Source organism: Strix aluco, chromosome Z, assembly GCF_031877795.1.
Source record: "Strix aluco isolate bStrAlu1 chromosome Z, bStrAlu1.hap1, whole genome shotgun sequence".
NCBI lineage: Eukaryota > Metazoa > Chordata > Aves > Strigiformes > Strigidae > Strix > Strix aluco.
Window position 1 is genome coordinate 87173589 of NC_133971.1, and position 234657 is coordinate 87408245.

General features: G+C 40.5%; 3 protein-coding genes across 10 annotated transcripts; 2 read left to right on the plus strand and 1 right to left on the minus strand.

Moving 5' to 3' along the window:
• The first annotated feature begins 791 nt into the window (after positions 1 to 791).
• On the plus strand, positions 792 to 15892 carry LOC141917942 (aquaporin-7-like). Of its 4 annotated transcripts, none has more exons than XM_074811718.1 (7): positions 792 to 905; positions 4703 to 4829; positions 7970 to 8096; positions 10379 to 10516; positions 11258 to 11376; positions 12765 to 12982; positions 13845 to 15892. In XM_074811718.1, the coding sequence occupies exons 2-7, from the start codon at positions 4740 to 4742 to the stop codon at positions 14002 to 14004; spliced, it is 852 nt and encodes a 283-aa protein (XP_074667819.1). In that variant the 5' UTR covers positions 792 to 905; positions 4703 to 4739; the 3' UTR covers positions 14005 to 15892. The 4 variants fall into 4 exon arrangements, 3 of the variants coding, with proteins under 3 accessions (XP_074667819.1, XP_074667818.1, XP_074667821.1); XR_012621524.1 differs by lacking the exon at positions 4703 to 4829 and having other exon boundaries at positions 795 to 905; positions 13845 to 14073; positions 14611 to 15892; XM_074811717.1 differs by lacking the exon at positions 4703 to 4829 and having other exon boundaries at positions 795 to 905.
• TPGS2 (tubulin polyglutamylase complex subunit 2) lies at positions 15718 to 36792 on the minus strand. Of its 4 annotated transcripts, none has more exons than XM_074811714.1 (7): positions 36595 to 36791; positions 32046 to 32125; positions 24618 to 24705; positions 23237 to 23368; positions 21488 to 21601; positions 19858 to 20018; positions 15718 to 17493 (listed from the first exon to the last, which is right to left on the minus strand). In XM_074811714.1, the coding sequence occupies exons 1-7, from the start codon at positions 36665 to 36667 to the stop codon at positions 17266 to 17268; spliced, it is 876 nt and encodes a 291-aa protein (XP_074667815.1). In that variant the 5' UTR covers positions 36668 to 36791; the 3' UTR covers positions 15718 to 17265. The 4 variants fall into 4 exon arrangements, 3 of the variants coding, with proteins under 3 accessions (XP_074667815.1, XP_074667816.1, XP_074667817.1); XM_074811716.1 differs by lacking the exon at positions 15718 to 17493 and adding an exon at positions 17517 to 19578 and having other exon boundaries at positions 36595 to 36792; XM_074811715.1 differs by lacking the exon at positions 23237 to 23368 and having other exon boundaries at positions 36595 to 36792.
• A 142-nt stretch (positions 36793 to 36934) lies between these two features.
• KIAA1328 (KIAA1328 ortholog) lies at positions 36935 to 212074 on the plus strand. 2 transcript variants are annotated; one of them, XM_074811712.1, is made up of 12 exons: positions 36935 to 37110; positions 43696 to 43731; positions 45310 to 45449; positions 49384 to 49478; positions 57954 to 58069; positions 106437 to 106564; positions 149314 to 149412; positions 153286 to 153971; positions 156747 to 156842; positions 175009 to 175193; positions 182182 to 182290; positions 208699 to 212074. In XM_074811712.1, exons 1-12 carry the CDS (start codon positions 36999 to 37001, stop codon positions 208910 to 208912), a joined length of 2016 nt encoding a protein of 671 aa, XP_074667813.1. In that variant the 5' UTR covers positions 36935 to 36998; the 3' UTR covers positions 208913 to 212074. The 2 variants fall into 2 exon arrangements, with proteins under 2 accessions (XP_074667813.1, XP_074667814.1); XM_074811713.1 differs by lacking the exon at positions 149314 to 149412.
• Positions 212075 to 234657: the final 22583 nt, after the last annotated feature.

Sequence of the window (234657 nt, forward strand, 5' to 3'; positions counted from 1 at the left end):
GTGTTCACACTCCTCCAGGAGAAAGCCTGGTTCCTCTTATCTCTAGGGTGACAATGTCCTGTGAGCCCTGTGGTTTCCCTGGCTTTCACCTTATCTGTGGATTGAAAGCAGACCCAATCAGGCAGCTCAAAGCTTGGCAGAAGCATTTGCACCCACAGAGCCCGCTACTCTTTAGCTGGGTCTTGGGGAGTCCTGCAGCGGTGTCTCCAGGGCAGGCAGGGGGATGCTCCCACACACAGGGGTAGGGTGGGAGCCTGGCCCTGAGCAGGTCAGGAGAAAAGATGCTCACAGGTCAGGGACAGTACAAGGAATGGGGGATGACAGCAGGTGAGGAGCTGGCAGGACCTCGGTTGAAATCCCACAAGTACCCCAAGTCTCTTGCTGGACTTGAGGTGCCCCAGTGCCTCTGTTTCTCTCTCTGTTGAACGCCCTATACCAGCACATGGGGGACACTTTCCAGGGCTTTGTCCAGATTAAAGCTAGTTGAGTGCCTCAAAAACCATCACACTTTGCTGCGTGTAAAAATGACCGGATTCTGTCTGGTAAGCCAGACGAGGGCAGGAGGGGAGGGTGGTCCAAGGTGAGGTGGGTAGGTCCTTGGCCAGGGGAGCCCAGGTGTTGTCTGCTTTGTTGCTCAACGATGGGGACAGTGCCAACCCAGGCGACCTCTTCCTGGACAACCCTGCTCTCACCCTAATGACCAACAAAAGCCATGTAATTCTCCTCCTGCTGACATCGCCGCCTCGCGGATTACCTGCGGCTGAGCAAGCTTTAGCAGTCTGGGGCGGGGAGGCACCATGCCCCTGGGGAGCGAAGTGGAGGACTGCAGACCAGAGCAGGATTCCACCCGTTGTGCCACCACATTCCTCCGTTGGTCTCTCCAGCTCCCACTCCTGCCAGGCACGGTAAGAGCTAGCCCGCTTTCACTGGAAAGGAGCATGTGCAGGTGATGTGCCTTTGTCCAGCTTCAGGGCAAGGGGTGGTGGTGTGCAGGGTGACCTGAAAGGCCACAGAGGCTGGTATCCTGGGGATGGGGAGTTGGGTAACAGTACGGAGAGCAAAGCCCTCCACTGAGAGACAAATATCTGGGGTGTCTGCGACTTGCTCAGTGCCTGCCATCCATAAGGAAAAGGAGGAGATAGACCATGAGCATTAAATGTGAGACTACTGGGTGCAGGTGCTCTAGGATACATGAAGTGGGGTCTATTCTGGACAGCTAAGGTCATACCAGTGTCTCTGACCAGGCCTTGCTTCCTAAAGGGGCCTGGAGATGTCTCAGTGCCATGTTCATTTGGTCTGATGGAGGAGCAAACTGTCTTCATCCACGGTGAGGAGCTCCTCTGCTGTGCTGTCTGCTTAGACATGTCTCAGCCTCTGGGGAGAAGTTATTGTTTCACCAGAAGGGCTGAAGCTAATGGAGTGGCGATGTTCCAGCTGTTGATTAGCGCAATTAAGAGTTAAATGAGCTCCTGGGTGTAGAGGAAACATGTGCACTGTCAAACTGAGTTAGAGAAGTTATTCCTTGCAGAAGCATGACTGCCCTAGAGTCCCTGGGACCTCATCCTTCCCAGGGCTGCTCTATCAGGGCACAGGGGGGTTGTTCCTCCACCTCCTCAGTACCATGGGTATCATCACCAGCAGTTAGTGGGCCTTGACTGTGCCAAAATTTTCCTCTCCAAACTGAGGCCTTTATTACTAGTGCTGAAAGCACACCTGCCTTAGGGAAGAAAATGGGTTTGGTTTAGCAGGTGGTTGCTTAATGTGCAGTGGAAAACATGGTAAAATCATTGTAGGGTCAACGTTGAGTGAAGTTTCAACCTGTGAGCAAGTCAAGGTAAACATCAGGAGGCGGTGCAGAGCTAAGTGCAAGCAGCTAACACTCTTCTAACAAATGTTATAGGAAAACTTCAGGGATAGAACCTGTAAGAAATAAGTTAACTCATGACTGTGATGGGCTAACACTGGCACATGAACAAATGGCTTTGAGAATTTGGCTGAAAAGTAAAAGAAAGTCTCTTATCTCCAGAGCAGCAAGTGCTGGTAACAGGCTTCCAGAGGAGTTGGGGCAAAAAGCACTTACCCTTAAAATGGTGACTGGCCAGGTCACAAAAGGGAAGATGTGGTGTGGCTGCCTATGTTAATAGGGGACTATATCTAGTGACACCAGAGATCCTCGTCAGCCCTGCAGGTAGGTGAAACCATGCAAGTACAAACAGGTCATGTTGGGCAACTGGGAGATCTTTGCACTCCAGCCCTTGGCTGACTCATGTGGTTGTTTGCGCTCGCTCAAGATCAGCACATCTGGATTCAGGGAGGGAGGGCAGTCCAGCTCACCTGGCGGTAGATACCTCCACATGGGTGTGCACGCTGGAGCTGATCACTCCACAGGCCCAGAGCAGACACTGGAGGGAAACTGCCAGCATCCCGCATGACTCATAGGTCTGGCCTCAGATGCTTATTTAGGTGGGGATGAACAGCTCTTCTGCTGATTATGAAGTGGAGGGTAACAGGCACATGTTCACACACTTCAGTTTTGAGTGCTGTCAGAACAGAGATGCTCTGCCCTGCAGGACCTATAGGAAGGTGTTTGTTTTTGTTGTTGTTACCCTCCTTGAACACTGGCAGATCACTTTGCCTAAAAATGCCCAGAGGAACCCTAAAACTAAAGGGTTCTCACATTTTCAGCAGCCAACAGAGGAACCCTTCAGAACACTTTTAAGGGAGAAATTAATGTCTCAGTGCCATCTTGTGGAATGACCTGTGTAAAAGGACAAGCAGTGACAAGAAACACATCTAGTGATTCTTGATGCTATCCTAGAAGCGTGCTAGAGTTTAGGGAATTTGGTGGCAATATCAAGGTTTATGCTGCAAATATCACCAAACCAAAGATTTCTATTGCAAACTGGGATGCCTTTTTCTCCTGAGAAGACTGCAAGTCTATAGGAGCCTGGTGTTCCCAGGAAGTACCTGTCCATTTTTCAGCCCAAATTAGAATATGGAGATGCCTGTAGTTAATGTTTGAATGCAGGAGATAAAGCCTTTCAGAGACAGGCAGCTGTCTTGTTTGCCCACAGGGGAGGAATCCACTTGGAAGACTCCCTGAGATCTAGGAATGAAAAATGAAGTTGTAGGTCCAGCTGGGGGGGATACTGACCCACTCACAGCTCATCCATCTGAGAAAGGCTGGGAGATCTCCAAGACATGCTGATGCCAGGACCTCAGCTTCACATGACAGCTGGAAATTCCCATGTGCAGAAGAAACTTGAGGCTCTTGTCACCACACTGACCTTGTGCTCCAGGGCCTGTGTTTGTGCGCTCCACCAATAAATATTTGTATGGCAGAGAATGAAGTGACCTGGAAAGATTTATTGGCCACAGCATGGCTCACAGACTCATAAAACAAAAAACCTTCCCACCTGGAAATATCCTGTAGGAACGCCCTTGCCAGCAGGCTGGTTATCATCCGTCATGATTAGATGGTCCTTAGTATCAGAGACAGACTAGTAAATTACTGCATATTTAGCCAGGCGTTCACTGAGGTCAAGAGCTAATCTGTTGCTGGAGGAGGATTTACTCCAGTCCACAAACCCCTTCCCTGCCACAAGATAGACAATCACCTATGGACCAGAGAGGAGAATCAGCTTCCCAGTTCTTCCAAACAGCTGCTCAGTGTCCTGTGGGTGAAGGCAAAGCACAAGAACTTTTGCAATGCAGTGGTGCAGAGGGAGATGACAGCAGGGCAGCATGAGCAGAGCACTACGTGCCCATTGGGGCAGCTGCTGGTAACCCCCCAAAGAGCTGTGCACCGTGTACCCTCCAGAGTCACACCAAGAAGCTGCAGCAGGTTGAGAGGAAGTTGAAGAAAACCAGCAAAGAACCAGACAAGGTTCGCAGAAAAAGGTCCTGAGTGTTCAGTGGGTTCAAGTTTTTCAGCAAAGGCATTAAAACCTTTTCACAGTGGAGAGGTAAGAGCATCTGGTGAGTAGGGAGATAAGCAGAGGGAATCAGGAGATGGAGGAGGAATCAGGGCAGTGAGGGCTCTGCTCTGGCAGCCAGATGAGACTGAAGGTCTCTGGGGACCACTGCCAAGACTGGTGTTTCCTTGCCCCCCATGAGAGAACAGACCAGGGGTTTAGTGGGGAGGCTCTCCACTGGTGTGATGGGAGCGGTGAACACAGATGCATTCAGCAAGAGCAAATATTCAACCTGAAGCAATGCTCAAGGCATTGAGCTCTTCCCAGCTGCAGAAGCGGTGCACACCAGCTCCAGTCAGAGCATCCTCACTGCAGGCTGGGCATCCAAATAGTCCTGCAAAGCACAGTCAAATGGTCCTAATCCCACCTGTTAAAAAAAAATGGCACCAAACAACCAGCCAGTGGGTTGCAATGCAGAGCAGAGCCAAAATTCCTGTTCAGTTTCTGCGGAAAAGCTTATGGAGAAAGACAGAGGCACCGCTCTGGAGATAGGCTGCTCCTGGGCAGAGGCAGAGCATTTGCAATGCCCCAGTAGCAGAAATATTGCATCCTTACCATAGCGTTTTAAAAGCATGGCAAGTGTGTGTGTGAAGGCTTTGAAGCTGGTTGCTAGTTTATTGACTTGTTCATCGTTAACCAAATGAATGAAGGTGTCTGGGGGTGAAGGGAGGGTGCCAGGTTTCAAAGGGTAACTTAGCTCAGCGCAATGAAGTGTGCTGTCACAACAGGAGCTCCCACGGCTACAGGCTGGAGCCAGAGAGCAAAATGCTGGAGAAGATTCAGAAGGCGCTCAGGATTCGTAGCGGCACCGTCAGGGAGCTGCTGGCAGAAGCACTGGGGATGTTCATCCTCATGGTAAGGAAGAGATGGGCCCAGACGTGCGTGTCCGTGCATGTGAGTGTGCGTGTGTGCAGGGCGGGTGAGAGGGTAAGCGTTTGCAGCACTAATTTGTAAGGTGAGTGGTTTCCTGCCACGACCTCAGGGTTGCTCAGCAGCTGGTTGCTATTGCTCGCTCCTCTGCTCTGGTGGGGCTGCAGCTTCCTATCAGGTAGACCATCTGTCAAAAAACCTTCTGGAGGAAAAAAACAATGTGGAGGGTGGGAGGTGGGCACTGGGAGAGGGTGAAGCAGTTTGGGATGAGCCGCTGTTTCAGTTCTCTTCTAGGAGGGAAGCAAGAGAGAGTCTGGGAATGAAACCAAAGAGCGGTGTCTGGTCAGATGGGGCAATGCAATGCTTGTGCCAAAGCCCCTGAAAGATCCCATGCACTGAATTGAGGAGTTTCTTCCTGCTGTGCCAGAGGCAATGGTGTGGTTGGGGGGTCCTCTTACCCTGGGTTGCCAGGGTAATAAATGCCCATGAAACTCTCTGGAGCCACAACTCACTGTTAGGAAACTGGGTGTAAAGCATGCCAGGATTTTGCTTTTGGTTTGCTGGCAAATGAATAGTGCTTATCCAAATCATACAGAAACTCCTCCCTTGCATGAGAAATCTGTTCCATGCAGAAAAAGCAAAGTGGTTTTTTGCTGTTCGCCTGCTTCAGAGGTGTTTGGAGACAGGGTGAGGAAGGCTTTGCAGTCAGAACTGATTCCTGGTGGGGGTGAGGTGCCCACCCGGACCACAGCCTTCCTGTGTTGGACCAACTTAGCAAAACGAGATCCTCCCTTTGAAAAAGTCCAGTAGCTGTCTGTGCCAACTTACCACCCTGGTCTTAGCCTGGGCTGAGACACTTTGGACTGGACAGAGACTAGCATGGAAGGGCTGGGGATAACCCAGATAACTTGTACTTGGAGATTTGCACAGGAGGAAGATAAGATCTGTGTAAGCATGGGGACCTTTTCACACAGCTGTCTGTACAGATAAAGGTGCTTATTTTCAAGGGCAACGATTACATGTACAAAGGATGCTTACTTTTATCACATCTTATTGCACATCCAGCTCCTTGAAGTTCACTCTACTACACAAGTAGTTTTGCATGCATTGGAATTCAGAGTACAGGCATATGTGACTTCTCAGCAGGTGCTGAGCAAACCCTTTTCCTTTTCCATTCCCTTTGTTTTTTGGTGGTGGAAGCTCCCAGGTGATAAAGGACAAGTTCAGAGGTGTCCTGCCAGGGCTGTCTCTGGGAAGCAGCATGGGGAGCAGAATTTTCCCTGCACTCTGACAGTCCAAGGCAGATTTTGGAGCCTGCAGCTCCCGTTGACTCTTCCTTCACTGATCCCCATGAGGGAATAGAGTAGGAGGAGGGACACTGCCGATGGACCCCCATCAAGGGCTGGCAACAAACAGCATCCAGCATCAGAATGCAGCATCCAGCATCCAACTCTTCAGCACCCCCTGGCCCTCAGCTCAACAAGGAATGTGCTGGATGCATCTGCAGGATGCCTGCATGGCTGTTATTTGGACAACAGCACTCAGCCCAGTGCCTGTCGCTGTAATGGACTGGCAATGTTCATAAAGGAGGAAGCCAGGCAGCTGGAGTAAACAGCACAAGGAGTACGCAGGTAGGAAAAAAAAAAAGGGTATTTTGGAACTGTAAGAATAGAGGAAGAGGCCAGAGGTTTGAATCTGTGCTGAAAAATAGATTCTGTGGCCTGTCCTGTGTTTTTTTCAGGATACTGGTGTTCAGCTGCAACAGCCATGTCTCCTGCCCTGCACCCCTCTCTGCACCTGCGTGCTGTCCTGCAAAACCTGTGCCTTATGCATTTGGCTTCTCCTGGATGTGGCTTTGGAAAAGTCAGAGATGAGTAGGCAGAGTTTTTGTAAGGGCTTTGCAGATGCTGGGGGACATCCCAAACACTGCTTTTTGGGGCTTTTGCTGAGGCAGATTGAGATGGGCTCACACTGTGAAGGCTGTAGCTCTGTGCAGAGCACAGAGTGTGGTCTGTGTATATGAGAGAGATAAGAACAATATTTCTGGGGAACAGGGGATTTTGGTGATTTCTGAAAGCAAAGAGGGAGAGCAGACACATGAGATAAATAAAATTTGGAGCCAGCCAGAGTAGCCAGAAAAAATCACAGTCAAAATAGAACAGTCAAAACAGAAGTTTAGATGCTGGAGAACATACTGACTTTTTTGTACTGGAGGGACATGTCACCCTGGATAAACACCAATGCAGTACAGAGAACAGGATACACTGTCCAAGCCCTAAGTGGTTTTCGAGGCAGAGACCTCAAGAGAAGCTTTGTCCTCCTCCAGATTTCAGTACAAAGAAAGACCTCTCCAAGACCTGTGCAAAGAACTGATTTTTCCACCCTCTGACCACATTAAAAAAGTGAAATTGAATTTCATTTCAGGCCAGAGCAATTTCTTGAATATGTCTTTTCCTGCTGAAGAGTATTTACTTTTTTTTTTTTTTTCTCCTGGTTCCGCTTTAGTCACTAAAAAAGTATTGAAACTTTGGTGGTTTTCAAATTGAAAGTATATATGTTGAAAGGAAAAGTAAACCCAGAATTTCCTTCCTTGTTTTTCACCAGAATAAGTTACCAAAATTAGAGTTTGGTTTGGAAAATAGCTGTGTGCTGCCCAAACTACATTTTTAGTCAATAAATTGCACACCAGGAAAAGAAAGAAAACAAGAATTTGAGCAGCCTCCTTCCTTCCGGCTTGGGCGCCGGCTCTGGGTGGTCTGTGGTGATGCTCCCCTAGCTCATATCCCTGATTTCAGGTACAGACACCCTTACTGTGGCTGTGTGAGTGATCCCTCTTGAGCCCTGGATCTTGGTGTGGGTGTCTGGGGTTTGTCTCCCAAAACCCAACCATGACTAGAGTGCCTGGTTTGGTGTGATGGGCACCAATGAGGAATGATGCAGGTACTGTTTCAGTTTTTGCAGGGGAGGGTTATTCTTTCTTCATCTTCTGACTGTGGGCACCTTAGAGTCTTGCTGTCTTTGGGAATTTATTAGTATTGCAGGAAAAGTAGCAAAGAAGCTCAGTCCACCACAGCAATAACACTACTTTTAACACTCCTTTCTCTCTTTCTTTTTCCATGCACTAGGTCTTTGGCTTGTCTTCTGTGGCACAAGTGGTATTAGGAAGAGGAGACTTTGGGCAGCATCTGAGCATCAATTTGGGATTTGGCATTGGTGTTACCTTGGGCATCCATGCAGCCGGAGGAATCTCTGGTGAGCGGGACACTTGAGCATGGGACATCTCTATGTCCTATAAAGACAACATGCATTGGGGGCAGCACGGCTGGTCTGCAGAGAGGTGGGTGATGGCATTGCAAGGCAGAGCAGTGCCCTCAACAGAAAAAAAGGCCGTCCTAGGGACCCCAAGCAAGAAGAGCAGAGCAGGTCTGGTGACCATAACCAGGGTCAGCCTTGTGACTCAGTGATCACAGCCAAGTCTGCAGGGAGGAGGCAGGTCTGAGGTCAAGCTGAGACGCCGTGATGGCATGACAAGGTCAGGAGAAGCAGAGGACAAGACAGGCACAGGATACCTACAGTGTGCTGACCTCAAATACGTGACTTTAGCTGGGACAGGGGCAAGTGGGACGGGGAGAGTGGTGGAGGTTCAGCCACCCACTCCTGTTGTGGTCAGTGGAGCCAGATTTCAGCAGTGCCCCCTGATAGGCACTTGGGGTATGCCATCACGGCCCAAGGAGACAAGGAGCTCTGAAAACACTCTGCCAATATGACCCATGGGGAAGTAAATAATTTATTGCAAAGGAGAGCTTATTGCTGATGTTGCAACAAGGAATGGTATGCAAATTTTCTCCTTATCATCCACACCCATGCACACACGCCCACATGAACTCAGGAAGTGGTGTTTCAGGACCATGGGGTGGTATCTATCACATGACAGAGCATTACCTTTGCCTTGTGCAATTTCTGCATTCATTTGCACCAGGAGAAGAGATTAAGGGCTCTAGTGAGCAGAAAATTAAAGCAAGTCCTTGCTCTTGAACTGTTGGAGGAAAGAGATGTCCAAGCTGGGGATGGCTTGGAGAGGAAAATTTTTCCATGTTAGCAGTCAGTTCTTGGTCTCTCTGTCCTTTTGGATCTGGTGGGTACATTCTGGGGAAAGTAGACTGAGGAAAGTAGGTCCCTGCAGTTCCAGGTGACATTTGAGGTGAAGCTGATCAGCTGAGGGCTGGTAGGTGGGACAAGGGGTCTCAGATCAGTCAGCAACGGTCTGGTTCCAGAGCCAGCTTCAGGGCTTCCTGGCATTGTAATTTGGCTTCATTTGTGTCACAAGATGCTTCTTGTGATCTCTGAAATGACTGGTCATACCTGCAAAGGATCAGAGACTCAAAGAAAAAGGACTCTCACCCCATTTCAGTTGTGGTTGTGGGACCGTAGCAGGCAGTGCATGCGCTTTCATTCACTCTGTCCTGCACTTTGATGAGATGATGTGTGTCTGCATCCTACCCCTTTCTGAGTCTGGAGTAGGAGATGGCCCCTAAGGTTGGAACTTTTATTGACCCCCAAAATTTACACCTACTAGTCAGGAAAAGCAAGCATTTCCTCTGGACTCGTGGGGGAGATGAGAGCTGGAGAACAAACATTGTTTGCACTGAGGGCACTAAACCTGGATCCACTTAGTCCTTCTCCAAAAACACCATTGTGAAACCAACCTCGTCCACAGAAAGTTCACCTCAAAACAGGGAAAACTGGTCTTGAAATGTATGAAAGCCATCTACTAAGAGACATAAGGAAATGCAGACCAAGATTACAAACTCTGCAAGGGAAGGACAGGATCTGCTCCACACTCGTGGGAAGAACCATGGTCTGGGCAGGATTGACCATCCTGGTAACCCCTTCTAAAGGCAGTGACATCTAAGAGCTAATCTGAGTCCCTGCTGACAGCCGTGTGTAGGATTTGCTTTGCAGACATGAAGACATGGGGCATCAGTGGTTGATTTTGCAGTTTGTTTCCCCAGCATCTTATGCCTTGCCTGACACATGTGCTAAGGGCCTGCAGCTCCCATCAGCCGGGGTGCTCATCTCTGCCAGGATGAGGCCCTGCTTGTCTATCAGATGTTTTCAGAAAGCCTTGCAATTGTTTGGGATAAGATTTGCCTCATCTACCCGTAGCCATAGAAAAGGTGGGTGATGAGTCTAAGTTCTGGGCTTTCTTTAAGCTGAATAGAGAGAAGCCCATACAAAGGGAAACTCAGGCTGTGCCAAGAGAGGTATTTCTGCAGGTGAGATGACCCACTCTTTGGAGGCAGCCTGCGGTCTACAGAATTTTTAGAAGACTGAAGTTAGCATCTCTCTGTCCTGTATCATTCAGCTTCTCAGGGAAAACATGTCAGTTTTGAGTCTGTGCAGGAGGGAGACCCTGCCCTGAGACAGTCCTGGTGTTCTGGAGCAAGGTCTAGGTGGTTACTGTGGAGCGTAGGACATGCTCCAAAACAGCTGCATCAGGGCTGAGGCCACTCTCTTTTGCTGTGTTTTTGCAGGAGCGCATCTGAACGCTGCCATCACCCTCACACACTGCATTTTAGGAAACCTCCCTTGGAGAAAGCTCCCAGCTTATCTCATTGGCCAGTTCCTGGGCTCCTTTACAGCAGCAGCCACCGTCTTTGCCCTCTACTATGGTATGGTTGTGTCTTTTATCACAGGGGTTGCTGTGGGCACCATTTCAGTCTTAACTGAGTTTGACAAAAACATTTCCTTATACAGTAGCCAGTGTGATGTCTGGGTGAGGAGGGCAAGCTCCTGGCTTGTGTGACAGACCTTCACAGCTCAAGGCCAGAGAAGGGCCCAGGTATCTCTGAGAGGGATGTGCAGATCCTGGAGAACACAGTTGTTGCTGCTCACGGCACTCCCACTGCCAAAACCTGTCCCCAGCTCAAGGCCAGTAGCTGCATTTTGTCAGCATTTTGTTTCCAGGGTCTGCAAGGTCTTGAGTTAGATGGACTACCATGTATTGGTACAGCTAGAGCTCTGGGGGACTCTCCTGGTCTGTGGAAATCAGGATAGCAGTCGTCTGTGGTTTTGAGTTGTGAGCAGAGGATCCATCACCCATTAGCTCCAGTATGTCTCAGTCTCCGAGGGCCAGAAGGATGGAGGCCTCCACTGCATCCAGAGCATCCAGCCTGCCCCAGACTCCTGGAGCAAGGAGAGGGAACTGGTAGGCATAAGGAAGCAATTGCAGACCAAAGTCTGCAGGTAACAGATATCGGTGAGATCATGTCCTGCGAGGGCTGCGTCACCTCCATGATATCTCCCATTGCCTCTCTTCCCCTTGGTGTCTGTGCTGGCTGCAATGGTGGACTTGCGTACGTGCCATGTGGGATGAACTCTGTGCTAACTCCCGTAATTCCCATTTCTCCTAGATGCTCTGTATGACTACACCAAGGGGAACTTTACAGTAACGGGACCAACTGCCACAGCGTCGATCTTCTCCACTTACCCTGCTCCCTATGTATCTTTGGTGGGGGGCTTCTTCACAGAGGTCAGTGGGGACCACCGTGGTGTGCTAGGAGAAGGTGGGTGGTAGCAGGTGATACTGTAGGTCTGCTACAGGGGACTGACAGTGCTATGTGTGCAGACAGAATCACAACCTCTACTCCAAGGAGCCCACCATCCAGGCAGGTGCCTGACAGGTAGGATCCAAGGCACCTTGGTGGCTGAGCAAGCCTAAAAGGTAATGACTGCTGCTCTGCAGCGTGGTCTGAGTGCCTTCAAGCACCTTTCCTGCATGCAGCCCAAGCAACAAGAAGCTGAGCTATATCAGGAACCATCTCCTCTGGGCTCTGGGCAGCTCCCTGAATTGTTCTTCCCCTTTTTGGATCCTACACCTGCTCCACGCTCCCAGGCAGCTCTGCTGTCTGCCCCTCACAGGCACAGAGGACCCGGGATCGTCTTCACATGAACACAGCCTGTCTGGATTGAACCTCTGGGGTTTGAACAGTCCAATTTAGACTGTGTACAGTTGATTCCCAGCATAAAACACAATGTCCAGATGTCCAGAAAGAGGAAGGGGATGCTTCAGGGGATGTGGAGCACTGGGACACTGGAGAAGGAAGATTCACTTCCAATTCAAATCTGAGAAAGCCTGTGCTTTAGTCTCTGAGCTGACAAAACTCTTGCCTTGGCATGATGAGGAGGATGGTGAGAGCTGGAGAGCCTACAGGTGGGGACCTGATCAGTCAGCCTCCTGTGGAGCATGCAGTATCCTTGCTGCACAAGAAAGCAAATGAGAGTGACAGTGCGCTGCCAAGAGCTGCAGCTTTCTGCTTTTGCTGGCATCTCTGCAAGCAGTCCAAGGCTCTCCAGCTGCATTTTCTGAAGCAGAGACAGGAGTCATCACCTCTATTCAAACCACAGCTCCTGATGTCTTGGGCACTGCAGATCTACAAATGCCAGCTACATACTGTCACAGACAGCAGATTCAGTTTTCCAGATGAGAATCCAGTAGCTGCTTTTAGTCCTGAAACGGCTAACACAACAGTCTATATAGAACATCACTCCCTCTAGGGAGGATCAGATTTGCCTTGCTAGCAGTTTGTTATGGCTCTGCCTCTATTAGATGAAATGTACTTAAAATAACCCATGTCACTGACTTGAAAAGAGGAGGGGGAGGACAGTGCTGAGAAGTTTGTATCAGACCTAGAGCATTTTTGGTCATGAGGTGGAGACATTTTTGCTGGGAAATGAGTCAAGAATTTTATTCAGTCCACCTATGAGGAGGGAATAACATTGGGGTCCTCTGTGATTTGATCAGATCATGAATCCCACCTGCTCTTCCATTCTGGGAAGTCTCTTCCTCTCTGCTGAGCAGGATCTTTCTGCCTTCACCATTCTCTCCCCTGACCTGTTCTCCCTCTCCTGCTCCTGCAGTTTACAGCAACAGTGATGCTGCTCCTGGGCATTCTGATCATCCACGACGAGAAAAACAATGCAGCCCTGAAAGGCACGCAGGCCCTTCTCACGGGTATCCTGGTCCTGGGCATTGGCCTGGGGATGGGGTTGAACACAGGCTACGCCATAAACCCGTCCCGGGACCTGCCCCCCAGGGTCTTCACGGCAGTTGCTGGCTGGGGAATGGACGTCTTCACGTGAGTGACCCATTTCGCTTTTACACACTGCTCAGCTCTCGAGGAGAGGAGATAAGCCCAACATAAAACAGTCATGAAGCCTTTTTCTTTGGACTAAGTGATGGTATCACTGCAGAGAGCGTTCTCTGTTCTTGGAGAGCAAGCGTTGTTCATAGCTGAGGCCTGTGCATTATGTACTCAAAATTTGGGGTACAGTAATTCTCTAGCATGGAATTCATCTCAGTTTGGGGACCAAATTGGCTACCTGTTAGCTGGAGATCTAGCTGGTTATTGCAGTGACTGGAGAGCCAGAGAGCAATTCACTCACCTGAGAGTAGGTACTTAGCAGCTGGATTGCTGAGAAGTTCTCCTAAATTTAGATGTCTGATTCTGCAGATGAAACCTTGCCGTCCCCTATCTAGTAAGATGGTACAATGATATGGCTTTTCCCATGGTGAGGGCATTAGCACAGTCTCCTGTCCTGGCTGGCCATTTTCATTACATTTCCAGAAAATATCTTTGAGAGCTTGGTAGAGGAGGTGCAGGTATTATTGTAAATGGGGAGGGAAAAGGGGTGCGTGTCTGTCTGTCTGACAGTCACACTCATCAGGATCACCCAGACTATTTCAGTAGGAGAACAAGAAACCTGCAGACAGTGCAGGGCCACTTTCCCAGGCCAATGGGGAAAATGACCCTCCCTCCAGCAATTGTACTGGTGGATAGAGAATTTGTCTAAGCCCAGTATGTGAATTTGGACTAGACACCTCTGCTCACACAGCTCACTCTTGCCCCAGCAGACTCAGCTCACTTCACCCTGCGCCGTGCAGCGGCAGGGCAGCGGTTCATCTGGCTCACCGGCTGCCTCTTCTGTGTTTCATTTTAGGGCTGGACACAACTGGTGGTGGGTTCCACTCACAGCTCCAACTCTGGGAAGCCTTGCTGGTGTTTTTATCCACAAACTCTTCATTGATTTTCACAACCAGCCTGTCCTAGAATGTGAAAATGAGAAAGGACAGCCAGTGGTGGAGAGTTCTACTTTGTGACGGTCACATGCTCCAAGGAAAGGGCCTGACAGCAAAGCCTAGATGGATGTTCGGACTGATAGCCAAAGGGTAACCAAGTGGAGAAGGGCACATGCAGTGGTGCTGCCAGAGCACACCCTTTCTCTACCCTGCAGGTGGAGAAATGAGGGACTAGTCTTCAGTAAACCTACTCTGCTTAACCAGACAAACTGGGTCTCTGACACACTGGGTGTACCCGGGTAGGGCTAGACCTGTCTGTGACCCAAAGAAATTATTCAATCTCTTTGTGTAAAAATCCACCAAAAAAAAAAAAAAATCATCACATTCTGGAGAAAAGTAAAGCAGAGCTGAAAGACTCCAGATACCTGTATGTTCATAAAAATCAAAATACAGGATCCAACAGTGGCAGAAACAATTAACTGAATTAAAGAAATTTTGATCTGGAATATTCTTTGGTAAGAGGTAGATACTAAACTGATGGACGAGCAGCCTAGGCTTGTTTCTATTTGCTGATCTGCCACCCTAACAAACACCTCATTTGGCAGAGCACAGAGAAGAGAAGAGCAAGGACAGTCTGAAATAGAAATCTGAACATGATTTTTTTTTTTTTTTCTGTGATTTGTTTAGTTTTGATCCAAACATTGAGGAAGCACCAAAAAATCAGTAAACCAAACCACAGGGTTTCATGAATCCTGGCACAGCTCTGCTGGAACACGTTGGCATTATGGAACCATGTGTGTAACTGACAGGCTAGACTTCAACTACCACCATATGAAATGATTCAGACAACTTCTGTGGCAGCATCCCCAAATGCTCAAACAACAAAAATACCCCCCTTTTTCTCCATGATAAATGCACAAGAAATGTGGAAAGAGGCTGCCCTGCTCCTGCAGGAATTCTGCCATCTCCATCTGAATAAGGAAGTGGGCCTGCAACAGCTTTACAAGTTTGAGGTATCACTGGATTAAAACAGTATCAGAAACTGCCTGTTCCCAAGGGGGTGACAACCGTCTTAATTTTTCTATAAAGTGCTTAAGGAAGTTCAGTATGTATGCCAAGCATGTGACTGCAGTCCCAGGGCTGAGTACCATGAACACACAACGCAGGGATCTCCAAGAGTAGGAAGTGACAGAACATCACTACTGTACAGAATTCTGGAATATGGCATTTACTGTCTTTAATGGTCATTCACATCTCACTACTAGAAGAATGACTAATGTATTACTGTGGCATGGGGTGGGGCGGCACGTACTGACACCTCTGCTTCCTCATTAAAGCTGACCTATATAAGCAGAGCAGCTGCAGCAGATCTTCACCCAGCACAAGATGCACATCGGCTTACGAGGGCTGAAGAGCATTAGAGGATTTTCTCTCATTTTGGGGTGGCAGAGGGCAGCTGCCAGGCAATGCAGCAGCTGCACTGGAGGGTGGGCCCTGGGCAGTGCTGGAAGCCAGCAAAGCGTGCCAGAGCTGCGGGCATTCTGAACAGTGAGCGCAGGACAGAAGTGGAACAGCTGTCACACAGCCGAGTCTTTTGGTCTACGTGAACTACACTGGGAACTTCAGAGTAGCTCAAGATGGGATTAGCTAAAAGACACCGTAACCCATCCCTTCTCAGTGAGAGATTCTCCACTGCATTTAAAAAACCCCCCAAACAATCCAGCCTGCACCCTGCTCTTACCATACATCCTTGTGCATGTGCTCCCAAAAGCATCTTCAAATACCCAATCACTCTGGAGGAAAATATTACAATCTTTATTAAAATGCTATTAAGCACTTACAGGGTGGCTTCATTTTTCTGAAGGCCATACAAATACTGGTGAAAGCCTCACAACATCCCTGTGAGGTAGGTTTGTCTTATGTAATTATGTGAGTGTTTCATAAATAAAAGATGATGCTGTTTAAATAATCAATGCTTATTTGAAGATGGTGACTTTGATTTCCCAGCTTAGGCACAAAATGTGTAGGTTGCTACCATGTGTTTCCAGCACATATAAGAAGACAGAATGGCATAGAAAAGTAATGGAAACAATCAGTTGTAACTGAAAACCAGCAGAGAATAGGTTAAAGTGCAGTTCTAACCTGAAAACTTACGGTATAGGAAACAGCATCAGGGGCTTCTAAGTCTGTAGGATCTCAGTGGCCCCTGGTCAGATCCTGTCCAATTAAAAAGTGACAAAGGCTGTTTGAATGGTCAACTTTACAAAAGACTGTGTGACAAACCAAGGGGTCCTCCTGGCTTATGGGACTCTTAACACCACTGACCCGCCCTCGCTCAGCAGCTCCCACAGGAGAAAGCAGAGGCAAGGAGGAATCTTGCAGCTTCTGGCTGCCTTCAGGCTTATTGGGAAGGACATCACACAGACATCACTATTGAAAAAGATATGGCACAAAGGCCGTCTGGGCTGTAGAACAAGCCACTAGGCCAATGCAGAGACATGGAAGTCCCAGGTCCCTTTGTACCACGAATCTCAGAGTGGAAGCTGGAAGGAGCACAGGGAGGTGCGGAGTTTGATTCTGATTGAAGCAGAAAATGTTTCTTTGTTCAGTGTGTTCCAGTCTGCTCCCTTAGCAAGCAAGGTCAGGACAGGTTTCTTTCAAAGGAGATGGCAGAAATATCATTATATGCTGTTATTTCAGCATGGGTCTATTAAAGTAATGGTGACTTATATTTTCTTTCACAGAATCACAGAATCATCTAGGTTGGAAAAGTCCTTTTCTGTGATCTACTCCAACCATTAACCTAACACTGACAGTTCTCAACTCCACCATATCCCTCAGTGCCACATCAACCCGACTCTTAAACACCTCCAGGGATGGGCACTCCACCACCTCCCTGGGCAGCCCATTCCAACACCTAACAGCCCGTTCTGCAAAGAAATGCTTCCTAATATCTAGTCTAAACCTTCCCTGGTGCAACTTGAGGCCATTACCTCTTGTCCTATCGCTTATTACTTTCATTTCAGTGCTGTAGCTACACAGGAACAAAAGCTTCCCTACAGAGCAGTGACATCAAGGGCTTCTTCACGTCCTCTGAAAAGTTCATGCTGCAAGTAGCAGAAGGGAATAAAATCAATGTCTCAAGTTTTTTCTCAGAGTGTCCAGGAACTACAGCCCTCCACATCAAAGTACATTGTGGTTATGTTTCATGCAAATGCTGCAATGTGTTTTCCACAGGCACATCTATACATGCACAAGGAACTTGGTCTGAACCACTGAGACTCTGCATCAGAGAACATCAAAGCTTATTGCAAGTGCTGTCCAGGGTAAGATCTGGGAGTCTCACTTTCTTGAAGAATTCCCAGTTAGTGAAGATGTCTTGGAGGAGGTCATGCTTGTGTGACTCTTTTGACAGCCTGCTGGCTGGGAGGGCAGTTTCTTTTTGATCACTGGAGTTTTGTTCTTGCTTTTAAATACCTTATTGGGGTCCAGCTTGTTCACAAAGTAATCAGCTTCTTCAGAGAGGAGATCTGTATTGATGGTTATGGGTTTATACATGTTAAACCATTGCTGAAAGGCAGGATGGTGGGGAAGGAAGAAGTTAAAAATCGAAGTGCAATTAGACATTTCCACCCTCTTCCCCCTCACCCCTGAGACCTGATTTTAATCATACACCACTTATCAGTTTGCAGTTTACAGGACCATGCAGAGTGTCTTGTGATAAGGATACACAAAGCACAGCTACAGCTACAGCCCTGGAACTGCCCCACATTCCAGACAGGGAAGAGGAGAACCAGACACAAACCTAACACTACCTTTCCTGCAGTGTAACTCCTGTCAGAAGCAACTCCCGATTTAAACCACAGGAGGAAAAGCAAAGGGAGGGGATGAAACTAAACCACATTTATTTAGATTCAGAGAAGCAGAAAAGATTAAAAAACCTTGGAATTTAAAAGTGCTTATAAATTGGAACCAAACAAGTTGAACTTCTCAAAATATAGCCTCCCTCCCTCTCTTGACACATACAATAATGCAGGTTTTTTAACTCTTTACACAAAGGATTTTGTGTTTGCTTCTCTTTGGCCTGATTTTACATCTAGAAGTGACCAAAAAAATTTTTTTTTTGTTCCCAGATACCACTACAACATTATGCCCAGCAGTTCTCCTATCTTAAGTGTTTTTCCTATCAGTTTTCCAATGATGAAGTCAGGAGATAAAACTGTGGGGGTTATGGTATCACAAATCCTACTGAAACCATCAGCAAACTGTTGAACAAGGTAAACAAAAGATCAATACCAAAATGTAGATGGCAATCTATTCATGTACTGCTTAATGGAAAACAGCTTTAATATACCACCCTTGAAGACCTTTAAAAATGATAATGGTTAACATACTAGGAGGACTTTAACTAACAGAGGCTGCAAATGATTAGGGAATACATGAATGATTTCACTAAGGTTTGTGAATATAATGAACATAATAAAATATTCTAGTAGGAAAGTTACAGAAAGGCAGAGCACAGGCATATGCTACACTACCATGTACTCAACCTTTACTGATAGAGTAGAGCACAGTATAACAGGGAAGACACCAGAAATACAAAGAACCAAATTCTGCAGCCATTGATAGATGGAAATCAGCAGTGATTTTAGTGAGTAGTTCTGATGTACGCACAGGGCTGCAGCAGGACCAAGGAACGCGACGCTGACACTCACTGAATCCCACCAGGCCTTGCCAACATGCATACACATTGCATAGGCTTATCACAGAACTACAGAAAGGTTTGGGTTAGGAGGGACCTTAAGGATCATCCAGTTCCAACCCCCCTGCCATGGGCAGGGACACCTTCCACTAGACCAGGTTGCTCAAAGCCCCGTCCAACCTGGCCTTGAACACTGCCAGGGAGGGGGCAGCCACAGCTTCTCTGGGCAACCTGTGCCAGTGTCTCACCACCCTCACAGGGCAGAATTTCTTCCTTACATCTAATCTAAATCTACCCTCTTTCAGTTTAAAACTGTTAACCCTTGTCCTATCCCTACACTCCCTGATAAAGAGTCCCTTCCCATCTTTCCTGTAGCCCACTTTAAGTACTGGAAGGACACTATAAGGTCTCCCCAGAGCCTTCTCTTCTCCAGGCTGAACACCCCCAAGTGCTGTGTTTGGTAGTATTGTCAGATCTGTTCCCCAACCTCTCACAAGGTGGAAGCAGGGTTAGGGCTGAAGGCCTAGTCAAACACAGAGGAATGGCAGGAGCCTCTAATAGCAGGGTTCTGCAGAGCAGAATAGCAATTTTAATAATAATAAGGGGTTGGAATGGTCACAAGGCTGTACCTGGAGCTCTCCTATAATTACTTCTAGGACTGCTGGTATTTAAATTGCCCCTTTTTGGGCATCACTTTTATCAAGGTATCCCTTCATGACTGAGGAGGATGTAAAGGAATTAATATTCTTGGCAAGGCTCAGGCTCATAGTCTTCCTCTGGGTGTCTGACTAATGTGTACTTGGACATTCCTCTCCACCCAGAGAGCAGGAGGCTTTTGTTCAGTGCTATGCCCAGAAAACTGATCTAGACAAATCTTACATAGCTGTGGGGATGAACTGCTTTACATCTGCTCACTTGCCAGCAGTTGTGGAAGCAGAGGTTTGCTTCAGAATCTAGAAAGCAAATAAATAATTAGGGTTCCATCACCTGCTATTAGAGGTCAAAGGTAAAGACTAATTCAGGTGAGAAAAGCAGAGTTAACACAATGTTAGTGAATTCACTAACATAAACAAATGACTGTTAACATGCTATAGGGGAAAGACTGATGGCCCCTTCCAGGGCTCACCAGGGAGGCACACTTGAGCCTACAGACTGCTTGCCAAAAGGTAGGAAGATGTTTTCCCAGTCTATACTTATGCAAAATACTGATGAGCTGGATCCTGCTGTCCTACCTTAGCCTGGGGGCTGACCCCATAGCTGGTGAAGGCGTACTGCCACTGTGGGAGACCCAGGTGGGTGATGAGCAGGCGGTAGTAGGCTGTGAAAGTTTTGGTGAGGAAATGCCAATAGAGAGCTCTGTCCAGGAACCATATCTCTGTCTCTGGGGAGACAACTAGAACAAAACAAACACAAATTACACTATTGCTTTGCAGTGACAAGATCAACCCCTGGCCATTGGCAGGTGGGAGATACAACATGCTTATCAGAAAGGGTGCAGCTTCTACAACGAAGCATCCCTGACTAACAGAGATGATTATCCAGAGGCAATGTGATGGTTAGAGCATGGAGACTGAATGGACTTGGTTCTGCTCCCAGCCGTACTAAAAATACTTCTGCAATAGCATTACACTCACTTTACCCACCGTAAAATGGGTGCAAAGCTGTTCCTTCACAACCTGGGACTGATGTGCTACATGGAACATGCTTGGACATCAGCAACTTTGTAGCATAAGTTCAAAGTACAATTATGGCAAACATTATCTGCGCCACAAAGTAAAAAGCAACTAACTCAACTGTCAGCCATCTGGGTTACCGAATAGAGTCCAGAGTCTGGAAGTCATGGGAGTGTGCGCTGCCAACAAAAACACATTTTGCAAAATCTTTCCACAGTGATCAAATATTTCTCTGGTGGCGACATCCTTTGTCACATAAAAAGAAGTGATTTTACTTGGGAAATTGAGATGCTGAACATTGTCAACTTAACACATGGCACCCCACAACACTCCCTCCCCTTGCCCAAGTTATGCACTGCATGTGCTGAAATCATTAACACCAGAAGGCAAGAGGACAAGTAAGAAGTTCCTGCCTTAGGAACTGTAGTCACACCCAATGAAAGACATAAGATAACAAAGAGTTTTCTTAAGAGCAGGTATATCACAATTGCATATCCTCACACCGTGAACATACACGTATACACATAAACCTAGTGACCTGTGCACAGTGTCAGATGCCAACTACTTTACAAGCAACTTGGGTGTTTCACTAATCACACACTGATAACAGTTTTCTGTGTATCTGTCAGAAGAAACAGCTCAGCTCACATCTTTCACTCTCCTGTTCAACCCTTCCTGACAAATTTTGGCCTAGGTAGTATTTGGAGGCTTTGCATCCATGCACAAGGTGGAAGAACCAGTCTAAGTCTCTGTCTCAATCAGCTAAGGACCTTATTTTACCATTTACGCTTTGCTTCTTAGAAGAGTTACAGCCTTTCTCACCAAAACATAAGGGAGTTGTTCTGAGACATGCAAGTAACCAGAGATACATTAGTGGCTGAGCTCTAGCTCTCCGTATTATTTCAACATGATAGTCTGTAGGACACATGTGAATGCTTTCTTGTTTCTATGCATGCAGAAATCATAAGTTATAACTCACACTTCAACATTAAAAGGAGGGAAAATGTTAGCTCTAGTTAAGTCTCTGACATGTTTAGCCCCTGACTTCAGTGGAGACAGGACATCCCTGCATTTGTAGTCCCATCTACAAACTGGAAAGACGATCAGAAGTGTAAGACAATTCTACACATGTGGCCTCCAGATACAATCTGCAAGAAGAGATGGCTAACTTTGCTCTTTTCAGTCTTACCTGGTTTAGCGTGCTTATAAACAAGACAAACTTTCCCATTCCCATTGCATGGGTCTAATTCAAAGATAAGACTACGAGAATCAAAGTGTGGCTTCTCTGGTTTGTCTGCATTACCTGAAAACAGAAAAAAATCTTTATGAAACATGTTTGAAAAACTGACTGTGACTCAGCTGCTAAGAGTCAATCTATTCGATGCTTATTATATAAATCAGTTGAGGAAGAACTAAATAAAACTATTATATTTATACTTATTAGAAAGGATTAAGTTCCCTCTTAAAAAAAAAAAAAGTGAGAAAAACTTATCTCCAGTAGGAAAACAAACCAGAGTCAAAATCAGATGGCTGAAAAAAGACGTCAGGCTGCCCTGTAGTCTTTCCCTGGCATAAAGCATGATCAGCTTTACAGATGTCACTCCTCAGAGGTGTTTGTCTAATCTTTTCTAGAAATTCTTCAGTGTTGGAGATGCCATAATCTCCAGGCAGTCAATCCAGATCCATCATTATCACTTAGTTTTCCTCATGTGGATCCTGCATCTTCCTTGCTGCAATTGAAGCCCATTACTTCTGTTCTATCCACCATCCCTTTTTTGCCCTACTTTCTTTTTTTCTAAGGAGGACAGGGAGAACAATTTATTCTTTTTCTCTTGACAGAAGACTTTGATAAACTTGGGAGACATATACATTTCTTCATACGTTCCAGTGTGACATCTGTGTCCTTCTCAACAGCCACACAGTCTGACTCATATTCAACTCGTGACCCACAACCACTACAGAGCCTTTCTACAGGATCATTTTGGGATCATGTAGCTGCAAGTTCCTACAGAATATAATTTTCAATTCTAATGCTGCTGAGGAAGAAGAGGGACACAAGACTTGTACCCTTCAGAAGAATTTTCCATGAAAGTCAGGATGTGAACTCTTGTGGGGATGTAACTTTTCTCAGTGTACCTTATAAGTGCATCAGTGGAGGTTTGAGTGGCTAAATGGAAGCAGAATTTGGCCCATTTTATTACAATGGCTAGAAGATCAGGACTGCAGCCAAGCTGGAATGTGCGAAGAGAAACTTTCAGCCACATTTAGAAGCTACAAGAGCTATAGAGATTCAGAGATAAGACTGAAATCAAATAATTTTTTAAGGAGTCAGCATGACACCTGGCTCTGTTCTTATTTTCTTAATTCTTCCAGTCTTAAGAGTTCTGAGGAAAGGAGTGGGCTTTTTTTGTCTTTTTATCTCCAAACTGCAGGATGCTCAGCACTCTTAGGCAGTCTGGAAACACACATTTTCCAGTGCTACCTCACACTTACATGTATTTACCAGAGTTACCTTTCCAATTTCAAAGGGCATACCCAGCTGTCTTTTCACTACTAAGACAAAAACTGATTGTTCACGTAACATCATAACCACACAAAGACTTCAGAAGCTGAATCTCTGGAGGAAGCCTCAGTTAGAAGTTTAAACAGGGAAAAGGCAGAACAGGAAGGCTGCCAGGATGTTAAAAGAGGATGCAAATAATACTAGCAACTGGCAGCATTAACAATCCCCATGAGTTTCAAAGCACACAGATCTACCTGTCAAGGCTCTAGGGGACTAACAGGACATATAGTATCCAGCACAGGCGACAAAGAAAACCCCATCTACTTGGAGTGACCTTTTCTGTTGCTATATCCATGTGCTATATCCTAACATTACCCTAACAGAGCAAGAGGGATGAGACAGAGCACATTTTCTAGCCTGTTAACAGGACCTTACCTTCCTCATCTGTGTCATCTTCCAGGTCAGCGAGAGTTGGTGCATTAGGCAGAGTGTACATAGGGGAACCCCCAAGCCGACATAGCTTCGAGACACTATTAATCACCATGGAGCCCAGGGGCATTGGGGTATCTGCAATAAGACTGATCATTTATCACATTCAGTGTCAGGAAAGCATAGGAGGTATTTCTTCTCCTCCACACATCAACTCAATCTCTTCTAAAACACAGATGCAGAGAAGAGATGGGTATGCCCAGCAGGCCTCGACACTTAACCAAGTCAGGCTCCACGGGAGCAAAAATTAGGCTTTTTCAAACACTGAATCACACTTACAGGTGATGTGACATCATCTCAGAGCTGTGTAGGCATGAGGATGACACCTCTGGCTAAGCCTGTGCTGCAGCTGTTAGCCCAGCCCCATGAAACTGGCTATTAAAAATCCTGGCTAGCTACAGCCACTTCATTGAAATGAAATTCCACTTCCTGAGGAAAACCCTGTATTTGACACCCATCCCCAGAAGCGAGCAGTATCCACAGCCCAATTTGACAAACTCCCTGGCAGGCAATGAAAGTCAGAATAATAGCTGCAAGCCCCCGGCGCAGAGTGAACGAACCGCCTGAATTTTGCGAAACAAGGAGGGACAATAAAGCTCAGTCCAGTTCTCACTTCTACCACTGACTCCAGAAACAACTCCAGTGAAAGGACTTTAGCTGGTGGAAAGCAGAATCAGGCTCTGGCACATAAATATACTTTCTAATGAGAAAGAGGCATTATCAGAGGGTGACCCTACTGCTTTATGATAGGATAATGTGCTAGAGCTGCTTCTCTCTCCAGGAACTACAGAGGGAGTCTAGGTATGAGATTTAAACCACATACCTAAATCTGAGTGTCAACAGATGGCCAGTGTATTACAGAATGGTATTTATATCACAAAGACTTGTTTGGTTTCTAGCCAGTGTTCACTGTACACGTCTCTTCTGTGGAAGTCCATCACGTGCAAGCAATAGGCTTTGCCCTGCTGCATCAGGAAGGGACCTCTGATGTGCAGTCATAATTTTTCCTCACCAAGACATCTCTAAAATGGACTACAACCCCATGAAGATCTGCATTTACTTATTAATTCAGAGGTCAGTTTTCTGTAGTCACTGATCAAGCTGCCTAGCAGAAACAATCTACTTAATTTTTTTGTGAGTTAAAGAATGGTGCTAATTTTTCATTCAAAATGACTTGGTGCATGTGCTTTTGCTCAGACTAGTGCAGGATGCCGACAGATCTGTATTGACTGAGCAGAAAGTAAGTTTGAAATTAAAGAGGTTCCGCAAAGGAAACACTGGCTGCAATGAAATGAGGGTGTAGGTGGAGAGGAATACACGGACTCACCATCAGTCTTCACACTCCAGGTCATCTGGAAGCCATCTGTCATCAGATAGAAGTTCTTTAAATCCTCTGGCAATATGCAGGAGTTTTTCTGCAAATCACAATCAAATTGCTATTGGAAAATGCAGAACGTGCCTCAAACCCAAAGAACAACGAGTATTGGTATAGAAATATTTGCCACCAAATGTTTTGCTCAACTCCAATATGACTCAAATCAGCTCAAAGATCTCATCTTAAAACCTTGAAAGAAAATTGCGTATTTCTTGGGTCTGTGCTACTGTATTAACAAAGATGACTTGGGAAAATTTCACAATCAGCAGTCAGTCATCAAAAGATTATCACAGGATTGTTCCCCAAATGAGATGACGTATTATCCTTTGAACTAACAGCCACTTGAAGATCACATATATAAGAACAATAGACTTTTTCATATATACAGCTTACGAGAGCAGAGTTTTGCTTTAAGTGCAATCAGACAAAGCATGTACAATATTAGCACAAGGACTCTTTTCTTCTGAGGGATTTCAGTTCCAAGTAGGTGAGAGAATCATAGTCTCAGTAATTGCACATAATTGAACAGGTTTGATGTTTCACTATGTGTGCAAATACACACAGAGTCAGTCTCACAAACCTGCTGGTCTGGCTTCATCTCACCAAACTTCAGTGCTTGGCTGGGACTCCTGCCTCCTTCTGAGCCAACAGTGAAAGCAGCATCTCCAGTGATCTGATGAGAGTGTTTCTAAGAACCAGAACCCTTTTCCTATACCTATCTTGGTTGTGGAAGGAGCCTTTCTTAACTCAGACTCTTCAGATAAACAACAAATACGAGGAAGGAAGGCTAAAGACTTAGTCCTCAGAACAAGAAGTCCAAAGATTTATAGGCAACTGCAGGCACTGCTCCTGGTGACAGGACTGGCTGCAGACCAGTGACCCTCTGTTCCTACCTACATTTTACAGGGAAAATGGACAAATAATGTGAGATTTGCAACATAGCATGTCTGATAAATCAAGTACTTTTGTGACATCATTTTCAGCCTTTTCTAAAAGAGGTGTATTCCTTGCATTTAGCTAGTTTTAAAAACATGTTGTTGGACATGTCCTGATCTTTGTGCAGTGAGTTTGACACTCAAAGCAAGAAAAGATAGAATTATAAACTTTAAGAACATTTATAGGTCAGTATTGTTGTCTCTCATACAGACTTGCCCTGCCACAGATCAAGATGTTATTCAGGTAGGTATTCACAGCCTGGCTCAGAGGCCTGGGTGGGTTTTGGAGCAGTTACAGAATTGCTTTGGAGAAAGCAGGGGAGTCAGATGTTAAACAGCTTTCCAATATTGTGCCTCTGCTGGGACTACTTACCTACAGCTACTAGAAAATGTAACATTCAAGGTCTTATAAAATAAAGAATATTCTGGTAACGAGTAGCTAAGGAAAAGAAACACGCACATGCAGTTCAGGTAGCTCTGTTTCACCTGGGGCATGAATTTGTAACATCTCAAGAGAAGATGATCAGATTCCTCCTTGTGTCTGCAACTTGTGCATATCCAGTTATCTGCCCTGATGTTGCCTCAATGCATCTATCCAGCAGGAGCTACCTGCCAGCTGCGCATTGAGCTGCAATGCTGGCCTCTAGTCATCAGTGACTGGCATGAGCAAGTGAAGGCGCTGGCCTCCTCCTGTCCACATCCCCTCCCTTCCTGAGGACCAGGGCAGCCCTTCTGCCTGTTAAAGTCTTACTCACAGACACTTTCTTTGAGTTGTTACAGTCCCTGTCCCCTAAATTGTGGTGTATATGCTGTGCAGGACCCTCTAATCCACCCACAATCTTCAATCCTATGTGTTAACTTACTTTCTAAGCATATCCATTTATGCCGACAGACTGCTACTGACAAGTCCCAGATATTAATGGCTTTGCAGCTTGCGATAGGGAAGGTCACTTTACTTGCACTGTCAGCAGCCTGGTCACTAGCACAGTGCTTTCCTAACCCAGGTAGGGAAAATCTTCAGAGGCAACAGGTATTAAAGCAGAGAATCTGATATTGCAGAAACTAAGAATTTATTGTCCTTTGATAAGAGCCTGCTGATGGCTGAGGCCCTGGTGGTAAGTTTCACAAGATTACTAAACCACATGGACATATCTGAAGTTCTTCAAATGCCTTTAACAAACACACCTTCTTCTGTGGGTTCTTCTCAGTCCTAAATATTTATAATTTCATGCTATGCTTTCACCACTTCCAGTTGCAAGCTGTAGCTGTAAGCACAGTGATTAGGGTTAAAACTATGAAGAAAGAAAATACGGCAGACCTGCTACAAAGCCTCAGAAGAGTACAAATGTTTACACAGCACTTTCAGTCCATTTCAACCCCCCCAATTTTGACTAATCTACCCCAGCAGTAAAAATATATATGCGAACAGCTCTCTTGACTTCAGTGGGTGTTCTACTCTAAGCAGGAGAACCAGATCCATTGGGATGACAAAATATAAGATTTTAAAAATTCCACCTCAGTATCCAGTCAAATACTACCACAAACTGGGCACACCCCAATTTAATAAACACAGCTGATTAAGACAAAGAAAAAACCACATCTGGATAAGCCTTCTGCTCCGAATCCTCCTTTTCTGGATGAAAAGATTAACATGTGCATGTTTCTCCAAATGGCTGCCCTCCCAAATTATTTTAGGGTTCTCCTAACCATGTCCCTTTGCATGACTTTTCAAATAATGGTGTAAAATACGCGGGTGGAAAATGCTATACCAGAGCAGATCTGGGGTCTATAGGAAAAGACCTGTATATAGAAAGCTTCACTAATACCCATCTCTCCCATCTGACAGAAAGGATTGATTGATCTGTCACATTATGCTCAGCCACATGACCCCATGACATCAAAATGGTGGTCTTCTGACAGCACAGTCAGAGAAACAAACCACTACTATATATTAAAAATGGCTTCTCAAGCTCTGTACTCCTCCTGCTCAACTGGTAGTTTCCAGGGTTGCGATCTTCAGCCCCATAAAATACAATATTCCTAATAATGTGCCAGAAGTGACTTAACCATAGTCCTGGCAAGCAGCTGTTTTCGCTCCAGTCATCTGGTTACACTCATCAGCTCATAAAACAAAATATCCCAAGTGCCCAATATGGTGTGTGAGGTCTATTTCTTTTGTTTATCATCCATAATATCCCCACATAGTCTCCCAAGAAAGCACAGTCCATTGAGGACAGAACCAGGGTAGTTTTCCTGCCAAGACCTGATCAGCACTGGATCCAGAGCTAAAACACTGACATATGGCAATTCACTTAAAGCACTGTTGAAACAATGCCTCCCAAGCAAATAGCCTAAAGAAATGGACAGCAGTCGAAACATATAGCTCTAGAGACTTCTTTAAAAAACTGAATGAGTTTTATCCAATTTCTGGGGAGAGAAGGAAGGGATTTATGTAATTTCTCAGGGCTTCCAAGTAACAGGACAAATCAGCAACCACCTTTCCCTGTTCCTAACATCATGCTGTTTCATAACTGGTCTGCCCTAGCTGCCAGTGAATGCAGATGTTAATTTATGTAACATACTGAGATGTTCTTGTTGCACCTTTTATAAATCTGATCTGGGGGGGCTTCCAGGAGATCACCTTGCTTGGATTTCCTGCCCTGAAAGCCACAGGGCTGGGGCAGACCTGATCCCCTGCTGCAGAGAACAGGATTTGGTAATCCTCTTGAGGAATGGTGTTGTGTACCTAGTTTTTCAATCAGGCCTCACAGGAGGTGAACGCTGTGTCAGAAATGCTATCTACCTCCCTAAAGTCCTCCAGCTTCTTCTCTGTTATGCAGCTTGAAGTAATATACCTTTCCTCCCACACTGGTTCTGCTGGATTCACCTCCCCGCCTCTCCCACGGTCAGGTTCAAGATGGGCAGATCCTGTGCTCCTGGGGATCGGAGATGGCAGGCTCGCCTAACACTGAGGGAGGACATTACGAGGAGAATGGCAAGAAGGACCCTTGTGGATGCGCACGCCTGCACGTATACTTTTGCGTCAAAAAAAGATACGGTAGAAGCGATGAGAAAGACTTACAGAATAGCCAGGAACCACCACCACAGTTCCCCTGAGATTTACATGCAGAGTTCCTAAATTGTCTGGCAGCCTAAGACAGTCCACAACAGGAAAGCACCAGATTGCTTGAGAGGTTTTTTATGATTTTATCACAGAAAAATAAATCTTTGCAGACAAAGTGCATTAAGGAGAAACAACAAATTTCCCACACAGAGTTGTAGAATATCAAAGCTCCAGCAATGTGATGGGCAGGGATCACCTACAGCCAGCCCGGGGCAGTTCAGGCCCTGCTAACAAGCCAATTAGAGGAACAGGTAAAATGACCCCCTTCACTTGGTTTGGCCTGTTGAGGTGCTGAGCTCTGGGACCTCCAGCTCCCCCTAACAGAACACAATTTTCTGTTTTTTGAAAACCAAAACAATGATGTGAGTGACTTACTTCTTTTCTGGTTGAGGCAAAATGTGGTTCAGACGTTGTCACTGCAGATATCAGAGTGCCTCCTAGCAATATTTTAGTATAACACTTACTTTTAAAAACTACTTGTGGAGGGGAGCAGGGCAGTTGACAGCCTAATTTTAGGAGTGGGAACAGGTTCATAGGACAATATACAGTTATTAGCACTGGTGTTCCAATGACCTGGTAACTCTGTCTCTACTCCCTGTTCTATTGCTTGCCTTACTTTCTTGGGGAAAAGATAACATCTTGGTAGGTCTAAATATCAGGAAAGGTGAAAAAATTAACCGGTATTTTAAAAAATATTTTGATCTGCTTGAAAGTTTTGGGGAAGCAATGCTACCCATGTAAACACTTGACCACCATATACCTTCAATATTTTTGTGAATGTGCTGATTTCCAATAAAATATTCAGGATTAATTTCAGGTTTTGTTTCCTGAGTGTAGGATTTAACAGCTCTTTCCACCTCTACAGAAAGACTTGGAAAAAAACTCTTCTGCTCTCCTACTGTCTTACTGCACTGTCTCCTGTCATGAAGCCCACCTTCCCCTGCAAAGCCTCATGGCAGCTAATGGACACTCAGCAAGCTGATGTAAGATTTTAAAACTTCCATCACAGTATCCAGTGAAATACTAGCACAAGCCAGGCACAGCCCAATTGAACAAACACAGCTGATGGAGACAAAAAAAAGCATATTGCCAGCATTATTAGTATATCATTCTAATCATTCATAATTTTAAAAAGGTTGATTTTAAGAGTTTCTGAACACCACAGATTTTCTCTCAGCAGAAATACCTTTTCATTGCAAAACTGAAATAGAACTGGAATAATTGCCTCTAGAAAAAACGTAAAAAAAAATAATCTTAAGAATAGAGCTTTTATGTGGTGATTCTCAATGGGAAGAGGGGGATTTTTTTTTTGGAAAAAGAATGTAATTTTGGGAATAGTTTGACTAGTTTTCCCTACATCACACAAAACGCCCTGCCAATACTTTCATTACCAAAGAGTAGAGGAAAGTTAAAAATACAGACTGTGACAAGATCTTGTTAAAATCTCAACTACGGAGGAATGATTACGTGCATAAGTATTGCCACCTAGTGGCTATGAAAAAAAAACCAGTGATAAGAGTAAACATTAGGTACACATAAACTTGCATTTAAATTCAAGCAGGATGAGTTTGAGGAAAAGTGAGGTACAAGTTCATCCTGGAAGGGCCTTGTGACGTGCTGAGTGCTTTACACTTAATCAGCACTGCAGGACATACTGCAATTGTGTGGACTGTATTAGATATCAGACTTTATCCCCAAAGCTCAAGAGAAAAAAGGAAAAAGGAAATAGTTATCTTTTAATTAGAGAAGGGAGATTTCAGGATTTGTCAATGCAGCTGGAACCAAAAGCAAAGAAACAGATAGCTAAGTCCTTCACCATGAGGAGCCCAGCTCAACTGTATCTCCTTAATTTTCACCATTTACTTCCACAATTAGTCCATCACTGGGGTGGTGGGGAGTGACATCTTTGGAGCAAAGTGCTTTGGCTACAGCATTTCAAAGTTTGGCTTTACAAGAACAGCTCAATTTTGAAACAAACCCAATTTGGTTTGGAGGAGTAGCAGCACCTGAAAATGAGAGCAATGCTGTGTTCAGGAGAAGCAGTCCTCTCCACTCAACCGAAGAATGAATGTCACTCTGCTGCTCCCAGACCTGAGCTGGCTCACAGCCAGGGTGCGTCAGACTTTCCAGCCCAGTTAACTTGATACCTAAATAACAGCTACAGGAATTCAGGTATCAGTTCACATGAAGCTGAAAAAACGGACATTTCTGCCTCAGCACAGTTGCTGGCTACCATACAAGTTTCAGTAAACAACACAGGTTTACATCGCATACATTCTGATCTGATTTACAAATTCTTGATAAATATCACTAATTGGGATAGGATGTTACCAAAATCAGTGCAAGATTTTTCCCTACTGTTTACAGAAAACTGTAAATGGCAAGGCATCATCAAAGGAGAAGTTATTTTATGTAGTGGTAACAAGCGCAGTCTCTGGGAGGATGCACACTAGGGCATGCCAGGGTTGGAGCAGAGGGAGGATGATTCACTCAGCTCCATCCTCTGACATGCCCCTTTCCAAAGGCCAGTCAGCTTCTGCTGTCCCTTCCCTACATATGAGTGATTCCTAGAAATCAGTTTATTCCCCCATGGTCATAGGACTGATAAAAACATGTATATTTAAAAAGGGAACCAGAAATGGCATCTCTGCCCACCAGCGTCACACGACAGTATTCAGGAACCCTCTGGTCATGCAGTCCAATGCAGTGGGGCCAGCTAATGTGGAGTGAAGGAAGCATGAGTCTTTCGTAGTCTTCTAGAACAAGCAGTGGGACATGCCACCGCCAAAAGATTGGGCCAGTTAGCCAAAGAGGAGGTAGAAGGAGGGGCAATGAGAAAAGGAAGCGAATAGCTGAGACTGAAAAGAGGAATAGATAACTGGAACAAACTGGGTGGCTCAGGGGTATTCTTCAGCTTGAGGCCTTTACCTTTAATGGTCATGAGTAATAAAGAGCTTCTCTATTTTGTTTGAAAGGGAGAGGGAAAATGGTTTCAGACCTGTGTCAGAACAATGTTTGTTCTCCTGAGTCACCAGTGTTGCTGCCTACTACAGTCATGTGGTTTCTTCTTAGAGTTGTCATTCTGAATACATGCACACTGATTAAGTTACTCTAAAAGATCAGGTGCATGTGATAGCCTAGAAGACAGAGTAATACCTGATTAAAAAAACCCAAAAGATCTGTTTAGGCTCCACTGTGCATCAAACTTGGTAGCAGTCTGTCTCACAAACAAACACAAGGTAGGCATTGGATTTGACATTCTCCATGGGCTGCTGTACATTCAGACTGACCTCACTGCAGTATCATCAGGAAAATACTCACTTGCTCCCATGAAATGATTGCATGGCGTTCAGCTGGCTCCTTTTCCACAAACGTCACCTCAGCAACTCCTGGAGAAGTCTCTAAAAGGAAAAGAGGAGCATGTTTGCAGCTGGCATGAGTAACAGCAACACTGTGAGCCAGACAATTTTGCAAGTTAACTTCACTGACAGCTGGGGAGAAGGCATTAATGACTGCAAGCATTGTGCTGGTGACTGAGCAGTCACTTTCTTTTGTTTGTAACTGTACTCAGCATGTCTTGACATGAGGATGCCTAGTGCTGCACATGATGCCATCCTTTGATGGTTTTTATAGATGCATATACACACACATTTTGTATTCAAGGTGTGAACTTTTGCAGAGGATTCATGGAAAAATCAACCATGGGTTCCTGGTCAAACTCTAAAAGAGAGATGAATCTTTCTTTGTAAGCATGCCCTGTGGTTTCCGTTGGGTAGGATATACTCAGCGTGACACAAGGTTGTGTACAGTGTTGCTGTGAATTGCTCACAACCATACTCCACAAAGACAGGCACACTTCAGTGCTGGATTCAGTGGGTATGATCAGATGCAGAATCTGAACCTGCTGAAGGGATCTGCATGAACAAACATCAGTTCTCTGGAATCACAGCTGGACACATGCAAATTTGTTACAAGCACTAGGCTCCTAATTTATAAAAATAATCTGAATATTTTATGGGAAAGAATGCTATATAAATGCAAGATACTAATCTACATGGTGCTATCCTTGCAGGTGTGCCACGGCAGAACAGTCTCCCTTTGCACTTATTATTTTATAATGTTTTACTTCATCTACAGCCAACTGAAACAGTTCCCACTGACTTCACTCACTTTGGATCAGGTCCAGAAAGACTACTAACTTGTTGTTGTGGGAATTGCAAGCCCAGCACACAGGGGCGTGGAATAGAAGTGATCACTATGCAGGGCTTTCAAGACCGGCTCTGCTGTGAAAGTATTGGCTCCCAAAGCAGTCACACATATTATAATTGCTTTCTGGTAAAACATACACAGTGCACTAGACAGGAAAGGCAGGCACTAGAGAGATTTTGTTTTTTTATCTCCAGCGCTGGGCTTTTAATTCTAGCAGTAGCGTTGTCCTTGTCTGTTCTGTGGGTAGAAGAGCAGTACTCAGTTTCAGGAAGTCTAAACTTCATTTTAATTGGAAGTATTGATTGGTACATTGTCAGATACTTTAAAACACAAAACATAGCACCAGGAAACCAAGCTCCAAGTTAAAGACAGAAAAAAGTAAAAAAATAAGATCATGGTAGGTCACCTAGCTAATCTGTATGGCCAAGGGGGGACCCCAACATACAGAAAACTCTGACGTTTCACCAAGTTTCACTTCCAATAGGTGGGTGCAAGGCAGGGGGATGTGTCTCTTGCTCAATTATAAGCTGTCCACATGTATTCTGCTTCTAAAGAAGTGTGCGGAATCAATGATCTAACCGGACTTTTCCATCTAAGCTATGCAAGCCTTATGACAAGAGATTATAATAACAGAGTAATTGTTATTTCTGTGATCAAAGAAAATGGCAGGGATGTTTAATTCATCATGCACAACGGCTTGGCTGGGATGATAGAAGATTAAATATCATATCAGTCAAAGATGATGTCTAGGAATAAGAGAACTGAAACTTCTAAAGAGGTCTGAACCAAATCCAAGATCAAAAGAAAGAGAAATTCTGTCTCAAAAGCCTGAATGTTATACTAAAAATATCCTGTGGGTAAACTGAAGGCCATGTTTAACAGATTTGCGTAGGTATGGACAGGAGCTCCATTAAACATTAATGAGCAACAGAAGTTGCCATGGGTTGCTTCTTCTTCCACATGGAAGAAATAAAGAAGCCACCTACTTTAAGACAAAAGATACAGGATAAAGCTTAACTAGGTCAGGTGACTCCTTTCTATTAACTATTCTGAATCAAGATCACAGTAAACTGTCCTATTTCTAGGACATTTCATCTGGAAGCTTCCAAAAATGCTTTGCACTATTAATCAGAAAGAGTCAATGTAATGATGTGACACAGTACTGCTAATACTGCCTATAAGTTGGATAAACACTCAGCATCTTTTTTAAATGTCTGAAAAGTTACTAGTGAAGCATAGTCCTGCTCTGGGTAGACCAGAACAGCTAACACCTCCCATTCAGATTTAGTTGTGGGCAATCAACCTTCCTGGAATTTGCTATTAGTCACGGAACTTCAGCAAAATTAATCATACTGGCAATGGGAAAGATGTTTGTCTTTTTTTCTCAAATTATAACTTCCATAATGCTTGTGAGAAATCTCCCACCTTGTAGGGACTTCCACAGAGACTACAAGTTAAAAAAAACAAAACAACCCCTTCACCCCCCCCAGCCTCATATATAGAATTTGCTTAAAGAAGGGTTTTTGAAATGGTGCCATGAACATTTGTTCATAAAGGTACTAGAAAATTGGGCCTCAATCTCCCATTATAATGTATGTGCAAAATTTTCCTGCTTAAAAGGAGTATGTTGAGTTTCATTAAAAGATCATTTCTATCTCCTGAAAAAAATGTTTCACAAACTCAACAAAGTTAAAAGCCTATTACTGCTTTTGTGTTATGGTACGCAGAAAAGTATCTACTGGTTTCATGAAACTTCCCAAAAGATTTAAAATAAGATAGCTTCTAGTGCTGCAAACTACTGAGTGAGGCATCTTTCTGAATGAGAAATCCTTCTTTATTTGAAAGAAACAAACACTGAACAGATTGATAACGTTTCCCAATTAGTTCAGCAATTCCAATTAATATGGTGGCACAATTTACATGATTTGGTCTACTCCACTGGGAAAAAATGTGCAAAATACCCAGGAGTGGAGAGACAGAGAAAAGAACCAAAGTAAATCATCACTGCAATGGACTGGGGTGCATATTAATATATTGCACAATACAGGTTGTCAGAGATACAGACAGAAAAACAAAAAAACCCAAACACAAATGAGGCAACACCTTCTGTGAAAGGGATGCTACAGGACTTTCAGAGTCAAACCTGCATTGTCATGCCCTGCTGGTGTAAATAACACACCTACCCAAAACAGTTTATATGTCAACGTTACTTCTGGATGTAGTAACACCATGCAGATCTCATATATCTGAGCCCGGGTGGTGAAAATGTGGGAAGGGCTAGTAATTTTTTTAAAAAGGGCTACTTCAAATAAGCATTTGCCATCATGGTCGATCAGCAGTAGTTTGGCCTCTTTAATGCTCTCACAGAGTAGAGTGAAGTTATCCTGACCTCTCAACTGGAAAATGAAAAATACAAACCAAAAAAAGCCCAAGAAGTCCAATAATAAGTCAGTAGAGAAGGCTGAACAGAGAGCGCAGATGAAGTCCTGTCCTCACTGAAGCCCACAGCATGAATTTTGCCCTGATCTTTTAATCTCGTCTGTCTGAGCAGCTATCTAAAAACATGTGCAATTAACGATACACTTGGGTTACCAATGAAATTCACAGTCCTGCAATACAGCAGTTGGGTGAGGTAACCACAGCAGTCACTTCTGGCTTTAAAATTCATAGGAAGAAGTTCTGGAACTGCAGTTTGTAATGTTGTCATATGCAAAGCTTGGGATAGAAGTATTGGTACATGGATTCTGTGCCCCAGGTTGCTGCCAGGTGAAAGGTCTGATGCTAAAATGCTTTATACGTGCAAATACTTTCACCAGTTCTTGTGATTCTAGTGCCATTAGTAAAGGTTAGTCTGAGAAGCCTTACTTTCAGATCTTGGCTGTCTTGCACTCCTGCTGAACTTCAAAGGGAACTCCTGGGATGCAAGAAAGGTCAAGATCTGAGCAAAAACCAGAGATGGCAAGCTGGGCATGTTGTGGAAAAAGTCCCATGGTACGGGAATAAGCTGCAGGGTGACTACTTATGGGGAGCTGATCCTGAGCAGATTCACAGATTAGTCTTCTGCCAGAACACTGCACCTCACTGTACTGCTTCCATTGGGCACGCTACCTGCTGACCCTACATTACAACAGAGGCCAAGAATTATGCATGATTTGGAATAAAACACCACCTTCTGTCTTTGATTTTTTTGAAACCGCAGCGCTCTCTTAAGTCGAGAGATTCAGGACATCTGCCACTGATTCAAACACTAGAAACAGGGGTGTTGTGTGTGTGTAGAAGCAGCACAGCTATGTGATTCCGGAGGACGAATCCTCGGCAACCGTGTGACTAGGGTCCCACCAGCAGCACCGTGGCTCCCAGCGCTGCAGGCACCCAGACCTCACACCCCGGGGCTGCCCGGCGGCTCTCGGCCACAGGGCCGACACGGGCAGCCACAGCCGGGCCCTGCCCTGCCAGGCCCAGCCCCACTGCTGCTGCAAGGGCCTCGGGGCGGGGACCTCGGGGCTGGGGCCTACAGGGCCGCTCCGGGGACCCCCACCCTGAGCGCTGAGGGAGGCGCCTCTTCCCGCCGCGGGGCGGTTTCCATGACAACCGAGTGACACCCCCACGCCCCCGCCTTACTCCCCTCAGGCCCAACGGGTTGTCGCACAGCGCTACTCACCCAGTATCCGTGTGACCCCCAGGGTGAGCTTGTCCAGGTAGGGCTTGATGCTGGCGGAAGGCTTCTCCTCCATCCTTCACAGGCTCCCCTCACAGTCAACGCGGGCGAGGCCGATGGGGGCGTGTGCGTGTGTGTCGGGTGGGGGGGGGGGGGCACGGACGGGCACACACACACACCCCCCACACACCCCTTTTGTCCTTCCTCCCACCCCGTAGCGGCGGCTACGCCGCGAGGCGCGCTGGGAGCCGTAGTTCCCCTGGCCGGTGCCTCGGTCAGGCTGTGGCGGGCGGGAAGCGTGAGGCGGCCCGAGGGGAGCGGCCGTTCGGCGGGAGCCCGGCGGACTGCGGCTCCCAGCCTGCCCCGCTCCCCCGGCAGCGGCGGGGCCAGGCCGGCGCGGGCAGCCAATGGGCGGCGAGCGGCGGGGGGGCGGCGGGGGGCACGCTGGGAGTGGCGGTTGTTTCAAGATGGCGGAGGTGGCTGCCGGGCCGGGCGGAGGCGCTTACTGGAGTCCGGACAGTATCCTTCCGTAGTGGCGGCGGCGGCTCGGGGTGGGCGGGCCGCGGCGGGGCCTCCGCCCCGGGGTTGTGCCGTGGCGGGGGTGGGGGCCCGGGGGGAGCGGACGGGCGGGAGGGAGGGTGCTGAGTTGAGGCAGAGCGGGGAGGTGGAGGGGGGCGGCTTGTCAGGACAGGCGACGGGGGCGTGCGCGTTGGGGTCTGGGTGTAGAGAAGGCCGTGGGACGGGTGGGGTTTTGTGGCCGTGGGGCGGGAGGTCTGGGGGCTCCGCTTGCGAGTGTGGGGGAGCTCGGCCTGGGGAGAGAGGTTGGGCAGGGGCCTGTGTGCGGGGAGCGGAGAGTTAAGTGGGGTTTGAAAGTAAAGGTGGCCTGCAAGAAGAGAGGGGCTTGGGTGGCCACTCTCTGTGTGATCTGGCTGCGAAGTCCCGGGGGAGGTAAATATGTAGAAAATGTGGGAATTGGGTTCAGGTTATGGAAACTTTCAAGGGGATCAACAGTGAGAAACCGAGGTTAGTGGCTGAACAGTCAGCAAGAAAAAGAAGCGTCTTTGGTGAATGGTGCCTGTGCTTGAGTACAAGCATGACATTTAGGGTAAGCCTAATGGAGGCTGGAGTGCTCGATCTGTGAGGGACGAGAGGGAGGCTGTGGTGGCTTTGTCTGCAGAAGACATGCAGGCTCCAGTTGTGGGAGACTACATGGGGCTGGACATGTAGATGGAGTAGGTGGTGGTTGTGGTGTTGGGGATTCAGCCTGTGAAAGCCTGGCTAAAGAGAGGTGTGCTTGCATGGTTCTGAGAACCACAAGGAGTTGGCATTGATGTTGGGGCTCATGTGGCTGAGTTGGAAGCCCAGCTACATGAAGACAGGAACTGTCAGTCTGGCCTGGCAGAAATTTAGGAGCTGACAGTTTAGGGCAGGTATGAGGGACTTGAGCTATTGCTGTTGCTCACACTGAGAGTGGGATTCCAGCATCAGCTAGAAGTGAAAAGAATAGTATGTGTCAGTGCTCCTGTATTTATGTGTGATTGCACACCCACTGGAAAACAATGCACAAATGAAATGGGCCAACTGTCCAATGGACTGTTTAGGGAACACATTGTTACGATTTCCTATTTTTGTAAAAAAAAAAGAAAAAATTTCCTACAGCTTGCTCTGTGATGTGAGAGGGTGAAGGTTGGTAGTTACCCGCTTTATTGCCACACCGTCACTACTCTGTTCAGTTGTGGAAGTGTTGATGCAGTTGCAATGACAGTGTATTTATATCAATTAACTCCTGGGGTGATGGGTTGTTTCCGATCACTACATGTCCTGGTTTCAGCTGGGATAGAGGTAACTTCTCTTCTTAGTAGCTAGAATAGTGCTGTGTTTCAGATTCAGTATGGGATTTGCTATGAGAAGAATGTTGATAATATACTGATGTTTTTAGTTACTGCTAAGAAATCAAGGAATTCTTGGAGTTCAAGATTCTAAGGGCAATGAGGAGGGTGCACAGCAAGCTCTCTACCCTGGACTGCAGGAGAGCAGACTTTGGCCTCTTCATGGATCTGTGTGGGAGGGTAACATGGGATAAAGCCTCAGAGGGATGAGAGGCCTAAGAAAGCTGGCTGATATTCAAGGATCACCTCCTCCAAGCTCATGAGTGTTGCATCCTGACAAAGAGGAAGTCAGGCAAAATTGCTAGGAGGCCTGCATGGATGAACAAGGAGCTCCTGGACAAACTCAAAAGGAAGCCTAGAGAGAGTGGAAGCAAGGACAGGTAGCCTGGGAGGAATACAGAGAAGTTGTCAGAGCAGCCAGGTTAGGGAGGCCAAAATCCTGATAGAATTAAATCTGACCAGGGCTGTCAAGGGCAACAAGAAAAGATTCTGTAGGTATGTGGTGATAAAAAGAAGACTAGGGAAAATGTGTGCTCTCTCCAGAAGCAAATGGGAGAGCTGGTTACCCAGGATATGGAGAAGACTGGGGTATTCAGTGAAATTTTTGCCTCAGTCTTCACCAAGAAGGGCTCCAGCCACACCACCCAAGTCACAGAAAGCAAAGGTGGGAACTGGGAGAATGAAGAACCGCCCACTGTAGGAGAAGATCAGGTTCGAGAGCATCTATGGAACCTGAAGGTGCACAAGTCTATGGGACCCGATGAGATGCATCCGAGGGTCCTGAGTGAACTGGCGGGTGAAGTGGCTAAGCCAATACCCGTCGTATTTGAGAAGTCGTGGCAGACTATGAAAGTTCCTGCTGAATGGAAAAGGGGAAACGTAACCCCCATTTTTAAAAAGAGAAAAAAAGGAAGACCCAGGGAAGTACAGGCCATTCAGTCTCACCTCTGTGCCCGGCAAGATCATGGAGTGGATCCTCCTGGAAACTCTGCTAGGGCACAGGGTAAATAATGAGATGATTGGTGACAGCCAGTGTGGCTTCACTAAGGGCAAATCTGCCTGACAAATTTGGTGGCTTTCTACAACAGGGTTACAGCACTGGTGGATAAGGGAAGAGCAACTGATGTCATCTCCCTGCACTTGTGCAAAGCATCTGACACTGTCCCACATGACATCCTTGACTCTGAATTGGAGAGACATGGATCTGACGTATGGACCACTCGGTGGATAAGGAATTGGCTGGATGGTCGCACTCAAAGAGCTGCGGTCAACAGGTCGATGCCCAAGTGGAGAGCAGTGACGAGTGGTGTTCCTCAGGGGTTGGTGTTGGGGCTGGCGCTGTTTAACATCTTTGCTGGGGACATGGGACAGTGGGATTGAGTGCACCCTCAGCAAGTTTGCCAATGACACCAAGCTGTGTGGTGCGGTCAACACACTGGAGGGAAGGGATGTGCCATCCAGAGGGACCTGGACAGGCTGGAGAGGTGGGTCTGTGCAAACCTCATGAGGTTCAACAAGGCCAAGTGCAAGGTCCTGCACATGGGTCGGGGCAACCCCAAGCACAAATACAGGCTGGGTGATGAGTGGGTTGAGAGCAGCCCTGCGGAGAAGGACCTGGGGGTATTAGTGGATGGAAAACTGACTGTGAACCAGCAATGTGCACTCACAGCCCAGAAAGCCAACCATATCCTGGGCTGCTCCAAGAGAAGAGTGGCCAGCAGGTCAAGGGAGGGGATTCTCCCCCTCTCTTCCGCTCTCGTGGGACCCCCACTGCAGTGCTGTGTCCAGCTCTGGGGCTCTCAGTGTAAGAAGGACACGGACCTGCTTGAGCGGGTCCAGAGGAGGCCACGGAGATGATCAGGAGTCTGGAGCACCTCCCCTGTGAGGACAGGTTGAGAGAGTTGGGGGTGTTCAGCCTGGAGAAGGCTCCAGGGAGACCTTATAGTGGCCTTCCAGTACTTAAAGGGGGCTACAGGAAAGCTGGGGAGGGACTCTTTAACAGGGGGTGTAGGGATAGGAGAAGGAGTAATGGTTTTAAAGTGAAAGAGGGTAGATTTAGATTAGATGTAAGGAAGAAATTCTTCCCTGTGAGGGTGGTGAGACACTGTGACAGGTTTCCCAGAGAAGCTGTGGCTGCCCTCTCCCTGGCAGTGTTCAAGGCCAGGTTGGACGGGGCTTTGAGCAACCTGTCTCATGGAAGGTGTCCCTGCCCATGGTAGGGGGGTTGGAACTGGATGATCTTTAGGGTCCCTCCCAACCCAAACCTTTCTATGATTCTGTGACTTTAAAACTTCCCATGTCCTGCCCGTGTGCAGGTGCAGAAGAAGCTGGGAAAGAGCACAGTCAGAACAACGCACCCAAACTGGCCATCGAAATATCCCATATCATATAACATCATGCTCAGTGTATAGATGAGGTTTGTCTGGGAAGCTGACTCTCTCACTTCCAGGATTGTGGTTTCAGGATCTTCTCTTCTCTGGGATTGCTAGCTGGGAATGGGCTGGGCATTGATCCGTGAGTGGTGAGCAATCGCACTGTGCATTGCTCGTTTTTATTTTCTTTTATTTTTATTTTATTTCAATTATGAAATTGTTTTTATCTCATCCTATGAGTCGCCTACTTGTACTGCTACAATTGTCTCCCTCTCTAGGCCAGGGGAAGGTGAGTGAGCGGCGATGTGGTGTTTGGCTGCTGGCTGGGTTTAAACCATGACATTAAATGTGGTTTCTTGAGCCCAGCAGTGTCCTCATGCGTCATGATATTCCAAGGAATGAGGCTCTTCCTGACAACCATTTCCATTTTGCATGTTTTTGCAAGTAGGTAGTGTTGCCTCTGATCTTGGAAAAGTTTAAATACCCAGAAAAGCCTATGGCACAAGAACAAATAATTATGAATGCTTTCAAAAAGGGTGGGGGTGGGAAATGCGGGAGATTTGGTAATGTTGGTTTAATAGCTTTGGAAAACTGAATGTGTCTCTATAATTGCTGAATAGATAAAACATAGCAAGGCAAATGCACTGTTGCTTGCTGTAGGGGAGCCATACAGCTTCACAAGACGTTCAGATTCTCTGATGCCTGTGTGACTGTCTCTGCTCTTGCCTTGAACACTAATTGTGGTGGGACAAGGTTTATAATGCGTATAGTCACCTTAGTGGGAGTCCTGAGAGGCACGTGGCAGTGGATTAATGTTAAATGGTTGATGCTGGTAGTGTCCTCAGTCTTTCACTCTGAGACAAGGATGTTGGACCTGTTTATGAATCAGCTCCTGAGTCACTGCAATTTTCAGTCCAGCTGATTAAGGTAAGCTGGTCTGAATTTGGTTTATTCTAATTACGCTAGGCCGCAAGCCTTCATGGGAGAGTGGTCCTGATAGCTCCAGGAGTAACAGCAACAGCTTTGACTAATTTTTTCACCTTGCTCCTAGGTATCTATCCACAACAGTGCCAATACTGGAGGCGAACTTCAAAAGCCAAATGTTTAGGCAAATCAGTTTTATTTTCTATAGCTGTGTATTTACACACAGATTAACCATACATCAGTTGAGAAAGCAGTTGCCTGTGCTGAAGTTTGTTGTTTCCTGTAGTAGTACGAGTTGAAGATGTCCTAAAGCTCTCAGTGTCCTGAAGATTGCTGTTGTAGTTGTGCTGACACAGCTGTTTGGGCTGGGCTGTGATCCAGGCTTGGACTTTTGATCTACCTTGGTGCTTTTTGAAAGGAGAGGTCAGAGTGCTTTACTTTCAGAGCTTGTCCAGCTTCCTCACCCTTTACTTTCAGAGCTTGTCCAGCTTCCTCACCTGGTTCATGGCAGGACCCCGTCATGTGTTGTGACACCTAGAGATAGCAGGCTGCAGCTTACTAGTGAGAACAAAAGTGCTTTCAGCATTTGTAGAGAGAGATGACTTGACAGTAGTACTAAGTGAACATACTCTCAAACTGCTGTGAGACTGATGAGTGATAATTGTTTACAAGTGATAAATTGGATCAACAAGATCACAAGTGAGCCAGTGATCAAACCCTTCCAGTGTGCCAAGTACCAGTTGTGTGATGGATAGTGGGTATCGATTGAATCTGAAATTGCTGTCCACAGGAGGAAGCTTCTAGACTGTTGCTAGTTTTCTCCACTGTGTGGTAATTTATTAAATTAAGTTTTTGAGATGGTACTATCAAAATCAAATTTCAGTGAAGGCAAGAGTTTGGATAGGTTAATTGAGATATTTTCACAATTTGACTTTATTGTATGAAGACAGCTGCAAAACCTTAAATGTGTTTATCTGTAAATAGTACAAAAATTAGGTAATTGAGTTAAGTTGCCAACCTTAGAAGGTTGAGGAAAATAAAGGGGTATAAACAAAAGATAGCGGAGCAGAATTGTGTGCCCTGTGTTTTTCACTTTAGTATCATGTTAGTTACTTACGTGGGAATAAAAATCTTTACGTTCAGCCAAATGAAACTGTTGCTTTAAGGAAGACACTATAGTTTACACCCTTCCCTGAATTGTGTTGAGTCCTATTTTTAATGACTTCTAGGAGGCGAGTTCAGTGACTGCTAACATAGCACAAATAATATGGTGCCTGTTCCTTTGTAATTTTTAAGTGTTTTCTGCAGTCAAGTAATTTAATAATTAAAGTTCTAGGTTATTTGAAAGTTCTTGAAACTTATTAAAGAAAATCAGTCCTCAGGCTTTCATCTGCTACTCATCATGTGATGATCAGATGAGAATGACCAATTTCCTTTGAAACCTTTTGCATTTATCCTTACTTATGTTTCTTAGAATATATTGTACAAAATGTATTTCATCGCAGTATGGATATATGGTATTTTGGAATTTCATCCCTACATATCAAGAGGTTCCTTATATAATCATAACCTGCTCTAATTTAAATAAATATTATTACTTCATTATCTTAGTAATTGCACTTGTAACTGGGGCTGGTCCCTGGGATCTTTTGTGAAGGTGACCTCTAAGATAATCTTCACAGGCTGAAAGTTAATGCACAGTGAAAGAGGAGTAATGCTTTTTGTTTTAGTAATCTGTGTGTTGTTTGTTTTTTCTAGTCAAGTTTTACTGCTTTTGGTGTTCCCGAAGGGTTGCCAGTTTGTTTTCTTATCAACAGTCTTTTAAAATCAAGAGCTAAAATATTTATTTTTATAGTTCTCTTTAAAGGGCCAAGCTTGCTCTGTTTTTTGTTTATCACCTTTAACAAAGCCACATGCAGTTTCTGACGAAGAACGGCTGATGGTATCTGTTTCAGGTATGACCTTCCAATAGCTGTAAACAAAGTGTTTTTTTGTGAATGCTAAACTTTGCAATGTCTTTTCAGGTACGTGGCTTGTGTATGTAAGTGTGTAAGGTACAGAGTCATCACAAGTTGTAATGGGACATACAGGATTATAGCAGAGGATTTATGCTCTGCTGCTTAGATAAGCATACGGTATAAAAATGAACAGTTTCAGGGGAGCTGTTCCTATTGCAGGTACAGGATAGTTTTATCCAATCTATGAGGTGAGTTACATTTTTTACGTGGTCTCCAAAGAATGTTGAAGCATGAGAGATGGTCAGGTCTTTTGTAAATTTTGAAGAGAACAATTAAAATGAAGACTCACTGTGTAAAGAAAAATAAAATTTTTTCTTATAGTTCTCTTGAGCTTGATTGACTGAGTGCATGCTTGTGTACATCCCTGGAGATAAGATGGGTGTTCTTAGTCCCCCTTCAGAATTTTCTAATTGTTTTCAAACACAGCTTTTACAGTGTTACCAGGTCCTGAAAACATACCTGGGGATGATTAACTCTGGTAAAATTGTGTATATGTCGAGCAGTTATAAATTTTTGAGGAATCCTCCTCCCTAGGTTTGGACTAGCATGGTTGCCTTACAAAACTACTGGCCAAACAGCTCTATTAAAAATCTCAGCGTGTGTTTTGTAGCTAGCATCGTTCAAGGCAGGTGATGTCGGATCGTTATAGGCTGTGCCCTGGAAAGAAAGCAGTGATCCTAAATGATGGAAATGGATTCACTCTGGGAAATATTTTTCCACTTCTGTGGAACAGAATTTCAGAAACATTGTTTTCCCTCGTGTACAGGCATGGAGATGTTAAAGCTTATAATTCAGTTCTTCCATTTGAATTGCTGGTACACTTCTGAAATTCATTACCCAAATAAATGTAATTTATCTGCTAGTATAAAATCAGTATTTTTTGTTCAACACTTTTTGCACCAGGATTTTCAGTGCTTTCATGTTACCATTGGCAGCGGTGAGCTAATTTTAATATGTCAGGAAGTTTTTTACACATGATCTGTGGAGTGTGTTCTGCAGTGTTACCTTATTCAACTGCATGGTCCTGAAAGGAACATTAGCCTGAGCAATCAGTAGGTTGGCTGTATAACAGAAAAAAGTTTTATTATATGAGTGGTACTCTTAACAGCATTACTGCTGCTTGGTTCCCCATTGTCTTGGAGTGGCAAAGCAGAGGCTCAATTTTCTGCTTTTGCATCTTAAACAAACATGGGTTTTTGCACTGAACCACATTCAGAAGACAATATGTATGTTTCAGAATTTGCTTTGATGTTCGTTGTGGCTGGGTGCACTTCAGTGCTGTGCACTTCTTTTTCTGCAGATATGTTCTTCTTAAGAAAAGTTTGTATGGCGTGAGAGGCTGGGGGGAACTGCAGACATATACCTACCTGAAATGCTCATTCTTTTCAAAAAGAGCTGCTAAGGCATGGATGCTTCTGTGAAAGTCCTGTTGTAGGAGGCAAGAGAAGGGTCCCTGTTGGCTTTATAATCTGTTGACTTTATAATCTGTGTGTTCTGCTTGTCTTTCATTTACAGGAGTGTCTACAAAAGGAAATTTAAGAACAAGCTATTTGCCAAAATGTCAGAAAAGTAAAACAGAGCTAAAGGTGCCTGTAGCTGTGACTTCTGTTTCTGTGGATCCCGTTAGAAGCACAAGAGATCTGACAGGGCAGCAGGTCAGTAAAGGCAATTTTTTCTTGCTCTTAAGACTGCACATAGTAGAAAAATGGCAGAAAATTGTAAGATCGAAAAGTTTTAAATAGTTTTAAAATCCTATTATTTTTTCAATCTCTGACACTTTTTGCCCACTTACATGGTGGCTTGCTGGCAAAAATTACCTTTCTACTGAGATCACTTGCCCACCTACAGAGAACAAAGACTGAATGTACTAATTTATGTAAGTGATGTGTAACTGGGGCTACGTAAAACAGATTATTTCTATGTGTGTACGTGTACAGAGAGAGTGAGTGTAGGTTTGAGTAGCCCCTAATCCATATATAACTAGTGAAACATGCAAAAAGTTGTGTTTCAGTCTATTCAGTTTTATTGCTGTAGACATACCACTTAGAAACAAGACTTGTAAAATTATTTTGAGAGACCTTTTTTGCTGTGGCTGTTCATGTTAGCAGGGTAAAATCACTTTCTCTTTTTGATAGTAAAAATGCATCTGAGTAGTAAGAGTAACTGTCAGTTGACATTATCTTTGGCTCTGCTTTGAATTGTCTGGCCTACTCCTGTGACAATAGGTGATGCTTTTCCTACAGTTTATTGCATTAGAAATTTCAAAGCAGGGGGTTTTCCTTTGGAAGGTTATTCTGTATTGTGATAGGTATTGTGATATTCAGAAATCTGTTGAGAGATGCCATTTTTCTAACGTAATTTGTATAGTACAGTGACTATGTCAGTCATTTGAGTACTGTTAAGTCTCTTGCCTAGTAGTCATCCTGAGCAAGCCTATAAGTCACTACAGTTTTGTATCCTCCCACTTACAGGCAAGATCTAAAACTTGTGACTGAATCACTGTTGTATTATCGTGCAGTTAAATCTTGTTCATCTGGGCTAAGATGTCCTTCTCTGTGTCTTCTGTGTGCTGAGTAAATGTTGTGTGCCTCACATGTCCATTCAAAACTCTGATGTGAACACAGATCACTCATGTCTCACTGCTTTGACAGTGTCATTGTCCTTCAAATCCTTCAGCATGACACTCTAATAACCGGTATTCATTTTTAGGGCCCCTCCTGGACTTGTTCCTTTCCATTTCTCTGTTTATCAGTACTTGCTTTTAGGAGGCTGGTATGTACCTACACTTTGCAAATGATGCAGTTAAGTGACATACAGAGAAATTTCACAAATAGCCCCCATTATGCAGAATCTTTATGTAGAAGCATCTCTTCTTAAGTATCTACAAGCCCACTGCCTCATAGATGCCTTCATATGTCACATTAAAAACTTAAAAATGAAATCTAATTTAAAAAATAAGTGTTGTTTGCATTACTTGTTGTCTAGAGATTTTTTTACTTCTATTTCCCTGTGAGAGCTGATGGGGTAGAAATGGTCTTTGTTTTTTTCATATAATGCCTAATATGCAAAATCTTAATTGGAGACTCAAACGTGCTTTTATAAAATTGACAATAAAATGTGTTCAAAGCTTTTTCTCTTTCTTTTTTAACCTTCTGTTTTTCTCTTACCTTGCCAAATCCTCATGGAAACTCTGTACTCTAACTTTGAAGATAAGCTCTGAATTACTTGAAACAAACAGAACAAATACATTTTACTTGTTACAGAAGAAGAAGGTTTCACAAAGTTCTCTTGCAAGGAGTTTTCATCGCCAACACAACTAATTTTCTTCAAGGTGTTGTGTGCATGTCTAGGGGGAGCTGATCACTTTAATATACTTGTACTGTTGTATAAGTTACACTATTGTACTGGTAGGTAGCTCACCATTATGATTTATGATAATCTTTTGAGGAGAATGGATTGAGTTTTGCTCTAATGTGAATCTTGGCAGAACTGATCTACCTTTTATTCGTTCGGATAGACTAGCGTAACTCAAAGGGGGATGAGAGTTTTGGGGAAGACTGCAAAAAGGTTTTGTTAGCTCTGGAGCTTTTCTGGCACTTTTAATAAATCAGTGGTTTGCTATACTGGTCTTGACGAAATTTCCCATCTTCCTACTTTCCGTTTGACAGAAGTTCTCCGCTTCTCTCATGCAAATTCTTATCTGCCAAGATGTGGTTTATAAATTGAGAGAATCTTCCATTTATGTAGTACATTTCATCCAGAAAATACTGAATTATGAAACTGTGTTCTACTCTGAGCTATGTAGAAAGGACAGAAATCTGGAGAAAGGAGATGATACAGTCTTGGCCTCTATCTCATTTGTCATCTTGTTTTGATGGTGGAGCTGTTGCTGTGCATAATTCTACAGCTTCATTTTGACATGCGTATTGGTACAAGCATGCCTTGGAGATTTTTTGTGTGCTGTCTATCCATACCTGTGGGTGATACAAAAAAGCAGAGTAACACTTCAGATTTTCCTCTTCATCCCACAAATGTTTGTCTGACAGTATGTACATAGGTTTGGGTAATAGCTTGTGGTGCCTTCTGTTAAAATCTCCTTCACTAATGTGATCAAGCTTCTGCCTCTTTTTTGAGTGAAAAATGTAACTTTTTACTTTTCTTAAAAAAGTTTTCATCATCTAACTGCTAAAAAAAACCCCGATTTTCAGACATTTTTAGCGTGGAATATGGAAATCCTTCAACCATATGTTTAGTTGAAGTTAAATTCAGTTAAGTTAAAGACATTTTCTCTTCATTTGTGTGACTGTAAATAGCATATTTGGGAAGGAAACTGCGAAATCAAATGTCCCCTTGCAAAGCCCTGAAGTCTAATTTGCCTCGTGAAACTTTTTTTTTTTCCCCCTGAAGTTAAAATAAGAGTGTATTGAAGGTTCAGGTGGGTATAACATAAGTCTGTATAAAATTATCACCTCTTTCAAAAGCGATATAGTCCTTTAATTGTTTCAAACCACTGTTCAGGAAGCAATTAGCTAAGGATGAAAGGGGGCACTTCCTCTCTGGTGTGTAGATCAGCTGCTGTTACTGCTAATGAGGGGAGAGGAGCCCAGTGTTTGCTTTGTATGGGCAGAGGTTATTCTGTGCTGTGTTAACTTGGCCAAACTGCAAGGCATTTGGTAACGTCTTGTATCTCATGTTAAGCGCCACTTGCCAACATCTTGGACAGAATAGCATAGTTCTTATTGCTGCTTTCGTTTGAGATTCTTATTTTGTGTTTATCACTACCACTGGAGAACCGAGTCACCGATGACTGAAATTTTTTGATAAATAAAAACAATTTAGAACTGTTTTCTGCTTGGAAACACCCGAAAAATGTAATGCCAGTTATCTCAATAATACAAGGGACCGTGGGCAACACGGAGAGCAATATGCCCTCTGGTGGACATTGGCAACAAATGCTGCAGTTCTCAGTGTGACGAAGGAATGCATTAAAGGAACCGAAGTACTGGAGTATGTTAAAGGTTTCTTTTGAGAAGGAGTAGTACGTATGAAGGCAGCAAATAAGTGGTTAAAAAAGCCCGATAGTGACGTGTGAAAGGGTGTGTACTTTTCTGTGTATTAAAATAACTGAAATAAGGACTTACCATCTACTAACATACCTTTTTTGCTGGTTTGTATGCTTTGGTTGTAAACACAAAGGCGGAATGTTTTTTTCTTACTCTTTATTTTAGGATCCTAATATAGTAAAGTTTGAACTTGGATTTGGATATTGCTAGATTTCTAAGTCTTGAGAAACCACTACCCTTTATCTAACATGAATTGATGAATAGTGTATGTCTTAAAACTACCCAACATGTTTAGTATTGAAGCTTGCAGCTTGCGTTTGAATTACAAATCTCTTACCAAATTGTGGAGAATTATTTTATTTCACTGAACTGTACTTACATTTTAAAAAATATGTATTCTATTTCCAGTTGGAATTTGTCTACTTTTCAACTTCTAATAATTAGGTCTTGAAATGCTTTTAATATCTTATGAAATATTTGTTCTTCTTTAAAGAGTACTTTCTAAAATGTTACTTTAAATTTTCAGGTCACTAATGAAGGAGGAATGAAGAGTGCTTCTTTAAAGGATTTGTGTCCTGAGGACAAGAGACGCATTGCAAATTTAATTAAAGAACTTGCCAGGTAAGAATAAGCATCACCTGAAAATGCATTATGTTTAAGGAGAGTCATTCCTCTAATTAACGTCAAGCAATGTAGAACTCCATTATGGAAATGAATATTTGCATAAGGTAATTTTTCTTTTTGGAGTAAGTATGAACAGTGGAGCATCCTGATCGGCTTTTCCTTGCTTCCTGACACAAAATCTCCTAAACAGATCAGAACAAGAGCCAAAGTTTTGTGACCTGCCGTAGTTCATCCATATAAACCTAGTCACAGGGCTGGGGTTTTGTTTGCTGCTTGTATCATGTGCTTTAAATAAACACATGTCTTTTGGAAATGACAAACTTTGTAGTGCTTATTTGTCAGGAGTAAGCTTTTATATGGAATGCCTTGTTAAAGGTGGATAGGTGATCTTGTGGCTGAAACATGCTAATCAGTATTTGTCTGTGTTTGCACATGTAGATCAATAAAGAGACGAGTGTAATTTTAACTTATCTAGCCAAAATTTCTTTTGCTTTGAGTAATTTCTTCAAGTTCTCCCTGTTCTTTGAAAGGAGAGGCAAGTATCTCAGCTTTAGCAAAAGGTTTTTTCTAAGTTTCATTCCAGTGCTAGTTGCATTCACGAAGATAAATGATGTGAAAAATAGGTTGAATTTGAGTGAAGAGGTTTTTCTCCTGTTCTGTGTCCCTAACACTTCAGAATCTCTGAAAATCTGCTTCTTGCACAGTGGCTATAAAACTGAGAAGGAGCACATGGGACTTCGGCAGACTTTCGCACAGCATCAGAGGGGAAAGTCTTGTGAGGTGATCTCAGGTGCTTTGGGCTAAAAGTTAGTGTCCATACTAAGAATTTATAAAGGCAAAGTTTTTCTAGAACAAAGTGCAGGTTCTCAGGTATTAATGAAGTGCTTTTTGCCATAGATTTCATATGTCTGTGCAATAATTGGCAAGCATTACTGTCCTTTTTATATAGGAAAATTTGGGCAGTGATATTAAGCTACTTGCTCAAGGTCATGCAATAAGTCTCTGGTGCAGCTAGGAGTATTTTCTTTCTGATTATCCTCATCCAGTGGACCATTTTGCCTGCTAATAATTTGTACCAATATAGGATTTCTTGCTATACAGTATTTTAGTAATTTCTGAAGTTCTTCATGCTTGCAACTCTATTTTATCCTACCTCATGTTAGAAAATGTCTAGTTAAGGCTGTCATAAAGAGTAGATTGCTGGGAAGCCTGGTTACAAATTGTCAGATGTTGGAGCTATTCGGACACTGTTGCCACTGTTGATTATATAGAGGTATATTCTAATATTAAAAAAAGCCTTTTATTACATTGTTCCTCATAATACACTGCTCCCTAGTGAATAGTAGTACACTAACTCATTCGAGCATGGGATTCTTCTTAAATCTCAGATGCTGTGATTTTTCCCTGAGGACAGTTTGATATTTCTGCCTGACATTTCTTCGAAGAAAAATAGAAGGTGCAGCAACATTAATTTTGAAAAGTAAAATTAGTGGAACACTATTATTTTATACTTAGTTCTCTTTTATTTTTAAACCTAATCATATTTTTATTGGATGTAATTAAAAGTCCTTTGCAGAGTAATAGGGAAGTTGAACTTTAATTCCGCTCACCTCGTCACTTTTTTAAAACTCTCCATAATTTTCATCCCTAGTTGTGCAATGATGAAGGGTTTTTACATGCAGTAGAACATTCTTTGCTATTTCAGAGAAGAAAAAGAACCATCAGAGTCCTGAAAGTTTTCCAGGAAGACTGTCCTGCAGTAAATACTTGGAATAATAAAGATCTCACTTGACCAGAGCTATACTTCACTGTTCCTTATTTCCCTACTATTTATGAATTAAAATGATGGTAGTTGGGGCTAATTCCTGCACGTTTATTGCAGGATGGTGGACAGAAATAGTTTGGTTAATAACTGTCTGCATGAAGGCAGTTGTAAAGTGGTAAAATTCTGTCTGTGTGGAAACTGGTAGCAAAGTATGTTTAACTCCTGGGGCTTGAATTTCAACGACGTCTTGCTTGAGCAGTTCAGGATATTGGTCTTTTCCGTGACTTCTGCGACTGCTGAAGGAGAGCTAACCTACTTTTCTTTCTCTTCCTATTTTTTCTTCTCTTCCTCCAACTCTCATTCCCAATGCGCTTTTGAACATTGGAAAGGTGTGTGCCTATGTATTAGCTAAGATGTTGCAGTGTCAGACTTTGTCTTGGTGTGAGTAAATTCTAATGCTGTCTATATTATTTTCCTCTCCTTTGAAAAAAAAATCAATTTCTGGGCTGTAATGCTCTGCTGCTGGGGATTCCAGTGGCTGACATCATGATAGCTGATAGGGACTTTATGAAATGGAATTTTGAGGCAGGGTTGAAAGAAGGGACTCAGCTGTATCCTTTCTAATCCTCCTTTCTAGGCTAAATAATCTTAGTTTTTGCTTTATGCTGCCACTTGTAAATAACCATTATTTTGCCTTTCTTTGAATGCATCCAGTCTGTCTTCCCCCTTAAGGTGACAAGAGAGGCAAACTGGATCCAAAGTTTAAAAGACTCAAATGTTGTAAATTTGAACTTTTTTAAATTGTGTCAGCAGGTTCTTTCCAAATTTGGTTTTGTAGAGGAATTTCTGAGTAGAATGAGTCATGCCCATGAATGTCAAAGTGCTTTGTGAGTAAATGGGAAATTCTCAAGTGTGATCAACCAGTATTTCAAAAACAACCTGCAATGGCACCTTTGTGTTTTCAGCAAGGTGCTGCTGGCGTGGTGGTGAAAGTGGCAGGCGCAGTAAGCGCAAATTTTAGCTCTCCTTAGAAGCAGAGTCCTTTTAAGAGGCAAAAAAGACTTTCTCTGAGCTTTTATTACTGCAGGCTACTCCTGAAGCAGTCATCAGCTTATGTAATGAAATGAGCAGTGACATGGTGAAGGCACTGAAAGATTCCTACCCTTCTACTCTGCGCCAATGTCAGGACACATTAGCCTCTTCCAGGAGCGAGCACTGCAAGGTCCTCTGGGACCCAGCCAGTTGGCTGTTGAGCATGAAGGACTTGCTAGACACCCTTTGGAGAATGGTTAAATAGTATTCTGGAGTGAAATATTTTCAGTGATATGCAGATTTTGAGAGCTCTCTGTCTTGGCATTTGGCTGAATGGAGAGGGTCATAACTTTCTTTGCAGAGAGAGTGAGTCTGTGTGTGCTTGCAAGCATTCAATTCACCTCACTCCTTACTGATATACAGCCATAGTACTGTGACTTTCTGGCCTCTACTATGACATGTACATCATAAATACTTCTTCCCTGACTGCACAGTTCACATACGCCTGTACAGCTCACATATGCGGTTTGCTTTGGAACGAACAAGAGGCGTTGACTAAGTGATGTGGAATGGTTCATGAAAGTTTAATTTTTGCTTTTATTGATGAGAATTGGTATCTAACTACTTTGTATTCTTTTTTCAGATAAGTTAAACATAGGGAAAGCTGGCTCCCTGTTGTCTTTGCAAACAAATCTTCAAAATTTAGGTAGAAGGGTATCATAATGCCCTTATCCACCCAAAGGAGGGAGTGGTAGCCTTTTTCAAATGAGATGCAAGATACTTCTTGCTATCAAATTAGTGTCTTTCTGGCAAAGACCACTGTCATGCCCAGAATGACTTGTACCCAGCAGCTAGTAAAACAGCCTTCAGACGGCCCTTTGTCCCTATTGAGAAAATGCTTCCTGCTTCCCAAGACCTTGGATTCCTAAACCTTTTGTAGGGTGCTGGCAGTCTAGGATGCTAGTCTTTTCTACTGGCATTGCTTTTTGGAGGCTTTCTTTTCTCATATGAAGATGAACTTGACCAACTAAAATTGAGAATTTTCCAACAAAAGATGAATATGGGAATCAAAACAGAAGGTTAATTTGATTACAGAGCTGGAAAGCTTTACAAAGGAGGAGAGTGAAACTGTTGTAGAGTGTTATGTGCTGTTTAGGATCTTTGAAGGACAACTTGCCTGTGAAAGCCGGTATTACAAATCTGCAGTGTTTGGCCTTTTGGATTGCCTTCTCTCCTGGGTTACACTACCTCATATTTAACCAAATTGTTAACCTGGCTTTAACTTCAGTGTCAAGCTCTTTTCTTTTTTTTTTTTTTTTTCCTGTGTGCTACTTTCGGAGCAATATTGTGCTGCAGTTCTCTTAATTGGTCAGGCAGTGAGACTGCAAATGAGATCTCTAAGCTTGTCTGGAAATTACTTCTTGTTGATAGGTAAAGCATGCCTAGGATTATTGTATCACCAATCACACCTTCTGTGCTTAAAAAGTCATTTGTAGCTATAAATTCATGCTGTGAGATGTAGTTTTGTATTTTGCAAGTTGCATATCATAAAATTTATCCATTGTGCAGCAATTTCAATTATGTTTTGAAATTGTTGGGGGTTTTTTGGTTTTTTTGTTTTTTTGTTTTTTTAATTTATACATACTGCCCATAATACTTGAGTAAAATGTATCAGATTTGTGAAGTGTCCTCAGTCAAAAGATGCTGCCATTCTCTCTTCTGCCATGTTGGTGTTAAAAGTCACTTTGTTGCTCAGTTCTTCTTGTTTCATCTTCTTGGAGTGCATCTTTCACTTGGAATACTTGATTTCATTCCATGATTTCTGTGTGTGCTGGGCTCTTCATGATGCCCTTATCTTGGTTCTTGCTCCATTTTTCCTCCCCCTGTGGCCTTGCCTGTCCCAGATGCCATTCTTTGCTTGGAATTTAAAACCTGTGGTTTTCAGGAACTGTCACTGAGATATTTTCATCTTTGCTAGCTAGTTGGCAGACTAATATCAGGTGAGTGTTCCCTAAAAGATAAAGGTTCTCAATGAGTAAGGACTGATCAGTGAAGTTTCCAGTGTCTGTCTCTTCTTTTTGCTTATTTTGTCTTCTGTCTTGCTCAGCCACAATTCTTAATGTATTCAGATTTCTCTTGGTAAAAACTCAATTTTTTCTAACATTTTTTTAAAAATAGAAAACACTATTTTTAATTTGCCTTTTCAGCTCTTCTTTTCTTTTGTAAAGATCTGTAAGTGCCTTCAGTCAGGAAGAGTTCTTTTGAGTTTTGTCCCTAGTGTCGTGTTGATGTGAGTATTATCCTGGCTCTTTCTTGTGCATGCCAGTTTTTCATTAGACAAATAAAACTTTAAGTGGTGTTGACCTGTGCAGTGCTTCAAAAATTCCACCTGGAGAGCATCAATCCTGCTTACGCAGTGGAATCAATCAGTGTCATCAGCAAACTTGTTGATCAATTCCTTCTTCAGACAGTCAGAACTACTAGTATCAGCAATGGACTTGGGAGTGCAGCGTAATAATTGGAACTGGTGAATTAGGAATTAATTTGAACACTAAGGCTGATGTCCTAGGAGGGTTTTTTGTCAATATATCTGCATTATGAATTTTTCTTTTCCTACAGAGACTCCTGTAAAATAAAATTAAATTCTTTATTTAGATGCAGCTAGGATTACATAAGCTTTGATGTTTTGAATTTAAAACAAATCTTGAACAAAGATGATGTATATCCTGACACAAGGTGGGTGAATGTAAATTGCATGCAAGAAAATGTTTCAGACACTTAACAGCAGGAATAGTTCTACTGATTTATCATCTTTGCTTTCAGCTGTCAGACCCCTATTTCGTCCTGGAAACAATGGTAACGGAGCTGGACACCAGCGTGTTGCCCAACAGAAGCAGTTGTGCCCTTTGTAGTTGCAGTGCCTTCATTCTTTCACCGTTCTTTTCTGGCCACGAGCAGATGAAAAGTGGGTGAAAATCCTTTTGAGGAGCATTATGAGCCTTCTAATATTTCTGTTTGGCATCAATGAAGTCCTTCCTAGTTCTGTTAAAAATCATCTGTTCTTTACTGCCAGAAGGCAAAGAAATAAATATGTTAAAAAAAATCTCACTGAGCTATATATAGGATGTGACATAAATCCAGCATAATCTGATGACGTTCTTGTATTCCTTTTCTCTAACTTCCTTTTGCCACCTCCTGTGAGTAACAGTTTTCTATCTGTCGCCTGCCCTTTATGGACTGTCTCCTGCTTTGTGATACGTAAACACATACCACCACGTTCCTTCTGAGATCACTTACTGTTCTCAGTCATACACTGCATAAGATATGTGGCACAATATATTCATATGTCTGGGAGTATGACAGATTGCTGTGATCTGTGTTAAATACAAACAGCACGTGAATGTGATGCAGACTGATAAAAGCAGCAAATCACAGAATATAGAGATGGGTAAAACCTGCTAGATTTAGTCTAATTTCTCTAGTCCTCTGTTCTTTCTTACCTTACCTTACCTTACCTTACCTTATTTTCTTATACTGTTGTGTCATTTAAAAATTCTTAGGTGCCAGCATGGCCCAGTGTTTCAGTTGTCCTGAAACTTTTTCTAATGCATCACTCCAGCAGCTAGTAAGCAAGCTTCCTTCCTTATTATAGTGCCCTGGAGATGATACTTGGCCTCTCTTTTCCTTCTGATCTTTTTTTTTTTACTCCCCTGTTCTCGTTTCCTGCCTGTCTTTCATCTACATGGTCATTGCTGTCTTCATTGTCTTTTTCTAACTGACTGTTTTTATTCTCTGTTCTCTATCTTTTCTTTTTACTCTAAGAAACAGGAAGAATTCTTGCATCATTCCCTGTTTATGTGAAAGGAGGGTCATATAATCTGTAGTCAGTTATCTGATTGCACTAGATTCAGAGAAAACAAACTGGTGGGGTTAGATGCGAAAGCCTGGGTCTGCAGCCCGTGGCATATGCACCATAGTAATAACTGCTTCGGTAGCAAGGATGTATGGTTGATAAGTTTCAAAAATTTGTTGCCTGCTTAACTAAGGAGTATGTAGGTGTTGAGATGGATCCAGAGTTAATACGGCTGTCCCTTTTCATAGTTTATTTTCTGATGTGTGCACACCCCTTTTTGACAGCCTTTGAGTGGAGGCAAAGGGGCCTAGGAGTGAGTTGATGAACACTGCAGGGGACAGGACTGTAAATGAGACCATGGGCATATGAATAGCGGAATGTTTTTATGCTAAATCCATGTCTTTTTTGTGTAATTTAGAAGCTTTCCAATTAATAGTTTGTTCCAACCACTCTGATTTACAGAATTTGATTATATGCTATATGTTATTTTTCTCCCTCCAGGTTTGTAGAGAAAAGGTGTGAGTTTCAGTATTATTAATTTCCAACTTGATGCAGTCTGCTCAAACTGCTGTGGGAAGGGCTGTAGGTTGATCTTAAAGTTGGGGAATATTGCCTGTCTGTAGTTCATCCTAGGGGGGAGACCCAATTGTGGTATTTATGGTTTTTCCACTGGAATATCAAAACAAAATTTGCCCTCTTAAGGCAAACAACATGATGTCAAATGGATGGCTCAGTCCCTGAATGGAGTTCTCTGTTAATAATGTCAGTGAGTCTGATGGGACGAGTGGAAGGCTTAGTCTAATGCCTATATATAAATTCTATATTTTTTCCCCACTTTCCTCTTCCTATAGGATTGTTCCACTTAAACGAAGATAAAATTGAAGTTTTCTGAAAGTTGTACTGCTTTGGTCTCCTGTCACCTGTGTTGTGGTAGCTGTTTCATCATCATAAAAGGCTGAACTTTAAGAGCCTTCAGCAACAGAAATTGCCTAAGTGCAGAGCAATAATATTTATTAGTCTAAGCTCATTACTTAATATTTTTGTAGAGCTTTTATAGAACCATGATTTCTAAGCCATGTTTTTTAGTATAGTTACAGGATCATCTGTGCATAATGGTCTTCTTGCCTACGTGATACCAGAATAATTATTTTTACAGCCTGCTCTTGAGGTGCAGAATAAATGAACATTGTAAACCTTTCTCACATTGTCATCTTTTAATCTTGATCCAATTATTTACACTGAGCAGCAAGATACAGGGTGCCATGGTCCAGACAGAAAGGAAAATTTACTCCTGTGGCTTGATATTTTAAAATCCCCAGCAGAGGACGAAGTATTTTGTTTGGAGAAAACTAACAAGAAAAATGATTCCTTTCCTGGACTTATATTTGACCAGTAAATGTGAAAGAAGGATTAGTTTATAGATCAAGAAACAGAAAAGTTTTTCAATTTCCTTCCTGTCTCAGCAGCTAAGCTCTCCCATTTGAGTTGTCGGTCTACATGCCCTAGGCTTATAAGGATCCTGGTGCATCTTCATTATGGCTGCAGGGAATCAGACTGCACAAATCTAATTGTGGGTTGAGGTCCTTACTTAGTTGTTCCATGCTGCCCATTAATGTGCATGTACTCTAGTGAGGCCAGTGTCTTTGAAAAAATAATGTATTGCATAGTCACATGCATCTTCCAGTGTAATATAATAAACATTATGAGGAACTAACCTGTTTAAGGGTGTAGAGGGTGATACCCATTTACCTGTAAAGCAGAGAAGTTGCAAGTTAGGCATTGTGGTTATGGGCATATATTTTATTTCTCTCATTCTTTTCAGGGTCAGCGAAGAAAAGGAGGTGACAGAAGAACGGCTGAAAGCTGAACAAGAGTCATTTGAAAAGAAGATCAGACAGCTAGAGGAACAGAATGAACTTATCATCAAGGAAAGGGAAGATATCCTTTAAAAATATGTGCAGGGGCTCACTGTCTGAAATAAAAAGTGAACTACAGAGAAATAATTGTTCTAATTTATGGCAGAGAATAAATCTGCATGTGCTGCCATTCAAAAACAATCAGAGAGATGACTTGTCAGCATGTGACACTGGTTCATTTGAGCTTAAAACTGCCATCCAGCTGTTCCTGTGATGTTGTTTTGCTATGAAATAGTTATTTGTCAACTAAAAATGACAATAAGGAATTTGTGCGTTAAAATATGGTTATAGATTTATTTTTTTTTTACTTAATCCTCTTAGGTTGTTGTAATTGAGGTCTAAAACTTGCATGGTATTTCAGTGCTCCATGTTCGTTCAGAATAAGACAACTTACACTGAAGGCATTTAAACTGTATGTATGTACTAGGAGGTTTAGCTAGTTCAGACTTTTTTTGGTGTAGCTTTTGTTTGTTTGCTTGTTTTTTTTATATAAAGTTAGCTGATTCTCTTTTCTTGCGGGCTGTAACTTCCATTTTTGTTAAGCTGCATATGCTTAGTTCCAATCCTGGAATATCACATGCAAAGTCAATGTTGCAGGAATTAAATTTTTCCTTCAGTGTGGTGTGGCAGACCTTTACAAAATTCTCTTGTTCATTTCTCTTCCAAATCTTTGATATTGATGCTTTCTTGTTTAATTCTTCAGAAGGCTAACGGTTGACTATAGTGGGATATGGAAGCAACAGTGCTGCAACTACATCAAAAGCAAATAGTATGTGATTCATCAGGAGCTGTATTTCAAGTAGGGAGAATATTAATGCTGTTTCAAAAAGCACTGATAAAACCTAGCGTGCAATACTGTTTGCAGTCCTGAGTTATCCCTTGTTGAAGTAAAAAGCGAAATTAATGACAGAAGTTGTGGAGAAGGGCTACTTAAGATGATAGGGGGCCTGGAGAACCTATTTTCTGAGAAGGGACTAAAGTGTGTGTGTGTGTATAGTGACTGGCCATATAGAAGTAGGTCGAGATAGTGGTAAGGTGAATAGGGGGAGAGACGATGCAATGCTGAGACAAAAAGGGACTCTTCAAGCTATAGGCCAGCGTTGGAACAGAAATAAAGGGAGATAAACAGTCTACAAACTTTAACATGAAGTTAGAGGACGGTTCTTGAAAATTAGAGCAGTCATATTTTACAGTTTAGTGCACTGGAAGGCTTAACAAAAAAGAAGCTTTTTTATGATGGAGCTTGGTTGGCTTATGAAAGGAATTCAGTGATATGTTGTCTCTGTCAGCAGGGGATTGCCCTTGATGACCCAGGTCTCTTGTAGCACAGGGGCACTTGCATTGTTAGAAGGAATTTGGTCTGTGTGTACTAAATAATATACACATCAACAAGGTTAGCTGAGCATGGAACAGTTCCTGGAAAATACTAAATTTGATGTATTTAGGAGCCATCAGATGTGACTACAACTCTTTTACATTAATTTCACTGAAGCCAGTATTTTGTTGTATATTATGTCTTGGGTATTCAATCAGCTCATGAATGTGGGTGGGATGTATGGTCCTGATTAATATTTTTTAATTTATGCACATAAAGCTTTCACTAATACATCTGAGGTTTATTTGGCTACTGGGAAGTAGGCATGCTTGCTTGGTTTTTGTTTAGTTTTGTTTTTTTCCTTTACTAGAAATAGATTGCACAAGCATGAATACTTTTTCAGAAGTCTGGTAGACATGGCAGAAGGTTAATGCATGCAATTTTACACTTCATAAAACTCTGTAAAATCTAGAAGTATAAAACAAGGTTATAATTTAAAACAATATAACTTTAACCACTGCAATACTTGCCTATCATACATGAATGATTCAGGATCCTCAACATATCTCTGACCAGTTAATTTTTAATGTTAAAACTTGTTGCAGAGACAAGAAATGGTAGAAATGACTTGCCAAAGTTCAATACAGATCCTGGATATTTTAAAGTGCAGCAGCTTGAAATTCTTCAAGTTTTTCTGAAATGTAGAGAGTTCACTTGCAAATAAGATATCAGGGGTATAATGCCATCACAAAAAAACCTTAAAGTGTGATAAAATCAATTTTACTTACCTTTTTTTTTTCTTCTCTCCCAAAGCTAATTTATTCTTTACAAAATTATTTTATCTAGCCCAGTATTTAAAATTACCCTACACTAATAAATCAGTGCTTCTGATATAAGTGCAGTTATTCAGTGAAGTGTAATTTCAACTTCGTAAGGGTTTAATTTGAATAGCATGGGGAGTGTATTTTTTTCAGTGTTTTGTTGTTTGTTTTTTTTCTTACCAAGGCTCTTGCAACAAAGATATACTTTGTGTGCTTGAAACCCCTACTTTAGAGCAGATTTTTGTCATTTTGTTGTGGTTGATTTTTTTTTTTTTTAAGAAGCTATGTGGACCCATGCATTTAAATTCATTACTGATGATCGTGGGGTGAGGGTCGTATGATCTCACTGCAAAACTCTTGAGTAATTTACCAGTATTGAAAAAATAGTATCTGTCTGCAGCCTGAGGTTACATTTGCTTTGGAATTGCTCAGTGATCTCTGGGTAGCGAACAGCTACTAAAATTTTGTGCAAATTTAAAAGTCAATCCTGTCCTTCCATTGCAGTTGAAACTTTGAAATTTGAGTAGTTCTTACTAGGGTATACACTTAATGGAGGACAACCCTGATGAGCATGCTATGAACCATAAATAATCCAGCCTGTTGTCAGGATTGCCAAATACTTATTATCACAAAATTAAGGAAAATTGGGGATTCCAAGTTGTTGTCTGGTCTACTCCTTTTCCCTAAAGCAGTATCACTAGACCTGTCATAATTTGGTCAAAAGTAGATATTTTGGCTTAGTTTTTCACAGGGTGTTCCCACTTGAAACTGACTTCTTTCAAAAAACCCTTGGTCTTAAGTGTTTCAACTACTTCCAAAACCAGAAGTGGATCAAACCTTATAAACTCTTGTAGCCTTTTTTCTAAAAAGTTCTAGTGCTGCTATTCTTTGGAGATATGATGCTTATTGGTGTAAGGTGTGTGTGCTGTGATGACGTCTTTTGCTGTTCTTACTAAAATCTGCCTAACTGGGCAAACCGGAAAATCCAGTAACAGGTGCTTCCATTCTTGTGATCCTTCCACAGTGAAAGCATCTTACAGCTATGAGGATGAGAATCTTCTGAACAGGACAATAAAGCAGGAGGTAGAGGGGAAAACATAAGTAGAGGCTGTACTGGGGAAGTGAGAACTAGAAATTGGCTGGAAGGAAAGAGTTGGAAAAGGAGGTTGGGCTGGGCGTGGCTGATGTGAAAGAAACAAAGCCTGTGACTGAGTTGAAAAGTATTTGGGATAAGCAGTTAGGGTTAAGGAAGAGCCAGGATGGAGGCAGGTGGCCTAGGATCAGTCAGATGGTTATGAGACCACCTGATGAAAGCAGGGATGTGTCTGTTCAGTGTATTCTGGCACACTCCAAACTTTGAAACAGAATATGGGACTAAGCTCATGTGAGAAGGCTCACCATGTGTAACCTATCTCCATGTCTTCCTCAGCATCCGTTCTTAGTATTTGTCTTGTTATTGCTTCTGTATTCCCAGATCATGATGGATACATACCAGGTGACTGAACTGTGCTTCTGGTGGCAGTCTGAATTCTGGCATTGCCTTTGGGGTGTTTGACTTGCAACTTCAGTGTTCTTATTTTTTTGTTTCATTTGCATTTTTGGAATAAGGGATGAACAGTGTGTACCACATTACACTCTTAGGCTACTTGTGTTGCCCCTTCTTCCACATCTGCCAGGAGCTGTTAAGAGAAAAGCTTCTGACTTTTGTGGTTTGTTTTGTTTTGCTGGGATCTTTTCAGGCACCTATTATTAATTTAGGTTCCAAATATGATTTAATTTAAGAAACAGGAAAATACCTTTGTCAGATGCCCCAGTACTGTCATGATAGATGTCTTAGGAAAAAAAATTATAATAATGAGATTATTAAGAAACAAATACTACTGTTATTTCAAAGCCCAAAGAAATCATGTTATGGTCTTTAGATTTGTTTTTTTATCACTATTAAGGATTTTTTAATCTAAATTTGATGGTGTTGCATAAATGAAGAAACAAAAACAGCCTTAACATTTCTGTGAAGATTTGTTGATTGGGGAAGAGGAAACTTCTCAAAAAAAAAAAGGTTATTGCATTCTAAGCTATGCTGAAATGATCGTTTTGCAGACAAAGAATAGGGGAGTAAAGGGAAGAAGAGATTCTGCTTATTTCAGACTTACTGTTTTCTTTTTGTAAATTGAAACTCAACAGCCCTACTAAACTGCTGTTTTGGTTTATATTTAGAATGTACCTGGATTACTTACGCTTTTTGTTGGAATTATTTTCTGACTGAACATGATCTGTTGATTTGAAGACCCAGCCAAGTTCCTACAACAAATCCCATATGACTTACTTGACTAGTCTTAAAAATGATCACAAACTCTGTTTACATATGTTCTTAATATTGTAACTTAGGACTACTTAATTAGTTGATTTTGCATGCAGTTAACATGAATATTAATTTAACCAAAACAGTTCATTTGCTGATACTGTTAGTGAGACATAGATTATTAATTTGCTGGAAGAATAATGGGCTTCTTATAAGCATTATCTAGAGTGTTTAATAAAATGCTTTTAGTTTTGCCTTAGTGCTGTTCATTACATGAGTCTTGCATATACTCATAAATTAGTGCTATTTACATATTTTCTCCTTCTTCTTTCTGTGTTAACGTAGAATTAATACTATTTTTCAGAAGAAAAATAGTTGCTGACTTAATGCCAAAGAACAAAATGATAGAAAAGCAGGTATCAGAGTACAGAATTTACTTGTTTGTTCTGTCATAGTTTTCTCTGTAATGTTGACTATGCTTTTCTGAAAATGGGGAGAGAAATAGGCACTTCTATTTCCTTTACTTTTTTAATCTAACCCACCAAGTTGTCATCACAGGTGAAGAAACAAACCCAAAGATATTGTATAGAAAGCCTTTGTCAATCTACTTTGTTGAATGTGTGGTCCTCGTGTCCTGCTTAACAGATATATGTGTGTGTACCTCTCCAGGGCTGCCGTTTGCTAAAGGACAGTTAGTCTGAACTCACAATGACACACAGTGTTGTAGAGAAATGGGGTATGGAAATTAACAGTATAGTTAAGCATGTACATGTGAAAGTTGGGTCCCTGACTTGTTGTCCCACCCCAATAATAAAAGGCAAGGAGGAAACTTATATAGATAGAAAAATTTGCTGTTTGCAGGCAATTCGTGCCTAGTGCTTTTGAAAGTCAGGCTGTTTATTTAAAACTCAGTAACAGTTTCAGAGTTTAACTTTGGCTAAGACTAAGGGTGATTTTTGCTGTTGTTATAGATTCTGTAGTACAGTTCCTGATAGTAGAGTTTCTGACAAGTTACGAATTGAGGGTTGGGAATAACCATCATTGCTTTTCTTTTATTTCTCAACTTGGCTTCCTCAGCTTATTGTTTTAAATTTTTCTCTTCCTATTTTTCATACGTGAATGCATACTATATATATTTTTGTGCATCATAATTTGTTTGAAGGCATGTGAGGAGAATGAAAAATAAGTATTTTGCTCCTTTCTTCCATTTTATGCAACTGCTTCACTCTTTGAAGGTGTTTCCCTTGCTGTTATTATAGGTCTCCTACTAGTAAATGTTCCTAAGCAACCATTATGGTCTGTTGAATAAAAGCTGAACTTATTAAAAAGTCCCTGAATATTTATATGCTATTCTGTAACGGCGGTATTGGCTAAATAATGTATGTATTTAAGAACTTCTTAAATGTAGACGAATCAGTCAAGGACTATTGGGTAAATAAGATATTTTGAATTTTTCATGAACTTTTAAACTAAAACAAGATGAAACATATTGTAATGTTGAGTGTTCAAATGGATCAATGACTGGAGATTTATTTAAAGCTCAGCTTTCTATGTTTAATCCTAGCTAGTGCCTTAGAGCACAAGCTAGCCACGTTGTCCATGTTATGAAATTATCCAGAATCAACAGGCAGCATCTAAACAGTCAACAGCAGCCTCTTCAGAATATGAGCTAGATAGGCTTTTTGCCCTAAGACTTCCCTCTCATTGGTGCAGAACTGTGTGAGATGGTGCAGTCAATACAGAAGTATATCTGCTAGATAAGAGAAGGAGAGTTGCTTTTGTAATTTACTGTAAAGTGTGGAATGACATTGTTGTGTGTGTGCCTGACTGAAGAGGAGAAGACTTTCCCACCCAGCAGCTCTGGCATAGAATTTTGGAGGCCCACTGAGGTGAGGATTGAGGGCTAGTAGCATTCTTGCATCTCTTCTGTTTCATGACATTTTCATACTATGGGGATCTGTTCCTGGTACTAGAGACTTGATGTTTCTGAGCTGCAGTCCTACTGGCTAAAGACTTCTGCTCTGCCAGGTTGTTGATAGCCACTGGTAGGTATATGCTTCACAGACAACCTGTCTTTTAGCTCTGGAAGATGAATGGTATCTTAAGTACAGACATGATATTATCTGTACTAACTATCTGGTGTGGATCTCAGCCCGTCTGAATTTAATGGGAGAGACCTGTCATTAGAAATGCAGCTTCAGCCATAGCAATCTCGTACATCAACATCAGTTACCATAATGAAAAACCCTGAAGTAGGTCAGGTAAAAGGTATTTCTCTGTAGAATTCAGACTGGTGAGAAGAGCTGTGTCTCAGGTGCAAGGCAGATCTTTCTTTTCCCATGCACTTAAACTGACCAGGCTACTTACCTGCTTGAATTTGGCCCCTGCTTTTGTGGCTATTGCTGAAACATTTGGCGTTAGGCATGTGAGCTTTCAAAGTGTTTTTTTTTTTTTTTGAGTTAAATTTTCCTTTATGATATTTGGCTCATTTGGAAACAAAGACAGAGATCTCTTAAAAGGAGGCACAAATGGGAAAATGAGATCATTAATTGTTGAAGCTGGTACTGTAACAAATTGACTAGAAATGTGGATTCAGAGAAATTGATGTACTTTATCCTTCCAAACTAAATGAATTCTCCATCTGCTTCAACTTCTCAACTATAATGAGGACGTTGGGCTGACTCTGCTATTGGTTTCTGTGTCTTCCTGAACTGTTTTGGAAAGTTTAAACATTTCTTGCATGATTAAATACACTTTCAATAAATCAATCTCATAATAATTGTTGTTCAGGAGAGTTCATTATTCAGTTTAGTCTTTAAATTACTGTTCTTCTTTAAAGGATTCTTCTGACGTAATGGCTTCTGCTAAATCCATTTGCCATGCTCTGGCTTGTAATTACTTTAGATTTGAAGAATAAAATGAATGGCTTTATTATTAATCAGTAGCAAATTTGTCTTACTGTTTTTAACCTTAGAGTGGCCTTCGCTCATGAAATAGTTCTAATGGTCTAGATAGCAAAATACTTCATACCTCTCTTTCAACAGAGATTTAGAGAAAGCAATCAGATATTGTGTTTTTTCTTCCACCGCCTCCCCATCAAACATTTGTCACAGTGTCTGCCATCACGTTTGTGTTTGCTGCTGTATGCTGTCAGCTGCAGGCCCTCTGAAAGGCTAGTTTTGTTACCTGCTTTTAGATTGTAAATTTTTCAGGCTGGAGTAGCCTTTAATTTTTCCCTTATGCTGTGGAGAGTACATTGCACTTAAACATAGAGTAATTTAACATTGGTTATTATACTGGACATTGGCTTATATGGTCTTTGTCACTGTTCATTCGTGATGAAAACTTAAACTATTTCTTTCCTCCTTTCTATTGTTACGGGGTTTCATAGTCCTTATTGATGATGCTTTTGTAGTCAGACAAGTTGCAAGTCTGTGCTGTGACTTTTAGTAGCAGAATGCCATCTTGGACTTGAGTTTTACAGCAGCTGAGGCTGGACAGATAACTGTCCTATGTGAATCTTCTCCATCTGGCATCAGTTCTTTGTCCATAGTCTCTTGAAAGGCAGTTTAAACCCATCCTCAATTTTAAACTGCCAGTCGATGCAAACAAATGTAAAAGTATTTTCAGCCTTGATAAACTTCTTAGGATCTAGTGGATGTTACGTTAATATCTCATTTTCAGAGACTGCTTAGAAAATGAAAGTAAGTTAGTTGTGGAGTTACAGACATTCAATAAATCTCAGCTTTTAACTTCTGTAGGGATTTACTGCTATAACAGCACTGTATTGGTTTTGTTTCCTCTATCAGTTGTGATGTTTAACCACGGCTAAGAATTTTTTGAGTAATCCTGACGAATTGGAGAAAACATCCAAAGAAGAATGAATAGCATCCTTGAAGTCTTAATTCCATTGCTCTCTAGGAGGTCATTAAAAGTGTGTTAAACTGGATAGAATTTATCCAGATACAAGAACTTCATAGAAGACTTCCATTTGTACCTTTTATCGTTAATTCTATTTGCATTATACCTCCTTGCTCTAGTTTAAAGAATTGAGTTTTTCATTTCACATCTACATTTTCCAGTTCACATACTAGTGTGTATATGTTTATTTAATGCATTTTTAATTGTGAAAATGGCAAGTTTTTACTGATGGCAGTGCGGTCACTTTCATTGCATATATGTCAAGACTTTTACGTAAAGTTTAGCCCCTTCTTGGGACAAAAAATACCCCAGGGTTATAGCACAGGGAATACAGTTGTAGTAATAAAGATTATGTTGCTGATAAGTTCCCCTCAAGGCCCCATGATGGTAATACCCCTATATTTTGTCTTTAAAGAAAACTGCTGAGAGGCAATAATTTTTTTTGTATGTGTCCCATTTTCATTAATGCATGGTAATTGATGGAGTTGCAGTGACTTGTAACAGTAATGAGTTCTAAACATAAGAATGCACTCCTTTCTAATAAGTGAGCACTGCTGGGGTTTAAAAGCGTACTAAATCAGTTGCTTTAGTATGAATTTATTAGTTTTTTTCAGCATTAGCTTTAATAGTAGTTATTTACATAAGCGTACATCCCATTAACCGCCATCAGGGCTGGAAAACATGCTGAACTGTTCATATTTTCATATAATTATTGAACATAATGGTTTCATTTGCATTTCTAAACAGTGATGTTTCTGTCAGGCTTGGAAATAGTGTCTTTACGCAGTCCCTATTTCACATCCACTTATTTGACATCGTTAAATTTTATGCTAATGTGCTTCCCTAGAATATCATCAGTAGGACAGATGCTTGTGCTTTAATATACAAATCAGAGATGCTTTTCCCTCCTCCCTCCCCTGAATTGCAAAAGAAATAAAAAAGCATATCTGCACTTTTTAGATACAGTTTGTTTCATTCTAAAGAATCTGTAAGAAATGAAACTTAAGCTTTCACCCCTACTAGTCAATTCCAACTGTTGTAACAGATACCTTCTTTATGAAGGGTGGGAGACTATACATGAAGAAGGGTCTTCTGAAATTCAAGGTAATGATGTGTTAAAATAAAGACTGTAACCTTGAGGCATGGAGCCTTACATAGCAAGTTGCCTGTCTAAGCAGTGGTCCATGGACTGGCGTTCCTGGTAGCAGACCATCGCTGTGGAGAAGGTTCAGGGAGGGAGCAGCTTCAGCTACTAGACTTGGTGCTTGTCAGCAGAAGTGCATTTGGAATTGTACATTGTCAGGTTTTTAGTTTTACATTTAAAATAGATTTGTTTAGTTTTGTAATCTTGCAGACAGGCAGAAGTATATGAGGCCTCACTAAGTGGGAATGGTGTTGGTTGTATGATCAGTGTTGCTTTTGATACTTGTACTGAAGTTAACAGTGGAAGCAGAGCATCAAAACTGAAGAGATAATGGCCAGTAATTGCAGTTCTGAGTGTGGAAATAATTGAATAAAAATAAATAAAATCACCACCACCACCAAAACCACACTGCTTTTCTTCCATTTTAAAATGAAATTAATATGTCACTTCTTGTTCTGTATGAACTTTATCTTAGGGTGACTTGCTTACAGTTGTAAGTAAAGTGCCAAAGGTAGAGCAGATGAGTGCAACCTCCAGTATGCAGTTGCAATCACAGGAAAAATGATATATCAAGATGTATAGTATGTAACTTATGAGCCAGACATGACCCATGTGAATGAACATGGAAACCCAGTGAATCTCCGGGTCAGTTCTATGCTTTTACTGACTTACCTTATATGGCATTGGGCAACTCTGCTGTCTTCTCTCCTGCTTGCCTATTTAAAATTTGGGGTACTGCTTGCTGGTCTTTATGTGACATGAAAGGCTAAATGCATGCATATTGCTTAGCTATGGCATTTCACAGACACCCTCAGCCTTGAGCAATGCAAACATTGTATATCTGTGAAAATCTTAAATAAAACCAAAAATGTTAGGGTCAAGCAAACAACTGAGAGAAGTGTCACACAGATTTGTCATTTTCATTGTGTTTTCTATATAAAAATAAATGTTAAAAAATGCCTGCCTTCTTAGGCTTGTCATAGAAGAAGGTTTGAAGGAGGAACCCAAATGGAAAAGAGTACTTGGGCTGAAATGAAGAGGCATATTTTATGCATAAAGGGCCACATGAGCAAACTGGAGATATACTCTGATGGGTTCTGGGCTTATGGCGTCTTTAATTATAGATGATTAACAATTTGCTAGTTGCTTTGCAGGCAAGTAGAGAGACAAAAATCCCTGCTGGGAAATGCTTGCAGTCTAAGACCTCATTCTGGTGGTGTGTGTAGAACTATATTTTAAGTCACAAGAAGTAGCAATATTAAAACAACAAAATTTTGCTTTCATTATCTCAGAGAGAACCATTGGCTTTTTGAAGTATTTCTATTACAGTTTGGAGCTTGCAATAGTGCATGCAACCACTTTATAGGAAACAATTTGGAGCAAGGTGCTTCTTGGTAAACCTTTTACTTAGGATTAAAAATAGGATGCACCAAAGTGGGGTAGCAATTTCAGCTGCAAAGTACTGGGAAATTTAAAGGGAGCACCTCTGGCATGCAGAGCAGACTGTTGTACTGCAGATATTCAGAGCTGACCTCTTGTCAACTTCTCGTTTGAATCCTGAAAAGAAGGCTCTATGTAATTGGCAAGTATCCTTATTTTAATATGCAGCCATAAAAAGGTAAAGTATGATGATTTTTAACATCAGAAGATTAACATTTTACCTTTAAATAAAATATGATTAACTGGTACAGAATTGAAAGTAATAGAACTGAAATATTCAAACTTGTGACTCTGTGGTGTCAGATTATGCATCAAGTGTGACAGTTTAAGTACTGAAGTGATTTAAAAATGATCCAGCTGAAGGATGTATATCCCAAGTATTGAGAATAAAATGGAATAAAACAATCATGGCTATCAAAACTTTCTCAAACCCTTCTCGCTGAAGGAACCAGGAAACCAAAGAGTAGCGTTGTTTACAGTCATCGCTCCTGCCTGGTGCCAGTGCAGGTGCAGCAAGGGAATAGTCAGCATGGTGTGATGGCATCCTAAACTATGATTTTAAGCCTACCAGATGATGATTATGTTTAAATTTAATTGCCAGGCCAAGACTGTTGCTTCTGGATTCATCTACCTCCAGCAAGGTTCAAATATGATTGATCTAGCTATGTGTTTTTTCTTTCAGCAGTTTGCAGTCAGCCAGGCTTCTTAGTATCCCAGTACAGTTTCATTTCTGGCCAGTCTAGCACATGTTTTGATAAATAAAACCACGTATTTGCCATCTGAAGTACTTGGTGTCACTGTTTGGAAATCTGAAAATGCCATTTTGAAGGTCTGTCATTTGACTTCTGCATATTTTAAGTCCTTGTTAGTAAAAATGAATTTTTTTCCCCACCTAGTAGTTCTGTAAACTCAGCTTGGAATTTGACAGTGAAGTGGCACCTTGCTGTCTGCTGAAGTCCTGTAAATGAAGTTTTTGAGTGCAATTTTGGCATTAAGTGATCCTCTTGTAGATGTTGTTTTCAGCAGGTTTGTGCACATTAAGCTATGGCACCTTGAAATTTTTTATGAAGCATCAAGAGGAGGAGTAGAATATGGCTCAGGTTTCAAAATGCAAAAATAAAAGAAGTGGTAAATAAAATGTATTGTGGTCACAGTAATTGTCAGATCTAATTTTGTTTACATCCAGTGAATAGGATACTGAAATAAGAGGGTGCGGCTTTCATGTAGTTTCTTTGGAGAGTAGAACTTCAGTAATTATATAAAAATGTGAGCAAAGCACTTAAAACAGCCTTCATAGTACGTGAACTCTTCCAGTTACACTGCTCAGATGCTTGTGTGGATTTCTTTATCTTTCATTATCTTCAGGGAGAACTTTCTGGTTGCTATAAATATCGTTATTGACATTGATGAAAGATCCTTAGATGCTTTTAAAGATGTTACTCATCATCTCTTAACAGTGCAGAATAAGACTCAAGTGAGCACTGCTCTTGATGTTCAGCTGTCATTTCAGGTAACGGGACAAGTCCTGTGAGGCCTTACTGTGTGTTTCAATGCAGATAACCATATTTAACCTGCCAATGCTCTTTGCTTTAACCTGCCAATAAATCTACTGAATATGTCCTGTGAATAGAATGAAATTAAAAATTAGAAATGCATTTCTAATTATCTGCAGAGAGAAGTTATGGGAGCAAGTAATATAAGCTTACCTTCAGGACAGTTTGACTGTGGAAAACTGCATAGTACGGTCTCTTGTAGTGTGAGACTAGATTTGGTTACCCTGAAAAGCCTCTTAGTTTCCTCAGAAAACCATCTTGGTACACTGCCTTAGGTACATCTGCTGCGATGTCTGGGGATCTCTGCATCACCCGTGAATCCTAGTTGATTTCAAAAACTGTTTATATTGAACTTGTCTCATGTTGGCAAGGTTCATGTTGTATATTACACTCCTCCTTCTGGAAACAGCCACAGGACAGTCCAAAGACTTTAACAACAATGTAATTGTATTTTTCTGACTGAACAGTGAATACATTGGAGATTCTCCTTGCTCATCTGCAGGGGACAGATGACCATCAGAAACCTTCTGGCGCTCTTGAACAATTCTCATAACGTATTTCTGTTCATAAAGCTGTAAATATCTGCTTTGCTTCACTTGTTACATCTCTCCACTGTGCCATTTTTGTGAAGGATCAGTGTTTTAAAAGATCCTCTAATGTTTTTTCAACACCTTTTGCTTTCCATGCTAGCTACAATAACAGCTAGGTTAAACGTGCTTGTTCTTGTGCCAGTGTTTTGCTTAAATAGCTCTTCCTTCTATTTAATGTTTAGGGAGAAGGGATTAGAGCAATAGACATTCCTCATCTCAAAGGGAGAAGAGAGGACAAGGTGAGAGAAGTTTCTCTTTCACTTGGATGCATGTTGCATGAATATTGGGAACTGCTTGACTTCAGGATTAGAACATGCTAGAAATCTTGGTGAAATGGCACAAAGTGGAGAAGAATTGTATGACTGAAAGGTCAGGGAGCTTAGCAAAGTCAGAACAGTAATGTATACTAATTGGGATTTGTTTTTTCTTGCATATGGCAGTTGTCTCAAAGTTCATCTTTGCAAAGCTGCATAGCAAAACTTCTGGTTGGTGTTATGGAAAGTCCCCAAAGGTCAAACTTAAATGCATGTATATGCTATGATTAAAGGCTGGTTAAAAATAGATAAAGTATGGGTAGCTCTTGCATTGCAGGAGCTTTGCTTTGTAGTTCACAGTTTTGACATAAAATTATTGTGGGCATGCTGAATCAGTGGTATTTTGTCTCCAGTAAATCTTTTGGCCTCAAGAGCAACCCAGAATGTGTTTGTGAGCTGTAATAAAGGGTGGTTCATTGTCTTCTCTTTTTATAATACTGCATTGCTTAAGGTGTTGTACTTTTTTTTTTCTTTCTTTCAATGTCAAGAATTTTAATAGGACTTGTGAAATATGGAGACTTATGGAAGATTAGTAAATCTGCCAGAAGTTTATAAGACACACAAAGAATATATGAGATTATACATAAAGTTAAACTCTTCTTCAGTATTTGGATGTGCTTTCTAGATGATGTGAAAGTTCATTCCCTAGGAAAGACAGTATGGCAGGCACATTCTCTGAACTTTCCTGGAAAACAATTAGTCTAACTGTCTTTGAAGTGTGTTGCCTAATGTGGGTCTGTAGTTCAATGCTAGATGTTTGCTTGAAAGGGTTGTGTTGTGTATTCGCTATAGGTTGGTTCAGTAAGGCAAATGTGTAAATCACCATATTTGTGTCATTTGTATTTTGCATATCTTGGGATTTAACATCTAGTTTATTAAAGTCGGCTATTGGCATTGGAGTGAATAAGGTTTTTAGTCAGGAGAAGTATGGGTGTAGGAGGGGGCAGGAAGTTTCAAGAGACTTTTTTGAAGCCACAGTTTCTTTGGGCAACTGCATGGATGAGGATAAGCAGTCCTCTCCTTTGGGGACTGCAGATATGCTGTAATATCACATGAAGATAACTAGAGGTGACCTCTTGGAGTTTCTACTCCAGACATCCTGTCAACATCATGCCTCTGGATGTGTATCTTTGGGACTTCCTCATATCTCTGCTAAGTAATAAAGATAAGCCATGACCCATCTACCGTCTCTGCAGTCTAAGCCGTGCTGAACTCATTGTAGAGATGCATTGGATCCTGATTTGCTCATTCCTCCCCTTTGCCTCGGTACTCTTTGCCTTGCCCACCTTCATCCCAGCCATGTCTGTGATGCAGCGCTATGGATGGACCCGCGGTTGATATGTTCAGAGAATGCCTTTTGTGTCTGTAGAGATATCCAGAAAGTAGTGCAGTAAGCTGTCACAACGCAAATCATGAGTGCAGCACATGGATTTATTCTTCCCTAGTGAGAAGGCTCACCTATAAATCAAGGTGAATACACACAGTATTTCTTTTTTCCTGTTCATCTTCCACTTTTTGTCAGTCATGTAGTGTTGAATATGCAAAGAGTTGAGAAACTATAAGTTAATAGTAGTCTATTAGTATTAGATACATTTCCCCTAGAATTTGTTAAATTTTATTATTCCCCTTTGGGATCTCAATTTAATTTCAAGGAGAGTGAGACTTCTAGAGTTTGTCTGTCTGGATTTGTGGGTAATGGACAGTAGTTCTTCCTTGCTTGTAAGGTTTCACATCAGAACTATCAGAACTGACTACTTTTTAAAGGGCTAGGAACCTAAGAGTTTCAGAACCCCAGAGGTGAGTCTGACTTGGAGCTGGGGGAGCTTCGAGAAGCTTCTCACAGGAGCCACTGCTGTAGCCCGCTCCTGCGCTACCAAAAACCCAGCCACGCAAACCCAGCACACAAAACCAATTTGAGAATCAATTGTAATATCAAGCCTAGTGCCAAGAAAAGTGTAGGATAACAGGAGAGTAATTCACTCTTAACATTTTCATACCTTAAGCTGCACTTGATGTCCATTAATAAAACAGATACATAGTGGGATGGTGTTACACTGCAAGATACTTGGTTGTTTTCATTGGCCTGACAGAACTTAATACTTTCACATTCAATTTTGTTCCACTAAAATGTATTTCAAACAAATTTGAAGACTTTTTGTGATGCCATGTTTTGGTTTTATGTTCTTTCGTGACATAGGGAGAGATGCATGTTGTGATCCTGCTATCCTGATGATCGTGCTCTGACATAATGGAAGTGATCTATTTATTTTTTTAAAAGTGTGTCAGTCTTTCATTGCAACATAATGGTATGTCAATACTGAATGTCAGTCATCCTTTCAGACTTTCAGCTACTGCCATATCATTAGGACTTTTTTTATAATGAGCAAAATATGACAATTTCTGTATGTGATGATACAAAATCTCAGAGAGCAACTGAACATCTGATGCAAAATGAAAATACTCTCTGAAATAGGGTTTTCTTGTGTTTCAGCAGGTTATTTTTTTTTCTTTTTCTGATGGAAAAGAGTTTTTGACAAAAGGTCGGTGTTACTTTAGAAGCATATGTTAGAAAAACAGACGTGAAAGAGATCTTTAGGCATCTTGTTCTTTCCCAATAGAGGATGGATCACAGCCTGCCTTCCTCTCTTGTCTTCTAGTTCTTTGCCCAGATAACCTGAATTTGAAGCTTAGATGTTCATTCTAATTTGGAGGCTTTGTCATAGCTGTAAGCCTTCCTCTAGGCTAGAAATTTGACTTGTTTCTTACTCAACAAATTAAGCTCTGCAGCGTCCACTGCCGATAAACCTTCCAAGCTGTCACAGGTTTGCTCTGTTCTCACTTGTGCTTTGTGAAAGGTACTGCAGTTTGGGTACCCGTCCCACAGATTTCTGGCAGTTGGGCAGATTTCAAAGGGCCATGAGTTATATTGTGGGGAAAGTGGTGGGTAGGCTGTTTGATCAGCATGAACTACAATGCCAGTAAACCTTTAACTTAGCTGGCATTAATGCAGCCTGACTGAAATAGCATTTAGAGTTAATGAAACTAGTTTTAACAGTATCTGCAATGCTTTCTGTGTGTGAACGTGTGACATTTTACAAGTGCACTGCAAAGACTAAATTGATTCTTAGAAGAATACATTTCTCTAGTCCAGACAAGACCTAATAGATCTTTTTCCTAGATAGCAGACTTAACTTTTTCTTAATTTTCTCTCTTGATTAAAATCCTGAATGGGGTGAAGTTTCTACTAAATGTCTACTCAAAACAAGCTTAGAGAAAATGGAATGTCAGCCTTAAAAATGTCACTTTAATATGGTTTGACATGATAAGGTCCTAAAAGTCTCCTAACGATATATGTGCAAGTATGGAGTATGTATGCTTGCTGTATTTGGAATCAGTGTGTGCAGGAATATATAGTCACAAAATATTGATGACACTATGCTGGAAAGAGTGCTTGGAATAAGGAGCACTGGCAAGCCCAAGATACAGAGGTGAATGAAAGGCAATGGCATATTCAATATGGAATATTAAAAAAAAAAGTATCAGACTGCTGGGACAAAGAAGTATATCCCCTATTAAAGGGGGGAAAAAATAGATTTCTCATAAACAATTTGCTTATTAATATTTAGATTTTATAAGGGAAATAGTATAATTCTAAAAGTTGCTTATGCTTTTAGGTGTGAAATGGAAACAATTTCCTTTGTGTGTCTGTATGTGCACAAGCACTTGTATTATTGTAACCTTTTTTCATAGTGCTGACTGGTTTTAGTACAGAAGATATTTTAGTTTTGGTAAGTTGATTTTTGTCTATCCATAAAATTCTGCTGACTTCTCTTTTGTGTCTAAATACTTGACTGATTATTGAATTCCATGCATTTATGAGTACATCAGAAGTCTTATTTAACAATTAGCGTCTGGAAAATCAAGGAAAGGCACATGTCACGCATGTGCCACATATTTAGATGACACTTTAAAAAAGCCATCTGTTCAACACTTCATCTTTAGGGCATTCTTTATTCTACAGAGAAGTGTACCCATTAATAAGGAGGGTTCAAAACCAACTTGTGTACCTATTAGGTATGGTGTTAATTTTATATTTTAAAATATATATGTGTGTGTGTCTGAGTATATATATTACCAGCTGCCTGAATTTTCAAAACACTAACAATTTAATGTAAGCTCCTGAGGGTGACATTTTGCAGCTAGTAAGCAAACTAGAGTCTGGACAAAGACTATAGAGCTTCACGTTGAGCTGTGGACACTCACCACTCATAAAACTTAAAATTTTTATTTGTGTTGCTCTTATATAATTTGAAACCGGGTAACGGTTCTTTGGAATAACCTGTAACCTCTTACGTTTCAGTAATACAAGTTTTTGCAATATTGTCTTACGGTTTCTGAATATTTTTTTTTTTTTTTGTCAGAGCAGGCACATTACAGTTATACTTTGCTTATCTGAAACAGTTATCTAACACAAGATCATGGCAACCACTTATTCTGTGTTTAACATTGGTAAGCAAATTCCCCAGACCATCTAAACTTGTTTAATATCTCCTTGTAGTGTTTGGACAATGGACTGATGTTATTAGAAACTATGAATCAAAGTTAAATTGAGGGTATAAATCATGTTTAAACCACAGAACAAAATCATGTTGATGTGAAAGTGCAAGTAAGTAAAGGAAAAAGGATAAAATAATTGCTGATTCTTGGTTAAAGTAGGTGCAGACTAGTTATATCTTTTATGATGAATGTGAGGCTTCCACAGATGATGCCTACCATATATTTCCTCACAGTTAAGCGTACCTCTTTTGTATTTGTACTGCATTGACATGGTGAAGCTCGAGCTTGGTGACTGCATGTTCTGAATGCATCTGGTTGGCAGCTTGGTAGTTAGCTGAACCAGCGTGTAGGGTCTTCTGCTCTTGCTTCAGACCTGAAAGGCAGGCAGAGATAATGGTCACAGTATTCCTACCACAGGTGAACTCTCTAGATGCAGTCTAGTGCTGTGGCCCCTTATGCTAGTGTATGATCTCCTCTGGTGCTGTCTTTCCTACCAGAAGATACTTGAGAGGATGGTACGGATAGGTTGTAGTGGTTTGCAGGAGAAGCAGTAACTTCTGTTTGTAGATCAAGAGGAAAAAGGGTTTAATGAAATTAAATTTATGCTACTAAGAATTCTGTGAATTTCATCAGTGGAGCTTAGGTTAGAAGAATGAAATAATTCTTCTTCAAGGCTTAGAAATTTTCATGTTTGCTTTCCTTCTAAGGTAGAATAGATGATGTGGAAGCATTTCTGAATGAGCCCAAAGTTTGATTTTTCCTGAAACATACTTTTTGTGTTTTCTGCAGCTGTGGAATATTTTTGTTTTCTGTTGGCTACTAATAAATGATATCAGAGTTCCTGCTTATATGATACTCTTGAGTTTTATTTTTGGTGTTCCACTGTCTTGTTTGAGACAGTGTTTTGGTCAGAGTTGGTTTGAGCCTAGCTAGACTTGAAAATGTGCGCATATTTGAATATGCACAGGTATGTGTTCAAACACTTAGCTAGCAGTCCCACAGCGGCAGCACATACGTATCTCTGAATCCTCTTGGATATACCTCTCTCTGCATCCAGTTATGGATGCCCGAAGTAGATGCATGTTGGTGTAATGAGGATTTTTGTGAACAGCACAGGCCAGGTCTAACCTTACCAATTTGTTGTAACTGACTGCCACTAAACAGTGTGGAAAATGTTTAATGCAAAAGCATGAGTCTGCCTGGTAAAATATTAAATCTGAGAAGTGCAAGGAAGAGCAATGAGAAATTTAAGATAAGAATGCTAAGTGTAATTCAAAGCCACACATCTCTTAAAACAATAAAACTTCCCTCACACAATCTATGTGTTATCGGATTTTGTGATTTCCAGTTGAACTCTCCATGCATGTGTGCTGACCTCTATGCAGAATCTTTTCAGTAATCCGTATTGTTATCACTGTGTTGATTTAAAAATCTTAACTCTCTGCACACTCTGAGCAACTGGATAAGCCTTGTTACTTATCTTTACCTTAGACTTTATGTGCAAACTTTAATATCTTATGCGTATAAGGTCTGACCTTTTCTACAGTTGCAAACAAGTCTCCAAATAAACTTTGAATTATTAAACTACAGTTTATGTGAATGTAATGCAGTTCTCATACTATTTTATATTTCTCTAGCTCTCTCTTGTCTTACAGAAATGCATCCAAATGGCAAATCTATCCTTCATAAGTGAAGTAGCTTTATCTTTTCCTAATTAGGCAAAAAATTCAGACTCTAAAGCTTTTGTTTGAACAGAACTGAGATCCTGTAATAAACATTATGGGCACAGAAGAAACTTCCATTTGCTTGTTAATGGACATCTATGGATCTGTTTCAAGTCATATTACAGGACTACTGCTATAATAAAAATTGGGGATTGTCTTTTAAAATAATAACATCAATCTTGTGACAGAAGCTTATGTTCTAGTAACTGTGCTGTTTCTGTTTAACTGTGTGCATGTGTGAACCAAATATTGTCAGGTTGCACTGGTGTGTATATTTTTATTTGCATTGTATTAGCAATTCATGATAGTAAGGTGAAACCAACAGTCATAGGCTGGGGCTGTGTTATGCCAAGCATAACTTTATCTTTCTTTAAAGACATCTGTTCTCTGGACTTGTCGTCAGCGTCATGAATTCCCAAGCTTGAATTGCTACAGATCACAAATGAGAGTCTGGGTTTTGCAGGGGGAAGGAGAGGAACTGAAGAGATCGGTAAAAAGGGAGCGAATATATGAGGATGGACACACATATTCTGTCTTAAAAGCTAAACTTGCTGGGGTTTTTGAAAAACACCTTTGGTTGGAGAAGAAGAAAAGCCCCATTTCAACTTGTCATTTTAATTTTGCCCTTCAGTGCCAGTCTGAAGCATATTTGCAACTGTTTCTGTTGAATAGTGCAAAGGTTTGACTTGTATCCTTTCCAATGGCTTTCAAAAGATTTCTGTGCTCTCTGAAAGGGCGATGCATTCATTTATGACTGTGGCATATGTACAGGAATGGAGATGGCCTTGATTTATACTGCTTCACTGCATGCATCTCCTTGCTTAAGTCAAGGTTCCCAATTGAAGAATTCAGCCAACCTCCTGATTATAAAGGCATCTAGGGTGGCAGAAAAATTGTGGTTAATGTTTCCCAGGTTGCTGTGACTTTTGTTAGAGGACATAGAAGTTGAGAAGCTCAATTCCTTTTAAGAGAACATTTGAAAGTTTGGGACAGAATACAGAAAGTATGGAGATGTTAACTACAGCTGATTGACAGAGCATGAGTAGTTGGTTGTTTAATGTGAAGTAACATGAACAAAAATGCCCCAAATGGGGGTTTTGTTAGTGAAATCACTCTTGGAATTTTAGACCTGTTTACAGTGGAGTCTTTTTGTCTGCAGTGTTAATGTGTTTATTGTATATTCTTTATGTGTTTCCTTTTTCAGTTATACGTGAATTTATTTTATTGTTTTTAGTGAACTATATGTTGTAAAACATACAGAATATGCAGCATGATTGGAGTAATGTTTGTTCTGAGATCTGAATTGTTACTTTCTTACTGTGAACCTTAATGGTGGATTAAATTTTTTGCCTTTATTTTGCCTTAGGTTTTGATTTATTTCAGTGAAGTTGACAACCCTTACATTATTGCTGTAAGAGCCACAGAAAAAGTATTCAATGTCTTGAAAGAGACCACTTTAGTGTATCTCACTAAAATGCTTGAGAATATACAAGAATTTATATTCTAAAACTATAATTCTAGGCTTGTCATTATTGCTTGTCTAGGCAATAATTCTAGACTTGTCATCATGGAAAGGCACCTTCACACATCTTTAATTTCTATAACTAGTTTTAATAATTTCCCTGGGACCATCCTGAAAATAGACCTTTTCTCAGTTATATCCTGGTTATGCAGGTCAAATTGATTTATTTTTTGCTATCACTTTTTTGTGATCTGGATAAGCATACATAAACATGAAATTGTGGATATTAAACTGTACCTAGCATTTTATGTTCTTTCCCATGCAACTTCTTCCTTTTTCAGAGGATGAACCATAAAAACAACCTGATGCATAACTACTTTCTGGACATAGTCAGCACTATGCAATTTAGCTTGTGAGTGTAGAAACTTTGGTAATTCTAAGAATTGTTCAGCTTGTAATAACTCTACATGAACTGGAAAGTTACTGTGTGTGGTGTTAAATGCAAAATTACACCTAGTTTTTTGAGGAAGAGTAGTAGTGTTGTTGAGGAGATGGGGAATCTCGGGGGTTTTTTTTGTGGTTTGCAGTCAATGAAAAACTTTTGAAACTTTGATGTGTATACATTGTGATTTTTCCCTTCAGTGATTATAAAACTAGAATGGTGATGTGTATGTGTGTGTCTGTGTAAAATGTTTCATGCTTTATGAGAATATACAGAGTTACTGAATTAAAATAATGTAGTGAAACTTCATTGAACGGTCAGCTTGTTTTGAAATATAATTAGGAGATGCGCTAACTTCCATTTAGTGTGTGCAAACAGAAAATGTATATATGGAGCCAATGGGTATATATCTGTACTAAACTCTTTATTCTGTTTTTACTCAACCTTTCGACTGTATTTGAATCATCTCCTAATTTCTACTTTCTTATAACTAATTTACATAATGCTGCTGCTCACTTAAAATCAGCTCATTCCAAGGACTGATATAATGTGTTGTGCTAATCTAGGTCCTTTCGTTCAAGGAGATCAGAGTGGTTTGCAAATGCTCATAATTCTGTCCTCATCCTGTGAGTTAAAATGTATTGCTGCCATCTCATCTTCATAAAAATGAAGAAAATGAAGTATAAATTTAAGAATTTGTTCAACATATTAAAGGAAAGCTGTAGCAGAACTCACATATCTTTAATCTGGCACTTGTGTTTTCCTTTGGTTTTGTCTACTTTCCGAGCTTGCACAATAAGGACTGTGGGTGAAAACTGCCTTTACTGAAGGCAGAAGGACTAGGACTTCATTTAAAACACTGGAAGATGAGTTTTATTGCCAATTAGGGTAAATAGCAGTAGTCTGTAAATAATCCCCTTTTGCTCACAGAAAGAGTGAACTTTAGATGCCCCATTCTGTATTCTTTCAAGTTCCCAGTTTCTAAAGATGCTTTGGTTGTATTAAACCTGCTTGTGTCAAACCGTATCTTTCTGCAAGTTGCAAGAAACTATCTGACAGTGGTTCTTGCAAGTTACTGCTGCTTTTGTCTTCTATATTTTCATTTCAGACTTGGCCTTAATCTTCTTGTGGAACATTTAGGCATTTTCTGCACGTGGACATTAAGTCCTTAGACATCTTTAGGGTTTCTACAAAATCAAACGGTGAAAATTGAAGCAGTATCTTTTGCCATTTCCATGTTAAGTATCTGTTTGTATGTGTGGATGCTGATATTTTATCTTGTCTTGAACAACTTTATATTGTAAACTTGATTTGTTATCTAGCTGAGATACAGTAAGTGCAGTATGGTATCTGTCACCTTTGGCAACATGGCCTTTCTGAATAGGTGTAGGAATTTACATCAGAGAAAATGTCTTTATGCCTGTATGTTGAAATTTTCTTTTCCCAGGAGGAAAGTGATTTTAAAGCACAGAGGAAGCTGAGGGACATCTTTTCTTGTTTCTGACTAGCTATCCTTTGTAACTTTCCTTAAATGAAGTTACTTCAGAGTGTCCAAGAACATGTCTGCAAGAGTCAGCCTTCTTTTTGCTTTAATCATTACATTTTCGTTCCCTCTGTTAAGAGTGGTTTTTTTTTTTTTTTTGCTGATTGGTTGCAGTCTGTATTATGAAGCTGCATACAGGCTGTGTCCAAAGACTTTTGTGGAATGGTATAGCTGTCCTTGAAAATTTGATCAGTTAAGAAAAAACATAGTTTTCTCTTGCTTTTTTTTAGAAAGATGGTATTCTTAACTCTGTAGGAAAATTATCTATGTAAAATGATTGGCTTGTTGCTACTGATTACAACTGATTTATTGAGTTGCCTCTCCACCTTCCATCTTCCAAATATTTGTAGTATGATTTTGTAATTTTTCTTTGTATACACACAATTTTGTACTCTTGCAATGATTAAGAAACACTGCTTCCTTCCCTTCTGCCAGGGGAAGGAAAGAAAAGACTTCTGTACCAGTGGAGGGGTTTATGACTCAGCCTGCTTGGTTGGTGGGAGGTGCGCAGATTTCTGTTTGAGCTGTAATTATGTAGTGGGAGAATTGACCAAGTGGATAATTCTAGGGCACTTTTCCTTACTTACCTCTCAGAGGGGAGCTACCGTTGGCAGGCAGATTTGGGTGAGATCCAGGCCTAACAGAAGACCTAAATTGTAGGAATCTAATGGAGCACTTCTAAAATGCAAAAGTCCCAGTTTGGCATATGGAGAGATGTAGTGCTTTTGGGGTACGTAGAGAGTTAAAGGTACGGAAAATGAATTCTCTTTTAAAACTGGAAACAAATTCTCAGCAGGATTTCTTCACAATATCAAAATTTAAGAATGATTAAGTTGGTCTGGCCCTCATGTGAGCAGGCAGCCAGTTGTGGATAAAAAGTAATCTGAACAATAGTCCTCTTTTCTTGACATCAGGGAAGTGCCTTCTTTTTTTCCGGTTGTTAAAGCTTGTTTGTATGGAGAATGCAAATGAATTTCTTCTTTGTGTTTGCTTAAGCCCAGGAAGATGAAATTTCTGTCACAGAATTGGAGCTTTTGGGGATGTTTTAGAATTTAAATGAAAATATGTCTGAATTCTTCTGTTAGCAGTTCATCTGTGCAAATGCTGGGGACAATGGCATCCAACAGACTCCTTTCAAGTAGCGGCATCCCTCTGTTTTTAATGCCAAAGCTGTATCTAGCTGCTGAAGACTTGGAAGTTGCTAGTTGCAACCAATCTTGTTTTGGAAGTGGGAGTGACACCTGAATATGCATAGACTGAAAACGGTGAGGGTGAAAGGTTCTCAGACTGAACAGTGAGAGGTGCAGGAGAGTAGACAGTCCCTGTGCCCTCAGCCTTTCTGTGTAGATTATTCTTACAGAAACTGTAAAGCACCAGAAGTAACAGATTACTTAAGGGGGAAAAATGCTCCTGTTGCCCTGGTTAAAAGTATAATTATTTTCCCAAAAGTATCATCACTGGTTGAACAAGAATGCTGTCTGATATGCTAGAGGCAGGATGTTCTGTTCAAAGGAGCTGCTTTTTTTGTTTTGTTTAAAGTAGTCAGTTATGCTGAAATATTAGTTTTGAGGTTAATATGGGAAGATGTAAGCTATCTTGTGGCAGATATTGAGAATAAGCACCATCTGAGAGGTCTCTTATACCTCTTAAAAAAGACATTCCATACTTTCCAACCTTGCCTTCCCTTTGCAGATGACTGTTAAGAAAATAGGTGAAGGTAGGATATTTAATACTTGTTCCTCCTATAATTTTCAAGACAGTTATTTTCCAGGGAGTGATCTTTATCACTCTTTGTGTAATCATTAAGGTTAAAGATGACAGTCATAGTTCAGGGCCTTCTAGTAAACTCCAGCCTGTTGTACTTTCATTTGCACCCACCCTTACTTTCATCCATATCTGTTAGTTACTGAAGCCTAATCTCCCATATTGTGTGTCCTGATCTCTGAATGTGGCAGATTCTTTTCAGAATGAACAGCTTCAACATTATTGCTTTGGATGCTTTAGAACAGAAAAAAACCAACTTCTTCATTCTTCCTGCCCCGAAGTTGGGTCCTGTGTGTACTTAAAGGTACAAAGATACAGAGTTTAGTTTTCTATTGCAGTAATCCCAACAAGAATGTGTACTGCTTTCTTTTGTGGGTGTCCTGTGAGCCAATTTAGTTGAGATTATCCATGTCTTTCTACATCAAATGGTACAAACATTACCTCTGTGAAACATTACCTTCATGAAACTGAGTTCCTCTTTTAAGAACCAAGAAAGCAGTAGACAATAATATGGTAGTATTCAATTTTGAAAAAACACAGACTAACAGAGTTGGGAAAAATAATCCAAGTTGCATAGTAGGTATGTATTAATGGTATCAAAAGTGTTAGACACTTCAGACTGGTGTAACTCTGAAGGGCTTGGAATTTAAATAGATACTGGAGGTGAAATCTGGGGGCTGAAATGTGACAAAATACCCCAAACTGGGGAATGATGTTTGTGATTGATCCTGTTAACTTCTGAGTTTGAACTGAATACCTCTGGGGATGGTTATCTTCCTGGCTAAGTGTTGCAGGACTCTTGGGTGAAATCAGTATTTTAGGAGTAACTTGCAATGGGATGACTGTGCTTTTAAAATAAAAGAGAGGGATGTGCTTAACAGAATGCATGAAGATACTTAATTGAAAAGAGTGCAACTTATAAAGAAGTAATACTGGAATCTGTGGGATACAGTAGTCATTAATCTTGGTTATTGACTAAACTGAGAATGTGCAGTGTGTTACTGGACAGAGCGGAGTTTTGGGGCATCCAATGAAGTACCCTGTTTGTGGAGTGAGAAGGTGGTCCTCTCTGTTGCTCTGTGGCAACATCTGGAAAAGGCCCTTCATTTTTATAGCCCTGAAGTTCACATTTGTGGTGAACAAACAGATAAAATAAACAAGCAGAGGAAAAGGGTAGAGAGGAGATGGACTGACAGAAACAATAGGACAAGTAGGCGTTTTTATCCTGTCAGGATAGCAATTACGGCTCTATGGGCTGCTGTTGGTTTGCAATTTACTGTATGCATTGAGGGAGAAGAGAATTTCTGATCTTTATAATTTAGAATCATGATGGTGATTAGCCACAGAAGAAATCAATACGTTTCATGTTCAAATTGAGTTTACCAACTTGATTATTACACCCCCTACTTGAGATTTATTTTGAAAGCCAATTGGAATATTCTGCTAGAGCACTGCTTGCTGCTTATTGTAGCAATGTGAGCTATATTGAGTATGGCACACTGGAGATCTCTGATCTACTGCCTTGTTTCATCCAAAATTTAATTCAAAGTACTGGTATTTTACTTCAGCAGCCTTATATTTTCTGGTTCAAATGTGACTTGCTTGGAACTGTATTTCTGCTTTTGTGTTAATCATGCGATTTACAGTGTTTTACAAGTACATTTGCCATTCAAAGATCTTGCAAATCAAGGTAATTAAAAATGGCAACTTAATAGATGAGATTGTAGAGTAACCATTAATGGAGAGGGCAAGCTGATGTTAATTCCTATGCAGAACATCACTGAAAGCAGATGTAAGTTCTCTTTGAATTCCAAGAGCAATGGGAGTAAAGGCTGAAAACAACGTGGGTAGCAAGGTAGAGAAGCAGAGCACTGAAGTGATAGGAAGATGTGGAGAAGCCAAGAAGTGACAGCTGAGACACAGACACAATCAAGATTGAGCATTAGATCGAACTAAGATAATGGATTCCTTTAGATGACTTAATTCAGGATAGGGTTGGGGAATCTTGCTCAGAGAAGATACAAACTTCAGTTGTATTTATGATCATGATGAGGAGAGAAACAAGATGGAGAGTTTACTGCAAAGCTTACATTCAAGTGTAAATTATTTGAAGCAAGTACAACCTTTCCATTTTGTGTCTGAATTTCTAAGACAGTAGGTACTTAGGCAGAGTGATACAGGCAGTGAACAGTGATAAAAATTTACTTGAGTCTGACTCTAGTAAAAGAGTGGATAGGATAGTAGAAATCTGAGTTTAGTGATTGTGACAAAAAAAGAGTGGTGAAAAAGTTGCACTGGCAGACCCTGTGGAGTAAAACACTCAGTAACAAGACCATAGTGGTATGGGTTATAGAAATGGGAGAACAATTCCTTGTCTTGTGGTTCCAATTAAAAACTTACAAATTGAAGAGGACATCACAGATTTAAACAATAGAAAACACAGCAAGTTGAATGTGCTGTGGAGACCTGTGCTTGTGGAGACCTGTGCAGGGAAAAGTGATTTGATTTTGATTGGTCCTCCTGATGTGACATTTTTGGAAACCAAGGGACACCAGAATGAGAATGCAGTGACTGTGTGCTGTATTGAAGGATGCAGCGAGTTCATAAGCAGAAAGTGTTCTGTTTCACTTAACCAAAAGAAGGATTTTAGTGACCAAGGTCAGCCTATTTTTTGAGAATTAGAAGAAGAAATTACTAAATCTGCTCAATGATACTTGCTAGTCATAAGAAACGGAAATCTGAATTAGAAAGGCCTGTATTGCACCAGTATGGCCTTTCATATCTGCAGTATTTAAATTACTTAGAAAAGTCTGCATGTGCTTTACAAAGTCCTTCCCTCCATACAGTTAAAGAAATAAGCCTGGCATAAGTCATCTTATTTGTACTTTTTGAAGCTGGAGCTAAATCACAGGGTCTCCATTTTACTATTTTTTTATTTATTTCTTTATTCAAAGTGCTTCAGGCTTGCTAGGCCTTTTCACTTAAAATTGCAGTACAGAATAGTTGAAACTTAAAAGTGATAGTTGCTTGGAGCCAAACTTCGAAGAGGATTTTGTGGCTTCAAAGCTTTGTCATTCCTGACAATCTTTGTGGCACCACCGCTGTAAAACTGTGCATCAGTAATTTTTTAAATTTGATACTTCAGCTGTGGTATAGTTCTTACTACTTTCTTCTTTTGACTTTTCTAAAGTGTTACTCTCCATTGGCCAAAAGGATTTTTAAGCAACTATCTTATAACTATGTTGTATTTGACATGAAAAGGTGCTGTGCAGAAAGTGGGAAGTTAGATTTAAGCATCATCTAGAGAATAGGCCTGGGATGCTGATGAGCTGTCTTTTAACAAAGTCCTTATTTCATATCATGCCTGTAGTACATTTTCCTAAAGCTTTAACAAGCTGTGGGTTTTGTAGGCTTTTGTTTTTCACTTCTGTGAGCAGGAAGGGTATGAATGCTGTGAATCTGGGTGGCTTGCATGCCTGAGTTGTGGAATCGAGGACTGCTCCAGCTTTTCAGAAACGCCTCTGCGTGGGGAAGGGGATCCTACTGGTGCTTGAGGAGATGTGGTGAGGAGCAAGTGCATTATTCAGGTTAGGAACACAAGAGCATGTGGTCAGAAAGGACATTGATGTGGCTAGTTAAATTTCTTCGGAGGCTGATAAAATGCAGAATAGTGTAATGTTCAGTTAAGCATGATGTGGCTAAATAATACCTCTGAACCTGCCCTTAAGCTAAGACTCTTCCAAGTAGGAGCTGGGCTGTAGGGGTTACCAGTAGATATAATGGCAAAATATAACCTTTCTTATAGGTGGGTTGAGACTTGCTGGACTTACATTTACAGATTAAAGGCTGGAACCTGCCTCCCGACTTCTCTTTAGCCTGGTTTGGAGTGACATTCCGATGTACACAGCTCTCTGTTCTTAATATACAATTCTTCCTGTGTTCCCTCTGTCCTGTCCACAAAGAAGTGTCTATTTCCCCTGCTTATTTTACTCAGAAGAATTTGATAAGATATGAAGCCCTTTCTGTTGATTCAAACGGTTGTTACATCTTGCTAAATTTCATGTGGCTCTATAGATAAGGCTTGTGTGTTCATGTATGTTCTCTTTAAATAGCTAGAAATGATACCTAAATTCCTTAGTATGTATTTGGATAAACTTCTCTTTGTTCAGCGATATTACCTGTGACTTTGGGGCATTTTTGTTAATTGATCTTGAAGCAGACTCAGTGGCTTCAGTTTGAATTAATTTTTAAATTGCTCTTTCTCTGCTCTCTAAAAATCACATGCGCAGCATTTTATTCTGTTGAATGTGGCTTGATTTAGTTGTTTGTTTGGGGTTTTTTTTGCTTAGTGGAAACAGTTTATTTAAAACACTCGTGTACATCTATTTGTAAGGATTGTGGAACGCTGTGAATATTGAAAAGGAACTGGAGAGGTTTTGTTTTTTCAAAATGGTGATCCAGGAGATACTAGTTGTGGAAGAGAACAGTCTGGATAATACTCCTGAAAATTGTTTTTTACAGCCAGAGCTGCATTGCCATTACACGTAGACAGCAGATGGCAGCATTAGACAGCGTGTGCTTTGTCCAGGTAGCCAGAAATCAAATGATTGCTTTTTGGGTTTCTTTTGTTCTCCCCCTTTTCCTTTTTTCTTTTATTTCTTCATTACACAAAGTAAGCGGGAGCTCCAAATTTGAACAAACTACAGGTCTCATCTTTCTCTTAAAAAATTAATTTGTGAAAGGATCTGTGTGTGCATGGTGCAACGTGTTACGATCATTCTCCAGAGTGAAAAAGAAATTTCTTTGCAGGAGGGTGCAGAGTGAGGGGAGACACTGCTATTTCACTTGGCTTGTAAGGTTCTGTCTTATCCCAAATCACATATATCTGTCCTTCCTCTACCTACTTAAAGTACAAAATGTCATCTGGAAAAAAAAAAATAAAAAATTAGTCATAATGTAGCGGCAAAACTGTTGCCTGGAGAGTGTGCCTGCTGAGAGCCAGACGCAATTTGGAAACAGTAATAAGTTTCCCTTGATAGGATTATTTTCACTCTGCTTTAAGGGGGAGAGAGGATGGAGAAGTGTTTGTTCCTAATGGGAATGCCCTTGAAAGAACAAGTAGGCGCAATCAAGGGAAAAATATACATATTGTGCAGTTAAGATTGCAGTTCTTCTACATACTAGAATAGATTCTAGTTAAATTAAAAAAGAGGTGGATTATGTGCCTAAGTTCAGTGCAGCAGTACTAGCCCTGCAGCAAATGTCAGCATCTCAGCTGTGATGAGCAGTGTGTGGTGTTTGTGGCATGAGATTATTTTAGGGTGGTTAGTCAATGTCTTCATTAATGTAGCAAGAAATGCAAGACACTTGTACCAAATGTATACCATTCTTAATGCAAATATTGCATTAAGCACCTTTTTTCAATACTGCTGCTTACAAGTAAGACCCCATCTTTTTTTGGTAGATAAATGAAAAATGCACCTATGTAGTGTTACCTACATCGGATGTTAAAAGTCGTCTTTTGGTTTTGCTGTCTCCCCTGGCAGTATCCTATCCCTCCTGCCTTAAGGAAACTGAATAAAATACTATTGTCCATTTGTGGCAGTCTGTAAATAAGGTTGCTGCAAAGTATGAGAAGATTCTAAATTGTCTAAATGTCCTAAATTGCATCGTTTTTTTTTTTTTTAGCATGTAAAGGGTAGCTGGGGTAGTTCCTTTTGTACGCTGAAAACATGTCAGGACTAAAGTCGTAGCCTTTGAAAATGGTTTAGAAGCTGTGAAATATCAACTTCTTCCTTCAAAAAAAGTCCAGGTGGATTTGAAGCAGGGTAAAACTGTGTGAATGATCCGTCCCCAAGCCAGTGAAAGAAAACAAAAAAGTGGAGATAAAAAGAGTGATTTTTAAATGTTTATTACTTGTTCACAGTGTAAATTCCTAACGCTGTAGCTATGACACTGTCAGTATTGTACTGGGCCTGGTGGTAATGAATGTTGTAACATTTATCTTTGCTTTTTTGTCACGTATTTTATACGTTTTGTACTTTAAATTCCTAATGAGAGAACCCTTGGTAAATCAGGGATGCTTATTCCAACTTGCTTATGACATTAGTGCAAGTCTGATATATTATTCAAACAAATCGGTAATAAAAGCCTTTGTCAGTTAGCTGTAATGACTTCTAGCCAAATTTCTAACTGTAGTTCACCCAATGATGTGCTGATCTGTCTTATCCCTTCCTCTGATGTATGGAAGGGTTTTCCTATGACAAAGAAAAGAGGAATATCTTCCCTGGGCTGTTAGAAAGGTGGCAGGAGTACAAGTGGAATCTGAAGAGGTTTGTACTGGTTATACAGTCCAAAAGAAAAGCGAGTTGTGGTTTTCAGACTTCTTTCAATTTGTGGCATGAGGCACTAGCTGTTTATATACGATCACATTGCCTGTATGTGTTTCTGCAGGATTTTTAGCATTTGTACACTAAAACCAGTGTGAGAGCATATTATACAAAATCAGGGTAAGACTGACCAAATTAGCACAGGTTAAACTGTACATTACCTGTATATACTGGACTTCAAGAATATGTTTTTTTTGGCGGCATTTTCTTTCAATTTCAATACAGGTCACAAGAAACAAAGAATAATTTTTAAAAACTTTTTCAACTAAGGTCAATCTTTGGTTAGTCAAGATGTTCTTTTATGGTTTTGTTCTGTGTTCATGGCTTTATTGTTTGTGAATCTGTTATCTTGACTCTTGCTAGGAAAGAAAAGATTATTGCTAGTTCTGTGTTTCGGCTCAAACTCTTCAAAAATGTAATCATCTTTTTGCAAGGGTGGGGGATTTCTGAAGAACTGTGAGGAGAATTACATACTTCAGATAGCAAAAAAAAAATTTGTCATTTAAATGAGAACATATAAATCTGATGGGTTTGAGCATGATTTGATGAATTTGGCTGCTGGGTTGCATGTTACATGAGAAAAGCTGCAAGGACTAACATACCACTGATATCAGGAAAGCTGGGCAAACATATTTAAAAAAGCCTAAAACCCCAAATACTAATACTTTCCCAGTGCAGCAGTATACAGACTTACCAGTGTCAATGAATATTGTTCTGCTAGTATATTTCTTATTTCATGCTTCATTTTCTCTTCTCCCAGAGCTAGAAGTGTCATAAAGTGTTTTGCATTATAAGTACTAGGGATATTGTGTAGAGACAGTATTTGCCATGTTCTAAGAAATAGAAGGTGCACAGTGAAATCTAAGAAATTGAATAGACAGTTCCACCTCTACCATTTTCCAAAATAAATTGGCAAGAAGTAAATGTGGGCATTCGGAAGAAACTGTCTGTATGTTGATGCCTTTTTCTTTCCTTTTTTTCCCTATACAACAAAACTGATGCACTTGCTATAGATAGGCCTATACATAGGCTTTGCATATTAGTGTTCACAGCAGTTAATGATACTTAGGTTCAGCCTAGCTATCAAGAGGCAGTGAAAGGAAAAAATACAGTAAAGTAGTGGCTCATCTTCTCTCAAATGGGTTTTAATTGAGCTTTTTGTGATGAAAAGCTAATGCTATCTGTTTCCTAGAGATGACTAATTCTGTGTTCCAGTTGTAAACCGAGGAGATAGGACCGTAGTCAGAGAAGCCTTGTAACAAAATACAGTAACGGGCATTTGGTTGTTGACTAAGTATTTTAAATATATTAAGTTATGCTGGCGGGGGGAGAAAAAAAGCTACCTATTTTTGTTACAAGTTGTACACTTAAGGGTAGCAAATAGGAACACTATGGCTGGTGCTAGACAAATATTTCTAACAGGGCTGTTTCCTGCTGTAGTTCTTGGAACAGGAAGTAAACATCTGTATCAGAGAGGATTTGCTATTACCACTGATAATTACAATGATTCTCTTCTGTGAAAGCTATTTAACTCCAACAGCATATTTAACTACATATTTTAACATATTTGTATGGTGTGCATACAAATAAGGTCTATTTTCAGTAGTATTCTATATTTCTTTTCGGCATTGATCAGCTGTAATACATTCTGAGTACTTCTGTATATCCTTGAAATGAAAGATTTACTGCATCTTAAGAGTGAACATTTATGCTTCCAGCCTCTTACATTTTTTTTCCAAGGTTTCTTTGATCTAGATATAGTGGGGTGGAGAAAAAGGATAGTCCCAGAGACCAATGGTGTTCAAAATACCAGTGTCTGAAAATGTTGCCTCAGTTGGTAAGCTTATTCAAGCAGGACAAATGATAACCAAAAATGCAGATTCCATCAATAAGTCTGCACTTCATGTGTCGCTGAAGCAGGGAACATTAATAGACCTCCTCGTGTTACTCTGTCTGATTAGCTATATCTGGAAAAAATGAGCCTTTCCTACCGATGAGTTAGAGGTATGCTTTAACAGTCACAAAGGAAATGTGAAGTAGTTAAGCAGTGTTTTCTAACCATTCCTATTTTTATATTCTTATTTGAGTATGTTTTAAAAGGGTTGTAATGTTTATTTGTGAATACCTTGTGCTTAGAGCTGGGGATTTTCTCTTCTCACAAGGATTTCAGGGTAGGAAGTGGTAATATTGTCAATAGTGCTCAATTTGTTCTTGTCCTCCAAACTGGAAAATACTTCCCTCTTAGAACACTACTTAAGTGTGTTTTTCCACCCTCCCCTCCATTTTTACAACCTTGGAAACTCTGGCAGACCGATAGGCTCAAAACAGTCACACAAGAGTGGATCTTACTCAGTGTAGTGTAAATGGAAGTGACTCTGTTAGTGAAAAACCAAACCACAAGAATATCTTTGTTTCAGTTCCTACATGGCTGGGTCTGTAGTGAGCTTCAAAGGTCTTGCATCTGAGGAAAGTGATGACATGAAGAAAGTATTCAGTGTGGAAGATCATGTAGAGATCAAGAGAATTGGAAATGAAGTCAGTAAAGTAATATTTCTAAAGAAAGCCTTGTATAAGAGAGAAAATAGATGATAAGTTGGAAACTATGTCTAATATTAAAGGTTTTAGGAACAGAAGGCATGAAGGTGAGAGCTCAAGGAGGAACCAAAAGGAACAGTTAAGACAATAAATATGTGATGATGACTGTAGCAGGGTATGAAATGAAAGAAGCTGGATTTGTAGGAGTGAGCGAGGACTATATCATGAATTTCTACGTAAGGTGCTGGACAGAGAAGTATTACATCAGTGACAAGATGAGGCTGCATCTAGCACTTCATGAAATCTGAGGGCATGTGTTTATACTGGGGGCAATTCTGCTGTTACATTTAACATTTCTCTTAGGGGTATGCACACAGCCTTTCTGATTTGGTGCTAATCTCAGTAGAGGCTGCTTTTCCAAGTGAAACTCAGCATCATCAGTCTTGTTATAAGTACCAAGCCTCACTAATAGATCTATTCTAGCACTTCTAGTTGTGGAGAAGGTGGCCCTTCCTCTCTCAGTCAGTATGCTGCTGAGTTGCATGGCCTATGGCTATGTAGACTGAAAAATAGTGAAGAAGTCTGAACTTCAGCATTCATCTTTGAGAGGTGACCAGACTTTCTTGCCTCTGTCCATCCATTTCAACACCAGAACTTCAACTGAAAATAAAAACTTGTCTTAAACATAATTCAGAGCCTCATAATAAAACATGTCATGTGGTTAACCTTTAATACAATGTAACATTTAAAGAATAGTTTGCATCTTTTGCTGGTAAATTACTACATAAATATTTAGATTAGGTGTGAATAGGAGTGTGGCATTATTTATGGATCCATATTTCTCTGGCATTTCAGATGCATGGTTGTTTTCCTCCTTAATAAATGCAGATATTAAAAGAACAAGCACACACAGAGTGCTAATTTCAAAACTTTGCAGCTCAGGAGAAAACTCTCCACAGGTTTTGTTAGAACTGCTTGTTGTCTTCCGTTGCATGATGGAGATAAATCATTTAAAACACTTGCAGTTGCATTAAGCTCCCTTATTTCTGATACTTGTCATGGAGTGATGTGTCTCACCTGCTAGTGCAGATTGGTAGCAAAGCAGCCTGTGAGATCTGAAGATGTTTTGGTGCTGTCTGTTCCTTCCCGCTTCAGAGGCAGATGTGTTATGGTACACTTGCTGCTTTAATTTTTGCTCCTACTTTGCTTCAGTTCTCTCTCACCTTAATCCTTGGAAGGGGAAGGCAAGAATATATGAAATGTCTTACTGGTGAAAACTGTCAAAAAATGAAAGAGCACTGACCACAAAGCTACATTGCCAGTACCGGGCACAGCAGTTCAGAAAATGGTCCTGAAATAATAGCATTGCAAGCTGTTGTGGAAGTAATCTGACATCTAAGACGCATGAATTCTCCTACTTGCACTGAACAGACTTCTGTGAAGTTATGTAAATCATGTACCTTCTCTGTAGCTCGCCTTCCCCTTTATGAAATGTGGCCCTCCTTGTAGAGTGAACATACAAGGATGATGAGAGTAAGTCCATTGATACCTGTAAGCTATTCAGATACTGCAATGATGGTGTTTCCTAGCTATTGGCACAGAAGTAGGTTTTCATTTGAGATGGAAAAGTTATATGTGTTTCCTTGGTTTGTTGAAATTAGAGATACTGAGAAGCCCTGGTGCAGTCTTGCCTTCTAAATTAATCCTGTACTTCAAAAGTTAATTCTTTGGGGGCTATCACACCTCCATGATCTCCACGATGTTTATGAATGAGAACACCTCATTCAATGTTCATGCTTTTGTGCCTTGGGCTTGGCAGAAGTATTACTTGAGACCTGTAGAATCTGGTATTCAAGTTCACCAAACAATTTCCTGTCTTGTGTTTTGAACTTCTTCAAGGAAAGTAGCTCTCTAGATTTATTTATTTATTTTTATTTATGGTTCACTTTTTGAAAGCCAGTCGCTTCTACTCTAGTGCCCTTGCAAGGTGTTCACATACACTCATTTTCCTTTCCTACTTATTGGCAAGAAACAAGCATTCCCATATAGCTTGGTATGCAGGTTACCTTCATGAACTTTTGGTCTGGAAATTGCCCCTAATTTATCTGATTTCTATTAGGCCCCTTTTGTATAGAATCTTTTAGTGTTGAATGTTTTTCCTCACTTCCTTTTAGTGTCTTTGGTTTGATGGCTCAGAAATTTATTATAATCACAGGAATGTGTTTAACAAGGGCTTTTCAGTACCTGACTTGACTAAGCTCTTCTAAGCGTCCATGGTGAGCCCTGCATTACCTGCAGACCCACTGGATCCCAGATTTTTCTGGTTTTGTTTTTATGCAGAGTGGCTGTATGCATGGAGGCATCTATCTGTGATTCTGACTGTATTGCAATAAGTAAAGAATTTGCCAAAGAACTATTTGCTTATTCAAATATTAATCCTGTGAGAGGAGAATATCTGTAAGTATCATTTTCTTGCTGCCAGTAACTGTCTTTATGCAAAGTCTTTTCAGCTATTTTTCCTTCTGATGAGCACTTCTGAGTTTAGATTTCGGAATTCCTGTCTTCCAGAGTAATGGCCCTCCAGCATTGATATCCTCAAGGCTAACACTTACCAATGGTTCTCTGAGAGGAATGGAGAACTATAGTGAGGAAAAAAAAAGTCATAGCTTTGGAGACAGGTTCTCTCTCTTCCCCACCAATACACTAGAATTGGTTTATACACATCTAGCTGGATATCTTGGTATGATCTGTGTAAGAAGCCAGGAAGACTTCCAGAATGGCAGCTATTCTTCTGTGGTAATAAATGTGAGGTTATAGGGATGAGTGTTTTTCTTGCAGCAGATAGCAATTCCAGAGCCTCCTGAAACTTGTTTTTACCTAAAGGCATGCAAACTTCCAAAAAGACAAAAGTAAATGTGAATGGGTCAGTGTCACTCTGGGAATAGGCCTGTCCTGGTAATACCCTTTTTCTAATACAAAACTAATCAGCCAGAGTAAGCATCTTTATCTCCAAGAACAATAGAAAAATCCCAGGAGCTGTACATTTGGCTCCCAGAAGTTGTCTTTGCTATCACTATCTTCCCCGTAGAATCATTCCAGGTTACTAGTTTTCCTCCACTTCAATAAATATTAACCATTTGATTTGGAAACCTTTTTGTTGGCATAGGGTAGCTTCAGAAGGTTGTGTGAGGGAAAGGGAATTTTGCTAACCTGCTTTCTAACAATTTATGAGTGTTAGCAATTCTCTTCAGGTGGTTGGAGAAGAGATATCTTCACTATACTTATCAAGTTTTAATACATTTAACTTGTTAATTGAAGTAAGATGAGAACATAAAATGTCTGTACTGTGTCAGATGACAAAATTCAGTGTTTTAACACTGACAGTGGCCAAAAGCATGTGGCAAAGTGTAAGGACAGGGTAAGCAAATAGTATTACTTGCACCCAAAAGTCTCCACATGTCCAGAAACCTGTTCATTAAAAAATGCAGTCATAATGTTTCTCTGTGATAGCACTGGATGGATTTTTTTTGTTGTTATGAATTCATTTAGCTGAGTCCATGTAAACTTTAAATGTTTACAGCAACCTGTGGAGAGCAGTTCGGCAGCTTAGGGGAGCTCTGTGAAAAATCTTCTCCATTTCTTTATCTGGAACCTTGTGGGTAGAAGTACAGAAGAGCTTGTAAACACCTGAATCTATCTGTTCAGTTGGTGGACAAATGCATACTCTCTGTCCTGAAACGCTTCCAGTAGAAATTTTCTGTCTTGCTGAGGCTTGTATTTATCAGACTCATAACAGTTCTCCTGTTTGTGCAAGAGTAAGGACCAACCTGGTCCCTTTGGTCTAGGTTGGTTTGGTCTAGGTTTACATACCATTCTTTGGAATGTAAAAATGTCTATTTTTCCTTATCTGATTGCCTCCCCTTCATATAATATTGAGGTACATTGTTCTGGTCTGTCCTGGTGTATCTACAGACACAAATGTATTTAATCTGGTAAAGTGTTGTACTGTTTGTACCACGCTGCTTCCTTTTCTGCTCCGATGATCCAGATCTGAAGAATTTTTAAATGTCTGTTAATTTGAGGAGCTGTGGTTCATTTTATCTACTTCTCAATCTCAAATTGTCATGAGAAAATATTATCATTATCCATTAGCTTGGAAAGGTAGTTTCCTGTCTATGTGGATGTGCGTGAGGCAACTGAAGTCAGGAAATGAAATACAGAGTGTTGGCAAAACAAATTATTTTTATTTTTAATTTCTCTCAGTTTTAAGAAGCCCTGTTTACTTTACCTAGCCATGTCTTCCATTTTGAGCTGTGAGGCTTATTTTTGAAGGACTGTTACTACAAAAAGAGCCTACCACCAGGAAAAACAGCAGAACACACCCCATTTCAGACAATGCTATTTGAGACCTTAGTGCTGTAAATGATGTAGAAATGTGCATGTATTAATGAGGGGTATAATAGGTTTCAGTGAAAGTGGGAGATAAGATGTGTTAATCTTGTATATTAAATAGTCCTACAACAATGAACCTTATAATGAGGCTGTTATTAAATCTTTTCTTCACTGGCTTCAGTTCAGTGAAACCAGTGCTTTTCAGTTTGGCATGTTTAAGGCCAGTTTTTACAAGAAAGGACCAACTTTCTGAGGCCTTTGAAGTCATTCTGAAATACTTATCTAATTAGAGATATGTACAGCACATAATGTAAAAGATCTCTGCAGCACAGTGACATGCAATACTTTCCTTTTTTGGGTTTGGGGACACCTCCTTTAAAATTAGTATTCGTACGCTTGTATAGAGCTTGATTTGACCTCAGCTGCCTTATAGGAAAAGGAGCATTGCATTTCTCTCATCAACAGCATGGAAACAGATTGTGTTCTAACAAGGTTAGAAAGACTGTCAAAATAGCAATAGTTTTAAAAGAAAAACTTAAATTATCTAGAATTATCTACAATTTTTACATTCCATGCTGTTCTAGCTGTAACACTGAAGGCAGTTTCCTAAGAAGGGTAAGATTTAATGGCTCACGGGTATTTTATTTTTTTTTTTCTATTTTGGTCCAGCAACATTTACAGATTTTCATCTTGCCACTTGCACCATTTGTCAATAGATTAAAATCTATGTGCTCCTGTCTGAGTATGTTCTAATTTAAAAGGGTGGAAAAAGAAAGTTGAAATACCCAAGCCTGATGCTGACTGTGCAAGATACAGAGAGGCAACCACGTGAGGAAGCAGCAAACAAAAGAATTCCCCGTAGTGCCCAGGTTTTCTTTCCAGTACAGACCCGAATGAGGAATCTCTCATTCTGAGAGTGGTGGGAACTTGGCTGAAGGAGAGTCTGCTTCTCTCCATGAGCATTATTCCCATCTGAGGGCTGTAAGAAAGAAGTTCAGTGAGAGACATTAAGTATATAAAATTAAGAGTGATGATTGATTGTTTCCTGCGAGGAAGCAACAAGACAGACACCATTGTGTATTCTCAGGTGATCCCCATTCTGACAGTAACCGAGACAAACCTGATTAGCTTCGTTATAAAACGAGTTGATGTTTTGTGATCTTACATTCTCATTCCCTGCAAAGCAGACACCTTTTTGATTTACTATGCATGTTCTTTAATTGAGATGGAGGTGCTGTAGCTCTGCTCCAGTAAGTTCAGGTTTTACATTCCATTTCTCTTTTGCCTCTTCATCCCCTTTCCTCCACGTATCTGACTCCGAGCTCACATTTATCCTGTTAAATAACTCCTCTTACTGTGTCTAAACATAACATGCTGAACATCCTTTCTCAGATACCTCAATTCCCATATAGGCTAAAAGCACCTTATCTCTCCTCGGGCTTCTGCCAGGAGCTCCGTTGTCAAATTAGAGTAAAGAACATGTCTGTTTTAATATCAAGTAGTACTGATATGACAAATGGCTTTGTGTAAACAGTAATGGTGGCAACTGTGAAAGATTTTTTTAATTCTCACAAAGGCCTGCAACTAAAACAGCCTGTATTTGCAGTGATGGGTATTTTATGTAAAGCTGTGACTGCCTGTATGGATAGAGGAAAGTGTAATTTGAGGAAGAACGGTAGCAGGAGGATTGCATGGCAGATTTTCATGTTTCAAAGTGATGTGTTAGATCCCCCTCTGTAACAAAATTAACCTCAAAATTTGACAAGCACTCTGTGCAAGTTGTTAGGAGAGCGGTAATATCCAGCAAGGTCACTAGGTGGAGCGACAGGTCTATTTTTCTTGTAGCCGGGGCTGACCAGTGCTTTTGTCGGCTTTGCAGATGCACATATGGTAGAATATTATCATTTTATGGTTACAATTATGAGCAATTTGATAGAAATTGAAAGCTAAATTATGCAGTGTTCCTTTTATTTGTTTAATTTTGCACTCTAAATATGTAAAAGGAAAAAATAGCACTCTTTTTGTGTGGATGGTGATAGGTGCAATACCTTATTTTGGCTTCATGTTCTTACATAGCACACGTTGAGATAATTTTCTGTCGTACATGATGAAATGTGTGGTGGTGTTCTCGGATGCTGGGACTGTTTTGCACAGAAATTGTATATGGCTGAATCTCCAGGCTCCTTTTTTCTATAGAAAAGGATCATACATTTACTAGCTGATCAACAAATACATGAGTAACAAGTTCCTTAACAGTTTCTAGTGGAAAAGGCTGGGTAGCTCTGCCGTCTAAGCAAATGCCAAAGGAAGTCTTTAAATCCTGAAAGTTGCTGTAGATGTTGGCAGAGCTCCCCTGAAAGCAGCAAGTATGTTCTGACCAAACTTTCTTGCCAGTGAGGAAAATCTCCTGCCATTGCAGTTCTTAAGCAAACAGTAAAAATTTTCATGGCCGATGCCAGGACCAGTAGCTTGTTACCATGATCTGTGAGGTCTTTATTTTATGTATTCAGGTTCTTAGTTTTTCTGTCATCAGATTCGTTATGTTCATTATGAAAATACATGTTTTTGCCAGTGTGTGTAGTGGCCTAACTTGCCTTTGTGTGTTGCATTCTTCCTTCCTTTTCACTAGAATAAAGTAGTTAGCACAGCCAGGCTGCAGAATAAACCTTTATTTTCTTTTTTATTTGCTTGTAAGTATCCTTTTGTTTGTACGAATGAAGATAAGGCTGGAGATGTGTTTTCCACTTGGAATGGAAAGTGCAAGCTCTGAGATGGTATTTGCATTTATTGATCCAGGCACATCTGCTGGCATATGATGGTGTGTGATATTTTTGTCCTTACCCACCTTTGAACCAGAGAACATGGCAGATAAGCTGTCCAGTTTGCTTGGCATATCCTGTGAAAAGGATTTTCAGTACATGGGACCAAATCCTGTGCCCTAAACTGCTTTTGCATTTTGAAAGTGTGATAGAGATTTCTCTGAGTTCGTGTGCTATGTTGGGAATTAGTTTTAGGTTTAAATGCTTTCCTTGCTCTCTTCAAGTCATACTGGCTATGTTTTTGTTTGGCCAATTTTAGAATTGTGCATCTCAATATTTTTCACTATGTTTAAAGCGAACTTGGGAATTTCATCGCCTGGGTGGAACAGAGCATGTTGGTAGATGATATAAAACTTACGCTGTCTATAAAAAAAGTTTAAAAAATTACAGGTACTAGGAATAAATCATATCAGTGAATTTAACCAGGGCAGAAAATCTTGTATTTTTTATTGCCTTTTTTTTGGATCAATTTTAACAGTTGCCCTACAGGTGGTATGGGTGGAGATGGAAATATGTTTGCAAACAACTCATTCAGCTATTTAGGAAACTGAATTTTTTATTTCTGTTCCTATCTGACATCAGTAAGTCCAGAGGCTAGATTTGAATTTGATGTTTTACATATGCTTCCTAAAAGCTCCAAAGGACTGTCCTGACTTTGTCCCTAACTTTCTTCTTAACTCTCTAGCTTTTCTTTAGGTAGGTAACCTAACTAATTTGTATGCGCCATATGCAGTCTTGGTTCACTTCAAAGTGTAATCAAGTCATGAACTAATTACAATACCATATTCCCAAAGAATGTAAATTTAATTTCCCTTCAAACAGAATGGGAATGTATTAAGCAATTCCTTTATACAAGAGCTGTGGCGTTCAACAACATAATGCTGATGCTTCAAACAGAAGTGAAGTTCTTAACTTTTGTGGACCTTGTGACCTTTTTCCCTATGCATCCTCCCTCTTTATTCTTGCATCTTGGGTTAATTTACTGGCTGGATAGCAACATTAAAATATTCAAGTCTAAATTAAAATGTAACTGTTGGGCTTCAGATTGGAGATCACTCTATCTTATTGTATGTGACTTGCTTCTTTATAGTGTTTTCAGAAATGTGCTTCCTGAGGATTCTGGATCAGGAGATTGTGTTTTGAATTGAAGTCTCATAAGGTTCAGACCCGCACCAGATGATTACTTTAATACATTGAAAAGTGGATGTGCAGAAAGTTCCCTACAGGTTCTTAGCATCACTCTGCCAAGGAGTCCACATAAACTCAGTTATATAAGAATGGGCGAAGTGAAGTTGTTCATAAAACATTTTATTACCTTCAGTCTTTGCAGCATTTTCAGAGTTTAGATAATAAACCTTCATAGAAGTTACTAGTCTTTACCCTTTCACAGAACAATGATTCATATAGGTTCAAGCCACTTATTTTATTTCTCTTAATTTTAAAGGCAGAGGAAACATGTTAGGGTTGACTTTGATCTGTGACTGGGTAGTTTCATTTCTGAAATGCAGTCCTGTTGTTGCTCTTCGGAGATGAGATTGTCAAAGTGCAGAACTGTATATGTATTAAACACAGGTTGTATTTTAAAGTTAAATGTGGGTCAGCTTCCAGTGAAATATGTAATTGTTTAATGCTAAAGGAAAGAGCTTAGAATATGTTAGTTTGTATTTTAAAGTGTTCCTTTTAGATGTTAATTCATTAATACCAGCAGTTTATTTTTATTCATATGACTTTTCATATGTAAGTAGTTGAAGCTGCATTATTTTAATCCTTTCTTTGGTTAAGAAGAAGAGAGCCTGCAGGTGGAAATCAGAATGACACACATATTGCTTCTTTTCCAAAAGGCATGGTATTTTTCTCCTATTGATATGCAAAATATTAAGGTAGAAAATAAACCTCATTGCCTCATGTGTCAAAATACTGAAAAATATATGCTTGGGTGATGCATGGAAAAATGTGGGCCCACTTCAAACTGAGCACACTTGTAGTGGAATTTGCCATGAGGCTGTTGTGGGCCTCTGGGGCTCTGCAGACTCTGCAAATTCTGTTCCCGTGTATTATGAGTGTTTAAATGTAGCTTGAGCCTTAGTTGTAGATACAGGGAGAGTATTGTTTGGAGACCCAGCTATGTTGGGCCTTAGCCTTTGCTTGAGTTTGGTGAAATGCTTTCTTACTCTTGCAGCAGCATTTTAAGGATGGACTATGGAGTAACAGTGCAGTGGAATGCCATAGTAGTACAAGGTGCCAAAGTTATAGATGCAAAGGTGTATCTATTAAACTGATGTGAGCTTGCTTTGACATTGTTCAAGTTGTCAGCCACATTGGTGTAGTGTTGGTGTTGCAGCCAAACTGAAAAACAAAACCCCAAAACATAAAAGCAAGGTAAATTAGATCAGGCATGAAGTGCTTGATGCTGTGCTACTGTGGCTGTGTGTGGCTCCTTGAATAGGTCTGGTTTATACACACCTGGTTGGAGGGCAGGCAGACAAGCTCAGGTCTACCTGCAACGTATCTGAGTAGATTTTTCATTGGAGAACAAAGACTTCTCTTTCAGTGCTCAGTTTAGCCTCATCAGCATAGTGTCAGTGATACTTCCTCAGTGTCTCCTTCTCAGTTGAGTTTTTTCACAGCCTTTGTCTTGAAGGGACTACCTGAGGTGGTGAAGAGAGTTCAGTTTTTGCTGAAACTGCCAATATGATAACTAGTCAGCTTTCTAGATGCATGTACTTTAGCAGGGATTTTAAAAAAGTGTTTTGTGTCTACTAGATCACAATTGCAGATGTCAAAAAGCTTTCTTCATCAAGTGCTGAAATCACATCCCTGAGAGTTTCTTGCATATCTACCAAAAGTGTAAATTATTGCTATCTTATCTAAATTTAAATCTAACTTCTGCCTGTTTGACTTTTTCCTTCATTTGCTTGCTTTATTCATCTTTGTGTATCTCTGTAATAGCTCTGAGTCTCTAGAGAATGTTCCATTGGATATAGGGGCTGATGGGACTGGAGCATTGCGTTGCTGAAGATGGAGATTTAGCTCTTGTGTTCTCTTCTGGACATGGATCTGAGTATGCAGCCTTGAATGAAAGGACAGTCCAAGTCAGAGATACAGTCAGGGACTGTAGGAATCTGTTATCTCTGGGCATCTTATTTGATACTTGGGAAGTCTGTTAGGGCTTGTCTGCATGGGTGAATGCAGGCAAACTGCACTCTGAGCTAATCAGGTGCAAGATCAATCTGGTCTCTTAGTGCTGTGCTTGAGCAGTGCTTACCCTGCCCAGCTTACCCTGCCGCTGCAAGACTGGTGTCCTGGAGCTGGCTTGTGGAGTGTGGGACTGATGGGCTGTACCTGTGTGCACAGACATGCCCAAAGACTCCCTGTGACACAGTTTTTCTGCATGTAAAAAGGGGACACTAGAGCTTATGCCTGTCCCAAAAATGCTTGTGACAATCCATTGAGGAGTCACTAGGTGAGGAGTTCTCACAAACACTGTGAAAATACAGAAGGGCCTTTGTTATTAGATTGATTCCCAAAAAATCTCATTAGTAGTGTTCTCTCCCCCTGCTAGTAGCTTCTAGACAACTTTTTTCCAGCCCCAGATTCCCAGGATTGGAGGCTGCTTTATTTTTATTTTTTCTTTAAAACAAAGTGAAGTAAAACTAAACATTCTTCTTGAATGATACAGGCTAAAAAAACCTTCTTTCTAAAGAGAAGGTCCTGTACCTTTTTTCTTCCTTTGTTCCTCTTACAAGAAGTGATTTAATGAAGTCAGAACTTCAGCAAATAGCCCTTGTGGAGTAGCCTGGTGTTGGCTTCATTTGAAAACCTTGACTGTAGATGAAGAGACCAGTGGGTGTTTGAACTGCTGTAGCGTGAACATTGCTCACAGAAGGATGTGGAGGCTGATGTCTAGAATTCAAAAGCTTTTTAGGAAGTTGCTGAATGCTCTAAGCCAAAACACTTCAGATTTAAAAGCCTGAGGCTTACGAGTGGAACTGGAGAAAGAGTAGGGTTAAGACTTTGCAAGGTTGCTGCTGCTGGAAGGGGTGTCCCCCTCTCCCAGCTGCCTGTTCTCTCTGCTCACTTTGTGCCAGCTCTTGTGCTTGACTGACTCTTGGAGTGAGGTGAGTGGTTTGGGAGAGCTGCAGAGCTGGTGCAGATGGAGGGAGTGAAACTGGAGGGGTGAGCGGGAGTGTGTCTTTGGCAGCAGTTGAGTATGAGGTTGGCTGCATGTTCTCATGAAGCTTCACCCCTAAGAAAAAGCTCTTTGTTCCCTGCCTAATGTCCCTCTCCCTGGAAATCTGTTCCTGGCCTCTGTAAGCATGCCACTGCTGCATTCTAGCAGTCCCTCTTCTCAAAGCCAATTCTATCTCCACTGAGGTTATTATCTGGTCAGAGCCATAAATGAACTCTTAATTCTGTGACTTACATTCAGTGACAAAATTAACTAATTTATAAAATATATAGTACTTGCAGTATGACATGTAAATGTGGTTGTTGAAATCTTAACCTTTGCATTTCTGATTTTTTTTTTTTTGTTCCCCCCTCCCCACCATGTACAACCATAATACTTTACTAACAAACTGCATAAAATGTATGACTCGGATAAATTCAAATGCATATTTCTTGGACATAAAACTACCGTTCAGTAAAATGCCAAGTACTACTTCTGTCAGGTAACTAACATCTTGTAAATCCAATATTTGTGCTCCTGAACACATGAAGAAATAACTGATGTGAGCATTTAAGCACATTACTTTTTCTGTGGAATGCAAATCTGTAGGACTAGTTGTCCTATAGATTTTTTTCACCCTTATAACATTTCTTTTCTTAAAGCAGATTATGAAAATATTTATCATTACCAATGTATTTGTCTAGAGACTGCATTGCCATAGTACATGTGTGCCCTTGCTATATGTGAATGACATAAATATTTCTGTGGCAGTGTTGTATATTGCCTGGCTAATTTGTAGGAGGAAAAAAGAGATCATCTTGCTGCTTTTAGCAGAAATTCAATAGAATGGAAGAGTAAGATCTAATATTAAGGCCTTTTTTTCCTTAAGAACATATTCTGCAGTAAATGTACCAGGACATTATGGAGAATTACTGTACTTAGAGCTATTCTGCATGTGTCTTAAACAAATGAACTTTTTTTTTTCTCCTATTTGAAACTTCATGTTTACTTACTTAGTAAGCAAAGCAGGGCTTTGGACTCTTAGGCTATGGTGGCTGTAACAATACGTTGCTTAACGTAGAGTGATTGTGTGAATGAACAAGGTTTTAATCTTCCAATACAGGAAATTTTAACAGTTACAGTGCTGACTGAATCTTACAAGAATTTCAGGGAGATCTTGGCTGCCATTCAAGCTCAGGTTAGCTATTGCCCTTCCCACTTATGATCCCGTAACTGACCTTTGGACAGTCAGGATTTGCTTGCATGCTTTCCTAATGTTAAATTTGCATGTAATGTTTTAAGCTGTGTTTCAAATAAAGAGGTGGTAGCATCATGTGCACAGCAAGGGTTCTGCAGCCTGTAAAACGCAATTTGGGCGTCTCTTCTGGTACACTTGCACCATGTATATGCTAAGCTTGGGAGTGGAGGCAATCTCGCCTAGCTTTCCAGCAGGACTGACATTAACACTGTGGTAAGAGTGAGTGTAGGTGCATGGCCATCAGTCGTATGCCCCAAGGCTGTTTAGGGTACTCATTCCTTGTGCCAGCAGTGTGCTAGTTGGAGGGAGAAGAGGGTAAAATCTGTTTTGTGGGGAAGGGGTTGCTGGAAGCAAAGTGAATTAAGAGGGCTGTAAAAAATTGATAAAGATAGGACTGTCTGTTTTTATATTCTGCCACATAACATGGGTTTAAATGAATTTCCCTATAATTTGTCTTCAAATACCGACATTTAACTCTTAGACTGTATAAATGAACTGGCTTTTTCTAGAGTAAAATTCATGCCCTGCGTCCAGGCTAATATGTTCACCTACCATAAACATTACTGCCTATGGTTACAACCGGAATAAAAAATTCCTTTTATATACATCATAGCTGGCAGAGACTCCTGAGACCACCACAAATCACTTCAGCCTTTTGGTGCTCTCTGACGAAATGAACTGAAATGTAAAACAGCTCAGGCTTCAGGCAGGCTGGCTCTGGAAAGCAATTAGTTTGTTTAGACCATTGTTTGTACCTTCCCGTATTTCTAGGTGCTGAGCAAAGGTGTTCTAGGAGCTCTCCTGATTGATTTAAACATTGGTGTGTAATAACCTCCCATTCCTTCCTAAAATGTTTTGCTTATTCTCCGTGTGGCCTTTTATTTAAAGGAAAGAAAAACAAACAAACAAAAAACCCTGGCAAGGCTCCCCCTCCCTCAAAAGGACAAGAAGAAGAAGAAGAAAAAGAAAAAAAAAAAACCTCAGGGTCATAACAGGGAATAACAAAGCAGTGAGTTATTTATGCAGCCATGATTGGCAAAAATGATTGCAACATGAATTTGCCCAGAAGCAATGATTAGATCATAAAAATGTTAAGGAAATCTGTAACTCAACACCATTTTATAGATTGAAGAAGTTTTTGTTCCCTACCTTAATTGCAGTGACTTGTTATTAAAGTATTTATTCAGAGTAATCTCTTTGGACAGCGAGCCCTTATCCCATCTGCATGCATAATTAAAAGTGAGGGGGGAGAGAGGGGAGCATAAATGGTTTACCATGCTACATGAGCAAGGGAGGGAATTACACAATGACAGGTGAAGAGCAGATTTATCTCCTATTGGAATTTCAATGCTGCAAGCAAGCAGGACACTGTTGCTTGCTAATATCCTTGCAAAACCACAGTTGCTGCTTCTCCAGATTACTGTCCAAAAATCATTGCTGGTCTCTAAAAGGCCTGTAGTGCTGCATCTGTGGCTCTGGGTTTTGGAGCCATTGGTGCTCAAGCAAAGAGATTGAATTTGGGTATGTGGGCTTGTGAATCCATGTCTGTGCTTAAAAATGGACTATTTACTTACTTGGCTGGCTATTTATTTATGAATAAACATTGGTAGTGTTTGGCTTTGAATACAAATCAGAGGGTTGTAATTGTCCCAACTGAAACAATGTCATCACCTGCCTCCTGCTGCTGTCCCTTTTCCAATAATAAAAGAATTTGGTGCAATTCTTCTTTTTCCACACTCTGACTAGAAAGAAGGTTGCACTTGAACATTCATCTCTAGGCAGATTTATCATCATTAGGCAGTACTCAAACACACAGTATCTGTTTTTAAATTGAACTGTTATGGATCTAAATCAGATTTACACAGAGTAAGTTGGTATATATTTGACTCTAACTATTCGCTAAAGAGTGTTTTTCCCTTAACTTCTGATGTCTCACCTCTGCAGCAGCAGTACAGAGAATGCCAGGAACTTTTGAGCCTTTATCAGAAGTACCTAGCTGAGCAGCAGGAAAAACTATCACTCTCCCTTTCTGAACTCAGTGCTGCCAAAGAAAAGGAACAGAAGGTAAGCTCTTTTTTCTTCATCTCCTTTTTAATGACATCTTTGAAACATCTTTTCTCTTTTACTAGAACTTTCAGTGCATTGTCTTGCATTATACAGTGTCAAATACTGTTTTGTGATTGGACTCCCTAGAGTCCTTCCCTTAATACATGGATTGCAGGAAAACAAAAAAACCCCCAAGTTTTGGGTCAATAAAATGGGTGAAGTTAATTGACCATGTTGTAATGGAGTAGGAATCTTAGGAACCCATGCCTTTGCTAAGGAAAAACTTAAGATGCACTTCGGTTTTCTGTCCTCTTTCTTAAACAGTAAAATAATTGCAGTCACTATAGATAAAGTCTTTCAAATTTTCACTGTGGCTTTTAACAATTGAAAAGGACATTACAGATGATGTATTTGGTCAATAAAAGCTTTGTCAAGTCTGTAAGGCAGCCCATCTGATTTGAGCTGTTTATAGAAGACCTATAATTACATATGCAGTTTAAAACCAGAAAATGTTGACTAGAGATACATGTTAAATTAAGTGGTAAAATGTTTCTCAAATGTATATGCCCAAAGCCTTGAAAAAGATGGTTGCTTGAGATTTTTTTTCTGATAGCTAGGTACTTGATTTGCATCCCTGCTGATAGCAGATTACACCCTGGAAATGAAGGCTACTTATGCAAGTGTTCTACCTGATGTTCTTACCTGCTATTCTCTTTCAGTAGCTTCCACCTGCAGATCTCCAGAGTCTATCCTACCTAAGGCTATTCCTTTTTTTATAGTTTGGGCCCTTGATCCTTTCTTTTGCTGAGTGAGTCTTAAAGGCATAGAACAGGGCTAGAAGTAAAGTCATCAGCACAGAGTATCCAGAAGGTGGCCTGATTCTGGCTTCTCAGTGGTTCCTTACTTAACAGAATTACACAGACAGATCATACTTCTCAGGAGCCTTGTGAAGGAAGAAGTCATTTTTAATTCTGTTCAGGAAGCAGCTAGCAATACTTCTCTGACTTCATCGGCATCAGGAATCATTTTTTATCCTGCTGATGGGTTTTTCTGTAAAATATGTTGTTGGACATTGAGCTGTTTTGTCAGGCTTTTAGCCTTTATAAACATTTCATTTCCATTCTTTTGTATTTTTATCTGCCATCCATTTTGTGGTGCCGTTGAGTTCAAAACAAGAACCTTTTTCTCTGAGAATGGATGATGCTTGCATTCTTGCCTGTGATATGCAACTTGCTGGGGATCTCCATGGAAAACAGTTCAGAGGAGCCCATGTAGTCCAACAGTATCATGGCAGCTGTGTTTGGGATGATGGTAATACTTCTCTTGGGTTTTGCTATGCTTAATCTTCCACCTTTAGCCTTTCAACTTTAAATATATATATCTTGTACTAGGTTAGCACCTAGTATAAAGGTATCCATTCTCATCACATCTATAGCGCAAAAGTATAGAAGCAGATAATAGGGAGCCTTCAGCCCATTAACTGTCAAATCAGCATCTGATGGTACAGCTATCCACGTTCACTTCCACTTGTTCTTCTGTCTCCCTAATCATTCTATCAGTGTATACACAGAGACTTCTCTGAACTTGTTTTCTGATTTCATGTGCAAGGTTCCATCAATCAAGCTTATCTGCAATTCCATTATTTCTTTTCTCTATACTTACAGGTACTTTTGTCCACAAATGCAAATTCAGATATTCTATTGAGGTTTGCCTTGACATATTGTTTATGGTTACCTAGTCTACAGCTCCAGCCTAGCAGGTCTGAAATTGCCCTGGCCCTCTTGCCCTGTGCAAAGCTTTGTAGGCATAGATAAAAACCTGTTCAAAGCGTGTTTCAACTGGTTTTTCTTATAACTTGCAAAATATTTCTAATGTTTCTAGCCTTCCTCTTCAATTTTCTCTATGTAGTCCTGGTAGGCATAGAGCTGTTTATATCTTGAATACATTTGGCTTTATAAATTGTTACCTATTTTTCCAAACAAGCACTTTGTGCTATGTTTCTCCTCACAACTCAGAAATTGTGGAGAGATTTGCAGGACTGCCTCATTGCATCTGTTCTTTCCTTAACACAAGCCTTTATGTGATAGCTATCAAAACTGAAGAAAAGTCACTAGGCTGCTTGGACTGGACTCTTGCGTTATTTTCTTAATACCTGAACTGTGAGCTCTTAGGGTTGTGATCAGTCTTATTTTGTTCTGAGTGGTTCAGGCAAGCCTAGGGCTTGCATTCTGGTGTCTGCCTCGATGGGGAATGCCACAGGGGAACGCAGCAGGGAGGGTTTTTTTGTGAGGAGGACAGACCCTTCCTGCTCTGAGTGCTGTCCACTCTGGTCCATAATCTGGACTTTGAAAAAAACCACTTTGCTCAAATATAAGACTAAAAGAAGTCTTCCTGAGTTTTGTTTGAATCCTGATCCATCGGGAATCTTTTCCCTGTTGTTTGTTTTTTGCTGGGCTAAAGAAATCCTGGGTATCTCTGGCTTTAAATCAATAGATACTAGCTTGCTGCCTAGTTTTCACATCTTTGAACTGTCTAGGAGAGGTAATCAGCGTTTCCTATTTCAGGTGACTGCTGATGTTACCAGGGCATCTGTGCTTCAACGTAAGATGTCGTTCTGATTTTCCTGTGTCTTGCAGAAACATAGGACTGCACAGCTACACTCTGTACTGAAGCACTTTTTTGTTCTGCCTGTTATGAGCTGTTCTTGTTTCTGTTCATTTTCCCCTCTTTTCCCTACTTGTTTGTTTTGATTAATTTCTAATGCTGTGCCTATATCCTAACATCACCTGCTTTTCACCTGTCTGGCTCCCTCATTCTTACTGTACAATAATGCTGACCACGAGCTGTCACTTTCGCCTGGGCTTAGATAGGTATTTGAAAGCATCTCCTTTCAGCGTTTAAATGCTGGGCTTTGTGTTAGAATGAGACAATTAACAGGCCAAGAGAACTGCAGTGGCATTGTTGCAAAAAGAGGTGGAGTTGTATGAGAAGCAGACAACTGCGGTAGCTGTGTGCATGTGGCTGAAATGCAGCCCTGGTTTGCAGCTATGTTGAACTAATGTAGATACTTTGGTGTTAACTTTTATTTTTGTCTATTTTAGCATCACCTAACAGTAGCAATAATTCTGAACCCACGTTTTCCTCTTACCTAATATTGCTTCTTTGTAATGAAAGTCAGCCCTCAAAATTTGAAGAGGCATTCTGGTAGTAGTGAAATAAAATTGCTGGGAAGACAGTGGTGAGATGATTTAAGACAGAACTCTCATGGAGTCAATAATCAGTAACTGGAACATGGAGCTTCCTTTTTTTGTGAGATAAAGTTAATTCCATTTGAAAAGATACTTAAGGTGACATGAATTGAATTATTCAAACTGGCCTTCTCAGCATTAACTCTAGGTTAATATCTCATGATGCCTCTGGTTTCATTACAGGAGTTTTAAGTACATAACTTTTTATAATAAATTCAATACCTAGAAGCCGAATTGAAATTGGTTTACCTTCTACCAACCCATAAAAAGAAGCATTAATTGTAAAGCGAATATTAAAGTGGTCACTAAAGTTGACTCAGACAGATTCAAAGAGATAGCTCTTGTGTAAAGGAAGTGAAGAGCTCTACTGAACAATAGGCTTCTGCCCTGATGTTAATAGAAAATACCATCTGTATGAAAATGTAGTTAAACCTCCTCTATTTAAAAATGGGTTTTGGATGTTCTTTCTGCAGCTCCCAAATGTTCAGTCTTTGCCATTTTCAGAAGCTTTACAGAGTTGTAAAGAAAATTGCCCTTGTTCTAGGTAATCAGGTCTGACCTAGTTAGTCGCCTCTTCACTGCCATCTCAAACAGTGGCAGGATTCCAGTTTACTTTGGCAAGTCTCTGGCTGATGAATCTGTAGATGTTCATCAGTATAGTGTAGGACTTGAGTCACAAAAGTTGGACAGGTGGCTGAGTTTCTGCAGGACTGGGATTCTTGAGCTACTTCCCCTAAAAGAATGGTAATACCTGTAGTCTCAGCGTTGCCTATTAATGTTAATCTTTGAATTTACAAGTACAGCTGGCAGCTTTTGTTTCTTATTTGTGGAAGATTACCAACACATCTGCTAATTCCTTTGATTTACATAGATACTTCTTGTGTATGCGTTTAAAGCTTCCGTTCTTCCTCCTGTGTAGAAATGACACAGATATGGGGTGGGATTGTAGACAAAGGATTATCAAGAATTTATTTTCAATAGGATATCTGCTCTCCCCTTTTCTTGTGTATTACATCATCTGCCTCCTGTTTGGTGTTTATATTTCAGTAATGCTAGAGGCCCTCATCAGGAGCAAGTTACTGCTGCATACTGAGCACTGTGCAAGCATACTGAAAGGCAAGGTCTGCTTTGTGAAGACTGTAAAATCTTAAGAAGAGTAACTTTTGGGGGAGGCTAATTTTTTTTTTATTTTATGTTACTGTTTCTCTTGAATCACTTGTTCATCTTAAAAATTGTTGACACAGTTGTGGTGTCATTTCATGGTAAAGTCCAAAGGAAGCCTTTTCCTGCAAGGACTAGAAAGCCTTGCTTTCTTTTCATGTCAGTGACTAAAATTCTTGGCCATATCATTGTCATTTTTTTGCCTTAGTAAGGGTGATTACATACTAAAGCTTCAAACATTGGTTATTTGATTTCTTATTTTTTTTCCTCTGAAAAGGATATCGAAATGAGTCAATCTTCAGAAGCCTTTCCTTTCTGATTGTCCTGAAACTTTTGCATTCTTCTTTTTTCAACATAGGTCACCTCTAAACACATTCTCAGCTTGCTTAAAGGAAAAGAAAATCCTACTTATGCAAAGGTTGTGCATGCTATAAATTAAACCTGCATGATAGAATTGACTTTGTCTGTTTACCCAGCTGTATGGGAACAATGGATGAGTCCATCTGAAAGATACTTGAGAATTGGGATAATAAATTAAGACCTAATTTGACTGGGGACCCAAGGGTATTGGAATAATTTTACAAGGCCAGACAGAGACAGTTTTAGTGTGAGTAAATATAGGGAATAGCCTTGCCTTACCTGTGTTACTTTCGGCAAATCCTCTGATCTCTCTCTGTGTCTCCCTTATCTGTAAAAGGGAGATAATGTTTCTGTCCTTACTCTTTCTGTTTTCTACTGAGAATGTCAGTTTTTGGGTGCTGCTTCATGTGTGTTCAAAGTGATTAGCAATGATATGTCAAACTTAAGGTGGTCTGGAGTAAACTATCTTGTAACAGGATGAAGAAAAATCATGTTTTTTCCTTTAACCTCTAGGTTACTAGGTTGTAGTTAATTTACCTGTCTCTTCTAAAAAATACTAACACCAAACAGCAATGCAGACGGACATAAATATTTAAAAGAAAAGGAAACATCAGTATTGAAATATCTGCGTATTGCTAGCATTCACAACAGAACTCCACCTGCACTCAATCCCCTGGAAATGTGTGCCGTAGTAGAACCTGTTGGCTTGCATAAAAGTCCCATCTAATTGCATGCTGTGAATGATGCTGTATTCGTGGTGATAAGCACTTCAATCTCAGCTCACTGCTTAAGTGAGGGAGGTCTGAGCAGTTCACTGGTTAACTGAAATCTATGCCAGTTCACCCTCTCTTTGTTCTATTGTCTTTAATCAGCCTTGTCTTTAGTCTCTTTAGGGTCTTTTGATTTTCTTTTTCTTTGAAGATGCCTCTTTTGGTTTCATTCACTTGGCTTTAAAAACTGTCCTTCCTATGGAAGTCTTTTTGTTAGGTGGACACCCATCTCTGGTATGTATTTTTCTGTTGAGGGATAAATCTGGAAAGAAGACAGTTCCTTCCTTTCCAGCAAAACATTCTCTTGGCCCTGTAGACTTCTGGTGCTATTATTACTATTGTGAAATGATATCTCTGGATTTTTATGAGAATTTAAGAAATTCATAGCAGGACTGCCTGTGCTTGGAAGCTCTTTACAAACTCTTACATCAGATACGGCAATTTCTTCAGCATAACCTTTGTAGTAGGTCTTGGGAGACAGCACTATGACCACACTCACCAGCACCCTCTCAATCTCCCTTTGAAGTGAAAGAAGGCTTCTTCAGTGAAAGCAAGGCTTCATAAGACTGCACTTGCAGTCAACAATTTTATATTTTGCTACAGACCTTGAGGAAGAAAACTTCTGTTCTACCCTTCACTTTGTGGAGTTACCTGTTTACTTGACAGCCATTAGGAGTGCAGACTTCCCAGCTGCCTATCTGTATGGTGGTACTTTCAGTTGTATAGTCCATTTGACCTGTGCATACCCCCTGTGGTTCTGCTGTCCTTGGCCTTTTTCAAAAGAGAAAACTTTTGAAAATCTGTTTCTCATGTACTTCCAACCTCCTTGATTCATCAGTTCCTGGTAACAGACTTCTTGGATTCCTCTAAGTGTATGTTGTGATCAAGATTACATTCCTGAAGTTCCTGACTTGTTGAAAACCAGTGTTGGAGATTTTCAAAGCCTAACTGTACAAGCAACCTAGTGTACCTTTGAAGGTGGCCTTGTTTTGGTGAGGTTTGGACCAGGTAACTAACAGAGTTCCCTTCCGACCTGAACTTTCTGGCGACTCTGTTCTGTATTCTCTCTTCACGAACCCTTCAAGAGAGAGATCATCCTGTGAGAACCTGTTCTGGTAAAAAGTGAAAATGCTTCTGGGTCAGTAGCAGCTTGACTCTTACTTCTTATTTCTTAAAGTGGAAATGATTAGAGTTGCTATATCTTGCTGTTGAAACAAATAGAGGCTCTAGACTAATCTGGGACTTCATAAACTAAGTACATTCATTCATCAATTTAAATTCCAGGTAGCGTGATATTAGTGTTTGTAATACTGAAAGATAACAGAGCACACATTTTTGTGTGTTGATCAGGTTGTTTAATTGTGTCTTTATTTAATGAAAGCCAGGTGATTATCAGTTCAGGGCACTATAGGTTGGTCTTTGTATGACAGAAAGATTTTTCATGAGAGCCAGGACTATAATTTTCTTTCAGCTATAAAGGTGAGAATTCGTTATCTGTCTGTACCAGGATGATTGCCTGCAGAAATATCTCTTTGAGTTAGTTCTGAATACCCTAAGATTTAGCTTGAGTTTTTCATTTTGAGCTGCAAAAAGTTCAAACTTAAAGTTTTTCTGATGCATAGTTTGCCATTTGAAGTTTGTAAGGAGTCTCCTCCTGGGATTTTATCCACCATAGGACAAATTCGTATATTTCTTGAGACAACTGGACTCATTTCTCTATGTAAGCAGAATATATCCAATGAGGTGGCATGAGCACAGACCGTGCATCTGCGGCATTTATTGCAAGACTGCATACATTTTGCATGTGACTATGGTTTAGAACAACTTGGTTACCTGTCTCTGATCCAGTGAATGCGTTAAATATCATTGCATAACAATTTTGTTTGCCATCTATCCATGGCAGATGCCAGAAAATGTCTGAAATATCCCACTTTCAGATGTATAGTAATACACATTTCTCTTCATTGTGGAAATTTGCCCTTATGATTTCAGAGCTTGGGGTGTGGGTAGAAACAGGCCATGCAGACATTCAGGACTGTCATGTGCCAATGATGATTCATGGTACCATCAACACAAATAGGGATACATGAGTTTCTCTTGCAGTGCAAGAAAAGTGTCAATCTGAAACGAAAGTAGTCAAAGGTAACCACACAGTTACATGTTTTCTCAGACTGTCTGAGCTACTTCCTAATATTTAGAGTAGGGGAAAGCAAATGATGTCCTCTAATCTGTCTCAGAAGTCTGGATTACTTTGAGGTTGGTCTCTGCCTTGAAAGAAAGTAATTTCTAGTCAATCTGTAATAGATGCATTTGAGTCCATGTTACATCTTTCCCCATATGTTCTGTTCTCTGTAAGCAGCAGCAATCCTGTTGACTGGAGCAGGCCAAACAGATTTTCAGGATGTCTTCTGTTTTCTGTTGTGTAACTTCACAAACTCCTCTTACTCTCTGGAGTTGGGTTGTGAATATCAGTACCTTAGCTGAAGACTGTCAGATGAATGTCTCTGCTCTAAAACTTCAGACAGAGGGCTTCTCACAAAGAAGTAAGGAACTTGGTGCCTTTTATAGCTAGGTCAAGGACCCAGTCTTGCTGGATAATGTCACTGTTAAACCTCAGCAGAAAAGCTTCTACTCGCAGAGATATTGAGAACATCAGTTGACAGGAACCATTTATGTTCATGGTTACAGAAAACGAGACTGAAAATTTTAATAGAGAACTTGTCTCATTAAATGAGCTTGTGAGACTGAAGGTAGAACAGCCTGTGAGCAACCAAGGTCGCTCTCTGGATTTCAAGTAACAGCTGTGGAGACCACTTATTTTCCTGAGATCCATACTTTCATCACGTAAAGCACAACACTCCACAGCTTCTTGGCGCAGCTCTTCCTTTTGGATACTTATCCTTCAAGTGCTTGTTCAGTTAGGCACTCTGTGACTCCTAGTGATTTGTGGTTTTGGAGTATTTGATAGCGTCCATTGTAATGAGTGTGTACGTTTAGGCATGGGGTTGAAAGAGACAGAAAGAACCGTTATTTTGATCTGTAACTTTTGCATTAAGTATGGGTGCGCTGCCTTGGAGTCCTTAGAGGTTTTGAGGCTGAGAGGAACAGAGGACCTGGGATGCACAGTGTTGTTCAGGGAGCAGCATGTATGTCCATATGTGGGGGAAGGACTTACTTCTGACCAGTACTGCTAATGCAGAAATCCTCCTGTTCTGTGTGCCTGGGTGCATGTGCAACCAACTATCATGTGGATGTATAGACAGACTGACTTGTAAGTAACCTCTTGTTTTTCAAACCAATGTGTAGCACCTGGTGAAGACACAAACCTATGGCTGAAACACCAGCACAAGTTCAGCATTCACATTTGAATTGATATACATGTAAGAAAGCTTTGAATATAATACTGTCTCTGGTTGTGAAAGTATTATTTTCTACTTTTTCTAAGGCTTAACACAGAAATAAGTGCCAATTTGATTTTTTTTTTCAAATTTATTTTTGACTTGAACATTCTAGTTAACAGATTTCAACCTTTTGGAACATTATCTTAGGTCCTTTGTGTAGATTCTAAAGCTTCAGGTAAAATCAGAGCTAATGGTATGTCTGGAGGAAGTCCTTTTTACTTGAGCAAATGAGAGTTCAGACACACATACAGAAAGGTCTTTAAATATTTAGGCCTTTGTTTTTCATTTTATCCATGGGAATGTCATTAAAGGGACATGAGAAGTTTTGATTAATATTTTTCATTACTTGTGCTGACCATGAGAATTCTGCATACAAGTGTGCTACTGGGACTGCTGCTGTGGTCTACCAGGTAAGTGAGGGCTGGCAAGCTGATGATTGGGATCTAATTCTGTTCTGTTACTGTCTTGCCATCAAGTCATTTAATTGCTTTCTGGCTTAGTTTCTTGCTTTTTAAATAGAAGATGATGCCCACTGTTTGTTGGAGCATGTAAGCTCAGTGAATTTAAAATGCTGTGTAAATGCAAAGACGAATTGTTGGTCTAGTTATAAGATACTGTAAGGGGAGCTCAGTTGGTGTGGGACTTCTCTGTACATAAGTTAATTCTTGTAAAAAGGTAGTCTTTTTGCCTGCACTGGGTTAGAAAGAACAAGTACTCAGGATGGGAGAAAACCCTCTGTTGCTGTATGACACAGGGCAGATACACATATGTTTCATTTTACGGGCATGTTTATTCATCAGAGGTAAAAAGGGTCATGTCATCTGAAGTAAAGAGTCTACACTTCTGTAAGTAAAACACGAGAGAAAGAAAACACTAGAGTCCTGTATGCATTCTTATTATCTGGTTCTTTAAGCAGTAAATTTATTACAACGTTTTATCCAAAGTACTGTTATTGTAACAACATGCTTATTTAAGACTAAGTACATGTAGAGGACTGCAGATTTGCTTAAAAAAAAGTATTTCAAAACTCGTAGATTTTTGCATTTTTTAGTTCTTTGTCAGTCAGGCCATGTAACTCAGTGAACACTAGCATATTGGAAAGTTACTCCCTGATTCCTTCTTTCTAAGGATGTGTGTGATAGGAGCCTCAGTCACTCTTGGGTCCCTCTGTAGAAAGCAAGAGTGGAAGCACAAGGCACCTCCAGAAGATTACTCAAATCCAGCTGATGATGCAGTTTAGAAGAATCTGGGCATCTTCTTTCTGAAATCCTCCTTCTGAAATCCTCATTATTTTATCAATTATCAATATACTGCTTTTATTTTTTCATGAATGATTAGATGGCATCATCACTAAGATGATCAACACTGAACACAAAGTGTGCAATCCTAAGTAATAAGACCGTGTTTTTCTTGGTGTGGCTTGTTGATTTTCAGACATATCATTAATGCTGTTTACATGCTGAACTAATCCATTGTGTTAGAATTAGTAAATATTGTAAGTATTCCTTTTAATTTGTCTTCAGCCTTTTAGGCCCATGAGTCTAAACCTGTGTGGGAGCATGTGCCAGACTGCCTAACAGACCTGGCAAAAATGGTTATGTTCATTATGCGCTTTTGACTTTTTTCCATAATAGGAGAAAGTTAATAGATTGAAATAAGAGATGAATACTTCTGTTATGACAAACTAGTAGGAAAGAGTTTAAGGATATTACGGAAATGTTTTGAAATGTCAAACACTGTAAAATGGGGGGCTGGTCACTTTTTTTCAATGAACAAAAGCTCAGGAAAAATCTCTCCTTATCCAGTGAAGGTTCTGGTGAAACCACCATTTTTTTTTTCCTCAGTGAAGCAATATTTCTGTATCATGGTTCAATAGACAGGATGACTTGAGACACTTGGATGAGAGCTAAAGTGGGACTTTCCAGCCATCATGGTAGATGAGCTAATTCGCAGTGGTAGGGGGAGAAAAAAAGTGCATACTACTGTCTTCTGGGAGCAAATGAGGCTCAATTATTTGGGTGGCAGATGCTGCCTGAAGTAGGAAACATCTTGCTAGCTGTGCTAGTAAATGTGAGCCAGTTTAAGACCAGAAAGTTGCTGGTACGTGTGACAGCCCCTCTGGGGCCAGAGGCTGCTGTCCTCTTGGTGCCTGCATGAAGCCTGGCACAGAGCTGGGAGGTGCTGCCACCAACACAACCATCACTGCCATGGAATGAGAAAATTTCCTTTCTGTGATGGTCATATTCAAGTAATGAATATTTAGACACCCCTAACAGAAAGCTGTTCCTCCCAGAAAGTGGTCCTCACAGTTACGGTTTTTACATGTATTTATCCCTTTTCACAAAGGGGCAATTAAACTCCCATAAGTCTGCCAAATTTATTACATTCTGTCTACTTAAATATTTCCTGTCATTTCAGTTGAATGTGGCATTTTCCGGTTCTTTTTATCTTGCAACTGTTTAACTGTCACACGTTCTCTCTGAGCTGGCTAAATGTCGAGGGTGGAATAAATTATTACTCACATACTGTTATTTGTACAACTGTACTATTTGGGTTGGGGACCAATAACCTCTTGTGCTAGGTAGGCATCTGAATCTGAATGATGGTCACTTTTCCAAAGAAGTCACTATGTCAATGTGTTGAAGCATTTTTTTTAACATCAGCTGGAGATGAAACCTGCTTTAAAGATAAATGGAGGATGATTATATTGAGTATTACTTACTGATATATATTTCTTGCATAAATTTGATTTTCTATTTGCATTCCTTCCTGAAAATGCCATTGTTAATAGAGTTCTGACATCTTATTTCCCTTATTGCTGTCTCAGTAGCATTTTATTTCTGATGTTTTAATAACTCAATGTAGACTGAAAGGATAAAACTGAGGGAATTGACTGAAGTAATTAGACCCTGATTTGTCTGGCTGTCCAGTGCCTGACAAACATGTCTTTGACATAAACAGAATAAAACATTTTTGCCATTAGCCACTTACAAATAGCTATTTTGGCAGAGCTTTGAAACTATTCAATTCTCAGGGCATATTGTGCTGGGTAAGGCACCAATTCAGAATTCTTCTTTTGCTGTTGTGACTCCTCCTTCCTGTCTGTGTTGAAGTAGAGTCATATTTAGTAGCTTCACAAAAACTCAAAAGCAGTTAGTGCAGTTATCACCCTAACAAACTGAGTATTTCTGAGAAAGTGGAAATGTTCCCATTTCAATTTCTGGTTAATGACACACTTGAGTATGGGATCTGAAATGTCAGTCTTTGTATTTTCAAACCTGTAGGAACTTGAATAAAGCTTATACATAAGAGCAATCAACTCTGATAGCAGTAGGCTAAATATTGGTTTCTGAAAATAAATTTTATATGAATCTATTCTCCAGACAATTTGACTTTTAAATGTTTAAAAATGTGACATCTTTATATAAGTGAATACAGATTGAGGCAGGAGCTATAAAAACTTGAAGTTTCCATGCATCACCTACTTTTCACTATCACCTGTTAAACAGCACAACTAGATACAATGCAGGCTTTACTACTTTCCATTGCAATAATTTACTGCCCTTCTGACCTATAAACAGATAACCGTTAGCATGACTTGATACTGTTAGATGTTTGGATACATTCTCGAAGGTAATTCACGGTTTTAAATATTGTATGTGTGAAAGGTTTTATAACCCAGCATTTGGAAAACGGCAGCATTACATTTCCTTGAGCAGTGTTCTGGGAGTAATGATTTGTCACTGCAGCCCTGTTACAGCGCTTCCTGAGCAAGCGTCCTCTCCTCTCACCTCCTCCTGGAATGCCGTATCCTTTCGTAAGGACCACTGAAAAATTCATGCAGCACCTTCCTCTTTGTCAGTGCTTTCCTAAAGGGTGACTTCACTACAGTCTGCATGCAGAAAGTTTTCAGTGACCTCACTTATTGATTTACACTTAAAACTTCATTGCAGTAAGGGGAGGGATGCTCCATTAGAGAATTTGGGAGTGAATGTAAGTGGATTCTTCTTCTGCATCTACTACTGACTCACTGTGTGACCTTTGGATAATTACTTCAGCTTTCTGTGCCTAAGTTCACTATTTGTACAGTGATGTTAACAGTTCTTACCAATGTTTGTAAAGCTTTCCAAGTTCTGTGCATGAAAACCACAAGTACAAAGCGTTATCATGATTCATAATGGCATTACTCCTTTGCACCGAAGTCCTCTATTGAAATAAACACAGTTGTGCTGGAGTTAAGGGTGGTGAATCAGGTCTGTTAATTTTTTTCTACTTTTGAGATATAAAATAGCCATAAGAAGTGCTCATGCAAAATGGCAAACCATTTAAATGCCAACGGGATCGTTAGTCTCAGACTGCTGCTTTTGAACACTGCTTTTCCTTTTGGTCAGAAATAATCCCAAGAACCTCAGATGAGAACCTGAGTTTTCACGTCTCAGTAAACTGATTGTGCAGTAACGTGCCTGAATCATGCCTGTTCATGGAAATCAAAGTATTAGTGCCAGGTAGTGGTGCTGGCTAGGTCATGAGCTAATGACCAGTGACTAGTTTGTAATGTCCACCCCATCATTGTTCGAATTAGTTGTTCAGAGAAGGTAGGAGCAGGGGAACTAATCCTGAAGCTTGCTGACTGAAAGGGGTGTTCTCCTTAAAGAAGTGCATGGAATAATCTTGAGTGATTTGCTAAAGACTCAGTATATTAGTGAGACCTGAGGAGCTTAATCCTCATTTATTAATTTAATTTTTAAAGCTTGTTTTAGGACATAAGTGAGAAGAGGGCTAACAGCAATCGGCAAATAACTTATTCTATAAGCTAATGTAGATAATGATTGAAGATAAGCAGAAGACCTCTGACATTTACATAATGTTTACCTAGAGCACTCATAACTTGTTTGTTGCGGAAGTCATTATCTGGAGATTAACAGTAAATGGGGGAAATGGGAATATAAGACTAGAATGAGAAAAAGACAGGGTAAAAACAGGAGATGTATTCAAGCAGAGAAGTGGGGAGATGATGTAGCCATGCTCTGTTGATGATATTTATGGACTATGATAATGCTATCTCAGTAGATAGTCCCAGGAGAAGAAGAATTCATCCAGGTTATTGTTTCTTGAGAGGGTAATCTACTCTGATAAGCATTGTGAAGATTATCTATAAGAGCATGTAGTGTTGGTAAGAGGGCTTTGTGGAGATCCAGAGTTGATATTTCTCTCAAACTTGGAAAAAAGTTTGAAATTTTCTTTGTAAGTAAGGGTAAGTATATGCCTTTCCTACACAGTGGGTGTTGTGAGTTTGCCAAGTTCAGCTGCCCATCGAAGATGAGAGCATTTAATAAAAAAAGGCTTTTATGCTTCTGTGGTAGGCTGTCAAGGGGATGTGGGTAGGGAGCAAAATGATTGGAAGAACAGTATAAAGTTTGAAGCATAGGTCAATGAGACGTCCTCCATAATGGCAATAATTTTTAGGAATGTTTTAAAAAACACTTAATCAGTATTGGGATTATAAAGATTTAATATCTGACAGACAGAGATTTCTACATAGCTGTTACTACAGAGCTTGTTTAGGCAGTGGAAGATCTCTGCTGAGATAGCAAAGGTTGGGTTAGAGTTTGACCATGGCCCAGTTTTGTATCTTTAAGATTTTGGAGACATGTTGGGATTTGAGGATGTAGTTATGCTGGATTACTGAGTTGAAATGAGTTTTTCCTACACCAGAAGCAAGTACTACACACTCATAGTTTTACTGAAATATTAATAAAAAGTCCTTTCATTCCTGAGACACTCTTAAAATGCTCTAACAAGATAATAACTGTAACCTAACAATTTTATATGCATAACCTTTTGTAGGCCATACAGCATGTGCAAGCAGAAATGGCAGATTGTAAAAAATTATTGTAGTTGTTTGTATTGTGATAGTTCTTAGAAGCTCAAGCTCAATTCTTTCAGGTGTAGCATGAATATTAAAGGAAGACAGAGGCTTCTGGCCCACGCTGCGATTTTGCAGAAGCACAGCTTGATGCTTGCACCAGCATATGGGCTCTGTACTAGGCAGTCAGACAGTGACACCTAGTACTCTGGCAAAGGAGCTCGTGATGGTCTGCCGCTAAGCATGGTGCTGTTCTGGGCAACAGGGTCCTGAGCCGGGAAGGAGGTACAAACTATTGAGAGAGCTGCCAGGGTTTGTGAACTGCTGTAATAAACTAGAAACAAAATTCAGAGATTTTCTAGTTTATTTGTGTCACTGCAGAGATGCTGGGAAACGGAGGGACCACGATTGTCAATCCTGGACTCATTTAGGCAGATGCTACATATGTAAATAAAACAGTTTCTGTCCTGTAAAGCTTACAGTTTAGGGTACAGGCAACAGAGAAAGGAAAGAAAATATGTAGTGATGATAGCAGAAATGGAAAGACAGGGTGACCACAGAAGCATATTGCCATATGAGCTTGCTGAGTGCACAGTGGTGCTCTGTGCCTGTCTCACTGTTATCTTCTAGCAGTAGTAACCAGCAGTTGTTGTTAGACCTAGCAGGGCTTGCTATTCTGATTACAATCTTGTTTTTTTCCCTCAGCTTGGATTCCCATGTAATTTTAGCAGTATTCTTATGGAGAACTGTTAGAGCAAGATAGGAAGTGAATGTTTTATGGCAGCTGAAATCCGTGCTGGAAAATGGCTTAAAGCGTTCTCTTTTAACCTGAGCACTTAATATGATATTTGTGGCAATCAAAAACACAGGAAATGAGGATGCTTTGTTGCAGAGTTAATGAAGAAGATTTCAGTGTGTGCAAACCCTTGGTCTCAGTTACAGTAGTGATCAGAAGGTGCTTATTTTCCTGTCTTTCAGTAAGTCCTTCCCTGCTCAGGCACTCTTGCAAGAGTGTTTTCTGTATGTGACAGATGAGGCACAGAGGAGGGGGCCTGTGGGAGATCACATGCTGGGTCACTGCTGAAGAAACAGAATCTTTATGTGTTGTTTGATATCAGAAATGAATTACTTAAGGGCATGCTTGTGCCCTGCTTTGGTCAGGTACCTGAGGCTGCTCCAAACGGACTAATATGTTGTACCTCCTCATAGTATTAGCTCAGCTCCCAGAAGCAGTAGAGCTGCATCAGTAATTAGTTCTTCTCAGCAAGCTTAATTAGCAGGCTCAAGCAGATACTGCACTGACATGGATACTTAGCTCCTGGTTCCTAAGCCAGCTTAAGTATGCGTGCAAGAGCCAAGCACTCTGCAGTGTGGACTTAAAGTTTTGCCATTTCTGCTTTATTTCATTTACAAAACAGAGCTTGAATCTCTTTTTAAACTTCTTTCCTCAAACTGTTGCTACAGCTAGTGCCTTTAGAGGCCCTTTGTACCTGTGGGAATAAGTACTGCTTTAAACAAGGCCCAAACATGTCTGATTAGAGAATACTCTTTTTGATTAAAATCCATGGGTTAATTTTTCAAATGAGTTTTCATTGTTTTTATTACTTTTTTTTAAAAATCAAATCCCATTTCAGTCATCTTTTTAGGCAGGAGATGATTTATAGAAAATGATCTTAGTGTTTATTTGAACATCCAAATGCAATAAATCTGTTCAGTATTTCAATAGCATGCTTATTAATAGAACACATTATTCTGTTCAATACTGCGTTGTCTTTAAAATTTAGCAGAGCATTAGTAGTAATGAAACTAGTTTAAATCAATATATCCCTGTTATGAAACCATCTACGTGAGGAAGAAAATTCAAAAATTTGCCTGTAACACAATAACTGGATGATAACTGCATAAAAAGCTCTAAAAGGAAGACTTTCAGGGAAGTTTTAGTTGCTAATTTAGGATGTGTGCAGATCACAAAGTATTAACATTAATTTTAATAGAAATATTTTCAGGACTAAAAAAATTTTTCAGAAAGTACTTTGATTGCTGAGAATGGAATTTTGGTCTCACTGGCAATAATGAAAAAGCTCCAATTCATTGGAGTAGGCTTTATAACTACACAAAATGCAATGACTAAAATGAGTATTGTGAATACAGTCCAGAAAATATCATGGATATTTTTCTGTTCAGTTGCAGAAATTGTGTGAAAAAACAAGTACGCAAAGAAAAACTAAAATTAGATTTAACATTCTCAGCTTGGCAATCGCGTGCTTCCATTAAATGTATGGGCCAGAATTTTTATACTTAGATGTCTAAAATTAAACCCCTGAATAAAAGACCTGATTGTAGAAAGTGCTTAAGCACAATGTTTGTAGAGAGATGCATGTCCTAGTTCTGATAGTTTAATTTTAGTTTTCTTGGTGGGTTACTGTCAGTTCATTTAACTCAGTGTTGCCACAAAACGTCTAATTCTCTTAAGTGCATTGAGTGCTACTGAAGTGAGTGCAGGAATGTGCCCTGTGTTATATGCCCTTGCAGCGAGGTAGGTGGGACTCCACAGTATGTGTGTGGACCTTTGTCTCACCACTGAGTAGGTGTAAGGAAGCAGAGAGAAGACTCTTTAAAGTTAGACCACTAATACCATCTAAGAAGCTCTTAAAATGTGAAATAACCTGGTGCTGCTATGAAAGGTTGTGGGGAGAGCTGGCTGGTTTCCACTTTTGAGAAGCAGACCATGCTTCTATACAACTTGGCTCTCCAATTTCAAAAAGGCAATTCCAGTTTGCTGGTTGCTAAGTGTGCTCTAAGAGTGGTTGCTAAGAATGCTCTCATATTGAAGACTCAGTGGCTTTTTAATGTGTTTTTTATGGTGTATTGACCACATTTTTTTGCAGTCATTTCAGCTTGCTTCAAAAATACCCACTGCCCCCCTCGCCAAACCAAATCAAAACAAAAAAAAAAACCCACACCAAAAACCCCAACCTCAAACAAAACCTCCAACAAACCTCTCCCGAAACTTCAAAGGTACTGTGAAGTAGAGGAATAATTTGCTTCTCGGTTCTCTATCATCCTCTACCTGTGGAGGTGAAGGTCTTCAGAAAACATTGCCTCAGAGCACTTTCATGAGATGGGTAAGTAGTAAACTGTTGCAAATGGGTGTCTTGAGTCATAGATAGGTTGAGTGATTTACTGTTGAGGTATCAGTGGGAGAGACAGATGAGTGACAGCATTTCTGTTCATGAACTCACTAGCTCCTTCCCCTTCTTAAGATGTTGAAATGTAATGAAACTTAAACATTTTTAAACAACTTCCAGATTAAATTTTAATAGGAATGAAAAATGAACAATATTCTTACAAGTAAGAAATGGTCTTCATTATTTTTTAAAGTCCGTATCATAAGGAACAGCACCATTAATAAGAGCCCTGAGTTTTTTTATATTATGTACACTGTTCAGATAGAAATTTAACAGGGAATTTTAATGAAATGATGGCAGAAATCACATTTTTATTACATCCCTTTGCAGAATATTTCCTGTGAGACCAAGATAGAGAGAGGCCAAAATTAATGGCTTTTCATAGGAACTGAGTGATAAGTTATGGAAAGCTTATAGAGATAATAATTTTAGGCTGCTGTTTGGATAGCTAAACAGTCTTATGGAGAATTGCTGCTTAATAGACATATCATGGGAATTAAAGACATTTGGATGTTAATTTGTATACATATTTTCGGTATAGGACCATAAAGAGAAATTCATTTTACAGATACTTTATTTGCTGCTCTGTAGAGAGAGGGAAAGAATTCACTTACTGGATAGTTCCTGTCATTTGACCACTTAAGAGAACATGGAGAGTTATCAGGGGGCTGCCTCTCTTTTCCTTTTTCTCCCCTCTTGTGGTTTTTAATCTGAACGTAAGAGAGCATGATAAGATCTTACCGTGGTTTTGTTCTCATTAAAAATTAAAGAAATTGTTATTTTGGGAAATGAGAGTTATGTTTAGGGAAAATAAGCACCAAAAATATTTATGAAAATCTAAGCAATCTAGCATATTATGTTGACTTAGAGTTGAGCTTGTATTGCCCACTTGGCAAATATATTTTACCATATTGCCGTACAACTATAATAATAAATGAACATATACTAAAGCCCCCTATCTACTATGGCAACTGGCATTTTAAAAGCACTTCACGTGCTCGGTTTCCTGTATTTTAAATGCAGATGTTCATCCAACTTTTAATACCAGTGGGAGGCCCTGTTCAAAACCTGCATTAGAGTGAAGCACAAGGTGGCAATAAACTTAATTTGGGCTTTTATCTTTCTTGGTTCCACCTCAAAGCTTTTAAATATTGCAGTTCTGAAGTGCGAATTTCTTTTGTGTTAGTCATTTCTGTGAACACCTGTGAGCGGCTGGGTTTAATTGGCCTACAGCTGGTGCTGATTGTGTGTGCAGGGGCTGGGGGAGGCACTGCCTGATCGGCTGCCTTCGCGGCGGGCATCATTATCTCCTCTCCTTCCTTTTCAGCTCCTTTTTTTTTTGTTATATGGAGGTTAGAAAGGTTTAGGGATTAGGGACTGAGAATAGAAGGGGGTCCAGTGAGATTTGGTGCCTCATGGATGAAGTCATTTCAGCAAATATATCTGCATGCATCAACACCTTATTGAACAAGTCAAGCGCAGATTTGCTAATCTTGTTAGTCAATTTGCAATACTTCTGTAGCTTTCATAGAGGTGACTGTGCCAAGAGCCAGGAAGGCTGAAGTGCACAGCAATGACAGCAACGTAGAAGAAGGGAGTAAAGATTTTAAGTCTCTTCTCCATGTCAGCTGTTACCAGTTTAATGGAAGGTGTCACTTTCTGTATCGTTGAAATGAAACGAGTACAGGTTTGTGTATAGACATCTTTGATGGGACTTTGCTTTAGTCATCGATGGTCTCATTTGCATTGAGACTTGCTCAATCTCAATAACTCATTTTAAATTAGCATTCTTTTTGTTTCCTTGACTGTCTTGTGCACATCTTTCTGCTTTGGAATAACTGCTGCTCTGATCTATTTTTTTCAATGTTGATTTCAGAATTAGGTATTGGCATTACAGACACTCTTATTTCCTACAAGAAACTACTGTAAATCACTTGTTTAGAAAGTATGTATTTAAGAGGAAATAAATAGTTCTTTACCTGTTGTTGCTTTGTAATAGATTAGTACACTGTTTTCTACATGGAGGCTTCCCTAGGCTTTGCGGATCAGATGAATTATATAACTTTCAATTGAGAAGGAACGAGGGAAGGGAGAAATGCAGCCAAATCAGTTGAACTCAGCCAGAATGTCCTAAAGGTCATGCTTCCCAGTGCTAAGGAGAAGAAAATAGTCTCTATATGGAATATTTTATTCACAACAGGAGCAAAACTGAAGCTTTCTAAATCCAAATTGAAAGCTGTGAACAGCCACAAGCCTATAAATATGCCTTTTGGATTATAATAGGCCTCATAGTCTTTGTGTGTCCCTTACACAATTCTCCAAATTACAATCCATTTGTAATTTGTGAATTCATTGAGTTTGCTGCATTCACTGTTGCCAAGTGTATTTCTGTTAGGCTTGTGGTATTTCTATCAGGTATGTGGCTTGTAGTGGCCCTTCATGCCACTGCATTGTGAATCCTCTGTGCTTTGGGGCTTAATGGTCTCCTGCCAGGTGAGACTTACTCTAAAACCAAAAGACCTCTTAAGAGGCCATGAAAAGTAAGAAAATGCCTCTTCCCTTTCATATCAAAGCAGCTCAGGTCTGACTGTGGACTCATGTCCTTTAATGTGGGCCACAATTGTGTTGATTGACTTTGTTCCGGCAAGAAGCATGCAAGTCTTTGTTTTTGAACAAGTGGAATTTCAAAAAATAAATGCACACTGGGTGCAAAGTCAATACGGGAGAAGTAATGAACTTAAGAACCTCTCCCAACTTTAATTGTCATTTTTTTCCTTGCTGCTGTTATCTGCTGTTCTACTGTTTATGTCAAGCTTGTTGCTTCCCTTTTAAAATGCTTTCCTGTGCACCTTTAAAGTATTATGCTACAGAAGGCAGCATTACTAAACAGAAAAAAGATGTGCACTGAAAGAAAGAAATGGCAACTACTTTGAGACTGAGTCTGTATTGGGTAATGTGTTCAAATACATGGACAAACTTGGTGAGATAATTTAGGTTGGGGAGAGCTTGGAACACGGATTATTTTTCAGTCTGACTTCTGTATAATGTCCTCATGTTTTCTGTTAAACAGTCGATGTGACGAACTGCATTCCCAAGAAAGTGTAGCAGCAGCCCCCTAACTTCAGTGCAACTTGTTCAAGTTTCCTATTTGTGTTACCCAATTTTGTTTAATTGGAATACATTAATAGAGCAGACACCTTGCCTTCCTCTAACCAGATTTAGAGCTGAGAATGAGTGGAAAGGTCTTATCTTAATGAAAATGAATTTTCTTCTGTCTGAACAATAATGCAATAAAATGATCAACCTTCTCTTTTTAAGCTGTTAATTGTCTGCATGGGTAATGCTACCTAGCAACATTTCTAACAGTGCTGTGCGAGGACTCTGCTGTTGGTCAGAGATTTTTGGAGAGTGCTGAAAGATAATGTTATTAGTAACAATTAAGACAAATGTTTCTTTTGTGGCTTGTAGAAGGCTCATCTAGCAAAACCTCTCAAAGGCAAGGCACTGAACACTTACATTGTTTTATTTATTTTCTAGGAAAGTAAATTGTTTGAGAGAGGGGAGGAACTGGAGTGTACATTAGACCCTGTGTAGCAGCAGTCAAAGGCATTCCAGTAATGGCACCAGTGCAGGCTTGAGTGTGGAGTGGTGGGTTGTGGATTTCATATACTGTAAAGGGTGAGAAACAGCTACCTCAGATATTCTTCTTACAGTAACTGAAAGCTTTAGTTCCTGAATTAATTAATCAAAGGCCCTAGACTGCAATGTCATTATGAAGAGTCAGAACATTTTCAGCTTGGTGCTTGGCTCATCAGTCTGGCAGGCACTGAACTCTGTCAATCCCTATTGAAGTTGTGCCAATCTTCTTAGATGAAGCTGATTGATGTGAGTCCTTTCCTCACCATTCATTTGGACAGCCAGACTGTGTGTGACTAAATTTTTGGCCATCACAGACATTCAGATGAATTCATTTTGATTACTTCTAGTTGAGACTTTGGGGAAACATGAAAACTGAATTGGTGTGTTTTTCCTCCCTTCCCCCATGTTGTTCTCAAGCTCTTCCCTTGTCCATCCACTATGCTCATGCATGCGTGCATGCGAATACACATGCAGAGGTTTCTGTTGCTAGGCATTAATCCATGGGTCCAGGCAGAGTTCAAGAGCTTTTTTTATACTGTCTTTTACCAAACTATTTCTTTTCCCTATACAACAGAATATTGGAAAATCATGCTGTTTTCTCAGTCACAGCATTTTAATGCTTGCTCTGTCTTCAGTGAGTTGGTTTGCTTTTTTCTGCTATCTGGTAGAAATTTAGTGTAAATTAAATGACCAGTTCATTTTTTGCGCTCCATAGGCTGCAGCAAGTAATAAACAGCTTATGTAATCTCCTAATCATGAACTCAGCCAAAAAATGTCATAAAACTCTGCAGTATACAGCACCTCACAATGATTTCTGTAGCCTGCAGAAACCATGCATTATGAATATAGTTTGCTATGTTTTTTTCATTTGAATCATCATCATCCTCCATTTGCAGGCAAGAGAAAAAGACTTTATTTTCTTACTGGATGTTCCACTTCCAATCCACATTTATTGCCTCTCTGTGTGGTTGCTAATTGTACTTAGATTGTTGCTTTCCTTCATTGAATAGGAGAAATGATATAAAAACGATATAAAAATCAGAAACATTAGACACAAAGAACTGTCTACCCTTTTTCTTCTCTATCCCCCTCCCAATTTTCCAGGCTTCTTCCAAATTTCCAGTTTTACTTTTGGTACTTCATCTAATCCTTGCATTCACAATCTAGGTGTGTCATCAAACCTTTCATCTTACCCTCCTTCCTCCCACTAAAGGATTTTTCTCCTTCTAGATCTTTTTTTAAACATTTTTGTCCAGCCAAAATATCATGAAAGTTAGCTTCCATTGCTTCCCATGGAAGACTTCTTTTGTGGTTTGCTATCAGAAAGCATTTTTTAGCCCTTATTTCCTGTTTCATCATATTACACACATTTTTAGTATTCAGTATAACTGTTGCCTATTATTTGGTGTTAACCTGTTAGTTCATACTATGATGCTTTGCTTCTTAAGTGTTTGTCTTTTAACCGGCTCACTGGTGTTGTAAATTACCAACTATCATTAATACATCTTAATTTTTTTTTAATGGTAGTACTTTGAAAGAGCATTATAGAACAGCATGCTCTGATTCAGGCTCAGTGATATGAAATACAGTGTTGAGCATTTTCTTCTCAAACCCTTTTAGAGGTAATTTTTCAGTTTTCATGGTGCTGTCATTGATGCCAGCCGTATCTCAGCCAGTCTTCCTTAGTGCAGTGCATTGAAGAGAATTGATTTGAACAGAATGATAGATGCTGTCTAAAAGTTACTTTGGGGAAACTTCTTAGGGTGATCTTACAGTATCCGAAGGGTTAGAGACAGGTTTGTGCCTCATGTGTAAGGGAATACTGGCTTGGGATTCTTTTGAAGGACTTCTCGGTTAGCCCTTGGAAGGGTGATTTGCTACTTCCTTGCAGGTGATCCTCTGCCTTGTGAAACTGGCCTGCTTAATTCTGTTCCATGCACGTTGCTGTTTTCAATTATATTTGTAGCTTACTTTACATGTTTAAATATATATTCAGATAAAGTTATTTGACATGGTCTTGAACTAATACTGCTGATGCTGAGTGTTCTTGACTGTTTGATATTGGTGAAAGCTGAGAGCACTGAGGACCTCAGCACCTTTCAAAAGTACTAAGTTGCTTTAATGTCAAGACGTGTTTTATACGACCAGCAGAAACTGTCTCTTGGTGAACCTTCTTCTTTCTTTATAATTTGAGCTAAGCAATTGCCAGTGCCTTTTGATCAAATCGTAGTGAATTATGATATTTTTAAGTGGTAACTATTTTCAGGCACAACCATTTCATGAAGGGAAACAAGCTTTTAAAATGAGCTGATAGGAGTCTGAGATGCAGTACAACATAGCTGGGATTCATCCAAGAGAAGTAATGCAACATGCATTGAGGAAGAAGTGTAATGTGTATAGTTTCTGAAAAGGAATTGCAAATTCCTGCCTAATGCAAGGAGGGAGGAGAGAATCCTGGGCTCACTTCTTGTGGTGCTGTAGATACTAGCAGAGAAATCCACATAACAGTTTCTGGGTCATCATTTCCTATGGTGCTCTTGCTAAGTACTTTGATAGAACAGTGTTTGTAAAAGGATACAATTTTAAATGGTTTGGTAATCTAGAGAGAAAGATTGAAAAGGGGGAAAGTGTGGGTGTTCTAACTACCTACTGTTTTGGCACCCTGTCTGCTTGTTTAATTACTGTAACATGTTTTACACAGTTGAAAACTTTTGAGTTAAAATCTTTTTGTGTATTTTATATGGAATGATGTCTTTTATATTTTCTCCTCTGGATTGATCAGTCATTTTTATTTAGGCTTGATTGCTGTAATACAGCTCTTGGTTATTTTTAATGCTTAGCCCTTGCCCAAGGTGCTTTAGGAGGAGGAGGAATAGATCAAAATAGTAATTTGTCTTCTCCTAACACTAAAACAGGAGTTTTTAAATGACTCAAGCCAATTTATTGCAGGGTAGACTCATTGTGGATACACTCAAAATCTATCGGATTGATTGACGATGCTGTTCTATTGACATGTCTGTTCCAAAAGAGAATGTGGGATAATAGGTTGAAGATTTGATGAATACCGTTTTGTTTAGAGAAAATTATATTTGGGTGCATTTAGTATATTTGTAATATAGGAAAGACTTTGAAAGTTACCTTCAAAAAGTGACTGTAGGAAGGTTTCCATTGATGAGATCAAGCCTTGTGGGAACAGAGGGTTTTATCACTATGCCAGTTCCAGGGAGATTCCATTGCTGGAAAAAACACAAGAAAAATATGTCTCTATAGGTTTTATAGTCTGAGGGTTTAAAAAACCCCAAAACCCAAACCCAAAATTTTAATTTGATCTTGGCTTGTATACAAGTTGTATATGTTCCTTTCAAACACTAATGGATTAAAGTTTTCTTTCTAAAGATGTTTATAATTTTTTAGGTCTCTCTTTTATAAGCAGGCAGCCTGGCTCACTCATTGCCCTTATGAAGTAGAAGGTGATATTTATTTTCCTATTCTTCCCATTTATATAATTATTTTTGTAGATTTTTATGAAATAAGACATTTTAAAATTAGTGGAATTTGCTGAAATCACATAGTATAATTCCTAATAAAACAAGTGAACATCTAAAATTCACAGGAAAATAAACCAGATTCCCCTCCCCACTGGCTTATTGAATTACTACTTCTGTCTGTACTTGGGAGGCAGAAACTGTTGTATTAGATTGCATGTTAAAAGTACTTTTTGATCTTTTCCATGTTAGTTTTACTTTCTGAAGTATAATGTCCCCAAGTTTAAATCTGAATTTGGAGCAGAGGCATATTCTGAGTGCAGCAAGTAAGATACAGAAGAAGGAAAAGCTTAATTTCCAATTTATCTTCTTTATGGTTAATGTATGACAAAAATGAAAGGCATTTCCCAAAGCAGGTGTGTTTGAGATGTTTGTTTTGAGTGGTTTTTGAGACCTTTTGCTGATTTCAGGATGAAGCCTTTCTGTCCTTGAGTCTTCTGTGGCCTGGTCTGGCATTCCAGCTATCTAGGTTAAATTGAGTCTAGGCTCTGCCTTCTGTATAGTGGGAGACTGTATGTGATGCCTAAGGGGATGGAAGAGGAGTAAGAACCAACAATTGTTTCAAAGCTCTTTCCTTGGCCATCTGTTGGGCCACTTCCATTGTAGCCTTGAATTTTAAGGGGTCCCTAAGCTATGGCTTACAGCAGCATTCAAACCTTGGTAACTGATCAGCCTGGGGTGGGAAGGAGAAAGCTACAGAAGCTGTGAGGTTATGTTAGCAACCAGAAAATAAAACTTCCCCTATTTCTTATGCACCTTCAATAAGCGTTCAGTAATAACCATAGTTTCATCTAAAAAAAAAAAAAAAAAACAAACAAAAACCAAAACAAAAAAAACAAACCACCAGAGGAGATTAAACATCTTCCTTAAGATCCCATGTGCAGGAAGATCCCATCTGGGCAGGAAATGTAACTAGTTCTCCAGAGTCCCAAGCCCCACTGACTTTGGGGTTTTATATATTTTTTTTTTTTTCTCTTCAATTATATAAGACAGGTGATATTTTCAAGGCCCTATGGTTCATCCCAGCAGTGCTCTTTTGGGGTGGCCATGTGGGAACTGTGGGAAGTCCTCCTGATGGTGCATCCCTACAGCAAGAGCAGTTCCTCCTTGTTGTCATTGGGGCTGCTGAGAGGCATCAGGCTAGAGATGAGCTACTCAGCTGGGCTGATGCTCCCTCTGACCTGGTATGGTGATTTTATATTCCTGAACAAACTGTTGAGCCAGATTATCCTTGGTTTGTCCAAAGGTTCAGGTTACAAACAGCTACGGATCTGCACCCGTTTTGAACGGATTGGTGTTAGGTGTGGACGTAAGCCATGTTAGATGTAGCAACTGCAGAGAAACTAATGTATTTCAGAGGCTTTTAAACAGGAAGAATAATGTTGAATAATACTGGGTGATGCTGAAAGACTAATGAAAAAAGGCCTTTTGTTCACCAAAGTCAGGCAGGATTAATTGTGAACTGTAAACCAAATGCCTAGAACAAATGTCACTTGTGAGATGGAATAGCTCCAGATAACAGCAGGAATCCATGTGTAAAGATTAGGGAATCGATAGATGTGCATGTGCATCGCTGTAGGTAGCCAGATAGTAAATATGTAGCACAGTCTATCAGAACATAGAGCAGATAAAAGCCAAGGCGAGTAAATGCTAAAATCTAGCTGCTAAATAGGCCATGTGATTGAAGTTTAGACAAAACTTGCTCGTTTTCTGCTATTTTAGAGCTTATCACAGGTGGGGTAAAAGTAACTGGAGGGATGATTCTGGTAGCAAGCTGAGGTAAGGCAAGAGCAGTCAAGGGGTCTGAAAGGTAAACTTGGAAGGAAAAGCTCAATTCCAGTTGGCTGTTCTGAGTTCCCTCTTCATGTGGCTTAAGAAAACCCTGTGTACCTCTTTAGTTTCCTGCTGCAGGCAGTGCCAGGAGAGTAGTGTTTCTGTTCCACGTACACAGAAGAATGGAGTTTTCGGGATGGAATAGAGCTCTCTAAGAGAGAACAGCTTCAAAGCATTATTTAGCCCTTGTGTCCCCCTTCCAGCATTACCATAACCTCATTTATTTTCCACCCAACTCTGATATGGGGACTGTAGTTTTCTGTGCTAAAAGAAATTCTGACTATTACTTTGATTATTGTACTTGGGTACGGCAATGAGTACAGTACATGGAGGTGTCAGTTTTTTTCAGTTGTAGAATTGAATTCAGAGGTTGATATTGCTGCAGTTGAACACATACAAATTTCAGTACAAAATACGAGACTCCTAGAATTCTAGTTAGTTGCTTTTGATGAATTGAAATAAATTCATATTATCTTATTAAAAGCCCAGAGACGAAACTGAAGTACAACTCTGTATGCATGATTCTTTTTTAAAATGAAGGCTAAGAAAATCCCAATTGATAGATATAAGACATAGCTTTTAAATTTATTGCTCAAGCATATGCAAAAAAGGCATTAATTTTCAGTAATATAAAATTCTTGATATGTAGTGCCTGGAGCTATGGTTTTGAACCTAAATTGCATGTATTTACTAAGTCATATAGCTCTGCAACGTGGAAAATGGAAGTGCATTTCAAATGTGTGCAGGGATTGCTATTACTAAAACCAGCTGTAATTTGTAAGTGAGAAAAATAAAGCTTCAGATGGCGGATGAAGAGACACCTTTATTGACTCCATATGCTTGACTGCATGAAGTGCGTTCCTGAAAATGGGAAGCAAGTGCCATATTTTAAGGAATTTCAGAAGTCAAGCATCAAGGGGTAATAGAGTTGACCTCTAATTTCAGAAATCACAGGCTAACATTTGAGAGCATTTCACTTCCAAACTTTATTTAAAGCTCTGCTTAGCAATCAGTTTTATAATAGTAAGGATTTTTGGCTGGGAGGCACATTGGTTATGCTGTTACCTAGCAGACTTTTTCCTTTTAACAGCAGACACCAATGGCCTCTAGGAATGAAACGCTGCTACTTCAGACTATGTACAGGTGTGGCTGGAGTGGCCTTCTGTCCATCGTTTCATGGTTTTGCATCCTGTATTCTTTTTACCTTGGACAAAGTACAATGTATTTGGTCACTTATGTTTCTAACAGGAGAATTTTTTCATTCTTAAAGCTTTACTATCTCCTTGGTGTTGAAATATTTTAACTGGCATTTTTCTATCAGCCTCTTCTTAGAACATCCATTATCCATTGCTGCAGTATGTTATCTAGAGTCTGTGTCTTGGAGTTCTCAATGGGTGATTCCCATCACGGGTGCTGCTCACCTTATAAAGTTGTTAAGGAAATACAGATTTTGAATGTATATATAGTGTAGAATTGATTAAACTCTGTGTTCCCTCCACCTAAAAGTAAAGATGGTATACAAACATAGTGTTGCTCTTTCCAGAATTATAGAACTTTTGCATTCAGTACAGATTCTTAAATTCTTAGAGAAGTGAAAATAAAAAATATCAGTGTTTTGCCATAAGAGGATAGGCTTCAGCACAGGTGAGAGAGAACTATGACCCACACCTGATCTTAATTTGACCATGTTCTTGGATGTCTGTCACTTTTGGTGTGAATAGAAGAAGTTTTGTGAGCATGGTAACTGCCACCAGTAAGACACATGAACACAGTTAAACATCACTCTGCATGTTCAGAGTGGTTACTAGCATTACAAACTACCTGTCATCTTTTATAAAAAATGGAGGGAGGAATTTAAATGTATTTTCTGTAAAGTGATTTTCTTTAGGTTATTCATAAATATCCATACTTGCTTTCTGAATATAGAATTTCAGCCTTATTAATACATAATGCATAAATTTGTACAAGAGTAAAACATTCTTTTACCATCTGGACTCTGAAAGCGACAGGTTTAAAGAAGATGCTCAGAAATACATTGTGGATGAATAAGTCTCCTATTTCAAAAACTACAGCATAGGTATAAAAGCAAATGCAGGACAAGATTTCTAGTAGACATAATACCTTTTATTAAACCTGACTGGTATGCCTAGGAAAATTTATAAGGTTCTGGGCAGCCAAACTTTTTTTGAGGTCTGAAATGGAAACAGCAGATTTCAAAGCTAAATACAACTTGAAAGCAATTACAGTTTGGTTAATATCTACTTAGGATGTTTAGGTGTTTGTCCATCAAGTGTAAAATCCGAGGTTAGCCTCAAGTTACTCAGCAACTCATTTACTTGAAGTCATGAATAAATGTCATACATAGTACTTAGGTTTTCTCAAGTGTAATTGTGTTGTACAGATATCCAGACTATTATGTGTTGTTAGCAGTCTGCTCTCAAGCCTGTCAGTGTTTAAAAGCTAGAATGCTGTTTATAACTCTGCTTGTATTTGTTTCAGATTTGGAGGAAAGGGGGGGGGTTGCTTCCACAGTTCCAGGTGATTATTGGCAAAGCCAAGAAGTTTCTTTTTCTGAATTAACTCCTTTGTCAAATGGCACATTTATTTACAGGGAGGCTATTTGGACAATTCAAATGAACTTGAAATAGTCCTGATATTTCAGCACTGTAAATTGGAGAAGGGGAAATAAGAGGACAGAAGGCACAATTTTCATGCTAAGATTCCTCCTCTACTTTACTGCTCAGGAAATGAGCTGCCACATCTGCTGTGCTGTGACATGATCTGGACAGGATATGTCCAGAAGACTGTATGGGAACTAGAATACAGGCAGATGATGGAATTGTTTGAGCTGTAGGCTATCTATGCTGTCACATTTAATGGCATACGTTCAGCATCATCACAGGCAATAGTGAGGCAGAACACAAGTATGTGAAGCACCATGGTTTTTTACTCTTTCCAAAAATGAATTTCTTATATTTATTAATTAGACTGGTGCAGAAACACCAATTTTGCTGATATGGGTATAGCAGCAGTGCCAAGAACATGGCAATTTAAACAGTTTACAATTTAGCACTGCTTACGCAAAGCTGAATAAAGGAAGAGACTAGAAATGGAACCAGAATAATTTCTGATAGATGTTTTTTTGCAGCAACATTATAGTGTGAGCAATATCAGTGTAGCTGATTGGATTTCTTTTTACATATAAAGATTCTGTTGTTTTGGATCTGGATTTCAGGTTTGATTTTTTTTTTTTTTTTCAGTGACTGCATATTGGCATTCAGATTGATAACTAGAATCAATTTCAGACAGATTAATTTGTGAATGATTTTTTTAAATATAAAAATTGTTCGGAATTCTCTTAACTCTTTGGAACTGCTAACCCGGAGTAGCATTTCTGTAACAGACTTCTGTAGGATTGTAACTCAAGATATGTTTTTTCTGTTCCTCCAAAATTTGTGCCACTTCAGCTTTGAATTTTTTAATATCTATGTCTTGAGCAATCTGATTGTGACTAAGATTCAGAGAGGTCCCCTGTGTTCCTTGACCTCAGTGTGTTCATCTATAGAACAAGTATAACAGTGCTTAGTTACTACGAAGAATATTCAGGCATAATGTATATAAATAGTATCATCATATAATCACAGAATGGTTTGGGCTGGAAGGGACCTTGAAGACCATCTAGTTCCAACCCCCCTGCCATGGGCAGGGACACCTTCCACTAGACCAGGTTGCTCAAAGCCCAGTCCAACTTGGCCTTGAACTCTTCCAGGGAGGGGGCAGCCACAGCTTCTCTGGGCAACCTCTGTCAGTGTCTCACCACCCTCACAGGGAAGAATTTCTTCCTTAGATCTAATCTAAATCTACCCTCTTTCAGTTTAAAGCCGTTACCCCTCCACCTGTTGCTACACTCCTTTATAAATAGTCCCTCACCATCTGTGGTGGTGCAATTCCTCCCCTCCTCCTCTGTCCTTGTGAGGCCACTCAGTGCTTGGTGTGATTCCAACCCCCTCTTGGGCCACATACCAACCTGGGGAGGTGAGGGCTGCTAATGGCAGTGAGCCAGAGCACCCCTTTGACTAAACTGGCTCCTGCTCTCCCTATCACGTGGGAACAGTTATAACCATCCATCACCTCCTGCCAGCCTGCTACACCTGTACCAATGATGTGGTCAAGGGAGAGCAGTGACAGAATTGCATATCCATCAAGCTCTTGTGCGACTGGTGGAAGACACCAGAATACTTTATAGTTTGAGCTAGGCCGGAGTGGAAAAACGTATCTGTCAAAAGTCAGTTATCTTGGATCCTGTAAATAGCGAACCCAAATGAGACCCTTTGAACTCTCCTGGATCGCAGCGGGCCTGTGACCAGCATCTCCCCTGAGCTGGGACGCCTCTCAGGTAACAAAAACCTTAAGGTACCATCTGCCATTAGAGCTGACAGGAGGCCAGGGCAAAGTCAACCTGTTCGAGACTTAATTATTGCCCGTTGAGGAATGCTGATGCATTGTGAGTATTTACTATAAGCTCGAGAAGAGGGAAATTTTAACTTTGAGCTAGCTTCTCTTTCACCCATTCTCTCTACCTACCAATGTGTTTTGATATACACAGTTATTTTCATGAACGTGGGTACATACTTATTCCACTGGATCCAAATACTTTTTGTCTGTGTGCTTGTATGTCTTGTGTTTGTGAATGCGCACGTATATACGTATTGATTTAAGGTACCATATAGTAAGTTAGTGTGAATCTTGTCATCTTCAAATCTATAGTTAAGTTGCTATTTTAATTATAACATATTTTACTGAATTATTTTGTAAATCTGTAAATTGGTTAATGATTAAGTGCTGCTAGTCATTAATAAATCTTGATTTGCTGCTAAAACATCACAGTGTTAATACTTTCATCCGTGACACCATCTTTCCTGTAGGCCCTCTTTAAGTACTGGAAGGCCTTTTCCTCTCAGATGAACAACCCCAGCTCTGTCCTCATAAGGGAGGTGCTTCAGCCCCCTGATCATCTTCATGGCCTCCTCTGGATCCATTTGAGCAGGTCCATGTCTTTCTTACACTGGGGGCCCTAGAGCTGGACACAGGACTGCAGGGGGGCTCTCACAAGTGTGGAGCAGAGGGGCAGAATCCCCTCCCTCGACCTGCTGGCCACACTTCTCTTGGTGCAGCCCAGGATACAGTTGACTTTCTGGGCTGTGAGTGCACATTGTTGGCTCGTATTTGGGGTTCAATCATCAGATATCAAGATTTGTTTTATTTTTATAATGATTTATGTAGTTGTTAATCAGCAGCTGACTCCTCAGAGGAAATTTCAGGGAGATCATGTATTTAGAAACAATCCAGCTTCTAGTGTTTTCTCTCCCATTGTATTTTTCTTCCTTTGTTCTTTTGTTCTCTATTATGAAGGACATTTGCATGAAAACAAGATTTTTGCTTCTTAAGAGTTCATCTGCTCCTGCTGCTTATTCCCCACCTTGCCATAATCCTCCATTTGTGACATCTCAATTGGTGGCTGTGCAAATGATTATGATGTCAAAGACAGGATTATGACTTCAGGTGAGAAACAAACAGCAGGAACTGGTGAACTCAGGAGAAATACACATCTAGATGTTTCTCTAACCATTTTTATGCTAAAAACACAAGAGAAATGCAGACAATAGATTATGTATGCATGTATAAAATAACTGATGTATAAGCAAATTGTATCATACTAGTGTATAACATGACAAATCTATTCTTTAAATTGTCTTCAACTGTTCTTATTCTCTAGTTTCTTCTACGGAAAATTACAATAGTAGGATAATACCGAATGACAGTGTGATTAGGATATAATTATTTGCTTTTTACCATGTTACAACTCTTGTAAGAGACTTGTTCTGTATACCTCTGTTGTAACATGATGTTCTTAGTTTGATTATAATAGGGTTTGATTAAAAACAGAGTCAGACCCAAACTGTGGACTACCAATGAGTTAACTGGGGTCCCTGGTCAGAGTGGTTTTGGACCAGATCAAGCTGCTTTGTGATACAATGGGGAGGTTCTTGAAATTGCCTGAGTTCTCCTGCTTGCTATTTTTCCTTCTATTTAATGTTGCACTTCTTTTTTGTTCCTGAGGAACCCCACCCCCCACTGCCCCTCTAAACTGTTTCCCTAAAGGGTTTTTCCATAATATCTCCTTTGGAAATTTCTTGTCTGCAGTTGGAGTCTTGTGACAATAAATAGCTTATATGGCTTTACATAATTTGCTACTATGCATTGGATAGTGGGAGAAAGGTATTTGCTAAAAAGCTTAAAAGGTATAGGAATTATAATACAAGGAGGGTGTGTGTGTGTGTGTTGTAACACTGGGTGATGTAACTAACACCTGAGATTATCTCTTTAGTAAGTTAGTGGTGGGTTCTGAAGAGATTGCTCAAGAGAAACCTCATCCAGGGAATCAGTTTGTAGGCTTCTGCTGTTGAGATTGTTACACTGCTGGTTGGCACTTCTGCTGGCTAATCCTGAGGTCATTACATTGACAATTTTGGGTTAAGAAATAATTTTTCCCCTTCTGCATTATTTCAAGAATGCCTACTTATAGGTATATTATGGATTTCTTTTGAGGTATTCAGCATTTTTTGAGTGTAGCTTGTGAAATGAAATCGACAAAATTGTGTTATGCTATACGCATATTATACTGTCTTGTGTCAGGATGACTAGATGAAAATAGGAGGGAAGAAAGGAGTTAATAATCACAGAATTAAAGACATTGAAAGTCATCCAATCCACAAGTTTGATATTTGAAGTACTCCCAGCTTCAGAGAAACCATGGGGAGTGGGTTTTTTAAACAGGATTGAAGTAGTTATCTTCAGGAACTCAGTAATTAAAATTAGAAAGTTGGTAACATTTTTATTGCAGGCAATTCTGATGGTGAGATTAACATTAGATAATCTTATCATGAAATAACCAGGCACCCTATGATGATCTGACACGAGAGGCTGCACAGAGCTTCTGGTCCCCCAAGGACTGTGATTGTTTTATGGTTTTATCTTATGATAACTGTGCTTTGGTTTTGCCCTTTTCTGAGAGTTTCATATAGTACATATTCTCCCCTACCCCCCCGTAAATTTGTAATTTAACACCACTCTAGGAAATGGCAAATCAGCATGAAACTATTAATCTTGCCTCGTATCATGAAACAGACACTGATCCAAGAGATCTGATTACTTTGCTTCTGGTCATTATCCAGGCTGAAAGCTGGGTTTAGGCATTTTTATCATCAACAGTTCTGTCATCAGAAAGCAAAAGATTTTAAAAACAAAGTGAAATTCTGCAATCATTCCTGTTTAACATTTCATGCCAAAAATACCGTGTGGCACCAAACTCCCTTTTCTGGTCACTGAGCGATCAGCTGCAATATTAAAGCCCTCATTTCTGCCCTATGTCTACCGCTTCTTTTCCTAGGCATTTAAAGCATAATAAAGGACCTGAATGTCAGGCATGAGGGCTTTAAATAATCTGTAGTGATTTTAATGAGTTCAGTCACAATTGCCACAGGTTTGTCATCCTTCATAACTATTTCTGAGATGGAGCTTGCAGTCAGACTCTCTGCTGCCAAGTTGCTTTTCAGTCTTTTGAGAAGGATGGAAACTGGCTCCTGTTCAGTCCTGCAGAACTGAGTCTGTTTTAGCTTGAACTGCTCTGGAAATAGCCAGCTGCATCCCCTCCCCTCCAATGAATATATTGTGAACAAGAAATTCAGTTTTAATTTGTATTACAATTCAGCTAATTAAAGAAAACCCATTTTAAATACCTGACTGAATCAATGTGATTTGGCTTTCTTCTTTTCTTTACTCTTGGCCCTTCTTACTTTCTTTTTTTTTCCCCACTCAGTTCTTCTGAATACTTGCGAATTCGTATCTTCTCTCCCATCAGGTTTGTGTCACTTGAAAACATGCACTTATTTAATATGTAGCTGTGAGGGAGGCTCAATCTCTTTTTTACTTCTCCAGTAGGATGGAGCCTTCTGCTCTACAAAAGTATTTGGAAATATTTTAAATTTTTTTTTACTATTTACAAATCCCAAGGGACTTTACAGATATGGAAACACATGGTGAGAATTTCTTCTGTGCTCAGCTGGATGGTTCAACTCTGTTCCTGGAGGGGGTGAATTTTACTGTTGACCTAATTCCGCTCGCATTAAAGTTGGCACTGAGTGGTTTTAGAGATTTTCACCCTCAAAGCATTACTATTCTTTGTCGAATCCAGAGTTTAAGAAGGAGAGCTGAAGTGCAGCTCTTTCAGATGGAATAAGGAAGGCTTAAGCCTGGTACTCAGAATACCTTTATTAACTAACTCTTTCCAAAGAAGTGGCCTGGGAACCTAGATAGAGGAACCTTCCACTCTGCATTAGAATTCAGTCAGAACTTCAGAAATTCATCCCTTTTACCATCATGGCCTGTCTCTGCTTTCTGCATCAGGGGCTCCTTCTGCTTTCTGTGTTTGTGCAGACTTATCATATAGATTGAGTTCATAAATTGGGGAATGATAAACCAGAGCAAAGGTGAAATATAAAAATACAAACTTCTACAGTTTTCCCTGGGAAAAAAATTCCATTCAAAAATTGGTTCCCTACTTGAGCGTAATTAATGTCAAATTTGGGTGTCATATATCTGCTACATTAATTGCTATCAAGTGGGGAACAGATTGTTCTTTTGAAATGCACAGCTGTTAGGGTACTGGTTGGAAAGAGCACAAAATAGGTATGTAACGCTTGTTTATAGCTGTAGAGCCAGTGCTCTTAGACTGGCACAGCACAATAAAATAATGGTTCTCCATTCTAACTTGGAGAGACTCTACTGTAGGGGTTCATAGTTGGAAACTGCCCCTCCATGTCCCCTGTCCTTCAGCTTGTAAACAGGGCATAGTGTTTTGCTATTAATGTAGGACTATAAACATACTTAATTCTTTTGCATATTTGTGTGTGGTTATGACAAAGGCCCAGCTTTGTGCAGGGATTTCCTTTCAGGCTGTTGCAAATGCTGACACTTGTGAGCTTTTCTAAACTAAACTCTCTTTAATAAACCTGTGGATGGGTTTTACTTGGTCTGTCTGTCCAGATTGCAGTGTTTCAGAGTGAAGGCGATTGCCTCACAAGGTCACTGCTGCCCTGGAGTAGTGGAGGGCCTTTCAATTTATGCTTGGTCATGCCCTTTTAACTTAATGTTCTCCTTCACACAAGCTGGTAGTGATGGATGTCCATTCAGACAACCTAATGGCCTATGGTAACTTTAGAAGAGCCTTTATATCAATATTCTGCAGTTGAGACCCATCAAGATGGACTGTCAAACTGCTCTACACCACATCTAGGACCATTTTATGCAAATTATAGCTGTGATACCATGGCTATACTTTATGGTGTCAAGCAGGACTGTAAAATATCATTTCCATGGGTCAAGAGGAAGTTGATCTTTGTAGCTTGATGTATCAGAGGTCATTTCCCTCTGTCAGCTGTTGCTACCTTCAACAGTACTAAACCCACTGCAGAATGACCTCAGGTCTTAAGGAATCTCAGCCATAGATGGAAGGTCTGCTGGGACATCCTCAGTGGCATTTCAAGGGTGGTAGGAGTATTCTGAAGTCAGCATCTTCATGGTGAGCTTCAAAAGGTAACAGCTGGCTTAGCCCCGGGGTATGAAAGGTTGGTATTTGCTCCATGCCTGCTCCTACTCCTTGAGTCAGTCTTTCGTTAGTTAATTTATATATCTGTGGAGATAGTGCCAGCCTGCCAAATAGAAAACATTTCAAGTCTCACTGAAATCACAGCCTGTATGCCAAGAGGACCTTGAATGTTTATGTTCAGGGAGCTGAGCTTTCCAAGACTCAAGTGAGATAGTTTGCCTGTGTTGCTCAGAGGTCTCAGGGGACACCTGTCCAGATTAGGTAACAGATTATGAGATACCATGCTGTGAAACTGCTTAGGTGGAACTTCTCCAGGGGTAGTTGTATTTTGCAGAAAACTTCCAGCTACGTGTGTTCTTAGTCAAAAATGTTCATGTCCTTTCCATTTGTGGAGTGCCATTTGAGCTTTCATGGACTTCCCATGTAATTGTAAACTAAGATGTTGACTTCTGAAAAGAAATGGAGTGCTTGCTAATGCAAGAAAATCTGACAAAAGTCTCATTAAACAGATACATGAACTAACTGTGGAAAGACTGAAGCAGGAACTGGAAACATAATAGATAAGTAATATCTGCCCATGATGGAGTTCTACCACCATTCAGAGAAGACTTAGCGTTTCAAGTGCCTTGGTAGCAACTGCAGTACTGCCTATGTACCAGTTCATCCATCTGTATGTTGCACTGTACCCTTCAGTGTGTTAGGGGTATACATGTTTTTTCAGTATTACTGTAAAATAGAAATAGTCTGTGCTCATATTTCTATGTACTCTAGCAGGGTAATTTGTAGTTTCCTCACTCTCTTATTCAAAGAAGTTGTTCCTGGTAATTTAGTCACCTTGACATGACAGCAAGTTTTGGCATGTCAACAAGTTTCTGCATGTCAACTGCTCTGGACTGGCCATTTTGACCCTTAGCTTCATTCCTAGTGATAGAGACATAAGGTACCCCATATACACCATCTTGTGTTTACTATGGGTTAGTGTGGGGTGAAAGCATGCAAGCTGTGATCTCAAAGAAGATGAGACCATAAACAGTTGGTGTCTAAGCCTTTAGACAACTGCCTTTTAATAAATGGTGCATACACTTTTTTGAAATGTGGAGAGGCCAAGTACGATGCTTCTGACTTGATTCTTCTAGAGGATTTTCTTAATTTTCTGCTACCAAGACTATTTAACACATAATCCTGGGGCTGCCTGTTCTGGCTTGCACTATCATTTGGCCAGTTAATGTAAAGCTATCTACCAGTCAGGTGCTGGTGCTTCAGTCTTGTTCCAGTCTTTGTTCTGAAGAACAGCATCATTACAAAATAAAAGGGTCCTTCTAAAAAGCTTTTATTTCTTACATGAAACTTCTTTGACAAGATGAAGTGAGTCAGCCTGTCTTTAGTGGGATTGCATTGAAATGTCTGCAACTCTTGTTGTCATTCCTTGGCATGATCGTTACTTGAGGGGCAGATTAGAGGTCAATCAGCCAGAGCCACGGGGGCGCCCACAGCTAGCCTCAGGATACTTCCTACAAATGTAAGATCAAAAGGGCAGGCACATGAAAATTACTGTTTACTTTTTATGAATTACTTCCCAGAGATGGGATCATTAGCAGAATCTAAATGCTGGCTGGCTCTTAGTGCAAGGACACTGCTGACAGAACATGCTCGCTTGGGCACACCTTTCTGCTCTTAAAGTCAAAAGATTTTCTGCTTTTGCTTTTGTGGGATTTCTGTATTATTTAAATAACTTCCTGGTTGCTTTTCGCAAAAACACTGTCCCTACTTCTGAACATGCTTTCAGTTCTTAGATGTTATCCATTTCTTTTCTTTGTTTGTGCAGCAAAGGTATTTCAAAGCCTATGTCCATACCCCAGGGACTCTGCAGGAGACACTTCTCTTCTGAAGGAAGTAAAACTTTCTGGTAATCTTTGAGGGAACAGTGGCTGTTACTTAAAATTCATCGCTGGCCAATGTGTACTACAGTTATCCCTACTGTAAATACAGGGGAAAGGTGATATTGGCTGTCGTGGTGAGGTACATGTTGGCAAATGCTGATTCAGTGTCTACTTCTGCAGTAATCTTCACACATCAAACTCTACACGTTCTTATCCACATAAGTATCTGGCTTCTGTTTGATCATAGTAATCAGGGCTATTTAGAAGGGTCACGGTATATTTGCCCTTTTGTCTTGTGTCTGGAGCTATGAAAGCATGACTTTGGAGCAAATGTTGATTGAATTCTAAAGAGACTGGCAGTAGCTGGGAACATGTGTAGCCCCTGATATGCTAAGCTTGTGATTCCAAGTAGAAAACTGTTTGCTTTTTAAAATAACTTTGAAAAACTTACCTTGAAGGAGCAAATACATGGTGGATATTACTCTTTAATGAAAACTAGTATGAACTTCCCTCTTATCATCCAACATGTTACTACCCTTAATGTGAAATGATCAAATGCTGCCCAGTGTAGGAATGAAACTAAGTCTGGCTGGTAACCAAAATAAAATTCCTTATAGCTATTTTTGTATATTCTTAAAATGTGTGCTGTGAGATTAGGCAGTTGTCTTTTCTTCCCCCCTCTGCTATTTTTCTTAAATTTTTTTTTTTTTTAAAAAAGCTTTCTTGCAACCCCCTCCTGTGATAAGGTTGAGGGCAGAAAATCCAATGTTATGTTCTTTTTATCTAAATCCTTATTCTTCCTAATCTGGCTAGACATTTTGGATAAGTGTGGTTTTACTTATTTGGCATGATGTTTTCTCAACATTATTGTTTTTTTGGCATTCATGTTGACATCAGTAGCTAGACAACTCTTTGCTAGCGTTTAAAATGATAAACTTAACATCTCCGTTTCATCTTTTCCTCTTGCTGTTGGATAGAGCTCAGGAAACTTTTTAATCCTTTCAAAGTAGTGAGAATGCAAAGGAAATGTGTGTGCATGAGTGGGGTCACTGAGGCCTCCAAGACAGGGGTCTGCAAGTGCCCATCTATGGTTGTGGGTCTGGGGTTTATTACAGCGGCATTCAGAAACTTGAGACACAGATACTGTAAAAATAAGCCCATTGGTGCTAGGCACAGTTTAGGATTGTATGGAGCTGCACCCAATCTCGAAAGTTTTCCACCATATGTCTTGGACTTCTTAGGCTAGATCAGCACTGGACAGGAAGTCTGTACACCTCCTTCAGTCATAAAGCCATTCTCAGAGGTTCATGAGATGTTGGAGGCCAACTAATTTGGATTCGGAGCCAGGACGTGTCATGCTTGCTGTACGTTTCTTGCAGACTTTACACTGAGGCATAATCAGATATCTAATTGTGCTGTTCACCTCGGGTACCTTTGCTGTTGATATCTTCTTCTTGTAGTCATCATGGGAAACAATGGTTTTAAGATGTCTTTTATTGCATCTGTGCTTTGGAGGCTGTTACTTTCCCTCTCTTATTTAATAATGTGCCACAAATGTCCTAAACCTCTCCTCTGAAGTGGTATATCTTGAAGCTGGTACCCAAATCTGCATGGGTTTCTAGAGCAATGGTCTCCTCAGTGCTGTTAGGATAGAAGAATGGTGGAGGTCCCTTCTCCACCCAATTGCTAAGGAATACGAGGTATACCTGTCAACTGATAGCTATTAAATTAACATTTCCATTTCCCTGTGTGTAGCCTTATCTTTACAGACAGGTGTATATGTGTTGGGAGAGGGGCTATTTTTGGCTATACTGTAGGAGAGCCTGAAGGTAATGAGTTGTGCATAGTAAATCTTGCTTACTCCATAATTTCCACTACATTTCAAATTAAGGGCCTAAATTAGGGTTAGTGTCAGACTTGCTCTTTCGCTATGTCCTAATTTTGTTTTAAAAGCACATAGCTAAGGACTTTAATATGTTTTAGATTCAGTGCTTGTACGTTATACTAAAATCCCTAAGGGAGCCAAAATAACTTATTAAAACCTTGCAAATGTTTTTGACTGCTGCATTCTATTATTTTCTATTCCAGTGGTAGCATACAGCCTCTGCTGCTGATGGGCGGAGGAACGCAAACCTCCAGGGCCCATTAGACTTAACTTGTTTACTGCATTGATATCTATATGTTAAATGACAAGAGAGTTCAGGTTATTGAATAATTTAAAATTCAGCTCTAATTGGTGTCATATGACCTGGAAAAGGCCATGGATGACGCCAGGAGCATGCTGTGAAATTCTTATAAATAATTCATAAATTAGATCATTCATTTGCCTGGATGTCTTGTTAAATGCAGAAGTTTGTAAGTAATAACTGATGATATAACACCTGTAAGTATTTAGTTCATATGCTGGAAGGTAATCTACCTTGATGATCTTCTAGCAAAACCTGCCAGAGTACGAGAGTTAATTGCACTAGGGAGAATGCACTACATTTATTTGGGATGGGCTTTGGCAAGGCGTACTGTGCAGATGTTGCATTACGCATTCTCTATCAGCTAGACAACTATTCTGTGTATGCCCATGTTAAAAATGCAGCTCATCACTCTTCTGCCCTTATTTCACATGAACTCCAAATGCACTGGGAAATGGTAGTGACCTGCTCTGCTCACAAATAGTATAGTTTTTGAAATATTTATCTAGGTCTTGAACTACTGATTCTTCAGTAAAATAAAGGGCAGAAGTAAAAAATTGAAGTCAGAAGATTGTGATTTTTCGTTTTTATAATGTTGGCAGCACATTGAATGTTAATAGTTAGACCTGGTGCTGTCAAGATTAGTATAGTGGCATTTTTCTGTAGTGCAAACAGGAACGCTATAGTTTTGTTTCAGAAAGCAAACATGTTTGCTTAATTTTAGTGGTCAGGTATTGCATTGCCATATGCAGGTTTGGGCTTAATGGGCATTCTGCTCACAGTGATTTCCAAGACTCAACATACAGACACCTCACTTTAGTTTTCTTGGAGCACTGTATTATTAATAACTGCCTTATCAGCCAGCGTAAAACCAGTTTGCTGATCTGAAATGGAGGCATTTGTGAGAGATTATCTACAATATTTGTGTAGCTGGAGAAGAAGGGTGGCACGTTTATGAATGCAAAATATACACTTAGAGCTGAGTGCCAGCAAATGCTCACATGCCACTTTGAATGCAGGTTTTTTGTGCACCTGGCATCGCAGCTCCAAACCCTCTTAACAAAGAGGAGAAGAAAAAATTGAAGGTAACATAAACATAGGAGGTGTTCCTCTGCTGTCAGCTAGAAGCTACAGATTCGCTTTTTTGTGATGGGATCCTATTTTTTTTTTTTTGTTGCTACACCTATTCAGTAGATTGAGTTCAGTAGATTTTTACAGGAAAAATACAGGCTTGTGACTGTCATTCACATAGTTTCTTTGATTTGAGACCATTTGTTTTATTCAGTGGAATATGGCAATCATAGCTATACATAATTTCCACAGAAAATGGTGCTTATTTCTTGCTTGAAAAATGGTCAGCTTACCTTCTGAGTTATCTACTGTATTTATCTTAGGTACTGACAGAGACAGTTGCTGAACTATTATGTAGGCACTTTGTAATGGCTGATATTAGGTTACTTATGGTAGAGATTTTAATAAAGGATTATATGATTTAAAGAAAAAAAAAGATAGACTTCTGTAGGTCCTACTAATTTACTTTAAAATCTTTACCTTTTTACATTCTCCTTGATAAATTCTTACAGACTCTTGGAAAGAATAGCTTCTTAATCACTAGTAATGTACTTCAAATATTCCTATCATTTGAAAGAATGGTTCTTAAAACGACATTTCTGTTGGCTTGGTATCCTACCTGAGTTTATTTGTAAGATATTCTCCTCATTCTACTGACAAGAGCGAATGCTTATACTGTCGATAAACCTGCAAACCCAAAGCCAAGCTTTATTCAGGTGAGACCCATACATCAGCAATGCATTGTGATGAGTTCCAGGTTTAGGATGTATATCTTAATGAATGCATCTGCTAGGTCCCTAATTTGTGCCCTTGGTGCTCTTTAAAATGTCCCTGTGTATGGTAGCCTCTCATTTGTCCATTTAGAAATTTTTGGTTCATCTTTAAATAGCTTTAAATTTCTGTATTTCTCCTCTGGTTGCTGCACCTGTTTGTTCTCCTTGGCTTCCTCCAGGGTCCACGCTCATATCAGCACAATGGACTAGTTCTGAACCTGCAGGTTCCTCCCTCTGTTTCTACCCCACCAAAAGAAACCCCAGATCTGAAAATCCAGGTTAGTGAAATGTTCTCAAGATACAGTTGAGATCAAGTTTAGTTCATTGTCTCTTTTTCTGTTTTCAGATATGTTTCTATCTAACTACAAAGCCAGGTGCTAATGGTTAAACTCTAATGCTGTTAACATCTATTGGAATTTTGCTGTTCACCATAACAGCACTGTATTTTGGTGGGACCCTCGTTTTTGTCCTCAGAGTGCAAGACTTCTCAAGGTAATCATAGAGTCATAGAATACCAGGTTGGAAGGGACCTCAAGGTCCAACCTTTCTTGACAAAAGCAGTCTAGACAAGATGCCCAGCACTCTGTCCAGCTGAATGTTAAAAGTGTCCAGTGCTGGGGAATCCACCACTTCCCTGGGGAGATTATTTCAGTGGGTGTTTGTTCTCATTGTGAAAAATTTTCCTCTTGTGTCCAATCAGAATCTCCCCAGGAGTATTTTGGGCTGTTTCTTAAACATGTTTTGTACATGAAGAGCTACCAGTAAAATCTGTTAGAACCTTGCCTATGTTGAGATTGTAAGATCTGATCTGTTACTAGTTCATCCCTTGCAGTACAAAGCCCTGTGTGATGGAGTCAGTCTGTAAATGTGTCTCCTCTGCTAGCACTGTGAATTAGCAGCGCAGAGCACACAAGTTGCATTTAAGAAGAATTTGCAGAGATCATAATGCTGCGTGCATAAAACTGGTGTGCTGTTTGTCTGTTTGTAGGAAGTTTTAAGGACTGGATGTTTGTTTAAGCTCTGCTCTGAATCCCTGATCAAAAATTACTGGGATTGCAGTAAAGATTTTGTAGAGCTCCCCACATGTCTTCCTCTTTAAACCCTTCTAAAGGTTATTTTAACTATTTTTTAATATCTTCTCGTTTCTATGCAAGTGTTTCGCATCTGATCAAGTCTTATTAACTCCATATGTTGCAAGGAGCAGTCTGAGTATGTTTGTTTGTTTAAGCCTCAGTTAAAGGAAGTTGTATCTTTAAATACCGTACAGCAAGCCTGGAAGAGCTCCACGGAGGGGAAAGCACAGCTGTTCCATCATGGTCCGTCATGGTTTCTATGTGTCCCGTAGGCAATATCTTTCTTATACTCACCTTGTAAAATTACCCAATTCCTTATGCTTGTGCATCTTTAGACTCATGGTAGTAAGTGGGTTTTTTGATATTTTTTTTTTTTTTTGCTTTTCCCCTTCACCTTGCCCGCATCTTACTCATCTGTTATGGCATGCTCTGGTCCCACCTGATCCCTCATAAGTGTAAATGTCAGTCCATTTTCCCTGCAGCCTCTACCATCCAGCTGTAGTTTTCAATAAAGAATTAACAGAAAACCACAAATTGCTAAAAAAGTTGTTGACTAGCTTCTGACTAGTTAATAGTTAAAGTTAATAAAGTTATAGTTAAAGTTAATTTTTCTTTGGGGTTAGACCCTGCAAAGAACTGAGTATCAGTCAAAGGCATGTTGGAACTCAGTCTTTTGCCTAACCTGACCTCCTCCTCCTAAAGAAATAAAAAACCCCACTCATATTCAATGACATTAATGAGAATTTTCCCCCCTGCAAACATATTGTAACTGTGAAATAACATTAAAGTTTCTCTGCCTTGTTATGAAGTCTTTAAATGTCAATGCCATTTCTGAGACCATCAGGGCAGATTTAATGGCGACCAAGGTCAACAAATGCTAACTGGTACCTCTCTTTTAGGGCCTTCAGGGACTCTTAATAGAGTCTCAGCCATGAAGTTAATTTGCGGTGTGGACCTTTATTCTTAAGCCTGCTCCTGATGATTATTTTGTACCATCTTCATTCGTGTGCTTAGATTTCTTAACGTTGCCTTGTCTCTTCAGTCAATAAAACAAACTGCTAAACTAAAGACATTCTCAGGTATTTAATCTTTTGAGTCTTCTTTTTTTTTTTCCCTTTTTCCTTCTGTTTATGGGCTGCAGAAGGGTAGGTGTATGCTTTCTGTAGACCACCCTAAGCTGCCAGCTCTGATAGGATCCTCTAAGAATACCTTCAGGTCTGCCACCTTCTGCTGTCCTAGTGGGCTGGGAAATTGGCCACCTTGAAAGCCTCTTTCTCTTGATGCCCTAAATGCTTTATTAGCAGAAGCAGGTGAGGTGGGAAACCTGAGACAGATTGTAGCCACAGGATTTTCTTACTTTTCCTATTCTGTAATACTTCTTCCTGTTGCTGGTCATCCCTTTATGTATTATCTAATTTAGATTAAAAGGGCTTTGTAGCCTTTATTTGCCTAGAAAAGTTGCAGACAAGGATGGCACGCTACAAATAATAAATATCAAAACTCCGTCTTTTTGGCAGCATGTTGCGTTTCTGCTTAGTTGCCCTGCCAGCCCCTCTGACTTTAAAATATTTTAATGTCCTGCACTTTTCACCCAGTCCAAGCACCAGACTTTCCTCAGACATTTAGCACTGACATTAATGCAAATGCCTCCAACTCACTGGGCCCTTTGGGGCGAAACATGACATCCTTCGCTTTCAATCACATGGCAGAGAGGATATATTTGTATCCACAAGACTGGAAATAATAAAATATCAGTATTCAGGTGCTAATCCACGTTAATTTACATTCTGTGAAGTCTACAAGAAACTTGTAATTGGTTGTCTTGAAGGACAGCAGAGTTTATTTGGTATTTTGTTTATTTATAAAAAAATTTAAATTATACATATAAACACTGCGTAGATTTGGATTATATCTCTCCTCTAATCATCACTGGATGCTTGCTTGAATTCCTAAGTTCTAGTGTTTTGGGGCTTGCAGACTGTCTTTCCGCTCTATGTGGACAATAATACAATGCTTACAAAGCGTTGCCAGAGTGCAAATAATACTTTTCTTTCCATCAATGGATACCAGTTTTCCTTGCTAAACTACTTTCACTGCAGTGGTTTTGTTATCTTTAACAAACCTGGCTTCTGCAATTAGAAAAATCAGGTCTTTGTGAACGATTCCAAAGGCTGGAGGAGCTTAAATTCTGTATGTTATTGAAATTAATGCACAGATCTAGCAAAAGAAATGTGAGTGCCTGATTCACTGCTGTTCTGATGTGCATAAAATCTCAAATGCTTAACTGCCTAGATGAACCATAGTGCAAAGATACTCCAGGATATAAGTAGGATTTTGATGTCTGTTACATAATATCCACAAGTATAACAAAACCACTAGAATTTGCTAGCACTGGGTTGACAAATGTGAGTTATAGTTGCTTTCTTTCTTCAGAGTTTTATCAGAGTATAATCACTTGCCCAGCTTAATTGAAAAATCACTTCAGTTTATAGCTGAATTTAAACATGTTTTGTATTTAAATGACAGCTTTTGATGTACAACCATTTTTTACAGAAAGTAGTTGGTTTTTATCTGTGTTTCTGTAAAGATATTTCAAAAACTCTCATCAAATTTCCAGCAGTAAGTAATATCCCATTCAGTGCAAGGTGAAATGTTTTACATCAAATCTCCTGCTGTGTAATGGCCAATCAAAGAGTATTTATAGTGGCTGAATGGATTTTTTGGCTTGGTATTCAAAATTAAACATTTTCAAACCTTAACATTTAATGTTTTTTGCCACTCTTCAAGTTGATTTTATGTAACCCTAGATGCTCACAACTACTTGATACTATGAAGTGACTCATTTTATGCTGAGGATCCTGCAGGCAGTAGTTTTACATTTATTACACTTGTGTAGATGGAATGAAATGTAGATTTGATAGCAGATTCGTGTCTGTCTTCTGATAAACATTTTTTTCAGGTTTGGCTCTATGTCTGTGATGCAGCAAGTCTGTTTCTGAGAGAACACATTTACCAAATGAAATTAATGAGCAAAGATAAATTTTGATGATTCACAGGAAATTGTTTCTTTTATTGCAGGTATCCAGTAAGAAGAGCTTATGCCAACAACCATCTTTGGATCTAGATGGTTCCTACTTGGGTATTGGGGGACCTCAAACTTTTTATAAGAACAGTAGAGCATCAAAGGCTGGAAACCCAGCCCGTGTTGCATTGTCTCAGCCTTGCAGGAATAATCACAATTACGGGACTGAAATCCATTACAACCATCAGACGTGTCTGAAGAAATATCCGGTAGAAAATGACTTGCACAGAAAGTGTAACAATATGATTTCCCCAGCCAAACAGAGGAACCCTCACCATGTAAAACCAGCTCAGGAGATGGACCAGAAAGCAAATGAATTTCAGAGCACATGCCCTCAGCAAGTGAGTCACAGTTGTGCCTGCAGGCATGTAGGGAGCTCAGGGAGCATGCAAGAGAGCCACCATGTCAGCCAGGTACTTAGAAGACACTCTGGGCCAGTTCACAAAACCTGTGATTATTCTAGGAGCTCTGAAGTTTCCGGGCAGAATGACAGCATGGACTCAGGGCCTAAAGGAAAAGAACAGGCTAAAAGGTTGTATGAAGAAAGAAGGCAGAAGCTCCTTCTGCAGAAAATGGAGTTGGAAATTGAAAAGGAACGCCTCCAACATTTATTGGCTAAGCAAGAAGCAAAACTGCTCCTAAAACAACAACAACTACACCAATCCCGTCTGGATTATAACAGGTGATTTTGAGATTTGTCATTTTTTAAAAAAATCTAAAATTTCTAATGAACACGTGGGCAATAGATAATTAAAGTGGGAGAACGGAACTAATAAGATAGGCAAGACTAGTGGCACAAATTCTTTCTAACAGTGATTTAGAGCGGAGGAAACTTTTTAATGTATTAGCATATACTGTTGGGAAATGGCATGACAGCTGTGGAAAGCAGCAGAGAAAACCAGTATGTGATAGAAAGAAAGGCATAAGAAAAGCAGAGTGGTAAAAGACTAGGTGAGAAAAGAGGAGCAGTAGAAGAAAACAAGAGGTTGATGTTAGTGCTGGCACTTGAAGGAGTGAAGCATTTGGCAAGAAGCAATGTCAGCGTGGATGACGTAGATGTGACACTCCCCCTTCTTTCCTTGGTGAGGTCCGTTTTAAGTATTGCACCTTCCTAGGTAAGGACTGGAAGATGTGTGTTTTACAGAAGAGATGGAGATAATTTCTTTATATATGGAATATTTTTTTCCCATATATACACATGGAAAGGGAAGGGAGCTCTGTGTAGCAAGGACATTTTCTTCCCAGTGATGATTGTGGAAGGAAGAATGCCAAGACTGAGGCACAATACATGCTTAAGGCTAGAAGAAGGTAAAGGCAATAACCATAGAAATATGGGATGTGGCTTGAAAGGCCCATGAGCTTGTTGTAGAAGGTGAGGTAACACCTTCCTGACAATGTAAATGGGGTCTCTGGGAAAGAGGGAGAAACTGGTTTATTGGTATCATGTTACTAGAGCAAAGAGGAACAGTGAAAGGGAGCAGGTTAAAGTAAGTTGAATTAGCCAGTGTAACTCAGTTGGGTACTAGCAGTTCAGCACTAGAAAGGGAAAGCAATGGGGGAGAATGTAGCAGTCTTGTAGAAGAAGCAATAAGGGTGTTTCACAAGGATGATTATTTCTATGCTGTTTTAATATGGCAAGTGCTGACAGCATCCCATGAGAGTCTGCATTATGTGACACACTTCCTACATTCACGTACTCTAACCACCATGGAGGAATATATCACTTTCTCTTCTTAATCCCAGCCCCCTGGTTACTTGTCAAACTCTAAAAGAGAATACCATAATTTAGGTGGTCTTTTGTTTGTTATCTTCGATTTTGGCTTCCATTGAAAATAATGTGTTTATATGGCTTTAAAAATACCTGTCTTAAAGGCAATCACAATTCTGTGTGTTGAAAATCACTGAGGTCACAAACAAAGGATTATGACTTCAGGTGAGAATTAAGTAGGAACAGATGGATTCTTAATCATCAGATACCTTAATTCTATGCGTGCATCCCTCTAATGAAAAACAAGTAGAATATGAAGGACATACAGACTGAGGTTTTTGGTGGTTTTGCTACTAATGGATATTTTTTACCATTTGAGGCATCATAAGCCCAGAAAAAAATGGACCTTAAATATATCTATAATGATGAGCTTGTTAAAGCTCTTATGCCTATTTTAGCTGTTGTTTTTCTGAAAAAAACCTTCATGGTTTACAGAGCTCTAGTTACCTAAAAGAATTCTGTGAAAGAAAATCATATATGATCAATCTGAGGACTCAGTATTTTTGTGTTCTCTTTTCAGAGGTGAAGGTGAAAGCACATTTGCCATATTCTAAGAAAAGCAACTAGAACATAGTGTGCTTGCTGTTAAAAAATACTCAGTCTCTTTAGAATTAAATGTTTGATATTTACAGGTAAATCTCTCAGGCATCACAGTTCTGTTTCAGTTCTAGGTATATAATTCACTTTTGCACTTGATAACAGGGTAATTTTATATACTACAAACAATAAAATTTTGTTTAGCTAAGCTTAAATACCTTTTGCTTCATTGTCAGGAGGCTCTAATGTAGTTCATCTCTTAACATCATGACAGTTTAAAAAAGCAATACAACAAAAATCCATTTCCAGGTAGTGGGTTTTTTTGTCTGTCCTTCTGCCTGGGTGGAGTGCTGTTAAGGTCCATTCTGACCTGCTGAAAGTATTGTCATCGAATGATAAGTACAAGGTCTGACCATTTGTAATTATTGGCTATTAACTCTTCTGCTCTTTTAACGAAAGTATGAATTGATCCTTTTTTTTGCCATGCTGCATCATAACTGCATTTTAATTTCCCCCCATTTTCCTATTTAGCCTCAGGTGAGCATAGTACTTAGAGTTTGCAGTTTCCCTCTACGTGAAATAGTTGCTTGGCTGTGAAAAATGTTGTGCGTGCAGGGAAACGGGCAGTTTCGTGACTCTTCCTGATGCCAGCCACACCAGAGCAGACAAATATGGTAAATCCTGGAAGCAGGAATTTTATTCAAATGAAAAGGGAGAAGTACCTCTGTTGTTGACTTTTATATCTTCATTGGAGAGAAAGAAAAAGGTGGGGTGATCTATTAAAAATAGAGCATCATCTGTGGGCCCACAGTTTCAGGAGACACAACCATCTCAGCCGAATTCTACATTTTATGCAGTGTACACATACTGTGGATTCTGTGACCATTTCCTTAAGGGAGCTGGTCCTTGGAAATCAGTAAATGAAATTTTTCTAGTCTTTTTCCCAATGGTAACCCTTAGAAGCAAAGGCACTGGACGTAAGTCAGCCTTCCAAAACAAAAGTATATTTGAAAGTGTGAAAACAGTCATGAAAGCTTCTGTATTTAACGTGATTAAGTGCCCTGTTTGTAGGCACACAACTCACCTTTTTGTGGCGAGTTCCTGGTGTGATGGTTTGACCAGCTGCAAAACGAGCTAACTCTGCTTTTTCAGGTTTGGAGGCCACGTACCTGGTTCGGAAGATGTGCCCATTGATGAAGCACCTGGAGAACTTGCTCTGATGATGAACGGCAACAGCATGGGGCTAAGGTAATTTCTCTCTTCACTTCTAAGTACTTCACAGTGTCAGTATATCTTCTTGACAGTGTGGTGTTGGCTGCCAAGTGTATTTGTTCATGTGTTTGTTTCAGATTAAGAGCTTTTTTCCTGCAGGAAAGGTAAAATTCATTGGGTGTTGTGTTTTATGAGTCAACTCAATAGTTATGCTGACCTGTTATTACTCATGGTTTAGGGGTTGACTTCCTGTAGAGGTCTCAGGTTTTGTGTGTTATCTCTTATGGACACTAACCTAGCCCAGTGCAAAATGGAGTTTTCACATAATCTTAGCTTTTGTTCTTTGTTCTAGGTACTGCTTGTTATTTTTTTCAGTTAAGATCGGAACATCTCTTTAGTCTTGATTTGCACCTGATGTAAAAAATACATTATCCTTTAACTCCCAGATAGAAATGGTCTTTTATAATTGGTGACAGTTACTTGTTTTTTAAACAGTGCTGTGTTGCACCTCCGCTTCAGTGTGATCAGAGCAAACTACCACTGAAATAACTGGAAGTAGAGTTAAGCCAATATTTAGCTCTTTATCTCAATTTTGCATGCTATTTAAAACCTTAATCAATACATTATTGTGTTTTCTTTCTATCCTACCCTGTTGCATGTCCTGTTACCACTGGAAGAAGATTCAGGCTTATTAGAAAAGCAACAAATAAAAACTGTGGATTTGACAGAGTTTTTCTTCCTTTCTCAAAAAGTGACAGCTTCTTGTTCTGTTTCAACTATAGATGTTCCTTTGACCAAAGTAGTCCCTGTTTGGTAGACAAGATGAGCAGCTGTCCTCTGAATGGTCCCTTCTTTAGTGACAAGAGAAGACTTTAAAATAATAAGCTTTTCTCTCCACTATAAGAATACTGGAAGAACTGTTTATTTATTTATAAACTAAGGGTCTGATGCGTTATTTTTTATTTTTTTAACATTAAGTGATACTGATTTTACTTTATTTTTTTGAGATTCCTTTTCAAGGAATAAGACTTCTTTCTCTGGAACAGTTGTTAGTTTTCTTGGAATACTTTGCTGCTTAACCAGATGTTTGGCTGCTGTGAATTACTGGCATATCCTTATTGTATTCTGATGCTCTTTTATTTCATTTTCACACAGACTGAAGTGATCAAAGTGTGTTTGCTGTAACAAAAGAGATGGAGAGTTGTGATATGTTTAAGATGAAGTAGCATTAAGCCCCTTGGAGGAAAAATGTAACCTAGAACACCTGTAGGGCCTCTTGTCAACAGTTTACCAAAAACCTGCAAAAATCTACACAGCCTAGCAGGAAAAATGAGGAAAACCTGTGCTGTTAACAAAATGAGAGTTCCAGATTTCAAAAGGTTCCCCGCCCTCTCTTCATTCCTCTGGTTTAATTTAGTGTAATTTTTCAAAGTTAATATGTGTTCGTGCAGTCTCAAGTTGCCATGCCAGCTGGTTATGAAGTTTGGCAGCAAAACACTTGGAAGTTTTCTTCGTATATGCCATCTTCAGTTTCGCAAAGGTTACCAGATGAACGGTCCCTAAATAATTTACTCTAATGTAAGGCTGGAAGAGGCTATGGAAGACAAGTCCATTTGTCTCTTTTATGCATTTGAATATGTAAGTGATGTTTTCTTCAGTTAACGAGAGAGTGTGCAAGTGTGTGGCTAGAGCTTAGAAAGGAGGAAGAGCTGATAGGAATACATCTTTCTTTGACAGTCTCTTTTCTGGTTTTTGTTCATTTTTTGGGGGTTTAATTTTGTTGTTATTTGTTTTTTAATTGACCTGCAAAACGGTTCTTGTTATAGCAAATGCTATCAGAACCCAAATGGAAAATCAGCCCTCTCTGACTTTCAGTTCATACATTAGAGCTCCTCTAGCAAACCTCACAGCATGAAACTTGATTTCAGTCTTCAAATAAGCAAAACTTAGCTTAAAAATATCCTGGTATTTTAAAGGAAATGTTGAAAGTCCTTTAAAATACTAAACTTGCTGAAGTGATATATTGGAGTTCAGAAGTAAAATAAATAATATAATCAAGAACTGAAAAACATAGGTTTTTTTATAATTAACAGCTCATTTTGAGTTAATTATCTACAATTACGAAAATCTAATTGCAATTTATTCTCTACTATCTGTGGGAAGAATCGTAGGCAAGGGAATGTGCATCACTGCCAGGCTTAAATGCTATAGGATGAGTACAAATAATAGAGGAGCCTTTAATGAAAAACAAAAAGCAAATAGGAGCGTGCAGCTGTGCCAGGCTATTGAAAGGTAATTGTAGTCAGAAATGAGATATGTACTTTAAAAGGCATCTTGTCATCTCCTGTAGGGATTAATTTTTTCCCTCCTTGAAAAAGGAAAAATAGATTCCATGAGCAAATGCAGTACGGAGTTTGATTTCTGATACAGATTTTGGTCATTGTCTGTCTGTGAAAAGAAAAACTTTTATCTCGGGCACTACAACAAACTATAGTCAAATTTTCTAATGGAGGCCTGTTTTGTTTTCTCTTCTAAATGTGCCATTATGTTTTTTTCATTATCAAAGTCAGCAAGTGTTGTCCATCTCAGCCTCTTTGTATGGTCCTGGTATGAATTTGCAATGTTGAATTTGTTACTTCCCTGCTGGGTATGTTGAGGAGCTGTTGGGAAGAAATGTGTCTGTCACATGTGTCAGCATGCAGCTGGGCCAGTGTGTGGGACCTGAAGAGTCTTCAGATGCGGGATCTCCAGTTCTCTAAGGTGCAGCAGACAGAGCAGATTCTATTGAGGATGGTTTTCAGTAGCTTGGAGTGCTCCTAAGTGAGCCCACAGCCAATTTTCAGCTATGGAGATAGTAACTTGTACAATTAATGGCAAGTTGTCTGGTTGTCTGTATAATTTCTTTTCAAGTCTGTCCCAGTGTGCAAGATGCTTTAAAATGCTCAAAATAAAAACATAACCTGATGCATTTGTTTAGCATAAAACAGCCTTTTACAAAGCACTTTCCATCCCTCAGATGCAGATGCTCGGTACATGCTCAAGTACCCACTCCATGCCTATTCAGTAGGATCAGTACACCCGGCACCTGCTTTTGTGTGTGCTCCTGAGGTCTGCATCTGGGAGAGGAATTTTAAAACAATCCACTCTTCTCTCCTTTATTTAATTGTAACTTTGGATCTGAAGGTCATGGAAATAAGACCTGTTTAATAGCACCAACTAGAGGAGATACGGTTTGCTACTTTGTGAGCACCCCTCCCCAGAGTTGTGCTTTGTGCCTAAATCTTAACATAGAAAGTACCCTGCTTTTCTGATTCTTAGGTTTCCTATATGGCTCTGCCAGTACAACTTTCTACTGCCTTCTCTCTAACATACAGCTTTCCCTCAGATTTCACACAATACTGCCACTGTACCTCTGCACGGACCTGTGCAAAACGTTATAAATAGGAATTGTTGGATACAGCAGCTATTGGATGGGTTTACAGTTATCTGCAGGCACTCTTTCAATGTATGCTACCTGGTTAAAGGATTTCTCTCCTAGAGTATCGAAGATTTGCAGGTGGAATTTGCCACCTTTAATTTCATTGAAGGCTTTTTATGTTTGTGTTCTTCATTGTATATCACCCATGTGTATTTTTTCCAGTTTCTGTTTTTAGTTAGTTGAAAATATCAAACACAGAATTCAGCAGTACTTTCCCCCTATTTGAATGCTCATTGCTATGGTGATAGTTCCAGGAGGGAATGCTGTCAGGGGTCTTTTAAAAGATTTTTATGTTTCTGGTGTAACTATTTTTATTATCTTGTGAGAGAAGGTGACAATTATCTCTTGCTCCTTGTTTAATGCTTTGTTATGAACTCGATTGTTTTTTGTGACTTGTTAGACATGCAGGCATCTTTCTATGGTGATGTGCAAGCATACTTCTGTGTTTTTGTCCAAATATTCAACACAATTAAATAGATGTGCAGAGGAACGCAGACTCGCAGCTCCCCCTGCTGTCCCAGGCATATCCAGGTTTGCTCAATCCCCCCCCTCCTCCAAGTAATTTAAAAAGAAAATAAAAATCACACACAATCACACAGCTCTGCCACCTCAGACCTGACTTGTGCTGGCCCCGTTACTCCCATTTTTGAAGGGGACTGATATTTAAAAACCGGTGGCAATGGTAGCACCCATTTTGTTTCCTGTTTGGAGTTTTCTTGACAGTTCTCCTTCATACCAGCGTGCATCACCTCCTGTTACTCTTGTCCTGAGCCTCTGAAGGAGAAACCATCACCAGTGCCACAGTTGGCTCATTGTCCAAGGCCTCCCAGGCCTCAGTTCATCTATGAGTTGTCCTTGGTGTCTTGAGGTGCATCTAGGTAGTACTTGGCCAACTTTTAGGAATGTATTGAATACAGTTTGTTGGGATTTTTTTTTCATCTATTTGCTGTTTTGGCAGACTGGCACATTAAATCGGGCTGAAATCAACTGTGCTTGCAAATGGCCCATAAAATCTGTGTATCTGGAAGCCACTTACTCACTTGTTAGTGCTCCTTTTAACACCCAAGTTACTTTCTTGTTCCAGATAATTTTACATTGAAGTTTGTATCATTTTTAGATAGGATATTTGTGGAGCGAACACTTGTTTGGCCAGTAAAAAAAGTGCTTGCAGATCTGCCAATAATGCAAATGCTGAATTAGGTGCAGATACGAGTTTTTCTTCTTTCATGGCGTTGTCTGGCTATACATAGGCACAGCATCCCTCCAACAGATGGCTGCCAGTTGTGACATAACAGGAGAGTATAGTTGGTGTTAGATACACATTTTTGCTTCATTAGTGCCACGTGCAGAGCCTGAAGGTATTAGGTTTTCTTGTGCAGGGTGAAGTATTTTGTTCTGATATGGTTACTAAAAGCTTATTGTGGCAATTTTTTACATATCAATGCATGCATTTTTTTTTTTTTAAGGTAGGCAGTGATCCTTATCAGACTGGGGAGTGAGGAGTTCATTTCTGCTGACCTGGTTGCTTCACTAATCTCATTTTCAGGTTTACTTTCAACTGCGACAGGGTTTTGAAGCTGCCTCTGTTACGTTTACCTGAATTATGCTGATTCTGTTCTCATGATTACGTATGCTGCACACAGCAGTATTACATCATTTCCATTACAGTCCAAAGTAACCTTGAGCAGGAAGCCTACTGATTGACTTGAGGTATAAGATGCAAGTAGGAGGTACCATAAGTAGTTTCTGTAGGCAGATGGAGCCAACCTGTAGGTGAGGTCTTCAAAAAGCACAGGAACTCTGGTGTTAGAAACACTGCTAAGCGTAGGATGGCAATCAGTGAAAATAGGCTTGCTAAAACTCAAATGCTTTGGTATTTTCACAAAACGTACATTTTCTGCCAGTCTTCTCCATGGGTATAGTTCTGTAATATCACATATCAGAACTGAAAATGCCCAGAGATTTTTTTTTCTTTGGGTTGAAATATTTAAAATTCATGCATCTCCTGAAGGAGTTTGTTCCTTGCCAACACTTGCAGACAGTGAGAGACATTTTTGCAAGTCATTTGCAGATGCCTCCTTTACAGGGAAATGTAGACACTGTTAGTTTACTGCCTGAATTGAATTTTGAAAACCTGAATTCTATTTTTATAAATTGGAGTGGATTACTTTTTCAGACATAACATTTTGTTACTTTTTATTTTTATATGTAATCTTGGATGAAGAGAGAATTATGTTTAATCTAGATATTCATATGTCCCAGAAATTTGTGAGTTGGAAAAGTTAAGAAAAATCTTATAAAACAAAATGTTCTGGAAGGTAGTTTTAAATTAGGAGATTTAAACCCACCCGCACAACTTTCATGCCATTTAAAAGCTTATATCAGAACTGATGGGGCAGGACTAAGAACAAAAGCTATTGGTATTACAAAGTTAAGAAATCAGCTGTACCCTGCTGTTCTGGCCATGATCACGGCTGCACTAAGCTAAAACCCACTCCCCCACCCCTCTTGTGACCTTGGCTGCACTTCAGCACACAGAGGATTGAAGCAAAAGGCAAACTCCGGTAAATACTAGATTCTGCCACTTGCAGATATACAGACTACACATAAAGATAACGGCACGCGTGCTCTCGCTTGCTCTTCAGCTCTCACTTCCTCTGAAGTGGACTTTGTATATTTGCTACTGAATTATTCTGACATAAAACTTTCCAGACTGTGTACTGGTGTGTTGAGCTGAACTCTGGCTTTGCATGGGTGCTGAGGCTTTACAGAACTACCCATTACGTTTATAACAGTGCTAATTTTTGAGAGCCACGCGGAGAAAATTTTAGATTCAGCCCAGCTGATTTGTTCTTCACATTGCTCCTGCGGTGAAGAGGATTGATTTTTGTGTTTCTTTTGATATTTGGCTTCCTTTCCTCTGGTACTCAATGCTTCAGGCCTTAATCCTTTAACCTTGAATCTGAGCATCAAGGCTTCAGGAGGGATCAGGCCTTTTGATGGAGAGAGAATGTCTTTTGTTGTACCAAATGGTTGGCAGTGGTATAAGGCAAGACAGCTCTCCAGACAGTATGTATTTCTCTGTTGCGTTAAAAGACTATAAACAGAGGGTGGGTTTAGTGGGGATTATAAATAATCTAGAGGAAGGTGGGGTATTAGAAGCAATGGAAAAGAGTTAATGACTTTTTCTTTAACTTTTCACCAATAACCAGTCTATCATGACAGATGTGTACTGGGTTGCCAAATGCTATAGTCTGATTTGGGTAACGGTTCAAAGCTCAGCGTGTCATGGAAATGGCAGTGTGGTCCCTGATGGAGCAGGGGAAAAAAAGCTTTTCAGCTTCTCAAAGGGCAGTATTTGTGGAAGCAGATGCTTGCTTGCCCTACCCAGCATAAAGAACACTTCTGCGGGCAGCCGGGAGAGTTCGTACTGCTGGATTTTTATAGGATCATTAATTATATGTTATAAGGCAGCTAAGCATGGCATTCCTAACTCGATGAATTCCATTATGAATGGCCTTTTCATATTCTTCATCTCATTATATTAAATGCATGTGACCTGAAGTTTAGCTAAAGTTATTGTTCGGGTTAACTTTCATTTAGTGGTTGCCCTAGTTTTAGAAACAGTATGATCTTTAGATTTTATGGAGGGACAGGGTTTTTTATGCATGTTTTTGCAGCACTATTTTAGATAATTTCTTTTGGAACTAGGTAGGAACCTCTGTGAGGTGGCAGGGAAGGGATTTAGTCGCTCCTTGATTTGTCTGGAGATTTCTGTACCCATGTCCGTGGATGACAACATCTAGTTACACGGATTTGGCTCTCATCTCTCCGCCAATAACTCTTAAACCCTCTGCTCTGTTCCATCTAGTCTTGCATATCTGACTGCCTCCCTGACATATAATCCTGGTTGTTTTGCCTTCAGATCATTTGTAATCTCGCCAAAACAGAACTTCTTACTTTTGCTTCTGAATCGCTCTTCACTTCTGATTTTGATAACGCCACATCCTCCCTGTCACTCAGACTCGTAACCTTGGGGTCACTCTCCTTCTCCATACGCATCTGGGCTGCTGACAGCTATTGCAGCTTCCTTCTCCTTTGCAGCAAAAACACACCTCCAGTGTGTCAACAGTTAAAACACCACCCCCTGCTCTAGTCCTTCATCTTCCACCTTGACAACTGTAAAGTCGTCTTTGACTGCTCAATATTCATTCTCCTCCTTCAAAATAAGTTTTCCAAATTGCTATCTTGGCTGCTTATTCAGATCTTGTCACTGTTGCCTCTCTGAAACTCTCTTTTGAAGACCAAGTATCAGTTCTTTTTTTTTTTTTCCACAGTTTGAGTGCTTTTTTTTCCTCCCCATCCTCACTCCTAGTGTGATAAGTTTCAAACTAATGCATCTATTTCCACTGACTACAAGGATGGTCTCTGCCTGGTAAGTCCATCTAAAATCTAAGTCATACTCAAAAGATATCACCACTGTCCTAGGGAGAGAAGTATTATAACTCAACTGCAGTGACAAATTATCAGCTCTTCTGTGTAGAAAAATTTAGGTATGTCTTCTAGCACATGCAAGAGTTTGAAACAAAACAATATGCAAGTATCTTCAGTCTTCTGCCAATAGTGCTATGCTTCACCTCTTCATGTAACTAACATGCCCTTCTGTTTGACTGATATGTAGTTAATCCTTTTTTACTTTTTGACTTGGTGCTCCCTTAATCTCCCTCTCCATCTTGCATCCTTTTTGAGAAAATCATGTCTCTGAGAGATGGGCTAAATTTATATACTGGCTGTAGACTCAGTAGGGCTGAGGTTGTTCAGCAACACAAAAAATGCAAGCCCCTAAACCCACATCACAGTGTCAGAGTGGCACTGGTGGCAACAGCTCTGGACAGACATTTCCAAACAGGTTATAACAAAGTTGTGCAAAGGTAGAGTTCCAAGACCTAACGTCAGTAGCCGTAAGATGGCAAGAATCGCTTGTATCTGGACTAACAAAAATATGTGGTGTATTTGTCACGTTCAGTTTCTAGGGGCAGGGAACAAGCAGCCCAGATCCTGGGTAGAACCCACAGCTTCACTGCACACAGCCTCATGCCAGGGTGTCTTCCCTTTATTCCTTCCCTTGATACTGGACATCAGAGCACGCCAATACATATCTCACTGATATGTGCCTCATAGCAAGCCAATGGTTTCTGTGTGGTTTCAATTCTATCATGTCTCTTTATTTCCTGAATATAAGAGTACAAAAATATGTAAAATCTATTCCGTAAACATCCTGGTTGAGTCAATATTCAGTGGTGCTGGCACATTCACATAAAATCCATCCTCTGAAAGAGGCACTCTTTAGAGTGCTGTTTTTGGTGAGGCCCAGGCCATGTTTTTAGAGTTGTATGCCATCAGTTAGATGTCTAAGTCTGTATTGCACTTGCAATAAATACCTGATTTTTCTATCACTAGCCATCAAACATTCTCTATGAAATATGTAACTTCAGTGGGTTCAAGGCAATTGTAGTGGACAGAAGTGAAATTTTAAATCTTGACCAAGAGCTGCCTTGTCAAATCTATATCTGTTGGGCATGGTAATCCACTAATCTGAGTAAAGTTCGAAGTCTAACTACTATATTTACTTCTTTTTGGGCTATAAGATATTTTTAAAAGTAGATCAATAAACAGTCTCAAAGTTTTCATTTTACTAAGCAATATAATATATATGAGTACAAGTGTAGTAGTACATCACTGATATACTCCTTAATCATAGAGTGACCATGTCCCACAGATGTGACTTAATCATGGAAAAAAGGCTGATGAAGTGTAAAGATCCATCAGGAGTGGTGTTTCCAACAGAAGTGGAATATTACATGACACTGTTTTAAAAGATCCTTGCGTGAGAGCATTTAGGATGCCTTGTACATTTATAGTTACAGATCTGGCTATATTCTAACATGTCATTGTTTTTGATCACTATAAAACAAGAATCAAAACCCGTGTCAGGTTTATATTTGGCTGGGAAGCCAGTGTGGTGCGAGGAGACATGTTGGCATCATGTTAGAGCTGTGCTTTATACCTGGGCTGAGCCCATGCCAACACACAGAGCCTTTGATGGCTTTTGGCGTAAGAAAAGTATTGCAGTCTCCAGATTGACTAGTCTCCAGATTTGTAACACTTTGACACTAACAGACCTGTATAACCCAGAAAACCAGTAGAAAACTTAATCAAGCTTAAAATGCTTGATTCAGTCATCATGTGATACAGATAAAGATGATTAGAATAAGAGGACAGAATTGTCATGGAAAGAGATGAGTCCTGTAAGGGTGCCCCCCATGTTGGTTTCAGTGTTAATTGTTCCTAATCATTAGAGAAATCAGGTTGAAGGACAGCAGCCTCAGAAGAATAGGAAAGATAAGATAAACCCTCTAATTTTGTTTATTATGGAATTTGATGCATTTATGAAAGGATTTCACTGCAACATGTTCCCTGATGTCTGGCGACCTGTCAGTGACCCCTGGAAGGTCACATTGGGATCCTTAGGGGTATGTGTATTTGCCAAGGTTAGTGGTTATTAATTTTCATTGCTATCAGTGTGAGAAGTTTGTAACTTTGTTCCTTCATTTCCTCCCTTAGAAACCAGGGATGATAATTTATCATGACAGTATCCTGAATGTTGAAAATCAGCATCTATCAAGTGCAACGTTGTCAATGAACAGAAGCATCTATAGATATTATGTCTCTTATAATGCTTCTTTCACATACAGGCACTACGGGATCCTCCAGAGCTTTATTTTCTGTGTGTATGTGACTCTTCATAATACCTGTACATAAGAATGCAGTCTTAAATATCTGTTGCTTTAGTTAGGCATCTCTTCAAAATGTCTTGTTAGTAGGGCATACTGGAAACCGTGTGAGTACCTACTTTTCAACTCTTGTTGTGTCCCTCTTCTGCTATATCGTCACTTATCCTTAGCAAATGATTGCTCCATGGTCTGATCCATGATCAGAGAAAGGGCTTTTGCAATTGCTGCTCATTTACTGAAAGCTCCTGTTATCAACACCTATCTGCCTGTCTGGAAACTCCTATGAAGGAGAGAGTGCTTATGTACTGATAGTCTTAGCAAAGGAAAACATAAGAACTCTTGCACCAAGCAGGTGCAGCTTGCACACTCAGATCGATCTCTGCAGCAACAGCTCAGCCACAGCCTGTTTTGCAGTGCAGCCCACCTACTGTGAAGTCTTTTGTTCTGGGTGAGCCAAGTTGAGAAGGGATGATGCATTGTTCTTCTATGTCTTTATCACAATCAAATTGCAATCTAATTTGGGGGGTGTTTGTTCAAGAGATAGCTTGCATATGGCATTTCGATGGGCACCTTGTGAACGGGGCTGACTCTCAGCCAAACAATAGTGATGCTGTATAAGGCACTAAGACAGGCATTCACTTTGCTGAAGAGCATGTGATTCTCCTTCTGAAGGAGAGAGTGATGTGGCTTGATCTACTGGAGAAGTTTGGATTTAGTTCAAAAACTTTGTTTGTCCTAAACAGGCTTTTGCATCATTCCTTATGGTACTTTCAATGGTGACAGCTAGGCAGGCATTTCAGATATACAGACACTGTTTTGAAGGATTGTTTTTATACCTATGACTTGACATTTACATGACTTTCTTTTGTGAAGGCTGACAGCATTGCTTGCTGGAACGACAGCTGCTCTGCTCTGCTCTATAAGAAAGGCCAAACACACAATCACAGCATTTTGTCCTGCTAAAGCTTTGCCAGTCTGCTTTCTGTGGCCATTTCTCTAAGACTGAAAACGTTTATGTTGGAATTTTCTTTGGATTCAGAAGAGAAGAGAGAAAAGTAATCAGATCTCATTTGCTGTTTATTAGGAAAACTAAGATATGTGGGAAAGATACTGGTAGGGAGTTGAAATATAGCTAACTTAAAGCAGAATCAGGACAGGGCTTCAAAGGGAAGGCATGAATATAATTTTAGATGGAATTTAGCTTAGTACTTGCTACAAATGGACCTCTAACTGTGTATATTAAGTGAAGTCTTGACTTCATTGAAGATAAAGGCAGGATTCTGATTGATTCAATGAGGCCAGGGTTTCACCTATGGCTGGTATGATCTAATAGGTCATTGCTAATTAAGAGCATATGTGGCCTTAATTCTTGCTGGTGGAATTAAATATCTGAGCACCAGTCACTGAGGGAATTGGGAAGGGAACTGGTCTCTAAAAGAGTGATCTGGAGAAGCTGTGCCATGGATTACTGTACCCTGGTACAGCCTGATATATGGAAGAGTTTTTAGTGTAGTAGCTGGTATAACTCCTCCAAGATGAAAGAAAAGTAAACCAAATACAGTAGGTCCAAGAGAGACAGTTCAAGAAAAAAAAAAAAAACAAAACACAACCAACCAACAGCAAAACCTGATAGTCATAGGCATTACTGGGTTCAAGGGCACTGACCCTGACGATGAAAACTCTGCATCTCTCCCCAGCAATATATTGTGTGCGTAATAATGTATAGATTGTAGGCAATCACTGCCTGTTTTGTATGACAAAAAATCTTTTTGTTACAAGCAGATTTGATAATACTTATATTTCCGTTTCAGAACTCTTGCTGGCTTCTGAGGTGTTCCCCTACCTGTCCCTGCCCTCCTGCCTTTTTCCTAGAAAAATGTGTGAAAAAGGAGATGGACTTGGGCCTGAAGATCATGGACCTGTTGGAGCGGGTCCAGAGCAGAGCCACAAACATGATCAGAGGGATGGAATGCCTCTCCTATATGGAAAGGCTGAGAGAGTTGGGGATGTTCAGCCTGGAGAAGGCTCAGGCACACCTTTCTGCAGCATTTCAATATGTAAAGGGGGCTTATAAGAAAGATGGGGACAAACTTTTTAATAGGATATGTAGTGATAGGTCAAGGGGTAATAGTTTTAAACTAAAAAAGGCTAGATTCAGACTAGATACAAGGAAGACATTTTTTACCGTGAGGGTGGTGAAACACTGGCACAAGTTGCCCAGAGAGGTGGTAGATGCCCTATCCCTGGAAACATTCACAATCAGGTTGGACGGGGCTCTGAACAACCTGATGTAGTTGAAGATGTCCCTGCGCATTGCTGGGGAGTTGGATTAGATGACCTTTAAAGATCCCTTCCAGCCCAAACCATTATTCTGTGATTCTGTGATCTCAAAGCTATAAATGAACATGCTCTTTAGAAAGGAAAGCAGCTGTTTCTTACTAACATACACTGGATCCCAGAAGTGTCATTAACATTCCGATGCATCTAACATAAGTGTCAAAATGCCAGGTTTCATAATTGGGCAACAAAATCTCACTCTAGGCTTGAATATGGCGTTCAAGGTCTGTATTAGAATATGATACTTTTCCTGCTTTTTAAAGGAGGGGAAAAATGTTAAGCTTAGATTTTTTTCAGGCACTCTGTTTCAATATGATAAGCATTATATTTTTAATGGTATTTTTTTAAGGTTGTTGATCTGCTGACATGAGCAGATTGGTTTTGTGGGGAGAATGGAAAGGTGGTGGTGTTCAGGGATGAGAGATTTACTTGAAATTCGTGCTGTGCTTCTCCTCCTCACCTGCAATGCTCTTACCTTTCTTCCAGCTCTACTTGGCCATCCTGTAGATTTGCACACCCTACACAAAGCAGTAGTGAGTGGACCAATCTGCCTTCTATTTCCCATGTGCTGTCTCTGCTGGCTTCTGCATCTTGATGTGTTTCTCCCCAGCTCTGCTGGAAAGAAGGGACAGACTGTGTCCCCTCAAAAGAGGACGCCGGGTTGCAGATAGAGGTTTGCTAAGGAGGGCCATAAGCTCCCCCTCTGTTGTCAGGGTTTTCCTCATGATTAGGTCTAAGCAGACACACATGGTGTATGCACTAATTTCAGGTGTCTCCTTTTCTCAGTGAGTTGAGTGTTTAGGAGTCAGTTCCAGTTCTCTCCCACCTCTGCTGGGTCCAGGGGCCCAGCTTCTTTACTGTATCAGTTTCTTATCTTCTTTGCCTTGTGGATTAGGGTAATCACACCACCCTACCTGACACATTGTTGGAAAAAATATCTGAGACACTTGGTAGTTCTGGAAGTAGGGGCTTACAAAGAATAACACAGTACACTTGATAGGACTAAAAAAGTTGTGGTTGTTCAGGAGACCGCTGTTGTTGCTTCATAGATCCACTCATCCAGAGTCTGCAGTCCTTCTTTTCTTCCTGCAAATATTTTTTTTGTTTGCCATGCGGACAACCAACTTCCCAAACAGTCCCACTTTGGAACTAGTGGTTTTCAAAAGTGTGATTTGATAATTTAAACTGATGTAAATTTAGACCCCTGCTGAAGAGAAGATCTCATGGGATATTAACACCTTCTCTTTGTCCCAGCACTTGTGATACTGCTGCTTTATACCAAGCTGACTCTGGAAGCTGATCTGGCTGAAAGCTCCACCAGCCAAAGTGGTGGTGGGGAAGAAATTTTCAGCCTTTTGCCAAACTGCATCTGAAATGGCAATACAGGTTCCAGCTACAAAAACGTATTGCTTGGGTTGTCTAATTATCACTAGTTTTGCATCATTAAGTGTTATGCATTCTTGGCCTGATATAATTGCAGCAGATTGCGCACATGAACTGTTAATTATTTTATTTTTAAAACAGAAATTGCGGAACAGGAAAATAACATTCCAGCATGTTTGCTTTTGGAGCTGACCTACCACAGCAGTCTTAGTTTGATAATGGTTAAACTTGCAAGCCCTTTCCTCAACAGGGTGCAGTAGGGTACCATTAAGGCAGCCATCTGTTGAACATGTATACTGGAGGCCTGAATTGCCTCACGTTTTGGGTTTCTGACTAGTTATAATGTCGTGTTCTCTGGATGCCACTGATCTGCATTGAAAAATGCATGGGAAGATTGGAGTTCACTGAAAGGTGAGTGTCCAATTTCAGGATCGATGGCTGGGAACCAGTCAGATGTGTGCTAGGTATGGAGCAGGGAGGAGATGAAACCTTGTGGGCGTACACATGCTGATAGTAAATGTCTAAGTCTTAGCTGCTTGAGTTGTTTAGTGATTCAATAGTTCTGTAAAACTTCATTTGCAGGCCAGGGCTACCATTATGTTGGATTGCTTCATCAGGATGAGCAGCTAAAACAAGTTAAATTCTATCACAGTTTTCCTGCATTAATTTAAAAATGAATTTAGTTGGCTCTAAATGGACATTTGTTTTAGTATCTTGAAGAACTGACTTTTCTCTATTAAAGCAGAATAATGTATCTATATGGTGCCCTAACTTGAACAGTACATAAAGATTAGTAAATAAGACCCCATTAAAAATACTTATAATGTAAGTAACATGGGTCCCAATAGCCTTTCTAATGTCCATTAATGCTTATTCTGAGGATCAGAGCTCATTTTACTGAGCCATTTAGTCAAACCGTGTGATTATTTAGAAAGTTAATTCATGCATACTAAAATCTAGCTTAAGTAATGCAGAGGGTAGGAGGTAAAACTCTATGGAGACGATAGTCCTTTTTGTTATTTAATGATCAGCCATAATTAACTTGCAAATTTGAAATAATTAGAACAAATTAAAGGTATTTAACTTTGCCTCCCTAAAGAAAAATTCAAATTGCACCAAATGCAGCTTTAAATTATTCAAGTCTCAGAGGTCTGTGCTGGGTTTTTTTACAATGCCTTTTCTATGATGAGAATACCAATCTGCTTTTTGTCAGAAAGCATCCTATCAAGTAATTGTTCTTTGTGTCTAATAAATGACAGCTATTCTTCTTTGTAAAAGTATTTCAGTCTCTGAAGACTACATCAGCATTTCCATGGCATTTTAATTCAATAAAACAAAAGGTTAATGTTTTTCTACTTTTTAAGGAATGCAAATACTAGGAGTATTCAGTGGTTCCTGAATGACATTTAAAATTTGCCATTCACGCTCAGCAGGGATATCGCGATATGAAGTGCAGACAAAATGTAAAAAAATGTTCAAGGTGTGTTTTCCTTTGTTGGTGATGTACTTTGATATTCATAAGGAGGCCACAGTGCTGAGACTCGCTTCTTTTCTGGTGATGCTACTCTACAACTCCTGCCTTTAGTATGTAGGTTAGGTAGGTTAATAAGGTCTTTATTTAGACAGTCTTCTCTGTTGTGTAGTTTCAGGGAGTAGCATGAAAATTCATCGGATATCGTGGTGCCCTGTAGGAAGTCCCACTAACCGTGCTGCATTTGAGTGATATGATGGATTGTTGGATTTGAAAGTAGAGAAGGACCTGTTTTGTCGCTTAATCTCTCTCTAGCTGTACATGACCGATCCCCTTGGACCATACATTAGTTTTAAATTTTCCAGGTTGTAGTAGTTACGTCATTCATTTAACTAATTATTCTACAGGTTAATAAGTAACTATCTTCTGAAATAAGGTGGTTTTTTTTTTCCTTATGTTTTCTGTGTTTGATTTTGGTTGGTATTAAATTTTTGTATCTCTCTGCATGATCCCTTTCCCTCCTCAGTCTGCACACCTCTCAGATTAAGTGTTTGTCATTTTAAGATTTGACTTCCTATCCTTGAGCAAAACTTTACTGTGAGCTTTCTTCTATTAAAGACTAAAGAACCAGGCACTAATTACTTGTTTAGTGAGCTATAAATGCAAATACACTTGCTTTTCTTATTTCTTCATAAATTAGCTTCTTTAACTTCTTGGTGTCTGTTTCTGTTTGACTTGCCTCTGCCATAGCTTTATTTAAACCAGAACTCAGTATTCTAGAGGTAACTGCACCATGTAAAAGGTATTGCAGTGAACCATTCGAGTAATCACCTCTTCATCTACAAGCCAAAGGTCATTGTCTTCACAGAAGATCTGTAGGTTGTAATTAAATGTACTTTAAAAACTCAGAAAGCATCCAAATAATGACAACCTCAGTGTTTTTAAATGCTGTTAATCATCCAAATACGGGCAAATGGATTATCAAGTCCTGTATTATCAGAGAAATGTGGTCAAGTATTACACCTTTAAGCCTCTTTAAACAGTAACTAGGGTCCAAACCCATCTCTTCCTGTACTCTGGGTTGCAGGAGTTAGTAGGTTAATAGTTTCACATCATTCAAATAAGATACTAATTTAGTCCACCATAAATTTTAATAACACTGCAGTATTATTAGCGGCCACACAGTTTGAAGCCCTAAAGTAAACGGAGGTTATTCAGAGAAGTTTTATCCAACACTTCAGTCAGTTATTACAGGTCATAAGCCATTATATAATGTTCTGCATTAATAATACAGGAGTAATACTAATTGTCCAACAGGCACAGTGGGCCCTATTAAACAATGGCTTATACAGCACATTGATTTGAAACTTTTAATTTAGCTATTATTTTCTGATGGGAACATCAGATATCTGATTTTTCCTCAGATGTACAGTAACTTCAGTAGCGTAAGCTTTCAGGTAAAAGATTCTTGTGAATCAACCTCCAAAAAACTGTATCCCAAATAATACAAATTCATTGGCAGTCTTTGGGTCGCCCATGTAAAATCGGTGCTTAAATAGGAGAAAGATTTGTTCAGTCTTCAGATAACTTAGGAAAGCTGTATATCACTCCCATGATTGCAAATAGATAATTATAATCTTGGGATGGATTGTATTCCTTCATGTGGATAATCCAAAGATTTTTTTTTTGTTTGTTTGTTTTTAGTTGCTTTTTATAACAGTGACAGGGCTAATGACATATGCATGTTGGGAATCCTCATTTAAAGTTGTTGTTTCCCAGAGAATAGAATTTGAAAGCAGTAGGTTGTCTTTACTGAGAGAAAGATGGGTCTCCATGGCTTTCTGTCTTCCCAAAATGTTTTGTGATTGCCTGTGTCTGCAGAGACTGAAGTCATGCTTGCTCCACATCACCAAATTTGCCTCCTGGCTCTACCTGTGTAGTGTTTACAATCTTGTGCCAAAGTTCATCTTGAACCATAATGGTTCTGGTTAGCTTTCTCTTTTCTTTCTCTACTCAAACTGCTGCACCTGTTGCACGAGATACGCTCCCACCAGCTTGCTCATACATTCTCCTTTCATTCATCTCACCTCTTGTTGTCTCATCTCCTCTCAGTCCCTTTCTTCTTGAATCCATGTATCACCATCCCTGGAGGTATTTGAAAGAAGTGTAGATGTGGTGCTTAGAGACATCATTTAGTGGTGGACCTAGCTGTGTTAGGTTAAAGGTTGGACACAATGATTTTAAAGGTCCTTTCTAACCTAAACGATTCTATGATCTGCTTCCCTTTTGCAAACCATGGCTCCAGTTATCTCTTCACATAATCTTTGTTTCCCCTTTATCCCAGCAAAGTCAGCATTTTTTAAATTACTCTTTCCTCCAACCTTGCTACACTGCGCTGGACAAAGTACTTTCTGTATCTTCATCCCAGTTGTCCTATCCTAACCACTCAGGAAATCCAAGACCTGATGCTTTAGGGAATGTGCCAAATGCCACAAAACTCCAAACGTAATTGTCAGAGTGCTGCCAGCTGCTGCTAACTAAAGACTCCTGATAAAGTAGGTTGGTAACTCTTTGATCCTAAGGCATCCTGCTTTCAGACATTGTAAAAGGATTCAACAAGAGCTCAACCAGCAGCATGACAGTTATGATTTGGGAGAGTGAAAGTAGAGGAGAGGGCTGGGTGCAGTGTTAAAAGGGCTGAATGCATCATGTGATAGTGTGATCTTTCTTTTCTCCCAGTGTGCCAGTGTTGAAATGTGAAGATTATTTTCCGAGGACACCTCCAGTGAGCAAAACCTCCAGAACACCGCAGAACAGTGGTGGGGGCAGTTCGGGGAAGAAAATGGTTGGTTTTGGTCCAAATGTGGAAGATGGGCGAACTCTTCTGATGCAAACCAAGAGGGAAGGCACCAAGTCAAGGAAAGGTAAGGGGAAGCATACTGTATTGTAGGGCCATGAGTGTGCTAATGGCATTTAGAAATTGTATATATGCGTTCAAGAGCACATCAGTAAAATGCACAATTAGAGAAAGAGGATTGCAAGTTGCTTAAAACAACCCAAGAAAAGGTAGCTATGTTTAAAATAATAAAAAGCATAGAAAACCTTGTAAATAACAAGTGATCTTCTTGGTTGGTGTTCCTGATGGAAGGAAAAAAATAGCCCTTTAATTTCAAAAAGCTGCTTCAACAATTCTTTTTCCTTTCCCAGCAAGCAGAGAGAATAAGTACAGTGGGGCTTGCTCTTGAAAGGTAATCATCTTCACATTCTTTTCCTCCCCAAGTAATGGCTCCACCACCACAACCCAGTATTTGCCACACAGGGATGTCTGTACAGCTAGAATCTGTCCTGCTCTTAGCTTAGTACCTCCACTTAAGGAGCAGAGAAGCAGTCTTTCTTAGGAATAGAAAGGGTTGGGAACAAAAGCAGCTTGGATGTTTCACTGCCAAGCCTTGAATATAATCCTTGGTTCAATTATGAGCTAGCTTTTTTTTTTATTTTAACTTGTCAGCCCGTTTGCCGTATATGTCAGCATAAAAATAAAGAAAATGGCAAAATGAGAAGAAATGTGGTGCAGTTCTCAAAGGAACAAATAACTTGTGTTATTGGTTAAGACCGTACCAACATTAAAAAGCAGTCCCTGTGAAGAAACTTTCAAAAGGGTATCATCAGCCTGGACCCAAACAGTGGCTGAGGTTAATCTCTTCCAAGGCACAGCTACAAAAGTTGGAAGCCTGTAAAGGGCTTGTGTCCAAAAAAATCAATTTCTAATTTGAAACAAAATCATTTTTGACTAACAGGGGTTCAGGACCCATTACTTTTGCTGTATAGTCTGCTGACATTTCACACTTTCTGTTGTGCACAATGAATCCTAATAGTCATTTTATAACATTGCTACACCAATCAATTTAAGCAAGAGAAAGCCGTTACAATTCTGCAAAGTTTCAGGGGCAATTTTCACTGATGGTTTTCTTTTATGTTTTTTCCAGCTATCATTATTTTTTTTCTTCTCTTTTCCTCTTCCTTCTACCCCCCCTCCTTCTCAATACTGTAGTGATGAAATTGAGATTTTTCAGTTGGATGATGGGTTTTGTTCCTTGGATAGGTATAGTCCCCAAAAAGTAATTTATTTTCCATAGATTTGGGGAAAAAAAAATCCAACCTGGCCTCTTCTTCATTCATTCATTTCATTTTGTATACTACTTAGTAGAAGTTACAAGCTGCATCTGGCTATTGCACATAGCAGCTGAGCTGCACCTATGCTGATTTAGTGATCGTAATGTCTGAAGATGGTGGGTATCTTTCGCAAACACTTACTGGGATTGCTAGCTTTGAAGATGTACAGCTGCATGGCAAAATTTAACTTAAACATTAGCACTTGCTGTAATACCAGATAAAGTTCAGAGAAATGCTTTCAAGCTGTGGAAGAACCTCAGTTCTATTACTGATTTGAATGGCTTGTTTATCACGAGGCAAATTACCTAGTGCTAATCACTGAAGTTGAAGTCATCTGTATTTAGTACCTTTTTAATTGGCTTCCCTCTGTTATATGTTTGGTCTCCTTTAACAAGCATATACACATAAAGTGTTTTTTCCATCTTTGGGGATCACCAGGGCACAATGTCAAGTTTCTTAATTCTAGTTAGCTCTGGGCTTAGCTGCCTCTGTCCTTGCTTCTGCTGGATCTTTCCATCTGTTGCTGACCTGGGATTGCTGCTTCAGAATGTATGATTTTATTAGGACGCAATTATGTAGCATCTCTCAAAAATAAAATGAGGGATGCTAGCATTGTTTTCTGTGGTGAAATTTATAAAAATGTCGTATTTGCCTTACTGCGTCAGAGTGCTGAGCCAGCAAGCCTGGGGGTCTGTCTTGGACAGTGTTCAGTACCTGTTATGTCAGTGTGGAGTGATCCCTCTACTGTGGTGTGTTTACTTGAGCTCTAGCTAAGCCATGAGATGTGGGAAAGAGGAATGAAGTCAACAAGCTGACATCTTGAGGCATGAAACTTGATGTTATTTAGCCACATACCTTAAGGTGGCCTTTTGGTCAGAAGACAGCAGTGCTTGATACTGAATACAGAAACATGTCCACTGAAAACTTTTTGACAGTCAGATATTAACCTATTGCTACAGAGGTTTGTTTTTCTCATGCCTTGATCTGTCTTGTCTATTTAAATTGCATACTCTTCAGGATGCAGAGTGTCTCCAAGCACACCTTAGTGCAGTGCCAGTGCTGATGTGGGCCTTTGGGTTCACTATATAATCTCCCTGTACCACTGGGAACGGTGGAGGTATCTGGGGGACGGTGCAACTCATGATAGTGTCCCTCCACAGCAACACAGGCTGTTGTACCAGATTTTGGTGTTGTCTTGTTCGACTACCTTTGTTCTCTTAGATTTCTTTTTTTGTGGGTTTTTTTTTTTTTTTTTTGACAAGATAAAATGATTAATCAGGAAAATATTCCCATGTTGGAACGGTGCAAGGCTTTACTGCCTGCAGGACTGCTCACTTACTGCGAATGAAGTGAGTTTGGAAAGGTTTCATTTCTCCCTATAGATGATTAGTAATGGGGAGAAGAACATTGTTAAGCTGGTTCCATCACCTTGTGGAGTGAAAGGGGAACTTCTGCTCTCTTTTCAGGGTGGAAGCTTACTGGATCATCTTGGGAAATCAGCTTTTATTCTTTCACTGTTGTTTTTTGTCTCTTATCTCTGTTTGCTCCTGGATTTTTATTCCTGTGCTTTAACAGGTGTTTGTGTCTTGTAGCCAAACTTTTTTGGTTTTACCAGCAAAACTTTAAGCAGATGAACTAATCCTCAAGTTTTAGATATTTTCAGCAGTAAATTGTTTTTATTGGTGTCACCAGCAGCTATGTCAATTTGCACTAAAATCTAACAACTTGTCTAGTTAAAAAGCACTGGAGTACAGAAATGTGTGTTTCTCTTCCTTTCTGCCCTGGAAAATTTTGCTTTTGGACTGGGAAACTAAACTAGATTCTATCCATTGCATTCTGCTGCTTTATGGCCACTTCTCTACATCTCTGTTTAAAGTCTTCCTCTTCACACCCTTCCTGAAATATCTCTGCATTGAAACAAAGAAAGAACAATTTTTCCCTTTGTATCTCTTTGGGGGACATAGCATCTGCATGATGTTGTATAGCATGTATAGCTTTCCTTTCTATAAGTAAAAGAAAAAGCCAGAGAAGGAAAAATATTTTAGCTCACAGAATCTGTACTTTTCCAGGGGCTGATTTTTCTGTATAGTGTTTGTTTTTTGGTAGGTTTTCTAATGTGGCTTCTTAGGGATTCAGGATCTGGAACTTCTTCCCTTGAGGGAAGACTCTTCCCTACAATTGAATAGAGCAATTAGTTAGTATTAGTGAAGCACTTTGAAGATGTGAAGTAGTATATAAATGTTAAGTATTATGAATATTAGTAGTATTCAATTCATAAAGATTTCTTTCATGATTGTCAACCTAGATTTCCCTTTGCTTACTTTCATCCTATTACTGCTTGAACCAGCCTCAACTGTATTTCTTCATTCTTAGTGTTTACACTTTCAAGATGTAGACTGCTGTATTTCCCCACTTTCTTCATGTTTTACTTGTCTGTTTCTCAAGCAGAAATATACTGCTATTTGAATTTTCTCAAATGAGTCTTTAATCTACTTTAAATCATTCTTTATACCAAGTTAACCAAATTGAAAATAGTATTCTTAACATTACCATTTAGAATACATCTGTAATTGCTTTGGTGTAGCTTGCCTTGCAAGCTTACGTCTTGTTTGGTTTTTGCTATTTTGCTACTCCAGGTTCTCTCCATTGGTGTCAGGATTTAGATTATCACACCATATATGAGCGCTTTTTTTTTTTTTTCAAGGGTGAACGTGTCTATTCTTTTTCCATGTTTCTTGCTTCTCTAGATCATCTGCAAGGTCTCCAGTCTCATACTGTCTTCCAACACCTGCAAATCTAATTAATTTGCTGTCATTTGTATCACCCCAGTTCTCTATGACTTTTCATAAATAATTACCAGTCACTTCATAAATTCATTAACTAATTCCCTTTAGCCCTGAAATATATATCCTTCAGACTAAAGTATTTGTATCTTTTTTTTTCCCCCCCTGATAATTTCTTTTCATCAGCTTTATATAGGCAGGTAATATACATCAACATGGTCTTCATTATCTCCTGCTTGCCAATATTCCTTTTCTTTGTTTTTTCTTATAGTGTATTTTAAAATTATTACTGGCTTGACCATTTTAGGATCATTATTGATTTAATCTTCTTCATATGTTCATAGACCTGCTTCCTCTTTGGTGTTTCTTTTCTCTCAATTGACTTGCATGCCTTTTTCAAGATGTATTTTTAAATATTTTTTTTTGTTCAAATATGCACTTATTCGTGATTTCTTGCTACCCCTGTTTTATGTCTGTGCAGTCTAACAGCCTCGGTTTATTCCTACTTAGTTCCTTTTCTTGTTTTCCATTTCTAGCCCTGGTAATATTTTCAAACTTGTGTCTTTGAACAGTCCCCTTGAGGCTGTATTGGCCACTTCCGAGTCCATATATTTTATTTTTCGGAGAAATACATCTACTTTGCTATGAATGTAGTATGTTGACCGTGTGCCTGCCTTTTCTTATATTAGGAATTGAATATATTCCCCACGCTCACCAGGTTTTTATTACTTCAGTATTAGTTTCTTAAAATCCAGCTGCCTCATTCCACTGTCATGTGAAATGATTTCTAAAAATCTTTTATTCGATCATAAAACCAGAAGTTTAAGCAAGAGGATTCCAGTCTTTATATGCATACCCACTCTTCTCATCATGGATTGGCACACTATCAAGTCACCAGGGACACACAATCAATGTATATCCCCATGATATTTCTAAGAGTTACTTCACTGATAATTAACTCTTTGGTGGGCGAGGTTTTTTCACTGCATGGTACTGAAGCACATTGCATTGTAGCAGGACGATAAGAACACATTTATTTGTTAGCCTCCCTGGAATACACCTTAAAACATGGGGTTTTACTATGTTGTGTATATTTGTATACAACTAAAATCAATGCAGTATTTTAAATAATTTCAACCCCTTGAACATCTGAATTTTGCACTGAACCTGAAATTACAACCTTGTTGTTGCTTCATGTTTCAGTGTGGATAGTAGATAATGTTGCTGTTCACAGATCTGAGAAATATTTAGGCATGACAGAATTAGTTAAAGAGCTAAACACTGATTTGACTTTAATTTTTGCTGAGACTTGTAGTTTTTCCTATACTTACTGTTTTAGTTAAGTGATGTTGGTTGGACAGAGTTAATTAGTCTAAAAAAGCCCAAACCCACAGGGTTTTGTGTAGTGGACCAGACTACTCCTAATTTGTCTATTCCACTTACCTCTGACTACCTGTATGCAAGTTGTCTAACTAAATCCTGTCTGTAAAACCCAGTTCTCAGTTGGGTGGGTGAAAGGTGGAAGATGAGTGGAAAATTAGCTGGGCTGCCAGCCTCAAAGGGTTGTCATCAGTCCAGCTGACAGCCAGTTGCTAGTGGTTAATGCTTAACATTAGCAACCAGGACAGCAGGACAGGATGCACCTTTAGCAAGTTTGCATACTACACCCACCGGAGGGAAGGGCCCAGTATGCAAGGACCTTAACAGGCTGGGGAAATGGTTTGATAGAAACCTGTTTAGATTCAACAAAAGGAAATGCCAGCTCCTCCACCTGGATTGGACCGATCTCATGTAACACGACTAACTGGGTGCTGACAACCTAGAAAGCAGTTTTGCTAGAAAAGAACTGGGTGTCCTGCTGAACAACAAATTGAACACAAGTCAGCCTCTGTGGTGGAGTATCCAAACATCAGACAGGGCCATAATAGCAAAATTGTAGTCTTCAAGTTGATGAAGTGACACTTCTCCTCTGATCACCTCTAGTGAGACTGTGTCTGTAGAGGCTGGGGCTCGACAGTGCAAGGGGAACATTGGCAAACTGTAGGAAGTCCAACAGAGGCAACCAGGACAGTCAGGGGGCTGGCACGTATGACCTACTGGGAGAGGCTGAGAAAGCTGGGTGTGTTCAGCCTTAAGAAGAAGAGATGATTCACCACAGATCTTCCTGCTCTCTTCAGCTACCTAAGGAGAGGGTGTAGAGAAGAGGGAATGAGACTGTTGGTGGAAGACATCAGCAACAGAACAAGAGACAACAGAAAAAAGTTACAACTCGGGAAATTCTGATTAGCTATACAGAAGACATTTTTCACTGTGAGGGTGGTCAAAGACTGGAACCAGAGAAGTTGCCCAAAGAGATTGGTTCACTATCAGTGGAGATGTTCAAAACCTAACTGCACAAGTGCCTTAAAACTGATTTTGTTGGCCCTGCTTTGAATGGAGGATTGTACTACCTGACCTCCTCACTTCACCTTTCAACCTAGATTATTTTGTAATTAAAAAGTTATTGGAAGGGGGGGGGGGGTGGGGGGGTGGGCGGAGAAAGAATGGACTAACAGTTCTATTTTATTGAAAGCAAAATACCATTATAGTGATATTTACACTTGGAAAACTGACATCTTGTAGTATGTCATGAGAACTGCATCTGTGGAACAAGCTGAATCCTGTGGACCACTATAAGAAATTATAGCAGTGTGAGTCTGTCAAACTTTGGGCAGTAAGATGGAGGCTGTAGAGTGTGACTTATTCTACAGACTTGATGCTGCATGATCCTGAAATGCATGCTATGCACAGTACCATCAACTGATGAGTTCTTTGATTGCCATTTCACTGTATAGATGGCACTCCAGAAATGCTGCAACTTGTAGTCCCAGTGTTCTGTAATAATGCAGAATCACAAAGCATCTATCCAAAACTTACTAGCCTCTGATGTCTGTCTTGTCTTCACTTCATTCCACAGGGACAACTTCAGGACCTAGAAAGGATGCAGCTACATCTCCTGTGCTGATAGGCAACAGCAAAGAGCTTGTAACCACAGCCACATCAGTAGTCCAGCATGACACTTCACGGTACGATGCTAGGTAATCTATGGTTTAAGATTCTGCAAACACAACCATCGCATTCTCCTAGATGGAGGGAAGTGGCTGAATTTCTATGATATTTCATGTTAGCACGAGCTGGATAATATAAACTAAAAACTGCTATATCCTTTTGACATTTATAGTAAGCCTTAAATTGCTTGTTAGAATAAGTAAAGCAGGAATATGCCAAGTTCTAACATTTTAATTTTACTTAGATTTTGAACAGAAAGTATTTTATGTTCCAAGTCCTGACACATTAAATACATTTGTAAATAATTTGAATGGATGGTGTTAACCCCTGTTAGGATTTAAATCCACTTGAAGATTTTAATCCCCCTGTATTCGTGGCCCCCCCCCCTCTCATTTTATCAAATGGCATTTCTTTTGAAATGTTTTGTACCAGAGTTATTTTATGTTTAATGACAAGCAACAAAATCACATTAAGTCAGCAATTCCTGATTATACTATATATCTGCACTAAATGCACTGGAAAGGCAGTATTATCACTTCTGCTCCAATGAAGAAACAGAAAGCTGCATTGTTGTTACACTTAGGAGTCTAAAAACAACTTGCCTTCTTTAGGCAGGATTACAATTCTAGCGGTAAGTGCCTAGAAAAACAGCATACAATCCTTGCTTTTCTTTATCATATCCTACATTTTCTCATAAAAAAATATTTAGTTAAGCAACAAAGTAAATGCACATTAAAGTATGAATTTGCTGTATTTTACACCACTAGTTAGATGACTTTGTGCAGTGGGATGACAAGAATGTGCATAAGAAGAGTTAAATGTTTCTTGGAGAACGAGAGGGCTTGAGTCAGATTTAATCTTCTCTTGGCCCAGTGGAGTAGGAAAATGTATGCTTGATAGCATCCCTGTATTCTTGGCAGCAGCTGGCAGTTTATTTCTATCTTCTGAGAGAACTTGCGATACATAATAGGTGAAAAACCACTATCAATATTGACAAATTTGTACTTACTTGCTATGGAAACAATTTTTTTTTTTCTTCTGATGGAAGGGCTGATAATTCTGGGAGGATTTAAGAACTGAGATAGATTGGACTCTGTTTCCCACAAGTATCTGTATGTTTAAACAAACAGAAACCACAAGATTGCCTAAGCATTTCTCTTAGAAGCAAGGGTTACCTTTGCAAGCCGGTAATATCAGATGAAGAGTGTGTAAAGATACTGCTTGATACTGTCTAATAGTGATAAGTTGAGATTCTATTCAAGCACTGAGCAGTAGATATAATTATTCACATCACACAACAACTGCTCAGAAAAAGGAATTTTATTCAAGAGGATTGATGGTCCATTCTTTTCCACAGAGGGGAGTAAAATATTTGTTGAAATATGCTGTTAGAAATCATATCAGATAAAGTGATCAGTAAAAGGAGTCTGATTAGCTGTCATCCTTAAAGGTTTATTTTACCAGCTGATGACAAATTTTTAAAAATCCTGTATTTCTGGGGTGCTCTGTCCCACACTTCCTTGCTTTCTTTCTCTCCGTCAGTGCTATAAGTATAATTGACCAGTTTAAGCAGCCATGTTGTGCTTTCCCTTACTCATGGCCTTCTCTAATTGAAAATGGTAAATGGACAAGTATTTCTGCGGAGACCTAAAGCTGATCCTATCCTTCATCAAAAAACCTGCTTGGGCAGCAGGTCGGTCTCAATTTATCACTGAATGGTTATAAGCTTAGACTGCAGGTTTAACTAACTAAATTAATCAATATTAAGAATTATTGCTGCTTTTGTGCCACTAAAGTTAGGGTTTGTCAGCATGTTCGTTATAATCTGGGGGGGTGGGGGGGTGGGGGGGGGCGGGGCACGTTAACAGCTTAACCACAACAGTTGGCACGGACCTGAAACTTGCAGCACAAAACCCTAGCCTAGGAGCAAATTTATTTATTCGGCAGTACGTGTAAACCTAATTACTTTTGACTATTTAAATTTATAGGACTAGATTCAGCTCATGTTTGTGCCAGCTTTAACTAGCACAAACCCTGGCACCCGGCAGTAGCAGCAATGGAAAGCCTGCCAGGGAGAAGGTGTTGGAAAGTGACAGAAGCTCCCTGCCAGCGCAAGGCATCAGGGTGCTAGCACAGCTTCAGGGGAGGGCTGGCTGGATAAGCAGGCATGGCAGGTAGAAGATGCGTTGGCTTGATAGCCTGTCTTGGCAAGACTCAACTGGAGGCTTCAGTGTGTTACAGCTACCTCCTGCTTGAGGAATAATCACTGCAGTCCTACTTTCTTCTCTTTCTTGGAATGAATCATGTCTGGGTCAAGAAATAAGTGTCCTTAGAAGTTAAAGGTGTGTGCTTTAAGAGCCTTAGTGCTAGACCTGTAGAAGGACCAGACTTGCAGAATGAATGTCCACAAGGTGGTTTCAGTGAGATCTCTGAAAGAAAAATAGCATTTATCTGGCATTCTGAGTTGGGCTAATAGTGGATTTGTTTGCCCATGACGGTTCTATGCATGCCTGTAGCTTCTTCTTGTAAAACAGCCAAGCATTGCATGTTTGGTTATCCAGTGTTCTTAAGCCAAGTGTCTACACCTGCATGAGCCCCTTGAAATTATGTTCACAGCAGGTCTTGAAAGCTTTCCTACTCCATGTGCTTATTTATCTAGACCAAAGCCGATATATTTGGAAAAAAAATCACAGGCAGGTTGGGGCTGGGCAAATTCTGAAGAGTAAGTTTATTCATTACCCCTAAAGCACAGTTCCTCTGACTATCTTAAATATTACCTTTTAGTGATCAGGGACATCTTTTTCATAACTGTTGTTTGCGTAGAAGAAAGACTGGTGTTTGGCTGTGAGCTGAAAGGGAGCTCGAAAGGGGAGGTAGTGGCATTTGTATGCTTGCTTTAGTAGTGAAGAAGTTTTTACATGAACTAGATCTTACCTTAGGTATAAGCAGGTACTGATTTCAGCAAAACAAGTGTGTTGCAAAACAGGAGTGAAACTGCTCTAAATCAAAATATTAAGCTATTCTTTTTTTAAAAAACTGTTGTAAAGTGTGCCGTGTGAAAGACCGTTTAATTTGATTACAGCCCTGGTGCAATTGTCAGGCTCTCCCCACGCAGAAGCAGTTGTAGTGTTGAGTTTGGCACAGTAAGTCCTACAACACTGCAGATAATCAAGCACTTAAAAAGACACAGGCAAAGGTTGTTCTGCTCACCATGGAAACAGATAATACTCCTGTAACATTTTTCACTTTGGGCATCTAAGAAGTGAATTTAAGAAGAGTTAGGTAAATTAAGGGATTGAGTGATAGCCTGGGATTTCAGCATTAAGCCTGTGTTTTCTTGTTGCGGTTTTAAATCAGAGCTTTAATGCTAGCTGAATGCACTGTCTTGGAGTGAAGTTTCTTGTAGCCATTAAAATAAGTGATTTAGAAGTTCCTGCAATATGAATACTATATTCGAGCTATATTATTATCTGTTAGACTACAGTGGCCTGTTGGAGTTTTCATAAACAGATTGTATTGTGTAAATTTGTGTTTAGGGACATTTTAAAAACAAAACTATTTACCCAATTGCCCAGCACATCTCAGATGAATGTGTATTCAGGGACTTTTAAGCAAATTAATATCTGATGTAAAATATAATGTGCAGAGTTGTGTACTTAATAATGCACACTGGAATAGTCTAGAGTAGATCTGTTATGCTGAGTGTTAGGAAATACGACAGTGATGAGATTTAAGCTTTTGTCTTACTTATGCCAAAGATGCCTTTCAGATCTGTGCATGTTGGATGCGTAAATATGGTTCTGCTCTTAAGATGATACTGTGAAGTTCCTTCTACTGTAGAGTCTAAGCAAGCACTATCAAAGAAATAGAGGTTTTTTTTTTTCCCCCCTTAGGGTCAGAAACCATTCAAGATTCAAAAGGAGGATGAGGAAGAGAAAACTTTCATTCCAGATCTAACTTAGGAACATTTAAAGGGATTAAAAGTGCCTTTGGAGTGGGGTGGTGAGTTAGGTGCTGAACATGGTAGGAGACGCAAGTTTTGCCTACTTCCTGAGAAAGCCAACAGCACAAAAAGTCCAATATAGTTCCATATGCAAGTGATAAAACCAGACGTTGGCAAATTAATCTCTCTTATTCACAGTGTAGGTTGTTAATTGTTCTCTCTGCTGGCTGTCGATATAATGTGAAATTTTCATTCCCCATTCAAGATGGAAAAAGTTGTGGCTGAAAATGTTAACATTTGCATTTTTATTTGTTGATTTATTTAAAGGACAGCCTCTCTTACAGCAATCCATCACTCAGTGACACCCCAAATATGAATAATGTATTGTAGACTTGCGGTTACAATGTGTAATAAGTGCCAGAGACAGTGTAAGAATGTTAACTATGTTGCAAATGTAATATTTATCGACTCATAGTTTATTGCTTTCGAGGTTCAATAATACTGACCATAGGACATTAATATCACTTATCTTGATTTTAGTTGGGCACCTCTGTATGTAGAAATAACCCATCTATCTCATACTTACAAAATAAATGTGAATTTTACAGCTCTTTGTAAGAAGCGTATTGTAGATTTCTTTGGTTAGTCCTCACAATTCTCCTTTTCTGTCTTCTCATTTACTTATATCTGACATTGATCCCACTCCAATTGCCTGACCCAGATGGTGAGCACCTCAGCACTCTTCTAGAGACTTTATTTGCTGGCTGTGTTATGATCTTGTGCCTCTGATGGTGTTTGGACCAGGTTTCTCTTCCTGTTAATGACCAGTGTGAAAGGAGACTGTTAGGTAGTTCTCCAGTGCTTCTGTCTGAAAAGACAATGGCTGGAAGTCTAAAACAGAGATAACTTCCCTTTTGGAAAGACATGCATAGCAAATCTAAATCATCTCTCTTTTAGAGGATCACGGGTATCAGAAATAGAAGGGTTTAATTAGGTCAACAGTTGTTGTTATAGACGTATTTATTTACAGAGAAATTTTTTGTCAATGAATAGAAATACATTAGAGCAATTTTGGAAGATTAGGATTTAAAATTCAGTGGTTTTGAGAGCCAAAATTTTCTTGATAATCTGTGTAAGAAAAATATTTGCAATAAGGCTATACTATAGTAGCAAATCAATCAGTAGTAATCATCTGTCTTTAGTATTTGCTCCAGAGTTTTGCTTCAGAAACTGATACAGACTGGGCAAATGCTAGTCCTTATCTATGCTGTTCAGTTATGACCACTAAAAGCTTTGAAGTCTCAGGGGTGAAATGCAGATGTGAACCTAGGACTGGGATCAAAACCAAATTTAACAATGGGAGATTTCAAGCTTGTGTTGAAATCAGATTTCAACTGTGAAGCCTGGCTCTTGGGAAACTTGGAATTGGGTTCAGCCATGAAAATGATAAGCGCTGATTATATTTCATGTTGTAGACATCAAGTAAATTTTGAAATGACAGTCTGTATTTACATCTGAGGTTATCAAATTTAACACATCATCAGCTTCTGTTTCTTTACTGTGTGTAACAGGAACACCTATTTGTGTCAAAGCAGTCTACCTAATAGCTGCTTTGCGATAACAGTTTTGGTATGTCCATTGCTGACAATGAAAATCATATTGGGAAATTCTGACTTGCAGTGCAAAAAGATTAATGTTAATTAGCAACTGTTGGCTGTAATTGTCACCCTCATTAAAATGCAGAATTATGTATTTCTTAGTTATAAATAACCTTTCTAATTGTACTTGATGTATGCCAGTTTAATCAAAAAGTACACTTGCAAACAGGCAGATATTTGCATTAATCTAGCACTGGATCTTTGAGTCTTTTTTGATCATCTTTTATTCCAAAGTTGACTAGTTAGGGGAGGTCTATTACAGCTACATATCCTTTACACATTTTTTTCATTCAGCTCTGTGGATCTGACAAGATTTTGTATTAAAATGAGGGGAAATGTCTTCTGGGAATGTTCAGTGCAACAGAAAATGTGTCAGTTTTGAAGTAGTTGGCAAGGTTTCCATCATTCAGTGGTATGACAATAACTTGATTGTAGTTTGAAAGTAATAATAAGCAAAGGAAAATAGAGTACAAATCATATTATGAAGCTGACTTAACTCTTTACGCCTGCTTCTTATCATCATTTTCATTGTTATCTTAATTACTTTTTTTACATTTCCCCCCTCTGTGCTTTTGCAGGTTCTGAAATACCACATTAAATCATAAGTGATTGTTGGTTCATTGGGTGTGATTCCTGTTTGCACTTGTAATCACGGCAATGAAAACTTAATCTCAAAATATTTTTCTGAAAAAATATTTTTTGAAAAAATATTTTCAGGTTCCTTCTGTGCTTTGCTTTACTTCTTTGTCAAAAAACCTGATTTGACTGTCTTTTCTACCTCCACTGATACTCTGAGTGCTGTGCATTGTAGCTTTTAAACGTCTTCTTGGAATTACTGTGATGGCAATTGGTTCTCTAAGAAACTGTTCTGCATGGTTCTCTTCCTAGCACTGCAGCCACTTCTCTGCTCCTCTTTCAGATGACTTTCCTCTTGTTTGAGTGGGGTTTTTTTGAGATAGGAGGAAATGATTAATAATATATATGGAATAATCGCATCTTACTTTAAGAAGGCATTCTCCCAAAAGATGGCTCTGTCATACTTACACCACCTTGCTTATGTGTTAATATATTCCTCTTTTTCTCCTTCACCTGCCTGGACTTCAGGCTGTAAACTCTTCAGGGCAGGATCCTGGCACAGTGAATCTCTGTGCTTGGTTGGTCCATGTAATAACAGTGATTAACTGCGATGCTAGTATAGTTACGGTGGAATTCATCTTGCTTATCTTGAGACAACTGAGCTAGTTACCCTCAGCTCCTTTATGGTCGATGAGTTATTTGAGGATCAGCTAAATCATCTTCTGGTGATACATGTCATCCCATGGACCATAAAATAAGCCTGGAGTAACATGCACTGACACCTTATTCCTCTTGTAGCTGCATATGTGGAACTAAAAATAAGTTGTTTGTCATTCATATTTTGATTATGGATTAGAGGCAAATGCAGGGTTAACCTATGTGCTACATGGTCGTTGCCTTGATTATTAACACAGTTTTAATGCTCACATTATAAATCAAAGGGCTTGGGTACCAAACACTCTGGGAGAGGGAGTGGATATGTATGATTGTGAACATATAGTTTCTTCCTCAGTAGAACATGAGCTTGTGACTTGGTAATGTGTTTAATAAGAATTGCAGTCATGGAAGGCTGGGAAGGATGGAAGTTTGACTGCTTTGGAGAATCCTTTTTAGAAGTGACATGAAGTAGTGACGCTCTGTAACTCAAACACAGGATACCTCAGTGTTTCTGAGGTCTGAGCAGGACCTTGCACCAGTCATGTCACACCTCTGCTAGCCAAATGTACTGTGCATCAGGAGATGGTCTGAGCAGACAGACACAGCTCTGTCCTCTCAGTTATTTCCAGCTGCTGAGTTGACTACTTATAAAAGTAATTCCTGCCTCTCTGTCACTTAAGGACATTAACCAGCACTTTATACTATTTGATTTGCCCCATTTCCAGTTTTTAATGTAGTTTTTTTTCCTTCATGATATTCTAATTCCCTGCCTCAATAAAGACCTCCAGCTTTTGTTTTTACTACCATGAACAGCATAATATCAGCAGCAAATGTCATCTCATTATTTGTCCTTTATCTAGGCCACTTATGAATCCATTAAAGAGTTCAGGCCCCTGTGAGGTTCCACTGGTGACCTCCCTGGCCACTTTATAACAGACCAATTTTAATGTTTTCTCTTTATTTCCTGCCTTTTAACCAGTTATCTATCCATTAATGGATTTTCCTCTTAGTTTATGGTAACTTTTAAGTCTTTGGTGATAGATTTGCTGGAAAGCTTTTGGAACTCCAGATAGACTATGTAAACTGTATTTTCCTTTTTCAGGTGAATAATAAATCTAGTAGAGGTCCCCACTGAACTAAGACTTAATATAAAGACTCTGCCAATACGTCAAGTTTATCGATTCTTTATTAAAATTTCTATCAATCTTCTTGTTCTAAACATCAGATCTCTTAATTTATAGATTTGTGTGTCATTCCAGATCACTTCAAGAAAACCCTACATTTGCCCCAGAACTGAAGCAGTTTTAGGCAATTAGTTATGCTCTACAGTTAATAGTTCAGTTATTTTATGTATTTATACAACACTTCAACTTGAGACAAGTCTTCCACGGTGTCTTCTGTGGTTTCAGAATTTCCTAAGTTCCTGCATGGTGATTATGTGTCAGCTCATTGAGCTTTTCTGCTGTGGCCTTATCATCCTTATGTGCTCCTTTATAACTTTATCTCCTCTTGACTTTAACAGATACTCAGACTTCCTATGTTTTACATGTTTAAAGTGGGATTTGTTGTTAGACCTTATGCTTTTAGCAGGATAACCCTTAGTCTTTGTCTGGAATTTATTGTGGGGTTTGGTTTTGTGGGGTTTTTTTTGATTGTGTTTTTGTTTTGTTTTCTTTTAATTTGATCTATCAGTTTGTTCTTTGCTGTTTTCTTTATTTAGACCTGACTGGACATAACTGTCTCCTTTACTGGTCCACTTAACTGCTATGACTCCATTTCATCCTTCTGAAGTCTTTCTCTGTAGGTTGTGTGTCCTTTTTTTGGAGCCCTAGGATGACTATTAGACAAATGTTTGCCATTTGCAAACATTTTTACCCTTTTAACTGCCCCTTTTAATTTCTTTTTAACAAACTTCCTAATTTTTATATTGTTTCCACTTCTGAAGTGAAAGACTACTATAGTGCATTTTTGCTCCATAGACATGTTGAATATCAGTACTTAATGTGTGTTGTTATCCTTTGGTCATCACATCTGAGCAGTGCAATGGAACCAGATGTGAGAAAGATTTTGTGGAACAAACAACACAACAGACTAGGACTCTTCAGCTTGGAAAAGAGGTGACTAAGTTTAGGATCCTACTAATAGTACATAAAATCAAAAGTGACATGCAGAAAATGAGTAGGGAACAATTATTTTTTTGTCTTGTCTACTGGAGAAACTGGTGGCCATCAGACAGAATTGTGAGATGCCACATTCAGAGCATGCAACATTTACATAGAGACCAGAGGTCCAGTTAGCTTGTATCCTGACTTCTTATCATTATTGTGCTCTTAACTCCGCATACTCCAACATTGTCATTGTAGTTTTCTCTAAATTATATACCTTTTTAGATAAAGTCATCTCTAATATATGGATTATAATAAAGATTTTTTTAAAAACTACATGTTCATCTCTTAACTTCCTTGTTAAGACATTTCTGATGTGGAGAAACCCAATATCTGGATTTAAGTCTCAATCTCATAATGTTACATATCTGGAATTAGTTCAATAGGACATAATAACAGAAGATTTGGGCCCTGATTTTTCCTGGCTATGTTAATGAAATAACCAAGTTATCCTCCCCATTTGGGTAGGGAAAGTCATGGCAGTGTTTCAGTGTAAAGAAGACTGAACTGTTAAATACGTTTTTGTTTTGTAGGCTTTCCAGCATTACTTTTGGGAACCCTGAATCATGTAACATACCTTCTAGTTTTCTGATACAGATTTCAAGGAAGCGAAGAGTTGATGGTGTAGTCCCTGGTTACAGGTCTTTGTTCAAGCTGAGTGCACCTATTTTTACTGTAGGTGTGACTTTTTTCTCTTCCTAGTCCAGATTTCCTTTTCAGATACACATGCTATTGAACATTGTTTGGCTTTGTGATGGGCTGTCGCTAGAGCACTAAAGTTACCTCCTCAACCTGTAGATAGTCTTAAAGGAAAACTGTATCTTGGGGTTTCTTTTCATGATTTATTTAATTATAGATACTGATTATATTTAGCATTTAAATTTCTCAATGCAACATGCTTCTAGCTCCCAGGTAATTTGGGGTCATGTATGATAATTTTGATCCGTTCTGTGCTGTTTATTTGTGGCCTCCTGGGGTTGAAAAAAAAAAAAAGTTTGAAAAAGTTAAATTATTTCCTTTAATCTGAACGTGTTGGGAAGGAAATAATTTGAAAACGTGATGGAAAATTAAACCTTTTACTGAAGATAGTATTGTATCTTTGTTTTCTGTGCTGTACAAAGTTAGTTCTGTCTTTTTTAATAGTGGCACCTTAAGTAGTGTGTTTCTCCTTTGGTTCTTCCCACCGGTTATTTTTAACGGATTTTGTATTGATACATACAGCTGGAGAACGTGCTGAAAATGATCTAGTTGAAGATGTCCCTGCTCATTCCAGGGGGTTAGACCAGATGACCTTTAAAGGTCCCTTCCAACCCAAACTATTCTATGATTTTATGAAAAAATCGCTTTTAAAGTTCCTTTTTTTTTCTCTAAAAAGCAACCAAAGACATTCTAGAGTACTAATATATAATTTATGTATTTAAAATCTTTTAAAGGAGATTCTCAAAGCCTTTAATGCCATTGTACTTTTAACTTTCATTTTTGCTTCATCTGCATTGAATCATCTTTTACTACTTAAAAGAGAAATTGGGTTTATTGAAACATTTCAGTTCTGATTATTTTTTAATAAAGATGAAGAAGTCTAACCTAATGAAATCACTGGAATGAAATTGGAAAAATTTAAAAAAATTAATAAGCTGAAGACTTGAAGATTTTATTAAGTCACATTTGACTGTATTTTTCTCTGTGTGTACCGTCTTGGATCAGTAGGGTGAGAAACATGCCTTGTAAGGAACGACCTTTGCACTGTCAGACTGATTTTTTTCTGTTACATTTCCAGAAGGGTTACTGGAAATGCATTACCAATACTTCTTGTGTGTGTCAACTTCTGTGCCTGTGATCACAAAATTGTGGTTTGAGATGAACAGCAGTACTGAATTCAGATTTTTTTCCCCCCGTAGTTCAGACCTATAAATATATTTTGTAGAATGTGTGCACGTCTGTCAGTCTATCAGGTATCTGTGAAACATCATAATGTACAAGCAGCTTTATGATTTATGAGTTTGCAGACTTTTTTATACTCTTGGAAGTAAAATGCTTCTTGCTCCATGCAGATTATCTGATAATTCAGTGTTGCACTGTGTAGGTATATTTGTAGTTTAAAGGGTGCTGTTTGCAACTTGCCTCAAGCCTGACGTGGCATGTTCTTGTAATAGTGTCAGTGCCCCTGCACGTGGATCTGCCTGGAATTTTTCAAGCTCCACTCTTGTTCCAATGACCTTGTCCTTGCTGAGGAAGCCTGTGTTCTTCCAACACCGCCTTTTCTTTTTACCGTAACAGTTGAAGCAATTCCTAGAAGGACTTTAACAGTGCTCCAGCTGCTGCTCATCGCAGCTTCTGCTTGACTCTGTTAATTGCTCTGTGCATCCCTGTTCTTATCCATATGCTTGGAATTTGGAACCTGCATATCCACCTTGTTCGTAGGCAACAAACCGATCTAATAAGAGAGATGTTCTCTCCCACCCCCTTCCTTGCCAAGTTCAGATCTCTTTCAATCTTCTTTTTCCTATCTCCTAATGGCATCTCAGAATTTGGATTTCTAGGTGTGAAAGAAAAGCGTGCTTCCTTAACTCAGCCTGCAGTGACAGCTAGATACTAGTGTGATGAGCATCTTAAGGAACGTCTAGATCGCTAGAATGTATAGGCCTATTGTAATTATCCGTACAATTTTCTTGCTTTCACTCCTTCTGTTTTGTTATAAACTTTTTAGCAGCAGACCATTTCTACCAGTGCACAAACCGTAACATCACATGACATTGACTTTACTCAAACCAGAAGATTTTTGTGCCAAGGTTGTAACATTGTATCATTACTTCATTGTATCTGTGTGAAAATTTTAATTTCACGCCCTGCGGACTTCACTGTCTCTGTGCACTCTGCTCGGTTTGTTGCATAGAAGGGTAAGTCCATGGGTCACATTCATTTTATAGTGTGTGTTGGGTTTTTTTTAAGAGTTCTGTTTCCTTTGAGAGATCTTGCTGTAAAGTTAGCTGGGGATTTCTGCCAGAAAAATATTTACAAGCTTAAAGTGAAGATACTAAAAATATTTCCACTAAGTTTCTTACAGTGTGGCTGTGACCATCTTATTCAAAAAGAAAAAATGTGTATGGGGTTGTATGCTACACTATATTTGTATATGAATAGATGCGAGTGATTTGGTAATGTATGTAGGGAAGGGAGGGAAAACCCTTGTTAAATGTATTGTCAAGTTTCCTATACATCCTGGTTTTAGTAAGTCACAGACCTTTCCGGGCAGAAGCCCTTGGTTAATGTTGGTTGGTTTATGGAGCTTCCTGGTTTGCAGGCGTTTTAAGCTTCCCTGCTACCATGCCCATACTGTATGGGTAAGTCAGAGTCTGGTCTGAGCTAGTCAATCCTTGCCCTTTTGTCATATGATGTCTGTGAGGTTTAATGTGTTGGTGAAGATAAACACCCCACTACAAAGTCACAAAATAGCTGAGGTTCAAAGGCACCTCTGGAGATCATCTACTCCAAGCCCCTGCTCAGAGCAGGGTCAGCTAGAGCAGGCTGCTCAGCACTGTGTCAGGTCAGGATTTGAATATCTTCAAGGATGGAGACTCCACGGCCTCTCTGGGCAACCTTTGCCAGTGTTCAACCACCTACATATTAAGAAAGTTTTTTTAGTTCCATTTGAATGGAATTTCTTATATTTCAGTTTGTGCCCATTGCTTCTTGTCCTTTCACTGGGCACCACCGAGAAGAGCCTGACTCTTATCTTCTTTCTTTCCCTAATCAAGTATTTATACACATTAATAAGATCACTTTGAGCCGCCTTTGCTCCAGGCCAAACAGTCCCAGCTCTCTCAGATTTTCCTTTCGTGTCTGATACTCAAGGTCCTTAGTCATCTTCATTGCCCTTCACTGGACTTGCTTGAGTGTGTCCATGTCTCTGTGGTATGGAGAGTCCAGCACTGGACACAGCACTCCAGCTATGTTCCACCAGGGCTGAGTCGAGAGGAAGGATCACCTCCCTTGACCTCCTGGCAGTGCTGGCTTATGTTCAGTTTTTTGTCTACCAGGACAGTGAATGTCCAGGTCCTTCTCAGTAAAGCTGCTTTCTAGCCAGTCAAACCTGGGATGTGCTGGTACCTGGGGTTATTCCTCCCCAAGTGCAGGACTTCATGTTTCTTTTTATTGAACATTGTGAGAGTCCTGTGGGCCCATTTCTCCTGCCTGTTGAGGTCGCTCTCTGTACACTTTCTGGCGCCTCTCAGCCTAGAATATATTCAGAAGAATATGGAATGAGAGACTTAGAGTCAGTCTCTTGAGCCATTAAATGCCCTGCCTTATTATGTAGCGTATCAATGACCTTATGTAGTTTCTAACAGAAATGTGGACTATCCGCAGGTGTATGGTTATCGAAAAGTAATCCTGCAGAGCCTGAGATCATCTTTGCTAGTTACTGCTGGGAATGAACAAACTAAAATTTCACTTCCCTGCCCATCTGTTCAGCAACTGAAAGTAGGTAATTTATCTCAGTGGGACACCTACCACCTGTGTAAAGTTTTTGAAAGAGGTTGTTAGCGTGCGTTGACTACAGCCAAGGGACACTAGGCCTGAGCGCCTTGTACTCCATGCTTTACTGCTGTTTTTTTCTGTAGGGTGCCTTCTAACTTGGTACTTGCACAGTGTCAAGCCTATTTCAGGGCCTGTGTCCCTATGAAGCTTACAACGACACTACCTGCTTTGCCACACGCCATGCTCTTGTGCCGACTGTGTGGAACTCCTTGCCAGCAGTCACCCCTCTTTGACATGCTAAACCAGTCACTACCAACACGCGATATTTTTTACAGCTACTGTTTTATCTCAGTGACTTCTATTGAATTATGTATCCTCATCTTTGATGTATGAAATCTCAGCTGATTTAAAGATTACCCCAGAGAGATCAGCACACCTGGAAATGAATGGAGCGACAGATAGTCCCAGTCCTTCCACACTGGAGCACCGAGTAGGAAGTTTTACAGCAGCTGGGTACAGGCATACAATTTTTATGAGCGCGTTGTTTCTTCATGTATGGTCTGCGCCCAAGGAATCAATACGTTGGGATGCCAAGTATTTGAGCTCAGTTGCAATGTTTGTTCTCAGGCAAACTGGGAGTGAATGAGTTCAAATAAAAAGCTGGCAAATAGGGAGATAGTGGTCTGTTCTGTTAGGGGCTAAGCACCAAGGGTTTTGCTAGATAAGATACCCGAAACTGTGTGTACCTCTCACTTGGAGGTGAGTAGAACAGAGCAAGCGAATGTAAATCTGTCTGAAAAGCAGTTGCTATCTGATGTTAGTCTTCTGAGTACATTATGAAGGAAAAAGAAGCAACTTAGCATAAACTACATATATAATGTCAGCAAGATACAGAATCACAAGACATATAAAGCTCAAGCACTCTAGCCTATGAAGCATACTTCAGTTTCTGCAGAGGGTGTTGTGGTCACTCTGCTCCCTGCAGAAATTAGACTTTAGATGAACTGCAAGATCCTATTCACCTCTCTTATGCTAACATAGCTGGCATAAAGGATGATGCCAGTTACTATGTCATTAGCATTAATGAAGTGATACCAATTAAAAGCTAAGAGCACAAGCAGAGCTCAAGTTTGTGGTGCAGTCTGGCCAGAAAAATGGGCTTTTTGCAAGGCAAAGTATGTCTGTTCTCTGTATTTTGACTGTTACTATACCTTAAATTTAAATTCCTCTGGATTTCTAGGCAGTTTTAACTTATTAGCTCCCCACCACACCATCCTGTAAAATGTCCTTTTCTCTCCTAACTCTCCTGCTATGCACCCAGCTCATGAGCACAGAACAGCAAGGCATTGTTTTTTTCCTAATAAATATTCTTTTTAAAGTCAAGCATCTGACTGAACACTTTCTTCTCACTACTTGGTTACTTCATCCCTTTTTCTTTTTCTCACTGTTCGCTACCAAGGGACTGATAGCATAAGCACAGGGGCTATCATCATGGCCTTGCTGTTCCAGGGATCAGGAGCTGGAAGATGTTTGCATTTACCTCTGGAGTGTAATTCTGACTGATGGGTTCTTATCAGGTTTGCCAAGTCCATCCATCCAATTGTCTATTTATGTTTTGAAGACCAAGCAACCATAAAGTTGAAAACAGTGTTGTATTTTTGGAATCTGAAATTTCAGACAATGCATTTATGAATTATTTATGGGGAACGTGTTTTCAGTAATGTGCGGCATAAAATGGAATGAATGCGTATCCATACTTGCCCTGAACTCTCCAAAGTGCATGCTAATGAACAGAATGATAACCTACCATCACTTTTGCCCTGTAAGATTTACAGTGCAAGCACTTTTTTATGTGGTTTAATTCAAGTCAGTTTGTCAACTTAAAGCTCTAGTGTTTTGTTTTAAAGTACAACTTCGTGAGTGATTTTCTATTACTTAAAGAAATCTAACTGCTTTTTTCCCCCCTATTTCAACCAGAGTTTAGTGTCCGTAAATTTTTCTAGTCATGCTGGCATAAAGCCACGCTAAATTACACTTTAATTCACAATTAGAAGGAAGTGGCAACTGTGCAGAGCAGCAAACCTTTCATTTAAAATGGCCATTATACAAGATCATGATTCTACAGAATGATTAATATATTGAAGAATAATTAAGATATCTTTAGGTTTTTGGCCATTTAGAAGTGCAGGGCTTATTTAATTTTTTTTTAAATCTCCCTGAAACAGCTTTTTCCGTAATGACAGTAATACAGGACTCTATATTATCACATCTTGGTGTTTACTGGTATCTGAATTGTCTAATGGTAACTTGTTTTCACTGATATAGCTGACAGGGCAGAGATAATTAAGAAACAGAAGAATTTGAGTGCTGGATTTTGCTATTAAACACTTCATGCCACAGCAGAAGAAATTAAGCTGATAAGCAGGAGAGGAAGGATCATACAGATCCACAGGAAGAGTTGGTTTTAGGTACAGCAATTGACTGTATGTAAAATATTTCACCAGGATAGGAAAAAAAAGAAGAGAGAAAGGTAAAATAAATAATTTTCAAGCATTCACTGAGGCATGTGATTTCCACGGTAAAATAGAGAGCTTGCAATACTTGTTCACCCCGACACAACAAATGGCAGCAGGCAGGGAAGAAACCCAGCCCCAGTGAACCAGTGGCAGAACTTCCATTGGCTTCCATAGGGTCATGATTCCACCCCAATATATACTTAAAACTACCGCAGTCTGATTCTGCTCCTCTGCTCAGTGAGGTTTTAAATCTTGCACAGCTAGTAGCAGTTCTTGCCACAATGGTTAGAACATCAATGAAAGCTCACAGTTCAGTAACTAAATGACAAGGTAAGAAACTTTGGAATCATAAAATGGTTATAAGTGCTTGACCTAAAACTATGCAGATCTCCCAATGACTGTACAATTGAAGCAAAAAGTTGATTTATTACCTGCCAGGCTGGGAATTTGAGCTTGTGAAAAAAGACAGATTGCTAATCCATGTAAATGGTGATGGACTTTGCAAGCTATATGTAGTGGGTTTTTTTTTCCCCTAAGCCATGCCCCTTAAAATTGTTTTGTACTTATTTAGTACCCACAAAGTTCTAGGCAGTTTACAGGGTGTAGTCCCAGCTTTGCCAAAAGCAGACTAGGAAAAAGAGATGAAACATGGAAAAGAAACCAGAACTGATGGGCGACACTGAGACTGACAGAAAGGAGGTGCAGAATTGCACTGTGGCTTACATATGCAACCTTTTGTCAGAGGCTTTAGTATATTATAAAAGAAAAAGCAGAATTTTAAGGATGATTCATTTAATTAGAGTTTGCTTTGAGGGGAAAGATGCTTGGGGACAAACTTGTAAGAGCAAAAATTTGAGGAGAAAGGCTGTTAAAGCAGGAGAAGTAGGGGGATGAGGTATAGCAGAAAAGATGATGACAGCTTAGTTTTGGCCCAGAACAATAAAGGGGGAAGATCTTGCCGAAGACATGCTGTGATGACAGAGTGCTTAAAGAGAATAAAAGCTAAGCAAGCTCTGAAGTGCAAAGTTATTATGTAATATCACAGCAGAATCAGGGCCCCAGGTGCTGTACATATACTGAGGTTCATTTTCTGATCTGAAGAGCTTTCAGACTTGATGAGACAGAAATGGGTGTGTGGGAGGGAAGAGAAGGACAATACAAACAGGGTGATTGCAGAGGTGGTTGTTAAACTCTATGGTAGTTCTGTGGTTCTGTAATTTCTTTCTTTTATAATGTAACTTCTGTCTAAATTATTCTTCTGTCACTGACAGATCTGATTTTAAAGGGTTTTTTACTTCCCAGCACTCATGTCTTTTTTCACCCTCCCCTTCCAGAATTATTACAACCCCAGTTATGCCAATTCAGCTGCCTGCAGCCATACCTTAAAAGAAATGATTTGGGGGTGTTTTTGTTGTTTTTAGCTACTAAAAGCACGCAGAGACAAAAACAATGAAGAAGCCCTTTCAGTTGTATTTGACAGGTTGATAACATGGCAGCAGGGTCTGAGTGAAAGTCCGATGAGGAAATAATAGAAAAGGCTGAGTTACCAGGAGCAAAGAGGTAGGATACCTGAGGAATGGGAGCATGGAGACAGGAGTGTGGAAGGTAAGGAAAGCGGGTGTTGGTCTCTGACTATGGGGTAGGTGAAAATGGCCTGTTTGTGTAGCAAGGAGGAATGAGAACAGCAGTAACTCTTATTGCAGTAATGACAGCCGGTTGGATGCTATCATAGGTGAAGCCACTGTGAAAACTGAGGAAGAAAAATCTCTTATCAGCCCTGTCTTAGGGACAAGTGTGTTGAGATGCTGTGGCTGGATCTGGTGTCCTTTAGTGTATTTAGTGTCCTGTTTGGTGTATAAAAGTCCAGGGGCAAACCAGCAGTGCTCAGCTCCTTTGAAGACCAAGTCCTCTTTATCTCTTTACTACTGTTTATCACACTGAGGAGGGAGTGTTGTCCCGTAACACTGCCAACCAGCATTTCGGTTAGCAAAGGTGTGATGTTGTTACTCAATTCTGCTGCTTCTCTCCAAATTCTCCTGTGCAAAGGCTGTAATCTCTGATGCCATTTTCCACAAGAGTTAGTGATAATTGTTAGTAACCCCAGAAAACGAGGCATTGAGTTCATTGGTGTTGTAGGTCTTGCAGTATACAGGGATATGTTGCAGTATGGCGTATCAATACATACACATGAGAGACGGACCTGTGGAGCAATGAAGTGGCAACAAAAAGGCCATTGTCATCTGAGTCCGCACAGACAAGCATTGTGTGAGTGCTGGAGAGAGCTGATCTCCTCTCTGGTTTTGTGTAACCCCACCAGGGGAATATGGTGCTCATTTCTGGGTGATCACTTACTGGAAAGATATTGTCAAAGATTGGAGGAGAGTGGCAAAATCTGTTGCTATGCTAGAGATATTGATTTATGAGAGAAGATTAAAATACGTGTGGCTCAGATAAATGTTGACTGAGACTGGAGCAGAAGAGAGAAATGTAGTATTGTTCAAATACTTACAGAGTATATGCACCAGAAAAGGAGACATTTCTCAGTACCCTGCCAGATCTTTAGCTGTAACTAATAGCATGAATCTGTGAGGAAGAAAATCCTCTTTGTTTATCTCTAGCTGACTATCAGAAACATGTTCTTGTTTGCGACACATACCTTTTCCTCCTACCAAACTCCAAAGCAAAAATTCGTGGAACATTTGTGACACTTTCCATGCCTATTCTGTTCTCTTTAATTGTAAGTTTTATCTTTCCTACTGGACTTTGACTTATCTATTTAGACTGTGTGTTCTTTTGGAGAGAGGATCGCTCTTATAAGCTGTAGTAGAGTTGGTCCCCCTGATCCTGATCAAGGTCCTTTAGGTTATACTGTAGCCTATAAATAAGTAATAATGGTAATGATAGCATGAGATATATTTGGCTGTGGAATGGCTTCCCAAGGAGAATAGTGAGAGGCTGATTGTTAGCAACAAATGTGAGGAAGCACACTGTAGGGAACGGTTCTCCGTCAGCAGGGAGATGACTGGATGATCTAATAAGTCTTTTCCTTCTCTAGGTTATGATTTTGTGAATACTGCCTCGGAGAGTTCTCTAAAAGTCTCTGATACTGTAAGCTCTCTATTATGTGGGTGTGGGTTTTACTGCACTCCGGGAGGCTCTTGCTGAGGACACTGTGTAAATATATTCTGTTTTACATTGTGTGATGTATTTTAAATAAAAGGCTCAGATCTTTTTTTAATTGCTTTGAAATATTCTGCAGTCTGATCTTTTTCTTTAAGAATTAAGAAACTCTGAGATGCCTTTGGAAAATACAGACCCATTACAGGCAAGAAATACACCCCAACCTGGAGTTCGTTTAAATGCTTATACAGCACTGTTGAATTTGCTGCCTTCTGTATCCCACAGTGAAGTGTCTACTCTGAGTCCCAACCTGCATGAAAGTAAAATGGGAATCTCAGGCTAACTGGCACAGTCCCTTTGTTTCTGATTCTTGATTTAATCTTGTTCATTCTCTTGATGTTTCAGCCTCAAGAACTGCACTTCCCTCTGTTCTTTTTTTAGTTTTGGCGTCTTGAGAGTCAGTACATGGGAGCATCCCCCGAGGGTGTGTTTTGGTCACTGAAGATGCAATTCACACATGAAAGACAAGGTCCTCTATCTTTGTGGCCTTTCAGGGAATGACTGCAAAGTCAGCTTTTCTTTCTCATCTTTCATTTCCTATCCAACCAGCCTCTAATGTTCATTGGTGTGTTCATCTCGGGCTTTAGGCCAAATGGCATGCTGGTTAAAACCTAGATTACTCATACAGCTGGGAGGAAGAGAAGAGAGAATCTGAGACATCAGCTCAGACCTATGGATCCTGAACCCAGAAATCTGGTGACACGAAGAGGATCCAGTGAACATAATGCATTTCTATTTTCAAAAGGCCTTTTCCAAGGCCTTCTACACCAAAGGTTGTTAAAGAAATCAAGTTTCTGCAGGATTGGAGGAAAAGTCCTTCTATGGATTTACTGCTGATTAAATGATAGCAGGCAAAGGAACTTAATGTTCATTCTTTATGATGCAGAACAGTCAGCAGTGGGGTCTTGCAGGAACACACTGGGCTGGTTCTTCATCAGTGATCTGGAGCAAGAAGTGAGAAGCGAAATCATCTGGGTGACCTAATAAGTTTGTGGATGGTACTAAGTTCTTTCAGATAGTCAAATGCCACGTCAGTAACAAGAAACTCCAAAAAGGCATCAAAACCGAGTGGACAAAAATGTAATTTACCTGAGGAAGAGTTATCAACACCATGGCTACATGCTACTGATCTCAGAGCAGGTGATTAGGTTTTGTGAAGTTCAAAGCTTCCTAGAGCTTCACAAAAGCTTGTGGATGCACAAGCCTTGGTGTACCCAAATTTTGATTCCAATGTGTACTTTTGGTCTTTGCTTCTCAAGACAGACATAGTGGAAACTAGCAAGGTGCACAGGACAATTAATTTGATCAAGGGGATGAAGCAGGTGCTGTATAAGGAGAGACCAAAAAGCTATGACTTTGGATAGGAAAAGACTAAATGAGAAAATGATCAGGATTTGCAAAATTGTGAAGGTGGTGGGTAAGTTGAATGTGGAATTGTTTTTCACCAGCTCCCACCACGTGAGAGAGACTTAACTGCAATCAATCCTTAAAAAGCACTTGATGGCACTAGCGGGATGTCAGATTAATACAGAAGAAAAAAGTATACCTTTCAATAGCAATGAAGTTCCTGAGCTTGCTGTCACAGGACATTGTGGAAGCAGCACGTTGAAAAAGGATTTAGGCAAATTTCTGGACAACAGGTTGGTACAGGGATGTTGAAAGGACAAGCCAGGGACGTACCTCTAGTATCCCTACAACAATTGTGAATGCAAGAATAAAGATGGCAGAAAGTGGCTAGGACTCTTTAATGTGGGTAGAGTTCTGCCCTTTGTCTGTAGATCCTGGCTTAGCTTGAGGGTGGGTGATCAATCATCACAGATTGTTCTTCCAGATAACCTCAGGTTGTATCACTAGAGTGGTGTCTTCAGGTTTGGGGTAGTTCTACTGCTAAGGCCACTTATCTGCATCTGTTTTTCCTCTGCTTTTGTTTGCCCTGTTTGTTTAGTCAAATAGGGATTTGATATTTGCTTTATAATAACAGTAAGCTCAGTTTCATTTTCTGTAAAATGGGTCTGTTCCCTGCCCCTTGAATGTTTTTTAGCTGTATTTAGCATTTGTAAAGTGCTTGGAGGCAAGTGGTGTTTTATGAATACAGAATAGTGTTAGGCTTTGTACTTAGGCACGATACTGTACCGTAATTCAAAGGCAATTCATGTAACATTAGTAAATCACTTTGAACTTTATGTTGAAAATATAAGCAGTAGTATAAAAATAAACCTTTTTATTTCCTCTGGTATATACAGTTAAATAAAGTAAGCCTATACAGCTACTAATCTCTAGAACCGTATTGCCAGTATGCTTTGTTGAAATGCCATCACCTTGCAGAAGAGACATTCTGTGTGTTTTGTACACATTTATGGTTGAAGAATAAATTTTCAGAGACTATAAATGAAAAGATATCTCTGAACATAGTGATCAAATAATATCTGACACTGCTTATTTAAAGAAATATACATATATTTCACTGCCAGAGTATTTATGACTCTAATAAGTTTAGTTATTTTGCCTCATGGGGAAATTCCTGCTTCTCCAAATATCAGACTTGTTTGGGGTTTTGCTGTTTTTTCAGGAAGGAACAAATGATATTATTAGTTAAATGGGACTGCACAATATGAAAACACAATAGTGTAGTTTAAAAATTGAACAGTGTGTAAGAAATATAATGTGTTTTACCAGCAATGGGAAATAGACAAACATTAAAAATTCAATGACGTATCCCAGATGTCTAAATAAATAAACAAACAAACATCACTGTTCAGCCAGTGATGCAAGGATGCTCTGTGGTTAGCTTCAGGAGCACTGTCCTCTCTAATATCCTGCCTAGTAATGAGTTCTGTGCATCACTTTTGCATAATCTGACCATTTTTTAGGTGCTGTACATTGTGGGTACTGTCTGAACTCTGATTGCCCAGCAGGTTTTATTAGAATACCAAGTGGTTTCAGGTGATTTCTCAGCAACCATCCTGGGAATAAGTGGTCTTATGGTTCCCAGAGCAACAGCCACATTTGCGTGTTTGTCATAAAAATGCGAGAGCCTTCCTTCCCATTCGATCTGGAAACACAATGCAAAGTAAGTTGCACCTGTAGATGTTCAGAGTTGTATTCCTGCTGCACAGGCAGTGAAACAGAAATACTGTGGAAGGAAAGATTCTGTGTCAACTTGTGTTTATTTTTGTGCTGTTTTTCTCTTTAAAATGTGAACATGTAAAGAGCTGTTCTGAATCATAATGCTTTATGATGTTTCCTGTTACCTTCGTGAGGGACTACAAAACTCTTTTACATTAAGAGTTTATAAACTCTACTAGTTACTTATTTAATTAGGAGCCAATGCTGAAAGTTTCTAATAAAATTTCCAAAAGCACTTTAGTGGCTGAGGAGTCAAATTTCCAGCAACCTGTGTTAATTGTACAGAGGAGATTAAGGGGATACTGTCACAGCACTGTGCAGTGCTTGACCAGGATGGATTTACCCACCCAGCTCACAGTTCTGCACTGACCCAGCTATACTGGCTCGATCCTGGTGGTACCTACCTCTCGTATAGTTCAGGCATCTCCATGCTGCTTTCTGAGCCATATTTGGAGTTTTACCTTCTATATTAAAAGCAAAGGTCAAATTTCTTCATTGAAAGAAGGGCTTCAAAGCTTACCTTGGTCTGTTCTCTCTGCTCCCACGTCTGTCCTCTTGTGTGTGGCTCTGCCTTCCTCATGTTTTGTTATATGAATTCTTTGTGTTCCCTCTCTGGATGGAATTTTTGGAGACTTTGTGATAAGATTGCTTTCACCAAACTTTAGCTGTCTAAATAGTTAGACTTCTAATCCAAACTTGTAGACTTTACAATTTTTCTTCTCCCATGATGAAACATGCAAACTTTCAGGCTCATGAAAGTTAGATGAAAAAAATATACATGGGGAAGTGTCAAAACCAGGCTTAGAAAAGAGATTGTTTTCCAGTCTGTTGTGGAGGTGCTCATTGACGTTCCAGCACACTGGCAGATGTACCAGAAAGGTGAAGACAGACTGAATTATCACCATCCTCAAAGGGACAGTTGCCCACCTTATTTTCCTTCTGTTGAGAGGGCAAAACCCATCAAAGAAAATGTGTGTAAGCACCTAGCACTGATGGGACATCTGGTTTCTTGGTTGAACATCTATACGTGAGGAATTTCTTTATGTAGCTTAACATACAGTACTGGTACTTTTGCAGAACATGTAGGAATTTTTTCTCCTTTGGAAGCTTGCACAATACAAGGGCCCCCTTGGCTGTCAATTTGCATTAAAAGAGCATTCAGTATTGACAAGTTTGCCAGATCAGTTTTCCTGTTTGAAACGTTCTGACTCTTGGGTGCCTGATTCTGCAGTTTTTACTTCACTGAAGCCATTAATGTCATATTAATACTACTACTACTAATAATAATAATGAAGCCTGGGTTTACTTATGCATTTGTTCAGATTGTGCAAGAAATACATGTGCTAGTTTTAGAGAAAGTTGCATTTCAAGATTTGAGCATTCTGGCTGTGTCTCTTTAAATATTCGGATACAAATAAATGGTGAGAAAATTGTCTTTGCGAGCTTCAAACCATTCTAGGTCTACTCTGTTGCCTCCAGCCAGATGCTGTCTGATGTTGCCTAGACAAACCAGGGCAAACCATTATCATGGGATTAAACACTAAATACCTGCAAGGAGTATTCTCTTTATCAGATAGTGCTCTGTTAGCAGAGTTCATTCAGTTTATTGCATATATAACTCTGGTGTCAAATAGACTGATTTACAACACCTGGTCTTTTACATAATCTTTGCTATTTGCTGTGCTTGTAATCTGCCAAATCATTTAGCCTTCCTGATAGCAGAAATGCTGTAAAACTTAGATAAACTTGCAGAAGAAATGAACTCAAAGGTACTGCTGAAATCTAGGGCCTGCACGTTTGCTATAAATGCACTGGCTGGTTTGGTTTTCCCCTACCTAATCTGTGATTGAATGTGGCTGCTGGAGAAATTGAAATTTTATGATAGCACTACAGTCAGAGGAGATAAGCATTTGTATGCTAGACTAGATTAATCTAAAAAGAAGTTTTAGGTGTGGCTAATGAAACCAGTGTATGTGTTAACTGGGTTTCTTTGGGGTTCAAAGCATCTGCCTGTATCTATATAGAGTCTAGTCCAAAACTTTCTCTACGTGAAAAGTCTAATACAGCTATGTGCTAGTTCTCACTATCAGTGTAGCTTAGTCCATCTTACATTGGAGATATCTTTAAGGAGCCTCAGTTTTTAGAGGGTACTTTCTGAATGCTAATAGAAACAACCGACCCCTCTAAAATGGTCTTACTTGGCTACCCAAAACCCCCCATGTCCTTCCAAAATTTTTGGTTAGGGTAACTGTAAGTCATCATATTTGCATAGGGTTAGCCACTTACACCGTGCAATTGAAACAAAATTAAAGCTGTATTTTTTTGTTTTGAGTTGCTCAGTTTTGGCTATTGGGGTGATTTAAACAGCTAATAGAAAGACACGTAGACAAGCTTAAAATGTGAACCATTTTCAAAATGGGTGATTGGGTGAAATGCAAGCTAGTACATCAAAAGGAAAATAAAACAGTCTATAGATAGTCAAATAGAGGAGAGAGCCCTGTGAGGCAGTAATGTCAAGTCAGACTGTGTTAGAAATGATGGTGACCATCAGATTGGAAGAAACAATAAAAGTTGAAGGAAATTAAAGAGCTGACTTTTCAAAACAATCATAGCATAACTCCAATGGTTGTCATTAACATCAGCATTAACATGTCAGTACCACAGTTAACTCCTTTGAGCTGAGGAAGTATTTCTGTGTCTCAGAAATAACTATGAGTTACCTTGTCATGGTCAGTTTTCTGATGATGGCTCGGACATAACACTCACTGTTGGAGCTAATGAAGGATATTTTGCCTGGCATTGCTAGTTTAGGGAAGCAAGTCTTTTTACCCGACGCTGCTACTGCATGATGCTCTTGGACAGCGCAAGTGGTAGTCTGCCTCTGGGAGATACATTGGCAGTTGCTAATCTTTCATATCAATAAACTGTTCTGAATATTCGTACTTAAGAATTTTTCATCCGATCTGAGGTGAAGAATCTGCCCCAGCTGTCTGAGTTGCTTAGTCTTCCTAAGCTCTCACTGTTCTGAAAGGAAAAACAGAGGCTTTTCTCAAAGCAGGAAACAGCTTGAGGTGCTTCCTCATGCTATGGACTGACTCTTTCTGCTTACAAGAGAGGGTCCTATGGAAACCAAGCAGCCATGCTGGTACCTTAGGCTGGGAGCTGCGAATAATATTCTGTGCATGTGTGAATTATTTCAGCGTTGGGAATATCAGGTAGGTTGATGCTAACAACAGGATGGAACAAAGGGGAGTTTTGGGTAAAACTCTTGAGTGATATCTTTTAGACTGGAGAACAGCCTCCCTGGGAAGCAGTGGAAATGGTATTGTTTAAGACATTTAAAAATGGAGAGGAGAAAATATATTGTAATGATCAATCCTGTGCTGGTATTTAGATCAGGTCTTGTCTTGTGTGAATATTAATGTGAAGTCTCTGTCTGAAGTAACTACCGTTATTCAGTGTGCCTTACCAGCTAACATTGGCTTGCAACCTTCCCCCACATCTGTACTCACACTTAAAGGACAGCCTGACTAATGTTTAGCACCTTTACCTTTTCTCTTGGTACCTCAAGTGTTGATTTTGTATTGCCTTGCTTAGATTATATTCCTTCAGTGCTTCCATCAGACAGACTCCATATAGTGCATAGAGATTTACAGGAAGCACGTGTAGTTTGTGGCAATAATAATAAAGTTTCCTGCTGTTTTCAAATCCCTGAGAAACTAAATCAAGTGTAGAGGTCTATTCAAAAAAGTGCAGCATGTGTATAAGTCACTTTACCATTACCTGTGTGGGTCTGCCTTGTAGCTGTTCGGTGTATTTGGCTGTCATATCTCTGAGGTCTGTCCTCAGTCTCTAGAGCACGACTAAGACATTACATGCCTCAAATGGAAAAGCTGATGAAATAGCTTAAAATAACCTGGGCACCCATGCTTTGCTTGCCTCTTTTTCACTACATATGTCTTGGTATTCGTCATAGGAACCCATACAGCAAAATTCATTCTGTGATGGAGGGCCCTATCAGACAAATCTAGGTCTAGTCTGAATTATGAAGGCAGGAAGACTGGATTGAATTCCTGCATGATGCTGTGATGCTTAATGGAGCTCTGTTTTCTTGGTGTGTTTCTGTAGGTATGAAGCCTCTCTTCTTGACCTGGTTGAAGCTATGAGTCCGATATCTGCCCCAGGATGCCTCTGCAGAGAATCTTATGACAGGAACAAAATACACACGCGTTGTCGTGTGAGCCACAGGCCATCGTCGTGGTACCAGTCCCCTCGCAGCTCCAGAAGCAGAGCAGATGAGCTAGAGGAGAGCCAGCTCCTTGAGGAGATTTTCTTCATTTGACACACCTCATTGGTCTACAGCCCTTCTATAGAATTTTTAGGACCTTTATATTGCTGATTTGTTTCTGTTCAAGTACCATTTCTAAATTATTTGAGTGACAACTGCTTGTCTTTCCTCTTCTAAAAGATAGCTAATTAACATCCAGTTTCATTTTGGATATAGTAATCATGGTGCAAGAATGTTGTAGGGGTAGACCAATCAGAAAGCGTTAACTTTTTTTCCTAAACCTTTCATGTGCCAAGTAATCATTCTAAAATTGAAATTTTTTGTAATCTATAACATTTTCTAATAGATTGAAGTCACAGTTTTGCCAGCCTCATATTGGAAGTATATTTCATTATCGATTTTTAGCTCTGAAGCAGTTTGCAAGAACTGCCTAACATTCAAGAACCGCTACATTCAAAGTAGATTATTTTCTAATTAAACAAGTCAGTTTAAAACCTGGCATATTATAAAGATACAAGCACTTTAGTACTTTTTTCAGTGATTTTTATGATCTACTTTTTCCTTCAACATTCTGATATTTAACATGCTGGGTTTTTAGGTGATGTATCGTAAGTTCAACTATACAGTGTCTAATAATATGAATAGATGATGTTACAGGTTGATGTACTAAGAATCTGTTTGAAATATATTCCTCTTCAAATCAGTGCTATTTGACAGAGTTTATGTGCTGGGTAACCTAACCCTGAAATAGCAGAACACAGACATTGTAGTGGTCCAAAACCTATTTGATGTACTTTTCAAGATGAGATATATAGTAGTGGTAGTATAAGAACAGTCTTAAGACATTTTCACTAACTTGCACTATTTTGATCCTGTATCCCCACTCCATTGTAAATAAGACAAATCAGTAATTATTTCCACTGGCGGCTCGCGATGCACATTTCCTTGCCAGCTTTAATTATTCATGCTGTATCTATTTCAGTTTATTTAAATGCACTTCCATCTACTGCATGTACTTGATTATTTAAAGAAATGTGCCGAATTGGTAAAAATGACTGCAGATTACAGGATTAATGGTAATTTTCTCCACAATGCAGTGTTCATATTTTATTGTAACAGTAGCCACCGGCATGTGTTCCTAGAAATATGAGGCTAAAATACTCATTTTGCACAGTAAAATTGCAGTGAGGGAAAGGTAAATTTGAGCCAGTACAGGCAAGTTCTAGGCCATTTGCTCCCAAACACTACTTCGTGGGCCAGTACAGATTTTCTGACAGTCTCTTTAGGCGAGCCTGCTTATCTTAATGGCAGTGAGTTGCTGTACTGATCCTTGGGGTATTGCTGCTGCCTGCCTCCCACATGCTTGCTCCTGCACGATGTTTGGTGCTCTGCGAGAAGCTAGCAAGGCTCAGCAGTGAGGCCCTTGGTGCATGTCTGATGAGAGCATCAGTGCAGGTTATCTAGCAGGTGCCCCTGGCAGCACCATGCTCTTATAACAATAAAACAAAAGGAGAATGAAGGGGAAGATGAACCTCAGGTTACTCTGAGCTGCTTCATTCAGGCCCAGTCTTAATCACAAATATGTGCATCCCAGCTGAATTTTAAATGCTGCTTGGAGGAGTTTAGAGGAAGGCAGCCACATTGCTGGACCAGAAAATGACTACTGTGGAAAGGTCTGGCTTGGTCTGTCCTACTGTCAGTGAATTATTATAGTTCTTTTAAATATGCTCATCTGCTGTTGGATGTCCCTCTTGTTCTACTCCCTGAGCCTGCAAAGGCACAGGTTTCTGCTTAAAGCCCCAAAGATGTATTCAGTGCCCTGACCCAAGTATAGCAGAGGGGGAAATGGGTTTTCTCCTTCTGCTGGCTGAGTAGTGTGCTTCTTTAAGAGAGCAGGGAAAGGGAGGGGAAAGAAGAGAAAAATGTACAAGAAGCAGCAGGAAAACTGTGTAAAACCATGAAGAAATTACCATCACATAGATCTTAGGGTTTTGGATTGTTTTATGGTGTTTTTTTGTTTTGTTGGATATTTTTTATTAAGGTTTGGCATTTATAAAGGAACAGTTCTCTGATTTCAGTCCAATTGCTTCTCTTCTCTTTTTCAGTTTGACTGAAACTTTAATTGCCTTTTCTAATAAGTGCTAACTGACCTTTTAAAACAGCAAAACATACATGTATATCTCTTGAAAGATGCCTTTGTGTACCCAGTTGAGAACACTGCGCAGTAGCGTTCTGTTCTTTGGTTCATGTGTGCCAATATTTCAGTGCTTTGGGATTCCTTGTGATCCATTTTGTCCATTAACAATTCTAATTCTGAGGGTGACTTTTGAATATATATTTTGGTAGTAGCTCTTCTAAAAAGGACATTGTCAGGGTTGTGGGCTCTGTGCTCAAGGTGTTGTCCGTCAGAGCTGTATGGGAGGCATACCTTTATGAAGCAAAGATTTATAGAATTAAGATGGTTGAAATGTCTCATGAGTGAAGACCTTCATGTTTTAACTGTCTCTGAGATGTGGACAAAGAAACAAAAGCTACTAATTTGGTAAACCCTGTGAAAAATAATTTTTTATAATGCTGGTTCTTGCTCTTGTTATCAGCAGGATGTTAGGAATAGTGTTTAGCAGTCAGCGCAAGCAAAGATATTTTGCCAGGAGGCACTATAAAGTTGAAGTTATTAAAACATTTATAGCCTTAGAAAAAGAAATCAATGCTTGTCGAATAGGAAAGGACAAAATCAGTAGTTGGGACTGGGAGGGGAATTGTTTTCCATCTGCTAAAACAGTAGAGGAAATGCAAAAATTAAACTAGCAAAACAATCACTTGACAGTGTCCTTTTAAGTTTAAGCTCCTACATTAGGAAGCTGCCGTTGGGGAGTTAGTCCAGCAATAGATTGTTTGTCCAGAGTGTCCCCAGGTAATATGCTTCAGCTACACATCTGGCTGTGTTTTACATGAGGCTTTGTGGAGTAACGTAACTTCTGCTAAGGCTCCCACTCATGCCTTTACTTTGTGTTCTCCCTGAGTGGCTCGTACCCACACACTTGCCGAGTGTTTGTGTAGTCATTGTTTTTGTGCACTTTGCACGCCATGGACTTGCAGCAGTCACACCCTTTCCCCTTCCAGCCTCTCCAGTCTTGCTGTTGAATCCCATCTTGAGCATATATTTATATATGTATGTGAAGTCTTAATCTAATAAATTATCTGGGTGTTTCATTTATTCTTCCAGACTTTTATTTGACTTATCTTGTGGTTTGTTTTGTCCAACTCAGATGTCAATTCTACCGTGGACAATATGTTCCTCTTTCCACATTGTCATGTCATATATATTGTAAATCTCCATAGACGAGGAACTCATTTTAAGCCTTCTTTTCCTTTCCAGGACATGGGGTTTGGTGTGAGAAGGATCAAGGCCTCTTTAGAAGCGTGAAGTGGGGCAGAGGTCTCAGAATACAAAAGGGAAGAGGAGAGAGCCAGCACCATGCTTTGGGACAAAAAGGTGGAATTAAAGAGTAAGGAAGAAAGGATGGAGGTAAAGGCAAGAAAGGATAAGGATGTGAGTACCAAAGGATGACAGAACTGAGCCAGATGGTAGAGACAAGTTGTTAAAATATAGTAAGTTGATGAAGGAGAATTTTGTGCTTATATCCTGGAGTGAGAAATGTCTTCAAGCACTGGTTCCCAGAAGAGGCTTATGACTCTTCACTCCTTTTCCAGATATTGTTCCTGCATTTGGGGAACTACTGTCCAAAGGATACCTGGCAAATGAGGGAAAGAAGGATATGACCTAACTTTAGCTGCTCTCCTTTAGAGTAGCTAGACAGGAAGGCCAGAGCACAGGGAGGGTAATAGGGTAGAACACAGGTATAACCCAGTCAAGGACTGAATTTAATTGCTAGCAAGGGATGGTGTTGTGGACTTAGATGACAGAAGAATGTAAGACTGGATACAGCAAGAATCTAAATAAGGGAGAAACAAGCAAACCAAAATTTGCAGTGATCCAATAAACTGAGGTTTGGTGTTAAGGAAAGAGGCGAAAGGACTTAGCTATGCTTGAGAAAGATTGAGCCCGAGATATCGGAAAGATATTCCTTGAAAGCGCGTATGAGCCAGGGGTTAAACTGTAAAAGTTACAGCAGAGATTTTCTGAAATACGACCTCCAGGCAGTGTTTGAATTTGTACCATCTGAGAGGGAGAGAGCACGGCCTAGTTAGTTAGAAACCTCCTTTTTCACTGTTACTAAATTTATGAAATTGTGTGCTAATTAGTGTATGATTTATAAATTTACATAACTGCATGCTACATAAGACAACACAGAATATTGAATGAGGTAATCTAAACTGGCAGAAACAGAGAAGTCTGCTCTGACTGGGTGGCTTTCCTCTGGAAAATGCCTCTCTCAATCCATAGCTGCTCCCTGCAATCCCTTGAAGGCTTATCTGCTCACAATGGCAATAAACATTTTACAATATTGTGCCTCCATGTAGCTGTGAGAGAACAGGCTACCTTGAGCATCTTTGGTATGGTTGTGTAGCAGAGCTTTCACTGTGATCCTTGGGGAGAGTGTTTGGAAGCAGAAGTCAGCTAAAGAAGAGCAAGAAACCCAACTTGGTCTGGTCAGTGTTGGTGCTTGATGGCTGCCACAGTTGTTCACAGGGAATACTACTGCATCCCAACTGCAGCAAGAGGATGGAGATGTGGAGGGACTGGATTTGATTCCCAGCTCTGGGGAAGTCTCTTTGCCTCCCTCCACAGCATATGTTGGGCTCTGCTGAAGCGTTTACTACCACATCTCAGAGGGGCTGTGACTTACATTAGTGCCCACAGCAGAAAGCGCTGGACGTACCCACCAATAGTTTGTGAGCTGTAAGCTGTAAGAGCAGAAACATATCAGCCAGTCATTCTTATCTGACAGAAGTTGGACCTCTCAGACTTTTATGTTTTGAGGCTTGAAGGGCATTGGGGAACTAAACTGGAGAAACTCAGATGTCACTGACAGGTGAGGCCCTGACGTATGTGAGGTGAGAGATGCCTGGACGGTCCCAGAAGACAAACTAATCCTGCAGCAAGAGCCACAAATTCCTGGTTTTCTTAATTCAGGAGTCATTCTGAGTATGTGAAAAAACCCCTTCATTCCCTCATAACATTCAATGGCCAGTCTTACAGTGCAAGTTCATTCTTTCTGGTCTCCTGTCTGCAGACAGGAGGAAAGTGAAAAACTGGAAGAAGTCATCTTTCCTGATTACTTACTGACAACTACATTAAAACTCTGAAGTGTGGATTTGATTAAAGTCATTGTCCAAACACAAAGTGTAGATTGTCGTCAGCTTTAAGGACAGTGTGGGAACTCCTCTTCTCTGCTAGACCTGGTAAGAAAGGAAAGATGAATTCACAAACACAAAAGGAGGAAATTGCATTGAAATTTTAAAAACACCTTGTCAGAATCTTCCAGTGTTTAATTACCCTTGCTGCTATGACACTGCCTTATTCTGAGGTTGAGTTTGTCTAATTTCCAGCTGCTGGACTTAGTTGTGCCTTCAGAAGCAGGACTGCAAAGCTCCCCTGTTGTCAGACAGTAAGTACCCCAAACACAGCGATGAACTTCTGGTTCAGCCTTCTCTTTGATGAGATGAGGTCCTTTACGCCTGTGTCCTAATGTCTGCTTTCCAGCCCCTGGATGATTGCAGGGGGCCTGTTTCTAAACTTTCTCCAGCATTTATGCATCTTGAAGTGTTTGCACTAGATCAGAATGCCCAATTCCAGGTGCTGTTGCTGCGAATGGTGACAGTGTGGCCTCATTCTGAACAGTATTTCCCTCCCCAACTTTCAGGAACCTTGTTTGGAGGTGTTGGGCTGGGTACCTGATCTCACTGCATTTCAGATCGTGGCTCTATTTCTTGGGAGCAGAAAGTGTGTGAGTGAAACCAGGAGACCCTACTAAATTTAGAGGAGCTGAGGAAGAAGAAATAACGTGAAGTAGGAATTCCAAGCAGGAAGAAAAAAAGGTCATGGGATTCAACTTGGGATGGAGTGTGAACCTGGGAGTGCAGCATGTGTGAACTCACCCACACATGCTTGATGGGGTGGGGGAGACCCAGACAGCAGAAACCCTCAGAAGGGGAATAGTGAAGAAAGCATGAGGCAATAATACCTGATAGCAACAAAAACAAACTTTTGAGCTGCAGGTGAGGAGGCAATGACATCTCCAAATTGCAGAGGAAATGGTTCCTTGTCAGTGGGTCTGGTGCCCCTCTATTTGCACTAGTGTCTTCAGCACAGGGATCTCATTACCAGAGAGTTTACTGGCAGGTTGGAGGGATTTCAGTGAGAAGTAATAAAAATGATCAGGGACTGCTAGAATTGACATAATGAGGAAACAAGATGAGAAGAGTCAGATATTTATAGCTTGGGTGAGAGAGACAATTAAAAGGTGGGGTGGGAGATGGACTGGGTGACCTGAAAGCCTTGTCTGTTTCTAATAACTTCTTGTCGTCTGCTGTACAGAGGATTTGAATTTACCAAGGCTGTCAATCTGACTCTTAGCAGCCCTAACTTCCCATGTTGAAAAGCTCGGGTGGGTGTACTCTGGCTGTATTGACACTGTCAGAATGTCACTGGTACTGTACTTTGTTTAAAAAAATAGTCATCAGCTATGTTGTGGAAAAAAATTGACACACTGACAGTAAAGGGAAAAAAATTAGACCTTCATAAAATAAAAAGCCATTGAAGACCTTGCTGAGTGCAGGGCTGATTGGGAAGGGCTCCCAGCTTGTTCAACCTTCTTGCTGCCCGCACGGTGATCTGTCAGGTGGGAAGGTCCATGCAGAGGGAGCAAGTGTGAGCCTTTCCCTCTGCCAGGCAGGCGCTGGTGTCACCCAGCTGTGCACCCAGCTCAGCAAAACCTCTGCTCTCTAGTACACACAGATGTGCACAGGCTGTTGTCCCCGAGAGCTGCTGAGTTCCACGGATGGCTCCTGGGGCAAGGTCTGTGCCTGCCAAAACCCTGCTGGTGCCACTGAGGGCTACAGCCACGCGTGGGGTTTCACTTCCCTTCCTACTGCCCCTATGCAGCGGGGTCCAGCCCTGGGGGTCAGGCAGGCTCTGCCCTGGGCATGGCCCGACTTGTGTCTCACCCATGGGGATTCCTGCACCTGGGCTGGGGTGGGTGTTCGTGCATAGGTTTTTTTGTGCATACAGTTCCCCTGTAGTTTTGCACAAACCCACTAAATATGTTTTTTTTCACATATCCTACCAAATATGAGCGGCCATTGCGCTCTGTTTTTTCTGAGTTGGAGACCCCTGAGAAGAGGGAAGGTGGCCTGTCTGAATAATTACAGAGCAGCCTTATGGTGAGGGTTATTTAAAACCTTAACTGAGACCACAGCCGTCTCGCATCCTCCCCAGCACTGCAGAGGAGAGAGCCCCAGGTTTGCCCTGGACTTGAGAGACCACAGCAGAGTTGGAGTCAGCCAAGCTGGAGACATCTCGGTTCCTGGACTGGCAGCCAAATTAAAACGCCGCTACCGAAAGCAACACGGCCGTGCATGTTAGAGGCGCTTTGGGGAAATACCAGAGCGGCGTTTGTTGAGTCTGATGGTGGAGTAGCCACTCTGTTTTAATGATACCTGTGTGCAAAGGCCACAGCTGCTTTCATCCATTTCACATTAGTCTGACTTTCATAGAACAGACATAGCCTAGGGTGGTGGAAGGGAGAAAAAGGTGACCAAAAAAAAAAAAGCCATACATTTTTCACTACTTTTTCCATCCTTCTGAGCTGTGATACTAGGCTCTGGCTGAGCAACAGTAATCTTATCCAGCATACTGTTGATTTAAGCCTCTTGGTTTTATATAACTTTGGAAATGGTAAACTATATTAATTTGCTGTGTTTTCAAGGGAAAGTTATTTATTGAGAGACATTTTTAACTCAAGTGCCAGGAACCTTAAATCATTATAATAAATTCATGCTATTCAGGGTTTCTTACATTGTAATAAATTTGTTTTAAACATGAATGAGGAGATCCATGATTTCTTTAATATACTGTTATGTATTTCCTTTCAAAATGACACAGCTCACTATATCAAGTGGGAGAATAATAGTGAGAGATTTACAATACTTAAGAATAACACAGCCTGAAAATGTGACATGTGAACCAACACCTGGCAGGGGGCTGGAAAGTGGAGGGACCCCACCACCACTCCCGGTGGCACAGCCAAGAGTTAAACAAGTGACAAAGGGTCAAGATCAGCGAGCGAAACCGATAGCTGGGTGGAAAGCTCCCTGCAGGGTGGGAATCACAACGCAGCCTTATATTCACGTCCCTTTTACTGTGCAACGCATGATCGAAACACCTGAAAGGTGACACAGACCATCTGGCTGTGACCTGGGAGGGCGGCTGCCAAACCTCTGCCTCACTGGAGCAGGACCTGTGCCAGGGGTTTTCTTCCCAGCCTGGCATCATCCTCCCCTCACTGACCTCAAGCACCCACCACAGCCTTTTCCCAGGGACCTCATCCATGCTGGCTATGATGGGGCGTAGGGAACAGATCTGTCAGCGGCCACCAGCACCCCTGAAGGGTGGCAAGGAGGCACCAGGTAAGCACTTAGATAAATTTTGGTCTCTGTTCTTAATCCTTGACCCCTCATTAAACCTCTGCTGGCTCTGCCACTCACTGTTACACATGTAGATGGCTGTGAAAGCAAAACAATAAAACCCGCTGCTCGCTCTGCATCAAGTCTTCCTGGCTTCACAGAAGTCCTTATGGGCAGGTGGAGGAGGAGCTGGGCACAGAGACAGCCTCAGTGACACCAGCGTCTGAGGTCTGAGACAAATCTTCAGCAGCACAGTTGTGGTTTTCTTGGAAAGCCAAGCCCCGCTGCACCGTGTAAATGTCTGCTGAGTGCTTGTGTCCCAGACCGCTTCGTCTTGTCACGGAGTGCTGCAGGAATGGGTTCTCATGTTTGTGTTGATCTTGGGGTCAGGGTTGAGTGGGTCAAAGCAGCACAGTGCTCAAAATGGCAAACGCCAGTTGATTCCCTAGTATTTAATGAGACCGATTACTCCCCCAAGATACCTTCCTGTAGAGAAATGAGTTGTGCAGAGCCATCCTGCTGTGATGTGAAAATCTGCCCCCCAGTATGCTCCTGCACAGGCACAAGAGCATTTCTCTGGCTCTAAAGAGTTAATGTGTCTTTGGTGGATGTGCCTGCAGCAGGGGGTAATTAAATGCTGCTGATTCTCCGGTGGGAGGGGGGAATAGTCCTGCTGCTGCCCCTCCCCTGGCTGCAGGTGAGATGGAGGACACCCGAAGACTTCTGTCCAGGGATGGGGCTGGCAGTGCATGGAGGATGGCCGCGGGCTGCCTGCACCACGAGGCTGGATGGCTCAGGAGAGGGGAGGAGGGGACACGGGGACAGGAGAGGGCCCAGCGTGCTCACAGAAGTGATGGCAGGACCTCATCTGTCAGCGCAGAAAAATGTCTGGCCAATAAACTTGCCAAACGTCCCTAATAAAGGGCTGGATGTGTTATCATGTAGAATGGTTTTATAGGGGATGGCCATAAAACGTGCACATTGCCCTTTAAAATGCCAGGACGAGGATTGATTCCAGTAGGGAGGAGGGAGAAGAGGAGGGGGAATGGGGCTAATTGGAAAAGGGGGATAAATCCAGGGGCTCGTTCCTGTGCCATGGGTCCCCAGGGTGTCAGGGGGTATTTACAAAGCGGGAGTCACTACCTTATGAGCTGTGCCTGGACCTGGGCTTCTCTGCTCCATCCCCTCCACCCTGTGCAATGCTGGGTGTCCCTTCTGGCATCTGTTTCTGCTGCTGGCTCAGTACAACCCTGCTTTTACTCCTTATACCTGGCCTGGGGAAAGCTGTGGAGATACTTCCATCAGCCTCTCCACTGGTTCCTCCTCATCTGTGCTTCTTCTTTTGCTCCCAGGGGTCTAATACCCACTGCCTCCTCCTTGCCAGTTCTAGTAGGTGTGTCCTGCTGCCCAGTGGCCCCATCACCAGCTTCTCTCTCCCTCTCTGGCCTTGTGACTCCATCTCCCCAGTCCCTGGCTGTGGAAGTCCACCACTGCTGAGAGATGAACCACAGAGGTTTGGGCAATAGTTTTGGGTCCCCTGCTCCATGGAGAGCCCATCCTAGGGATGCAGGTGTCTGCATGCACTCTGGGCTTTGCTTGAATAAACAGGCAAGGGGGAGCTGAACAAAGGTCCAGGGTGTGTGTTTAGTAGTGATCAATAAATATATTGTACTCCAGCTCACTTTTAATGCTGTAGAAAACAGGCAGTGATTTCACTTAATAAATGTAGACAGTCCTGCAGAGCTACAAGACCATCTATTCTGCTAGACAATTTCTGCACAACAGGACTGCACGTGACCCAACGCCTGGTGTTGTCTACAGCTGAGGCTCACCGGCTGCTGTGGACGGAGGGGCCTGCCTCTGATTTTTCATTTTCTTGTTTTAATTTCCCAGAACAGAGATACTAGGCAGCCAAATCCCCATGAGATCTAGTAGAGGGAGAAATAAAATAATTTTTTTTTTAAAAAAAGTCTTCTCCTTAAAGTCACTGAAGGCGTTGTGGATTTGGCCACTGGGTGGGAAGGTGGTCAGGTATTGGAGAGATTGAAAGAGAAAGAGCCAGGAAAAGTCAGATTATTGTTGGCAAGGACCGGCTCAAAAACATTTGTCAGAGTGCATTTGTTAGTACGTGCCAGATCTCACTTGTCTGCCTACTTTGTGTGTGTGGTGCTGCCGAGTCTCAAATTCTCAGTGGCCCTGGCAATCCCCATCAGAGCTGGTGGTGGCACCTGTGGGAAGGAGGGGTGGTGCAGGCAGTGTGCCTGGGTTTGCAGGTTCCCTTGGCTCTGAAAATGATCTTTGGCCACCCTTGGTGACCAAACACAGGCAAAACTGGGATGCCTGCTCGCTTCCATCAGGCATACAAAAAGTAACGCTTTCCCATCAATGTTAGAAGTGAGTCAATGTATTATGGTAGGGACCCGTGTCAACCAACATGACTAATGGATGTGGCGTATCGTGAGTTTGGATGCGAGAATAGTTTTTGCTATTTGACTGATTCTTCTGGAAAGCAGAAAGTTGATCTGAAATGCAGCCAAAGCTGATGAGTCTCATCTGACTTTCTCATACTGTGGCCCCACTTCATGCAAAAGCAAGTTAGGTTTATTCAACCAAGGACCTTCAGGACTGACAGAGATTTTGAGTTCTCCAAACTGAGCAGTGCTCAGGTCCAGGTTTTTCAGTCTCATTACACAGCTGTGAAGTTCAGAGGAATGTCCCATCCCCTGAGGTCTGGATTTGCTTCTTTGCTACCTTTTGGCTTAAGCCCATCTCTTCTATACCCACTACAGTGAAATTTTCATTGAGCACAGGTTTAGTTCTGGATTTGTAATTAAATTTAAGGGCTGGTAAATTTTGCTATGAACATTTTTCTGGCTCCCTTCCTAAGCATTTGGTCTATTCAACTAGTACTTAGTGTTTTGCAGATGCTATTGTATGTTATATTGCCAACCACAAGTATGAAAAAAAAGTGTGATTTAGAAAAATACTAATACATTTGAGGTCTTGTTTTTGCTTCAAAGCTTTTTTCGATGTTTGTTGGAGCTGTAAACTTACAGGGCAGGTGAGAATATCATCCTGACACTTGACATCAAGAGCTGTGACCTTTCCCCTTTATCATCAAGCTTACAATCAAACCACGAGCCTGACAGTACTGCCTATAATTGCTTTCTAAATTAAAACATTTCCTCCAACATCCAGCAATAAGGAAAATGAAATCTTCAGGTAGGGTTTAGTAGCTCACCTTGAAAGAATTTCATTTCATGCTAAACATTAAGCCATGTAGTGATGTCTGGGAACTTGTCTACTTTGAGACCCATGGGAGAATTAACTCAAATTCACTTTTAAAGGGGATTAATTAAACTGCATCAGGACCCTGTTTCAACACTCAGAATTAAGATAAGTTGAAGTAAGACCCCTTTAATTAACTGAAAGTGATGAGAGACCTCTGACATCGAATGAAGGTGTCTGAGGAGCTGCTGGTGTGGTTTGACTAATCCATTTTACATTATACCTTATTTAATTCAGACCGAATGACCTAGTGTAGACAAGCCCTGAGATGTTGAGACTGGGTGTGATCGTACTGGGAATATATGCTTTCCCAGCTGTTTTGTGAAGGGATGGAAGGTGTATAAGAAGCAGGATGCTCTATAAAATGAGACAACCAGTCTTGGTCTGTACAGAGTGACAGTGATGCTGTTGGAGCTTTCACAGGTTGAGCAAATGCCCAGACATACTCTTCAAAAATCAAAATTGCAGGTCTTTCATCAAGGACGGGAAATCTCAAGAGAAGGTAAATTGGAGATAATAGCCCTAAAATGTTTGCTGTTTTGACCAAGTTTTGTCCCATATCACTTTGTTTGGGGTCTCTTGTTTGTTAATTTATTTTTTTAAAGTTCATTCAGCTTTTTTGAACATTGGGAAAAGTTTACTTTTGAGTAAAGTCTCAGATGCATTTAGCTAATTAGTTATCAAGGTGATATGTGCACTATATACACTTCTGACAGTTTCTTATTCCTATCTCTGCCGTCAGTTACTTGGCTGTGAAGTCTGATGTCTGAAACCTTGCCAGGATTTCTGAATGGAGCTATTGGTATGGGATTTCTCCACCTTTTGGTTCCCATTTCAAGATACAAGGAGTTTTCTCTTTACTTTTATCTTTTTTTTCCCCCTTTCTGTTTTCTTCAAACTGGGGCTATGACACATGATTGACTCTCAGCATCCTGGAGATAGTTTGTAAAGTATCCATGGACATTTCTTTTTAAGAGGAGAACTGGCCAGCTTGCTTTTCAGAGACACTCAGAGTGCAGTGAGAGTGTTTCAGAGTGTGGTGAGAGTAGGGAAAGCTCAAGAGATCTTCCTTCAAGCATCGTGACAATGCATATTCATGTAGGATTTTCCTAATATTCAAACAAAGTTGTTAAGTTCATGAATTTGAGTGCATGTGAGGTGTCTGAGCAACATCCTGTGGCTTGGAGCTCAGGTTCCACCTATATCATGAACCTGCCAGTGTGCCTTTGGGATCTCAACATAAAGTCCAGTTGGGGAAGGACGGATTCCACAAAGCACCATGCCACCCCAAAACCCACTTGCATGTCTCCTGATTAATAGTCCAGAAGCCAGGATAAGACACCAGATGGGGCACCTTGCAGAAGAGCTGCTCAAGCCCCTTGTGGAGTCCCCGGAAAATGCCAAGAAGAGGTCTGGGCCAGCCTTTGTGGTCCTTTGGAGAGCTAGGGCACCTGAGGTGGGCTGCCTCAAGGCCACTGGGGAGCCGTGTGGGTTGTGGGGCTGTCAGGGTCTCGGAAAGGCCTGAGTGGGGTGTGCCACACCGACAAGTTCTGTGAGGGGCTGGTGGTGCTAAGGACAGAAGTAATCCAGTTTGATGTTCTAAAGGTCATTTAGCAGGTCATGGAGGAGCCAGGACGAATCCCGCAGTCATTGCCTGTTTTTCCCGTTGGCAGATCACATGGCCTCTTACTTGATTCTTCCTGTGGCTGCTGGCACAATGTTCTCCTAGCACAAGACTGAGCCTGGGATTGAAGGACACTTAGAGATGTTCTATAGGGCAGATGAGCTGCAGGAGGAAACCTCCCAGGAACAGTCTAGGAATTGGTGTTTTTGCTGGTCCTGGACAGGAACACTGGGGACCTTCCCTATCCCTCGCTAAAGGAACAGCACAGAGTTTTCTGAGGTGGAAAATTAAACTTTTTACATCAGGCGAATGCAAAGCCAGGAATTAATTTGGGAAGAAGGGTTCACCATTTTCACAAACTCCAGCTGCATCCAAACAGATTCAGTATGGCTTTGCTAAATGCTTTTCTGAGCCCTGACAATCTTTGGAAGGGAACCCAGTCTTCCCAGCCAGCTCCCCAAGAAGGTGAGCATCAGCATGGGATGCGATTTCTACTTCTACACAAAGCAGCTTAGCAATGGTCTTACTGGCTGGTGCGAAAAGCTCCTGGTGCTCCACTTCATTGCTCTCTTCTGAATGTCGGCCACGGCTTTGCAGAGAGTTGTTTGCAAAAAGGCAAATTGGTCCAAAGAGAACATAGTAAATATAGCCTTGCTTTACACTGGCTGTTTTTAAGGTGAATATACTTCGCTTCCCCTAATATTAAGACTTCCTTGTGTAGAGCGTGCTCTGGGCCGTGTGCTTTAGTATCAGTCTCATAATTTTTTGTTGTCCCATCACCAGGCACATCTACCCCTGGATGGGATACAGCCGCTTGGTACATGGGACTGTACCAAGATAAAGTGTGAAATCCCGTATCTCAGTGCCAGAGAAATGTTCTCACAAATTAAACTGGAGCCAAAGTCTGTTGGTTTTGCTTTTAAAAGCTACTGTTGTTTTCTTTCTCTTGTAGAAGCTGTTGTTTTACCAAAGGTTGCTCACATGGAGTTTGTTTTGAGAGAAGAATGAAAAAAGAGAAAGCCTGGATAGGATAAGGAATTGAGAAGCAAGGAGAAATTCTTTGCGCTTTTGCAGATTGGTACATGAAATGCTAAAGATTTAAGGGGACTATGCAAACAAGGGACTAATCTGAGGAAGTTTAATTTTGACACAGAGCAGGAGGAGCATACAGACTAATTATGTCTTCCTTCCCAACTTTGGTTGTCACAGAAGAGTTCCTCAGCAAGAGACCGCCATTCCCAGGGGCATCAGGATGTTGGAGTGGACAGAGATGCCCTGGCTGATCAAGGGTGGTGAAACTACCTGTGTGACCCAGGGGGCTATCTGAGAGGAGAGGCATCAGCATCTGGTCCAGATCACAGCATAATTCAGGTTGGGAGGAACTTCAGGAGATATTTAGTCCAACCTCCTTCTAAAAACACGGTCAGCTATGGGGTTGGACCAGGCTCCTCAGGGCTTTATCCAGTTGGGTCTTGTAAACCTCCAGGAATGGAGATGACATAGACTCTGGGATGGACAGGCTATCTGGGCAGCCTTCTCCAAGGCTTTTGCAGGACCACCTACAAGGCCTCCAAAAGTAATCTTAGAGATCTTCTGGAGAAATTAGTTTTTCCCCTCCCTCTGTGTCACATGTCATGGGCTGTGGGGAAAACCCAGACGTTTCTCATGTGATCTGGGCCCATCCAGCCAAGAACTAGAAGATCCTTTTTTTTTTTTTTAGTCTGTTAGTATCCTTGAGGACCAGCAGAAGGTGATGGCTATATTCACCAGATATTTCCCTCTCCTACCTCCCCCTCATTCCCTCTGCTCTCCCACCAGCAAAAAAAGGGAGAAAAAATGCTCATAGGACTCCAGCTGGGGAAAGCCCGAATGAGCCGTAACTGAGTGGGGCAGTAGTTATTGGGATCAGAGGGTTATGGAAAACAGAGTGCAGGAATGCTAAGAGGAAATTACAATTGTTCCCTTCCCTTTTTATTTTTTTTTCTTCCTCTCCTGTCACTGATTTCTCTTAGGTGTTGGGGTCTTTTCAGAGGCAGTCGTCACTGTTAATGATTTTAGCTTGTTGGCTATTATCACATTTGTGCCTGGGGACTGCAGCCGGCTATCTGAGCTCTGGCAGACCTTGACAGCAATCAGCTCCTTCCTGCTTCGCACTCATTTTCTCAGGGGAACTCAGAAGAAAATACCTTTTCGTTCATTTTCCCCTTCTTTCTGTGTGTCTCTCCCTCTTCTCTGCATCTGTCCTCCTGTCTCTGGGAGCTCTGCCATTTCAGGAGGTTGGTGGAGAAACCCACAATGAGATGTGGGGCACTTGGATGTAACTGGGTGAGGAAACATCTCCTGGAAAGGTACACCCTGGCTTTTGTTATTCATGCCATGTTTGGACCCAGCTCTGCATTGCTGCTGATCCCCCCAATGTTACAGAGAAAAGAAGGGATCACTGTGGTTATTTCATAAAAAGTGTACGTGGATCTTTTTCAGTGGCTGAGGCTGAGTGCAGAGCTTTTACAGCCTTGAGTTTAATATTCTCTTTTTTCCCTCCATCATCATTTTATATTATTCAAAGCAAATCAGACAGCCTTTGAAGAACAGCTCAAAGCCTTTTTTCTTTCTTTTTTCCTTTTTTTTTTTTTTTTTTTTAAAGGTGGGAAAGAGTGGGAGCCACCTGGTACATTTCTTTTCTCAATTTAGTGATTTTATTCATTGGGGAAGAGATCGCTTTGCATCTCATTCTTTAAAGAAGTGTAAAAGGCAGTTAAGATCTGTATTTCTAAAAGCCCCCAAAGAGAGCGCTTTTCTGGAAGGGTGACCAGCATCTTCCTTGCACTGAAGCAGCCTGGCTGGTGGAAATGTGACTCCTTATGTGGAAGGTCTCTGGCCTGGAGCCACTGTTGTACTCAGACCTCCTGACAAATTCATTGCTCTAAGACAGTCTAGTGAGAATCCAGACTAATCTTGCAAGCTAAGAGGCTCCAAAGACCACTGAATCAAGTAAGGTGACCATCAGGAAACAGGTTGCTCAGCTGTAAGTTGCCTTCTGGAGGGTTTAGTGTGCTGGATGGTGCTTTGGAAAGGTGATCTTTTTCAGGGGAAAGTCTCTTTCCATCTGGAGGAGAAGTGGCCTGGAAGCAGAGATCCCAGGTTGCAGCTTGGAAGGGGCCAAGGTGTCAGCTCCACGTCTGTCCCAGGACCCACCAGGGTGCTTGGTAAAAACATCCCCTCTACAATAGGTATGTGACAACTCTTGGTTCTGCTGAAACTTGGACTCATGAAGGCTGAGAGGCTCTGTGAAGGGATTTTACCCAATTCTCCGGCTCTGTGGTAGATGTTGGTGCCCTGTTGGTGTTTTGTCAAAAGAACTGATTTCAGCTGAGTCAGAGTTAAAACACCCTCCTTGCTCACAGCCTGTGGGAACCTGCCACCCTTTTGTGGGTCCAGGAAGAAATGTGGAATTTTACTGGTTTTACAAACATCATGCTGTCGCATCGCTCCCCACCTGTTATAGGTGAGAAGAGACTGTGTGCCATTGCTAGAGGATGCTTTTGTTCAGTTGCCACTCTCGCCCAATTTGGGGGAGCAGAGAAATCCCTGATGAAGAGTACTGTTCTCTCCCAGATCTCTTCTTCATGCCCACTTGTCCCCACTTAAGAGGCCACTGCCTGGGGCTTTCCCAGGGCACATGGTGGCTCTGCATGGTGGTGGGCTGGAAGCACCAACACACCGTTGCACTGAAAATGTGAACATGTAGAGATGTGGAGCTTCCTCCGGATCTTTCCCCTGAGGCTCAGGACCTTCCAGACCTGCCCATCTCTGCTGCTTTCACCACTCTGAGAGAAGCATAAAACAAGCCATCAACCCCAAAGGTAATGGCCTCTCTGGGCAGGTTGCCAGTCATTTAATATCTTCGCTAATCATGTAGAAGTGGAAGTAAAGAGCATGTTAATGAAATGTGTGGGTGAAGTTAAACTGGGAGGAGTTAGAGCAACTGGTTTGGACAGAGGAAATAGAACAAAAGATTTGGGAAGGTTGGAAAGGCAAGCAGGGAATTACAGCTTGACATTTGGCTTGGGAATAATTTGAAGGAATACAAGTGGCCAGGGAAGCAGAGATAAAAGGCCACGTTAGGACATTAGGTGCTGGGGGTGGTTGTGAAGAGGAAATTCAAGTTCTGTCATACAGCTCATCCATAAATTGCTGAAAGTGGGGATGCAGCAGTCTGTATCCGTAGAGTGATGGACACAGGACGTGATGCCTTTGGCCAAGAAGGTGTTGGGAAGGCTGGCAGCAAGGTGGAGGAGAAGAAAAATCCTAAGTAATGCCAAAAATACTGCAAAAAAGGTCTGTGCCCCACATGAGCAACCTGTGATGGAAGGCCTTTGAGTGAGAAACACTGTCAAGCATATTTGAAATTGCAGCACATCAGGGGAAGAGTCACTTGAACAGAACAGGGGCAGTTATGAAACAGCTGCACAAAATTGGGAGAGGAGACATTTCGCTCGAATGCACCGTGTCGGTTCCTAATGGCAGAATCTGCTGAACTGTGGGCTATTAGGAGAGACACGGTACCTCAGGTAGAGAGAATCTAAAGAGTTCAGCTTGCTTAACCTAGCTAACTGGGTGCCAGGAGGGGATCCAGTGGGTCCCCAGAAATATCCTTGTGGGCAGAGTGGAGGAGAAAAGGCAATGTTAGAGCAGCAACAAACTGCTGTAAACTGGTCTTGAGATGAGTGAGCAGCCTAGATCTAGTTTTCCAATCCTTTTGTGATGATGGCTGGCAACAGCCTCATCTCAAAAAGAGAAAGACCGAAGAAGGAGCATTTTCTGAATATGACTCAGAATTAGAATTGGAAATTATTACAGAGATAACAGCAGTTGAATGGGTTCAACAGCAGGTCCCTGCAAGTCCTGTGTGGATAGTACTTTTAGTCTAAGTGTGCAAAGATAAGATGGCCCACAGACCAAGGGACCAGTGTGTCAGTCCTGAAAATATTATGATCAGAGATGGTCAAAATCATCTGAATTAAAATTTTCCAGTGACTTTTCTTTTGACATTTTTGTCAGATATTGGAAGATTTTGGATGTACTAATTTCCCTTCACCCCTCCTTCCTTCCATCTTTTCTTGTCCCCCTCCCCCTAAAAAAATCATATTAGAAAGAAAAAGGATGAATATTTAACGAAAATCTGCTGCCAGTTCTCTGCTGTGTTCTCAACAGAGGAGTCATTACAGGACACCAAGCTCCCTCATCCTTGTCTGAGCTTCATTCTCGCTCCACAGATTGCTTTGGGTTCATTTCATACTTGGTCTGGGTTACTAAAAAGATGTTCTGAGTTCCTGAGTTGAACGTAAACTTTTCCTGCATCTCTGCAAAGTTGCTTGGAGGAATTTGCCTGAGGGAAGGATATGAAAACCTCAAGAGTCTGAGTTGTGGAGATGGATTTTCCTGCACGGAGATAAATCCTTGAGCCAGAGCAGGTTAGACAATGGGCTAAATTAGTCAATAAGCTTGTTGGTTCAGCTTTCAGCTGCAAAGCAGGAGGGATTTGTGATACAAGGAGTATGGGAAGAGATTGCCCTGAAACGCAGTCCTAGATATGGATGCATTGACTCCAAGAAGTTTTAAGGGGATGAAGGGGTAACAGGGGCTTATTTCAAGTGAAAGGTCCACATAAAGTATCAGAAGCATGTTCATGAGAGAAGGACCTCGATGAGGAATTTAATGATAAAGTAGAGTGGGAGATTTACTAGTAAAGGCAAGCAAGCTGCCTCTCTCAACTCTGCTCGTGGCTCAGGCCTTTCCAGGTCCACCCATCTCTGCTGCTTTTGCTGCTCTCTCAGGGAGGGAAAATAAAACAAGTCATCAACCCCAGAGATAGCAGCCTCCTGGGCAAATTGCCAGTTGTTTAATATTGTTGCTAATGATCTACAAGCAGAAGTAAACAGCATGTTAATGAAATGAGTGGAGGAGGCTAAACTGTGAAAGCTGCAAGAGCTGGTTTAGAGACAAAATAAAATACAAAGATTTGGGGAGGGCAGAAACGCACCAGGGAGAATCAGAACAGAATTCATTTGGGGATGGTTCAAGGGGGTATTAATGGTCAAAAGGACGAGGAGAAGGAGGGTAAAATAATGCCATGTGTTTAGACTGCAGTGAGCAGCTGGCAAAGGCCTGTCAGTAGGAAAGAAGAGACAGCTCTTGGTAGAGAGAGATCGGATGTGGAGGTTGCTCATGATAAGCGTAGCCCAGCCTGTTGTCTTCTCTCCTCTTCATTGTGGTGACTGGCCATAAATTTACCTCTGGCTCTCGGGAAGGAACCTGAACCTGACCAGTACATAGCATTGCTCTAACCTGGCGAGGAAAGCCTTTTGTTACAGATTCTGCAGCAGCATAAATCACTGCCCAAAGCTCTTTTTGACAGTGACTAACCAAAAGGAAATGTACTTGCCCAACATCATCACCTGGGATTGAATAAAGGGCTCTTGAGTCTAGCTCAGTGAAGCTAGCTGTGAAGACAGCAACTTTTCTATCAACATGGCAGATCTGGGACTAGCTGGGTTTATGGGTCCTGCTTGTCTTGAGTATATGTAGTGAGAGATGGAAGCTTTTATTGGTGCCGCTACCCTAAGCCAGCAGTGGGATGAGTTTGTTAGCATCCAGTCCTTGTACAGCCTGCAGGGAGGGGGAAGTAATTTTGGATAAATACTCCCCCAAATATTTCATTTCTCTTGTTTTTTTTCCCCTTCTTCCCCTCATTTGAAATTCATTGGCTCTAATTGCAGAGGTAGTCAAACTTTGGCTGCATCTGAACTGCAGGTCTTCGAGGGGACTCGCACGCTAGACAGTGAGATGAATGATTTATTATATTATTATTTATTCATTTAAATTCATGAATGCTTATCCAAATCCAAAATTGCCCAATTTCATCCAGATCTGAATTTATAGATTTTCAGGCCAGATGGGACTGTTCTGATCAGCAGCCTGACCTCCGGCATCGTGGAGGCCAGAGAATGCCACCCAGCAATTCCCACAGTGGGGGGAAGCTTTACTGCTATGTAAATCAGCATTATCAAACCCAGTGACTTGTCTGAAATGGTCTCTAGTGGAATCTGTGAAATTGCCCGGTGGTTTGCAGCACTGCTTCCATGTACGTGGCTGTGCATCACAGAAAATGCAGCTTCAGCTCTCCTCCTCTGTCTGGAAGACAACTGTGGAGAGGGCTGCCACCAACAGGTAAGAGCCAGGGGATCAGCCACCCTTCCCTACAGCTGTGGGATCCAGGCTTGTTCTCATATAAATGCTTTGACAGGAAAATAGATGAATCTAATATAAGCTCCTATAGCATTAACGTGAAAAATGTTGCTTTGGTTGCAGAAACTGTTCAGGAGCCCATGGGAAGTGAACCCCCAAGCCAAGGTGAGTCCTGCCAAAACAAGCTTCGTGGCTGGCTGCTCATGGGAAGTCTGTGTGGACATCTGATTTGAGGACACATAACTGTGGACTTTACTGTTCCCATTTCCTCCATCTCTTCAGGAAAATCCTTTTCATGTTCCTGACTTGTTTCACTGCCTGTATAGAAGTCCCTGAACAGTGACACACCACTGAAACCTCAAATGGCAGTCAGCAATTTCTGTGAGTTGCCAGGGTTTTGAAGGAGTTTAGGGTTTGGGGTGTGTTTGGGGAAGAAGTTGGAAAGTGACAGAGGAAACCAATGAGCAATTAATGGCAGAACTTAATAGCAGGCAAGCGCAGAATGGGATCCAGCCTGCCTTAAAGAGTGGAATAAACACCCTATCTCCCTAAAGCTCATTAATATGTGCCTTGCATACCTGAAAGGAGGTTTAGAAATCAGGAAATTACCTTTAGCAGCAAAGACAAGATAAAGGAAACCCCAGAGAGATTATCTCATTCTGTTTCCAAAGACTTTGTTCTTTTGCTGTAAACCAGATACTTGGAAGAATTTCCCCCCTCTCCAGCCACTGAAACATTGATTCCCTTCTCCTTTCTGTAAAAGGGTCTGGGATGAGTTCATGTCTGCTCACCTTTAGTGCCACAGGTCCTGCAGTCCTGGACAGCAAGTGCAGGATGTGGTAGACAGGAGGATTGAGCAAGGAGACCTGTTCTGCATTCAGGTAATGCTCCCATGCTGCCAGCACCCTGGTTTATTTGGCTTTCAGTGAGAGGAAGCCCAAAGCTGGAGAGCTGGCTTTGCACACCAAGGACAGCACTTGTAAAAAGACCATGTTTGTCCTCACAAGTCCATCATTTTTTTCCCCATCTATCCAACTTGTATTCTTATAAATCATAAAGAGATCTGTGCTACCATGATACAGGTTTGTAGGTGATTCTTATATCTCCAGCTTGGATAAGATTTGTTATCTGCCAAATTACAATAATGATTTTGATTGATTGTTTGTTCTCCACAGTCTTCTGATGGCTTGGTGGGCCGAGCAAGAAAGACATGCCAGTCTTGCAAAATGAAGTATTGTTTTGAATATTTTAGCACACATGAAATGATGGAAAGAAAAGGGACCCAAGTGGTTTGCACTGCAATCATATCTCCTGTGGCCCTTCAAAGAAACCCCAAAGACTTCATACACTCCTTAACTTGCAGAAATTCAAAGATCACCTTATCCAGGATCAAAGGACAGAAACATTTCAACAGTACACAGCAGCAATTAAAGATTAGAAGCATTGTAGCTTTGTTTTGCATTTCAGGTTGGTGGAATTGAAAGGAGGAGGATGCAGTCGTCGTCTGGATGGGGTCCAGTACTCTGAGTCTGCGTCTATACCTGTAAATTAACTGTAGCTGGGTCTTCTCTCTTGTGCAAAAGCCAGCTGGCATGGGATATCCTGCATCTGTACTATTAAATTCTCTCACCCTCCAAAAAAGTGGGGTTGCATCCAAATTGCCTACTGAGAATGGGCACTAGTCTGTGCTAATTCCCAGGCTGTGTCTCAGCATCATTTGGGAAAATGCTAGCTAAATTGTGCCAAAAACATGCCAGGTACTGTTTTAACAACTTACAATGCAGAAGATCAAGTTCTAATGTCCAGGGACATTTTTGCAACTGTTCGTTCTGGTGGTAAAGATGTAGCTTGGGAGTTTGTGTTACAGGTCTAGCTAGAATACCTCCAGGTTCTTCATGAGTACTGCTGATCAGTTTCTTGTTCAGGTCCCCTCCGAAGGTCAGTGCACTGCTGGGATTCTTCCCATTACCCATCACCAACAGGCTTCCTCTAATCTCCTGGTGGCAGTTGCACATATGGTTTTGCCATGGTGTGGGCAAAGCAGAGGCAAAAAGGGGCTCAGGAGAGAATCTGGCATTACAAAGGACTTCACAATATCATTGAGGCCATGGAAGTCATCAGAAGCTGGTCATTCAGGTCTGCAGGGTCTTTCCAGGCGGATTTATGGAGCGACCTGGGGAGTACTGACAGTAATCCTGGGGCAGAGGGGCTGCTCTGTGGTTAACTGCACAAAGGATATGAAACAGAAACTTGCACTGGCTGTGGGCAAAGTCCATACCATAAAGCTATTCCTTGTACAGACTTGGTTTTTCCACTTTTATGTGCTATCTCAGAAGTCTCCCATCGAGGAATATTTCCTGTGTTATAGGAAATATGGCATTATGGTGCAGAATCTGGACTGCAGTGTGCTGTAAGCTGATGACATCTTCGTGGTCCAAAGCTGGGGTGAAATGAGGGAAGGGCCACTGTGAAAGCTGTGATGGTAGCTGTTAGAGGCTTTTTGGGAAGGAGCAGGGGCTGAGCCGACCCCTAGCATCCTCCCTGACATTCCCGCACCCTGCTAATGACAGCCAAGACGACTTTCTGCTAATGCAAATGTTCACAGCTGTATGCTGGATGTTGCTGAGTGGATAATGGCTGATGAGGTTGCCTGTAGACAGTCACTCCACTACCAGTGTGTAATTAATTGCTATGTAAAGTGCTCTGAGATGCGGTGCTGCTGAAACGCTGGGTGTATAAATGCCATCCCCACACAAAAGGGAACAACATGCAAATTCTCTCAATATATTTTTAAATACGAGCATTTTTCATCTGTTTGCTCTTTTGTAAAATTTATTAGGCCCCCTCCTGGGAACTGGAAGTCAGCAAGGGCAGTGCGCATGGATGAGCTGGCTTCCAGGGGCTCCTACTGTTTGTGCTGCTTGGCCCCAGACTCTGGGGGGTCATATGTTTTTCTTCTCCTATTCCCTTAACCTCTGTTTAACTTTTGTTTCCCCTTTCACTTGCTTGCTCACATGGTGAGCTGCTGCCTGCCTGCCTGCCTGGGGAGGGCAGCAGGGAAGGAGAATACTTTTTTGCAAAGGGCAGAAGCTTGTAAGAGCTCCAGTCCCTGTTTTCTTGTGAACCAGAGAGGTTCCTTGTCCCACTTTTAAAGCAAATGTGTTGTCCTAACTGGACGCAACCCAGATAGGGGTGATTTCAAGCCAACTGGCGCTGGAAAGGCAGTGGGGTTGGGTTGCAACCATGGCTTCAAAGGACAAAGCCCTGCTTTCACAAGGTGATTGACAAGTCTCAACAAGGTGGCCTGAATGAAAGGCTATGAAATCTTGAGTGCTAGAGATTACATGAAGAAGGCAAGATGACTCGCTGCTTCCCATACTACTAAGAGGAGAAGACATCCAGCAAAAATATCACACAAGTTTAAAACAAAAGATAGGAAGTATTTTCCCTCAGGGCATACAATCCTGTTAGAGAATTTATCATGACAGTGAACAACTAAAGTGCAAAGAGGTTAAAAAGAAGTAGACTAATTCAGGTCCACTACTGGCCATAGGACACAATGGTTTAGTTGCTACCACTGCTACAAGAACTCCTAAACCTCCAGCTGTCAGAAGCTGGGATAATACGTGGGGAGCGGGTGGATGTGTTGCAGTTCTTGCAGTCATATCCTAGGTGTCTGCTGCTGTTAATGGATAGAAAAAGGACATAGAGACTACATGCACTGGAAATCTATGGGGTTTTTATGTGCTAATATTTAATACATTAAATAATGGGTAGTTGACAGATCTTGGACAGAAATTGTGAGCAGGAATTATGTTTAATGATCACCTCTCTATGTCATTCCTGAGAAGGCAGTCATAGCTTAGATACAATTTAATGTTTCCATCAATGGTCTCAAGATAAATAAAAACAGCACTGCTGGCTGAAATGTGCAGATAACCTAAAGTTTGGAGGAGTGGTTAATATGGCTTAGGAATGTGTGGAAAGGCCTCTGCATCCATCAGTAATCTAGACATGTAAAGCAACCTTTCTCACAGCATTAAATTGGGAGACAGAATAGGAATCAGGAGGAAAGGTTGAAACTATGGAGTGGTGAATAGCAGAACCACAGAACAGCTAAAGTGAGAAGGCATCTCTGGAGATCGTACTCCAACCCCTTCTGCTCAGAACAGAATCATAGAATCATACAATACCAGGTTGGAAGGATCATCTGGTCCAACTTTTCTGGCAGAAGCACGGTCTAGACAAGGCAGCCCAGCACCCTGTCCAGCTGAATCTTAGAAGGGTCCAATGCTGGGGAATTCACCACTCCCCGAGGAGATTATTCCAGTGGCTGATTGTTCTCACTGTGAAAAATTTTCCTCTCATGTCCAATCAGAATCTCCTCAGGATTAACTTGTACCCATTACCCCTCATCTTTTCCATGTGACTCCTGGTAAAAAGGGACTCTCCATCTTCTGTGTAGCCACCCTTTAAATACTAGAACTTGGTGATAAGGTCTCCCCTAAGCCTTCTCTTCTCAAGGCTGAACAAATCCAACTCTTTCAGCCTTTCCTCATGCGGGAGGCTTCCCAGTCCCTTGATCATCTTGTGGCCCTTCTCTGGATCCTCTCCAGCCTGTCCACATCTTTTTTTTGCATAGTGGGGACCGAAACTGAACACAGTATTCACAGTATGGCCTGACATGCACTGAGTACAGTGGGATAACGACTTCTTTATCTCCACTGGTGATGCCCTTTTTGATGCAGCCCAGCATCCTGTTGACTTTCTTTGCCGCTGCAGCACACTGTTCACTGATGTTGAGCTTGGTGTCCACCAGGACACCCAAGTCCCTTTCCACAGAGCTGCTCCCCAGCCATGTAGAACCCAGAGCGGGTTTCTCAGAACCATGTCTGGTTGTGTTCTTAGTATTTCCAAGGATGGAGACTTCACAATCTCTCTGGGCAACTTGTTGCAGTGTTTTAGCACCCTCACAGTAAAAAAAAAGCTGTGTCTTACATTTAAATGGAATTTCGTGTATTTCAGTTTTTTCCTCTTGTCCTTTCACTGT

Bases quoted from the DNA above. Each gene is read 5' to 3' on its own strand.
- LOC141917942 (XM_074811717.1), top strand. From the start codon at position 798: ATGCCCCTGGGGAGCGAAGTGGAGGACTGCAGACCAGAGCAGGATTCC. The intron at 906-7,969 runs GTAAGAGCTAGC...TCCATGCACTAG, and splicing joins TCCCACTCCTGCCAGGCACG to GTCTTTGGCTTGTCTTCTGT. The intron at 12,983-13,844 runs GTGAGTGACCCA...GTTTCATTTTAG, and splicing joins TGGGGAATGGACGTCTTCAC to GGCTGGACACAACTGGTGGT.
- TPGS2 (XM_074811714.1), bottom strand. From the start codon at position 36,667: ATGGAGGAGAAGCCTTCCGCCAGCATCAAGCCCTACCTGGACAAGCTC. The intron at 32,126-36,594 runs GTGAGTAGCGCT...TTTTCCTTTTAG, and splicing joins GGGGGTCACACGGATACTGG to AGACTTCTCCAGGAGTTGCT. The intron at 17,494-19,857 runs GTAGGACAGCAG...CCTGCCTTTCAG, and splicing joins GGGTCAGCCCCCAGGCTAAG to CAATGGTTTAACATGTATAA.
- KIAA1328 (XM_074811712.1), top strand. From the start codon at position 36,999: ATGGGCGGCGAGCGGCGGGGGGGCGGCGGGGGGCACGCTGGGAGTGGC. The intron at 43,732-45,309 runs GTATGACCTTCC...TTTCATTTACAG, and splicing joins GCTGATGGTATCTGTTTCAG to GAGTGTCTACAAAAGGAAAT. The intron at 45,450-49,383 runs GTCAGTAAAGGC...TTAAATTTTCAG, and splicing joins GAGATCTGACAGGGCAGCAG to GTCACTAATGAAGGAGGAAT.